Genomic DNA, 287,012 nt, shown 5'->3' with positions numbered 1-287,012 from the left:
GCAATCATTTCTCTGAATAATTTTAAATAAACTTGTCTGGGCACATGATGCACTGGACTTCATCAAAAATCAAACTCCTTGACCTGGTGATTAAAAGTCCTAGGAGGTTTGCAGGGAAATTATTTTCAAAAATGTATTTGTAATCAATATGGATTTTCTGCATTGTTTTGATGTGAAGTCAGTCAAAGTTTTTCTCACGAGCCCAAACACTACAAAATTGATCAGAGATAACTTGGCTTATCTATGCAGAGAAACTAAAGTTTATTTAAGTATCAAGTATTTTCATCCCGATACTCTTTTTATGTTTTTTACTAATTCGCTACTTGTTTATCTTGAGGATGATTTCTTCTTTTTGCCTTTTTGTTACTATATTAACATGTTTCTGGGAAATTTTCCAAAAATACTGAGTCAAAATTTTAAAATAGGTTATGTAATCTCTTCCCTGTGGCAGAATTGTTACCTGTTTGGGAGAAAATATAATAAGCGTGATACTACATCAAATCATCTGGTTCTAAAAGTTGGCTTGGTTTCCAGTGTATTTTTTTTTTTATTCTAGCATGCTTTCCCTCGTGTTTCTTTTTCGCTTCATCTTCCCCTCACTCCTCTCCCACTGATTCCCTTGCTTTGCTCTTCACCTATCTTGCCCTCTGCCTCATTCACTCCCACTCTTCCTCTTCATCAAAAGAGAGCTGTTCTAAATAGAAATTCCCTTTCTGTCTCTGTAGATCTTTCTTGATGACAACCCCAGTCAACTACAGAGAAAATAGTCATTGCCTGCAGCAATGTGTGCTCTCTTTCTGTGAACCAACAACCCCAGATTTTTCATTTTCTTTAAACATAGTGTTTTTACCCTTCTGTTTCTTTGAGTATTATTTTAGGCACCAAAACAGTCCATCGGAGCTCAGTCCCCTACAGCCTTAACACCAGCTCTTCTGTGTACCCGTTTTCATGTTTTATACATGTCAAATCAAAGTTTTCTAAATCATCTCTCTTTAATGTTCACAGATCTTTCTAGACGCCAACACGATAAGGCTGGGCAACATTCCTCTTGGTAGTGCTGTGGACCCCCTGGAGGGGGCGCCTGCAGGTACGACCTACACCAAACAGACTGTGTACGAGCTGTGTGCCTGCGCAAACGGCAAGCTCTACCTGTCCCCAGCGGAAAAAGGCTCTACGTGCCAAACCACCAGTAACTTTTGTCTCTGGAGCTGAAAGCGGAAAGTTGACAGACACACGGGACATGTGGACTATAGAGTATGAAGCTAATGCTAGCCAACAGACTGAATCGACATGGATTATGGCTCGGTGGAAGGCTAATGCCGGCTAACACACACCGAATCAACATGGATTGTAGCATGGCAAGAGGTTCTATCCGTTCACCTGTTGATCATTTGGATTACTGCTTGGCGGGACGGTTGCTATCAGACCAAATCAACATGGACTGTCGCTTGCTGTGAAGCTGTCGCGAGCTAAAGAACTGAATCAACATGGAGTAGAGCCTGCAAGAGGCTATTGCCAGCTCACCGACCAAATGACTATGGCTTGGTCAGTAGCCAATGCTCGTCATGGGAATGGATGATTTGGCAGGACGCAAAAGCCAATGAGTTTAGCTGGTGGGTTTGACGCTAAGACCACTCATGGACATGGACGGGCAGTCTCAATCTGGGGATCTTATTGGCTGTTTTTCCCCATTTTTTAAAAAATAAAAAATAAAAAATTGCTGCCATGATGATATCTGAAGTCCACAAGGATTACTCTAGGGGGTGTTCCTTCAGGACAGCAAACTTTGCGTGTTCACAGTATGACCAAATCGTCCAGGAAACCATGCTTTTGTTTTTTTGGCAGGATAAAGAGATATGATGGTGGACTGCAAACTCCTGCAGGGACAAAGGACATGGACTCCCTGTTAACCTGTCAGTTGGCTAACAGACATCGCTGAGGACTTTGGTTTAGCTCGATGGGTAGCTGACAAATAAATTAGACAATGGTTTTTGTCTTGTGGGAAGCTAAGGCTAGCTAACGGACCAATCTATACCAGAAAGGCCTTCCCCCTCCTGCCCCTCCTCCCCTCCAGTCGTTCGCCCCAAACACTGACATGTGACCCTTCTGCATTAACCTGCACCTGATAGTTACAGTGTTCCCCAACCCCACTTTTCATAGAATAACTAATGCAAACAATTGTGCTTCAACCTTGCATTTTTCGTTTTACTTTCTTTAAGTTCTCTTTTCTTCAGATCAAATCTTTTACTTGTTATCTCGTTGTATCGTGTTCCTTTTCCCTTGGATGTCTCTGTATTCCTTTATCTTTCCATATTTTGCTGCTACCCTTTATCTTTTGTCCATGCTCTAGTTATTTTTGTTCTGTCTATGCACCTACTTGCGCCGGACTGGTAAGAAAAAGGTCATTCAGCCTAGCCGTTTTCTTCCGCAAGAGTAGTTTAAAAAGGGGTAAAAAAAAAAAAAAAAAAATCGGAAAACGTTCAACCTGTTTTCTTCTACTAAACTGGGTAAAAAGCATTTTTACTAGCCATCGCAGGTGTATCTCCTCACTCCCTGTTCCCACATCTTTTAGTTTTAGTCTCAAGAGTTATTCCACCTGGGTATCTAATAATTTCTTTGTGAGCTACAGGAAGCAAATGGAGTACGAAGGGAAGAGGAAAGAGAGCTATAAGTCTTAGGCTAAAGTAAGGCTCAGGTGGGTGCTATAGCAGACAGACCATTTTGTGGTATGGGGCCAAACTTCCAGTCAGGCAGCAGTCAGCTGACAGCCAGACCATTTTTAGTCTTGTTATGGAGTATTGTACATCTTCATCCTGTGTTCCTTGTCTGTAAGACTTTTTATTACATCTTTTTTGCATGACCGTCTGCTTTTCGTGCCAAGCCTATTCCTTTTCAGTCATTGTCATGAAGAAACCTTTCTGCTCTTCATGCTCGTTTTCCTTTTTGTTCCTTCTTTTACCGCAGCATCTTTACCTTTCACTACTGCTCGTTTTTCTTTCCTGCAGGTACATTTCCAAGTATCATCTTACCTTCTTATCTCATCTTTCATCTTATACTTATCACTCAACAAATGATACATCTTGATGATGTTTCCACATGCTATTTGTTATTTCCTCACGCTTTATTCTCCTTTGGCCATCCCAACCTCTAATATCAGGAAGCATGTCCCTCTACTCTCACACTATGCCCCCTTTTAAAATATCTGGAAATCTAAGCGAGAAAAGTTAAGTAGCTGTAAAATATTATTTTAGAGGGTAATTTTTTTTATATATGTATTCAGCCTCAGAAGTGGGGGACAGTGTGAATGGCCTTGAGGTGGCTAACTTGGCGCCCAACCTTTGCAATGGCTGGAAAACATAAGAAATCAGCAAATATGTGTGGTAGAAATCCCTCTGGAATACATTATGGGTGGATTTGGTTGTATGTGTATGGACTCTACTGGAATAAGGCCCTGAGGCACACTTTCTTTTTTAAAAACAAAGCGATACACAGGTGCCTTTGCTACTGTTGGTAAAAGCACATCACAGTCTGAACATTCACACTACCCTCAGTGGACCATCTGCAAGTGTCTCTGAACTATCTATTTATCAGTCTACCTATCTATCTATTTAGTTCTCTGTCTTTTTCCTCCCCTTCTCTCCTGGTTTGTAGAACTCTCAGTATATCCAGCTGAAAAAAGAACAAATCAATCTTGGTTTAAAGTTTAATTTTCTGATGTGTTCCCTTATGGTTTTATTCTTGATAATAAAAAAGCACAAATTATGCCATGTATATAACAATACCAATAAAATACAAAATAAAATAATATTGTTTTTAAAGAGAATCTCTGGAACCAGTGTAGTAATTATTTATTAGTTTGTAATTGTCACTTTTATGTTTCAAACAGAATTGTTTTATCTAAATCCCCAAAAGAAATAAAATTGTTCCCCTGATGAATTAACGGTATGCATTACTAATAACACAATATTATCTCACTTGGCACCCAAAATATTGGAAAAATTTAATAAATTTAGCTTTTATTTAATCAGTTCTTATTATATTTACAGGATGGATAACAGTTTTTCTTCTCTGAACCTCACTGTGTCCTGTCTCACACGTTCATAAAACCTGAAACTAGAAGGAGCCTATATTAGATGTTCATAGATCATCTGGTATTCATCTTTCTCGGTGTGCTCTTATATGTTGTGTGCCTCTTGCCAGAGCATTTGCCCCACTGACATAAGCAAAGTAAAACTTGAAACACACAAAGTGTCAGGAAGGTGCTTTAGGTTTTCTGGAGTGTTTAAATATTTCCAGAAATCACCTCGCCCTATACCAAGAAGATCAGTAAAGCTGTGCTTATTAAAGGTCCCATATTGTCCAAATTCAGATTTATATTTCTTTTTTTTATTATAAAGCAGGTCTAGGTGCTGTATAAATACTGTCTCAAAACGTTCAGTCCACAGAGAAACATAGCCCATATTCAGCATCTGTGTCATTGGACTTTTGTAAGTTTGTGATGTCACAAACTCATACCCATGTCATATGTCCACCCTCAGCATGGCCCACTGTTCACTTTATGTGGTAGAAAGTATGTGTGGCCATTGTGTGGCAGTGCCAGCACACTACAAGACCAAAGAAAACCTGTGGTTGGCCTGGGCGTGCGTCACTTAGAAAAGAGTCAACCAATCAAGAGAGAGAGTCACTGATATCAATGTGCCTTAAAAACAAAGACACAAAACAGCCTGTTCTTGGTAGAGCTCTGGAGAGAAGTTTCAAAAAGGAGGTGTAAAACTGTATTCAAAAGGATTTTGATACTTAAATCCTCAAAAGTATTTTCTTTTAAACAAAATAAAACACCAGAAAAGTGTAAAATATGGGACCTTTAAATTTCCCCCACTAGAACTTTCATTTATATAATACTAAAACATATTAACCAAATGTCTTTTGAGAGGAAATATAAATGCTGATGGATTGTATAAACTGCCATTTTTTTCCCCTCCCAATGAAGGCAGCAAGAGGTTCTGTATATGGTGCAGTTTGCACACAGTGATATAGGAAGTTGGAAAAGTGGGTATTGGTTTACATCTTGAAACCAAGATGTGGTTGACACAACAGGCAGTTATGTTATGGTCAGTGAAGGATTGCAGTTTTATTAAAATGTTAATAAAGTCACACACTGTGTATTTTGTTTAAAAACCACGTTGGCTTTTTCAGTATTTAAATAAGACCACAATCATTCCCAAGCTTTTAATCAATTTGTATTTGTTTTGAGCTGATATTGCATTACAGGGGAAAATAATGTAAAATCATGACATCTATTGTCACTGAACCTTTTACTGATTCTTCAGTATCAACATTTTTCAGCTGGGGAGAAGCACTCATTAAAAATCGTTCCTCATTATGTTGATAGAAATTTAAATCCAGTCAGCATTACTTTTCTTTTAAAGTGTATTTGCTTTTGGAACATTGTAGTGTAAGACATCATTTCCATAACAGGGTTGGGTGATACAGTGACACTCCATCGAGTTCAATTTAATGACCTTATTAATACCCACCACCACAGTCCTAGCCCAGCTTACCATGTTTGTCATGATCTTTTCTTGGCCTTCCTTTGTCTATTTGTCTGGTCACGTGTCCGTTTGAATACTTTCCCCACACTTTCAAAACAGCCACAAACAATAATCATCAAATATAAACAACAAAGCCCAGAATGACTCTTTTCCATTGGTGGGTGGGTGAGCATGCAGCTCCCTTATACTACTGCTCTCTGACTAGTTTATTCTGATCAAGGTATTCTCAATAACAGGCTTAAGCACAGCTAAGGGTGATGTTGTTATTTCACATGACTTTTTCTGTCTTTGTTTCTCCTTGCCTTTCAGTGTTACTCTATGTTTTGATATTATTTATTTTTGAGTAGTGATGACGTCATTACATATATACATTCAATATTATAGTAATTACTACTAATTTTCTCAAAGGAAGGTTAGATGAGCATTCATTCAATCTTGCCTAATCACTTTGATGAGCAACTTTCTTTTACTTGTCATGCATCTTCAATGTGTCTCTGTCCTTCTTTTCCACTGGTCCCTGTCACAGATCTTTAGTTGTGGTTTTGAACGATATGTCAAAGTGTTGAGAGCCTTGAAATCAAATACTGTATACCATGAAAAAACATACACAAACACACGGAAGGATACACTTAAATATACAGAGCTGCCTGTAAACAAACATATCTGAGCACTTTTCTGTAAGGATTCGGTACAGAGCACTCTGTGGCCAGCACTCTATTTTATTGTCATTTCAAATGGGTCCATTGACCCATAAGTCTGTTGACAGTAATAGCATAACTTCATAAAAGTGAGTGCTAAATGTATCCCCAACCCCTTACTGCACATTCAAACCCATTCAGGCCTCAGAGCCAACTCCTATCAGATTTTGTATCATTTAATTCAATCTTACTCCATATTACTTGAATCAAGTTCCAATTTAAGGACATATTATTTGGAGCCTTATTTTATGGCAATACAAGATGCATTCGGGCTATTGGGAAAAGGGGGGGGGGGGGCAAAGTGTATTGTTTTGAAGTATAATACACTTTATAGGTGCATGTGTGAAAAATACACATCATGCTTCATATAGAGCATCAATATTCATCACACTACAAAATATTCCCAGTTACATTGAATTGAGACAGTTATGATGTCTTGTGACAAAATAATGTAGCTTTACACTATTGTGGGGTTGCCCCTGTAGTCTTTATTATTCTTGAACAAAAGTCAGTCTAATGTCCTGACAAAAAGTAAAACCCAGTGTGTTTTCCTTGCAACTACAGCTACCACTGAGAATACTGATTGTATCCATGGACACTCTAAATTGTGCTTTCAATCTTGCAAATTTTAAAACTGATGAATTGGCAAATTGGATCAGAAAAAAAAACACTGCAAAGTTTGTCCTGCAAAATCCACAGAGAGCTCATCTATCACACCAGCTTAAATAACTGAGTCTCAATCAATTTCTTAATTAGCTAGGTGGACAATGAAGTTATAATGATTTATTAACATGTCAGAACTTTGGCTCCTAAAGCTTAGAAAGTTTTTTAAGGCCACTTTGGTAGCAGGACACTTTGGACGAAGACAGTTGTGATACTTCAGCTACATAATATAAATAAGTCTGGTTCATTACAGTAAAAGTGTTCGATATTTAATCTTGCTTAGAGTGTTGAAAGGGCCTAATTATGTGGCATAATTATTCAAAGACTTGTTGCTGTTTATTTTTGTATTTGTTGTTTTTTAGTGGTGTGAACACCGTGAACAGCATTTCCTCACATTCCATCATTTTGCGGTGGTGTCAGAAATCTCAAAACCAGATTGAATCAAATGTGTCCTCTGTATGTTTTGTCAGAGGTTAGAGAAGATGGGTTAGACGAAAGTGTCAACCCACCGTGACGTCCCCCGTCCCACTGGTTTGTGAACTGCCATATTGAAGCCTTTGCTGTGTTCCAAATGACGCACTTCCATTATTACACTCTCATATAGTAATCTTATGTGAGTACACCTACTTATGTAGTGCATGAATATCTACACTGCCATTCTGCAGTTACTAAAATGGCCGTAGAATTTTACTGCAACACCCACCAACATATCATCCCGCATTAATTATTTTACCCAGAAATGAACGTGTCTTTTTTACGCACACAAAAAAACATACTGATAGCTTCTATCCAACAGCAGTATGGTGATATTTTGTGACAAATAAATACTTTTTTGCAGTGTTATGCAACAGTTGCAGCCTCCTAGGCCGCTGGAGTTTGAAAATACTTTAGGTCGACTGCCCCTCCCTATTCTCGGCATAGCCATAACGGTGACTGTTAATTGTGGAAAGTGTCCATCTGACATCACAATGAATTGTGAAAAAAAATTATTGACTTTGTATTTCATGATAAAAGTTGACGCTTTTTGAATGTGAGTTTATTGGAGCCAGAGTTTTTTTTTTTTTTTTTTTTTTTTTTTTTAGCCAGCCCCTAGTGGCCCTCGGTGGTATTGCACTTTTAGAAGGCACTTTGACAGTGGCCTCACTTTTCAGACCTGGAGACTACATCCATTTTTAAATATATTATATTGTTCTATATAAAGAGGCAGGGAATAAAAAGCAGGAGAAATATGTTGGATACAAAATACCAAGAATGGTCAGACTGGATGGTCTTTATCTATGATAATTAAGTCAGCAAAATTCCAATAAGTTATTTTTGGAGGGGGGGTTAAATGAAGAATGAACTACTAATGAATGAATAATCTATAGGTCAGTGTGTGAAATTTTGAAAACATTTCATGCACATTTTTTATTAATAGACATATTCTGCCTTTACCTGTATGACAGTATGACTGCTTAACAAACGTCTAGCCAAGTCAAGTGGCAGCGTTCAGTGAGCTGTCCTGACAAACCTTGTCTTATCGATGACACCGCTGTAAACATACGGACATGCACACAAAGGCGAGGCCTGTCAGTGTGGGGTGAAAGTGTGCATTTGAACGACAAGTACTGTCAAAGGCAACGCAGGCCCGAGATAATATTCTTTCATTTCCCCCTCGCATATTGAGACACATTACTGAGGAGAGGAGAATGGTTTGGTTAATCACTATGGAAGAAGAAAGGAGGGGAGTGTAGATGAAATGGAAAGAAGAGGAGTGAAGGTGGAGGTGAGATAACATTTTTGGTCATTTCCTAATCAGAGGCACAATTGTGAAATGGGTTGAAGTGCAAGCACTGAATTAACAGATAGAGTGGTGAGGGTTGGCGTCAATCATGGCCATTCATAAATATAACTATCCATCATAGCACACTGACAGACTCATAAATGAGAAAAAAAAAGTCCCTACTGGCAAACCTAAGAGATAAATTTAAAGGAAAAAGTGTCCCAATGTGGCCTGAGATATGTTAAGAAGAGAGGTTTGATTATACACCTTTCCAAACTACAGCGCACTTATGTTCCTTTGTACTGTCAAAAAATAACTGAAGTTTTCAAAGGCCTGTACACAGTGTTCTGTCTTTGTGATGACAGGCATCAACAACTCAATGATAAGTATGATTCGGATTATTTTCATGTTTTTTAATTTTGGTTTTTGATGTTAGTAGGCATTTGAAAGTACTGAAATAATGCCACTAATAGGAAAAGGAATTATCGGCTAATGAATGCAAAAACTGATGACTTCCCAAAATAATTGTATTTGCATAACTGGAGCACTGATTTTTTTTTTTTTTTTTTTTTTTTTTTTTTTTTACTTAGTTTGATTATCTGAGGGGATTTATGTAAATGCAAATTTTGGTTATGGAAAAAAAAGAAAATGCTCTCGTGGCTGAGAATATTTCAGGGTGAAACATGGTGTTCCTTAGGAGGTTTAGTTTTGTGAAGAGTAAGGAAGAGTTTGATATTTCCTGATGTTACTGTCTGTGTCTTGCACATGTGCTCAGTCTCCGTGTTTCTTTCTTACATGATAACCAGTGTACTGTCACTGCACTGTCAGCAGGAACCAAAAATCAAATGAATGTTAAGTATACAATGCTTATTAATTTAGTTTTCCAGCTGGTCAAGTCCCAAGTAACAAACAGCAACTCAGTATTTATTCATCAATAGCTAAGCAAGTCTTTAGAAAGAATGGGGATCATGGGAGTCAAGTAGATAATTAAATTGGGCTTTTGAAAATAAGCTGAGCTACTGAACAGGATGCTGTGATCAAGTACAGGCTGCATTTTCTGTGGCAGACAAACTGCAAACTGTCTGAGGTGAAAACAGAGTTATTTAAAGCAGAGTGTGTGTTTAATTATTATTCTTTTGTATCTCTTTTATATTGTTTAAAATGTTTGTCCTTTTTGTGTTTGAACGTTTGAGAGTGACTTCCTCCAAAAATACAACAACAACATAGTCTTTCATGCAAAAACCTCATTATGACCTACAGTAAGACATTTAACTTTGCTATTACAAAAGAAATGAGTTGTTAACCCTGTTAGTTAAAAAATAAAACATGATTGTGCTTTCTAAAGCCTCCTTATATGCAAATAGATTTTATTTGTATGTCATCAAGTTCACTTTATACTGTGCTACTGTTTTTTGTTTTTGTTTTTTTTAAGGCCAAACACTGGCAGTTTGAGGTTTAGTTGACCTACTTCAGACTGATCCTTTATATTTCATATTTTACTTTGTTAGTCTACATGTTTAAATGCTGAATGAGAAATGGTTTGCAATTTCATTTGTAATCATGGACACACTTTGTACTTGCCAACAAAGTATGATACATTACACTGTGTGTGTGTGTGTGTGTGTGTGTGTGTGTGTGTGTGTGTGTGTGTGTGTGTGTGTGTGTGTGTGTGTGCATATGTGTGTTAAAGTTGTTTTAAGTTTAATGTGGCGAGAGAAGAAGGAAGAAAGTGAACTGAGCTTTGAAGTCTACACTTAGTTATAGCTATTTGTGAATCCTTGTAAATATGATCTACATTTACTTATGTTTTCTTTCTGGTGAGTTTCTTCTGTCTGCCACTATCTACACTTACTGTATTTGCTTCGTGTGTGATGCGTATGACCCTGAACTCCCCAATGTGAGGTGTGTGTGTGTGTGTGTGTGTGTGTGTGTGTGTGTGTGTGTGTGTGTGTGCGTGTGCGTGCGCGTGTGTCAGTGAGTGAAATTGACAACTTAAAGTAAGTTACTTTGACCATCACAAAAGATAAACAGATACATTTTTTTTTACAAAAGTTAGCATTGTTCAGTTTCTGTAATGTATAAAGAAAATTTTAAGTTTGTTCCTTTATTTCTACTTGTAGTTCTGTCACATACAGGCCCCTCGACACATGCTAAAACAGACACTGTTGCATCTACTGTGTCATTTCCTGTGTTACACCATGGGTTCAAGCAACTTGGATAACATAACTACTGCTGGTAGAAAGTGCACTCATTTAAACTTGATACATATGTTTGGTTTTTTTATTAAAATAGACATTGAGAATATGAATGATAGGTCAAAAGAGTTAATACTTCTTGATATGAAGACGTCCTGTAGTTTACCCATCTATGTATAAGAGGACATTTTCAAAAAATACACCAATGATTAAAAAAGAAAAAAAGATGAGAAACTACAATGACATAAACTTTGCTATTTAGTTATACTAAACTAGAAATTAAAAAAATAAGACAAAGCAGACTGACTCCAAATATGCTTTTTGGTTTTGAGTAAAAACAAAATGTTTCAGATTGATTAAAGGATGATCAAATTAACCTATGCTTAAAAAAAGATTACGAAAAAAACAAAACATGCATTGCGAAAAAAAAATGTCTTCAATAAATATTCACTTATACTGAAATGCAAGTTTTAAATTGTGGGAAGATTGATCTGTATAAGGGAACATGTGAAGAGTGAGCTGCAGTTAAAAGTTTAACGTGTTAACTGTTTCTCTATTTGGTCAGGATATGCACCATTTGTGTTTATTATACTCCTGCTGATGAACACCAGGAAGATGATATAGAGACAACACAGTAAAACAAAACAAAAACCTTCAAATAATATATTATATTACAGTGGCTATTGTGTCATGTCACCTCACTAATGTCCTGTGTTTTTCAAGCAATTCTGTCCAAAACAAAAAAAGAAGACAAAGGAGAGGTGAGTTTTTTCTATTTCTATTCTGAAATCATGGGGGTTGTTTTTTTTTAGTTCGATACAGGGAATAACATACCTAACAATGTAAAGCACTCATTTTGAGGCTTTAAATTTGTTTGTTTTGTTTTTTGTTTGCCTTCTTATTATATTTGTGTCCTGTTTAACTCTTTGTTCTCTTTCAGCATTACTGGTTTTATTGTTTTTTTTCTGGGCATCTGTCTGCCTTTGCATTACATTAAAATCTTCTTATCCAGATGGACATTTTTTTTTATACTTGCAACTGTTAACAAATGTGCGCTCCAGTTAACATGTTTCAAAAATGCATTGTCTTTCAATTTCAGTTGAATTTTATTACTGATTTTTGTATTTATTTTTGGTCAGTCTAATTCGGTACTTTCCCAGAAGCATCAATCAAATATGTTATAATCCCACAGAGTGCAGGTCCTGATGGAGTCTACCAATCCCTCCACCTATCGATGGAGGATAGAAACCAAGTGTACAGCACTCTCACGCCCACCAGAAGAGTATGTTACTGTGCACAATTTTGCACAATCACTGCAGCAGAAGCTATTCCATCAATATCATGCCACATCATGTAAAGGAATGTTGTGAAATTACAATTTAAAACAGAAGGAAGCTAACTGTCCGCAGCACTAACAGTAAAGCTATTTTGGTTCTCCTGTGAAAAACGTCACTATTTGATTTGACAAATTTAACATACAGAAAATCTTATGTTCCCACAGAGTGCAGGTCCTGATGGAGTCTATGAAATGCTCCACCCATCCACAATAGATCTAGACCATGTCTACAGCACTCTTAAACCCACCGTGAGGGTAAGGCACTTGAAACCACAATATTATCTTAGATTGGTCTAAACAATCCCACATTATTTGTTTAAACGTTCACTGAATGTATATTCTCCAAAGCTGCTGTCAAATGTTCCCATAATATTCTCTCTATTTTCTCAGAAAACAGATCTGCAGGGGACATCAGTGGATACAGGCAGTGGCTTTACATTAAAACATACTGGGAGCCAGTGTGAAGAGGCTGAAAAAGGAGTGATGTAATCTGCTTTTGGTTCTGATTGAAAGTTTTGCCGTTGAATTGTGTACAGTTTGGAGTCAGTCCATAGATTCCTGGTTTAGACAAGTAAAAGAGCAGCCACACCGAGTTGTGCTCAATTTATTTTAGTATCTGGTGAAATTCTGAAAGAAAAATGTTTCGTATATGTTTTGTCTTTTTGTTGGTTTTGTGTACACAGACTCTGGTTTTCTGTGGTGAGTTATATGTGTGCATGTGTAACAGAGAAAAGGGGAGAGATTCAATCTGTGAGAGTGTGAGAGGAAGGGGAAGTTAATAGTTCGTGGCTGAAGTGCAGCTCCTGCTTACTTGGTTTTTGTTGTCTTCTCCTCATCATGATGAAAACGTATCTGTGTGCTTGTCTTCTTTCTGGTAAGTTGACTTTGTCTGTCTTGTCAGTATTTGCACCTAAAGGAGCTTGTGTTTAAAAACTGTAGCTGTTAGAAAATGTGCTGTTTTGAATTTTGCTTTTGCAAAATGAGTCGTTTGATTTTTGAAAGTGCAATTTATAAAAAGGATCGATATTGAAAGAAATGTCTAAGTCTGAATTAATGCGTTCATTGTCACGATGACAACTTAAAAATGTTTCCTGTATTTCTACTTGTAGTTCTGACTCTTGTGGAGATGGAGACTCTCAACATAAAGGGCCATGTTGGGGAGAATGTAACTTTTCAATGCTCAGAATGGAATGTTTGGATCAGTGTAAGAACTAATGTTAAGTACTTTTGTGAAAGTCCATGCAGCGAAGAAAAACACATCATCATCAAAGCAGCTTTAGGATCTACTAACAATAAGGACAGAATACAGTTAACAAACAGAGGAAGAGTTTTATATGTAACCTTCACTAATCTCAAAAAGACTGACTCCAGAGAATATTATTGTGGACTTGAGAGAGTTGGTCTTGATGATTTCATAAAGGTGAATCTTGAAATTATAGATGGTAAGTTGATGCTTTTCATTTTGATTCCAACAAAATAGAAATCCTTTGTGAAGTAAAAATTTGGTTGGTTAATAAATTAATAAACTGTATATTCCTTCTCAGTTTCAGCTGCTCTTCCACGTCCCACAACACCTGCTGAAACAAAAACTGTTGCATCTACTGTGTCATTTACTGTTATAAACAGCTTCACCATGTCTTCAAGCAACTTGGACAACATAAATAATTTGCCGGCACCAGATGCTACTATGGCTGGTAAGAAATGCAATCATTTAAACTTTATACATGTTAGATGTTTATAAGAGGACATTTACAAACAACAAACTAATGAGAAAAACAACACAAACAACCAATTAAAAAGAAGAAAAGGCAGACTGGCACCATATATGCTTTTTGGTTTTGAGTGAAAACAAAATGTTTCAGTTTGATTAAAAGGATGATCAAATTAACCTCTATTTAACAAAGGACATCAACAATAAAACCTATATTTCCAAAAGTATTTCTTTACAAAATGTTAAGTTCAATTTAAGTTTCACTCGAGTTTTTTTTCTATAAATTCAGCTTTTGTGTTATATTGAAATGTTTAGTATTCACTGATAGTGAAATGTAACTTTTATATTGTGCAAAGATTGATCTTTATTCGAGAACATGTGAAGACTGAGCTGCAGTTAAAAGTTGAATGTGTTAATTGTTTCTCTCTTTGGCCAGGTTATGCACCATTTGTGATTATAGGTTTGGTTTTAATAACAGCGATATTGATGGTTCTACTGATGCTCATCAGGAAGATGATGAAGAGAAAACAGAGTGAGACAAATAACCCTTCAGGTAATGTTTTATACTACAGACTGGTTGTTGTATCATGTCACTTCACTAATGTCCTGTATGTTTTTCAAGCAGTTGTGTCCAGAACACAAGAAGACACTGGAGAGGTGAGTTTGTCTATTTTGATTTTTAAATCATGGAGTGTAGTTTCTTCTGTTTCTCTACAAGCAATACCGTACTTAACAACTTAAACCACTCATTTTGAGGGTACGGTTGTTGTTTTTTTACTGCATCGACACAGTATGAGACAGAGCTGTTATGTCCTGAACTCTTCTCGCAGTGCTTTCCAAGACAGAAGAACACCACTGAAATGAACCTTTCCATTTGCCAAACACCAAGCAACTTAAATTTGGGCGAGCCCAGTCTTGGTGTGAAAAGGTCCATCTCCTCAGATAAGGCCCATTTACATGAAACCAAATGTTTGCAAGAAGCATTACTCAGCGTCTCATCTATGGTCAATGAGTTTGAAGCAGTTACATCGTGCTATCTTCAGAGAAACACACTTGTTCTCTTTCCGACTTCTCTTATCGTCAACATCTGTTCAAAGAACTTGAGGTGGTAGTGACCCTCTGTAGATGTGACACAGGGACTGTATCTTGAGATGAGACGAGATGAAATTTGGTTATATGGCTGGTTTTATAACAAATTAGCTTTTTACATAAATAATCTTAATAAGTGATCTGTGTGAATTGTATTTACTGCCGAATCGTACTGCAGTTAAAGTATACACAAGCCTCGAAGGAAACCCTCTATTTCTTTGCCTTCTTATTATATTTGTGTCCTGTTTAACTCTTCATTCTCCTACAGCATTACTGGTTTTATTGGGTTTTTTTCTGGACATCTGTCTGCCTTTGCTTTACATTAAAATTTTCTTATCCAAATGGAATTTTTTTTGTTTGCAGCTGTTAACAAATATGCGCTCTTAGTTGACATGTTGCAAAAATGCATTGTCTTTTAATTTCAATAACATTTTATTGCTGATTTTGGTATTTACTTTTGGTCATTCTAATTCGGTACTTTCCCAGAAGCATAAATCAAATATGTTATAATCCCACAGAGTGCAGGTCCTGATGGAGTCTACCAATCCCTCCACCTATCGATGGAGGATAGAAACCAAGTGTACAGCACTCTCACGCCCACCAGAAGAGTATGTTACTGTGCACAATTTTGCACGATCATTGCAGCAGAAGCTATTCCATCAATATCATGCCACATCATGTAAAGGAATGTTGTGAAATTACAATTTAAAACAGAAGGAAGCTAACTGTCCGCAGCACTAACAGTAAAGCTATTTTGGTTCCCCTGTGAAAAACATCACTATTTGATTTGACAAATATAACATACAGAAAATCTTATGTTCCCACAGAGTGCAGGTCCTGATGGAGTCTATGAAATGCCCCACCCATCCACAATAGATCTAGACCATGTCTACAGCACTCTTAAACCCACCGTGAGTGTAAGGCACTTGAAACCACTATGTTGTCTTAGATTGGTCTAAACAATCCCACATTATTTGTTTAAATGTTCACTGAATGTATATTCTCCAAAGCTGCTGTCAAATGTTCCCATAATATTCTCTCTATTTTCTCAGAAAACAGATCTGCAGGGGACATCAGTGGATACAGGCAGTGGCTTTACATTAAAACATACTGGGAGCCAGTGTGAAGAGGCTGAAAAAGGAGTGATGTAATCTGCTTTTGGTTCTGATTGAAAGTTTTGCCGTTGAATTGTGTACAGTTTGGAGTCAGTCCATAGATTCCTGGTTTAGACAAGTAAAAGAGCAGCCACACCGAGTTGCGCTCAATTTATTTTAGTATCTGGTGAAATTCTGAAAGAAAAATGTTTCGTATATGTTTTGTCTTTTTGTTGGTTTTGTGTACACAGACTCTGGTTTTCTGTGGTGAGTTATATGTGTGCATGTGTAACAGAGAAAAGGGGAGAGATTCAATCTGTGAGAGTGTGAGAGGAAGGGGAAGTTAATAGTTCGTGGCTGAAGTGCAGCTCCTGCTTACTTGGTTTTTGTTGTCTTCTCCTCATCATGATGAAAACGCATCTGTGTGCTTGTCTTCTTTCTGGTAAGTTGACTTTGTCTGTCTTGTCAGTATTTGCACCTAAAGGAGCTTGTGTTTAAAAACTGTAGCTGTTAGAAAATGTGCTGTTTTGAATTTTGCTTTTGCAAAATGAGTCGTTTGATTTTTGAAAGTGCAATTTATAAAAAGGATCGATATTGAAAGAAATGTCTAAGTCTGAATTAATGCGTTCATTGTCACGATGACAACTTAAAAATGTTTCCTGTATTTCTACTTGTAGTTCTGACTCTTGTGGAGATGGAGACTCTCAACATAAAGGGCCATGTTGGGGAGAATGTAACTTTTCAATGCTCAGAATGGAATACTTGGATCAGTGTAAGAACTAATGTTAAGTACTTTTGTGAAAGTCCATGCAGCGAAGAAAAACACATCATCATCAAAGCAGCTTTAGGATCTACTAACAATAAGGACAGAATACAGTTAACAAACAGAGGAAGAGTTTTATATGTAACCTTCACTAATCTCAAAAAGACCGACTCCAGAGAATATTATTGTGGACTTGAGAGAGTTGGTCTTGATGATTTCATAAAGGTGAATCTTGAAATTATAGATGGTAAGTTGATGCTTTTCATTTTGATTCCAACAAAATAGAAATCCTTTGTGAAGTAAAAATTTGGTTGGTTAATAAATTAATAAACTGTATATTCCTTCTCAGTTTCAGCTGCTCTTCCACGTCCCACAACACCTGCTGAAACAAAAACTGTTGCATCTACTGTGTCATTTACTGTTATAAACAGCTTCACCATGTCTTCAAGCAACTTGGACAACATAAATAATTTGCCGGCACCAGATGCTACTATGGCTGGTAAGAAATGCAATCATTTAAACTTTATACATGTTAGATGTTTATAAGAGGACATTTACAAACAACAAACTAATGAGAAAAACAACACAAACAACCAATTAAAAAGAAGAAAAGGCAGACTGGCACCATATATGCTTTTTGGTTTTGAGTGAAAACAAAATGTTTCAGTTTGATTAAAAGGATGATCAAATTAACCTCTATTTAACAAAGGACATCAACAATAAAACCTATATTTCCAAAAGTATTTCTTTACAAAATGTTAAGTTCAATTTAAGTTTCACTCGAGTTTTTTTTCTATAAATTCAGCTTTTGTGTTATATTGAAATGTTTAGTATTCACTGATAGTGAAATGTAACTTTTATATTGTGCAAAGATTGATCTTTATTCGAGAACATGTGAAGACTGAGCTGCAGTTAAAAGTTGAATGTGTTAATTGTTTCTCTCTTTGGCCAGGTTATGCACCATTTGTGATTATAGGTTTGGTTTTAATAACAGCGATATTGATGGTTCTACTGATGCTCATCAGGAAGATGATGAAGAGAAAACAGAGTGAGACAAATAACCCTTCAGGTAATGTTTTATACTACAGACTGGTTGTTGTATCATGTCACTTCACTAATGTCCTGTATGTTTTTCAAGCAGTTGTGTCCAGAACACAAGAAGACACTGGAGAGGTGAGTTTGTCTATTTTGATTTTTAAATCATGGAGTGTAGTTTCTTCTGTTTCTCTACAAGCAATACCATACTTAACAACTTAAACCACTCATTTTGAGGGTACGGTTGTTGTTTTTTTACTGCATCGACACAGTATGAGACAGAGCTGTTATGTCCTGAACTCTTCTCGCAGTGCTTTCCAAGACAGAAGAACACCACTGAAATGAACCTTTCCATTTGCCAAACACCAAGCAACTTAAATTTGGGCGAGCACAGTTTTGTCGTGAAAAGGTCCATCTCCTCAGATAAGGCCCATTTACATGAAACCAAATGTTTGCAAGAAGCATTACTCAGCGTCTCATCTATGGTCAATGAGTTTGAAGCAGTTACATCATGCTATCTTCAGAGAAACACACTTGTTCTCTTTCCGACTTCTCTTATCTTCAACATCTGTTCAAAGAACTTGAGGTGGTAGTGACCCTCTGTAGATGTGGCACAGGGACTGTATCTTGAGACGAGACGAGATGAGATGAGACGAGATGAAATTTGGTTACATGGCTGGTTATATAACAAATTAGCTTTTTACATAAATAATCTTAATAAGTGATCTGTGTGAATTGTATTTACTGCCGAATCGTACTGCAGTTAAAGTATACACAAGCCTCTAAGGAAACCCTCTCTTTGTTTGCCTTCTTATTATATTTGTGTCCTGTTTAACTCTTCATTCTCTTTCAGCATTACTGGTTTTATTGGGTTTTTTTTCTGGGCATCTGTCTGCCTTTGCTTTACATTAAAATCTTCTTGTCCAGATGGAATTTTTTTTGCTTGCAGCTGTTAACAAAAGTGCGCTCTTAGTTGACATGTTGCAAAAATGCATTGTCTTTTAATTTCAATAACATTTTATTGCTGATTTTGGTATTTATTTTTGGTCATTCTAATTCGGTACTTTCCCAGAAGCATCAATCAAATATGTTATAATCCCACAGAGTGCAGGTCCTGATGGAGTCTACCAATCCCTCCACCTATCGATGGAGGATAGAAACCAAGTGTACAGCACTCTCACGCCCACCAGAAGAGTATGTTACTGTGCACAATTTTGCACGATCACTGCAGCAGAAGCTATTCCATCAATATCATGCCACATCATGTAAAGGAATGTTGTGAAATTACAATTTAAAACAGAAGGAAGCTAACTGTCCGCAGCACTAAAAGTAAAGCTATTTTGGTTCCCCTGTGAAAAACATCACTATTTGATTTGACAAATATAACATACAGAAAATCTTATGTTCCCACAGAGTGCAGGTCCTGATGGAGTCTATGAAATGCTCCACCCATCCACAATAGATCTAGACCATGTCTATAGCACTCTTAAACCCACCGTGAGGGTAAGGCACTTGAAACCACTATGTTGTCTTAGATTGGTCTAAACAATCCCACATTATTTGTTTAAACGTTCACTGAATGTATATTCTCCAAAGCTGCTGTCAAATGTTCCCATAATATTCTCTCTATTTTCTCAGAAAACAGATCTGCAGGGAACATCAGTGGATACAGGCAGTGGCTTTACATTAAAACATACTGGGAGCCAGTGTGAAGAGGCTGAAAAAGGAGTGATGTAATCTGCTTTTGGTTCTGATTGAAAGTTTTGCCGTTGAATTGTGTACAGTTTGGAGTCAGTCCATAGATTCCTGGTTTAGACAAGTAAAAGAGCAGCCACACCGAGTTGCGCTCAATTTATTTTAGTATCTGGTGAAATTCTGAAAGAAAAATGTTTCGTATATGTTTTGTCTTTTTGTTGGTTTTGTGTACACAGACTCTTGTTTTCTGTGGTGAGTTATATGTGTGCATGCGTAACAGAGAAAAGGGAGGAGCTTCAATCTGTGAGAGTGTGAGAGGAAGGGGAAGTTAATAGTTCGTGGCTGAAGTGCAGCTCCTGCTTACTTGGTTTTTGTTGTCTTCTCCTCATCATGATAAAAACGTATCTGTTTGCTTGTCTTCTTTCTGGTAAGTTGACTTTGTCTGTCTTGTCAGTATTTGCACCTAAAGGAGCTTGTGTTTAAAAACTGTAGCTGTTAGAAAATATGCTGTTTTGAGTTTTGCTTTTGCAAAATGAGTCGTTTGATTTTTGAAAGTGCGATTTATAAAAAGGATCGATATTAAGAGAAATGTCTCAGTCTGAATTAATGCGTTCATTGTCACGATGACAACTTAAAAATGTTTCCTGTATTTCTACTTGTAGTTCTGACTCTTGTGGAGATGGAGACTCTCAACATAAAGGGCCATGTTGGGGAGAATGTAACTTTTCAATGCTCAGAATGGAATGTTTGGATCAGTGTAAGAACTAATGTTAAGTACTTTTGTGAAAGTCCATGCAGCGAAGAAAAACACATCATCATCAAAGCAGCTTCAGGATCTACTAACAATAAGGACAGAATACAGTTAACAAACAGAGGAAGAGTTTTACATGTAACCTTCACTAATCTCAAAAAGACCGACTCCAAAGAATATTATTGTGGACTTGAGAGAGTTGGTGTTGATGATTTCATAAAGGTGAATCTTGAAGTTATAGATGGTAAGTTGATGCTTTTCATTTCGATTCCAACAAAATAGAAATCCTTTGTGAAGTAAAAATTTGGTTGGTTAATAAATTAATAAAATGTGTATTCCTTCTCATTTTCAGCTGCTCTTCTACGTCCCACAACACCTGCTGAAACAAAAACTGTTGCATCTACTGTGTCATTTACTGTTATAAACAGCTTCACCATGTCTTCAAGCAACTTGGACAACATAAATAATTTGCCGGCACCAGATGCTACTATGGCTGGTAAGAAATGCAATCATTTAAACTTTATACATGTTAGATGTTTATAAGAGGACATTTACAAACAACAAACTAATGAGAAAAACAACACAAACAACCAATTAAAAAGAAGAAAAGGCAGACTGGCACCATATATGCTTTTTGGTTTTGAGTGAAAACAAAATGTTTCAGTTTGATTAAAAGGATGATCAAATTAACCTCTATATAACAAAGGACATCAACAATAAAACCTATATTTCCAAAAGTATTTCTTTACAAAATGTTAAGTTCAATTTAAGTTTCACTCGAGTTTTTTTTCTATAAATTCAGCTTTTGTGTTTTATTGAAATGTTTAGTATTCACTGATAGTGAAATGTAACTTTTATATTGTGCAAAGATTGATCTTTATTCGAGAACATGTGAAGACTGAGCTGCAGTTAAAAGTTGAATGTGTTAATTGTTTCTCTCTTTGGCCAGGTTATGCACCATTTGTGATTATAGGTTTGGTTTTAATAACAGCGATATTGATGGTTCTACTGATGCTCATCAGGAAGATGATGAAGAGAAAACAGAGTGAGACAAATAACCCTTCAGGTAATGTTTTATACGACAGACTGGTTGTTGTATCATGTCACTTCACTAATGTCCTGTATGTTTTTCAAGCAGTTGTGTCCAGAAAACAAGAAGACACTGGAGAGGTGAGTTTGTCTATTTTGATTTTTAAATCATGGAGTGTAGTTTCTTCTGTTTCTCTACAAGCAATACCATACTTAACAACTTAAACCACTCATTTTGAGGGTACGGTTGTTGTTTTTTTACTGCATCGACACAGTATGAGACAGAGCTGTTATGTCCTGAACTCTTCTCGCAGTGCTTTCCAAGACAGAAGAACACCACTGAAATGAATCTTTCCATTTGCCAAACACCAAGCAACTTAAATTTGGGCGAGCACAGTTTTGTCGTGAAAAGGTCCATCTCCTCAGATAAGGCCCATTTACATGAAACCAAATGTTTGCAAGAAGCATTACTCAGCGTCTCATCTATGGTCAATGAGTTTGAAGCAGTTACATCGTGCTATCTTCAGAGAAACACTTGTTCTCTTTCCGACTTCTCTTATCTTCAACATCTGTTCAAAGAACTTGAGGTGGTAGTGACCCTCTGTAGATGTGGCACAGGGACTGTATCTTGAGACGAGACGAGATGAGATGAGACGAGATGAAATTTGGTTACATGGCTGGTTTTATAACAAATTAGCTTTTTACATAAATAATCTTAATAAGTGATCTGTGTGAATTGTATTTACTGCCGAATCGTACTGCAGTTAAAGTATACACAAGCCTCGAAGGAAACCCTCTATTTCTTTGCCTTCTTATTATATTTGTGTCCTGTTTAACTCTTCATTCTCTTTCAGCATTACTGGTTTTATTGGGGTTTTTTTCTGGGCATCTGTCTGCCTTTGCTTTACATTAAAATCTTCTTGTCCAGATGGAATTTTTTTTGCTTGCAGCTGTTAACAAAAGTGCGCTCTTAGTTGACATGTTGCAAAAATGCATTGTCTTTTAATTTCAATAACATTTTATTGCTGATTTTGGTATTTATTTTTGGTCATTCTAATTCGGTACTTTCCCAGAAGCATCAATCAAATATGTTATAATCCCACAGAGTGCAGGTCCTGATGGAGTCTACCAATCCCTCCACCTATCGATGGAGGATAGAAACCAAGTGTACAGCACTCTCACGCCCACCAGAAGAGTATGTTACTGTGCACAATTTTGCACGATCACTGCAGCAGAAGCTATTCCATCAATATCATGCCACATCATGTAAAGGAATGTTGTGAAATTACAATTTAAAACAGAAGGAAGCTAACTGTCCGCAGCACTAAAAGTAAAGCTATTTTGGTTCCCCTGTGAAAAACATCACTATTTGATTTGACAAATATAACATACAGAAAATCTTATGTTCCCACAGAGTGCAGGTCCTGATGGAGTCTATGAAATGCTCCACCCATCCACAATAGATCTAGACCATGTCTATAGCACTCTTAAACCCACCGTGAGGGTAAGGCACTTGAAACCACTATGTTGTCTTAGATTGGTCTAAACAATCCCACATTATTTGTTTAAACGTTCACTGAATGTATATTCTCCAAAGCTGCTGTCAAATGTTCCCATAATATTCTCTCTATTTTCTCAGAAAACAGATCTGCAGGGAACATCAGTGGATACAGGCAGTGGCTTTACATTAAAACATACTGGGAGCCAGTGTGAAGAGGCTGAAAAAGGAGTGATGTAATCTGCTTTTGGTTCTGATTGAAAGTTTTGCCGTTGAATTGTGTACAGTTTGGAGTCAGTCCATAGATTCCTGGTTTAGACAAGTAAAAGAGCAGCCACACCGAGTTGCGCTCAATTTATTTTAGTATCTGGTGAAATTCTGAAAGAAAAATGTTTCGTATATGTTTTGTCTTTTTGTTGGTTTTGTGTACACAGACTCTTGTTTTCTGTGGTGAGTTATATGTGTGCATGCGTAACAGAGAAAAGGGAGGAGCTTCAATCTGTGAGAGTGTGAGAGGAAGGGGAAGTTAATAGTTCGTGGCTGAAGTGCAGCTCCTGCTTACTTGGTTTTTGTTGTCTTCTCCTCATCATGATAAAAACGTATCTGTTTGCTTGTCTTCTTTCTGGTAAGTTGACTTTGTCTGTCTTGTCAGTATTTGCACCTAAAGGAGCTTGTGTTTAAAAACTGTAGCTGTTAGAAAATATGCTGTTTTGAGTTTTGCTTTTGCAAAATGAGTCGTTTGATTTTTGAAAGTGCGATTTATAAAAAGGATCGATATTAAGAGAAATGTCTCAGTCTGAATTAATGCGTTCATTGTCACGATGACAACTTAAAAATGTTTCCTGTATTTCTACTTGTAGTTCTGACTCTTGTGGAGATGGAGACTCTCAACATAAAGGGCCATGTTGGGGAGAATGTAACTTTTCAATGCTCAGAATGGAATGTTTGGATCAGTGTAAGAACTAATGTTAAGTACTTTTGTGAAAGTCCATGCAGCGAAGAAAAACACATCATCATCAAAGCAGCTTCAGGATCTACTAACAATAAGGACAGAATACAGTTAACAAACAGAGGAAGAGTTTTACATGTAACCTTCACTAATCTCAAAAAGACCGACTCCAAAGAATATTATTGTGGACTTGAGAGAGTTGGTGTTGATGATTTCATAAAGGTGAATCTTGAAGTTATAGATGGTAAGTTGATGCTTTTCATTTCGATTCCAACAAAATAGAAATCCTTTGTGAAGTAAAAATTTGGTTGGTTAATAAATTAATAAAATGTGTATTCCTTCTCATTTTCAGCTGCTCTTCTACGTCCCACAACACCTGCTGAAACAAAAACTGTTGCATCTACTGTGTCATTTACTGTTATAAACAGCTTCACCATGTCTTCAAGCAACTTGGACAACATAAATAATTTGCCGGCACCAGATGCTACTATGGCTGGTAAGAAATGCAATCATTTAAACTTTATACATGTTAGATGTTTATAAGAGGACATTTACAAACAACAAACTAATGAGAAAAACAACACAAACAACCAATTAAAAAGAAGAAAAGGCAGACTGGCACCATATATGCTTTTTGGTTTTGAGTGAAAACAAAATGTTTCAGTTTGATTAAAAGGATGATCAAATTAACCTCTATATAACAAAGGACATCAACAATAAAACCTATATTTCCAAAAGTATTTCTTTACAAAATGTTAAGTTCAATTTAAGTTTCACTCGAGTTTTTTTTCTATAAATTCAGCTTTTGTGTTTTATTGAAATGTTTAGTATTCACTGATAGTGAAATGTAACTTTTATATTGTGCAAAGATTGATCTTTATTCGAGAACATGTGAAGACTGAGCTGCAGTTAAAAGTTGAATGTGTTAATTGTTTCTCTCTTTGGCCAGGTTATGCACCATTTGTGATTATAGGTTTGGTTTTAATAACAGCGATATTGATGGTTCTACTGATGCTCATCAGGAAGATGATGAAGAGAAAACAGAGTGAGACAAATAACCCTTCAGGTAATGTTTTATACGACAGACTGGTTGTTGTATCATGTCACTTCACTAATGTCCTGTATGTTTTTCAAGCAGTTGTGTCCAGAAAACAAGAAGACACTGGAGAGGTGAGTTTGTCTATTTTGATTTTTAAATCATGGAGTGTAGTTTCTTCTGTTTCTCTACAAGCAATACCATACTTAACAACTTAAACCACTCATTTTGAGGGTACGGTTGTTGTTTTTTTACTGCATCGACACAGTATGAGACAGAGCTGTTATGTCCTGAACTCTTCTCGCAGTGCTTTCCAAGACAGAAGAACACCACTGAAATGAATCTTTCCATTTGCCAAACACCAAGCAACTTAAATTTGGGCGAGCACAGTTTTGTCGTGAAAAGGTCCATCTCCTCAGATAAGGCCCATTTACATGAAACCAAATGTTTGCAAGAAGCATTACTCAGCGTCTCATCTATGGTCAATGAGTTTGAAGCAGTTACATCGTGCTATCTTCAGAGAAACACTTGTTCTCTTTCCGACTTCTCTTATCTTCAACATCTGTTCAAAGAACTTGAGGTGGTAGTGACCCTCTGTAGATGTGGCACAGGGACTGTATCTTGAGACGAGACGAGATGAGATGAGACGAGATGAAATTTGGTTACATGGCTGGTTTTATAACAAATTAGCTTTTTACATAAATAATCTTAATAAGTGATCTGTGTGAATTGTATTTACTGCCGAATCGTACTGCAGTTAAAGTATACACAAGCCTCGAAGGAAACCCTCTATTTCTTTGCCTTCTTATTATATTTGTGTCCTGTTTAACTATTCATTCTCCTACAGCATAACTGGTTTTATTGGGTTTTTTTCTGGACATCTGTCTGCCTTTGCTTTACATTAAAATCTTCTTATCCAAATGGAATTTTTTTTGTTTGCAGCTGTTAACAAATATGCGCTCTTAGTTGACATGTTGCAAAAATGCATTGTCTTTCAATTTCAATAACATTTTATTGCTGATTTTGGTATTTATTTTTGGTCATTCTAATTCGGTACTTTCCCAGAAGCATAAATCAAATATGTTATAATCCCACAGAGTGCAGGTCCTGATGGAGTCTACCAATCCCTCCACCTATCGATGGAGGATAGAAACCAAGTGTACAGCACTCTCACGCCCACCAGAAGAGTATGTTACTGTGCACAATTTTGCACGATCATTGCAGCAGAAGCTATTCCATCAATATCATGCCACATCATGTAAAGGAATGTTGTGAAATTACAATTTAAAACAGAAGGAAGCTAACTGTCCGCAGCACTAACAGTAAAGCTATTTTGGTTCCCCTGTGAAAAACATCACTATTTGATTTGACAAATATAACATACAGAAAATCTTATGTTCCCACAGAGTGCAGGTCCTGATGGAGTCTATGAAATGCCCCACCCATCCACAATAGATCTAGACCATGTCTACAGCACTCTTAAACCCACCGTGAGTGTAAGGCACTTGAAACCACTATGTTGTCTTAGATTGGTCTAAACAATCCCACATTATTTGTTTAAATGTTCACTGAATGTATATTCTCCAAAGCTGCTGTCAAATGTTCCCATAATATTCTCTCTATTTTCTCAGAAAACAGATCTGCAGGGGACATCAGTGGATACAGGCAGTGGCTTTACATTAAAACATACTGGGAGCCAGTGTGAAGAGGCTGAAAAAGGAGTGATGTAATCTGCTTTTGGTTCTGATTGAAAGTTTTGCCGTTGAATTGTGTACAGTTTGGAGTCAGTCCATAGATTCCTGGTTTAGACAAGTAAAAGAGCAGCCACAGCGAGTTGTGCTCAATTTATTTTAGTATCTGGTGAAATTCTGAAAGAAAAATGTTTCGTATATGTTTTGTCTTTTTGTTGGTTTTGTGTACACAGACTGGTTTTCTGTGGTGAGTTATATGTGTGCATGTGTAACAGAGAAAAGGGAGGAGCTTCAATCTGTGAGAGGGTGAGTCGAAGGGGAAGTTAACAGTTAGTGGCTGAAGTGCAGCTCCTGCTTACTTGGTTTTTGTTGTCTTCTCCTCATCATGATGAAAACGTATCTGTGTGCTTGTCTTCTTTCTGGTAAGTTGACTTTGTCTGTCTTGTCAGTATTTGCACCTAAAGGAGCTTGTGTTTAAAAACTGTAGCTGTTAGAAAATATGCTGTTTTGAATTTTGCTTTTGCAAAATGAGTCGTGTGATTTTTGAAAGTGCAATTTATTAAAAGGATCGATATTAAAAGAAATGTCTAAGTCTGAATTAATGTGTTCATTGTCACGATGACAACTTAAAAATGTTTCCTGTATTTCTACTTGTAGTTCTGACTCTTGTGGAGATGGAGACTCTCAACATAACTGGCCATGTTGGGGAGAATGTAACTTTTCAATGCTCAGAATGGAATACTTGGATCAATGTAAGAACTAATGTTAAGTACTTTTGTGAAAGTCCATGCACCGAAGAAAAACACATCATCATCAAAGCAGCTTTAGGATCTACTAACAATATGGACAGAATACAGTTAGTGAACAAAGGAACAGTTTTACATGTAACCTTCACTAATCTCAAAAAGACCGACTCCAGAGAATATTATTGTGGAGTTGAGAGAGTTGGTGTTGATGATTTCATAAAGGTGAATCTTGAAGTTATAGATGGTAAGTTGATGCTTTTCATTTTGATTCCAACAAAATAGAAATCCTTTGTGAAGTAAAAATTTGGTTGGTTAATAAATTAATAACTGTGTATTCCTTCTCATTTTCAGCTGCTCTTCTACGTCCCACAACACCTGCTGAAACAAAAACTGTTGCATCTACTGTGTCATTTACTGTTGTAAACAGCTTCACCATGTCTTCAAGCAACTTGGACAACATAAATAATTTGACTGCACCAGATGCTACTATGGCTGGTAAGAAATGCAATCATTTAAACTTTATACATGTTAGATGTTTATAAGAGGACATTTACAAACAACAAACTAATGAGAAAAACAACACAAACAACCAATTAAAAAGAAGAAAAGGCAGACTGGCACCATATATGCTTTTTGGTTTTGAGTGAAAACAAAATGTTTCAGTTTGATTAAAAGGATGATCAAATTAACCTCTATTTAACAAAGGACATCAACAATAAAACCTATATTTCCAAAAGTATTTCTTTACAAAATGTTAAGTTCAATTTAAGTTTCACTCGAGTTTTTTTTCTATAAATTCAGCTTTTGTGTTTTATTGAAATGTTTAGTATTCACTGACAGTGAAATGTAACTTTTATATTGTGCAAAGATTGATCTTTATTCGAGAACATGTGAAGACTGAGCTGCAGTTAAAAGTTGAATGTGTTAATTGTTTCTCTCTTTGGCCAGGTTATGCACCATTTGTGATTATAGGTTTGGTTTTAATAACAGCGATATTGATGGTTCTACTGATGCTCATCAGGAAGATGATGAAGAGAAAACAGAGTGAGACAAATAACCCTTCAGGTAATGTTTTATACGACAGACTGGTTGTTGTATCATGTCACTTCACTAATGTCCTGTATGTTTTTCAAGCAGTTGTGTCCAGAACACAAGAAGACACTGGAGAGGTGAGTTTGTCTATTTTGATTTTTAAATCATGGAGTGTAGTTTCTTCTGTTTCTCTACAAGCAATACCATACTTAACAACTTAAACCACTCATTTTGAGGGTACGGTTGTTGTTTTTTTACTGCATCGACACAGTATGAGACAGAGCTGTTATGTCCTGAACTCTTCTCGCAGTGCTTTCCAAGACAGAAGAACACCACTGAAATGAATCTTTCCATTTGCCAAACACCAAGCAACTTAAATTTGGGCGAGCCCAGTCTTGGTGTGAAAAGGTCCATCTCCTCAGATAAGGCCCATTTACATGAAACCAAATGTTTGCAAGAAGCATTACTCAGCGTCTCATCTATGGTCAATGAGTTTGAAGCAGTTACATCGTGCTATCTTCAGAGAAACACACTTGTTCTCTTTCCGACTTCTCTTATCGTCAACATCTGTTCAAAGAACTTGAGGTGGTAGTGACCCTCTGTAGATGTGACACAGGGACTGTATCTTGAGATGAGACGAGATGAAATTTGGTTATATGGCTGGTTTTATAACAAATTAGCTTTTTACATAAATAATCTTAATAAGTGATCTGTGTGAATTGTATTTACTGCCGAATCGTACTGCAGTTAAAGTATACACAAGCCTCGAAGGAAACCCTCTATTTCTTTGCCTTCTTATTATATTTGTGTCCTGTTTAACTCTTCATTCTCCTACAGCATAACTGGTTTTATTGGTTTTTTTTCTGGACATCTGTCTGCCTTTGCTTTACATTAAAATCTTCTTATCCAGATGGAATTTTTTTTGTTTGCAGCTGTTAACAAATATGCGCTCTTAGTTGACATGTTGCAAAAATGCATTGTCTTTTAATTTCAATAACATTTTATTGCTGATTTTGGTATTTACTTTTGGTCATTCTAATTCGGTACTTTCCCAGAAGCATAAATCAAATATGTTATAATCCCACAGAGTGCAGGTCCTGATGGAGTCTACCAATCCCTCCACCTATCGATGGAGGATAGAAACCAAGTGTACAGCACTCTCACGCCCACCAGAAGAGTATGTTACTGTGCACAATTTTGCACGATCACTGCAGCAGAAGCTATTCCATCAATATCATGCCACATCATGTAAAGGAATGTTGTGAAATTACAATTTAAAACAGAAGGAAGCTAACTGTCCGCAGCACTAACAGTAAAGCTATTTTGGTTCCCCTGTGAAAAACATCACTATTTGATTTGACAAATATAACATACAGAAAATCTTATGTTCCCACAGAGTGCAGGTCCTGATGGAGTCTATGAAATGCCCCACCCATCCACAATAGATCTAGACCATGTCTACAGCACTCTTAAACCCACCGTGAGTGTAAGGCACTTGAAACCACTATGTTGTCTTAGATTGGTCTAAACAATCCCACATTATTTGTTTAAATGTTCACTGAATGTATATTCTCCAAAGCTGCTGTCAAATGTTCCCATAATATTCTCTCTATTTTCTCAGAAAACAGATCTGCAGGGGACATCAGTGGATACAGGCAGTGGCTTTACATTAAAACATACTGGGAGCCAGTGTGAAGAGGCTGAAAAAGGAGTGATGTAATCTGCTTTTGGTTCTGATTGAAAGTTTTGCCGTTGAATTGTGTACAGTTTGGAGTCAGTCCATAGATTCCTGGTTTAGACAAGTAAAAGAGCAGCCACAGCGAGTTGTGCTCAATTTATTTTAGTATCTGGTGAAATTCTGAAAGAAAAATGTTTCGTATATGTTTTGTCTTTTTGTTGGTTTTGTGTACACAGACTCTGGTTTTCTGTGGTGAGTTATATGTGTGCATGCGTAACAGAGAAAAGGGAGGAGCTTCAATCTGTGAGAGGGTGAGAGGAAGGGGAAGTTAACAGTTAGTGGCTGAAGTGCAGCTCCTGCTTACTTGGTTTTTGTTGTCTTCTCCTCATCATGATAAAAACATATCTGTGTGCTTGTCTTCTTTCTGGTAAGTTGACTTTATCTGTCTTGTCAGTATTTGCACCTAAAGGAGCTTGTGTTTAAAAACTGTAGCTGTTAGAAAATGTGCTGGTTTGAGTTTTGCTTTTGCAAAATGAATCGTTTGATTTTTGAAAGTGCAAATAATAAAAAGGATCGATATTGAAAGAAATGTCTCAGTCTGAATTAATGCGTTCATTGTCACGATGACAACTTAAAAATGTTTCCTGTATTTCTACTTGTAGTTCTGACTCTTGTGGAGATGGAGACTCTCATAATAAAGGGCCATGTTGGGGAGAATGTAACTTTTCAATGCTCAGAATGGAATACTTGGATCAGTGTAAGAACTAATGTTAAGTACTTTTGTGAAAGTCCATGCAGCGAAGAAAAACACATCATCATCAAAGCAGCTTTAGGATCTACTAACAATAAGGACAGAATACAGTTAACAAACAGAGGAAGAGTTTTACATGTAACCTTCACTAATCTCAAAAAGACCGACTCCAGAGAATATTATTGTGGAGTTGAGAGAGTTGGTGTTGATGATTTCATAAAGGTGAATCTTGAAGTTATAGATGGTAAGTTGATGCTTTTCATTTTGATTCCAACAAAATAGAAATCCTTTGTGAAGTAAAAATTTGGTTGGTTAATAAATTAATAACTGTGTATTCCTTCTCATTTTCAGCTGCTCTTCTACGTCCCACAACACCTGCTGAAACAAAAACTGTTGCATCTACTGTGTCATTTACTGTTATAAACAGCTTCACCATGTCTTCAAGCAACTTGGACAACATAAATAATTTGACTGCACCAGATGCTACTATGGCTGGTAAGAAATGCATTCATTTAAACTTTATACATATGTTAGATGTTTATAAGAGGACATTAACAAACAACAAACTAATGAGAAAAACAACACAAACAAACAATTAAAAAGAAGAAAAGGCGGACTGGCACCAAATATGCTTTTTGGTTTTGAGTGAAAACAAAATGTTTCAGTTTGATTAAAAGGATGATCAAATTAACCTCTATTTAAAAAAGGACAACAACCAAATGTACATATTTCCAAAACTATTTCTTTAATAAATCTTCATTTGATTTTAAGTTTGACTTTGATTTGTGTTATATTGAAAGCTGCAGTTAAAAGTTGAATAAACAGCTTCACCATGTCTTCAAGCAACTTAAGCAGCAAAGGTGACATGTCTGCGCCAGATGCTATGGTGTTTAACTGCATCAGCAACGCAACGAGCTGGTATGAAGCGTGATCATTCGGTTTTACACATATTTTATTGTTAAGTAAAATAGCAATGCAGAGTTTAGATAATATAGTGCTCTTGCAGTGGTGTCATCAACATGCTGATTCATATATTTTACTGATAATTTATAGATTTTATTCTGTCATGCAGTTACAGCAAATTAACACAGACAATATAGAAGGGTATCCTAAATGGTGTCAGAGTTTTAATAAATATCAATATCAATTGTTAAAGAGGATGTGTCAGAGCAAACAGCGCTAAGTGACGAGGTGTAAGAAAGCTTTTTTTTCTAACATCTTGCTCTTTTTCTCTTTTGGCAGGAAGTGTGCTCTATTTGTCTATTGGCGCTATTCTCATCTTTATAACCACACTGATCATCCTGTTTAAGTTCATGAGGACTGTGCAGAGACAGAAGAGTGAGACACACACACACACACACACCCACGCACGCACGCACGCACGCACGCACGCACACACACACACACACACACACACACATCACCACAGACATGACACACAGCGTGGCAACAATAGTAAATAAAAAATAAATGTTGTCCTTTTGTTTATGTTTTCAGAAGTTGTTTCAAGTGCTGATTTTCCACAAGAAGATGCACAACTGGTGAATTTGTTTGCTTTCATTTTATTTTCAAACCACTGACCATAGTTTTCTAAAAGCTACGTATGTTTTTATTACATAAAGCAATCTATATTTCAGTCATTACAGCAGCACAGCGTGTTGAAGAGAGATATTACAGCTCATAGTTTTGGTCTTTCAAGGCCATTAAATGATGACAAACATGTAAATTAATAAATGCACATTACAGTTATATCCTTCTAGTGATCACAACAAGTCTGCTAATCTTGATAACCCATATAACTGTCTGTCACTAAATTGCCCACAGCTGCATTCAGACAGATCAGAAAATGAATGGCTAAAATATTTTTGTCATCTTCAAAAACAAGATACCAACTGACGTTTAGTGGCTAGATTAATGATGTTTTAACACTGAAGTCTTTTTTTGTATTTGCTTGTCTGTATCTGAGTCTCATGCAATGTTTTCAATACTTCTCCTTTTCTCAATGTTTATGATTTTAAGGATTTTGAATATGATGAAATCAGACTTGAAGACCAGCAAACTCAGAGCCAACTTGCAGCTGTCTCGACTGCCCGCTTCTCTAAAGCCAACACTGACGTAGACCGGGACAGTCTCTACGCAAATTATTCTTATCTTCAAGAAGCTGATTTAGCAGCTGACGGGAATAATAAGTTTTCTTCCATTTCAGCTTCCTGCTATGAGGTTATTCCAAAAGGTGCATGTGCAGAGAGCAAAGTCCGAGATCTCTTGGATGACACGACATACTCTGTTGCTCAACTGTCCAAAGGGGAAACTGAAGACACCGAGCAATCTGAACTAACTCCACTCAAAAGCCATGAAGATGGCGCAATGTATTCCCTGGCTCAGCCACCACAGGCAAGCTCAAGATGGCAACAGTGATGCAAAAGGATGAAGAGGAAGATTATTTGATTATATATCTTTAAAAGAAATGTATAGATATAATGTATGTACTTAACAAAGTCATTACTTAAAGCCTCTGAATGCAGGATTCATCTTCCTATTCAGACTTAAAAGCACATTACCATTCAAGCAATCCTGCAATTCCATACATGTTGGACCCATACAGCCTTAAAAACTGTGGTTTGGCTTTCGATACTGACTCTAAGGATTTTAATAGTAACCATCACTTTACAGAAAGTGAATCTCAACTTGACAAACACGGAACAAAACATCAAAGGAAAAGTCACTTAATTTATATCCAGGCTTCTATCTGCTCCTGTCTGATTATCATTGTCTGCTTTGTGACTCTATTACTTGATGAAGCTGGTGTTATGTTAACTCAAATCATGCAAACTATGGATAAAGACTCATTCTCACTGAAAACATAAAGAAAACAAAATACATTGATGTTTAATAAAATGAAATATCCTAGACACTGTGAAGCTGCCTCGGGATTTTCTTTTGTGAATATTGTCCTCATTAGTAATTTACAATGTCATTTATTCAACCACTTTTTCAATTCAATTCAATTTTATTTATATAGCACCAAATCACAATGGGTTAATGCAGGTCACTTAACACAGCAAAGTCCTTCCAACAGAATTTTACAACATTACACAGAGGAAAACAACAATTTATATTTTATCTTATATTTCTATAATACATATATATATATACTGTATATACATATACAAAAGATTATCCAATACCAACTGGGCATGTGTGAAAAAGTATTAGCCATCATTTAGCTACTACAAAAAAAAAAACATTTCACAGTTTTGGAGAAAAAAAAGCATTTACATTTTTGCAGAGAATTAGATGACAATATCAGTATTATATGTGTCTATTAAGAAAGCAGTAGTGTAATTTAGCACCAAGACTTCTAAACTTCACTGATAATGAGGGACATAAGCAGAAATGTAAAATCAAGTTGAGTACCTAAGGAGCGGTAAGTGCAGTTTCCTGGCTGGGCACACTTCATGGGTCTTGTCATCTCATTGCAGTTTTCTGACAACCAGCGGAAACACCACAAAGTCCGTTTCATATAGTCATGTAAATGTAAAGCTAGCTATTCGCATATTTCAGGTTTCAAAATGGCACTTCACAAATGAACAGGTGTCGACACAGCTTGTTGTTGCAGGTAGTCCCTCCACCTATCATGTGACCGAACAACAACTGCGATGACTTTGTAACTGCAGAACTTTAATAACAGATAATACACAGATCGTTTGATGACTAAGAGAAAAATAAATACAACAAATGAAAAAGTAATGAAATAAATTAAGGAACTGATTTATGCCAAAGTCATGTAGAGCCAGTGCTTGAATGTTTGATGACTTTTTGATGCCTTTTTGTGCCAATATTTGGGTTCTTTCACCCTTTCCATATTCATACACACACACACACACACACACACACACACACACACACACACACACACACACACACACACAAACTTGTTTGTTTTAACCATCAGAACTAAATGCCTAACCTTAACTCCTACACTAACCCTGACCTTCACTTCCAGTAATTATAACTTTAACGCTGAAAACAAGTCTTTACCCTCAAAAAGAGGAGAGTAAACACTCTACAAAATGAAGACTGTTTGCTGTCCTGGCTCCTAAATGGTGGAATGAGCTCCCCACCGACATCAGGACAGCGGAAACTCTGTACATCTTCCGCCGCAAACTAAAAACACACCTCTTCTGACTTTACCTTGAACAGTAGAACTTTAGTAGCGCTTAAAATGACACTTACTGATAGAACTTTGTAGTTTGGCTTTCTTGAAGAAATTGTATTTTCTTGATTCCTGTTGTTCTGGGTTTGTACCCTCATGGTTGAAATGCACTTATTGTAAGTCGCTTTGGATAAAAGCGTCAGCTAAATGAAATGTAATGTAATGTAAAAAAAGAAAGCTCTACATGTGGGTACCAACATTTTTTTGTCCCCACTATAACATGTGTCCCCTTTGGTTGGTGTGTACTCAGGTTTAAGTCCACACCAGGATATAAGAACATGTACACACACACAGAGAAGCAGAAGTCACCTTGGCAGTGGGAAAGCCCTCCAGTAGCTGTTCTTGTCAGGCTCAGAGAGTAAGAGCAGCTTGATGTTGTTGTTTCTGTTGTAACTGTTGTTGTGTATATCAGCCGCCAGAGGAAGAGCGTCGGTGGCCGGGGATGTTTTCTCTATTGTCAATGACAGTCAATGACACTTGGCTGGTAAGTGAAAAGGATTAACCAGCTTGTTCGCTCTCCAACACACACAAAAACTCATACATATACACACATACACACACAAACATTCACTGTACCGGTTCTGCTTGTAGAAAGTTTCTAGAAAACTCAAAACTATAGTTTCTGATTTTTACATATAAATTAATTTCCATTACATTCAAGCCCTCGTTAAATGAGTTTTCACAATGCTGGTTAAACATATCACTGCCAGTAAATCTGTTCTCTGGTGAGACATTCCCACGCTAGTCGGATGAATGTGAACTAACCATGCTCCAACGGCAGAGCGTACGTACGAGAAACTTACGCTTTCCAAGCTGAGTAACTTCCAGTTCTATATGCTAACCTGAATGGGTGTGAAATACATACCTTATGTAGCTCTCTTAGACTTTCTGATTTACATCAACTTCTGATAGTGAAATAAATCCCTCTGTGGGGGTTTAGGCTCAAAACAATTTACCAACCGTTTTGCAGTTGCAACAGTAGCAACAGAGTTGACTACAGTAGAATTAATGACGTAAACACGTGTTGACAGTATTTTTGTAATTACTCTCTCTGCCAGAAGCAGAAGATAAAAATTCTGAACTGCTGGATTAAGGTAGAGTTATAAAACAAATTAAATGAGATGAAAACATCTTGTGAGTGTGAGTGAGTGTTTGTGCTGGGAATCTGCCCTGTGAACATGTGGTCTTTATTTCCTGCTGGTCCTACAAAAGTATTCACATTATTTATCACATCCTTTATTTACACACAAGCACTTATCCTAAAAACTACGACGTAAAATGACTGCTTAGTCTAACTAGTTTCAACTGTGTGAACCAAAATTAATAATAAAAGTGTGAGCTGTGCGATCCAAACAGCTGCGACAAACTGACAGGAGAGTCAGGCAGATGTCAATCAAACACACGACCAAACAGTCCTGAGAAGACGCTTCATCAGGTAGCACAAGTGAAAACACCTGTGTCACAAATGGTAAAATCGTCATACAGTAAATGAAATATCGCTCTTCCCTGATTGAGTTGACGTCTGTGGAGATATGTAAAAAGTACATCTGAATTTTTCAGTGTAAAAATAGCAATGCGCACAGGTCAGACACTGTTAGCTTTTAAAGAATAGACCTCATATGTTCCTCCCTCCCCTTCATCACAGTATAAACCCCCAACTGGATTTTCTAAAGTAATAAAAGCAAAGTATAAATGTAATAAAAATATAAACACAAAGTGTTAATACACAGCCTGAGGGAAATAATTATGTTCATCAGGAGGCTTTAGCGTTCCCTACCTTGGAGCAAAGTCCTCCTATTGTAACTAAAGCACTTCACAGTTCTGTGGGGAGAGATGTATAAATGGTTGTAGAGGTACTCTTGGTACACCGCATGTGTGTGTTTTCATCATTAGACTGTATATAAAGGTGGATGTAGCTTCCAGGTGTAAAATACGTACTATAAATGGCCATACCACTGAAGGCCACCAGGGGTTGGCTCCAAAAAGGCCCTGCCTCCATAGACTCCCATTCAAAATCTGTAATGATATAATCAATGAATTGTTTCCACAAGTCATAATGGCGTCATTCCCAAAAGTCATTCCTTATTAGTTTTCTGACAATCCTTCTAAAAATAATTGCATTAATAAATAGGCCTCAAAGAGCGATATGTTTCGGGCCGTGTCTCTTTGATTGACAGGCCTGTGGTGCAGTCTGGTTTCCGCTATAGGTGGGCGGACGTAGCGTTCTTGGGCTCCCAATCAGATTGAGTCAGATTTACAGCTTGCTCCTCGAAATATGGTCACTTCTGGCAAGACGTCATGGTTGGTTACCGCTTGGTTTTAAAGCAGGCAGTCTCAATGGGTTAAAGTTCGTGGAACAAAACGTTTTTTCAGTGTTATAGGTTTGTTAACATGGTTAACAGTATATTATACCGTCGTCTCTAAAGCAAGAATTTGTAGGAAAGTGTGAATAGGGGAGTGTGTGTGTGTGTGTGTGTGTGTGTGTGTGTGTGTGTGTGTGTGTGTGTGTGTGTGTGTGTGATTATTTCATAGGCAATCAGATCTTTCCTTGATGACTGGATGGAACAATATGTCACTGTAAGGAAAACTAGGGCTATTACAATGTGGGTGTTATTTTTACTCCTTCATCTGAGTGTGTTATTTATGTAGATGGTTGTTGAGATTTCAGAACATATGTGTGAATAACAAAAAAGACTCACCCAAACTATCCAATTTTAAAAACTCCATCACAGCCTAAAAGCTAACTTCTTGGTTTAACTTGTGTCATAGTGTGCACAATGTTTTTTATATCAATTAGGGATTCATCAACATAATGATTGCACATACATTTATGTGCAATACGTTTTATTTAGATCTGGCTAAGCTGTATCCTGCTACCTCCACTCTTTAATTGTTTGACCACTTGTGTTTGGAAATATGGATGTACTGTACTTCAAACAGAATAGGACTTTAGCCAATTAAAAACCTTTCCAATCTGTTCTGAAATCAGATTGGCCAGGTTACGAGCACACCTAGTGTGCCCTAAGCTAATTAGTTTCCACCCCCTGCCCACGTCTTTAAAGTCAGAGTTTACAATTACAATCTGGCCACCCTGAGTTGCACGTCTGATATTACACCTACTTTCAAAGTCATATTATCCAATTACCTTCCCTTGCCACCCTGGATTTTGCAGGCCCATTAGCCAATTATACATCTTACACAATGGGTGTCTTTGACACATGCAAGCAGACCCTGGAATCTGTGAATACAATCTGTGAAAACACCCACTGAATCTGTCTGTGAAGTTCAAACCCTGTTATTAGCACCTATCACAGCCTAAATGTGGTTCCCTCCAACTCCAGCTGAGGCCAAGCTTGCCCCCGAGCACCTGCTCTCCCATCATAATCCTGCACTTTAAACTCAGCCTCACTGAAGCAAGATAATGATAACACAGAGATGGTTGCTCAGGGTGCAGCATAAGCTTTCAGGTGTCTGGCGCGGTAATGGAGACAGTTTCAAAGTTTGATGTTCCTGGAGTCTGTGTTTGACTCCTTGAGCTAGTTTAAAATGACCTGCCTGATTGCATGAACTGTGTGAAATGAACACCTTGTTCTGAGATGCATATCACACCTGTGGTATATGTAATAAAAAAAAAGAAGAGGCTTACACAAAAGAAACATGACTAACAAGATGAGAAAAAAGTAGCTTTTTGAAATGAACACTTAGGATCACAGTACAATGAGTTTCAATAATGTTTTAATTCAGAAAATAAAGACCACATCCCTTTTACTCCTGAAACACTGCAGCCTTAATTTGCTGCTAGACAAGAAACATAAGTATTTACTTACATACAGCACAAGTTTGGCACTAAACACTGGCAGAAACTGTAAGGTGCATATTTGTGTGGATGTAGTTCATAACAACTCTGGTGTTAATGATTACTTCTACCAGCATAATACAACAACCTCCTTTCCTGCAGTGTTTTACAAGTCTACTACACTATGTTAAATTATCTTTTTCAATATTTTTGCTATGACTATTGTACATTAAAAAAGCATGCAGCTTTAATAAAAACTTACAAGATGTTTCACTGTCCATCCTTCTCTATCCACCCACCTAGACAGAACTACCAAAGACCTAGGCTTGTCAAAACGTTAAATTATGTTTGGTACATACTTCCGATTTGTAATCAGCACCGTGCAACATTTACTGGTGTGTCTGTGTATCCACCTGCTCTGGTTGTTTGTTTTCAGAAAGTTCTACCAATAATCTCATGGCCAATCATGAACACCTGACGGAGCTTTAAAAAGCTCCTCCTCCAGCTCGCTCCTTCTCGTTCAGCCAGCAGACTCTGCAGATGCAGCGTGCCCCCGCACCACATTATTTGTCTTTTTAATTCCCTGTCCTAAGAAATGTAAAACTTAATTTATCCCATTACATTTCCTCTTTAATGTTGCTGCCCCTGAGCCAGGGACTTGACAATAGTGATTCTTGGTTATATTTTTCAAGCAACATACCTGCCTTGCCTCTAAGATATTGTCGTATATTCTGTAAAGTTTTGTTACTATCCTGGGTGCTCAACTCTTCCAGCTCCTGCCTGTTAATGAAATGATGACAAACAGGAGGAACGTGGATACAAAATAAATGCACTGTACAGAATGCTCTGTAGGGGTGTTTCTGCATGAGAGTTGTCTTTTAAAATATATATTTTCCTACTTTAGTTAAATTTAAAACAGACTATCACAAGTAATCTAATAAGCTAAGCAAACATATTAAAAGGCTAAAAGTGAGAAAACTGAGCAGATGCTGTTTTTAGTGCAACTGTTATAAAGAGAGAATTTGAAACTGATGGTAATTTGGTTAAATGTCAAAGATTCCCACTCTATGTTGCTGCTTAATTGTAAATGTTGTGCATAGTAAATAATATTTATTGAAAGTATAACTGTGAGAAGATGCAGAGGCGATTATATATTAGAAACAAAATTGGCAGCCTCAAATCTTCTACTGGAATCACTTGGGCAAATCTGCATTGACCATGTCAGGTAATGTTGAATTTTGTTTTGAAATTTAGTTATTCCGTTTTTTTTAGTGCACAAGCAAGGCCATTTGAAAATCTAGCATTAATCACATTTACCAAGAATCACAAATGCCATAGAGACAGAAAGAGAGTTCTTGTGTTCTTTTTACTAGTCACATCTGTGATGGCTGTGACCTTTAGTTTGTTGTATGTCCTGTTCTCCTTTTTTAATCATTCACTCTCTGTGTCTTGGTTTACTGCACTCCCTGCCCTTGTGTGTTTCCCACTTGTGATTATTGACCCTGCCCAGATTAGTTTCATCTGTCCCTTGTTGTTCCCCTGTCCCTTGTGTATTTAACCGGTGTGCTCTGTTCTTTGTTTGTCACTTCATCATTTCAGTTCCCTGCTTTTGGGTCCTCGTTTCAGTTACACGACTGTTCCTATTTGTGTTTTTTGGAGTTTTCCTCTCAGACTGAGCCCCAGTCAGCTCTCTGTGGTTTTGTTTGGGTGGTTGTAAGCCTTAAATTTTGTGTTTATGTATGTAAAACCTCCTGCATCTAATGTCGTGCATCTGGTTCCTCTTTATCTCTTTGAACTTAAAACACAATAAACTCCAGAATATGTTTTACCTTTAAATAAAGAGATTGATACAGTTTGTGTGTACTTTTCAATCTTCAAAAGTGACATTCAAATACCATACATCCTCCCAGACCAAAGTATTTCTTCTTTCTTTTTCTGTACTGTAGCTTAACGTATATAAATATAAAGAAAATAATATATTATTTCATCTTTTTCAAGCATGAGTCTAGTTGCATGCAACTGGTGTTTCCCAGCTAGAAAATAAATGATGCTGTGTTGCTCATAGGATGCACCTCAGGAGTTTGTTTTATTTGCTTTGATTATTTGTTAAATTGTTCTCATTAAGTTGCTTGAAAGCATCGACCCCAATGGTGAAATGCCACGCTAGTGCAGAAAATGTAATTATCCATCCACTCTGACGCTAAATTGTCAGTTTGATTTTTAAAACTGCAGAGACTTGGTGCTGGGCTTGCCCCATGACTCACCTGGGGGGGGGTCACAGAGTAAATTGAGATACCAACCTTCACATCTCCTGCTTTCATCACTTCTCTCTCTGGGAGGTCTTATAAACGACAAAATAGGGAATGTTTGTTAAGCAAACAGCCCCAGGGTGCTTGGTTATTGTGAGAGTTGAATCTCTTTGTGTGAGGGGTCAAAGCAGCAGAAGAATATAGGTGATATTAAACAGTTTCTCCTTATTCAAGTCCTCACCTTCCATGGGGTCTGTTCGTGCCTCTATTCATGGGTTTTAATGCAGTTATAATTGGCTCTGTGGCACTTGTAACTCAGTTACCAAGAATTGCAACTGAATACCAATTGTCTGTGCTTGTGCTTAAATGACTTTAAGGTATATCCCGTGGAGTTTGAATTAATTTTGCAGGATATGCAACACCGTGTTTGTGATTCATTTCATGTTCATCTTCCGGTGACTGAATAGCCATTTGGGTTTTCATCTTTGGTTCATTAGCAGTCATCTGGCTTTTGGTCGATACCATTGACCAGAGGCACACAGAGAACATCCTCTGCAATAAAGACAAAAGTGTTTACTTTTATCATGAGCAATCCTTTATTTGGTTAAACATGCTTTAAGTGGCAGAAGTCTTTAGGAGCAAACAATGGGCTCAGTTTCTCTGATTTACTTTCTGTTTTGAAGTCCAGGCCGAAGTGTAACGCAGGAACAGTTCTGTCTCTCCCAGGCTTTGCCAACATGAGACAATAAATACATGTTTTTGCAAAACTATTCATTCATATTTGTTCTACATTTGTCCATTCAATCATTTTTGTTTGGAATTTCAAACATAAACATTACAAGTTACAACTATTCGAACCACAGCTTTCTTCAAATGTTATTGATTCAAATGCTGGTGTAACTAATCTTATCTCATATTATTTTACCACACTAGTATAGTTTTTGGTGGCAGCGGGAAGCTATTTTCTCTGAAAGATCCATCCAAATCCCACCATAAATTGGCACGTTAGCCACTTCCTGGTGAAGAATTTATTATCAGAAAAGTAATAATTGAATGTAAATTTGCGAGGTGTAAATAAGCAACTGTTTGCCTACAAGTTCACACTATCAATTTAATATGTAGGAATATATGAATTTTGGCAAGTATGCTGTTTTTCTGTGAACTTACAGGAAATCTGTAAGAAAAGAAACAAATGGCAGGAGAAAGAGAAACAAGGATTTAAGCTGATAAGTGCCGTAACAGAGGAACGGGAGAAAGAGAAATGATGATAATGGAAAGTGTTGCTACTCTAAGAACACTCATTAACCTGTCCTCTTCTATCCAACCCTGAGCATTCAGCATTTACAATAAAAGAAAACGATGGACTGAAAAAATGGGGAGAAAAGAAAGAGAAAACCCTTCATTTAGTCTCCCATCCTGATCTCATGAGGAGGAGAAATTGGAAACAGAGGCACGGCTCTTGGGACCTTGAGGAAATTAAATACTGAATTCAATGGGCAGATTGACTCAATCACACCACGCTTTTGTAAAATGACTTGGGAATTGAATCCCTTGCCGCTTAGCTAGGGATGTTATTGCTCTTGTAGCTATTTCTGTTTAACTAGGCCTGGGCACAGGCCAGGGCACGCATGCGTGCATGAACACACACACACACACACACACACACACACACACACACATGCATATATCTATTTAGATAGAGATGCATGCAATTTCACAAACATGCATTGACATATTTGCACACAAACTCACAAACAGTATGTAAAAGCACACATTTAAGTACACACACACACACACAAGGTGTTTTGGATGTGTGTGTTCACTATCACAAGTACTTATTTCTCAACTCACAGAAACTCACATACCTGTATGAACTGTATATCCATGCATGCACTGCAGATTCCATTATTGAAATTATTATGCGCACACACGCAGTCATGTTTTCATCACTTCAGAGGACATCGCACGGACATTTCATTACCGAATCCTCAAAGAACTCCTCGCCCTTGTCTCTCCAAGAACAACACTGATGAAACAAAACATACAGTTCATTTTTAGCATTTGCCTTTGATGATATTTTTTTCTCAAGTTTGTGTATATGTCTCTTTTGGTCTTCCTTTCAACCTGTTTTATTCCAAGCTAGACACATCGTTGCACCACTTGATGCATGTGAAGCAGAAGACTTTTTTTTGCGTCTACATTCACTTCCATCTTCATAAATAGACCTTTTTCACAGCAGGAAAACCATACGTGCGAATAAAAACTGAATGTGCTCTGATTGTTACTCTTAATGTTGTCTGATAAATGTTTCATGTTCTAAAGAGTACAGGTTGAATCTGCTTTTTAAAACATATACATAAAAAACAAAATAGGGCATTTAGAACAACTGAATATATTCTTTGCCCTTTACACTGTCTGGCTGTACGGTTGATGTTGACCAAGCTCATCGACTTGCGGTCTCTCCACAAGTTCTTCTCTGAAGTGGATTGTAGAGATTTGATTAAATCAGGAGGATGTTGAACTCCTCAGTCTGGGATCATCGTGTTTCTCACTGCACTGCTGCTGATTAATTCTGCTTGCTGAAATAAAATAGTGGCCTAAAAATGTACCCGGCTACGTGCATATCTTCACCCAGAAATTGGCTCCAGTTTTGAACTGTTTTTGTTGCCCCCAGACGAGCTGTTACAAGAGACAAGGGAACAAACAAGAAAATAATGCAGCACTTCCATCCCGCAACAATAATGATTTATATTTCATAGTATATTCATTGTGTTGCATAGGGAAGGTCTGAGAGCTAGAGGGATGTGGTACTATTTAAATGAAACACCTTTTACAGTACATTTAGTTATACTGACACTGTAAGAGGAGAAAGTGATGAGTACCACAGGAAGCAGAAGTTACAGGTATAATATAACAAACAAAAAAAGCTATAAAATAATGAGTATCAACTAATATTTTAGTCCACTGTGTAATAGCTCACACAAACACACATACATAAAGACAGAAGCTGGCTTTATTGGCATCGGTGTCACTTTTGGTTTGTGTTCCTGGGTGATGTATTTTGGGGTGCAGAGTCTAAAAGAGGAGGAACATTTCCACATTTAGCAGTGACTTTGTTGCTTGGCTCCCAGTGGGGTGTCTGGCTGAACTAAACGGATGGTTATGTATTGTTCATGTGTGTTTGTGTGTGGGTGTTTGTCCCAGATTGAATATGAGAAATGATTGCGTCTCAGGAAAATACAAAAAAAAATTCCTCTAATATTGTGTGCTCTTACAAATGTGTATGTGAGTGTGTAATATGTGTGCCTGATGGAACAAATCGAGCAGCAGTGTTGTTTGTAAACTGTTGTTTGTGTGTTTGTGTGTGTGCGTGCGTGTGTGTGTGTGTGTGTGTGTGTGCATGCATGCGTGCGTGCGTCATGGCCAGACATGCTGAATTAGATGATGGCCAGAGGTGATGTTTTGTGTGACCAAATGATGGTGACGTACCTAAATTCTCTACTCCTGTTGCTTGTTCAAGCCAGAAATATACACTGACACACACACACACACCCTTACACACGATATTAATTTGAATTATCTCTTACGCATACATACAGATATGTACACAATAGCACTCTCACATCAACTGGGATACACACACCAGGGCACAAAGACAAACTCAACGAGTGCAAACTTACCAAGGTAAACACAGGCACATCATTGCATAGGCAGTTGAGATTACCCCCCCACACACACACACACACGCACACACACAGTCCCTGCACAGCCCAAATCCTATCTGGCTTGTTTAGACAACCCACTGCTTTCCAGTAAATCCTAAATAAACTAATCCCAGAACATCAACAAATGCAATTTTCAGCTTAGTATAAAACACATGCAAATGGAAGGCAACCTCAATATGACAATGTGTGAGCCTGTGCTTCATAACACTGCAGGTATAGTCAGTTATGTAGAAATGAGAGAGTAGTCAAAGAGGTGGATCAGGTTAAGAAAGTCAGCCAAGCAGGGTGGCGACCAACACAGTGCCTGGTTAAAAAAAGATCGATTTTGTGTGTTCTCTGTGATTTAAAGTCAGTGAGGGCAACACTTCTCAAAATCTTGCCTGTTACAAAACACTTAAACAAAGACATGACAAACCAGGCAGATGCTGAGGTCTGAATTGAGAAGAAAATATCAGGCAGGTAGTGTTACAAAAATTACATTTCATACAACGCCACGTAACAGCAACCTGAATCATAAACACAAATAGAATGATATCAATTAATTTCTGTATTTGTTCACAGGCAGGAATCTGTTTGACAGAAAGCTGCTGATTTTATGCACCTCGGCACCATTCATTTCTTAATTATCAATATTATTTTAATTATTTTCAAACTGCCAAGGGCTCTGGAGCCTGTCCCGGCATATACTCATTAAAGGGAAGCTCTGACTCCTGGTTGCCAGTCATCAAATGGCTAATTATCACAGTCTTATTCACAAGTATGAGTCTAATTGTAGTCCCCTGTTCAGGTCACTTCTCTGCAGTTTGTGGGAGGAAAACCAAGCAGAATGCAGAAACAAAAAGCAAACCTTGAAAAGGATTCAAACCGAGTGTGCTGGTTGCACAGAATGTGATGTGGGACTAATGCAAAGTCTGCAGGATAAACAAACTCCGGCAGCGGCTGCTTGTATAATCAAAGGCATTTTAAAATGTGGCAAACAACCCGAGACTTTTCCTTATGCATCACAGCAGAAGAGCTACGTGCAACATTATTTTTGTGTTATTTTTTCAGTCTGCAGTCAGCATTTTATTCAGCAACACAAACTGCTGAAAATCACATTTTAGATGGACTCAACACTGTTTACTGGACGCTGTGGATGAAAGCGTTTTCATATATGTGGTTGTTTCCCAGGAGCACGTGTATGTTCCACAAAATGGGATTCAGTATCTGCAACGTTTATGTCTGCATGTGTGTCTCGAAACCTGTGTGTGTGTGTGTGTGTGTGTGTGTGTGTGTGTGTGTGTGTGTGTGTGTGTGTGTGTGTGTGTGTGTGTGTGTGCTCTCCAGCATTAATCATTAGACTCACCATATGGTGTCCACATTGATCAAATTCCCCTGACAGGGAGGGCAGCTTATTCTGGAAAGAGGATACACATGTCTAGGTAAGATGCCCAGAACACACACACACACACACACACACACACACACACACACACACACACATACACACACAGGTGAATTCCCAGAATCCTAAAGCCCAACAAGAAACTCAATCTGGAACACAAATTCCCCTTCCTGCCACCTTGGGTTGGAGTTTCTCTGCAGATATGTTGTTTCCGTTGCCAACAGTTATGAACCAGAAAACGAATAAACTAGAGTTGATGTTTCATTTCCTCAGTGAAAATGGTGTTTGTGTCTCCTGTATACTCTCAGTGAAGACATATGCCCAGTGGAGATACAATAATTAGGGCACTGGAAACAATATACATTAAATGAATGTGTGTAGTACACAAAGTATTCAGACCCCTTCAGTATTTGTACAAGTTACTGTTTTCTGGACTTCATTTTGAAGGATTATAATTGTCATCTTTGCCATCAATCTAAAAACAGTAACCCATGATGTCAAAAAACATCTTGAGAAATTATTTTAACTTACTACATTTACCATCAACATCGATTAGGCATTGATGACAAAAGTGGTGAATTTTTCCTTCAAATTCTCTAATCTCTAATTTAGGAAGACAGTCAGTCAGACGCACACACACACACACACACACACACACACACACACACACACACACACATACATTCATTGTGGACAGCTTAACACTAACCCAGGATAGAAATAACATTTTGCCTCTTTCGGACAGAACGTTGTTCCCCATAAGTCATACTGGTCACAAGAAGGTCAGTGTTTATACCAGAAAAGGTCCCAATGAGGTAACATAAACATGTACATACACTCACACACACACACACACACACACACACACACACACACACACACACACACACACGCATGCTACTCACACACAAAAAAAGTCAGTGAGTCCTCAATAATTTAACCAGTGATCAGTTCCATGCTGGTAGTTTGGTTCAACTTGTACACATCATTGAGTCACACACCTTCAAACACTTTCTCTCTTTTTGATGGTATGAGGCGAGAGACTTTGTTCCTTCAGCCAAAGAAGAGTAAGAAAAGGAGGAAGATCCGGTCACAGGAAAAAAACAAAACAAGTGAAATAGAGGGTGGGGATAAAGAGAAAACGCACAAGCAGGGAGGACAGACAAAGTGCCTTTCAATTACTGTCCTCTGGAGGACATGAAAGAAACTTCCCTGGTCACCCAAATGGAAAGTGATTCATGGGACTCACCTGCATCCAATAACATTCCCACTCAAGGACACACACATAACACATACACTACACATATATATATATCTATATATATCTATATATATATATTATATAGATATATATAGATATATATAGATATATAAAGAGTCTGATGGATTGGTCCACTGATAGACATATAGGCTTGTGGCAGGTGTTATTCCCCATCTCAACCATGTCAACCCTCTATTACCCACTCTGTATAATTATTAATTAAAAAAAACTCAAGTTTCTGGCATTGCACTACCATACGGTCCAAATACCAATCTGCTGTATATTGATTCTATGACAAAACAGAAGCAGAGACTTTAAATTAAGGATTCAGATCCTATTATTATATCAGCCTTACTTGTAATCTGTCCAGATGTGATGGAAAACTATTATAATCCGAGTTTGCTGTAAAAGCTAACAGCTACATAAAGTTAAGAACAGAAACAGAACATTACCCAGATAGAAAATATAGGGTGATAAAGTTTGGTATTATAAGTTTTCAGTATTGTTTATTGCTTATTGACCCTATCTGCATTGTGACAGGGCATGTTTGTGTATATTCGTCGGGGTGTGTGTATACGCCTGCAATGTCTATCGATGAAAAAGAGTGACAGTCAGCTGCTGGGGAAGAATGATAAGACTGACTTCACTCTCCTCCCATCTTTTTCTCTCTCTGTCTTCATCATTTTTCTGTCTAAACTTCCATTCACCGCCTCCATGTAATACCTTCTCTCTGAGGATAACGTTGAATAACTTACATGATCTGATAAATATGTGCACAGCTGCAGCAGCAGTGGCTGTTTATCACCGTTGGAAAACTTTTAGAAATACTTTGTGCTGTTTTTTTTTTTTATCAGTTGCTGTAGGGATGAAGAACAACAATGATCCTCGGCCACAGCGGGCATATTGCAGTTATGTACTGTATACGTCCCAGAGCACTGGGTTACTTCTCTCTGTTCGGTATTTTCTTGGCCTGCAGCAAGTGGCAGCAAGATATTTGATTCTTTGTCAGTGGTAGAAGAACTTACAACACAACAGCTCGTTTGAAAAATAATTTGTCAGTCTTTGTTGCACTTTCTGCCCGCTTCAATCAAACTAAGTTGTCACCTTCCTGTCTAGAATTAATAAAATATAAATACACAAAAACAGGATGAAAATGTAACTACTTATATTTAGTAATGTGTTGAGTCATGTTGTATATTCAGACTTTAAGTCGTACTTTTATACAGCAAAGAAAAAATGGTTTTCCAAATATATGAGGCCCATTATATGGGGAACATTACAGAATATCCTTTACCACCTTGATCCCTGTGCAACACATGTGATCTGTGCTCAGTGTGATCTCTTGCTGCATAATCCTGACTGAGGCTGTTCTTCTGGCTCGTCTGGAGGAGGAGAGGCAACAGGATTACATTATGCCGGTTTGCTGGTTTCCAGTTTGATCCCCTTAAGCCCTGCTGGCTGGAAACTGTATTATTAATGTACTGCTTGTTTTCTGTTTGTATATTGTGCTCCAATACCGAACCAGGGTGACCCTGTGCTTGACCCTTCTGTGGAAAATCAATTTGATGAATCCACCTGAAGGCGCACCAACCAAGACTCATTCCAGTCCTCACGAGAGTTTGCAGTGCAGGAGCCCAAGTGTTATGGGATCTGTGTTTGTGAATCAGCTGGGCATTATACTGTCATTACAGGAGAGGAGGAAATTAATTTGTAATACAAAGCGTCTGGACACTGGAGTCACAACTCCCTTCTCTGAACCGTGACAGTTTAAAAGGAAAAAAAAATGCTCCCCTCTTGTCTGGGGAGCCTGCTCTCCTCCTATTGGCTCAGAGGCCTGTGGTCTATTAACCCGGGGTCCGCGGTTGGGCTTTCATACACCCCCGCTCCACACAAAAAATCATTTGAACATCCATTAAAATAACACACCATGTAAAAGCTAGTTTTCTGTGATGATGTAGATACGCCACTAGTCTTCTTTTCTGGTGTTTTAAATAATATTGTTTATACTTTTCAGCAACTGGCTATTATTTAATGAATACTTAATTGTAACAGAAACTTTTGTGTCCTACAAAAAAGATAGAAAAACTCTTCAAGAAGTGAAACCAAATGGAGATTGAGCACGTTCTAATAATTTCCAGCTGGCCACTGCCCTTTACATGTCTATAGGATTGTTAGTCCTATAGACATTGTTAGTCTTTTTCTGTGTGTTTTTTAGTGTTTTTATCACACACAAATAAGGTTTATATTTACACATTTGAATTAGGAAAACTAAAATACTAAAAACACCCTCTTGTCAAAATGTTTCATCTTTATTCTTTAATTCATGACATTTTGGCAGCAGCGAGGGTGGTTTGCATTGTTAGCTTCACTTCTAGCTGTGAGACTCACTTTGGCGTGTTAATTCTTTGAGTTCAACCCACATTCCCTCAATTCTCTCAGGTATTTTCAGTCGCGAAGCTGAACATGATGTTACAGACAGATCCACTTTGGCTTCTGTCCCAATCCAATTTATTTAGGAGGAATTCAACTGTTGCACCACTGAGAGCTCAGAATTTGAAAAAAATTGGCTGGCTAATTGATTGTAAAACAGATGTTTTGCAAGATGTTATTGCAGGTTTTTTAGTTATAATACAATGTCAGATTTTCTTATTTTAGCTGAATGGTTCATCAAGTTTGGATGTAAGAATCGTGATTAAGTTCATTCGTACAAAATGCATTATCTGACATTAAAGCAAAAATGTCACGTTAAAGAGGTCTGTATTTGACTTGAAATTACATACTAGTATTGATGTCAGACCTGTCTTTCCTTTTTTACTCGTATGGGAGAGAAAAAATACCAATAATTAATCTCAGAAAAGCCAAAGCTGGTGTCAAACCTTTTATATTTCCTGCTTTTAAGGTTTAAAACTTGCCTGTGCTCGATAAATGATTTCTTTGTGTGGATTTTTTTCTTTTTCTCTTGTTTTTTTTATACAAAGCTGAAAGTTTAGATTTTGGAAATTGAACTATCTCTGAGTGAGTACTGCGGGGAAAAAAAGAGAGAAAATCTGACATGCTTTTTTTCACAGCACCACAGACAGACATAACAAGGATATATTACAGAAAAAGCCAAGATGAATAAGAGGTTTAAAGATATACTCTCGAAAACGAAACCCTTTCAGCAGGGTTCACAGTTGCATGCACATTTATCTTCACAGTTTTGGTTTTCCCTTTTTCACGTGATTTTTTAAAAATGACATTGCATCTGTAATAGTGATGGATGAGAGCAGCTTTAACTAATAATAATTGTTGCTGTCTGGAAAAATGTTTCTCTTTTTTTTTTTTTTAAATCAATACAAGTCTGGGCGACCTGATAGCCGAGTGGTTAAGGGGCATACCATGTGGGTGTACATGCCGGCCGCAGTGAGTTCTCAGCTGGATGGATTTGAACTGAATGTCATTCCCCTGCTCACTTCCCCTACAATTGCTGTATGTCTGCATTGCAGAATAAAGGCCAAAATGTCTCCTAAAATATCACTGAGTTATCTCCACTTGGAGCTATTTACACTAGCAGCAGTAGTTTTGGTTTACATTGATTTTATATTTCATTTTGACCTGTGCTCATGCAATGTAATATATTTACAACATCTCCATTTTGATTTAAGTCATGGACCTATGCTGCCAACTCTGTTTCCTTGTTTCCCTGCCTGTGCATTAGGTGCTTTATACCAAGTGCTCTAGCTTAAAAGACCATATGGGTTGTTTGTCCCTACCTTCTACCCAGACAGGCATAGCAAGCAGGAGTTGTTAGGTGTGTATTAGGTCCTCAATCCCCCCTGATAATCCCACAATTTGTTTCCACTTTTAGTAGAGGATAAGAGTGAGGCTGAATCTATCTATATTTAAAGTATACTCTTGAGATGTTTGACATTTTCTAGTATTTGTTGATTGTCCTTTTTTTTTTTTAAATGATTCATTGTTGTCTCCTTATTTTCGGAGAAAAAAACTCACTCATATATACACATATATTTTAGTAGAGTCAAATGCAATGTATAATAATTAATAAAAAATAGGCGGATTTAAGCATGGGAAGCCTTTGGGTAGGCAAGCTGCTTGAATTGGGAGGACAGTCTCTTTATATTGACTGTATTGACAGTGAAAGTATCATTGCTTAAAGTGTGGTGTGTTTCATTTATCTATTCATTGTTGTCAAAGTTACAAGTCAAAGCGATGTTAAACTAATGTTGTTGTTTTTTGAAGTTACACCTCAACAGATATATAGTAAATATACTTTATTTTTCATTGATATTTTGATTTTCCTATTTTGTTGCATGTTTATGCTATTGTAGATTATTATATGGATTTCTCACCTGTGTATTATACCTTAAAAATATATGTGGGTTATGAACAAAGTTCATACTTTAGAAGTACAATATTTTGGGGGATGAATCTTGCCTATGATAACTGCTGGACATGGGTGAGATCTGTCTGCTATGACTGAGGTGTGCATGAGAAAAAAAACTGCACAATGAGGCTTTCATGAATAGTCGAAACCCCATTGCCGTCAATTTTAATTACAGTTTTCATTTGTGCGAGCGCCAGGGATGTATTGTGTACAATTTATCACAAAAAATGGATAAACATATCCATCAAATTAAAAGGGATTGGAGGAAGAGGAGGTGTGAGTGGTGCCTTTGTAGAGATGAATCCCCCTGAAAACCTCTCCACTGTAATGTAATGGATTTCAGGTTTAATTACAACCTTGTTCCCACTCACAGACACAGACACACAAAATGGTGAGCGCGCGCACACACACACACACACACCACACACACACACACACACACACACACACACACACAACACACACACAAACACAGTGTAGATAAGAAACAAACACACTCCCTGTTTGCACTGCAGTAAACACAGACAGAGAGCAAATTTTGCCCCTATTTGGAAAGCAAGAGACACAAGGACATGCATACAAACAATTTTGGTAAATGAGGCCCACAGATACAGTGAGTGTGTAATAAATGAGTATCGAGAAATTCCCTACCAAGGATCATAATGAGCATTTGAAGAAACTAAAGATAATAAAAGTCTTTTCTATGTACTTTGTACTGAAGGAAGAGACAAAGAAACAATCCTATACCATCATATTTATTCCGAAAGCTTAATAGTTTTTGTCACAGCGATACGATTAGAGGAATTTTATCTTTTGCCCTTGGCTTATTTGAAACAACTTTGCATAAGACAGTGAGCAGAAATTATTATGTGCCATGGCTGAGGACACTAATCTCTTTTTCTAGTATTTCTTCACAATAATGCCCGATACTGAAACCCCATTGTTTTGTGTCCATTTGGTTATCCTTGAAAGTGAAAATGAGGGCCTGTGACAGCAGAACTGTATTAACAATAGCACATTCTGAAGTTAGATAAATCCTTATCGACAAGTTTTTCCCTGTTATTTACCTGCTACACGCTCTGAAATGTTACCTTACTGAGAGAATGACCCCGAGTCTCACACACTTAGCCTTGAGGGATCATTAGAGGTGAAGTAATTCACCACCAGTCTGTCTTATCGGGAATTAAACCAGAGAACAGACATGATTTAATGCCGCACTAATTTAAACCGCTATCTCCTGCAACTCTGTAGAGAAGCCTGTTGTAACCCAGCTTAGAGGAGAGAAGTTAAAAAAAAAAAAATGTTGCTTCTTGTTTTGGCAAAGTGTTTGCAGGCAATGCAATTCTGTGTTCAACGTGAGTGACTGCAAACAATCTCATTCTGGAAATCACAAGGCTTCACACAATCCATGAAACATATTTTAAGCATAACTAGCAAAAACAAACAACATCTTGCTACACTCAGCAGGTGTTTCTGATCTGTGATGTGTAGCTGGCTCGGCCCTCTTGAACCTATTAAGAGAAGTCGGAAAAGACGGAGCTCTATGTCCTCCATGAAGCATCCCTCTGTGTGGATTTATCTTTCATTTGAAGATGGAAGGCAGCAGTCCAGTTTTCAGGGTTTATTTAGGTTTTTGGTAAAGGTTTTCATCCTTTACCTTACTGGTCTTCATTGTCTCTCTTTAAATGTTGGTCATCACAAGGTTGATCCAAATTATTGTTGTTGCGGCTATAATAACAGCTTCATTTGTGCATATTCATGTCATATGCAGGTTGACAGCATAAAGGCATACGTAATGCGAGGATAAGGGTTTGCCACAAAGATGTGTTTTTAAATTCAGGTGTTGTTTTTTTTATACATTTATTGTAATGTCAGGTTGAGTTTGAATTTACTTTCACACTTTTTTTGCATCATTTTCCATGTGATTTATTTTTGATTAGTTTGACCAAGGCCAGGTGCATTCTCTGAACTCTTCCCAAACCTTTTTGGTAAAATTATTTTCAGCTGCTTTCACATGAGAATTTCTCTGATTTAAACTTAATAAAAAAGCAAAGCCACAAAAAAAGATTTACAATTTCAGAGAAAGAGTGCACATTGTACTTGGCACCATGTGAGTCGTTCAGTTGATGAGAAAAGAAAAACAATTCCATCAGCCCTGGGTTTGGACTACAACACAAACACTTTGGGTGTGTGTGTGCACAGCAGACATATAAAACCTCTTCTTCTGGGATGCACAGGGATATTTCTCAGCCCAAATTGTGTTCAGACAACACAGTTTACATAATTTAAACTAAAGAAGGACTTTGTGTAGCTCTATAATAAGGGAAACATTTGCAATCCCTGTTAACCTTTAAATCTGTTGACGAAGAAGAAAATGATCTTTATTGGTAATTGATACATTATGTTGTTATAATAAATAAACTGTTTTATCAACTTCAGTTCTCCAGTTTTCTTTGTACTTGCCTATATTATACTCTTTGCTTAAGGGGGAGCTCACAGTATTTAATTTAGTCAGAAGCACTGGTGTCTTGACATGAGGTAAAACAAGTTGTCCAAAAAATGTGGGAGTATAGTGAAGACCTTTGTTGCAGTCACATATTTACTTATTTTCTTTTTGATGGCCTTCAGAGATGTGACTTTCATGCTGAGATGTGGCCTTTGAGTCTAAGTGAGCGAGAAAGGAGTGACTAAATTTCATACACACGCATACCTATTTTTTTTCTCTTTTTTTTTATAACATTTCTTGTTCCCCTCTATTTTTCCGTGTGTGTGCACATGGGGCCGGTGACATGACAGAAGGTCAAAGAAACGGTTAGAAAGGTGGTTGTTATGGTTCAGAGCTGGTGTTATACAAGTTTTTAATGTTGTCAACAAATCTCAAAGCCCTCCATCTCTTAGCACTCCCTGCTCTGTATGTGTCACTCAGCCCCAAACTCACTGCTTTCTACTGAAGACATAAATCCTTGTTAGGTTTTAGTGATGTTACACACAAGTGCAAATAGTGTTGTTGTTGGGGACTTTTTTCATCAGCGAATTTAGGCATATTTGGTGCTGTAGTGAGGGTTTACAAGTGTAGGATGGTATATGTGGGGTTGATTAATTTGGAAAGAACTTGTCAGCTTGTGTTTCAGTGTGGATCACTGATATGTTCTTTATAGTTTCTGGACAACAGTGAACGTCTATGAAAAAGCAAATCAATTTTGGCCACCGTCTTTGTTTTGGACCCACATGGCATTTGACAAGCTCATGCTTATTGTCTTCATTCTTAAGTTAGATTAGTTCATTGTTGGTTTTGGTCTTTACTTGTGATTTGGGTCAACTGAGAAAAATTCAGAATTAAAACTGACATTGAGACTATTCATAAAAGTAAAAAAAAAAGTCACCAGAAACATATACGGAGGGCTCAGCTTGAAACGTGCTGACTTTGAAAGATGAATGGACGTTTCCTTAATACATCTTTCCTAAGAGATGGAGTTTACCTTTGGGGTTGTTCCCCTCCTCCCCGATGTAGATGACAAGGCAAATCAAGCAAACCTCCCCCAAAGTTCTTTTTTTTTTCTGCCACTTTCCTTTTTCTGTTTTCTTTTGCTTAAAGAAAAAGAAACAAAAGCTTTTTGATGTAGTTATTCCCTCTACATTCAGCATGGCTCCTTGTTTGAGGAAGTTCCTTCAGAAATGCCTGCAGGTGAGATGGAAAAGACAGAGCCTGAAAAGACAGTATGCCAGGAGAGCCTTATATAACAGGCTCAGATGCTATCCAAACAAATCAAAAAGGCAGAGGTGGGCTTTTATTGTGAAGCTGACAGTTGTGTTTCCCAAAGTGGAAGATACTGATGGTGCGGGATTGGGGCGAAGAAATACTTAAACACACATGTAAGTTTACAGGTGTGCACATATGTGTCGAAGAAAACCCCCACCGATGGAGATTATTCTCTCTTTTCTTTCTTCTGCAGACAATTCAAAAAGCGCTGTGTCGGAGAAAGATGACTCTATGGGTTGATTCTGTCATCCTCAGTGAGGGTATCCATGTATACACGTGTGTGTGTGTGTGTGTGTGTGTGTGTGTGTGTGTGTGTGTGTGTGTGTGTGTGTGTGTGTGTGTGTGTGTGTGTGTGTGTGTGTGTGTGTGTGTTGAAGCCTGTGTGTGCGTATCAGGAATGGGATTTCTGTGTCAGCAGCCTCGTACAATGTGTCACAACGTATCGTGTTCCAAATCCATCACCGACAACTCCTTCCCATTATCTATCACAGTCTTTGATGGCTCTGAGTGTGAACGACTGAGAGGGTCGTCCACTGCTGGCCGCCCTCTATCAGAGACCATGCATGAAACGCGGAACGGAGGAGGAGATGGCTACCACCAATACAACATGTGGCATGAAAGCATTATTTTTGCTGAATTGGTATCTGCATTTGAACCCTACCAAACACAACACTGCATGTCAAGAATAAACAATAAATAACTGAATGTAGTCAACTTTGGCCTTGATTTGTATGTGTATTATTTGTTTTGTTTGTTATTTTATTCGTCATGGACAGAATCATTAGTCCACATCATGGTAAATGGTTGTTCCTTGGACATTAGAACGAAAATAAAACAACCTTGTCAAATTTGATCGGAAGAAACAAACCAAACAAAACCCAAACAAACCAAACCTGCAGAGTCCAGAGTGTGAATAAAAGTACATCACTGTGCCTCAAGAGAAACCTCCCTCATACATTCTAATTTTTCTGCAACATACCAAACCAAAGGGGTAAAAGCTCAATTTCAAAGAAAGGACCTGCACTGAACTTGTCATTTTCCCCAAAAGCTTTTGAACCAGCTACCTCACTTGGCCCTGTGCAGGAATACAAATGCTCATAGACATATGCAAAAAAAAAAAGAGGGACTAGATATAACGAATCAGATGAAGGAAGATATGATACATTCACCCCAGCAGAAGAAATGTTTTGCTGATAATTTAACAGCAGATCTGGAGACATCCTGGCAGTCAAGGAGGCACCATGATGTCATCATCTGAATCTCACTCGTCTTCAGTGATCTACGTCTTTATGATTCTCGTAAAATAAACCAGTGATTACTTTATAAATAAGTTCTTAACTAAAATAAATGACATGGGAGTTGAAGGATATGTATGTAAGTCAGGCAGATCCTGTATTTATATATTACAAATAGATATATAATGAGTGGATTAGACTGCATCGACTCTCAGTAACCTGCAGATACTGAATGGCCCAAGAGAACAACACTCAGCTCCTTACTACTAATGTTAGTGTTACGTGCTCGTCCCTTGTGTTCGCTCTCTCTCTCTCCTCATGTGTTTCTGATTAGTGATGAGTGGATGGCCCCGCCCACTTGAGCCTATTTAAAGGAAGAGGAGTGAGAGCTTTCACTCGCATAGACGAAGCCACCCTCTGACTATTTGCCATCATTTGTTTCTTTTTTTTTAATTTTCAGTATGGAGGCCCGGGAGCCCTGTTTTCTGTTTTAACTTTGATTAATTTAGTTTCTCTATCTTGGTTCATTTAGGGGTAGAGCTCAGGGTCTTGTGGTTCATTGTGTGAACCTCCACATACGTTTGTTCTTTTTGCCAGCCCTCCATACTCCCTTAGTTTCACTTAAGGTTTTGATATTGCTTGAAAATCAAATTACTTTGACCTTACTGGTCCGCAGGCATGATGTCCTCTTTAGTGGTCACAAAGTTGAGCCAATCCAAACTGATTTTGGAATCCTTTTATTGGTTTTCAAAGCTCTTAATGGTTAAGCTGTGTCTTCTTTATCATATTTGCTTTTATTGTGTGAACCTTTGTGGAGCCCTCAGGTTTTCTGGTAGTGGCCTTTTAAAATATACCCAGAGTCAGAACAGGGACCCATAGGGAGTCATCTTTTAGTCACTGTGGTTCACATCTGTGGAATAGCCTTCCTGAAGACCTGAGGGCTGCAGAAAATGTTGCTTTTTTTCAAAAGCAAACTCCAGACCTGTGTAACCATGTCTTACACTGTATTTGTGAGAAAAGTGCTATGCAAATAAAGTTTGATTGACTGAATGTTTTGTTGGGGCTGTAACAGATTACTTTGGGCTCCTAAAGAATTTAAAGTTCTAAAATTTATATTTCCCTTCATAAATGAGAAAATAACATTCAAAGCAAGTATATCTGATACACCCACCTCTGAGTTTATCCTCAGATGATACAGAATGGAAAATACTTTCCACTATAATTTAATAGCTAATTCCACCACTAAGAAAAACATCTCCTCCACTTCCACCTCTGTCTTTTGCACTCATTTAAAACCAAGCAGATACAAATCTATGTGTCAAAAAGATTTGACATGTGGATCAAGTGGATCTTGTATCTTCAATATGCTTGTTGGATTCCTTGGTAAATATAGTCAAAATCCCTGTACAGATACAGTTAAACTAATTACACTGAAGTGCGTCAAATAAAAGATGTCTTCTCGCTTTCTGAAATCATTTCAAAGGTGTGAAGTCAAATTAGGGCAGCCTTGTTTGACATCAGTGAGGTTAATAACAAGTTGTATTCCTCTCTCTACGGGCAGGGACAGGTTACACTGAGAGGGAAGAGAAGGAATAGTTTTGTGGCGGTGTGAAGAATCATGATTGTCTGCTCTCCCACAGCTGTCTCTCAGAAAACACAAAGAGACTGTAAATCACTAAAGTCCTTAATTCAGCAGTTAGTTTGAAACTAGGCCATTAGTGTGTGTGTGTGTGTGTGTGTGTGTGTGTGTGTGTGTGTGTGTGTGTGTGTGTGTGTGTGTGTGTGTGTGTGTGTGTGTGTGTGTGTGTGTGTGAGTGTGTGACAGTGTGAGAGAGAGATAGAGATAGAAAGAGAGGGAAAACAAGATTGTGCGGATCTGTTTATATGTGTGTGTGTGTGTGTGTGTGTGTGTGTGTGTGTGTGTGTGTGTGTGTGTGTGTGTGTGTGTGTGTGTGTGTGTGTGTGTGTGTGTGTGTGTGTTTGTGTGTAGCCTGCAGCTAAAATAGAGATAACTATGTAGCTGAGACAGGTTGTAGCCTTGTCTGGTAGTTGCATCACATCATGTCTTACATTCACTGAATACCCAGTAGATGCACACATGTATGCAGATGTGTGAGTAGGTTTTAGAATATCTTGGTTGGTATGTTGCTGTGTGGAAATCTTCATTGTGTGTGTGTGCGTGTGTGTGTGTGTGTGTGTGTGTGTGTGTGTGTGTGTGTGTGTGTGTGTGTGTGTGTGTGTGTGTGTGTGTGTGTGTGTGTGTGTGTGTATGTGTGTTCCCTTCTCATCTCTCCTATCTTCCTGCATGAAGCATCTAATCCCCTGGATTGCTGTTTAATTTAATGTATTGATCGCTGACAAGGAGGACGATGTGTGTCTGTCACTACGGTCTGCCAATCAGCAGTATGTGTGCGAGCGTGCGTGTGTGTGTGTGTGTGTGTGTGTGTGTGTGTGTGTGTGTGTGTGTGTGTGTGTGTGTGTGTGTGTGTGTGTGTGTGTGTGTGTGTGTGTGTGTGCGTGTGTTTTAGTACCCTGTGTTTGTCTATGCAGAAGAGATGACATATTATAAACAACCTGCATTTCACTTGCATAGAGGGGAATAAATAAACATAGAAATGGTGAAGCAGTGGGGATAATATGGAAATAGTTTCATAAGTTCAGTGCGTCTGCATTACTTTGCATGAGTGTGCTGGTGAGTTTGGGTTTGGAGCATGTGGAAGCAAAACAAAATATAAAACAGGCTAAAATATGGAAAAATATCTCAAACTAAACAAAAGCTAAAACGTATTAAATAAAAGGGAAATAGCAGCATTTATCGTATTTGGTCTTAACACTAACGGTCACAGGCTCCAATGCAAACCAATAAGAGTAATTTTGTTTCACTGTTATGCTCAAGGACACTTGACATGTGAATGGGAGGTGCCCAGGGATTAACTCACTGCGCGTTCCAAAATCCATACAACCATGGATAGAAAAAGATATGAAGTGGGAGCTTCAAGGCCCAAGCTGTCTTGTGAGCTCAGTGGAAGTATGGATGCACTCATAAGGACTGTGTGTACATGTTAGCATTCCCGTGACACACAGTCGCAGTACACTGTTGTGGTGTTTTGTGTGTTGCACCATCCGTGAGCCTTCTGGCTTTCGTCAGATCTCATGTGGCTGCTAGTATGTCTCAATAGACTGCGTGTGAAATGCAGTATATGTCAAAAATACCAGGATGTCCTTTACATCTGGTCAATTTCACAGTATGCAGGCCAGCACGCTTCTCTAATTGTTCTCAACCCACATTCCTCCAAGCAGTGGAAGATACGTCACATCAGCTCAGCTGCCTACAGAGTCGGTGGCACAAATGCTCCGCCTGGTTGAAACTTGCAAAAGGAAAGGAAGAAGAGGAAGAAGAAGTAGAAGCATTAAAAGGGAAGCTTGTTCCAAATAACTTCCTTTTTCTTGCTACAGAATCACATGGAAACTGTCAAAACAGTCTTGGTTGCATCACAACCATTTCTCTAGTCACTCATTTAAAATAAAATGTAACATTGATGTTCTCCCATTTTTTTCAATGTGATTTATTGCTTTCTTAAGAGCAATATTTCATTCTAGGCTGATCTTTTACAACTTCACTCTGTTCGCTCTTCAATAATGTTTATTTAATATTCCTAAAGAATTGTTCATCAATGTGTTGAGTGGCTTCTTACTTGGATATACGTATATGGCTCAAACCTCCTTTAGTGTTCAACAATGGTTGATTGAATTCAGTTTTTTAACTCTTTCAAGAAAATATATTGAGTGCTTATTGTGATTAAATGATGAAAACCTACTTGTATTTATTCAAGATGCACCGTGTCTTGATTGTAATTGTTTTTTTTCCTTTATTTTTATTGTTTGCAAACAATACATTTTATTACATTATATTTTATTGATAAATGTGATATAGTACACATTGCATAAAATACACACTTGCTTTGGATCTGTGAGGTGCCTATACAGGCAGGATGTTTGAGATGTTTGCACATTTCATATGTTAACAGTTAATCTGGATTTGGTTTTAGTGATTCTAATGTTTAACTTACAAATTTTAATAAACTTGTTGACTTTTTGGCCAAATAAGACTGGTTTGAGGTCAGCTCTCCTCACTAATGTCGCATTGTTTTTCAGCAGAAACGTGCCAAATACGTAAAAGCAAACAAATCCAATGTTGTGGCTGATAGACATAGCTTATACCAAAGGTCATTTACTGATACATTACTTGAGTGAGCTTTCAAATAACATGTTTAGATTCTTTTTAAGTGTCTTTTTGATTTCTCTGGCTGTCTGCGCACTGGCCTCAAGTTTATTTGCTGTGATTTGTAACACCTGCCTGGATACTACAAGACAATCTGCCAAAACAATGATGAATAATGAGGTTGAAAGAAATGCTTTGTATTTCGTCTTCATAATTACTAGACCAGGAAAATTCTAATACTGACTGGGAATGTCTGATTTTTGTCAAAGCTGCTTATATAGCTGATTCGGCATTTAAGAAGTGTTTACAACAAATATGGACACCACACCATATGGTGATGAGTTGTCTGTATCATCAGTATCATTAATCCTCATATTCTTAAATGATAACCAAATACATTATGTCATTAAATCTTAAAACACCACAAGTGTGAAACTCTCATTGAGGACAACATTGTTTGTCAGTGCTGTTCAAAGTTTTTTAACAAATCCATGACAAAACTGAGTTGTTGTCTGATCCACCAGAACTGTTTTGGTTTGCTTGGGTTTAATAACAAAAGCATTTTGTCTGACGTTGAAAAATAATCACAAGTTGAGTTACAAGTCTACTTTGTAAAGGTTAGGATAAGATCATGACTGTTGTTGAAAGAAAAAGTGTTCTGTCGGTGGAAAACAAAGAAACAATCTGTGGTCTCATTTGCTGTTTGGTGCTTTGTTCATTCTTCCATCTGACCTTCTCCATACAAGATTTCACGCTGCTTCCTCTGTCATTTCTGACAGACAGAGTCATAATTCACACAGCCACTCTAAGTTCATCTGGGGTATCTAACTAAAAGACAAATGTTGTGGACTTTCTCGTTGGGACGGTCTTGATTTCTGATACGTGATGCTTATTTTTAATATAACTTGTTTTGTGACTTCCTTCTTTAATGTCAAAACACACAACGTTTCTGATTACTGCCATCTGCATGAGTGAGACTGAAGATCACTTATTTTTAGTCGAGGGTTATAATTTCTAGCCTGGCTTCACCAGCCTATTGCTCACAGCTTCAGTCTTCTCGGTGATTTTGGGTCTGGTGCAGCCTACACTTAAAGAGGACGTAACCTTGTGTCATACAATCTGTTCATTCTTCTGACTATGCAATGTCCAGTGTATTCAGTCAACTCACCTCCATGTCATAAACACTGCACTTTCCCCATGACTTTGTAATCCAAAAGAAAAACCTATTTTTTTGCACTATGTGAACTCTAAAGACTTTTCTTCCTGGTTATTCTGTTGAAGTGACCCCGTGGAAAATACAGTGTGAAAGGTCTGGAAAAGAGTTTCTTTGACCAGAAAGAAACCCACAGAAGCAAAGTCCAGAATAAATAAACCGGCTACACAGATGGAGAGAGTGTGCGAGGCCGACAGAAAGATTCAACTAATGCTGTTAAAAGTTTAGAGATAGACAGAATGAAACATTCCAGAAATTACATTTTAATGAAGATATTTGGCACTTGTATAATTTCTATTTACCCCCCCCCCCCCCCCCCCCCCCCCCCCATTTATACAAATGCAAGCTTGCCCATGCAGTACACTGACAAACCAACATGAGTGGAGTTAGAGGGCAGAAGGGCATTCAGTTTAACAACCATGATGGTAAATCAGCTAAAAGATTTTTAAGATCATTCTTAAAATTGTGATAATGAGACAGCACATCACACACATGCACCCACACCCACACACACACACACACACACACACACACACACACACAGAACACTAAGATCATTTTCATTCATCAGCCTCAGCGTTTGGTAAGGGTATAACAGGCTGTTTAAATGAAAAGCACCCCACAAAGAAGCAGTAGCAGAACAATCTTTCACATGCAGGTGTACAGAAACACACGCATACCTACATGAATATTGTTAACAAACACACACTACACACAGGCTCTGCAAAACAAATGATCAAAAAGGTGTTTAGCTCCTGGTGAGATTTATAATGAAGGCAACATGAAGGTGTACAAAATGTCTGTGCCAAAGAAAAAGACCAAAATATTTGTTTGTAAAGTAAAACTAAACTTCCAGCTAAAATAAAGAAAGACCCGCTGTCTTTCTAATTGTTTCCCCTTAAAATATGTCATAACAGGAGATTTTGCATTGGAGTCCAGTGGCAACCAACAGTGACATCACGTATTGGTTTATAAATGGATGTTATAAAGCCTCGAATTCGGAAGCAAGCGGTGAAACTGACTCAAACCAATTCAGAACTCGAGAACACTATGCCTCGCCCACCTATAGTGGAAACCTGACTGCACAACAGGATGTTATGTAAAGTCTATGACTGGAGTCCAATATATCATCTCAATGTGCTCTGCAACGTTTGAGCTTTAATTGACGTGTTATTGACTCAATGTAAACTTAAGATTTTATTTCCAATGACAGAAGGAGGTCTTTTTTACAGAAAACATGGATAACATGTCACAGTAGAAAAAGCACAGGTGTAAATCTTAAAATTCATGACTGAATTCAATTTAGCTGCTGCAGCACCAGGACTGTATTACTGTGCATGCTGGATCACTGCCAGGGCATACTGGGACATTTGAATAGAACAAAGCTAATGTGAAGGTTGTTAAGTTACAACAGCTGCTGTGACATGATACTGTATACTGCTGTTTGTGACCCATGACTGCGAAACTCTCCGTCTCTTATACCTCTCAATGCTGAATTAAAATCTACTCGAGACACAGCATGTGACAAAAGGTGCTCAGCATATTGACCATATTTCTGACAGTGTGAAAACAAAGCCTCATTGTTCTCCCTCCAACCACTTGTAATGTAGCATGAATGAAGTGTGGTTTACGAGAGCTCATTCTGCCAAAGTGTGGAATTTTTCACTTGTACACTGTGCCAAGTGTGCTGATACATGTAACTGATAATATGTATTGTAGATGCTTCCAAATGGCTGTGAGTGCTGTCACGAAGCTAAGCAATTATACTGAGTGTGTGTGTGTGTGTGTGTGTGTGTGTGTGTGTGTGTGTGTGTGTGTGTGTGTGTGTGTGTGTGTGTGTGTGTGTGTGTGTGCGCGTGTGCGCGTGTGCGCGTGTGTGCGTGTGTGTGTGTGTGTGTATGTGAGGGAGGGCAGGAGAGGTGTTGTGCAGTTTGCAGTTACAGCACAGTTTCATTACTTTCAATCTTCTCAAAAGCAGTTTTATTCAAAATATATTGATAAAGTAACAAGCGTTATGATGAAATCAGGGTTGACCGCCAGTTATAGCGAGAGTTGTTTGCTGGAAACACACCAAAGATTAGATAATATACAAGGGCATACAATATATAAAGCAGAGAAAGAGGACTACACGCAAAGCTCCAATGATTTTATTATATATGTAACATTTCAGCTGTACTTGTCTCAAGGTGAAAACTTGCTTGCAAACTTAGATGTCTGTACAAAATAAAACTGAATGATTGACCTTTCCCCAACATTCACCATAGGTTTTGTTGCACCTGTTAAAGCAAGAAAATGTTTTTTAAAAGTTATATTACAATATGCTGAGGTTTTTGGTATGTCATAGAAGGCGCATGAATGGCACTAAACGCTGCAGTCTATTCAGATATCTCAGTTCCAGAGCACTAACATTATAAATGCTACATCTAGGGACACATAGAGGGAGCGGATCGATTGTTAATAAAAAAAAAATATACAGCATAATACAAATACTGGAAAAAGAAAATAGCAAGTGAGCAGACAAGCAAGAGAGCTGAACATATTTCTCCATTTCCTTGTTTCTATATGATCATAGCATAACTAGAACTGTAAATTAATACAAGAACATTACACTTTGCTCCCTTTTATTCACACCTTCATCCTCAATACTTGTATTTTCATCTCTTTCCAAAGCCTTTCAAATATTTCAAACTATCCAGAGTAATGATCCACAGTGGTGCACTAAAGTGACTGTTTTTCCTGCAGCCTGCTCTTTATCACTTGTTCAGCATGTGGCTCTCTAATAAAGAGTCTGCAAGTATTCTCAGTGGAATAAATAAAACAACTACAAAATTCCCTGTCAGCTGAGGCAAGGCCACTCAGCAAAAAAAAAAAAAAAAGCATCCACCACACTCTTAAACTTGGATTTTAGTGGATTCTTTTGCACGGAGCCTTTCCTGTTAAAGTATCTCTTGAAGTCATTTTGATAGTTAATGCAACAACTCTGACTCCAGTAGATTCTACTAGTGCAGAGAGAATGTGAAAACATGTGTTGTTTGGTAAAGCAGAAGTTCCTTTTATTTTGAGTCCAAGTTGGTTTCCTGTTGCACAAGAAATGAATTATGCCTAGTAGTTAAAAGCCTGCTGAGGAGGAACATATTTTGTATTCAGCCCTAATGTGTCAATAGTACATATTCGGTTTGTCAGGTAAGACTGTTTACAAAACACGTGTGGGACAGTGCAGGCATGATTCAATCAAGAGATGTCAATAAGAATATTGTTCAGACTCACATGTTGAGATTAAAGCTGCAGGTGGTGGAAAAAACAAGCACATATCATTCTAATTCTTATATGAAGCAAACAATGTCAGCAGTTTTAGTGAATTATGCGTCTTCACCGCACATCTGATAGGGTACGCACTAGTTGTCAGTGGAGTTCGACAGATGCCTAATAGAGCAAAATGGAAAGCTGACACTGCAGCTCGCAGAAAGTTTCAGTGTCATTACCTCCCCCCCGCCGCTCAACTGAGCTGGCAAAATATCACAGCAACTGGCTCCGAAGAAGGAATAGCCCTGGCGAGTTTTGTTTCATCGGTCACATGAAACTAAACATGTACGCCTGTCATCTGAAGCCAGAGATGCAACTGTATTTTCTTATGTCTAAATTACTATATGAACATGTACTTTGGCTTATTCTCCTGTTTCTGATCCCACAAAAGTCAAGTTCATGTTTTGTCTTGCCATACAATGCACTGTCAACTATATAGCTCAAACAAGTTCATCTTAATAGAAACTAATTGCTTGAATTTACATTCTTTCTGTATGTATATGATTAATTCTAGCGTTCACTCTCAGTTTGATATCTTTTGTTGACTTTGGAAGACAGGGGCAGATTGGGTGCAATGGTCCTGATAAGATGAAGCTTGATATCTGGGTTTGTGTTGCCACCCCATGGCCAACAGGGGTAAAACAACATGACACGGCAAATGCGTCACAGGCATTCGGCTATTTGGGACTAAAAACGAAGGGCAGAATATAATGGGCTCAGAACGCTCAGTAATGAGTGCTCTCGACAAACAAATCATTTTAGGGGACAATCAGAGGAAAAGGAAAAGCACTGCTGCTGTTGTAGTTAGACAAAAAATAAAAAAAAGATGGTAAAACTTTACTCACTGGATTTTTACTGAGAATCATTTTCATGCTTGCTTTATGCTGAAATACACTGAAATCCCATTAAATGGATTCAAAACAGTTCTACCTCAGAAAAGACACCAGGAAAACAAATAAAGCCATTTTACTTTGGTAAATCCTCTGGCTGAACAAACGTGACTTAAAGGTATAACAAATACTTTCAATCATACATTCTATGGCAGCAGAGTTAATTGTACGTTTGTGGTAGTAATACAACGTGAAATATTCCATGTAAAGCATCTCTAAAAGAAAACCATTAAAGTTCCACACACTCGAGATCCTTGACATGATGGATCAAACTGACAGATGTTCTAGAATCTTCCTTGTGGAGACCATCTGTTTTAGGCTTAGTAAAGCTGAAGACCAGCTTAGTAGAGCTTTGCTGTTTGCTGTGCTTGTCAAATGAAAAGGAATAAAAAAAACATTTGGGTGATTAAGGGAAACAAATAAAGAAATAAATGAATATAACAAACCTGGCTTAGTTGAAACTCTTCATTTACTGAAAAACGTCCTTTCCTAGATGTGTCTCTTATGTTCTCCACGCATTTGTGTATGACTATTAGGTGTCATTTTAACGTCATTTAACATTGATCTTTTAATGTGGTTGTCTGGCTTTTATTGTTTTATTCGCTTGCTGTATGCTCTGGTCATTTGTATCCTTTCTGATTGTCAAGTGTATTGGGACTGGGCTGTTTGGTGATTTGACACCTTACATAAATTGATTGACATGTTTTATAATACTTTCACTTTTCGTGTGGTTGTCCACAAACGAAGCAAATCCAAACGGCACAACTTCCAAATATTTGAAAATGTATATATAAATTTGTCTCATTTAAACATGTCTCCCACTTTATTAGTCTTTCCTCAGCATATTTGCAGTGGAAGTCTGAAATTTCCCTAAAACTCTTGTCTATTGGACCCTGACTGACTTGACTTGTGTGATCAAACTCTTTCCCTCTTCAGCAGATTCTTGTGAAAAAAAACTCTTTCAGTGTGATACCCTGCACTGTGAAGTTCAAACATTAAACAACTCCTTTTTGAGTGGAGGGGGACTTTATGAAGGAAGCACAAGCACTGACTTGAATAAAACAAAAATAAAAATCACATTGTTTACTGCATTTGACAACACTGTGTTGGAGAGACTAATTTAGGACCCATCCAGATTATAGAGTGGGTGTAATAGTTCTGCAATTTTTAACACAGATGTCACTTTGGCCACCGTTACGAATAAATTCAGTGTGCCTCCTCGTCACATTCCTTCACTTTCTACTTTCACAATTTCAGCTGCATTTTTCTTTCTCTGTGCTAAAAAGAGATCCATCAGAGATAATGGCAAACTTGGAGAGGATCAGCTTCTTCTCCATTATATTATGATGAAACAGATGACAGTTGGATGAGGGCACTTTGTGTGGAGACGTCAATCAAACAGACACTTCACTGGTGAACATTTGATCCAGATGCCTAAAATTTGCATAATGTGGTTCCACTATTAAACACTTCTCTCCCACTGTGCTATGCATATTTTCAACACTTACCTTGTCTAAATTCTGCAGAAAAACTCTCTGTCTGCCTTCTTATTACTTACAGTGAAGAACCAACTTCATATGCTGGACATCAAAAGACATCCGCAGATGTTTCCTATCTTTCTAAAGCTTTCTGTTACTGAGCCAGAAAAATTCTTATTGAGGCTGAACTCAAACAGTAAGCTCATTTCTGCATCTGGAGCAGCTCCTTTGTACAAATGATTGTTCAACTAAAACTCCACCTTGCTTTTTTTTTTTTTAAGATTAGTCTCTTGTAATAAATGAACAGTCACAGGCTTTTAGCTCAAAGGTGGGACAACTAATGGCCCAGCAGTTTGGTTTGGAAAATAGCACACACACACACACACACACACACACACACACACACACACACACACACACACACACACACACACACACACAGCAAGATAACTAGATGGATAGAGCATCAAAGCGGGGTTAGACTCTGGGGTACCCCATGTCCTGTGAGTCCTTAATTATTGCATAAACCTGCAATTTGTTACCCAAAAGGAGCATCAGGCTCACCAAGTCATTATCCTTGTGCATCAAACTACTGCAGTGCGACTTTGACTCTTAATACTGATGTATTTGTCCTTCTCTCTCCTCCCGGTTCAGTCTCTGCTGTGTCAGTTTGGAAGGCAAAGTGTTGACACAGAGATAATGAAATCTTAAAGGAACCCTTTTAGAATTTAATTCACCTTCTTGTTCTGAGTGTTTTGATGATTTTCTCTTATCTCCTCACAGACGTGCCTGTTTAAGAGCCACACAAAAAACAAAGAAACAGAAATCCCACAGGAGTGCTTCGACTAAATTTTAAGTTTAAATGTCAGGTGGTCTGTGAGTTGGCCCAAGCTGTCAACATGAAGGAGAGGAGACAGTGTGATTTCAAGCACTGGATAAAAGGACAACAGCTCAGCTGTAAACTGGAGCACGATGAACAGCATTCACAAGGGACGAGATCAAGGAGAAAACCTGCTTTTCATATATGCAATCAAGGTTAAACTCTTTCCCTTTTTTTTCTAAAGGGAGTAGAGTAAATTTATACAGTCTGCTGACTGAAACAATCAAAGGACCAGTCTGAAATGACTGACAAGCTAGCTTCAGAGGCCACATACACAGGTTGACAATTGACAAGGTTTTCATGTGGCTGCCACGTTAGTGTGATCAGTGTTGGCTGTCTGTGAAGCTCCTCAAATCCTCTGTGATCGTGAAACGATTTTGTGATTGCAGTGTTAAAAATTGGAATTTATTTAAAAAAAAATCCAGAACCTGCACACAAAGTATCCTAATTTAAACTATTTTTTTTATATTATCATCTTCACACACACACACACACACACACACACACACACACACACACACACACACACACACACACACACACACACACACACACACACTTTCTTCTGTTTCACATAGTCAGGTTGTGGCTCTCTATGGTTTAGGTTCAAGCCAACATGTTAAGCAGAAAGCATTCCTCTTTTTGTGTGTGTGTATTTGATGTCAGCTACGAATAAATTGTTTTGCCCTCACACTGTAAGTCCCACTGTTTGTGTGAGAGTGTTGGCAGAAATGTTCATTTTCATTTCTTTAAATAGAAACACATGAAGCAGACAGCTGGCTATTTTGGAGACCGTTTCAGATGTTCTGATTCAATATGAAGTACTGATTTGAAAAATGGATGTGTGCTTAAGCACTGGTACACAGGTGAACAAACCATCCCATTTGCCCTCCTCCCTGACAGTTTCAAACCCAGTTCCACTGAACCACCTTTTGCATTCCTCTAGTCATTTGAAAAGGTAATTACCAACCTAATCAATTATTGGTTGTCATTTTACTCCACAAAGAATATGCTAGAAATGTACCCTCCTCATCTCCTGTCTCAGGGCAAGAGCATGACTCCGGAGGTGTGTCTTTATTGAGATAAATGATCCTGTACTAAATATTTAGATACATTATCAAATCCAGGACACAAGACCAATTCTAACATTGGCTCTGGGCCACACTCAACTCATCTCAGAAAATGTCACCTTGATCAAAGTACCTTGGCGAACATAATACATAATCAACTTTTTAACATAGCACAGGCTTTGGGGGACAGTTGAGATTATAATGTCTTCTGCTAAAGATAGTGGCAGGTAAACTAAAACCATGATGATCTAACCTTAAACTAAAATGTGAGATAATTGAGATTTTTAGCAATAAGAACAATAACAATCCTATATCACACTTTTTTTTTTTTTTACAAAAAGCAGCATCCCTCCATAACATGCTTAACATCAACACTAACAGGTAACTTTGGCATTATCCCTGTGTTTCAAAATTGGCTTACCTTTTAGCTCTGGTTTGGTCCCGTCACCAACTCCTTGGAAATATGGCCGGGTCTCTGGGACTTCACCAGCTGACTTAACCTGTTTGCCCTTTGGTGTTAATCAGGGGCTTGTTTCACAAAAGCAGAATTAAGATATCCAGGATAACCGAGAAAAACCAGGCTTGACCTAGCTCAGTCAGTGCATCCTGGTTTAATCTGTCAGTGCAGCTCGTTCAAGCCATGTGTAGTTAATCTGGATAAATGCGCATTCATGGCTGTCTTCAAAAGACCACAAGGTAGATCACAGATTCACTGATGGAGAAACGGAAAAGAGTGCCATATGCTTAAATCCCAGCGAGAAATAGCTCTTAATCTCAAAGTTACAAAAGCCGTCAAACAATCTAGCAACACACAAACACAGGCACCACTAGTGCCTCCTCACAATTGATCACCAACAGACGTCTACAGGAAACACGCACAATGTGCAGGTGATCATCGGGGAACTCTGACATATTGTTGCTTAAAATTACATTTTAAAGCCTGGTGTCCTTCTGTGTTTTCAAAATGGTTGAATGTGCCGATGAAATTCCTAATAAATCAACTGTTTTCGGGATGTAGGGCCCATTCAGCAAAACATACAGCAGGCAAATAAAACACTGGGTAGATGGACTGCATAAACAGGTTGGATACAACCGAGTTTGAGAAGTATGACCATGGTTGTAGATGTACAAGGGTGGCCTATAGAGCCAGCCAGTCAAACAGCCCTATGTGTTAGCTCAATAATGGCTTCATAAAAATATCCAATTAAAATGGCAGAGGAGTAAAAACAAGCAAAAAATGAGAAAAGGATCCAATAAGATGGGAAAAAAAAAAAAGTGGGGAAGCACAGGGAGAACAGATTAAAAGGGCGAAGGGAGGATGACAAATGAGGGGCTGAGGGACAAGGAGAATAGGGAGCGTGCAGACAGACAGGAAGTCTGAAGAAAAGGATGGAGGGGGCAATGGTGGGATTATGTGAAAGAAAAGGGACAGATGAGAGACTGGGGTGTAAAAAGGAAAAGATGGATGAGGAAGAGGAGTGGGGGGAGAAAGAAAGGTGTTGGAGCGGCGGGTGTTTTCATTATAGGAGACTGTAGAAGCCTAGTCTTTGGCAATTATCTAGATATAGTGTAAAAGAGGGGAGGTGGGGTTTACTGTGCCTCTCGGGAGGGGTGGCAGAAAGCTGATGCTGCTGTGCTGTGTGTATGTGCGTGCATGCTAGTGTGTGTGCACGCTAACAGGGTTTTACTGGACTGCTTTTAACAGCGCTGCAGTCAAGACTAATTGTATAAAGTAGATGTAGTGTTGGAGAGCAGGAGAGAGTGATTGGAAGAAGAGAGAGTACCGGGGAAGGGAAAAACAATTAAGAGACTGAGATAGATTAGGTGCAAGTGTATGTGTGTGTGTGTATATGTGTGTGTGTGTGTGTGTGTGTGTGTGTGTGTGTGTGTGTTTCTTCTGTGGTATCTCAATAAGCCCCATGTGGCCTCACAAAGTTAGAAAAATTAAAAAAAAATAATCCCTCCATACTATCAAATTCTACTTGTTAAGGCCAATTCATCCTCTGCATGTTAAAGGATGCACTCACACGCCATAGAGATTTTACCTTGAAGTCTCACCATGCAGCAAAATTAACTGGAATTACCACACTGGTCAAAAAAAGAGGTAAAGTTGTGTTTGTATCGGATACATGTTCAGAGTTTGACTGATAATTATACTTTTATACATATCTTGAACCACTGTCTTTTAAAAGCAAAAAACTGAACTGTTAAATTTTTGTACAGGGTAAATACAGTGTGCTGTATGAAGCACTGAAAATGTCATGCCAATTTATTTATATCTTTAAAGTAGTGTAAAGGAGAAGTAATGGCTGGTGAATAGGCCCATAACCACTGAAAAATATTAGTTCAATACAAGTTACAACATGAGGTCTTATAATCATTATGTATTTGTGCTGTACTTGAATTTTCTCTCTGCATGTGTTTGTGGACCTGTGTCTCCCTCTTTCCACTGATCCCGCTGTGGTGATTATATATGATGGGCTGCAGGTGAGCTCATCTGATTAACTATGTCGTCATGAGTGCGTTCCAGGGGCCTGATTGGTTGCAGCTTCCAATCCAGAGGGCTCTCCCTTCCTCACTTGCTTTGTGAAAAGTTGTAACTAGATCTGCCATTGGGTTTAATCACTTTGCCTGAATTTAAAGTTAGGAGTTAGATTACTGACCCCACTAACAGTTCATTGTCCTGAGTCACTATGCTGTTCTTTTCTGTCTCTGCTCTCCCTTCACCCCAACAGGTTGAGGCAGATTACTGTCAGAGGTTTTTCTTCCTAGCTGCTCATGTGGGAATTGGTTAATTGTTGGGCTCATTTGTATAAAGTTGTAAAGTTCTGTTGAAAGGACTTTACCATATCAGTTTCCCTGAAATAACTTCTGTTGTGAATTGGCGCTACATATATAAATAGAATAAAATATAATTCAGTTCGTGTTTTGTCTTTTTGTCTGAGTATAAGTTTAGGATGCTCAATTTTAGTTCCCTTTTTTATTGTTCTGCTGTCAACACACTCTGAAGCTACCAGATTTAAATAAACCTTGTAAAGGGCTGCAATTTTCTTGCTGCTGGTAGTTTTTGGGAGCTGGGAAGATGGGAGTCACATTTTCATGTTGTGCCAGGGTTTCCCCTAGGCTGGGTCATAACCTGAAATATCAGGATGTTTCAGAAACATTTATGAGCAACAGATTTAGTCAGTTTTCTCAACTAAAGCACACATATATGAGGCTGCACTTTACGGCAAGTAGCATTCTAGCAATATTTTATGTTACAGTATACATACATACAGACATACAAAGTATGTTACAGTGACCAAAAGGTTGGATAAGGCATAATTAGCACATTAACCAGAAGTACTCCAGGAAATTGTGCAGTATTGTGTAGCCTTAGCTGTCATTTTCTGATGCCAAGATATCTCGTGTTGTTACCCTTGTTCCCCCTCACGTCTTCATTTGAGATGTTCCCCTCTGGCATGCCTTTAGAAATGATGCTGGTTTCACAGGTCCTGTTGTTCTTCACCTCATCCACTTTACCAACAAAGCTAAATGAACTGAAGTTGACTTCTGTCCTCTATTACAAATCAGCCAACTAATATTCTCAAAGTTATATTGTGACTATTTCTATTCTATTCAGGTCAGTTTACCACTGATCATGGTGTCAGTAATAAACAGCAACAGAGGAGTGAGTGCAGGAGGAAGAGAAAACACATTAAATAATCCAAAGTATGCGTTGAATGTGCTGCAGAAAAGAGACGAGTGATAACAAAACATTAAAGAGAGGAATGATGATGTGAAGATGGTGGAGTGGAGCTAAAGTCCTAATGATAATGATGCTGTCTTTTGTTTATGCTGCCAAGTCATCTGCTCTGTATGCCATCCACCCAAGTATTCTCAAGCCGTATGGAAATATGCCTATTAGACAAAGAGTATTCTCAGGGTGGGAATATGAAAATGATGGTGCTAAATATAGTGTTACTTATCTGCATTATGTTTTCCACTGGTGATCCCTTTGCGTTATGGGTTGCATTTTAAAATGCTGTGAGTAACATTTGACCATTGCATTTTATCTGTATCTGACCCAGCCAGTCAAACATGGCAAAATACTACACAGGCGTAGGCCTACTACATTTTTATTCAGGAAGAGGTTTCACGAACTGCACTGACAAAACTGCTTATTATATTATAAATTAATGAGGAAAAAACTGCTGAATTAACTGAAAAATAATTTGATTTTGACTTCTATCTGAGGATTTTTTCCATCATGACAATCCCCAGTTGCTTAAGATGACTCACTCATATTTGAATTCCCATTATAGTTCTACTTCTGACAAATGAGGGGGAAAATCTAAATTATTTTTTTCAAAGCAGCTGTACTTTGGGACAAGCAAGAGAGCAATATTTACTTGCTCGAAAATCACAAATAAATCTAATTTTGGCTACATCTGATGTCTCAAGGCTCCCAGTGCGAGAACTGGAACAGCATTTGTTGTCTAAAGCTGCCATTGCTTTGTCATCCATTATGATTATAAGAGTAAAATACTGGCTTAAAATGTATGTTACATAAAGAGACACAGAGAGAGATGGAGAGATTAATATGAGGAAGGAAAGTCTGGACTGAAAACACAAGGTCAAGTCAGGGGTAGCCAATATTACGTCCAAGCAACAGACACCATGAGGGCAAAGAACCATTCAGCAAGGCACTTTATCCAAGAGTTCAGCACCTGAGGCACAATACTTGGATTTCCAGACCCTGACAAACAACTCTGTGAAAAAAAAAGAGTCCTCACAATCCAAGGATTCAAACAAAACTTGTCATACTAATATTGAGAGTGTTCAGCCTTGAGGTGTAAAATGAATTGTCAGTTTATTTATATAACACATTTAAACACGGCGTACGTTGACCAAAGTGCTGCCCATCTTCAGACTGATTAAAACATATGCATGATGAAAACAAATTAGACCATCAAGGACAAATTAAGCAGTAATAACAAAAATTAACAATCAATTTAAGACACAAATTTTAATAAATAAGTAAACCAACCACGAAGCTTCAAGTTGGTCAAGTTCCAGCCGTACACTTTCTGTGAAATGTCAACTTTTCTGAAGTAACCAGCATCCATAAAGCTGCCACAGGGAAGACTATCTGCAGCAGCTCATCTCTGCATGGTATCACAATGGTAAAACAGCCCTCTCCCTGCTGGGATCTAGAAGTAATTGAAATGTTTATCATACTGCCTGGTGGTATTATCCATTGTTTGAATGGCAGATGGCGATGCAGTTGATGATTTATATAAGGTAGCTGCTGCTGATATATACAGTATCTGCACACAAATGTGGAGATAGGGTCATGGTGGGAATCTTTGCAAAGCTCATACCATGTGGTCAATGGGGTTTGACATGTTACAAACTACCCAACTTTAAGTACCAGTCCTGGAACTATGCTGTTTTCAATGCATTAGTTTGAGATCATTAAGTTTAATGTACTTTTTGTCTTTTATTACTGCATCAGACTCAAATAAAACAATGTGAGACCATCTACTTCAACGTCCCCTGCATGGGGACCTTTGTCCATGTACCTTTTACTATGTAGGCATGCTAGTTGATATTTTTTAGTCTTTTTTGCACTATTCACTTCTAAATTTGTAAAGTATTGCAGTTGGAATCTGTGATTGATGCCAGATGGACAAGTCGTCTGCAGAAGAGAAGACAGGAGTGGTAGGATGAGATGATTCAAAATATTCCAAACCTTTCTCGCGAAAGGTCTCTTTGACAGCTCAACCTAGAGGCAACCTATCTTCCCATCTCTCTTCCTGTCTATTTCTCTGTCTCCCTCAGTCTCTTAATCGACTTTACATCGAGGTCCAGTACCGTGATTCAGGTTACATTTCTCTGCAGCAGCTTCAGGATTTCTCCGGACAATGTCAGCCGGGCAGGGCAATGATGCAGTAGAGCCGTCTGACTCACCAAGACATGCCTTTTTATTTCTGCCAAGTGCACATATATGCAGTTCCATTACTCCAAACCCACACAAGGGCTCACACAGATATACAGAACACACAACGACACATTTAAGGCACGGAAATGCACAATCAGGGGTGATATCATGGCAGACAGGAAGTCGGTGGCCTTTTTTAGTTGAGATGATGAGTCACACTTAGAACACACATCTTCCTGGTTTATCACCATGCATTTCAAAAACACTCATGGATACAGAAATGCAGACAAATACATAGATTTACATGTCAGTCAGTGTTGTGACATGTGATATGTAACCACTTTCAATGGGCAATAAAAAATTACATTATTAAAAACTGTATTTTTACATTACTTGTTATATTATACCTTTGCCTACCTCAATGTTGTTTAACTTCATTTTCCACACACACATTTGACATCTTCTCTATTTAACTTATGTAGACATATGAAATGAGACACTACTGTACTGTGTGAACTTTTGGATTTCTAATAGAGCTACAGAGCAGTTTTTATACATGCACAGAGACGCTCCATTCTGCCAACAGTTTTACACGATTCCACTTATCAACAGATGGCTGTAACACGCTGACAAACAATAATGTACAAACAAAGGAGCAGAGGAAGAATCCGGCTGAGAAGGAAAACAAATGTAAACAATGTAAGATTCGAAAATATGGTTTATGAGGAAAGAAATGTAGTGAACACATTTGTTAGACCTCAGTTTAACCAAAACTTCCGTGTGTTTACATGGGAACTCCATAGCACACCTCTAAGGGTTATCATGTCGCTGCCCAACATTAATACACATGAACGTATATATCAGACCGATCAAACATTTTACTGTTGGAACACAGACAAAACTCGTGGGCTGCAGACAACATCAAGAAAATGTGAAGTAAAAGAGAAGGCAAAGACTCATATGAACAAAAGCAGAGACTAAGATGGATGAGGGGAGGAGAGAAAATAAAAAGTAAAGAGAAGATGTAGAGAAGATGAGAGGGAGTGGGGGAGATGTAGAGACGGAAACGTAACTCCCAACAGAGTTCGGCAATTAAGAGCACCTCATTAAGGAAGCTCTCAATGACTAATGGACGAAACACACAGGCGTACACACACACACTTCAGGGGATGAGTGATGGCCAGATGCAGACATTTAACAACTTCAGAAGTGAGATCTTTGCATCCGTCTTTTTCTTCATTTCCCTCTCCTTTTCCCCTCAGATTACATACAATGAAATCTGAAAAACAACACGAACATTACTTTCTCTGCATGTCGCTTGCTGGTCTTAACTTTTAACTATGTATGCCAGAGATACACTCCTCTCTTCATATTATTAAACAAAGGTGCTTTGCACTTCAGACCCTCCTCAGTGGGACAGTAATAATTGGCTCCAAGTTTTGAAGTTCATCCCTACCAAGAAACCCTAAAAAAGATGATGTCAGCAAGTGATCAGTGATTGTGTGCCACTAACGACGGGGCTGCTTTTGTTGCTGCTATGAGACAGTTTCATTTCATCACTTTTTTGTGTGCGAAGAAAATTCTCTGTTAATGACCAGGCGTGCTATCACACTTTCATTTAGGTGAATAGGTTGACTCTGGTGTGTCTCAATTAGTAGAAATGGGATGGTTTATTTCCGTGTGGAGCCTCAGCCTTGTGATTTCGGCTGATTGGATAAGTGTATTTTTACATAACAGTCTGCTTCAGCATCACTGAAGTGCCATGGATGCTGTCTGAATTTTAACTCTGCTCTCTGTAATGTGGCAACACTAATCTGAAATACAACGTAAATGAAACATGAGTGAGTCTTGCTGGATACCCTATAAAAAAAATGATTCCCTTTGTTTTCAGATTCAGATCAAAGTGAGGTTCAAGATGTGTTTGATGCATGCTGCTGTCCAGTTCTGTTCGATTTACCTTCTGAACACCAAGTCCACCAGGAGCTGCCTCATGTTGTTACAATCAATTCACTTGGACACACAGTGAGCTGCACTATCTATATTTATCCACAAGTCTTGTGGGTCGCGAGGAGGGCCAAGCGGGGTTGTTTGTAGTCAGGAGATTGGAAAAGCCAGCTTGTGATTGGAAGGTCACAAGTTCGAAGCACAGTATGGGCTGGGAATATGGTGAGGAACCTAAAGATGCTCTCAGTAAAATGTGGCTCTTTAGTAACATCTAGTGGCACCTGTTGGAAACTACAACAACACTTGAAGGTGCATGTTTTCCAATCGGACTCCACTATCTCTACTTTTTGTTTTGTTTTATTTTAGCATACATATTACAGATAACTGATAAAGTAGTCCCTAATAGCATGGGAATGCAAAACAAACTGACTCTGATGAGGTAAAGTGCAGATTAATTGCTGTTTTTAATTCCTGGTTCTTTCTTGTTTTATGGAGACATTTCACCTTTCATTTCCTGCCATCTCTTTACCACAGCTGTCCAAAGTAATAGCTGGCGAGCTCACGTGGCTAATATTAGCTGCATAATAGCTATCCCCAGTTTGTACCTCTCATGTACGTATTAACATTACATTTAAGTCACAGAGCTGAGCATTCTATTTCCCACAGTGTCGAACGAGGCTATTTTTAGAGTTCCCTGACTTTTCTGTACTTCTGAAATAAATGAAAAAAATAAATTGGTTTGCTGCACAAACGTTGCAAATTCATTTCATCAAAAAATAAATGACAGCTACAAGTGATGAAGCTCTTTGCTTGTTTTGTGTGATAAGTAAATATAAATGTCATTATTATTTTGAACATAGAAAAATGAAAAATGGCATATATATATAAACACAACTTTAGGGTTGTTAAACTTTTTTACATTTTGTTCAGACTGATTGCATAGGAGATAAATATGCCACCTCATCACCAGACATTTTGTCATTTCATTTGAATTAATTAGCAGGAAACAATAAAACTGTTTACCAGATTGTGGAGAACAAGAAAAGTTAGAAGGTAAACAGAAGTTAAACTCATTTAGAAGAGTAAGGATAACCATTGTAATTATGAAAAAGGTAATACTTGTATAGATATTACAATTGTATTAAGGATGAGGCTTTTCTTACAACCCTCTCTGTTAAATTGCAGTCATTGTGTGCGAAGGAATATTACAGATTGCACCTTTAGTTGGGTCACCTTCTCCCTGAACAACTTCTGCAGTGTTGATTATGGCGAGCAGCCATCAGCGGTAATTGCATTTCCCAGGTGTGAACATGCTGAAGCGAAGCAAGCTCTGTAATTTTTAACAAGCTCAAGAAACAAGTGATGTGCTTTACAAAGTCTCCTCTGCAAAAAGCTGGCCAAAACTAGTTCTTTTCTGTTCAACTCATTTTGCACTTGTAAAAATGTCTGTCACAGGCATGTTGATTTACAATCATAAAAATAATGACTCTCGTGACTGGTTAAGGAAAATGATCAGAAATAAGACTTAAGAAACTGAGTTGGGGTACCTGGATTGCCAAGAAAATAATGTCTTGTTATATGGGTATAGAACATCCAGTACTCTTCCTAAAAGCAGGCTATAATTTCTTTCATATCATTCTACTTTTGATTTAGAAGTTTTGATTGAATCACTTTCTCATCTGGTGGCACAATTACATTTTTAATGGGAAACTAAATTGAGTTGAAATTGTTCCCGCATTAAAAAAGGAACTGCCTGCCACTTTGATTGAAGAATAAAATCACATTTTCACTCTGCACGTTTTTTCCCCTCCTTTTTCATGTTCCCTCCACCTGTCGTCGGGGATTCATTTTAGCTTGACACTGTTGTTTATATTCACACAGTTCTTTGTCAACCATGGCAGGTTTGAAGTGGAAGACTGAAATGAATGCAAGCACTTACCATGCCTCACTGATTAATCGCTTCATTCCTGTGTTTGTGCTGTTGGTAAAGTTTCACTTGCTTTATAAACATCCAAAGTTCTCATCATCAATAACAGTTGATATTGTTTTTATCACTCCACTTTATTATATCTTTTTGAAACATGCATACACGCCAGACTCACTATTCACAACGTGCACCATCTACAGTGATGGATGATGATGATATATTGTGATAAGAGAAATGATGATATCCTGCCTGAACAGACCAAACAGCAGACCCAGACAGAGAGAGAGAAAAACAAAAGGTAATATTAGATAAAGACAAGAAAGAATGGCTCTGAAAAAAGCAATAAGAGGCAGTCATGAACAGACAAAGGGGAAGATTAACAACAAAATGCAAAGTATGTACAGATCCTAAGATAGAAAAAAAAGTTCCAAAATAAATCATTAAGCTTTTGCAATTATTTTCAGTTCAGTTATTAGGTGTATTTTTCCCCCTACTCTTGACTAACCCTTAGATTAATAGAAAACAGGTTTTGAGGGCAATGTGAGCACTATCTGCATCAACAAACACTCAGCCTCACGCCTCCTAATGATTCATTCCGTTGTCCTGTATTTGGTGGTTTTTACTCTCAGAATTTTCATCTGCTGGTAAAATGAAAAATTACTTTAATTAATTTTATATTTCAAAATGTTTTACATTCTCAAATTCATCTCTCTGAGACTACCTGATAAACTTAAATAAGACAGCAGGCAAGAGTTAAATGACGAGAGTCAGTGAGTTGAAGAGTGTGGTGCGTGTGTTAGAGCAAGAGAGTTACACAGGAAATAAAGAGAGCGAGAGTGGTAATACCCTTGTGAGCCCTCTGTATTTACTCCACTGTTAAGCAGCATTCATTTATCTTATGAAAAACCAGCTGCACACACACATATATACATACGCAAATGGTCCATTGAGGGCCTTCTCCCCAGACAGCTCCTCTAATTAGCTCCATCTAAATGAATAGGTTAAGCCAAGTTTTTTTTTTTACAGTATGTGCTAGAACTACTAATGCAATGTATTTAATTGTGCACCGCCGCACTCTTCCACAAGAGAGAATTCATATTCATCTTTAAAGCACACATTTCCCCCATCTCCTTCTCATCCAGGTACTTCATCTGGATTTGTATGAAGTAGAAGAAAAATTGGCAGTGTGATTGTAATGAAGTTTCTTTTTTTCTAGTGCTAAGAGATGCTCAGGGATTATTCTTTACAAGCATTAAGGGTAACAATCAAACCCTGTGGATAGCTGCTGATATAAATGATGTTGTGGGGGGGAGAAAGGAAGAGCAAGAAGGTTCCGTGTTTGTACGTACAAAAAAGTCCCTAGAGTGACTTTTTTTTTTTTCATTGCACAAACTATAAGTTCGCAAGTGGTTATAGGTATATATATGCTGGATCACAGTTTTAATTTTTATTATTAGAAGGGGGGGAGGTAGTACCGGCATTTTTTAAAAGGAGTGCACGGGTCTACCATGGACTGTATCGGGGGGCGTGCACAAATGAAGCATGTGCAATTTTTTTCATGGGTCTTTGGATAAATCTTGGAGGCAAATAATAAGATAGAAAAAAAATGAAAAGATGAAAAAACAAAGTTCCGCGGTGCACTATTACAATTTTTTCAATTTCTCAAAACGTTTCAACTTCACTAAAAGTTGAATCACCATCAACAGGCCACGGTGGAATCTGAACCATTAATAGCAACCTTGGTGAAGTAGAATCTTTTACCTGTTGAGTTAGCCACATTGTTCCCTAAAGGCAAGTCCCAAGGTACACAAGGTTCCGTGTTTGTACGTCCACCCATACTAATAACAAACCTAATAACAAGAGCGAATCCCCTGGAGCATTGTTTGACCTTAAACATCAACTTCCTGTGTCACAGCGAAACATCAAACTTAGCCGCATCGCCCTGGCTATACTATATACTAAATACAAAAGTGAATTTTGGGTCACTTTTTGGACGACATGCTGTCTTTTTTATCACTTTTTGGACGACATATTATATGTCGTCCGGATAGGCTATAGTATGACTTTTCGTTCATATTTTGGACAACATGCTATAGTATGACTTTTTTTGGACGACAATGCAAAGTCATACTATAGCATGTCGTCCAAAATATGGAATATAAGTCAGACTGTAGCATATCCTCAAAAGCACAAAAGAAAGTCACAGACTCACAGGCACAATGGTGCAGTGGATAGTGCTGGTGCCTCTCATTCAGAAGGTCATTGGTTTGATTCCTGCTGGGCCCGTGCATGTCAAGTCCAAAAAAATGTTATGTTGTCTGGGTTACAAAAAAAACCTCCTACAATAGCATGTAGTTGTATGTTTGAATTTTTTTTTTTTTTTTTTTTTTTAATATTTTGGACGACATGCACTTTTTTCATATTTTGGACAAACGTATTATTTTGATAACTTTTAATTCCAAACATGTTAAGAGTGCACAAACTCAATTTCAAGTCAGTCCGACAACATCTGTAGGAGGAATTCGTTAAGGTACAACATATGTGAATCATCAAAAATGGATACTAAATTCAAAATTCACCAGGAGAGATGTGTGTACTAACTTTCATGAGTTTTTGAATATGATAAAACCACTAAAAATGCAGTTCTTTGCGGAGAAAAATAAGGAACGAAAAGAATAATAATTCCTTGGATAACAATAGGGCTTTTGCACCATCGGTGCTCTGGCCCTATCTAGCCCCTCTGTGAGGTGTATGCTCTCTTCTAATGTATTGAATGATACCCCACCACATGCATCCATCTTCATTGTGTGTGTGTGTTCATTTGTTATATAGTAACCTCAGCCCGATGCTCATTCATCACTTCAACAATGACATCAGTGCTGTTATTTGACTTTTTGAGGGGTGTTTTCAGTTGTATGAGGCGTGACGACACAGCTGCAGAGGCAAGTTAATAAATCATCAGGCGTCAGGAAGAAAAGTCTGTGGTGTGGACACACGTGTAGTCCCGAGTCCATCTAAACAGTCTGATAAATGTCAACAAACTCCGTCCAAAAACACGGACATTCAGAGTCGAAACAGTACCTCTTCGTGCAGCTGCACATTTTTGTGATTCAGCACATTCAATTTGAAATAAAATAATGGATTTCATTTGAAAGTGACAAGTGTCAGCTTTACTTTAAATACATTTATGACAATATCAAAACAGTGAGTGAGATACAGACGAGCGGAAGGGAAATGTTCTAAAAACAGTCATTTCTTTGTTTTGGTATTTTAAGCATCTCAGGAAAAGAAATGGGAAAGTACAACTCTTCAGAGCAGTGTCCTTGTCGTTGTGAAACATTTTGTGAAAACCCTAGCAGTGTTCCATCATTTTTAATTTCAGTTCATTATTAAACATGAGCTGTATGAGCAGAACATTTATGAATTAAATGCTGTCTGATTGGTGGTGGTGGTGGTGGTGGTGGTCAGGCTAAAATAATTGAAGCCACTCACCTGCATGGTCTGCACATCGACATCTCAAAAAAATGAACTAAATGTTTCTGCAAATATTTTATCAGGATGGAAATATCTGCACAGCCTCAGGGATACAGACCAAGTGTAAATATTCTGTTTATAACCAACACATTTTACTGTTTGACAGTAGACAGAATTGGGTCAGAAAATTTTGGTTCTCTAAATGAAGAACTTTGTGAATAGTGATCAAATTGTGTAATAAAAAAAACAAAAACTTAAGTTTTGAAACCAAGTTTTCAAGGCTTCAAATAAAACGAATGAGGATATATTTTCCCTTCCTGTTTTCCATCTGTCTCCCTGCATTATGTCCCGCTCAGGAAAGACTGGACATTAAATATCTCTCTCTCTCTCTGTGACTCAAACATTCACAGCACTCACCTGTTGAAGTTAATCGCAGTGTGGAACTCTGGTGTGTGTGGTATCAGCCGTTTGTTGGAAATTAATTTCTGCTGGTTGGGAGGGTTGAAGGTTCTTTCCTTCTCCCCTGGCCGGCCTCGGGAGATCAGCATACCACATCAAGCCAGGCCGACCCCGGGGGGCCCCGCGTATTTGTATAAATGTATCACCATTATCTTATAAGAGTAAGACCAAGGTGAGGTGCCCCACTCCCATCTTTCCCTCCCTTTTGTTGTCTCTTTAAGTCGTATTAAGTGTATTTTTAATAAAATAAAACTTTGCTTCACATTTGTCAATTACATCCACCAGAAAACACGTGGAAGCATTTGCAGTTGCATGGACATTAAATTACAGTATATAGACTTTATTTTCAAAGTATTTAAAAATATATGCAATTATAAAAAAAAAAAAAAATTTAAAAATCATATAGACCAAGAAAAACTATTTTTCTTCAGGCACCAACTTCCCCTGCTGACACCTCGTGCCGCCAGTCTGTATAAAACAACATTCCCTATGTTTTATAGCCAGCTTAAGTGTTTTAACAGCTGCCTTGACCCCAATACAGTGACAAGAACACTGCTGACAGGACACAAACTTTATGCTTTCACAACGTGAGCCGTAAACTGTACACCACAGCTCCTATAATATGTGTTAGTATATACAGTATGACTGTGTGTCTACTTGTATTACTCATGTTATGGGGACATAAATCATAAAGGCCCCCCCATAATATAAATCATAAAATGTTTAGTATGAAGACTTAAAGTTAGAGTACAGTTAAAACGAAATAATGGATTTCTTTCAAATGTACAGAATTGTTTAATAGAAAATAGTATTCTGTCATACATTTAAAAATGAATCATATTAATTAATTGTGTTCATTATATTGTGTTTTTCTGTGACGGTTTGACTTGGTATGTATGGGGGTGTTCTCTCCTTGTTTTTTAGATTTTGTGAGTTATATTTAGTATTGTAGGGATGACTATTGATGGTTTCACAAAATATTTACATATTTACAATGAGATATATGATTAATAATAATCAGTCATGTGGATATAATGATTAGGCTTAAATTTTTTGAGGCAAATCAAAAGGCAGCTAGATCAGTCTGTAAAGTTCAGGAAATGACATCACTTTACTGCAATGCAACCTTTAAATCCAGGAAAAGACAACAATTATGCCATATTACAATTTCCAAGGTCTAAGACCATATATCGTCTCATATTACGATATAGACTCACCCAGCCCTAACTAACTTTTCCCATTACAGATGTTAGTGCATCAACAATAAAAAAAATATATATATAATAAAGTGTACTAATTCAACAACACACATATTTCATATCGGATCAGTTTGTTTGAGTTCAATAAACAAAAATAGCTTTCACACAATGGAAGTTCACCGTGTGTCTTAGAACTGCTGGTTTCCACATGCAAGCGATGAGAAGTATAATGATCGAAGATAAGGAAGAATACTGTGAGATGGATGAACAGATGACAAAAAGGGATTTAACTACCTCACTTTTCAAACGACGAGCCAGGTGAGCGATGCGCTCCGCTGTTTGTTCTTCTCTCTCTCTCTCCGAATAACCCGCGAAATCTATCAGGGAATCGTTTGAATTGTGGCGCGAACTCGGAGCGAATCAGAAAGCGCCACGTAAGAGTTGACGTAGCAAAGCGCGACCTGTACGTGAATCCGGTCAAAACACGACCGTTAATTCTTCGGGCTGCTAAATTATTATTATTTATTTTATTTTATTTTTTTAAGAAGTAGTAAAAGAGTTTCTTCGTGTCGTCGCGATAGCAGTTATTAGTTAACAGTGAAACGTGTTTTTGTTTTTGTTTTCCCCCGGCGGAGGCTGCTCGGAAGTTCTGGTTTCACCTGAATTAGCTGCTCTTCATATTACTGGTAAACCAGCTTCTCACTTCTGTTTTTGCTACTTTTGTTGTTTGGAAGCAACAAAGTTATTTCCACGTGGGCTAAATCATTATTCTAGCATTTTACTGCGGTTTGTGAATACTGAGTATATCCAGAAGGAAATCTATTTCATGTTGAAAGTGTAAGTTTTATAGCAGTAGTATTAATAAGCAAAGAAAACATTAATTCTGACGTGAATGTGGAGTTCTCAATTGCACAGTCCTCATCTTGTTAGAGATAATTGAGTGATTTGTCCATTCGTATTTTGGATAAGAAAGGTAAATTCAAAATATATTGTCAAAAAATGTTTATTTGATTGATTAATACAAGCCACTGTGTTCCTCCATAAAAATAAGAGTTTTGCTCTCACCAACATCGAAGGCTTTGTAGGATTAATATTTTATGTGTAAAATAATAGCCTATTGCTTACTGTACTGTGTCAATTTCTAAAACTGTATTTTATTGTCAGATTGTTGTATTTCGTTGTTAGAATATTCTAAGAATATTGTTTGGCTCTAATCTTATTTAAGAATTTGGACGTTGAGCTAAAGTGTAAAAATATGATTTTCGATGTGTGGAGTATTTGTATTCAGTCAGTGCCTACTTTGATATTATGATATATGATATGATGTTGGGTAACAACAGAAGTATGAGATGACTTAAAGCAGAACGGAGACCATCGGCCTGTTTTTGTATGCAGGTCAGGTCCAGTAGATGGCGACCCTCCTGGCCAAATCTGCCAGAACCCAGATCTTCATTGCCACTGAAACAGACGGATGAACTCTCTGCCATGCGGTATGAACATGCCAGTCACCTGGATTTGTATCAACTCGAAACACCTCCTTAAAAAGCGCGCTCTGATTCACCAGACTGTGACAGATCAGACTTCCATTTTATCTGAACCAAGTTCTGACCAGTTTTCTGTTGTGGTCATCGGATACTGACTTCGAATTTACTTCGAAACGGTGGACAATCTAAATGGCTCCGTGTAATATTTTTCACATCCATGGAAATGTGATGCAATTTGCATGCTTTTGCTTTTGATACGCAAACTAAAAGTGACTGAATACGCGGGTGTTGTTTTTTATGGTTTGGCAAGTTTTCACATTAGTGGAGAACCTTCCAACTAAGAGCTCATCTTTGACAGTAGGGAGGATGATATGGCCCGAGAATAGTATCCGGATATTTCCGGGTATTTCTGGGAAAACAATATTCTTGATGATATGACAAAATACTAGAACACATAACTGCAACAAAGTGCTTTAGTTTTCTTTGTCACCATAACTGTAACAGCTTGTCTTCAAATATTGAGTAAAAACTAACACGGTGTTCATGATGTTGCTGTGCATAAGTTCAGTACATGATGTGTGTTACTCTGCGTTGCAGTATGCCGTCATGTCGGAATATTGCCTTTATCACAATATGGACTTTTTTTAATCGTATAAAAATTCTACCAATGTTTTTGTCAACAATATGATATAGCATACAACTACTTGACAAATTTGTAAGGGGTTAGAGCTGATTTGGGATCATATTGGGGTACAGTCTTGACAGGTCCTCAGTCTATCGCAGATGTTAAACATAGAGGAGCAACCACTAAGCTATCTATGAAATGCAGGAGCACTGAGAGAAAGTCACCCGGTGCCTTGAGCTTTTGCTACTAAGCCACAGTGCTTATTACTGCATCGCTGTGCTGTCTCTGTTGGAGAAAAACTTCAGCAAAGTTTTGTTTTTGGGGAAAGGATACAGACAAACCACTAAGTAAACTTCCTCTTGGTGGAGCATTGCGTTGTTTGTTCTGAATAGATAAAACAACTTTAAATATAAATGTAAATTGAAACATGAAAGTTTGTTGAAATGATGTCCAAAAGACAGTGAAAGACACGAACAAACATCGTGCATGTGTACGAAAAAGACCTGAAATCCAAAGTGAGAAGTTTCTCACAGTTTAGTAAAGTAACTTGAAGACCCGAATTAACTCGTCAAACATTTATAAACAAACTCAGTCTTAATGAGCACACAAATGAAATTCTCCCCTTTGTAATGAGCACAAATTCTTATTATTTCTTTCCCTCATCCATCATTCAACATCCTTCTCTGTGGCATTAATAAGTCATGGACATCCTTATTGGCCATAACACCTCCCAGTACACCGGCAGGGGAGGTGGGCTGGTTAAAGAATGTGTTTACGCCGTGAAATATTGAACAAGGCTGTGTTCAGCAGATGTTAACTTGCATGCACTTTGTGGAGACATATTGTGTGTGTATGTGAGCACGCAGCCTATAACCCGACTCTGATTACCTCTTGGGATGCTATGAATATTTAAGATTATCCCAAATCAGTTCTGAAGGTCAATGATGATGGAAATGATAATGCTGACGGCGGTGATAATGACGATGATATTTGTGTTCTAATGTTCTAATTACTAATTGCACTTGCTCCCATTTTCTTTTAAGCATTCTCGAAAGTTTTCACTTAATCTTACAGACTTAGAAAATAATGATTATAAAAGATAATAATTGAGCCAAGTTCATTTGTATGGTTACAAACCTCTAAATTGGTTCTCACATTGCACTTTTTTCATCAGAATGAACAGTAATTGGGTAAGTTTTTGGAACCATCGTCGTGGCCATTAACTGTAACTTACACAAACCTCAGTTAGATGAAGGATCAGTGAGAAGGCAAAGCAGACTGACATTGGACTGAACAACCCCTCTGCACCTGCACTCTCTCTATTAGAGAATGGAGACGGACCTGCCAGACGAACAAGAGGGATGCATTTTGGTCATTTTGCTAACAAGGACATCCTCCTCAAATCATCTACTAGGTATACCAATACCTGAATTAAGTTGTTCAGATTAGTACACTTGTGTTGTTCATGTTGTAATGTTGACCTTTATTGCTTTAATGGCTTTTTTTGTTTTTAAAAACACATTATAATGGAATATACAGTACATAGTTTTAAATAAAGAAAATACTTCTCTGTTTGGATCAGAAAGGGTAATCCATGGTGTAGTTCAACTCTGGGACACAAGCCAGGGACTGATCGCCCCCTGGCTGGGTCACTCAGGGGACGGTGTCGGATGATCTAACACCAGAGACACCCTGTGTAGGTTCATCACTGAGGATGTGACAAAGTCGCACCACCTGGTGTTTTTCTGGTAAACCTGTTTGGGGTTTGTTTTGATGACGAGAGGTTGAAGAGTCTTGCTGAATTTTTTTTGTATTGACAAAGCAAGTTTTGTTTAGAAAACTTGGTGCCCTAATATCTTCAGCAGAGCTTCATTTGAATACATTGTAGTGCGGCGAAATGGTGGGAATGTTACCAAATTGCAAGCCTCAGAAAAATAGAGCAAATTGGCTGAGTTTGGATTAACTATTGCAATTATTAGATTAAGATTTCCTGGAGCAACGGATAGATGTCCAGAAAGTGCAAACTTCAATTAGATCATTTATCTTTTTTCATTCAAAGGAAAACTTTCAAAACAGTGTTTTCAAGTGGAATAACATTTCTGTCTGAATTAGTTTACTCTGATCAACAAGATTTGCAGGTGGCATTTTATTCTGATTAAGTTTAGATCATTTGATTTTCCAATTAAATCCCTCTTATAGTTCATCATAAAATTAGACCACAAAAAGTGTAGACTATTTTTCTTTGTGAACCTAGGGAGTAAAAAAGAGACAGAACAGAAAATAATGTACCAAATCAAAAACATCAGAAAGGAGATTTTAAAAAATGATATAATGCTTTTTAGTTCAACGTTCACCAAGTTAAAACCAGCAGGTTTGCAGGGTCAGGACTTAAATCTAATACAAAATGTATTTTGTATTAACTGATAGAATCACCTAGAGGACACTTTTTTTCAACATTTTAAACTCACAAACATCAGTTTCAATCATTCTGCAGCAGTTTTAGACCCTAAAGGCACCTTTGTCCACATCAGTTCCGACCTCAGATACAGATTAAAAAAAAAAAAAGTCCTGAATCCATTGCTGTAGTTTCCACCGTTGGATTGAGGGAGATAAAATGGGAAAGAGATTTGAAAGAACACCCTGAAGAGACGTAAAGATAATAACGTACCGATGAAGTGTCTGTGTGGACACAGCAGCCCAGTCACTCTCAACACACAAGATAAATACAGGAAGAGTTTTACAGTCAGATATAAATCTCAGTGTTCAATGATTCACAGCATCCAAAACAAAGCGACAGTGGCTGGTTCTTGCCATAATCAAAGCTTACATCAAAGTGTTTGGAGACAAGTTGCTTTCCAGCATCAAATGAAAAATACAACTTCCTCTTGTCTCAGTCACTTGAGTAATCAAATTTCCACAGCTGAAACTGTGAAATCTCATTTGTTCCAAAGTAAAGTATCGCTTTGAAAGCAGGGCAAGCAGCAAGAGAATGGAGGAAAAACCAGCAGAAAGGGATGGGAAGAACAAGTGAGGCGAACTAATTAAGGAGAAAGTGGCAGAAAGAGAGACAGGGAAGAGGAGCAATTCAGTCAGAAGGCTTTATGTCTCTGTACTGATGCGTGTGTGTGTTTGGACATGCTTGTCTAACTTCTAAATCCTCTGCAAAGTCAGAGGAGTCTTTTATTCCCAAGATGAGTAAACATTGGCCCACGTTCTGTCATCACGACTGCTGCGCCTTCAACCAAAGAGAGGCTGTTTGTTTCTCTCCCTCCTCCGATGCCGAACACCCATTTCATAGAGAACCGATAGGGCAAGTAAATACTGAGCAGTACCCCCCCCCCCCCCCCAAAAAAAAAAAAAATACACATTTTAAAAATGTCATTATTGTTCCTCTACATTTGCCTAATGAGAAAACAGAAGCGGAGGCGAGAAGATCGTACATATAGTCCATAATGTTCACGCTCCCACACACACACACACACACACACACACACAGTCCTCACTGTATGGGACGCGCATCTCCATGCGGATGTAGTTATTATTAAAGCCATGGTTCTGATTTCTCATATCCTTAGTATTCATATGCAAAGTTGGTGTTTGGTTAGCACGTAGGAGACTCGTTTTCATTTTCTGTTGCCTAGTGGGGTTGGATATTCAGCATTCATCCAAATATGAGTTTATCACCCCTCCTCCATCTGTTATCGTCTCATTCCCTCCCTGCAGCACCCAGTGGAATCTGCCGCAATGCTGCTATCAGTGTGCGAAATATCCTGTGACAATCGGGGGGGGGTCCTGGTGCCGTGGGCGGTGCTTCCAAAACAGATTAGTCATACATCAGCCACTTCAAGTAACTGTACAAGAACTTTTACACATTGTATTGGTCTTCCACTTTTTTGTTTCGTGATATAAAATCTGTTGAAGTACTGAGGGGGGAAAAAAACGTCCCCCAAGATAAATTAAGGACTTTTACTTTGTAAATGAGGTCACCTTTTTTTAAAATTATTATTATTATTTAATATCCAGAGTAGGAGATCCATGGAGATTAAATGTATTGATTATTTACCTTATTTTTCCACATTGGACAAATTTGAGTTGTTGTTTGCTACATTTTTGGTTTTAGAACAAAAGGCATATCTGTTGCATTTTGAATTATATCATAAATCTATGGCAATTTAGTGTTTCTGCATACTTTCTTTTCTTAGGTTTTCTGTTTGCGTCATAATTTGTTGGCTATTAGGGCCAGCTGCCGGACAGACCAAGATCCGATGAAAACCAATACTTTTTACAGCAAATACACAACGTCTTCACTTTAGAAAGTTTGGACCATGGAGGTCTTGGTTTAGTTGACTGGGCTACTTACTGTCCAAGTGCCCATGGGGTTTAAAAAGCAATAGCCAGCTTAAATCCAAGTGGTCAAAATAAGGCAGGGGACCAAACTCCCCAGTCGGTGGCCAATTTAAATCCACAAAGCAGAAGATATGCTGTCATGTTGCTCTTGATTTGGATGGGTATCTTTTTGCCTTGCAGCAGAATGACCCATTCCACTGCTCTCTATTAAACAAAACATATTTTGTGCGTATGGATTTTTTTTATTTTTTTTTTTGTAGCTGACTATAGCATCTGTCACACAAACATCTCCAGTTATCCATTCTTCCGGCAGATGTACCCCTTCTTCCTTCTCAAAAAGCAGCAACCCCTTTAGAAAAATCATCCCAGCTGTCCGCTTTTAATATTAAGCCAAATGTCGCACAGCTTCCATTCTTCTGTTTGTTTTTGTGTCCAACGATGTGGCAGCAGGTCACAACTTCAAACCCTTTAAGCTTAGTTTTCATTGGGCGTTGTGCTCATTAAAGGGTGCTCTATAACTGGTCTGGGACCCGGAGCAGAGTCAGTATTTTATCCAAGCAGGTAGCTGAAGCACTTTTTTTTTTATGTAAGGCCTGTTCACTGACTATCTACCAATCTACCCCGAAACTCTATGGCAGTGAAATCAAGTGTGCGTTTTGTTTTTTTTATTTGACATTGTAACTTCAAATTTCATTTTGGTGGATAGCATCTTACAAATTTAGTAGTATTTCTGTTGAACTAGTAACTAGTGCAGAGAGACAATTAATTACACCCTATTTTTAAAATACTGTAAATTTCTTTCAAATGCCGTCAATGCTTTGAATACAACATACTTCTACTGTGTTATTTTAAAAACGCTAAAAGCTATACAACGGCAAACCTTGTCGCACAGGTAAATGTAAATGAGAGTCCGCTGAAATACCTCTCAATTGGGGGTCTGAAAACCCCTACGTATTTGGCACTCTGGCTGCTACCACGTAAGGAATCATGTGCACCTTTTACCATTAGCTGTGATATTAAATCATGCATCTCAGTGCTGACAATATGCAGTAAGTCTCCCAATGCAGTGCTTCGAATGTCTTATACGCATCGAAATCAAACACCGTGTTATTCCTCATAGCTCCACCTAAGCTTTCTTCAGCGCTCTGCTTAGTGCTTACTGCTGTTGGTCTATAGGCCACCAGAGAACAGGTAATACCGAGGTAAACATTGGCCTGCTGGACTCTCAGGGCAGTTGTTTGTCCATAAACCACAGCTTTTGCAGCACAAGCTGTTGGGGGATATTTGATGGAAATTTAATGCTTACTGTGCAAGAGATGGCTGTGGTACAGTATAGTAGAGGTCAGCCGCAGTTGCATGCATATGTTTTCCCTTTACACCTTGTGTTGATTTTTGAAATGAAAAGAAGTCAATTAAACCACTGCAGCAAACAGACATTAATTACTAATACTTTCTCCAAATGTTAATGCAGTTACTTACTGAATACTGAAAATTTGCTCACAATATCTAAATTACAAAGAAGCGACCGTCCATGTTGGGACAAACTTAGTGTAACAATATTCATATTTAGTAAACTTGTCAGGTTTGTGTATGTGACTGACTGATCACTATGTATACGAAATTTAGTGCATCCATCAGATGAAAAACTATCCATCCATCCATTATCCATACCTGCTGTCTCCTGAACAGGGTCACGGGGGGAGGGGGGGCTGGAGCTTTGGGTGAAGGCAGGGTACACCATGGACAGACCTCCAGTCCATCACATGGCCGACACACAAAAACAGACGATGAAAAACTAAAACATGCTGTCTCCTGAAATCGGTTCACTGACAACAGTGTAAGAATCAAACATGATACATTTATGTATTTTGGTGATGGTATCATCTGTAGTGATGGTTTCTCCAGCCAAAGAATTTCACAAATTAATGTTTTTTTTTTTACCACTGATTTTCTTCTCTTTAGAGTTTTACATCCAATATAACTGATTTTGATTTAATGACCTGGAGCATCATCACAGTCTTTGTGATCTTTAAAAGATAAAGAATAGTTGAGCCTGTACGCTACAGATTAGTTTACAAAATTCTTAATTATGTTGTTGAGATTAAAAAAAAAGAGAGCTGCGTACAGATCCACAAGTGTGGAACACTTCATTCATTTACAGTTGACTAATGAGCAGCAGTGGTGGTACAGCGGGGCTTTGAGGTTACCAAACTAGTGCTCACGCTGTCATTCAAACAAATTTCCCCTGTCCCACTTTTCATTATGGTAATGGGGTTTAAATATAGTGAAATATCCAGTTGTGTTCTCTAAATTAGGGGAAAGGGGAAAGCGACATGACTTTGCTGCATTTGGAGGAGATTTAGGATCTATTGCACCAGACCCTCATTTTGCTACATATTCTGTCTTCAACCTTTCTATTAATCAAAGTAACTCTTCATAAATTGGGGGGGGGGGGGGGTTGGTTGTTGGGTTTTTTTTTGCTCTGTAGATCTGTGCTCTGCCTCAGAGGATTATTGGTACCCAGGAATGTGGACTGTGATGTGAAGTCATTTTTCTTTGTAACTTTGAACTTTACTACCATCTACTGGATTTTAAAGGGATAGTTTGGTGTGTTGGAAGTGCGGTTGTCTTAAGGAACTGTGTAGTGTATTACCAGGAGTAGACGGAGGACGGCATGTCCTCAGTTTGAATAAGCAGGCAGCTCAGTCACGCCTAAAAGATTCAATATCATTAATAAAGTAACTACCTAACCTAACCTAACCTTTACCTTGCTGTCAGACATTCCTTTACCCCAGAGAACTGAAGCCAATCTCTTCAAAGAGTTATCTTTGGCAAAGACAGAAATGTTACCTTGCAGAATTTGGGAGTTTCTAGTCCTCTGCTTTCTTGATGAGTTAGTTTTGTTTGTGTCTGTGTCACTGTGTGGCTTTGATGGGTTTTTAATAGATTTGTCTGGATCAGAACTAACACAAAAGTCACACAGTAACAGAAACCAACTAACTCAGGTAAAATGTATGTTTTAGTCAAAGGATTCCGGTGGCTTTGAAGAGAGCAAGGATGGATCAGCCACAACATTAAAACCACCAAGTGTCCTTGCGGTTGTTTTGCCCTGAATTCTCTGGTGAACATTTATAACCGAAACGTCAAACATGCAGTAGTAATCTAATCTATGCTATATAACACAGGTGAAAGTGAAAGCTGAATTTTGCTTCTTTACTTTTGCAAAGTGAGGTTTAATCGTTGTTTTCAGTTCACATAGAAAAAGCATGTGTTATATTACTGGGTTGTCATTTATACGTTGTAAGTGTGCCTCGGTTATCTCTGCTTATCTGTCAAAGCATTAGTCTCCTCCCTTTTACAGCTTTGTTGTTCCAGTGTGTTTATGGAGGTGAAACCATTCTTTTCACTCATGTACCGAAAAGGGACTTGAAGTTGAGTTGAAGTTAATGTATAACAACTTCGAGCATGCTTCATGAATTTCTTTTGTTTGATTCAGTCAGTCACACCTGTGACTCGGAGTCTGATATAGCTGGGCAAGTTTTTATGTCCATATTGATTTGCTTGCATAGGGGATGACAAAGTCTGGCTTCAGATCAATGCAAACATGAAGTAAACACAGCCATAAAGGAAGAAATTAATTGAGAGGGCTACATGAATGGTGAGTTTATATTTTTCCCTGGCAAATTTAATGCTTTGACTGTAATTTGTGCCTTTATATTTTCAGGGCATATCAAAGATTTTTTTTGTAAACTTTTTTCATGCAAATCTATGTTTTACATTTTTATGTTCTTAAATAAAGTCATAAGAAAACAAAATAGACTAAACCCTATTTTGTTCTAAGGGACGAAGTTATGGAGTCCTTGCTGCCTGGTTTCTAGTTCAAAAGATCTTTATGACTTGATTAAAGAAATAACGGCAATAGATTTACAACGCTGCTCCAATGATTCTTGTTCATTATTATTTTCATTGGCTGTTGTAATAAAAAAAAAATAGGACTAGTAATACAGACATTTTGTTTTTATAATTTGGAATAAACAAAAAACTGTAGTGTTTTGTCTTTGTAGTTCTACTCTTGTCAGTCAAAGCATTCTGGGGGTTGGACCTCATTTTAGATATTTTTTTTTTATGCTAACCTGCAGCAAATCCCCAATCTGCTGGATTTATGTTTAATTGATTTTGATAAGTTAAAACAAGTGATTTTTATTTTTTATTTTTTTAGTCTGCTGTAGATATTGACCATCAGGAAGATAAAGCTTCATTTTTGCAGTAATGGAAAATGTTTGCCATAATCAAATGAAAAAGATTAATGCGTGAAGGGAAGTGTGACGCAGACCACGTTTGTCCTTCCCTCTGTCTTTTCATTCTTCCTCTTTTCGTGAAGTGATCTTTTTCAGTTTCCTGTGACCATGTTTCAAAAGAAAAAGTGGGCCTGGTGGCAGCGTTGGGCGAAACATGTCGCTGTGGGTTCTGTTCTCATCACTGTGTTCCTGCTTTACTGCCTTTCAACACTACAGATCAGCTTCAATCCACCAGAGTAAGATGGCGTCAAGTTTCACTTTTAGAGAAAATGATAATGACTGGGCAATTATTGGGAAGATAAGGCACCAGTAAATATTGCATTACCTTTAAAATTGTCCAATCTGCAGATAAAGCAGCTGCAGAGATTAAAAAGAAAAAATACATTATGCAAATTGCCTTATAATTTATTTTTGTTAATCTTCTCGTGTTTTCCAAACTTTTGACCTTTTTTTTCTATAACTTATAGACCTTATCTTATAGCTTTAGCACTGTACAGCTTAGTTAAACATAGTGAGTCCTTATCGACAGATGATAATAACTGTATGCTTCTTCCTCAAAGTGCAACAGACTTCTGGCTCCCAGAAATGAGAAGTTCACCTTAAAGTACCTGTGCTCATTATTGGTTTCTTTAGTAGCTGCCAGATAATTGAGTCAATAATAGGTGTTTACTTGGTTGACAATAAATGCGGTCCCTGTGGGTATTATTTGCTATAGAATTTAAAGCATCTAGTTAAGTTCAATTTGAATTTCATGACTTCGGCAGTTAATTACGGCCCTGAGACCCGGGCTGACAAACACTGTTTTAAGTCACACGATTATAATGACTGTAATGTCATTTTATTAGTAACTAATCACTATAAACCTCCGTACACTGCAGGGATATGCAATTAATGATTTCATTAACTTTACAAAATGTGCTTGTCTTACATGGCTGGAGACTTTCAACATTCAAAAGAATACACTTGTAAAAAATCTCTGTAAACTCTGAATTCTTAGAAGACATTTGCTCTCTATATCTGTCAAACACAAGTACATAACAGTACTTATCACAGGACATTTGCTATGATAAATTATGGTGACACTTTCCCCACGCTGACTTCTTCCAGGTTCCCAGTGCCTCTCTCCTGTGCTCCCCGATCGAGCCTACAGAGCAGCCAGCCAAACACAAACAGCTCACAGCAAGACAGTGAGATCTGTGCTCCTAAAGTAGACCTCATGTTTATGAAGACCCATAAAACTGCAAGCAGCACCTTCCTCAACATCCTGTTCCGCTTTGGAGAGAAGTATAAACTCCAATTTGCCTTCCCCAAAGGCCGAAACGACTTCCACTACCCCTCACTTTTCTATCGAACACATGTCAATGGCTACAAATCTGGGATGTGTTTTAACATCATGTGTAACCACATGCGTTTTAACGCACCAGAGGTGGCAAAAGTGCTGCCTGGAGACACAGTCTACGTCACAATCCTGCGAGACCCAGCAGAGCTCTTTGAGTCCTCCTTCCATTATTTCAGACATATTGTCCCTCTGACCTGGGGGATAGCGGGTGAAGACAAGCTGTCCGAGTTCCTGCGAGATCCTGACCGCTACTTCAGCCCAGATGGAATTAACTCCTTCTACCTAAAGAACATGATGTTTTTTGACCTTGGGGGGGACAACACGCTCGATCCAGATGATCCACGTGTGGAGGAGAGCATCAGGCTCATTGCTGAGCGTTTTCATTTGGTCATGCTAACGGAGCACTTTGAGGAGTCACTCATCCTCCTTAAGGACACACTCTGCTGGGAGATGGACGAACTCCTCTTCTTCAAGCTCAACTCCCGTAAGGAATCCACTGTATCAAAAATGACCCTGGAGCTGAGGACGAAGGCCCTGGAGTGGAATGCCATTGACTGCAAGCTTTACAAACTTTTTAACTCGACCTTCTGGGAGAAGGTGGAGGCATATGGAAGAAAGCGTATGGCCATGGAGGTGGCAGAGCTCAGGAGGAGGAATGCAGAGATGGTGGAGATCTGTATTGAAGGAGGTCACTCTGTCGACGCTGCAAGCATTCATGAGGCAGCCATGCAGCCGTGGCAGCCCATTGGAGAGAAGTCCATCGTGGGATACAACCTGAAAAAAAACATAGACAAACCCTACCAGGAGTTGTGCCGAAAGATGTTAACCCCAGAAATGCAGTACCTGACAGACTTGGGGGCCAACCTGTGGCTCATTAAGCTGTTGGGACATGTGAGAAAAAGCATTGACTGGTGATGAGACGAGAGAGAGCTGCCTGAGCTTTTGAGAGAACTACCGAAAACTGATTAAAACATAGTGTGATGCTTTCAGGATTTTCTAGAACGTGTTTACTTTTGCTCCAAATGACCATGCTGCTCTTATACAGCTTGGTATACAAGCATACATATTGCCTGCTGTATTTATAGAATGTATTTATTGCAGTTTGACTACGAGTTAAGACACTGTTGAAACCGGGAGCAGCTGATATCAAGTTGCGCAGACACCGTGTTTCAGATCTGTTCCTGTCCAGCTTGTAAAAATTAAACACATAAGAGCTTCAGGAGTTGAGAGCCTCAGATGTGAAACATCCTCAGGCAATACTTTCAATATACATCCATAACCTGCCATCGATACATTGCTGTATAGTACACAGTATGTTGCCGCTGTGTGTGTTACATGAATTAATATTACAATTCTGAAGATTGAGTCAGAGGTTTTGTAGATTTCATTTTCATTTGAGCCTGGAAAAAGTTATTCAATCCACGTCCGTGTCTGTAGTCTTTGTTTTAGCAAAGCAAAATGTCTCGTTTACACTGTCGGTCGAAAAAATACAAATGTCACACATTCATTTCTTCAGTCCTTTTTAAAAATTTATTTTAGGAACATTTTCGCCTCCTACTAAAAGTGTTAAATTATTTTCATGAAGTGGCTGCTTCTTATTTTAACGTCAGCAGTGGTATTTAAAGAAATGTCACTACACATGATACACACGTGGGAATTGAGTTATAGACCAATTAAAAATCAGTAGCTGCTTCAATTAATCTCTCAGTGCTTTCAAACAAGAGGAAGCCAACAAGCTACAAGGTAATAATTACTAAACTTGCTGCTACACCCATCAAAAATGCAAAATTATTCAAAGTGGAGAAGGGATATGTTGCTGCTTTTCAAAGCGTAAAATCGTCAGTCATAGGCCCCGAGGAAGGCTGCTGATGACATGAAGTGCAAAACAATAGGTGTATTACTCTCCATTAAAATGTGTTCACAAAAGATTTAGGTGGGCAAATGGGAAATTTTATCAGGTAGAACTCTTACGAATGTGCTACTCAATTTACGAGTGTCATGAATGCATTAGTTTGACAGCAAAAAACGTCCAAATGTAAAAGGAAAGAGGAAAACGCTGAATCAGTAACACAGTAATTTGTGTAAAAAAAAAAAAATTTTTAAAAAAGGTGAACAAACAAGAGAACTGCACAATCTTTACATGCTAATGAAAAAAAACAAAACACCATCTGTTTTTCAGAGATGTAGTGAAGACACAGTGAATACTACAGAGAGCTCCTTTCTGTCCTCCTCGCCCTGGTTTATTTACCTGCCTCCTGCTAACTGAACTTTTACTGCCCAGCAGCTATTAGCAGGTGTACAGTCCCACCATAAATGAATGGGGGGTGTTTTTTCAGTTGTACCAGGTTTCAACCACATTTCACAAACACTCCCCGCTCACTATACACAGTTATTTAGTTATTAAAGACTGCTATTTATTCTTTTATGTCATGTCTGTATTAAAGATTTTCATCTGATTGAAGACATCAACTATTGTGACATATTTCTTTCAACAGGTGGTTGAATTAGAAGGTTGCTGGTTTCTGATCTGTGGTCGGAGAAGTCAGCGTGCTCTGCTGCTTTTTTTTTTTTTATATATACAGTTGGCAATATTACTGTATATATAATTCACTTTGTATGTGTCTGTGAGTTTATATTCTTTGTCTAAACACACGCACATCTGGAAGTAAAGAGAACACCTCTCTTGACAGCCTGTTGGTTTCACTGCAGCACTCCTGAGCCATAAATGAGCAATATTTAATCAGGCGTGGAACGTCTTTACTCGAGGCTGAAAGCAAAAATAGAAAATCAGGATGAGGATAGTACTTCATTCAAATTATTCGTTCCTGTCCAGAACAGATGCAGACTCCCTTCCCCGGGCTATAAACTAGCAACTCGTTTAATAACTAAGCACAGGTGACCTGGATAACATAAAAAGTGTAGTTACGTAGCCAATATTTAGACTCGCTGCTGTATTTTAAGCGACACTATCTGAGAGCAGAAAAGTCTCAGATATTAAGTCATATCACAGGACAATGAAAAATATTCATTTAAACCAGATGGCTTTTAAGTGGCCTGTGACCCCCAGCACTGAATTATGTGACTTTTGACTATATATTGAACTTAAATCTCTAAATGTCTTTAAATTCCAATTCATTTTAGGAACATAAAGTAAAGTACATGGATATTTAAGTAAATAAGCTAAACAGGTAGTTTTACATGTGATTTGTGACTTGGACAGGAATTTTCCAGCTGGTTGAAGGCTGACTGAAATAATTGTTTCTGATTAGAAAACTTACCTCTGAGCAGGTTTCCTAAAATTTTAAAAAGTGTTATGGGCATATCAGACTTGCAGTCTTTTATACGAGTTGCACTGTTCTGGTAAAGCTACCTTTAAGCTCTGATGCCAAATTATTCCAATGTGTGTGAACCACAATTCAAACACATTAAGAAATGAAAACGTTAAAAAGTTTTTGCGATCACTAGATTTAACAACTATCAGTTCTTACTTACTACTTCTTTTTAGTTTGTTTGTCAGATACATGTCGGTGTCATAGTTCCTGACTACACAGCAGACCTTCTGTTAAAGCTGGAGGGTGGCATCGTGTTAAAAGGTGTTGCGGTCGATTATTGATGCTAAGAAATCAGCAAGACAAGATTTTTTAGAAACTCTTTTCTGTCTGCTTCATTATTTTTCCAGTATAGTATCACAAATATTTATGAACTTGACCGTTTTACTTGGAAAACCACAAAACTGTTTTTCATCTGATGTCTCTGTTCTGAGTTCAAGTTCTTCTCCTTCATAAAGGTGGAGAAACAGGTAGACATTGTACCATCTAATACAAATGTGTTATCATTTTATGCTGTCTAATAACCGTTGTAATATGTCCTTGCACTTTCAGTTGATCATTGACAGACTCTCGTTAATGGTCAACTGAAGGTGTGGTCTTTCTATAGACTTGTCAGTCTAATTTTAAGATGAATCATATCACATTCGTATCACTGTTAGCTTGGTCCTCATTGAAATGTTATCTGCATTACACCAGAGTTAACATTGTGTTGCTCTTTTTGTGGACCTGTCATACGAAGCTGAGATAGCAAATCTATTGCTGGTTTAAACACTTGCTTGCCACATTTCTGATGTAAAAATCGACTTTGTACTTTACATCAGTTTAAAATATTCAGCCGTACTATGAAGATATTCCCAAAGATCAATGTTATGGTGAGTTTCAGTCCACCAACTGTTTCTCTCCATGTGCAGATCCACTTCTTTGTGCCAACGTTATTATTTTGCTGATTGAAATCTCTAATTGTTGCAGTCGACATTAAGACTTGACTTAAAACACTGAACACACGCTTATTATCAAGAGCTGCATGAAAAAGGATTAATTTCTTTTTCAGTAGGAGATGCAGTGAGATTGCTGTTTGTCCTGCAACAGCCAGTTTTAAGAAGCCTGATGTAAAGTTATTGTTGGCACTGTATCCGTGCAAACTAACATTAAAGGCTTCAAAGAGATTGTATAGTGTTTTTCTATTGGTTTACATGTAGGCACATACAATGTAATAAATTGGAGACTCTGTTTAGAACACATATTGGTTTACTTTAATCACATCAACACTGTTGGACTTGTAAGGTCCATTTTTACAAACTGCAGCATTGTGACCAGGTTCTGTTGGTAGATTACAAAGTTTTAAACACACCAAAAACATCAAACACCTTCAAACGAACTGTCAGCAGTTGAGTTGCATTTTGGGTAATATAGGTTTCGACAAGATGGAAGAGTGTTTGGAGTAATGATGATTTTTCTGGGTCAGCTGCATCAGTTCTTATTGTTTTTCCTGCCCGTTATGAGTCAGACAATTTTATAAGACTGCAGTGCAGGGGAGTATTATGATATCATATTACTAAGATGTCAAATATTGCTGTGACACTGACTAATACTGCAAAAAATGTAATCTGAACCAAAAGACATTTCACCCTTCATTGAGTTTTTCCAACAGAGATACACTTTTATATGTATGTCAGTTTTAGTCAGGAATCAGTAATAAAAGAGCAGAGTATTACTGATCCACATTTCCCACTGTGATTTTCCTGGATTCATTTAAACCAGTGACCATTAAATAACAGCTGCGCTTTTATACAGTGACTTATAAGTGGAAACACATGCAGAGGGGGGAAAAAAACCTATACGTAAACTAAGTAAATGAGCAGGAAAATAAATTGAAAACAAATGCAGATTTGTTTTGTCTTCCAGAAGTGCTTCTCCGTGGGGAGTACACTAGATGGCGCTGGAGACCAGCATTCCTACTGCTTCTGTCCAAGGTGAAGACGATGAGTCACTCCACAGATGCAGACCTTCATGGTGAATTGGGAAAAGAATGATGATGTAAGAGCCACGGGCACTGCCATACACACACATACACAATCATTCTTCATACGCACACCAGCAAATAAAAGACACACGGAATGGCACCTCAGATAGAAAAACACACACTTAAAAACATGGAGTCTTATACACACACTGAACTGTCAGACTGTCCTTCACAGAGAGAGGACATAATGCCCCTCTGAGATTGAAAGGCTTAGACAGACTAGACAAAGATACCGTGGCCTTCATACAAAAACAGCTCTGCTGGGAAAAGCTGCCAGTGCAGAGCTAAGACAAGTGGTGCGATATAGCAGAAACAGAAAATATTCACATTTTTCAGTATTACATCGCTGAAATTAGCACAGACAGTTTTGATACAGTTGTCTGCAATGAAGTTTCCCATGTAAGAATTTTGTTGGAAAAAAAGGTTGCCAATATTATAACAAGCACAATCGAGAAATGTCTTAAACACAAGCTGATTTGCTTTACAAATGGTTAATCATATTAGTTAGGATGGCCGTTGGCAAGTGTGTTGATGTAATTAAATGAAACAATTAGTCATTATCAAGTAAGATAATCTGTTTATGTTTGGGAATCACTCAGGAATGAATCGAGGTTGTTGCATATTTTTTTAATTGAATAGATTTAAATACACAGATTTACATTTCTGAGTGAAACGTTAAAAAATAACATTCGGTAAAAGCGCCTCCAGCGCACTGGATTCAAATGAATGGATCACTGACAGGCTTTAGCAAAGCTCGATGACAGCCCATCGATTTAAATCAGGTGTGCTGATGGAGGGAAACATCTTTATCCTGTACATGCAGGGCAGTGGATTCACAGGATTAGGATTGAGAACCACTGCTCTATAATCAGTGCAGAATTCAACATCCTTTGTCCTTATGGCTCTCAATTTAGAAATAGAAAAACTTCCCTCCAAAAAAAACCTTACAAAATGGAAAAACACAGGAGTAATCCTTTTTACAGCACAAACAGACATGCAGTCGATGAAAATGCATGAAGAAAAAGTCATCAGAAAATCAACACTATAGATTAAAAGTATGGACAGTTAGATGTCATGCTATGAAGATGAAGAATATTATCCAGATGGATGTTAAACAGCTTCGAGGTATGGAGGTATGACCTCAGCTGTATGACCTCAGCTGTATGACCTCCTCATTACCAGGAAAACAAACCAAACATGCACGTGGCAAAAATCAGTTGAGGACCAGTTGAACATAATAGGAGAGGGTTTTATCAGCGAGGCTGCTGAACTCATCCCTCATGACCAGAAAGTTTATGGTGTTTTTTTGTTTTTTTTTGATGACTTTTTGTTTGTGTACAAGGCCACGCTTCTATTTTCAGATCTTTTCATGGAATATAAAAAAATGTATATATTTTGTGGACACAGCTGTTATCACTATAAAGTTAAAGGAATGAAACGGTGATGGTCACAGTTTATTGATAAAGACAACAGGGTGAATGAGTAAGAAGTTCCTTGTTTTCCCTGAACATGAGCGTCTTTCTGAGAAGTTGATTAACACTCGATAACTCACAAAATTTCGAAATTGTCAGAAACCTTTGGTCTTAAAAAAAAGTTTCTGTATGAGACATCGACCATTTCCTTGAGTAAAAGATATAAACCCAAATATTAACTGCTTGCATGACTACTGAGGTTATGAATCATCACAAGACTGCTGTTGACTGAACACGCTTCATTTCCACTAACAGAAATGTGTGGATTCAGCCTCATGTCTTCTTTTAACACAGATGTGAATCAAATTCTAAATCTATTTAGAGAATATATCATTAAAAAGTCTGGTCCTAAAAATGTGCTGAATTTTGCACGCCCACTTTCTTTTCAAGTATAAACAAGATGATGCGAACGGACTTGGCACCAGGATGAATGATTCCTCCGAGTTTTTATCTGTTTTATCTTGTTTCTTTTCTATATTTCTAAATGTTCCTCTATATCTGTTTTTATGTGGAACACTGCATGTAATTCTCTTGCTGTGAAGCACTTTGAGCTGCATTTCTTGTATGAAAGGTGCTATACAAATAAAGTTTATCATTATTATTGTTATTACTGAGACTAACTGGCTGACTAAATCTTGATGGATTCCTGTTGTCCATTTCCCCCATTCCCCAGATCAACGCCATCACATAACAGATGTATTTCTATCTCCAACTCATTAGAGCAGAAAAGCACCAAACCAGCTTATTCTGGTTCTCAATAAAACCCTGAGCACGTGTTTGGATGTTGTTTGTGTATGCGTGTGCATGCATGTACATATGTGTGTACGTATATCTGTAACCTGCCCTACTAAATGTTGATATTGGAAATATTTACATATTCTTACAGTTTTTTTATCATTTCTTTTTAGGCAAACATTCAAAACATATAAGCAACAGGAAAGAACCATATCCTTGGTGCTGGTGTACTTTTCTATTGGATCAGACTTGCTAGTTTCCTCTCATCCCACTGAATACATGAACTGTACATCCGCATTTACAATGTTTTGTTTTGATAATATTGACAGGATTTGACATCTTGTGCTCTGTCTTGCCTTATCGTATGTTTTTCCTCATCTTTCCTAGATAATTAAATGCTTTATACTGCAAACAAGAAATTTTACAACAACATCTTCAACCAAACAACTGGTTAAGCTGAATTTTTGGCGAAGGGATGGAGCAGGCTTGCCATGCAGCGGTGTACAGCAGTCCCCTTCGTTTTCCTCCTCCCAGCTCCCCTGCCTCCTCCCTCCTTCCCCCTCCTCTCTCACGTGGATGTGGAGAGAGCAGCATGAGGGGTAACGCAAAAGAGCCTCATCTCCTTTTTTTACTGGGGCAGCTGTGCCGGGCTGATGTTTCCCATCTCTCTCCTTCCTTCTCAACTATTCTGTACGCCGCCACTCTTTTCTCTCCTCATTTTGTCATGCTTTCTTCTATCAGTCTTTGTTGTTTCTTTTCTTTTTTATCTTTTTGTTTCTCCCTTTGCCTCACTCGGGGGTCTTGTCCTCTTGTCCTCTGTTGCGCTCCATCATTTTTCTTCATGCTATCTTTTTTTTCATCTTCCTTTTGAGTTGCCTTCAGGGTCATTGGCAAATCACTCTCACACCTTTGACTTTTTGTGCGTGTGTGTGTGTGTGTGCATGTTTGTGGATGCCCTTGCAAAACTCTCATTGCCAAAGCTTCCTTTCATCCCTGAGATTAATTGTTTCTCATCTTATTCACATCCCAATAATTGATCAAGCTGCACAGTGTGCATTTGATAAAAAAAAATTAAAGGGCATTTTTATATTAACATTGCAGCAACTCTGAAACATGTTTTTCAAAAGTGCAAGCTACATTTGGACTCTTACTCTATAGTAATCACCAGAGGGCAGCTTAAGCAACTAGATGCTGGGAAGACGTCTTTGAAATTATTATTTTTTTTCTTCCAGAATGGAACACATTTTTCACAGTAACTAACCCTAAAGGAAATGTTTGACATTTTAGGAATACAAGCAATATGTAAATGTAAATTAGTTAACTTTGAGCCGGCTGGTACTGGCCGATGTTGGCAGGCTGTTTTCCTGTGCATCCAATGCTCTCATAAAAATCTCCTTTTAAATAAATAAAAAAAGAATAAGTATGTTTGTCACTGCCATGTTATCATGCAAATGAACATAGCAGCAATAATCCTGTCTCTCCTTCAGTCTACAGAGGATCGCCAGTGTTATTCAATCCCTTTTCTATAAACCTCTCACTCAGTATTAAGTCCTCCACACGGACCAAAATAGCCATGGGTTCTCCTTTGGGAACTACAGCAGAGCTGTGCTGTAATAATCTGTGTGTGTGTACGCATAGGCACGCATGCGTGTGTATGTGTGTGTGCATGTGTGAGCACACTCAACATTCAATGCCGATAAGGAGGCCGCCGTATTATTCCTGTTTTGTATTAATGTTTTACAGCAGAGTTCAACCTGCTTGTTTCATTGATTGTTGAAGACCCTGTAGCCTATTTTCAACATCCAGAGACATGTTCTCCCATTTGTTATTGACCCTAAAGGCAGATTCTCTAAGTTTAAGACTGTCCATAGTCTTTCGTTAACTGCAGAGGAAGCATCAGAGCAACCTGTCGGCAAACAATATCATCACATTTAGATAAATCAGAACGCTCACAGTGATCTCTGATCCCTGTGTTCTGCTGGTGTGTGTCTGTGTGTGTGTGTGTGTGTGTGTGTGTGTGTGTGTGTGTGTGTGTGTGTGTGTGTGTGTGTGTGTGTGTGTGTGTGTGTGTGTGTGTGTGTGTGCATGAATAACTTGCATTGGACATAAAATGCTGCTTAATCAGCAGAGTCAGACAGAGGCCCTGCCAGGAGAAAACAACCACGGCAGCAGAAAGGGAGAAAGAAAAATATAGGACAACTATACCAGATGGTGGGGTGAGAGAGGCAGAAAACAGAAAGAGAGAGAGCGAGAGTAATTGGACAAACAAAATTATACAGTTTTACCTCTCTCCAAACGCAGAGCAGAGATTCCTAAAATGGCTGATAGTTTGCAGGCAGATGTTGAAATGGTCACAGAGACAGGACATTTTTTTATATTTTGTTCAAGTACGTTTTCAACCATTGTAAAACTTTACAATCACAAAAACACCTAAAAAAAACTTTAACATCACTGTAATGATGACAGTTGCTACTTTTATAAAGATACCATTCACTATTAGATACATAGACACACAAAGAAATGACACCTCCATCTTCTTCAGCCTTGAGTTGAGATTCATCAGAAAGTCTTACATTATCAGTCAGCCAGTCTCTTGCACTCTCCCACTGGCAGTTGGGTTTGTTTGGCATTAGTGGGCTGGTGACATTTCCTTCATTGTTGCACAATGCAACATTTCCACATCATTATCCTCCACTCAGTTGTGCGTCAAAGACAAGACATTATTGTTACAGTCGTTCCTACATTGTTTCATGTTGATTTAATGTAGCCTCTCTTGTCTTTCAGTTGGTTGCAAACACATTCATTTATAATATACAAATAAACAGTGAAAGAATCCTGTCAGAGCAGCACAACAATTACAACTCATATTAATCAGGCGCAGGTTACTGAGATCACTCTGTTCAAAGAGACAGCAAGAGTTATATGAGTTATACGAGTTAGAAATACACCTTCATGCATTTGATGTTCTAGATATGGCTAAACTTGTAGTCTCACTAGAAAAACTGCATGAACCTTCCATACTTCTTATCAGTTTTGACCCAGAAAATCTTGTAAAGTTGTTGTTTTTTTCATGATGAACTAAATTTCTGGGAACTGAAGTAAACTAAATTTGAGCTGTAGAATTTCTGTCAAAAACTGACATCTGAACATAATTAATGTAACAGACTCACCAACCTAAACGGATGGTTAATGTTTTCTGAAGTCTTCTTTTCCCTACAGATGAACTAAAAGACATTATCACTGATATTTGCTGTAATTCCTGAAGAGTTTACCAAAGGTCATGACTTTGAAAATCATTTCAGTCGATTTCAGTGATATTTCAGGGATTCCACCACCAGTGTGGGTCCAAAATAATCAGCCTGAGAAAAGAGCAGCAGACAGACAGACTGAGAGAAAATAGACAGAGGTCAGTGTGGCTGCCAGCTGTTTGAGATGAATAGACCATTATACAGAACAGAGGGCAGCAGATGGCTCGTCAGCACACTGGCACACACACACACAGACATATTTTTGAGATGCCAAACAGGACACTCATGTGACCAAAAACAATCTGATGGTTGACATGTAATCATTTCTAAATGCTTTTTAGACATTTGAGCTTCCTTTTTTCAAAACTCTTCACACATTCAGCACAACAGTAGTCCGTGTAAATTATACAATGGATAACTTTTCATTGCCTTGATGCCTTCGTTATCAAAATTTTCTCAGTCACACTCAACCATGACCAAAACTATTAGTATTTAGCATGTTTATGTACTGTTAAAATTGCATTCAAAAACGGATTTTATACAGATACAGAAGCCCAACGACAGCGGATTACAATATTAGCAGAGCACTTACCCAGGGGATTATTCTCTTAAAATAAATAATAGAGTAAAAGAGCAAATCTTCAGCATAGGTTTTTCTCACTAAACTTTGATCCTGCTAGCTACAGAGAGAGTCCTTAGTCTTTTGCAGATACAGCCAGACATCCAGAATTCATTGCGATCGAGTATGTGGTCACGCAACTTGCTCATAAACCGATCCAGGGATGGAATGTAAACAACTCTGTGTCTGGACAGTCACATTCGCTCTTTCACAGAGGTCAGGGATGAAAGCAGGCACCAGTGTTACAGGTCCCACTTAGGTAGCGTCACCGCTGTGTAAGAGCACATCATGTGCAGGGGAACCCATATAGCTTAATGATCATCATAATTAATTATTCTAAGTCAAGATCAAACTAAAATTTGCACAAAATAATAATTTGTTTTATTTTGTATCACCCAGCGACAGTAAATACTAAAGTTTCAGTGTCTTGAATATATATTTAACTCTGATGTGTATACTAAATCATCCTCTTGTATTTCTAAATCAATGCAGATTCAATACGAGAATTCCTGCAGGAACCCAGGACCAAGAGGAAGAAGAGACTGACCATCAACCAACCACCGGCAGTTCAGGTATGCGTGATAAACAGCACACAATCCGAAAGTTATGCATTTTTAATTCAGCAGAATGGAGCACATTGTAGTCTAACTTACAAAAAATACAGTATGTTGGGGTTTTAATGTAAATTGGTATTTAAACATGGGCAAAATTTACTGTAAATACACAGAGGTTTGACGGTGGTTGACCTCAAGTGTGAAAGCAATTCAGAATCTTTAAAAGATGGTTACCGAGTTAATTTAGTGTCACAGCGATGAAAACCTCCAGGTTAGTCCGCACTGATTGATCTTTGCTGACTATGTGAAGAGTTTTGAAAAAGTGCTGTTGGCATAAAGAAATGTGTAAAAAAAAAAAAAAAAAAAAAAAAATGAAATCATATTAAAAAAAAAAACGAAAACACCAATTCCCACACACACACAAAGATGCTGATGCAAACGCACTCAAACTTAAATGCTCTCCGATACAAGCTTCGCTTTATCTCTCTCACAGTTACACACTGGTCAGGGCAGCAACACGTTCACTATGGCCGCCCACTGATAGAACAGTAAGAACACATTATGCAACATGCATTCAACAAACAACGTTCACCCATACTGAACCCGGCATTATGGAGCTCATCCCTTTAAGTCCTTTACATTAATCAGTCTGCTAAATGGGTTTCCTACCCAGTGACAAGATGTAATAGTCGTGTGACAAGCTTGTTGTTCATCAGTAGAACAGGGCAATGCCATTTATTTATGAAAGTTATAAGTAATATGTCTATTCTCTTGATTGACTGCATAAACCAAGTCTCAGTTGTGCTCTCAAGTTTTTCACAAATGTGTTTCTTTTGAATCTTTTTAATACTGTCTGCAGGACAGGGTCTAGCTGAGCATGTTCTCCCTTTGGTACCAGCCTCACATTCAGCTGAGGAGTACAGACAGTCTCAGAATATTTTTAAGTCTGGGATGGATTTCTGGGATAAAAAGAGGGTGATGGGATTTTACACTCAGAGAACGTCATTGAATAACAAAATCATATCATCGCGACAGAAGGTGTGTTAAGACCTTCTGTCACTGACGAGATTGTGTCCTATGTGTGCTCTCCTGTACCCATAACCACATCCAAAAATGATGTCACAGTATACCAACACACTCATAACAACACATATACTTCTGCATCATTTCCCTGAGGCAAAAAGTTAAAGCCCTCAAAGTTAAAAAATACAACGTTAGGTGATGTGGATATCATCATAGTCAGAAAAGCACGGGTGTAATAAATAACATGAACAAGGGCAGTATCACATAGTGAAGTGATTTTTTTTTTTTTCTAGTGTTCAGTTTATTGGTTTTTACGTTTTTCTGGGAATGTGAATGAAGACTCAGCGAATACGGCTTAATCCTGGCACAGCAAAGCAATTGTTAATGTTATGGGCTTTTCCTGACACGTCAAAACATATTAAAAAGGTCTATTACTGTTTCAATTAGTCTGATGACAGGTGATAATTCATTGAAAACTTGACTCACTTTCAGAAAATGATGAGACTAATTCCCGGATGTTAAAGGACTGTGCTTACTTGGGCCTTTAATTTAGAACTGAAAATTGTTTCTCTGAGATTTTACACTTTGACACATTTTGAAAGAGGACATCTGCTGATTTTAGAACAGCATGTGGTCATCACCTAGGAGACTCTACATGAGCATAAAATGCGTACACTTTCACACGTTTAGTCATCTTATACACATGAATCATACCTCGTGCTAGATGCAAGACAAAGCAACATGTGAATGCAAGTGTCAGGAAGAGTATCAATATGTCGTACTGTGTCCACAGAAATCTGAGGCAAATTGCTGTCAACAAGACCTCAATATTTCTTTGAAGTGTGTTTTCCGGACGGGCTCAACTGCCGCTCAACAGCTAACATGGTTCTTGTGAATATGCAGAAGCACTTTGGGGGATGGTTGGTCACAATCAACTGGTTCCTGGTGTCCTTTCCATATTCACACTGTTAATGATGCCTTTAAACTAAGTGTAGCCAGGGAAATGTTCAGAGCACACCATATTACATCAAACTGGTGTAAAGGACAGAACTTGTGAGACTACAAATGCTCCATTTATTAATTTAATCAACATCAAAACATTATGTATTTATAAAAAAATTGTGGGCAGTGTTCTCCCTGGAGACATGCTGAATGAGCTTTTTGTTTTACAAAAGAGGTCTGGGTAATGTCCTCTATATGCTATACATATTACTTGTGAAATGAACCATTTGCAAGAAGGACCAGATATTAGTAGTTCAGCTCAGGCATGGGCATGTTTTCTATGGCATGTAATTATCTGCTCACATGTTGCTTTTAAAATGACTGAAGAGATTAAAGAAAGAAGCCATACTGAGAGGTTGCTATTTCAATTTGTCTTGCCTGCCTGCTCCTGTAATAGTCAGATGCCAGATTACATGTTTGATTTGGTCTGTCCTTAATGAATAAAAAATGATCAGAATTAGCCAGAACTGCCCACGAGCATGTCAAAGATACACACAAGTGTGTGAAGTTTCGGCGCCAAAAACCATGTCGTTAGGTTTGGGAAAAGGTTGTGGTTTTGGTTAACTGTGACATGGCCGCTGTTGGGTTAGGAGCAGTGATCATTTTGTCCTGACCTGTTGGTGTTGTCAGTCACCAACATTGAAACCAAAGGTCCAGTTTGTAAATGAGAAATAAAACGTGACATAGAACATACATAACAGCATACACATTTGTTAGGCTCATGAGTTATGAGAATAAATTATTTTCAGACACTTGCAAGACAAATATATCTGAAACCCTGTCCTGCAACAACAATGGCCCCATTCAACAACTGGGACGATGTAGGTCATTTCTAGAAGAGCCAAAGAGATTAATTACAACTTCATGGGAAATCATTAGTCAATGTGAGCTACTGGCCTCAAAGGGGGTGTATGCAGTACGGCACTGTGTGCAGAACAACATGTATGTGTACAGTAAGTATTTAGGACAAACACTACATCATTTCATCATATGCTGACAGTAATTTAGAAGTTTGAGGAAATGATAGCAATTTTTTCATTCCATAACCAATACTCCACCTACACAAATGGACAACACACACACACACACACACACACACACACACACACACACACACACACACACACACACACACACACACACACATCCTATACAGTTGTACATGGAAGCAATGTCAATATTGAGTTTTGGATAATTTCTTTAAACTGTTCTTTTTCTGGGTCGGAATTAGTGTACATTACGACATACATCTTTATTCGAGAGAAGCAAGAATTTGATGCACGTTATTATTTTGGGGGGGGGATTTCTGAAATCAACACGGGAATGACCTCAGAACTATCAGTGGACTGTGCTTAAAAGTCAGATCAGTACAAGGGAACCAACAAATTTGATTGAACTCTATCAATTTAACAAAGAAGAGTGGTCAAATGTAGGTAAAATTCTGACCTTGTATGTATAATTCTGACCCTGTGTTAATTCCAGAAGACCCACAATAAATGGCTCTCGCACCAAATCAATTTTTTTTCTTTTACAGATGTAGGTTGTACACTTATTCTGCCCCAGAAAAAGAACAGCTCAAAGAAATCAGTGAAAGCTCAATACTGCCATGACATCCATGTACATAATTAATACATGTAAACCTCTTAACCACAACTGTATACAATATCATAACAAAAATGCTGCTCACAGCAACTGTGTATATATTCAACCATAATAATGTAATATTGGCTTTAATTCAGCCAGATTAGAATGAACAGTGTCAATTTAAGGTCCACCTGTGCACTGGAAAATAAAATGATCCATAATGTATAGGGGCCATATATTCTTGGACAGCCCTCTGTAGTCAGGTCATGCATGCAAGGCAGTGCTCCGTTCTTGAGACAGAAAGGCCAGTGACCACTTTGAATTGCTTGCCACACCAGAGCCAGAAATTGCATTCATGTTTTTAAAATGACCTATTATTGCTTATGTTTATGTGAATATGTACCACAATATTACCACAGAGAAAGAAAAAAAAAATTGAATCATAAAGTCACCATGGATTACTAAAGAGACAGAAAATGTCTCTGTATTTTTAGTCATAATAAAATAGTGAGATACATTAAACGTTCAGACATAAAGCATCCCTTCCATATTAAAACAATTACACTTGGCTTCTTCGCTGACATATATTTGCCACGTAAACATTTCCAGTAGCTCCTCAGCCTTCATTGTTCTCCTCAATCGTCCTCAGCCAGGCAGTGACATCATTCCCCTTTCACCCAGTTCTCTGATGGCTGCAGTGCGAGGTAACCAGCGGTCAAACAGCGATGCGTTCAAGGACCCTTCGAAAGCAACGGCAAGCGAAAATGTCGAGACAAAATTGGTCTGAAAGTTGTCTTTTTGATCAAAATCAGCCATATAAAATTAGACTTGAGACAAAGCAATTGATCCAGATGTTATTTTATTTTTTTTGCGCAAATAATAAGGGGCAGGAGAATTGTTGTGACAAATGACTTTGTGATACAATGATGCTGAATAACCTGCCTGGAATTTCAAGTGCTATTAACCCTCAGAAATGATTCACATTTTAAGAAAAATGATGACAATTTCTGTAATTTCATGCTTTTGAATTGATTGTGTCTACTTGTCTCATATTTCTCATATCGTCTCTCCTCACATATTTGTTAAAGTTCACAGATATGAAAGAGGCAAAGGCTATTTTGTCGTCTTTGTTTACTCCTCCTGGAAGAGGGGGAAACTCCATTGCAGATAAAACCCAACATAAAATTACTGACAACTAATAGCCTAGTCATAATCATAAATTCTCCAGTTTTTTTCATAATGAAATAGAACATTAAAATATTTAGAACAATGGTTTCAAATTAAGTTGGAAAGCATGCTATCATTATGGAAACCAAAATAAATTAATATTAACTCTCAATGTAGGCTGACTGATTAATGCTTTCTATGATCAATACTTGATCCTTGGTCTTGCCAATTCTTCCGACAGCACTTGAATGCCACATACGTGGCTAAGTTGCCAGCAGGAGAAGAGACCGTAAACCGGTGATTAACACTCAACTTCGGTGTCTGGAGTTGTTTTTTAGTGCCATGGCATTTTCAAGAAACGTGTTCAATCGTTTATTAAGTCACCTCGATGTTTTCTGTAACATTAAAGTGTTTACAGGTGAAAATGAAAAATGAGCGTCGTGTTTCTATCCGCACATCGTTTCGTTTAAAAGACTGAGGTGGCATTGACGTGGTTTAAAAACATGCACTTTGAGGACAAATAGTCTTTTTTTTTTTTTTTTTTTTTTTCAGTATACCAAAAAGATGCCACACATTCCTTTTCAGTGCAGAATAAATATAGGCAATCTTTACACCATCCCCCTCCTAACGCTGCTTCCCTCCTCTGTGCTGGGGTTACTATCGGACAAACCTCCCCTCCTCCTTCACTCTCAGTGCCTGGGTTACTATCGGACAAAACCTTCCATCCATCCATACTCCTCCTCATCATCATTCTTGTTTTAGTCCTGCATGTCTGCTACACCTGCATTTCTTTTAACCCGCATGTAACAATATGTGTCGGTGTATTCCTGCAGCACGATGGCCGTTTTATGAGCTCCACATCGGAAATCGGAGACATGTTGCATCTTAATTAATTCCTGCAAACAACACCGTTGAACATTCTCGGTTCTGTCTGGGTTACCATCGGTCAAAATGAAAATGAGCAAGCTGATACACTTTTGTTCCCCTTTTAAAAATGAAACAGAGAAACAATTAAATCATTTAAGTCAAATCCCAGTACAATAGCTCATTTGTTTTTCTCAAAAATATAGGAATGACATACAACCCCATTTCCAAAAGAGTTGGGACGGTGTAAAATGGAAATAAAACAGAATGCAAAGCAATGTACCCATATCAAATGTTAAAACTGAAAATGTGTATTGTTTTATGAAAAATATATTCTCATTTTGAATTTGATGCACCCGGATTCTTCTACTACAGAGGCACGGTGTTGTGATACGTGCAGAATGTGGTTTTACATCGTTTTGCTGAAATAAGAAAGACCTTCCCTGAAAGAGAGGTTGCCTCGGTGGCAGCATATGTTGCTCCAATACCCGTATATATCATTCAGCATTAATGGTGTCTCACTAGATGTGCAAGCTACCCAAGCCATGTGCACTAATGCATCCCTGTAAAATCACAATGCTAACTTTTGATCTGAGCACCGATAACAAGCTGGATGGTCCCTCTCCTTTTTAGCTGGAGGATGCAGCGTCCATGATTTCCAAAAATAATCACAAATTTTGATTCGTCAGACCAGAGGACAGTTTTCCACATCCCCTCACTCTATTTTAAATGAGCTCAGGCCCAGAGAAGGCAGTGGTATGTCTGGATCATGCATATATATATGGTTTCATCTTTGCATGGTAGAGTTTTCACCAGCATTTGTGGATGCAGCGATAAACTGTGTTCAAGGACAATGTTTTTCAAAAGGTCTTCTTAGCCCAGACGATGATTTCCACTACAGAATTGTGTCTGTTTTTAGTGCAGTATCTCCTGGGGGCCCAAAGATCATGACCATCCAAAATTGGTTTTTAGCCTTGTCCTTTGCGTACAGAGATTCTTCCAGATTCTCTAAATCTGTTAGGGATTTCATGTGCTGTAGATGATGAAATCCCCAAATTCTTTGCAATTTTATGTCAAGGAACATTATTCTTAAATTTTTGCACTATTTTCTCACAGTCTTGGTCAATTTTCAAATAAATGTGGGTTCACATGATTTGCGAATCATCGCATTCTCTGTTTTTATTTTCATTTTACACAACGTCCTAACCTATTTTGAAATGGGCTTGTAGTTTCTGTTGAACAAGACAACAGAATCAATAAGCTGTATTAAGCTTGAATCCACTTCATACTCAGAATATGCACTGTAGCCGATTGAGAACAGCTGGGAAGTTTTAAAAGACCTTACAGGTTCACACAGGTTAACAGTCAGTGATTCAGGAGTGTTCCTTGATAATTACTGGGTAAAAAGGAAAGAGACTGCATGACTGAGCTTGCGATTTAACTAAAAAATGTCTCAAGGTTAAGTGGCTCTTTTGTTTTATGACTACTTTTCAGTTTACTGCATCAATTCTGGATGATTCAAAGTGTTTTAGGAAGATCTTTAACACCTTGTTTGAGTTTTGTTGACTAGACTACTGAACTGAATGCAGCAGACTGAAATACTACAATTATTGTCTCTTAGTCGGTGATGTTAGATCGTTTGTAAGTCTGAGATCTCTATACCTTGATTTTTTTTATTTTTTTTATTTTTTTTATTTTTTTTTTTATCTTTTCACAACCTAAAGATATGAGATAGATATTATCCTTTGTGATGTATCGCACAAAGTTTAATTTGAATTTTACAGTGACACAACAGTTTTTTTTGTGGTCTTTGCCAGTGACAATATTGACACCTTTGACAAACCATTGGGATATTCAAGTTGTAATGTTTTTTAAAACAATGAAATTGAAATGCTAGAATCGTTTGATCACAGCAGATCATTGTTTGATATCTTAAAAATGGCCATATCATTATAACTGTTAAACTCTAAAGAGAAATGTGAATAACATACATTATTATTTATCCCAAAAACATGTTGACACATTATCAAAAAAGGCTCATAAATCAAGCAATTTCTATTAAAAAAAAAAAAAAAAAAAAAAAAAAAAACCTGCAGAACTGCATATTAAATGGCATGAGTCTCAGGAATAAAGTGGATTTTTTTTTTTTTAATGTAATTTCAAGTAGAGGAGTGTATAGGAGGGAAGATTGTGAAGTGTCTCTTGGGAGCTGTGTTTTGAAGAGCATTTGGAGAAGTGGTGACCTAATAATCTGTATGTATCACCACGTTGCTGCAACTAACTTAAACAATTTCATTATACTCTTCAAACCATAGCCAAGTCTTTGTGTTGTCATATCTGGGTCACCACAATTCCAAGAGAACCCCAAACATCCTAAGAGTTTATAATCGAGTGATCCCGTTGGCCCGTCAGTGTGTAAGCTAGCTCACGCTGTGCCAGCCATAACAAACCATTATTCTCCAGCCAGTGGGAATAATGGCACCTGACAACACCCTATAACCACAATAAATGAACTGTTGGACCCTTTATAAGAATGAGAGAGATTCTTGTCAAGTTTCAAACTACTTAAACACGTTTTCTCTATCCTCTATCCAGTATAATCTTCAAAAAATGTCCCCTTGCAGGATCAATAAAGTGTCTGTCTGTCTGTCTGTCTGTCTGTCTGTCTATCTATACTTTAATGAAATGTAGCTTTTGTTGTCTTTATTCTCCAAACTTTCTTGTGGAATGTTTAGAGATGAACACCTTGGGTTTCAGATTAAAATGATAAATAGAGTTATTGTATAATTCAGTCATGTTGAATGATGATCATCCATCATCACTGATGCAGGTGGTTTTGTAGGTTCTTTGATGGATTAAATGACTAATCTCTCTGATTGAGAATCCTGTTTTAATTGAAGCCCATGCTGGGAGACCTCACTGTACCCCAACAACATTTCTAACTGACCCACGTTGACCCTTTTTGACACTTTCTTTCAGCTGTCAGGACCAGGCACTTAGTGTACCAAACACAGTGACATTGAGGTGTCGTGGAGCTGACTGTCCGTTCCTAATGTGTAAATTCCTCGACTCAATGTTGGAAGGAAGGCAGAGAGAAAGGTGTACATTCTTCTCAAGCATTTGATCAACAGTTATATGAACCGAGTGCACTTTCCCTTTGAGGATGTCTTTGTAGGTGTTGCCGGTGATTAAGCTGTAAAGTTTGTCAGTTCCAAAGAAGCCCTAAGAGGATAAAGATAATTAACACAATAAGTACAATAGAAACAGTTTAGCTCCACATGAGGGGAAATTGATTGCACCTGTTTTTTTTGTTTTGTTTTGTTTTGTTTTTTTTTTTAGCATTTTTGTTGTTGTTTGTTACATTGCCAGTCTGACTAAGTTTTATTTATTTTTTGCTGGTCCCTCCCTCCCAATCACGTACCAGCCATCCTAAAGATAAATTATGCAGATGATTAAGTCAAGACTTGTTGCAATATATAAAAAAAAATATGCTCCATATTGCCCAAGTGGCAAAAAGAACATTTTGTAAGTCGGACCGTGTTTGATTGAAATTAATCGAAGAAAATAAATGAAATTCCACTTTCGAATGGAATCTGAATGGAAAAAGTCAACTGTTCATCTGTCCACCATCTCTTGTGTTATTTTTAAAGTAATTGTACCCCTAACCAAAGAGAACCAAATGAAAGACAGTGGAGGCAGACTCGGGCAGATTATCAGTGCCAGATGGCTCACGTATTCTTTATAAGTGAGTCTGGACTGTACATCAGGCAACAGGCTTGCAGCCTTTCTCAGACATCAACAAAGGCTTACCAATAATCAAATAGGATTAGTGTTTTAGTCTTCATTCCTGGAAATTGTCAACCAGGCTGTCAAAAAGTTTACAATTGTGATAGAGATCAACAGTCGTGGTTTTTTTTTTGTGTGTGTAAAGGCATTTCTTCTTATGATATGCTGTGCAGATTCATAACTCACTGGATGTGAAATTGTTGAGGGGAGTATGATATGCAACCAGCCAGCTGTAACAGTCATTGTTGTTCTATTAGATGCACCACTGAGGCTTTTTTAAAATTTTTATTTAAGGGTGTCTTATAAATGGCATGTGTTGTTGAAATGTAACAGAGAAAGAACGTTGTTGTGCAGCTTTGTAGTCCTTCACCATCTTGACCCCACCTTAAATGTTATGAACTGAACATGCCTTGCATAATTCTGCAAACAAAGTCCTTCATTAGGCCACCTGTTAGATCTGTTTATTGGGTGGCAGGCAGCCACTCAATCAAACATGCATAAACCAGTCAGACGTTGGTGTCGGATGATACGTAAAATGTTTATAGATGCTCCGGAAAAGAATGTTGTTGGACGGTAGAGCCGTCCAGCTACCCAGTCAAAGCAGCTTGTCATTGTTTAACTAAACTCAGTGAGGTGGAAAAGGTTTTGGGACAGTTTCAGTGAGGCGGCAACAAAACAACAGAGAACATTTTAAGCTTACGCTGGCAAACACAATTACAATGCGAAACAGATCAAAGTAATATGTAAATATTAATGTTTCACAAAATGTGAGAAAGTCCGCTGAAAAAAGGTTCCATGGCTCTGTTATGCAAGCAGATTATCACGCCCAACAGATGTGATTCAAAGTTTCATGAGCCCTTGCGGTCGTATAAATAAAAACAGGCTACTATCTCTTTGTCAAATGACCTTTGACCTTACGTGAAAAGACCACGACCCTCGAACAGTGCATCAGCTGGTGGTGGCAGCCCATAATGTGTCACAAATCATCGGCTGGTCCCATGAAAACAATGCTGATGGGAAGTCAAATAGGATCCTTTGTCGTAACCCCTTTGTCGGGGAAGTGGAGCAGTTAAGACATCATCCATAATGTCAAGTTGTTTCTTGCTACAACAGCCAAATTGGGGACAGGAGACCGCTGTTTGCTTCCTATTTCCAGAAACGATTTGGGACAATTCTTTGAAGCAATATTTACTGTTGCCATGACGATGAAGGTTGCATTCCTTTAAGGAAGCAGTAATCTTAATGCCCAATGCAGTCATCAATTGAACCTAAAACTAAGTGTTTCTTTTGCCTAAATCTTTAACTTTGTAAGAACCATGCGAAATGTAAGTTTTATCTTCCAGTGCAGCCAGCACAGAAACAGAAACTGTGAATTACCTGTTGGGTCTTTTTGCAGCAACTGTAAAATCGGATAATACCATTTCTTATCTAAATCAGTGCGTGGCCTGCTGTCGTTGCCCTGCTGCGGTCTGAGTCTGGGTTTGATAGATGAAAGCAGCAAGTGCAAATGAAGCAATGACAAGTTAACATCCATCCATTTTCAAAGCCGCTTATCCCGTTCAGGGTCACGGAGGGCTGAAGCCTAGCAGAGCTCACATTGGGCAGGAGGGAGGGTATACCCAGTCTGTTGCAGAGCTAACACATATCCAGACAGACAACCACATTCACACTCACCTACAATTATGCTTTTTTTGGAAGGAAGAAAGAGGAGGAGGGGACATTTAATAGCAGAGATGTTTGAATGTAGACTTAAAGAGATAAGACAGAGGGAGTATTCCAGTCTGAAGTCTGTTTCTGTAAGATCCTTTTTTTGTTGTTGTGTAGTCATATAGGCCTTTTTTAACATTTTGCTGTTCTACATAATGTAATACCTTTAAATCTATACCCATAAATAACAGACTAATATAGTGTAGTCCACATATTTGAGCTGGCACTAACATTGCACAGTGTGCATCCAGTATGTATCAAAGCGTATGATCAATTATTTCAGATGCTACTTTCGACTTTTATCTATTTTTGTCTATTGTTTAATGATTTGGTTTTTATTTGTATGTGACTGCTGTAACAATAGTGCAATTTTATGGTGGTCCAGTAAAGTATTCTTTTCTATTACTAAATCTAACTAAAAAGCATTGATATATATGTACATAGTTCTCTTTTTCACAATCTGCTGAACTAGGAAAGTTTCTCTGAGCTCACTAATAATCTGATTTACGGATAGGCCCGCTAGCATTATTTGTGACATCACAAATAGTTTGGAAGTCAGTCCTGGCCCAATTCAATTTACACAAGTGTGATGTGGATACTTGAGGCCTCCAATGCATTTACACTAAGAATTAACTGTACAGCGAAAGTAAAGAGCATTTTGTGTTCAACAGTTAAACGTTATAAATAAAGTATAGTTGCATTTAAATTTGCATAGATTTTGGAGTCTCTCATGGGTGAGAGGGAGAAAATGAAATTTTTAGGATTTTTACAGGATAATAAAAAATAAATAATTTTTTTTTTTAAATGTGTCTGTGAGTGTGAAAAAAACACATCAGGCACAAATTGTGATTATTCCAGAGTAATTTTTTTTTATTTTTATTTTTTTTTATATACATCTTAAAACACGTCTGGAGGGTAGGCTATCTTTAAGTTGTTATAGGATTCGGGTAATAATGATAATCATTATTATCCCTCTATTATTATAATCAGTTTTAGTCTTAAAGTAGTATTCCTAATGCTGTAATATTTTTTCCAACAGAACCTCCTGAGCTCGCCAGTAATTGAAAAGCAGCACAGCGCACAGAGGAGGCACTTAAGGTGTCGTTGGCCCTTTAAGAGATGTTTTGACTCCGCACGTGCTCGCCTTATATAGGAGCAGCAACAAACCGTGACCGTTAGTTACCTTTGCTGCTGCTCTTCTCCGCTCCGCATTGAGCTGCGCTATAAAAGCCTAGCGGGGGATTAAAAAAAAAACAAAAAAAAAACTGTTTTGTCAGACATTGAGACACGGAGCAGCGGAGGACGGCGGCTGTGGAGCCCAGTTTTAATCACCATTTACAACTTGTTTTAGAATTGGGATATACATTGATGAGAAGCGAAAGACAGGACATAGTCACCGTTCAGGACCGAGGTCGGTGAGTGAGAAGCTTTGTTTTTAAGTTTTGTGGCAATTTGTGAGTTTCTTTGTTCAACAAAGAGATGTCAACACGTTACCGTTAAAAAATGTTGTCGTATCGCTATGTGTCCACATTGTCAGCTTCATGTTCTCATTTTGGCTTTGAGTGAATTTGTTTTTTTTTTTATTTTGGTCTTTCATGCCAATTGCTGCTCTTTAATTAGGCTATTATCCAGTTGTCTGCCGATTTTTTTTTTCTTCCTTTAATCTATAAGTGGCAAAGTCAAACGAGAAATAAAATGTGTTGAATGGATGTTATATGTTGAAGCTAAGAATAGTTTTGGTAAAAAAAAAATTATACATTTTGCGGATTTTTGGTCTTGTATCATCTGCTGTATCTTCTTTTGTACGGATTGAGCATCAGTCCATGTATCTACAGTCAATCACAAGACTTCCGGTGAGGCATTTCATAAATAAAAGCCTTGTTATTGCAACGTTTATATGTTTTACAAAATACAAACCTTTATAGAAGAAAATATAATTATTGTAAACAATATTTCCAATTGTTCTTCAATTCACAGTTATTGTACAATAATTTGCGGTATAACAGTACCTGCTATTTTCAAGTTGCATGTGTTATAGTTTAATACCGAAGGTTCCTTCACCTTTCTAGTAGTTTGATTTTTGGATGGCTTAACTTAGCATCGCGAAACTGAATGACCGTCAATAACCTCAGTTCAACAGAACAATGAAACAGAAGCGCAAAAGTCAGTCAGTCAGACGATGAATTTTGACAGTCTGTTTTTATCTCGATATTTGGTCGCAGTGCTAAAGATTTCCCTTCATGACAATTAAGTGCAGCTGGATTTTCTTTCCTTTTATTCTTTAGTGTTTTTTCACGATGGTTAGGGCAATAATTGTTTTTTTTAGTTTTTAAAAAAAAAATTGTATTCTTGTGCTTTTCTGCAATTATGGTGCAACGTCGAGTACAGACATATGCTGTCTTTTTCATTCGGGTTTGAAGAAGCATAAAAAAAAAAAAAATGTCTCTTTCATGCAAATCATCGACGGTTTTACATCATCTTTTTCTCAATGGCAAGAGTCAACTGCCTTTTTATGGATCATATTTCCACATCAAATGATCTGTCAAGTGTTTTCCAAAAAACAATTGGGACAATGAAGTTGAGTGGGGAAAACAAATCCTCTTGTGAGTGTGATATAACACGTGAGCAAGGTTTGATGGTAAACAAGTATCAAAATTGTGATTTTTTTTGTGTGTGTGTGTGTGTGTGTGCGCCACTGGAGGCGCACTCGCTCTGCACCATTCCGGCTGCTCATCACTGAACAGAGAAGCCCTCTTGTCTCTGATGCTGCGTTTATAGAAAATATTACATCGTGTGGAGGGTAAACACGACGATAAAGACGCAATCTATCGTCTTATACTGAGTGTATTGTTCTAGAAAACAGTAGGATGAAAGTTAGATGAACAGCAGGTCGTTTAATGGGCGATCGACATGTCAACGCGGTGTTTTGTTTACACCAAACGAACGTGACGGAAAGACGCACTGCCAGCAATCAGAACAAAATCCATACCATGAATGTTGAATGTGAAGGTGTTAATTGTGCATTGTCTAACTTCACATATACATCGCAGTCTGTAATGTAGGAGGTGTCTTCCCCCCCCCCCTCTCCCCCTCATTCATTTCCTAGGATTCATGCAGTAGTGTTGTGGAATATATTCAGTGAAAACAAAAACAAATCAACACCTAAGATGTTGACCAAAGATTGTGACCAAACACAAGCTGATGGGATTTTAAGGAACTTCTCATGTCCCTGTTAAATTACCTTATCTGCTGTTGCAACTGTATGCTGCTGAGTGAAATGGCCATCTGCAGTGAATATCTGTTTGTTTTACTGATGTGTTTCGCTCTCTCTCCAGCAGCTACCTTAACACTGTTTCTCAATGAAACGGTTAAATATTTGCCGCCATGATATCGAGTGACTCAGAGAGAAAACAGATGTACCGGCAGAGCAGACGTTGTGCGCGGGTCAATGTGTTGTTTGTTCATCCCAAAGTTCCTGTTAGTTTTTATTGCTCCATTTCATACATTCCAGTGGATTCACTTGATCCAGCCTGTTGCATGATGTGGAAAACTGGTGGTGTAGAACTGGCTTACTGGTATTAAAAGAGAAAAAAAATGTTTGCAGGGTACATATTAATCCTGTTTTTTTTAGGCTCTTTGGTTTAGCAAAACCTAACATCTGTTTCATTTTATTATTTCTTGATACTTACCGGGTCTATTGAAAAACAAAAATGGTATTCCCATCAGAGGGGAGAATTATTTCATGCCAGAAGAACTGATTTTGCAGTGATCTTAGAAATTTGCTTCAACCAGCAAGTTCATAGACAACTGAGAAAATACTAAATGGGACTACGGTGGTATTTGATTGCTTAATCGAAATTTGGTATAAAACCATAGAGAACTGCATTATCAGCTTGATTAGGGTCGGGTTGTTTTTTTTTAGCCCTCGAGCCAATGATCAGTGGAGATTGTCATGTTTGAACATCACTCTGTCCTTGACATCGTTTTGCTGTCGTTCCACTCTCTACAACATCCAATCATCTTTATTCTGTATAAAGGACATTCAGCTTAACAAACAGGATGACCTTGATTCTTCCACTCTGGAAAATTCTAAATAATTTCCAAGTTAAACAACAAACTTGAAATAGCAGCCCTAAAAATAAGGAAACAAACCATTACTTGTTTGGTAAAATGTTAGAAAATGATTAAAAAATGTTAACCGACACTAGTGGAGAAACCTAAAATGTCCTGTTTTGTCCCGATGAACAGTCAGCAACCAAAAGATATTCAGTTTATTATTGTGAAGGACTGAGGAAACCCAAAGAAATGTCAATGTGAGAAGCTGAAATCAGATGAATTTTTGTATATTTCTCTTCATACTTCTAATTTGTTTACTCAGTTTTCAGATAACTTTCTGAAACAGAAAATGAAAAAAAAAAAAAAAAAATTATGTTAATGTAAATATTTTGTGGAGTGTGTTAGCTAAAGAATCAGGTTGTTGAACTGATCCGAGCATGTGGTTTAAAACAAGTGTGAAAACAGATCCAGGGACTTTTGAATCCACAAATAGAATAAACAAATTGGCAGGAAAAAGTGCTTTTCGTACAAATGAATGGCATTAAATTCCTGACATGAACCTGTTGACTAATGCTGTTTAATCAACGGGTACTTTAGTTTAGATTGAACAGTGTGACTGAATGGTGCTAAAGTGATGTTTTTATTTGAACATTTACATCAAATGCAGTATTGTGTGCAATACTGAGGTGTTAACAGGCTGAAGTTCACCCCCATGACACCTGGCCACCCACCCCCTCATTCAGGTGAAGCATAGCTTGACCTTTGGACAGATGAGTCTACATGAAGAGGGGTTGAATTTACGGAGGTCAGCACCCTTCTCCAGTCAGCAGTGGACTTGGTCGGCTGAGTGTTGCTGTACTTTTGGCTGACCTGCGTTTCAGAGTGAAACAGTTTTGTTCAATAGGTGAATGTGTTGTCTTTATGTTTTTGTTTTTTTTTAGTCGGCAGTAATTCCTTGCTTTTAACGGGTCTTTACTGTGATTTCAATTCTTTTATATTCACTTCTTAACTACTTCCCTTAGTCAGCAGGATATTTCAGCCACATGTGCTACAGCTGCGTGTCCACAGTTATGATTTGGAGATGTAACAGCTTTCTGTTCTCCTTTCACATAGTTTGTGCGTCAATGTATGTGAGAATTACTTTTTTTCCCACAGGAACACAGCTGCTTGGTTGAGGCTTAGTTAGCTGAATGTCTTTCACGGTGGTCAAAAGTGTTACTTGGTGGTTTTGTGTGCTTGTTTTTGCCTCATACGTGTTCAGTCGCTGCAGTGGTTGACCCTCTTTCTTGTCTTGTTCGGTTCACAGTGAGGAGCCAGAGCGTGCTCATTGAGGTTGGGAAGACGGCAACAACATGGCAGTCTCCACTCAACTGGGTTTACTGCTATGGAAGAACTTCACCTACCGACGGAGACAGACTGTAAGTAGAAGACAATAAATTATTTAGTTGGTTTTAATTTCCATTTCTTACGATTGTTTAATATTCTCAGTAGGTCGACTCTGAATCAGAGAAGCTGTATCCAATGCCACCTGCCTAGTCAAAAAGGCATTACAAAGGCTTATTAATATGCATTGTTCCAGTGCAGCCCACAACAATGGCAATGAAGTAATTGTCCTGTAAGCCACTTGGACTGAAAACGGTTCCAGTTTACAGATTTCTGAGTCAGTCGAAGATGTAATGGTGACACATTTTCATGTCATTATCCAGCTACTACCTCGTGTTGGTTGTTGCCCACGCACTCCAACTTATGTAAATGAAATTCAGTTTTGAACGGGTAGCATAGTACTTCTTTATATGAGGGGAGGCTCGCGTGCGTACAATTAAGCCATTTGTCCATCAAGCACAAACTGCTTCTCAAAGTGACGGCGGCATCTGGTTGACTTTCAGTCCAATTGTTCCCAACAAAGGAATACGGCACATTTTCTAAGACAGTGGCTTTATTCTTTATCCCCACACTGTATGTCTGTCATGCTGGTTAAAGCTGAAATGGAGCCAACTGAAGCACGGAGGCCATATGGAGCAGATGGACAAAGACATAGTCCTTAAACCCAGCAGACCTTGCTCTCTGTCTAACTCTGTCTCCTCTTATTAACCCATGTACTTTACCCAGACTCATTGTTGGATTACTGTTTACAAAGGATAACAGTTGGTCGTGGCCCACACATACTTACATATATACACAATGATATTTTTTCTTCTAAACAACCAGAAACAACCTTAGATGAACTGGAAATACGCAAAAACCTTAAAGCAAAAGGAAGTTATCACTGTTTTGGGCTGATTAACTCATCTGTTTGATGTGTTTTATGTTCTAAGAGTGTAAAGCCTTCTGTCACTCCTGTCATCATCCCTCATGTTTTAGATCCAGCTGCTGATTGAGATCATCTGGCCCCTGTTCATCTTCTTCATCCTGATTTCAGTCCGAATGCATTATCCGCCCTACGAGCAACATGAATGTAAGTGTTGTTAAAGGCAACATTATTATAATAATGTTATTATTAACATTATTAAGTAATACAAGGTTCGGATGTTTTTATAGCCACAATCCAACAATTGTCATTTGGAGCCATTTTCTTGTTACATTTACAAGAAACTCCATTTTGTTTAGATTTAGTTTTTCCTAATTTTAATTTGACTGATGATTGTCTGATGTTCTATTGTTCTATGTCAAAGCATTTTGACGGTGTCCTGGTTCTTGGTAAGATCAACATGTCAGTCATCCAACGTTTTCACATTATTGTCACATAAGGATTTCTTGGATTTGTCAATATTTGTTTGCAGGGGGTTAACATGTCATAGGACCTTCAGGCCCAGGAAAAGGGAATTACAGTCATAGTTGTCGGCACAGATGGTTTCACAACTTTGACCACGTTTCAGCACAATAAGATTTTCACTTTGAAAGCCTAATTCGAAATGTGTTTGTTCACTTTTGGAGAGGAAAGTAGCCACTATTGTTTGCTTTTATTTTGTCATTTTGGAAGTTAATGTGAGTCAGTTTTGTGGAGGAGTATTCGATTTTGGAAAAATAGAGTGGTAGGTGAAGGTTTGTGCTTGTTGACATACGGACACTTTCAAGCATTTGCTTTAGAACAAGTTTAGTTTAGTTAGCAATTGTAACAAGCATACATGATAGTTTTGTTGACCACCAAAAAATTATTGATACCAAATGATTGTGTATCCCAAGTGAGTCCGGCCAAGTTAAGCCAGTGAACTTAAAGTGTGTCAACTTCTTGACCCTCTTCTCGCTCTTCTGCTTATCTTCTTAACTTGCTTATTGCTTGTTATGCTCAGTAAAATGTAGCAGTAAAGTTATCTGAGAAGATAAAGTCAGCATTTTTCAAAGCAGATTTTAAAGACAGTGATGGCCAGGGTCCACATGTTACGGTTGACCTGGACTGTTAATATTAGGAGTTGCAAAGGGTGACCAGATATGTCGAAACATTTAATCCTGTCGTGTCTCGTGTCTGTTTTTGCACAGATACGATTGCACAACATCGGACTTCAGTGGACTCTGGTTAGGGGGATTTAGTTTGCTTGCAAGAGTGTAAAGTGGAAAAACTTGTTATTGAGAAAACATTCACCTGATTTGCTAGAATGACAGATAGTGTAATACTGATATATATTCATATAGACATTTTGATGTCTCTTCTGTTTTACTGATATTTGATGCCAAACTTAAAACTGCTTGTAAAATTTGTATTGTATGCTTGTTTTTAGGCCATTTCCCTAACAAGGCCATGCCCTCAGCGGGTACCCTGCCCTGGGTACAAGGTATCATCTGTAACGCCAACAACCCCTGCTTCCGTAATCCTACTCCTGGAGAGACTCCCGGGGTGGTTGTAAATTTCAATAATTCCATGTGAGTAACATTCCTATAATTTTCAATATGCTGCTTCATTTATTCTGAGAAAATGTTCTTTTGTGTAATTTTGCTATAATCTTATTGAAATGTTTTATCAATAAAAGGATTCTGATTCTTTCACAAAAAAATATTCTTTTACAAAACTGAGAGGAGATATTCTCAGTCTTCTCAAAGAATGTGACACAGTGTGTCTAATTGTGTCTTTCTTGTCTGTCTGCAAACATCACCAGAATCTCCCGTCTGTTCACTGATGCCAAGAAGATCCTGCTGTACTCTCAGAACGATAAGAGTTATGAAGGCTACAAGGGACTTCTGAGGGCCCTCAGGAAGCTGCAGAAGAACACTGCTCGTAAGGACATGCTTTTCATTATCTCCTTGTTTTGTGTTTTATCAAGGGTTTCAAATGACTGGCTGATTGATTAGTTTAATCCCCCTCTCAGTCCCACTGATCAACCATCCAATGTTCTCCCTTTATAGTTCAGTGAGTGATATGTTAAATTGAGATAAAGTGGACTGGTATCACATGAAGCAGCTGATGTTACCCCCGAGTCCTCAGAGCCGTGGCGTGCCCTTCTCCCTGGGGCAGGATGCAGGGTGTTGCACTTTTCTGCTATTACATTATTGGACAGAAAAGAAAAAAAAAAAAAAAGGAAATTGGGCACCACCCTGACAATCATTGCATGATCACAGCTTAGATTTGGTGATTTGTCTTGAATGGAATGTGGCTGCTTCCTGTGTATGAGGACCAGCACATATAATCTGTCGCAGATAAAGTGCAGGATGTTTGATAAACTTCTCTCTCAGTTCTACCAATACATTTAAACTCATCTAAAATACTTCTGTTAAGATTTGTGGAGCAACATTTAAAAAAAAAAAAAAAAAAAAAAAAGAAAGAAAAGAGTAATAGATTTATGATCGTGAATTTGGTTGTTGTGTTGCAGAGAAAGGTCGTCTTTCTAAAATAACATCTTGTTGACGTCTCCAATTTGCTGACACGCTAAAAACAACCTGGAAATAGTTGAGAGGGCTGTGTTGAACTCTGCACTTACTTTACTTCACTCAAACAGAAGTCACACACGCACATTAACGTAAATTAAAAATGTTTTTATTTCCTTTCAGTACCTATTACTCATGTGAGGCATGATGGAAGCCCTCTCCAGCTTTGCATTAATCAAGTGTACATAGAAAACCGGGTCAAAAAGAAAAAGAAAAACATGTTATTATGTTATAAAAAAAAACAACAACATTAATGCTGTATTAGAAATCATACAAAGAACAGCACTAGAGGAGAGAGTGCAGGAACAGTAAACAGCAGTGACGTAATGACCGACCTCTGTTAATTGCTGTGCAATGAGAGAGTCTAATAAGAGTGGCTGTTCTTCTGTTTGTTCCATTAGTTTTGCCTTGCTACAACAATATGTTTTTCATACTCATGTGATAATCAGGCCTTTTAGTTTCTATAGATAGAAGGGTATTACCATGATTTCACATCAATACCCAATGTAAGAGTATATTGAGCTGAGAAATTATGCAACAAAGCAGAACAATCAAGGTTCTTCTTGTTTTGGCTTCCGTCTGCTGTGTTCGCCCAGAGCTACAGTCCGTCACACAATGGATCCTTCAAAACACGGCGAAGAGTGAGATTACAGATCAGAGTCAATGAAAAGAAAATATGATTGGTTTATTTTGACAAATCTCTTAGTTTGCACATGTTGCAATTTCATTGAGTGGTGTCAGATGTCCTCCTTTCTTCTGTGTCTTTCCTGTCTTCAGTATGAATTTGAGTTCTGATTTATCTTCTGTCTGCGGGCCTTTACATTTGAATTGGAATGAACAGAGCCATGGTTATGCTTTATATATTAGCATATATATATATATATAGGCTTTTTTGTTGTCCCAACACAGCTGCTGTGCATCTCTGCACTTTATCATAATTAATTTCTAAATGCATGATAGTTCTCAATCCCATTTTCCATTCTGTTTGTCTTTAATCCACAAAAGAGAACGCACTGGTGGAGTGCAGAGACAGTCGTGTATGATGCAGGAGAAGGCAGACAGAGCTGCTGCTGCAGCAGCTGTAGAGTGACGCTATAAGAATAACAGCAAGGATCAAAGAACTGAGATAATTCAGAAATGGATGGGTTCAGCAAACAAGATTTATACTGATAGGGAAGGGGGGTCATAAGGGGATGCAGAGAGAGACAAGCTTGTTGCCTGTAGATAACCAGATAAATCACTGTGGCTCTCCTTTTCAGTTCTAATGGATTTCTGCTGTATGAGATAGTACATGTCATGAACGTGACATGGCAGATAGATGAGAGTAAACTTTTTAACAGTAGGTCATATTTTCGAGGTGAAAAAGGTTTTTCTTTATACCCGACTTGAATAGATGAGAGATAAATGTGCTTTGATACTCGTCAAGCCTTTTATATGCCACAGCTTTTTTCTTTTCTTTTTTTTGACCTCGAGTGAAGCTGAAAGTGGAATTGCATCGTAAAGGAGAAAATCTCAGATCTTGAACCTTTCAACACTTTAATATTTTATCCATCTGGCCCTTTTGAAAGACTCCATTTGGTTTAAAGGCTTTAGTGTGTTTGAGTCTGACCTTTTATAGAGGAGACCACATGAGTTTTGCATAGAGATAGACGAATATGAGGAATCTCAATGACGACAATTATTTCTTATCACCTAACTTCAGCTCTCAGATCTCTCCTTCAACTTTTTGGTAGAGAGGACCAATCAGAGCGCCATCACGTTTTAAGAAATGCCCTGATTAGAAACATCTGCAACACAAACGGCTCACACACAGTCAAACATACTCAGATAGACGCCCCAGCCATTTTGTGACTTGATTTCACTGCTCTACAAATTGGTGCCGTGGCCATCTTTAGTCCATCTGACTGTAATTGCACTGAGTATTCAAGAATGTTTCGTTTGTTACCCGTGTTGTGGTAGATTTGGTAATTAGTGCTTCCACAGAGATGATAGCCTGTTTGTGGACGAGTTGGACCAGTGATGACACTAGTTACTAAGGTGTGTGAAGTCAATGTTGTTAAATTACAAACAGGACAGGCGGTGCCAAGAGCATGTCAAAACTTGTAAATGTTAATAAAGGACTTGCCCTGATATCCTGATCGTTTCAAAATAGCAGAAAACAAACAAAAACAGATAAGGCCTCTTATGTTGTCTTACTTCAAAAAATATATCCGATAACTCAGGGGATTTAGGCCACTTAGACAGCATGCAAAGATAAGGTAAAAGAAGGAAATGAAATGCATATATGCACTCATGAGAGAACCTTTGCTGATGACTAAGCACTGCTTGAGTTTCCATTTTAACAAGGTTGCACCATCTAATCTGGTATGTCCTCAAGGGCCTTTGGATTCAATGCACCACGGGAGCTATGGCTTCCTACTGGGATTATGATTAGACCTTATTAGTACTCCCTGGTCGTTGACCTCTGAGAGTTGAGGTCGCATACATACACATACATGCAGAGGTGTACAATTAAACACACATGCACAGAGGTCAATAAAGGCAGCAGGAATGGTGAGGATATACTGTATCTGTAGACACACTCTCACCTCCAAATTAGACATACCTTTGCACACACACTGTGATGCACAACAGACACTGCACATGTGCCCCTTAACCACACAGAAACACACTGTTCTCTTTCACTTCCTCCCAGGGGATGTTGAGTGCAAAGTGTTTCCTCTGTGTGTGTGTGTGTGTGTGTGTGCGTGCGTGCGTGCGTGTGTGTGTGTGTGTGTCTCTTTGGTTGCCATTTAATAGTCACAAAACTGAAAAGAAAAAGATTTAGTGAAGATGGAGGGAAAAGGAACGGACAATTTTAAAACCAACAATCAACATGTAATTCATCAAGATGTGAACAGCCTCGAGGAGAGCAGAGTAGAACAGAATAGAAGACAGTAATAAGAGAAGTAGTCGTTCATTCTTTGTAAAAATGTATTCATTTTAATAGCCAAGTTCGGTAAAAGTATGTGTAAACTTTTTTGGAGTAAGAAATAATCTGTTAAATTTGCTGCATCGGGCCATGCTGATAAAAAAAAAAAGGCTGCAGTTACACCAGCTGTGTGCTGCACGCTGGCCGCCTGCTGACTGTGATCTCAACTAGTTTCACCCTCAGTCAAGGGCCTTCACTTCACTAGTAAATAGTTGGAGAGAAAATGTGTAAAAGGGGCCTTATGGTACAAAAACTATAGATGAAGAGAGGTTTGCGGAAGCGAGAGGAAGCAGTATTTGGACCAAAGTGGAATGACCTGCAGTAACCCCGGCTGAGTTCAAAACCAGCTGAAGCGGAAGAGAGAACTCTGTGTGTGTGTGTGCGCGCCTGTAACCACACAGCTGACTCAGGCCAGTTTCAGAAATGGTTTGACTTCTTTGGAATGCTGTACAAAGTACAACGAGCTTTCAGAGAAGACAGTATGTGCCTGTGTTTGTAAAGTCATCAGTATTCATGATTTGATTAGCTTTCAGTCATTTATTTCAGCTTTTTTATTTATTTTTAATGTCCTCAGTTTGAGTCAGTTGATTATTTATGTATCACTCACTGTGGTGATCATTTATTATTGAATCATGCATTTTTCATTGGGTTTCCTCTGGTCAGAACTAGATGGGTTCAGTTTTATAAATTGTCTCCTTTACAGGTATGTGCCCGGATATATTTTATAACTTGTTTTACATAATCATGGCAGAAAGTAGTTTGCATGATCAATGTCACTGTACATCGTCTTTGTATCAAAATCAACCACTAAAAAAAAAAGATGTTTATTTTTTTTTTTTTATAAAGGAGAGTTTTTGTGTCGTGTAGTTGACTTAATTTGTCTCTTCTCTTTTTTCTAGGTTTCAAGCTGAAGGACTTCTTGCGAGACAATGAGACCCTTTCCCACTTTCTGCACCACAACGCATCACTTCCTCATCACGCGCTGAAGCAAATAGTGGAGGCTGATGTCAATCTGGAAAAGGTAAAACAGGACAGTTGCCTAAATTTCTTTAATATCGCCATTATAAATAATTACATCCTTAAACTTCTCTTCTTCAGTAAATGATAATAGACAACTGCTCATATGGCCTCAGTGCTAATGCCGGATTCTAAATGTGTACAGAGTCTTTGTTTTGTCCTTTTCGCATATCAGATAATCATACTCCCCTGCCCACAATGCTTGTGCATAAATCCAGTGACCTTGGCTTCACAGGGCCCGTTGGGCCACAGGATTCTAAGCCCTTAATTCCCGGGAGAAAAACCCCCGTGGTGGGTGGGCTGGTGGAGTGTGTGTGTGGGGGGGGGGGGGGGGGGGGGGTAGAAGCTGTTTGGCAGTGGCCCCTCTCCCATCTGTCTTTTAGTTATATTTGTTTCCTATTGTCCCATTATAACTGGGATCATTTGAAGTGATAGGTGAATATGTTTTATTAATTTCCCCTTAATAACTTTTTTTTTCCTTAAGTCTCCATTTCGTGTCATTGTACTCTCTCTTGCTTTTAATTTCATTCTTCTCTTCCTGTGCATCATTTTTTTTCGGTAGCTGACATGATTTATTTCACAGCAACCCAATGCACATCACCACACGAACCCACAGACAACTTCCCCTCTCCCATTCAAATGAGGTGTATTTGTATATCCTCATATCAAATCCACTGACTGATTGGGCTACCAGCACAACAACAGCTCCCAGCCCAGTCCGTCACAAACATCCCTGCTTCTCAGTTGGAGCGCTGGAGTCACATGACGCCTCCTCTTCACTTCCCCCCTCTCCCCACATTTCTTCTGGCGTGCAGAGACAGAGGCTCAAAGTCAAATTCACGCTACACCATCTGATTCTGTTCAGCTCATCCCTCTCTCATCCCAGGCATATATTGATCAGAGAGGGCCAGGAAGGTGATGAGGAACATTATTTCCGGAGGAGAGGGAAATTTAAGGGAAGATTAATATTGCTGTGCCCTTTGTTGTGTAGAATAAGACTAATGAAGTATCATTTTACAGCGCAGAGAAGCACGAGAGCAAACGCACATAGAATGACATAATATTGAAAAATCTCTCATAGGAGAATAGCGTTTTGAAATTTCCATCTGATGATTAGTCTGATTCCCAATCCTCCAAACTGACTGCTGAAAGCCCTGATGTTTTTCCAATGAAAAGATTATCAGTTGGGACTGTGTGGGTGTGGGTGTGTGAGTGTGTGTTTATACACTATGTATGACATGATGGCATAACACAGGATGGTCAAGGACATTTAGAAGACCAAGTCAGTGAGCTCCCCTCACACACACACACACACACACACACACACACACACACACACACACACACACACACACACACACCATCTTGTCTCTGAGAGAAAAACAGCCCCAGTCCAGTCCTTGAACACCCTGATGTACCAGAAAAGGACATCTTGTTACTCGGCCTTCGCAGACGCAGCTGTGCTTCCTTTTCCAAAACATATTTTACACCATTTATTTTTAAAAGGCGGGAAAAGGAGATTTTTGGAAATGACAAAGATGAGTTTTGTTCTTAAAAAAAATAACAAAACAATAAAGTGTCTTGGAATAGAGTTTCAGTTGCAATACAATGCTCGTCCTGTCTCGAGATGTCCTTCGCAGAATATCGTTGTTGTGTTCTCATTGTCATCTTCTAGGAATGTATCTTTTTTTGGTCTCAGATTTAGCAATCTCAAAAGAGTCAAGAACAAGTAGGGACTGTGTTCAAACACAAAGTCTTGTTACTCACCACATATTGATGCATTATCCATTCCAAACACTGTATCAAAGTAATCCTCTGTAATTTGGACCTACTTTGTTGACTTATGAAATAAAAATGACTTACTGTATTGGTTTTAAATATTTACTGGAAGCACTCTTGCCTCTTATGTTTCAAAATAAAATGTTTAAGTTGAAAATATTTTGTATATTGTAACATTAACATTTGAATCAAACTAAGCAAGACAAACGTTTTTCTCTCCTCTGACCTCTTAAAATATCTAACACATGAGTGCTTTTGATATTTTCTGTACACTACCTGAATCCTGTTTTTTTTTTTTTTTTTTTCCCCTCTGTTTAGGTGCTGACAAAAGGTTTTGGCTTCCATCTCAGAGACCTCTGCAACACGACACCCCTGGAGGAGTTTGTCCACATTGCTGACCGCAATGTGTCACATATGACTCAAGAAATCATCTGCAAGTCCTCCAGTGATTGGCTGAACAATGCCCAGAACCACTTCCTGTCCAACTTGGACTTCCTAAAACCCATTCGGGTGAGTTTACCGATGGCTCCTCCAGCTGTAGTTTTATGGTGGACCTCAGTTTTAACATCACCAAATTAAAAATTCATATTTATTTGTATAGTTTTGGCACACTTCACTGCTAGATAGAGCTTCACTACAGAGACATGAGCAACTAGACAACTAAAATGTAAACTGTTCTCAGTATCGACATGAATAATGACCAAAGCAACATGATTAAGACTGTTGTGAAAATATGGTGTGTGCATTTAGCTGTTGAACAAATAACTTTTTTGTTGCTCTAGCAGGGAATTACAATCAACGTTAGACCAAATATTTATCCAGTTCAAGTAAATCTCTGATTCCTCAACTTTTCTGCTTACGACAACATGTTTTCTGTTCTTCCTTGTTTTCTTTCCTCCCCCTCCTCCTTCCCTGCTCAGCGTTACCTCTCCTCTGCCTGTGTGTTCCCAAACAACCCTTTCTGCCCTTTCCCATAAAATCCGTGACCTTAATGTGAGTTACGATGGTAAAGGTAGCAAGAGGTGAACAAAACATCACTAAACTTTTGTCTGTCTGTAAGCAAGGAACAGACAAAGGAAGAGAGATAAAGAATGTCTCTAAAATGATCACCGTTTTAGAAATACATAAAGTCAAGAGAGAGAGAGAGAGAGAATATACTAGAAAGCTGGATCTTTCTCTTCTTCCCAGACGGCTCTTCTGTCTTCACCAACTCCTGCACTTTATCAAACGACAGACATTCCAGCAGCTGATAACTCAATGTGATAGATATGAACACACGTACCCACACAGCAGTTTGACAGACAGGAACATAGAGAGCCAGAGTCACCCTGACCTGTCGTTCCTTCTCGGCCCCCCGCACCTTTGAACTCCCCTTTTTTCTCTCCCCACCACATTTTTCTTTTCCTTCAATCCTTCTCTGCCTGTGTAAAGAGACTTTTCCTGGCCTTTATATTCACATCATGCAGCATAAGAGGAAGAAACGTCTCAGAAATGGTTCACACAAACTTCAAAATCTCTACAACATTTTAATGATGGCCTCTTCTGTCCAACAGAGGGATGTGAGGTCGGACCCCAAAGTCGTTCAAGAAGTCTCAGCTGCAACCGACAATCTTCTGGAGAGCCTGGGAGCGCTGGCCGTGGAGGTAAATAAACCAACGCACATATACAGAGAACACAGCCCACACACATGTACAAACAGGACTTCTGAAATGTTTGTTTTCAAAGTTCAGTCCTCAGTCATCCTGTTTGTGAATAAAATCAATTCTTACCGAGAATCAGGTCTCGCTGAAGCGATTGCATTTACTGTATTTAGAGCTCACATGTAGTCATCATGTAAGTTGGTTCAGTTAGGGTCAGACACATGTTGACAATATTAACACTTGTATGTGCACACTGGCTCTGAGCCCAGCTGATATATGTTTATGTGTGTGTTTCCTAACATTCAGTAACTTTAACTGAAGCTTTTTATCTTTGTTCCGTAGCTTAAAGGTCAGATTAGGTTTCTGTGGAAAGATGACAGACACAAAATTACAGGCTAAATCTGCAATAAATCTAACTTTCTGGAACTTCTATAAAAATAAACAGGGTGTGTGAAATGGTCTTGTAGGTTGTAGCGTAGCAACCATCTGCACTGTCTTCGATGTCTCACATAAACGTAAACAAGTTTTAAACAGTATAGGATCTCACACACACACACACACACACACACACACACACACACACACACACACACACACACACACACACACAACACAGCACAGCCCCTTTCTCTCAGGTTCCTGCTCTGCTGAGTTAGAAAAACATAAAAACCCAGCTGTGCGTGTGCATGTGCTTGTGTGTGTGTGTGTGTGTGCATGTTTACCATCTAAGCAGCTGTAAGTACATCAGTGAACTGGTCTTTCTTTTTGTTCCCAACCACGAATGTTGCAACCCTCAGCAATCATTGTATCCCCTCTCCACCTTATCAAGTTATTTTTTTCTGCCTGGTACTGTGTGAGTTTTCTGCCTGGTACTGTGTGAGAGGGCAATGATTACCAAACATGAACTCATGTAGAATATAAAAAAAAACAGAAGTCCGTTGGCCTGAATCATTCTTGCCCAACTTCCTCCAGGGTTTCCTGTCTTTGTTGATCTTTAATACATGTCTGGAGATTTTGTTTAATTTAGGCTACTGATTCTTCAGGTGTGACATGCTAACACACAGCGGTATATTCACTTATTTTGTTGCTAACAAAAATCATTCTTCTTCGGTTTGTGTTATTTTGTTTGAAGCAGATTAAATTGGTTTTGCTGAAGTGGCGGATGAATGAAGAATGCGGCTGACAGAATGGAGAAGTGCACTCATGTAACCTCTGTTTCCTAACCAGTAATCGTCTGCAGCCTGTGTTTCAATCCAGGGTTTATCACTTTTGGAAGGCAAAAAGAACTGCGGCCTTAATGTGTTTTCAGAATGATTATCAACCAGCATCTCAGCTAAATGGAAAATTATGAAAAACATGGTCCTTGCAAAAACCTAAATACTGTCAGAATATAAATATAATATTGTCAGAATATGGCAGGTAGTACCAATAGAATATCTTTCACCAATTTAAACAATTTTCTCTGTTTCTAAATTGATTATTTTTTTAGCTCAAGGGATTTGAACGCTAATAATCTGGAATCCAAGTCGCTCTTAAAATATTGCAACGTATACTGAAGCCCTCATTATGATGGGTGGTAAATATGAAAAAAGAGGTAATCAATTTCTCTACCTGACAAGCCTGGCAAATGCTTACTGTTTTGAAGAAAAAAAAATCATCTTTAATTTAATCAATGTGCTTCCTGGAAACATTAGTGACATTTATACGTCCTTTTTTTGTATTGTTTGCCCTGAAACTACTTCTACTCTTAAGTTTTGGAATATTCAGGTCACAAACTTATGTAAATGTAGGTATGTGCGTAATTTCGTCTTTAATTAATTTATGATTTGCCTCTGAGCTGTCCTGGTTTTCAAAGGCTGTCTGCTTGAGCATAAACTTGAACTTTAGTAACCTCACATAGGCTCGGCTGTGAGGTTACTCTGGGACGATCCTCCTCTGCTGCCTGTGTGTGTGTGTGTGTGTGCGTTTGTGTTTGTGTGCATGTGTCTCTGTCTGTGTGCCTACACTCATATGTGTGTTTGTATTACTCACCCAGTCACCCAAGTTAACATGGACATTATCCCACTTGGGAAATAACACATTTTCTCGATCACAAAAAAGCTTTTTCAGCACAGGCAAATACTCACAGACCTACATACAAGTTTTTGGCTGGCAGAGTTGCATGCAAACAGGCACACACACACACAGGGGTACAAAACAAAATACTCTACAGGACATTAGATTTTGTGTGTTTAAACATTTGACACCAGTACAGGGAAAATTGGAGCTTGAGAGTTCTGCCAGTCATTGCTCTGTTTGTGCAGCTACTGTAGCCTCTGGCAATAAAGAGGAGAAGACACACATTTACATAATACAACACACACACACACACACACACACACATCCAGCCTGAGACCTTTAAATGCACACTGACAGCCAGACAAAAAAAACACCTACACTAAGACCTAGATCCGTACAACACACGCACACACAGATTATCACACCAAGAGCTGGAAACATGTGAGAGTTTGATGTGGCTCCAGGCTCAGCTGCAAAGTAATCGCATACAGAGTGATCTCTGGGAGCATCTGTGAACTGAGACAGCTCTCTCAGTCTCACTTTCTCTTTGTTTGAAAACAGCGTGATGTATTTGTTTTTGGACAGGTAAAATAAGGGCAGAACAAGAGTTACGTGCTGTGAACGAGACAACTGTTGATTTGAAATTACACAGACGACAAAGAAAGCAATGTTATTTGTTCCGAAAGAGCCCTGCATGGAGCGTCAGGATCTTCTGCGTGTTCGCGCTTCATCTCGCCTGTATCTTGTCTGTGTGTAAGCATGCGTGTTTTTATGTCAGTGAGTTATAATAGGGCTCTACTTGTGGAGCCTGCAGAGGTTTGCCTGTGAGGAGAACGACCGATAGTAACCTCTCTTTGTTCTCGCACTGCTCACTGCTTTTGTGCTCATTTCCAGCTCCTGCTTCACTGCAGTTTTCTTCCTTCCTCTTTTTCTTTCTTTCTTTCTTTATTTCTTTCTTTCTTTCTTTCTCATTTTAGTCATCTGACCTCCATTTACACCTCATTTTATCAGGATAAAAGTGTGACTTCCTCAAGAGGACTTTATCCTTCATATGCACAGAGCCACAGCTTCCTCTAAGCTTAAGTACCTCCCTCTGCTTCAGACTTCTCAGACGCTTTTTTTGTTTTACTTGCACGTCAAGCATAAACCCCTCTTCTCATTCTTTCCCTGTCACGAGTTGGTGACATAATTGCATGTGTAGTTGACCAGTTCTGAGACATTAACATGGGAACTTGTGCAGACTTGTGTCTTGACCGATAGTAACCTCTGTGTGAACCACAATGAACTCTGCTTACTTCAGCCTGATGTAACAGTGCACATGACTGTGGAAAGGATATCACAACATCTCAAGAATGTTACAAAAACGATGAGCTTTTTGTCATCGTGATGACAACAGCCACAGAATTTTGCAATTTGTGCCAAAGTCAAGGAAATGTCAAATTTCATCAAAAAAAATATCATCAAAAAAAGACTGTACAGATGTATTGGGTGTTGTTGTAACTGACAAATTATTTTCCTATTGTTTGAAAAGGAAACAGACGCATTTGGTGGTAATGTAAACTAATTAACACCAATGAATACAGAACTTTAATGAACAGAGATCATCATGGTGATATTTGTATGTAAGAAAACACCCCAAATTACATATTTTATGTGATATGACCTTTCCTCTAGATTGAAATGCCACCCCCCCCCCCCCACACACACACACACACACACACACACTCCTCCCCCCTCCTCTCCACACTGATGCCAGCACACACACAGAGGAAGAATGAGAGGACTGGGAACAGCAGTTAAATTTATCTTTGTCAGGCAGAAGGCAAAGTGCTAAGTGTCTCCACCCTTCAGTGCAACACTCTAGACTTCCATGTTTAAAGTACTTCTCATAGTGCAGATGGTAACCTTTAATATCTTCAAACCCACTGCGTCACACACACACACACACACACACACACACACACACACACACACACACACACATAAACAGGATTTATAGAAGCTGCTTCTGTTTTGACAAATGATAGCCTTTCAAATGTGGATGTAGACATATCATTTTCAGTTCTGAGTTACAATAAATGAGACACATGAGATTCCCCGGGGGAGGAACAGCAAGTTTGAGCACATACATGGTGATACTTGGAGCAGATAAGAAATACAGTACATTAAAGTCAAACTCATGAACAGTACAGAGAGACCTCGTTCTGTTGCTGGAAGCTGATGTAATTTAGGATGGATTTCACGGGAGTGGATCTATGTAATTACCAAACTAAAATCCTTTTTTTTTTCATTAAGAGTTCTTCTTCGTTAACAAATACATCTACTTATTGTACTTTAAATCAGCTTAGAGCATGACAGTAAAAGTTGTCTCCAGCCACATATCCAGGTTCGAGAGTGTCAATGATCTGAACGTGTAATTGTGTAATCTTTAATCATCTAAAATGTGCTTTCTAAAGCGACAATAACATCCACATCTGTATGTGTGTGTGACCAATCCTGTTGTTTTTTTGTTTTGTTTTGTTTTGTTAAAAAACAACCCCAGCTTTGAGGTCTGGAAGTTGGGTTTATTTGGATCCCATAACTGTCAACTCACTGCCAATCATCACCGTGGTAACATCTCCATGTATGTCTCTCCCTACAGCTTGCCAATATGAAGAGTTGGAAGGATATGCGAAAGGAAATCCTGTATCTAACTGTGAATGCCACAGGGTCTCCAAACCAGATGTATCAGGCCGTGTCACGTATCGTCTGCGGGCACCCCGAGGGAGGCGGCCTCAAAATCAAGTCTCTCAACTGGTACGAAGACAATAACTATAAGGCGCTGTTTGGAAACCACGGCAACGATAGCGACAATGAACCTCATTCTACTTACGACAACTCTTCCAGTAAGTGACACAACAACAGCATTCATTCTCTTGAGGAGACAGACAAGGCTCTCAAGACTCAAAATGTCTCTGTGTTTGTTTTGTAGCTCCCTATTGTAACAACATGATGAAGAGCCTGGAGTCCAGCCCCATCTCCAGGATGATCTGGCGAGCTCTGAAACCTCTTCTCATGGGGAAGATCCTGTACACCCCTGATACTCCGGCAACACAGAGGATCATCCATGAGGTGCAATAGGCCCCCTTTTGTCTAAAATCCCCATCAGAATCATGAATGAAGCGTTGAATGACACCGATCGTTTGTGTGTTTTCCAGGTTAATAAGACCTTCCAGGAGCTGGGTGTGTTGAGGGATCTCGGAGGCATGTGGGAGGAAATGAGGCCCAAACTTTGGAACTTCATGGACAATAGCGAGGAAATGGACATGGTCAGGGTGAGTAGGTGCACTGATATTATTCTTGTACAGACATCAGATCTGTGTCCACAGTCTTCTTCCTGTTTACATGAGAGGTTTACATGAGGAGATCTCTGCAACTGAAGTGTGATTATATAACTGATGTAACCCCGACTGTTACAAAGAGAGTTTATTCCCTTTGGTAGTGTTTCTCAGGTTGATGAAAGTACTTGTAGCTGTGGAGAAAGACCACGAAGGCAAAGAAAAACGAGTTTTTTTTTTTTTTTTTATACAACTTCGTGTTTTTTCAGCTAAACATGAGAGGGACAAAAATCACAGACTAATATACAGACAGATAATTTGGGTTATGGGTATTACAATGTGGACCTGGCAGCCATCTGAAAACATAAAGCAAAACAAGACATGGCGTCATTAACCCATGGGTGGTTCTGACTGAAGCTGGAATGAGCATACAAAGTGTTGGTTATCTTGCACGCAGGACTCCTTGTTCAGCTGGAATCAGACATTTTTTGTCATGATCTTAAAAAAAACGTCCCCAGCAGAAGGCATCTATTTCCTAACATGGCTGATCTTGGTTAGACTTTTTTTTTTTTCAGACTATTTGCTCCAACTTCTCCTTTCTGATGTAAACTGCATAAGCACCACCTCCACCTAGTGGTGAAAAGTAGGGCTGTAGAATTATAATATTAGAATAGGTCACAAGCACACTAAGAGATATAAACAAACACATGCAGACCACAACACGAAAAAAGGTCATAAATCAATCAAGCCTAAAGGCATAGGGATTATTCAACAGTTGTTGTTGTTTTTTTTGCTGTTGGCTGACTTACATTTCAGTGCACAAGAGTGAAAAGGTTAATAAGGATTTTCAAGTCAGAAATGATCTCGGACCCATTTGTAAAGGCTGGATGTTTTGTTTATTTGAAGCCTCTTTAATATTTTAGGTTATCTTTGTCATCACAGGCTGTGCTACATTGATTTTTTTTTTTGTAATAAACATTGTAAACCACCTTTTTTTCAGACCCTGTTGCAGAATAATGCCAGCGCTGCCTTCCTCCACACCCAGCTCAGTGGGACTGAGTGGCGCGTGGGAGACGTCGCAAACTTCCTATCCAAGGTCTCCAAGGACCAAAGACCCGCCGGGTCAGCGTACACGTGGAGAGAAGTCTTCAACGAAACCGACCAGGCCATACAGACCATCTCCCGCTTCATGGAGGTTAGTGTGTTCATAAAATATGTAGGTGCATCACTAAAAAGACATCATAAACAAAGCAGTAAAAATCAATGAAGTGTTTGGAACAACGAGGAATGTGTAGCATGTTGGGATATTTTCACAGGAGTCTCAAGCTGTATATGCAGACAAATTATATTACCGTGTAGTCATGTTGTCAAGGACATAGCCAATAGACTCGTAATCATACGGTTCTTAAGTTGTCTGTAGAAGAGCTTTTGGCTTCTATCTCAAGAGGAGATCCAGAACAAAACAAGTGGGGAAGTAGGTTAAATGCTAATTGCCCATTTGGGTCATTGGATTATAAAATGTTGCCGTAGCCTTTCTTCTGGTGTTTCTTAATGCATTTTGAAATGCATCGGTGCAGCTATTAAAACCCTTGAAATCAAATGTTCTTTCCTCTTCCTTCCTTTATCAAATTGAATCCTGTTAACTTGGTCAGTATGCCAGAACCAAACCTCAGCCACAAGCACACACCCCTGAACTCGCTGCCAAATGCTTATTAATGTTTTTGACCTCTGAAATTGTTGTTTTACGTATCTCCGTCAGGGAATTTCTGCATAAAATAAAGATCATGGTTCAGAAATGAAAGTTGGTTATGAAGTGATATCTTCTAACGTTAAAGGTTTTGCTCAATTACAATTCCATGTCACACAAATATTAAGACAGGGACATTTCTTTGATGTTTAACAATCCACTGACCTACTGACTTTAAGAGGATCATATAATCTGTGTAAACTGATTTTCTTTCACACCAAAAGGTATGCGAAGGCCTTACGCCACCATAAAATCTGTCAGGCATGTGGTCTTAAGACTGCTGATGCGGTGGTTTTTTTATGCCTTCTGAGTGGAGTATCACGGACTTGGTATGAGGGGATGAGGTACAAGTCCGTTTATGTCATCTAAATATGTGAGAGGCTAATCTGTAGAAGGTCCCAACAACTCAGCTAAACAAGCCTTGTGCAGTTACTCAGTGTCTACATAGGGCACAGTTGTTATCCAATTCTGAATAACAATAATTGTGAAAAACCATGTAATGGTTTGAGCAGGAATTTCTCTGTGGTCAAGAGTTCATTAGTTTTCATATATGGAGCTGTTGGGGAGCTGTCACTCAAAATGGGCTGCAGTCCAATGACTCTGTAAACCCTGGCAGATTCAAAATAAACAATTGCAGTCACCCCGTTAACATTTTAATCAGCCCTTTAACAGAACAATTTGTACTGCCATTAAGCCAGTAAAGGTTTGATCACAGACTTTCAACTCTTGTGGAAAAATGTCATGTTTCTCTCTAAAAACTCCACGACTTGCCTGTTTTCTTTTTCCATCTCCTTCTTTTACTCGGTGACACTCTTAAAACAACTTGCGCAAAAGCACCTTTGTTTCCAGTCAAACTCTTATCAAAACTTGCAATTAACCCGCTCCCTCTCCTTCAGTGTGTGAACCTGGACAAGCTGGAGCCGGTAGCCAATGAGGAACGACTGGTCAACAAATCCATGGGTCTCCTGGATAACCAGAAGTTCTGGGCCGGAATCGTGTTTCCCGACATCGCCCGTAGCAACAGTACCGACCTGCCATCCAATGTGAACTACAAAATCCGCATGGACATTGATAATGTGGAGAGGACGAACAAGATTAAAGACGGGTAAGTTGCTGTGTCCACCAAGCAATTTTTATTGGTTCACACACACACACGTTCTTCTTTTTTATGTTTAATGATTTTAATCTTGCTTTGCAGTTATTGGGACCCTGGTCCCAGAGCAGACCCCTTCGAGGACCTGCGGTACATCTGGGGTGGATTTTCTTACCTCCAGGACGTCATCGAGCAAGGAATCATCAGAGCCGTCACTGGCACCAAGGAGAGGACGGGAATCTACATTCAGCAAATGCCCTACCCCTGCTATGTTGATGATATGTAAGTGAAAAGAATACACAAATATTTCCATGTACAGACACCGCAGATGATTTGTGTCTAACTTTTCATGTCATTTATCACAGTTTCCTGCGAGTGATGAGTCGGTCGATGCCTCTTTTCATGACCTTGGCGTGGATGTACTCGGTAGCCATCATCATCAAGGGCGTCGTTTACGAGAAGGAGGCACGGCTCAAGGAGACAATGAGGATCATGGGACTGAACAACGGCACCCTGTGGCTGAGCTGGTTCATCAGCAGTTTAATCCCGCTGCTGATCAGCGCAAGCCTGCTGGTGATGTTATTAAAGGTCGGTGTTGCCGCGGACACGCACTCGCACATGTGTATAGTTAGTCATCGTGCAGGAATGTCTGCACATTCTAGAAAACAAGTGATCTTACTCACACGGATCAGTGCCGATGTTTATACTCAACATTTAACTTAATAGTGAATCTATTTTTCCATGATGTCTGGAAATGTAATTAAGTTGTGGGAAAACAAGTGATATCATCCTGTTCGTTTTCTTCCTCTTTCTCAGATGGGCAACCTGCTGCCTTACAGTGACCCGGGCGTTGTGTTTCTCTTCCTGGGATCCTTTGGCGTCGTAACCATCATGCAGTGCTTTCTCATCAGCACCCTGTTCTCGCGTGCCAACTTGGCAGCGGCCTGCGGGGGCATTATATACTTCACCCTCTACCTGCCCTACGTGCTGTGTGTCGCCTGGCAAGACTACGTGGGCTTCGGAGCAAAAGTTGTTGTGGTGTGTGGAAGAAACTTACTAATCATCATATCGATACTTGCATGAATATATTTTGCGTTGACTGTTCCTCACATCTTTGTATAGAAATCTCATCTCTACACTGTCAAAGAGTGATATAAAAAGGTCCCTGGTATTTGTTCAATTACGGAGAAAAAAACACATGCGTGCTCGTACATTTTGTTTCCAGAGTTCCCTTTTCTCTCCACTGAACTACGGATCCTTTCTTCCTCTCTCAGAGTCTCCTGTCTCCTGTGGCTTTTGGCTTCGGCTGTGAGTACTTTGCCCTGTTCGAGGAGCAAGGCGTGGGAATCCAGTGGTCGAACTTGCTTGCCAGCCCTCTGGAGGGAGACAGTTACAACCTGACCACCTCTATCTGCCTCATGCTGTTTGATGCCTTCTTGTACGGAATAATGACGTGGTACATTGAAGCCGTGTTCCCCGGTGAGTTTAAATTGTGGTATTTGTCAGTTATCGCACGGACAACACGAGTTATTTTACAATAAATGTTGTCGTATTACAGGTCAGTACGGGATCCCCAGGTCTTGGTATTTCCCTTTCACAAAGACGTACTGGTGTGGAGAGAAGGAGAACAAGAACATCTCCACCCCTATGTCAAAGAAAGGCAACGCTGACGGTACAAATTATAATCATCATTACCATTACTTGTTTGTCTTTCCAGATTTAAACTAATGTTGAACATTTCTAAGAAGTGGATATATTTTTTGTATACCAAAGCTTATTGCTAAAATGCTGCTGTTTTTATTTTATCCACAGCTGTGTGCATCGAGGAGGAGCCGAGCCACATCGATCCAGGTGTTTACATCGAGAATCTGGTGAAGGTCTACAGTCATGGAAACAAGCTGGCTGTGGACGGACTGTCGCTGAGATTCTATGAAGGACAGATCACCTCCTTCCTCGGCCACAACGGAGCTGGCAAGACCACAACTATGTAAGACAGTGAACACACATTTACCATAATCTTCAGTTTAACCGAGCTAAAAGACTAGGTGAGGAATTTTGAGATCTGATGATTGACTGTGATGTTGTGTTTCTGATAGGTCAATCCTGACAGGGCTGTTCCCGCCCACCTCTGGTACCGCCTACATCCTCGGCAAAGACATCCGCAAGGAACTCAGCACCATCCGCCAGAATCTGGGCGTCTGCCCGCAGCACAACGTACTTTTCAGCATGTACGTATACGATATCAGGGGCTGATTTCTTTTGCACACTTTTAGCCTCCTGTGCTGTGGTAACTGTGATTTGTTGGTTTGCTCCAGGCTGACAGTGGAAGAACACATCTGGTTCTACGCCCGCCTGAAGGGGCTGACAGAGGAGAAGGTGAAGGCCGAAATGGAGCAAATTGTGAATGATGTCGGACTGCCTCACAAACGACAGTCTCGCACCAGCACCCTGTCCGGTCAGTTTTTCACCTTTCACTCATTCCACAGTTAATATTAGGCACACAATGCATAGGGATTGTATGCGTTTATTTTCATTGTGAATCTTTCTGATTTTTCTTCCTGTTGTTTTTTTCAGGTGGGATGCAGAGGAAGCTGTCAGTGGCCCTGGCTTTTGTTGGTGGCTCAAAGGTTGTGATCCTGGATGAACCCACTGCTGGTGTCGATCCCTACGCACGCAGGGGCATCTGGGACCTGCTGCTCAAATACAGACAAGGTAACTAAGTCTGTTATTAGTTTCGAAGTGATATTTATTCATTGTTTTTTTATGTTTGATACATTTCACTTTTGTAGTTTTTTGTAGAAGCAAATTAAGTCTTATAGCAAATTAAAGTTGACGTTATTTGTCCCTCTTCCAGGCCGCACCATCATCCTGTCCACTCATCACATGGATGAGGCCGACATCCTGGGTGACCGAATCGCCATCATTTCCCACGGAAAGCTGTGCTGCGTCGGCTCCTCGCTCTTCCTGAAGACCCACCTGGGGACAGGCTACTACCTGACCCTGGTTAAGAGAGACTATGACCTGACACTTCAGTCCTGCAGGAACTCCGCCAGCACAGTCTCCTACATCAAGAAAGCAGAGAAGGTAAACAGGAATATTAAACGTGTTATAAAGAGAAGTAAAAGTTCAAATAAAGAAGCTCTTTTGTTCTCTTATTAAAAGAACATTAACGTTTTTTTATTCCCTTTGTTCTTCAAAGTAGGGCAGAACCACAATGAAAAACCTTTTTTGTAGTGATAGATGATTCCTTCATTTGTTCTTCTTCTTAGCTGTTTACCCTTTTGTCTTTTGTTCAGGAGGACAATGTGTCAGAAAGCAGCTCGGATGCCGGCCTGGGCAGCGAACCTGAAAGTGAAACCACCACTATTGGTAAGAACTGACAATCATAAACTGGCTAGCTTTCTTATTAAATTAAACCCACATTACCAGCAGAGCTCGGTGCAACAGAGAAACAGTGTCACATAATCTCTGCTGAAATGTAAAATTAGACATGTGAGGCTCATGAAATAATTATAATTACCTTCCTTTCCGACCAACCTTTCACTCAATCTGCTCCTTCTTTCCTGCAGACGTCTCCCTCATCTCCAATGTGATTTTCAAACATGTCCCAGAGGCTCGCATGGTCGAGGATCTCGGCCATGAACTCACGTATGTCTTGCCCTACCAGTCAGCTAAAGATGGAGCCTTTGTGGAGCTTTTCCATGAGCTTGATGACCGACTCACTGACTTGGGAATATCGAGTTATGGAATATCTGATACCACCCTGGAAGAGGTAAGGAGCACTAAAGAGCTGACTGACCGATAATGTCTGGTCTAATTTGGCCTTTGGGCAACCATCTGTTTTCAGTTTAGCCAATGTTTTAATCTGATGTCTTCCAACTCTGCAGATTTTCCTGAAAGTGGCTGAAGACAGCGGAGTGGATTCTGTTGAGCTTTCCGGTGAGATTTATCATGTATTTTCTAGTGAAAGAAAACAGCAGACTTGAAACACAGTTGATTTAATACATTTCTCCTGTGGCTTCAGATGGAGTCGTACCAACCAGGACTCGTCGTCATCATGCGTTTGGAGACCACCAGAGCTGCCTGAGACCCTTCACCGAGGACGACTTTGACTTCAACGACTCCGAAGGTGACCCAGGTAGAACAGCACTGTCCAGCTTGCAGTGCAATGAGATAAACAGTCTAGGAGCTTATACTCTGTATTTGCACCTAGACGTTTTATTTCATCAAAAATATCACATAGAAAATTAGGAGACGTATCTCAGTTATTTTCATGGGAGTAAAAAGTGCAAGAAAACAGACCTGTATTACAAAACATAGAAATCTGTTGCTTTGTGCAATTGCATGAATTCAGTTATTGCTAACAGTTTCTGAGAACCTTTACATAATAAGGACACTCATTTACTGTGTTGCAAGTTTGCTCATGTGCATCATGGTGTCTGATCCAGAATCCCGTGAGACAGACTGGCTCAGTGGAACAGATGGCAAAGGTTCGTACCAGGTCAAAGGCTGGAGTCTGAAGAGACAGCAGTTTGTTGCACTTCTCTGGAAACGATTCCTCTACGCTCGCCGATCCAGGAAAGGCTTCTTTGCTCAGGTACACAGATGTTAACTTCAAATGCAGAGACTTCAGTGGTAGCCGTTGAAGTCTGTTTGCCTTGCATCAATCATTCAAGATTATCCTATCAAATGCAATCTTCTCACAATAAAGTAATAACTCAGAGGCGTGTCTGTTTTTATGAATGTCAGTTGTACTGAATTGTCATGATGGTATTTTTCAGATTGTTCTTCCGGCGGTGTTTGTGTGCATCGCCCTGGTGTTCAGCCTGATTGTTCCTCCGTTTGGAAAATACCCCAGTCTGGCTCTGGATCCCAAAATGTATGGAGAACAGTTCACCTTCATCAGGTGAGATATCTTTCCCTCTGTCTGCAAAAATAGTATTTTCCTCCTTTTCATCCCTTTATCTCTAGTTCTTGTAAAAAAAAAATTTTTTTAAAAAGAGAGATTTGTCTACCTTCTTAGCGTAACCATCTGTCAAAGCAGTTTTGAATCTTCAGTTGAACTCGAATCGTTCTGTTTTCCTGTCAAGAAAAGCACATGTTTGAAATAGCATGCTATTTCCATCCACAAAGTCCACAACACATTAAAGATGGAAAAGATACTTAACTGCACTGAAGTTTGCATGCTGACTAACTATTTTTGAACTCGGTGGTGAACGAAAGCTGACGAGCGAATTGAGCACAGCTGTTAAAGGAATTTTGTAACATGTTAATATAATATAATAATGTTACATTTTTATAACGGTTAATTGTGAGTGTTCAAACTGTATTTGTTTGTGATGATTTGTTTACGTGTAACCTCCCTTTCAAGACAGTTAATGACCGTGGCTTCTCCGTGTCTGTTTGTAGTAACGACATACCTGAGGACCCTCACATCAACAGACTGCTGGGAGCTCTGACAGAAAAACCGGGCTTTGGAACACACTGCATGAAAGGACACACCGTAATGTGAGTTTTGAGGAAAAAAGTTAATTTTGGAAAATAAAAACTATATACATTTACAGTGGAGTAAAAGCACCGGGCTTATGAATAAAAAGGGAGATTTTGATTTTAATCTAAACCCTCTATGCTCCAGGGACACTTCCTGTACCGCAGTTGAGGATGAGTGGTCGGTCCCTGAAGTCTCTCAAAGTGTGGCAGACATTTTCAACGAAGGCAACTGGACCATGGAGAATCCTTCACCTCTTTGTGAGTGCAGCTGCGAAGGACGTAAGAGAATGCTGCCCGAGTGCCCAGCCGGGGCCGGAGGACTTCCACCAGCGCAGGTTAGGGACAGCAAACACTATCTAAACATAAATCCAATATTTTAATAAAGTCAATATACTGAATATTAATCAGCAACACCAAAAAAACATACATGAATTAACAATTTTTTCTGGTTTTATTTCCAGATGATGATCAGCGACAAAGACACTCTGCAGAACTTGACCGGCAGAAATGTGTCAGACTACCTGGTTAAAACCTACGCTCAGATCATCGGCAAGAGGTAACACCCACCTGACATTTTATTGTCATTACCCCGACTTTATATCTATAATGTGAATTATTTTTCATTCATGGAAGCATGAAAGCCACTAAATCATTTATTTTTTCCTCTCTTACAGCCTAAAGAACAAGATTTGGGTCAATGAGTTCAGGTACGTTATCAGTCAGGATGCATCTTTAGTTGATTTGTGTATCAATATTATTGATCCGAGTGTTTCTTCTGCTCTGCTGAGTCCTTCACTGACATTCAAATGTTTGTTTCCTGGAACAGATACGGTGGATTCTCATTGGGTGCCAGTAGTTCGCAGCTTCTGTCCCAAATAGATGATGTTGATGATGCAATCGAGCAGCTGAGGAGACGCTTTCGTCTTGAAAGAGTACGAGATTTTATTACATTGTTATCAAATAAACTGCACTGTACTGGTTCATAGCCTTTTACTCAAGGACCCTGCTGTGGTTAAAGTTAGTCGGGGTAAAAAGACACATGAGGACCTCTGTGTTGTAAATAATCCCAGCTGACCAAGACTCTCTCCCTCTCCGACTCTTTCTCTCTCCTTCTCTCTGCCTCGCCCGTCCTCCAGGGAACGTCAGCAGATCGTTTCTTTCGCAGTCTCTCCAGTTTTATTCAAGGATTGGACACCAAGAATAACGTCAAGGTCAGTGAGTGCACGTGCAGGCGCCGGTTATGTAACGGCACATGGCTGTGGAGGTTAACGTCACAAGTTCCCACAACAAGGCCACTGTTAAACCCACAATATGCACACAACGTACTTCATACTGTGTTACTGGCTCACATAATAATTCATTCAGATAACAAACCTCTTACGGCATATTCGTATTGTTATTGATTACATGCGCAGACTGTACATTGCTCTTCATTTGTAAACAACTTGTTTTTGTTGAGGACAATGTTGATGACGAAACTTAATTTTAGATATGTAGGCGTTGACTGATGAGCAATTCCATCACAAAAATAATGAAAATTGCAGGAGAATAATAAAACCGAAGTGCTTTTGAAATGCTCCCGTGAATTCAGGGAAAAAAATGAAGTGGTCACGAGGCAGCTGCTAGTCCAGGTTGCTCTGTTTGTCCGCTGATGTTAAATAAACTGAAATCTCACATCTGCCTCTGTTACCTACAGATCTGGTTCAACAACAAGGGCTGGCACAGCATCGGTTCATTCCTCAACGTTATGAACAACGGTATCCTGCGGGCAAATCTGCCAGCTGGCAAAGACCCCGCAAGGTTTGGCATCACCGCCCACAACCATCCTCTCAACCTCACCAAGGAGCAGCTGTCGCAGGTCGCATTGTGAGTATAGCAGTGAATATGAGGGTGAATTCACAAGCGGCGAAGTCTCAGTATATCTCTGCTTTTTAGTTTACTCACAGATACCCCCGACTCACTCTCATTGTCTCCTTCGCTGTCCTCTCTTTTTCCCAGGATGACGACATCGGTGGACGTTCTGGTGTCTATTTGCGTAATCTTCGCCATGTCCTTCGTCCCTGCCAGTTTTGTGGTTTTCCTCATCCAGGAGAGAGTGAACAAGGCCAAACACTTGCAGTTCATCAGTGGAGTGCAGCCCTTACTCTACTGGCTGGCCAACTTTGTCTGGGATATGGTAAGACATTGGACTTTTGCTGGACCTTCTGCACAGCTGGCTCCGCTCCAGTGCAAGAAAAGGTCAAAATATTCCAAATCGTAATATTGATTGAAAATGTGGCGCGATAGAAACTTACAGAAGCCTGTTTCTCTCCCTCTCTTGCAGTGTAATTACATCGTTCCGGCCACGCTGGTGATCATTATCTTTGTGTGTTTCCAACAAGACGCCTATGTCTCCTCCACCAATCTGCCGGTGCTGGCCCTGCTGCTGCTGCTCTACGGGTAAACACTCGCTTTGTTGGGCCCCTCCAGTCTTCATGTTTTGTTTTTATCTAACTTGAATCTCTAAAATCCTGTTTGTGTCTCTCATCCAGGTGGTCGATCACCCCGCTGATGTACCCAGCCTCCTTCTTCTTTAAGATCCCCAGCACAGCCTATGTGGTTCTAACCAGTGTCAACATACTGATAGGAATCAATGGCAGCGTGTCCACGTTTGTCCTGGAGTTGTTTGGAAGCAATGTAAGTATTTATTAGCAGCAGTAGATTGATGGTTTGAAAACGGGTTTTTGTTTGTAAATTAAGAAATGATGGACATTTAACACCTTTCATGACTGAATGTTCGACCCTCTTTCAGGAGATCGGTGGCATCAACGACATCTTGAAGAACGTCTTCCTCATCTTCCCTCACTTCTGCCTGGGCCGAGGACTGATTGACATGGTGAAGAATCAGGCCATGGCTGACGCTTTGGAGAGATTCGGTGAGTCCAGTAAACTTTTGGTGTCACCTGCCGTAGATGTATTTTTATTGGTTTTTGACCAGGCAGACAGAAGAAGCTTTGTCAAAGTGCTGAAATGTCTTTTCTGTTGTAGGTGAAAACCGTTTCCGCTCTCCTCTGGCCTGGGACATGGTGGGAAAGAACCTGTTTGCCATGGCCGTAGAGGGTGTTGTCTTCTTCTGTATCACCGTCCTCATTCAGTACCGCTTCTGCTTGAAGGCCAGGTGGGTGAAACTGGTTACATACATGTGCGATAAGGCCTCGTTATCGAATAGGACTTCACTCAAATGAGATTCGAATTCCCTCTTGGATTCAATTTTAAACCTCCTTCAAGTCTGTCCTAAATGTAACGTCTCCTCGCTGTGATCTTCCAGGTCATCCTCCAGTCACCTGAAGCCTATCGGAGAGGAAGACGAGGACGTGGCCAGAGAGCGTCAAAGGATCCTGAACGGAGGAGGACAGTCAGACATCCTGGAGCTCCGGCAGCTCACCAAGATTTACAAGCGGAAACAGAAGCCGGCAGTGGACCGGCTGTGTGTTGGCATCCCTCCTGGAGAGGTACAGACAGACTGCCTGCTAACACCCGCCACACAACTCCATTCATAAATAATGCAGATACACAGTGGAATATGTGTGTTGTTTGAATTGGTTTTATTACAAGATGTGAACGTTTCCTTCTTTTTCCTGCAGTGTTTTGGTTTGCTGGGGGTGAACGGAGCAGGAAAAACCAGCACCTTCAAAATGCTGACGGGAGACTCTCTGGTCACCAGTGGGGAAGCCTACTTAGCCGGCAAGAGGTAAGAGATCATATCGCAACACATTCATTTATTCTAATCTATTTAATTTGCAATGGAAATTTGATTTGTAAGAAAACATGTAACAATAAATTATGTTTAGGATATATCGTTTTTCTTTCTATAAAACTAATAAGGTCTTCTTTATGTGTTTTCTCTCACTCCAGCGTAACTACAGAGATCGATGAGGTGCATCAGAACATGGGCTACTGTCCTCAGTTCGATGCCATCAACGACCTCCTGACCGGCAGAGAGCACCTCGAGTTTTACGCCATCCTGAGAGGAGTCCCTGAGAAGGAAGTCTGTGAGGTCAGCAGCATTAGTCTTTTAAACAAACTCCTTAATCCTTTAATCGTTACGTCTAAAAAAGAAAAGAAAAAAACAGATGGTTAACACTCGTGAAAACTCTTATCACGTCCACTAGGTGGCAGAGTGGGGCATCCGGAAACTGGGTTTGGTCAAATATGTGGACAAGTCGGCGGGCAGCTACAGCGGAGGGAACATGAGGAAGCTGTCTACGGCCATTGCTCTCATAGGAGGACCGCCTGTCGTGTTTCTGGTCAGTAAGAAAAACTATTGCATGGAACATGGCAGAAGGTTCAAGTTCCTGTACACAGTGGTGTGTATCTTAATGGTATTAAGCAGCAGCTGAGTGTCTGTTGTTACCCGTTTACAGGATGAACCTACAACAGGCATGGACCCTAAAGCACGTCGGGCCCTGTGGAACACCATCCTGAGCATCATCAAGGAGGGACGATCCGTAGTCCTGACCTCTCACAGGTGAGACGGGAGACCATGAACATAACAGATACAGATTTGGACATGTTCACATCCCCGTTAATCGTTTACATTTACCTCATCATTTTTACAGCATGGAGGAGTGTGAAGCACTTTGCACGCGGATGGCCATCATGGTTAACGGCAGGTTCCGCTGCCTGGGCAGCGTGCAACACCTCAAAAACAGGTAAACACACACAGCACAACACCTGGCAACGCGCAAACCAAGACCTCTTTATTTTCAAATGATGAGACTGGATTTCAGCGTTGGCTTATTGTCTCACAGTAACAATAATCTGAAACACTTTCATATGAAGCAGCGATAATTGTATGCACATCAATATTTCCAGTAATAAACACCAGATTTGTACTCTGACATGCAGCGGTTGAAGTATTTCTGGCAGCTGCAACAAAGATTGTAGTGAAGAAAATCAGGATCTGAACAAAAACAAGAAGGTAAAAGTTATCTTTATACATGAATACACTCCTATTTTTGCACATTTCTCTCAGGTTTGGTGACGGCTACACCATCATCCTGCGGGTGGCGGGGCCGGACCCAGACCTCCGGCCGGTGATGGAGTTCATTGAGCGGGAGCTGCCGGGGAGCACGCTGAAGGAGAAGCACCGCAACATGCTGCAGTACCAGCTCTCCTCGTCCCTCACCTCCCTCGCCCGCATCTTCTCCCTGCTCTCCAAGAACAAGGAGACGCTGAGCATAGAGGACTACTCTGTCTCTCAGACCACGTTAGACCAAGTAAGAAGCCGCGCACCACAGTGAGCCGATCAGAACTAGCCCGCGACTCCGACGCAGGAAAAGTCGTAACTTGTTGTTTTTCCCCTTCCTCTCCGCCCTGCAGGTGTTTGTAAATTTCGCCAAGGACCAAAGTGACGAGGACCATTTGAAAGATATCCATCTGAGCAAGCGGGACGCCATTGTGGTGGACATTACCCAGCTAAACTCTTTCCTCACAGACAGCAAGAGCAGGGAGAGCTGTGTCTGATTCTACAACATACCATCAGTGGCCGTTGCATATTATGTGCTTCAACCACCCTCCCAAACAACCCCGACAACATGGACCACTAATTCGTCGGGGGGGCGGGGGGGAGACTTTTTTTTTTTTTTATTTCTATTTTTTTAGTCTTTTTTAATTATCATTTCTCAGTGGACCTGCACTTCAGCGCACAGCCTCGTGAAAAGGCAGAGACTGCAGGTAATCGTGACAGACACTGAAACAATGAAAACTCAATGCAAATCAATGCAAGAAACATATATAAATATATTTAAGACAGATAGTTCCGTGAGGGTTGGAGACTGGTGCTTCTCCTTCACTAGGTGGAGAAAAGACTCAGAACACTTGAAGCGACGCGACACCGGGATTTTAATGCTGTGTTTGACTGGAAAGCAGGTAGCCCGGCTACACACTCAACGACAACACAAAGGGGATGACGGGATGAAAAGTCTCTGGTTTTTACATCGCCGTTCCTCAAAGTAGTTATCAGTAGTCAGTGGGACTGTGTAAATGCTACTCTGTCGAAGGAATCAAACAAAACAACCAATTGGGATCATTCACTGCCAGCTATTTAACAACCGACTGACTACTTTTTTATTCAGGGTCAATTTCTCTCTCAATTTCTCTTCGTTACCAAGCGCAGTTATTTTGTAAAGCAAACGATGGTTTAAAAGAAACATTTCCAATCCAGTTTCAGTCACAAATCATCAACACAATTTATACTAATGAGATTTCTAAAGATAATTTAATTCTTCTGGACAAACATAATCTCTACAGAGTTTTGTTTTCTTTGTTTGGATAACAATCAAGACTGCTAACCAAGTTGTCTTTTCTATTTGTTGCTATTGGTGTTTTTGACATTGTCCAGCACAGTGCCTATACTGGTGGAGAGAAATTTCAGCACTCCATTAAAACTCAAAACAACAATGTATGTAGGCTGCCAAGGAATGTAAAAGACAGAAACCCAACATTCATCAAAGCACAACAACAACAAAAAAACACGTTTTTTTTTTGTGTGTGAAGAAACTTGACTGTTTAAATGGTGTCCTTTACTGTCAAAAACATAAAGACAAAAAAATATTGTGGTTCCTTGATGTCTGTACGAGATGTGCAGTCGGCTATACTGGCTTGTTTTTTTTTACTCAACCTGCCCTCTGGAAGTGGAACTGAAGGTGAATCGGAGCGGACACAGGAGGGCTCCAGGTTGGTGGGGAATTTGGACTGGTTTATGTATTTACTGCATGCTTCTCAACTGGGCCACACACCTGGACTACCAGCACTTTGACGTGCGCGTGTGTGTGTGTGTGTGTGTGCGCAAAGCATGCCGCCGGATGTGCGTGAAGACTGAAGAGGACGGAATTCTTTACTGTTGGGTGGAGTCGAAATATGTTGTACAAAAGAAATCAAAATATGATCGAACGAATCGGACGGAAAAGCTTTTATCGACGTGCGAGGGCAGCGTTCCAGACCTGAGCCCGTACCGATGTGGATATTATGTACAGTAGCAAATTTGTGACGTCGAGTGATTTAAAAAAAAAAAAAAAACGAAAAAAAAAACTACACAAAAAAAAAAAAATGTTACCAGTGGAGTGAACAACCAGTATCTGTGCCAAATGGAGCTGACCATGTTGTCTTCGATCAACCAGCATAATCTGGAGGAGGCAAACGTTTCAGTTCGATTTCAGTTCTTTATCCATCTGCTCAGTCACAGATGTCCTCCTCTTCTCATTGTCAGCAGCTTGAAACAAGAAAAGCACACATGTCCGATGTGAGCTCTTTCATTCAGTCTTACTTTCGACTGAAAGTTCTTTCTATCCTCTCGTGATGTTGCCAAATTCTAATCTTTGTGTTCGCTCACATCCGTAAACTGTCACGTTGAAGCTACATGTGCTGCCGGAGACTCGAGTTTCAGATGCGAGGTTGAGATATTCACCCAGAATTGTTTTAAAGCCAGACTCAACGCGAAGGATTGTTGCAATTAGATTTGTGCTTGTAACACTTTATAGTCCAAAAATGATCATATTGAGGGTTTAAATTGAGGACAGACCATCATTACAAGTGATAATAATATTGGAAGTGGTTTCTGTTATCTCTAACAACTGCCCGGGAACTTAAGGCTCTCTGCCACCAACACCGAGGCTCTGATCCTTGTCCCACCAAACTTCTCAGTTAAAAAAAAAATTGAGCAACTTTGTAATCTCTGGTTTCAACTACATAGAGGGAGGGATTTGGTTTGGGCAAAGGAAACATGTCAAAACAAAATGTCTGCACTGGAAACAGACACGAATCAGAAAAGCTTTGTTCAAAACTCAAAGTGGAGAACGAAGGCTTGTTTGATTACGACGGCAGTGAGGTGAAGAGAGAAATGCAGGACAGTACCAAGGTGGTGATTTTTCTCCTCTCGTGCTCAATATTATCATTTGTTTACATTTTTAAGTATTACAGCTGTTTCAGTCTGTTATCCATTGTGTATAGTTACTCTTTACATTAATAAAAATTCATACGTTTTGAAAGAAAAGACTCCAGACTGAATTATTTTTGAATTAGTTGTGTGCGACATATAAAAATAAAAATAAAATAATGTGGGCGCGTCACATGGAAGTTTGTAGCTTCTGACTAAACAAAAGATGTGTTTATTCTCTATATGTGTGTGTGTGTGTGTGTGTGTGTGTGTCTGTGTGTGTGTGTGTGTGTGTGTGTGTGTGTGTGTATGTGTGTGTCTGTGTGTGTGTGTGTGTGTGTGTGTGTGTGTGTTAAAATGTGTGCTGATGACTATAAGTTTCTAGACTTTGCATGCGTTTGTGTGTCCATTTTCATCTGCTGTGTTCCCACACTCACACTCACACACACACACCCACACACACACTCACACACACTTACACTGCCCATACAAACAGAGGCTCAGGGTTATTCATCCACCGACATCATGACGGGGAGAGTTGTTTTTCTGGGACTTCTGCTCATCTGTGTGGCCGCAGGTAACAAAAGACAAAATGTTCTTTTATAAAATATCACTTCTTTTTTTTTAAAGTATTTTCAGCTGCTGTCATCTGAGGTTTGTTATGGAATAAACTTTTAAGTCGATGGAGTGACTTCTGTGTCGAAGGCTTAGTTTGAAACGACATATTGAACGTTTTTTATCGTTTTAAAACTTTGAATTAAAAAGTGATTTAATGCAGATTCTTATCTTTTAAAATGAACACGAGAAAAAAATCAAATGTCAAAGTGAAAACAGATCTCAGCGGTGATCTAAATTAAATGATTGGAATTCATTTTAGAAATAACATATTTGAAAAAAACCTTTGATGCATATTTTAAAGGCACTTTTCAGTGTAATATATTCTGACATAAAGCTATAACGTGTAAAAAAAAATTGTCATGAGACTATACATAATAGACACTCATCCACCTATATTTCTATCTGTGAGCAATAGTAGATAATAAATATCGGGGGAATAATTCCCAGCATGACTTCATGTCATTTGAATTAGTGCAGTTAGTTTCGTAAAGCGGTGATATTTGTCTTTATGATTTGGGTTGCGTATGTACTTACTCCTGATTTTAATTGTTGTCTGCTTCTTGTAAAGCTGCCAAGGAGAAGTCTGGACTCATGAGAAAGGTGACATGGATCTTTTAATAGAAACGTTTGAGCCTGTCTAGGAAAGGGTTTTAGTGCAGTGCTGTTTGCAGGTGTAAGAGGGAATAATAATAATAATAATAATAATAATAATAATAATAATAATAATAATACAATTCATGTAGAATGACCTCTAATTTACAAATCGTACTTCTATATTTAGAAGACTTTTTAATTGAAGCTTGTATTACAGTAGAATATAATATTCTGCTGTTTAATTTTCCGGCAGGCCTCCTGTCCTGACATGGGGGAGATTGTGGCGTGCCCCCTGAACCTTGCTCCTGTGTGCGGCAGCGACGGAAACACATATGCCAACGAGTGCACCTTGTGCGTCCAGAGCCAGTGAGTACACACAGCTGCTCCACACTCACACTTTAGTTCAACATCACCTAAATTGACTTCAGGGAGGATGAAGTGCTGGAGCTGCCCTCTGCTGGTGAAAGGATTTAAACACTCCGGCATCTGATTCAATCGACTGGGAAGCCTTTCATTCATCTTCACAGGAAATAATCAAATTTGTCAGCGCTAGAAAATGATTGTTCTGGTGGCTGGTGAATTATTACTTTTTAGCAGTCATGAAAACTTGACAGGTTTGTCCATTAAATCTAATGATGGACGGCTTTTAGTCGACTAAGCATTTCTTCTGTCGGGTGGGTCGCTCTTCCTGAAACTTTTTTGAAGAGTGAAACTGCTCTTTTAAAAGAGAGCTTTGTCTCTGTACTGTTTATCTATCCCTGTCATTCCTAGTTTATTTTAGGCCTTATACGGAGTGAATTCATGGCTCCTATCACTTCATCTCCAGCCCACTCACACTTCCAGACATTCAGAGATGATGAATGAGCGTCATTATGAGGTCTGATTACCCAGAAGAATCTTGTGACTGGCCTCATTTTCACCTACTGATGCAAAGTTGAGCTGAATCACTGCTGACAGGATGAATCACAGCCACGTCGTGTCATCATTCTCTCTTTAGAGAAACCAGGACGGACATCTTGATTGTCAAGGAGGAGAGCTGCTGACCGGCACAGCTGCTGATGTCACCGGCAAGGAGGCCAATCAGGATCCGATCATCATGAAAAAAAAATCTCTCAAATGACTTCTGGACTATCGCCTGTCCTGAGTGTTTGTCATTGTCATGAGTAATAAATTTAAAGCAGCAGAATCCTTGTGATATTTTCTTTTATTATCCAAGAAGTCAAGATTGCACCGAATGAATAATCAAAATGAATAATTATCTGGATCATGCACATTGAGGATGATATAAAAAATTTTGCACTGAATCTGATATCTGAGGGGAAAATAAGATGAAGGAAAGTGTGATTTAATCATTTAGGTAATGGGATCTGAGTGACCTCCCTTCGTAAAGTGAAGGCAGAAGGTGAACGATCGTCCGGTTATCTCAGCGACTGAGCTCACTGTTTACTCTTCTTCTACTGAGTAACACAGCGGTCAATATGATTTCAGAGAGAAAGAGTGTGTGAACACAGAGAGAGAGAAGAAAGACACACACACACACACACACACACACACATACACACACACAGGGGACATAAAAAAAAAAACAGTGGCAACAGAGTGTTGATACCTGAGGTCAAAGGTCAGATTTGTGAGTCACATGTTTTGAACCAGGAAACAGGGAAACAGGGAAGTGGAACCAACCTCCAGTCGCTTCCTTTGCCTGTAGTGGAGCAGAAACCGAGCTTTTCTCCACTTTGATGAACTGACTGACGAACGATGATAAGAAACCCGGTGGAATATAAGTGAGTACAGACTTGAAATACTTTGTGTGACTGTTTAAAGCGTCACTGTGCCGCTCTTTACTCTTGCTCATGTCATGTACGGTTTAGGACTCCTGCTTCATGCTGTGCAGGAGGTTGTAGAAACACACATTAATCTGTGCTGTCTCAGGTCACTGTCTTTGCTATCCTGTTCTCCATACAGTCCACCTCTTTCATTTGTCCTCAGGTTGTCCCCCCCCCCGTGTTGTTCTGCTGCGTGTCCTTTCACTTCATATCAATTAGACTGCATCATGTTACATAATGTTTTTCTTCCCACACCTTCTCCAGCGACTCCACAGTTCAGGACTGTCAAAATGGAGTCTCTATGGACTTCTTTCTGCATCTGTCACTCATACCAGCAGTGAGTTCTCTATTCATTCAACCCTGCTCTATGAACAAAGGAAAAGATAACAATAATTAGATCCACTATGATTTCCAGAAAATATGTCTGTAGTAGCTGGCAACACCACATGCGTTTGTTTTAAAACTGTAAGAACTGCGTGTTTAATGTTCACCAGTCAAGAGCTTTTTTAGCACCCACAATTCACAAATTTGCGTCCGAGAATGACAAATTACTGCATTTACTAAATATACCGATCAGCCGTAACATTAAAGACACCGACGAGTGAAGCAATAAGTCTGAAACAACAATTCATCACCGGGAGGATCATCATGTTCAGACCATATTCAGTCTGATTGAGAGAAGTCTTCAGTTATTTTATTGGTCATTTTGAAAACTGTAATTTGGGGCGCTATTACTATAAACTATATGCGTGAAGTACATTCACTGCTACAGCAACAATGAATGAGCAGATACAGCAACATGTGGGGATAAAATATTAGACCGCTCTCCAACATGTAAACATAAAGTATGTCAGTTGATTGCACACACTTGCCAAAATCCAAACAAATCATGCTTCCATTCAGGTTTTGTTGTTGTTGTTGTTGTTTCATTTGTTCACGTATCATGTGCTGTCATCTTGTGGTCCAGGTGTTGATTGCAGGCGTGCTGTCATTCCTCCAGAAAAGAGCCCAGAAGCTGGGTATCGACCACAGACTGCCCTTCCTGAGGGGGCGTTTTGCTATTGTGGTGTAAGTCAACAGCAGCAAGAACGCTGTCAATAAAAAGAGAACATCTTGACAATATTACCAGTGCTGATATCATAACTTTAACTCTCTCCTATAAAAATGTTAAATCAGTAAGAATGTGCAACAATCGGCTTCCTCTTTTTAAGATTCCTCCGAGGTTCCTTCTCTGTGATATTCACCACGCTACTAAATCATCCACACGGATTTTTCTGAGTCTATCATTTTTTCATTATCATTGCAGGCCGTTGGATACGATGGGCACCCTCAGTAATCGTTGGTCCTATGGCTTTGCGTTTGGTGCCGTGTCGAGCAGCGTCCTGCTGCTCTTCTCTGAGCGTTACCTCATCTTCAGTGTCCCGGCCTGGGCCACAGGTACCTTATTATCCGGTAACATCTTTTCCCACACACAAGCAACACATTAATGAGTTGTCTGACGCCGTGTTCTCTGACTCTGATCCTCAGCTATAGTGTACCTGGTTGGAGCTTTAGAAGTGGGCCTGGTGTACTTCCCGTTCTTCGCCTGTCTGTCCACACCGTTCAGGATGGCAGGGGCCTCGCTGGGAATACTTTACTCTGTGGCCTGGTAAACATTTACTTATCTATTTATCTATTTATTTATTTACACCTGTGCGTGTTTGTAAAAACATGCACACACAAAAAAAAACTATAACAACACTGATATCATGGTGACTTTACTTCCAAAATGCTGATAGGAAATGTGAATGATCAGATATTAATAACCTACATGACGCATCTCTGTGCTTGTTTGCAGGATCGTCGTTACAGTCTGGGATACGTTCACCTGTCCCAATGGTAAGGTAGGTGAGTATTGAAACCCATCGTAACGTGCCTGTTGCCATGTGCTTTCCTCCCGAGCACCCAGCATCCTTCACCGAAATAAATCAGACTGAAGGACATTGAGTTGTGAAGTTGTCTCTGACTGTTTAGATATTGTGAAGAACAAAGTAACGACCGACTCTGTGTTTATGATTTGAAAGGTTTTGGGTAAATACCAGAAGGTAATCATCCAGTGGCCCTGCATCCTCTCCCTCATCTTCCTCTTGGGACGATTCATTTACATTCTGGTTAAAGCTGTTCGAATACGTCTGCAAATGGAACGAGAGGTCAGAATACCTGCTTAAAATTTGGCGATATCGGGGAGAGAAAAGCTACACAAAACACTTTACATCACATATATAGATGAATTGTATATGACGTATGTTGTTTGTTGCTTTTATTCTACTTTTTTCTTTTTTTTTTTTTTTGCTTCAATTTATTCTCAATATATTTTTGTATTGTCTTTTTGCTGTGAACATCCTGCACACCAAGTTATGTGATGTTGGATGTTATCCTAACAAAGAAATCCTAGATTTTTCAATGATAGATTGGAAACTCACCGCTGGATTTAAAGTGATTATATGAAAGTGTTTTATAAATAATAACCTTTGTATGAGAATAAACATGCTGAGTCTGCTGGCAGGACCTTGAGGAGCTGATTGAGTACCACCAGCTGCAGCACGTTCAGAGACTGCTGAGGAAAACACCTGAACACGGGTAGAGACACACGCTGGTACACATGCACCTGTGCGGCTATCAAAAGCTTCTTCTTGTACGACCAGATAACGTAATACTCAATTCATTTCCTCAATTTTTTATTTATAAGATTTGACAGTGATAATCCATCAAAGTGACATCATATCTATTTACCAATACAGTTGTGTGTTGATGAAGTTCAGTGCAGACTGACTGTAAAACGGTCTGGTGTGTTCAAGTGCTGCTGGTCGTTTTGAGTGTTTGAGAGTCGGCCTTCGAAATGATTCGACGTCCTGAGCTTCAGAGTTTCATGTTCTAAATTTCTCTTAACAATGACACTGCAGCTGCTCCTGACCTTCAAAGAGAAATGTCTTGCAGCTGCAGTATTATACCGGCATTAAAAAGAGAACAACACATACTCATGGAAGCATTGACCTGCCTGTCTGTGGTGCAGGAAGCAGCTCAGCTGGCTCCAGAGCCGACTGTACGAGTGGGACCCCTACTTCAAGTTTCCTAGCAGGATAATCGGCACTGCCATCATATCCCTTATAGGCCTATATACGGTACACACATACACACACACAGACACACACACACACACACACACTTACAAAAAAAAAAAAGTAATCCCTTCACTTTGTTTCATAAGTGTTACTCTTTTTGGTGCTGCTGTATTTATTTGTCTTTGTACTATTTGTCTAGATGACACTGGCGGACTACAGTCTCAGTAATGTTGCTTTCGATGAAGTAGAGAAGTGGAAGAATACTCTGAAATATCTGGTTACCTCTTGTAACCAGACTGAAGCTATAGGAGCCATGATACCACAGCTGGAGGAATTCATCGACGTGGCCAGGAGTGAGTCTACCAGACTTTATTATCTGTGTGGTCAATGTTTCTTTTTATGAGAAAGGTGGATCTGAACTAGGCCCGATATTTATACCGATATAAAGTAAAGATTAGCTTTGATTTGTTTTTTCTTCATGACAGAGTCTTGGTTAGCCACCACCATCTTTGCCAGTCTGAACTCTGTCACCTACATCTTCCACATCCTGGCATGTTACAGGTAAGAGACCTAAAACAAAAATAAGAATACTAAAATACAAATAATTTTGATTTAGTTTATGGGAAGTAAAGATGGAGTTTTCCTACCAGTGAGCGCAGAAGCAAATGTGCATTTTGCATATCTATTTTTGCTGCTATTTCTAGATTTCTAGACTTTTTACATGAATAACGAGTTGTATGTACCTTCGGTTGTGATTTTGGCTTCATGCTGTTTTTAATTTCTTTTCATTTTTGTCTCTAATTTGTTGTTATTTTGTTATTATTGCTGTGTTTTAACTTGTCAGACTTTGTGCAGCACTTTGGCCAACGTATGTTTTGGTTGAATGTTGTCATATACAATAGATAAACTGACTTGACTCACATTTGGCTGCACTGTAACCAGTCAGATATCATACTGTCACCTCAGGAAACACTTGAAGAGACTGTGGAAAGGACAGAAAGGCTTTCTTCCTGAGAAGTTCCACAACCCCAACTCTGCTACCAGTGTAGTAAGTGAAACACACACACACACACACACACACAAAACATACACACATAAAACATAGCAGATGTTTCAGGGTAATTTGGCGCTGAAGGCTCCGCCAAACGCCGACATGTGCAAGTGTCAACAATGTGTGATTTGATGCGTGATTTGACGCGTGATTTCAATGTTTCAGATATGTACAATATATTGCTGCTGTGTTAGAGTGTGTTTCTGAGTGCCTGTCGTTGCTTCTTATTGCTCCGCTGTTCACGCACACTTTCAACCAAGAAACTTTAAAAATGACCAAACACCTTTTCTCACTCATTTTTGCAGGCTTCTATTGCAAGATACTCTGGATGGCAGATTGCTTTTACACTGTGGGGTAAACATTATCCTCCTCTGAACACATGAACAACTGATATGTACTGTGTAAATGTTAAAACAGAAACAACAGTTGACCTTATAAGGACATCTTACATTCCTAACAGGCCTAAAATGTATTTTTCTTAGCAGTGTTAATTACCCCTGACCAAGTACATTTAAAGGGTTATTCATTTATTTGACTGCTTTGCCATGAAAATAATGAAAAATATGCAACAAATTGACCTGACATATGAAACAGGTAGTTTATTAGAATCAACCCCTGCAGCACTATATTGTTTCAGAATCCTTATTTATATCATGTAAATGTTTGTTTGTTGTTGTTTTGTTTTTTTTAGGTTACCTGATTGTCCATTTTGTCCACTTTCTGTTTGCTATGCTGTTGGTCTATTTGTTTGTTCTTCCTGTACAGCACGGAAAGGTACTGAGCATGCTTTCCAACCTGGGAATCATAGTGTAAGGCTGCTTTTTATGTGTGATTGTGGCTACTACATGAAGGGATGGATAAATAGTGATTTTCACTTTGCTCTTGTGTCTCAGCCTGACCATCGGTCTGGTGATCAGCCTGGTTATTGTACAGGTGATTCTGGTTCAGGTCTTCTTCCTTCAGGACAAAATGTCTCCCACAGATAAACAGAAACCTCTGGCTCTCAACAACAGGTGAGGTTATCTCAGCATTATGAAATGTCACAATGAAAACCAACATCCTGTACATCGGTGAACATTAACTGTCGAAACGGGGAATGGTGGTTGTAAAAAGTCAAAACACATATATCATTTCATCATTTGTTGTAAAGTCATCATTTCTGAGGCCATAAAACAGGAACTTCCTCACATGCTCAGTAGTTTAAAGGTGCTTCAGTGACTTTGTGGAACCAGCAGATGTACAATATAAAGTAGAACTGTGCTAAAAAAAAAATATCTCTGCACTTTTCTTATCCATTACCATCGACGAGACATCTGATCAATCCTAAACCCCAAAAGAACGGGTATTCGTGACAATCCCCCTCATGCCCTTTTGTCAGATGTAAATAGAGTAAGTGATTCAAAGAACAGTAACTTATAATCACAATGTCCCCTCCTGGTCCTCTTCAGGAAGGCGTTCCACTGCTTCAACTACTTCTTCTTCTTCTACAACGTGGTGATGGGGATGAGCAACTGCATAGTGCGGCTGCTTTTAAGCATCATGGTAGGCACATGGCTGGTGTCCCGCATCGACCGAACCATTATGCAGAGGGGATATGAAACCATGGATGCCGGTAAATTCAACCGAAAAATAAAATAAAATGTTTTTTTTTTTTAATGAAATTTAAAAACCACAAAAGATCAAAGCCAAAACTATATTTCTTCTTCTTTTTTTTTAAAATTATATTCTTTAGTGGTCATAAACAACTTTTTCCTTCCTGTTTGTTTGGGTCATAGTCAATTATCCAGGGCTACCAGGAGGCGGCAGCATTTCACTTGCTTTGTCATCATGTCCTCCTCAGCAATAATATCTAAACAATAAAAAAAAAAAGGGTTAAATTATTTAAATTAAGTAATATTTTCTTATAGAGACCTGCCAGAGACAATTTATATAAACCAGCAGGTTGTAGCTTTATTGTCATGTTTATAGTGGCATGTGAACAGTGTATAAATCTGATTTGTTAGGCAATTTGATCTGTTATTATGCAATTTTTTTATTTTTAAATTGAATTTTAACGTAAATATTTTCCTTTATTTCTGTTTTATGTGAATCACTGCATGACATTTTCTTGCTGTAAAGCCATTTGAATTGCATTTCTGGTATAAAAGGTGCTATACAAATAAAGTTTGTATTATTATTATTATTATTATTATTATTATTATTATTAATTGGAATTACATCAATATTGTAAAGCAGCACTCCTGCTCATCTGTGGATCTAATAGTATTTCCTGCATGTTCCAGGCTACAACACATGGATTGGGATGATCTTTGCCGACCATTATCACAACAACCCAGTCATGGTGTGTTTCTGCCAGCTGCTGGTCTCCAACACGCTGGAGAAACGCGATACATCTGCGTACTCCACATTCAACAACGCTCCACCAGGTCAGTGTGTGTGTTTGTACCTCTGTCATCTACAAGTACTGCTTTCACCTGTCCTCTATCTAATCTTTCTCCTGCTTTTGTTTCCTCGTCATTTTAATTTTTTCCAGAATTCCCTGTGAACAGCCGGGCCAAAAGGCGCTGGGCGATGCTTTACACCTTAGTGAGAAACCCTCATTTGATCCTGCTCAGAAAGCACCACCTCTCCTCATCTTCATCTTTGTCAACATGCCCAGCTCCCCAGTCAGACACAGTGGTGCGGGCGTGGGTCATGGCATCTCAAATGCAGCTCCATCAAACAGTGTCACAGTCACTACCAGAGATCACCGTCATACCAGCAGAAGACTGTTAAAAAAAAGCGAAAAAAAAAAAAAAAAGCACATCCACTGTTTTATCAAAAAATATGAACTGGAATCCAAACTGAATGATGAGGTGTTAAAATGCGTCTCTCTGTGTTGCAGAAGGAGAGCTGGATTGTTTTAAATTCGTGTTATCAACTCAGGGTGGCAGTTTGAGGGGTTTAATAGGTTGTCCTGAAAATGTAACTTCTTTTCACTCTTGGTCAAATGTCAGTTCGTGCCCCTTCGGTCACTGAATAGCCAGATCGAAAGCATCTGCTGTAAAAGTAATTTAAGTGAAGTTTAAACTACTACATTTCTATTGTACTATTGTAATTTCTTCTCTATATGTCTTTGTGGATTTTCCCTAAACTTATCAAAAGGTGGCATCTATAAAATGTTATAAAATCAAACGATTAATAATATTTGAATAAACCCCTCTGTAAAATCTATATCACAATATAGTTGGGAATATAACTGGAAGGTTTGGTGTTTGTATAATATAAGTAGAGATTTCTCAGTTTGAGAAAATGGTCTCTTTATGTATTGTAAAATTCAAAGCCTGATATAAAGCTATAACATTTTATTCCTAAAAACATGGTGAAAATTCTCTCTTTTTTGTATGGCTGTTGGCAGTATTTTCTCACATATGGAGCAATGAAAAGAGATATCCAAAATGTATCAGTAAAAAAAACCTTTGACTTTAATATGCAAAAAAAAAAAAGTGAAATTTTGTTTTTGAGCCTGACTTTATTCTTTGTTCAAATTTCTCTTCTGTTCTACAGAAAGCTTATCATACAATAAATAAATAAATAAATAAATAAATAAATAAATAAATAAATAATTGTCTGAATACAAGCAATCAACCAGGGGAATTGCATGGTGATATATATTTGGTAGCAGCCTGTAGTGGCTTACCCTGTAACGCAGGGGTGTCAAACTCATTTTAGTTAAGGGGCCACATACTGCCCACTTTGATCTCAAGTGGGCCAGACCAGTAAAATCATAGCATAATAACGCATACATAACGACAATATTTCTCTTTGTTTAAATCATTGGTGAAGGTTTTTGGATGATAAACCCTATTTTAAGGTCTTTCTACAATAAACTAGAAACATAAAGACCAAAAACTCAGACATCAGCCCATTTACGCTGTTTTTGAAGCAATTACTGGATCGATTAAAAAAAAAAATAACAAAACGTTTGTACTCATAAACCTCCATTTTCTCATAGAAATGCAATTTATGTCTTTCTGTAATTTTCACACTTAGCAAAGTCATCCGGCGGGCCAAGCTGGACCCCTTGGCGGGCCGGATCCGGCCCGCGGGCCGTATGTTTGACACCCCCGCTGTAACGTGATGTGACAAATTTTTAAAAGCTATAATTTCCGACAACACGTAAAAGCAACATATTAAAAAAAAACAAAAAACAAAACAAAAAAAAACCTGTCTGTTTTTTTCTTTACAAGATCCACTGGTTGGTCACCGAAGAAGTTATTAATTAGCTAGCTCAGTGTTTATTAGATAAAATAATACATATATAATTTATTTTTTTTAATAGTATAAAAGTGCTGAATATACAGTAAACATCCCTCGTTAACAGGCGGCGTGAACGTGACTTTGAACGAGTCGAGAAGAAGATCGTCGGCAGTTCGGTCATCTACGTATAAAAAAAAAAACCCTCAGGTAACATCCGAACACCTCAGCTGCTCGTTAAATCGCAAGCTGCCGTATCTGCGCAAGGTAAATAAGTTCGTCTCGTTGACGAAAGGTCAACCGCGGACCCAAAATTTGTAGACTTTTTTTTTTTTTTAAATTTTCGACATGTGCTTGCAAACAAAATCAGTTTAGCCGTTAAGTCAACGTCCGCGATGTCCCAACAGGCGACGGCGGACCGTTGGCCATTTTCTCTGCGGGAGTTTTCGACCCGAAAGCTCGGGGCTTAAAATCGCCGCGGTTTTAACCGTTTTGTAGCGACGCGGAAAAATAAACGCACCAAATTAAGTGTTCTTCATCGACACGTGTAGTTTTAGCTGCTGACCTCCTCGTCCCGTCGTGCGTTTAAGAAAGCCGAGTCTAGTCTCGACTAGTTCTTCCCCCCCCCTGCAGATTCGGTTCCGCTAACTTAGCTCGGAGACGAACTGTTCTCGTCTGTTGTTAACTAAATGCCCACTCTTCGTGTTTCTAGTTAAACACAGTGTTGTTGGATCTTTTTTTCGATCAGTACAGGAAACACCCTTTTTTTTTTTTTTTTTTTTTTCACCATCCGGTACGTCAATGGCAGCTCGCATCGTGTCGCGCATATTTGCTAAGATTTCTTTGAACTCGCTCGGTTCAAGTCTCATTTTCACGCGCTCCTTTCTTCAAACTGTAAATTTACAAGCAGAACACCTTCGTAGAAAGTGGAAGTACTTTATACTTCTCATCGTGTCGATTTGACCTGTTGGTGCCTACCAAAGTTAAAAGCAGGAGAAATGGAGCTTCTTTTTTTTTTAATATACTGGGCATAGTTCAGAAAAAAAAAAATAATAATAATAATAATAAATGTCATGTTTCTGTTTCAGTCCCCGGACGCCGAGATGTCAGACAGCGAGTCCATCAAGAAAATGTTGCGGTCGGTGCTCCAGTCCAGCAAGACCGGCGTGTCGATTTCCAGCCTCCAGTCAGAGTATCGATCTCTGTGCGGGGAGACCATCCCGCTGAAGAAGCTGGGCTTCTCCAAGCTGGAGGACTACCTCAGGAGCATCCCCTCCGTGGTGCGCCTGGAGTACCGCACGGGCGAGGTCAGTACTGCTGCCGGGAGTTGACCGAGGTTTAAGACTTACGTCTTGCTTTTTTAAAATTTTTTTTTACTCAATTCAAAACATCTCCATCACTGTGAATAGAAGTAATAGAAATAGAAAAGCAAGAAGCACACACACATACATACAAACACAAGAACCTGAAGGAGAGACCCGCGGATGCTTTTTCCAACTGTGTTTTTGTCTTGATTTGCTCCGAGTGAGGTAGAAACCACAACATTATCTAATTAAACTCTTGCAGTGTGCGACTCGCTGGCAGTATCAACGCAGAATTTCTCCAAGTTTAGCGGTGATAGTTTTTCTTGATAGGACCGCAAGCCCGCGGCCGAAGAAATGCCATCAAACTTCTAAAGCTCTCGCGTTCAGCAAAGCTCACGGGAAGCGGGTCTGAAGCTACAACCTTCGAGATGGGGACGTTGTTTGCTCTGCACGGTCCGTCTGCGAACAAAAACAATTGTTTTGTGGTTCAGAAAAATCCGCTGACTTGACTAAAAAGTCGCGTGTCTGTAAACGTATCGATGAATCTGTTCCGCAGTTGAAATGCTTCGCTGCAGTGTGTCAGGAGACGGCCCACATCGCTGAGCTGGTTGCCAGGCAGAGGAGCTCCAAGAAATCCGGTCGCTCCCAATTCGTCAACTGCAAGATGAGATTCAAGCCATCCAACCCGTTCATGCTCAACGGTAGGGGACACTTGTCACAGCTTTTGTCTCCTAAATCTCGGCTCTACGAGCAAACACCTTTTTAAATAAACGGATACGTTAGAAGGAGTCTCTCTCCAAACAGTATATAAGGGTCTCTGATAGAAAGGAGAGGTGGGAACATAAACCTCCAAAATCCTTCTTGGTGATCCCTCATCATTCATCCAGCCTTTTTTTTTCTTTTTCTTTTTCTATGACTTTAATCTGATTTATTATCCCTCTGTCGATGCTTTTAGTGAGGCCAAGGTCCTCCCTCCGCCAACCCTGCGCTGGTAGTGCCCTACCAGCAGCCCGCTCTCAGTCCCGTGGTGGCCACAGAGGCTTCAGTGCTTCAGGAGACTACAGGTACACAATGGAAGCATCGTAGAATAATGTCAAGAAATGATTTGCAGCCGCTACACCTGGAGGCTGGTGATTCTACAAGGGAAAAAAAAAAAAATAGCTCAAGAAGAAGTGATGGCTTTCTGGAATCAACGTTTCCAAAAAAAAAAAAAAAAGGATTCTAAAACATATCAATCAAAATGTTTGCTTGCTTCCCAAACATCAGGCAGTTTGACCAGAAGTTCAGCTCCATCACTCCTGTTGAACGAAGACAACCGGCTCCTCAACCAGCTGTGAAACAGAACGTCCTATCCAGCAGGTGAACGGACACGTGGACAAATGCAGCTAAAATCATCTTAACAAACAACCTTCTTTTCTGATAATATCTGTCGTTTGTAAATTTTAAGTGTGTGAATCATAACTACATACATATAAAAATGAGCAAACAGCATTTTTGATTATTTTTATTTTTTTTAAAGTATTAGCAGTGCTGCAGACATCTCAGACTCCAGCCCTCTGCTCCAAACAGTTTTTCCAGTAGAGTCTCAAAATACCAACATTAAGACAGCATTAAACAATTTTATGGAAATGTGATATAAAACCAGAACAAAATGGTTCAGACATTCGTTCAAGCCTGTCTGAACCATTTTGTTGAATCTTCTTTTCAGCTTATTATTGTGTCAGAAACTGCGGCACGGAGTGTGAAATGCACATTGTGTTTAAAGACTGCTTTGTTGTCAACAGGAGAGAGAAGAGTTCAGCGAACTGCAACAGTTCCAGAGGTAAGTGAGAACTTCGTGGTTTGTGTCTCTTTTTGAAGTATTTCCTTTCAGTCTGAATTAATTAAGTTCAACCAGTGTCTAATTGAAATGTGACTTTTTATGAAATGACTGGCTTAAAAAGACAAAATGTCACAATAATCAAAGATGAATCCAGCTTTATGTAGCCAATAAAGATTGATTCAGTAAGTAAAATGTATTCAAATATGAGCTCTCTAGTTGATGCAGTACAAAAACAAACAAACCAAAGAAATTATGAATAGAGAGACAATATTGCAATAATACAGATAAAATGATGGGTATAAATTAATCAGTGGTGGAGTGACCTGACAGGCAATTTGAAGGACGCATCAAACACAAACGTGTCTTCCGTAAACAGCGAGGAGTCTCTGGTTTAAATCATTTACTGTGTCATTTCCTGTCAGTCTCCAATGTCCTGATCAAATAAAGCATGAAAATGCTCAAATGAATTCACAATCAAAGGCAAGTCAAAACGGATAAAAATAAAAAATAAAAAAAGTTGTTCTTGGCCCCAGTAAAGACCCATATGGTTCTCAGTCTGTCACTGTCAGAAGTGTTTTCTGAAGAGGAGCAAAAGGCACACTGAGAGGTGTTTTCACTGGTCACTGCAGGAAACTATTACAGTGTGTAATATCAAAATGTGACAACACCGCCGAAACAAATAACTCGGTGGAATTATGGAAATGAAGCTGCTTCAGACTGACCACTGATGTCATGTTTGCGTCTTCTTCCAGAGGTGCCGCCTGAACAAGTGTCCAGACGCAGCGCATCCCAGGTACAGAAGAACTGCTCTCTCTGCTTACTCTGCATTGTGTCCACCATACATTTCTATCACATTGGACAATTTTCCAACCTTATCGGCGGAGTAATGCCTTCAAGGTCTCTGGTGGCGTGGACAGTTGCTGTCTGGAAAAAAAAAAAAAAAAAAAAAAAAATGGAGTCTACATTGTAAAACATACTAACTGTCTTCGTAATAACTAACTGGACCAACTGAGACATGACGATGAGGCGTAACGTCCTCGAAAACGTTCAATCCGTCCATGGCAAGTGATCAAATGTCTTAAATCTCTCCTCGCAGTTATGTCTGTACGACGAGGTCGTGACGCAGAACAAAATAAGTCGGCTCCTGCAGAAGTTCTGCAGTGGACTGTGGATGTCAAAGCTGCCGGAGGTCTACGGTGACACGTTCGGTCAGAAGCTCCACCCTCAGGTGCTCATAGACCTGGAGAAGTGGACGCACGTCTGTATGGTGAGTCAGCGGCTTTTGTGTGTGAAAACATGCCTCCACGTACTTTTAAGAGCAATATCCCAACTACATCAGTCACATTTCATAAGGGGACTCTGTGTCTCTGGGGTTTTTCTATTGACTTTGTTGTACTGCAGTCTAAATTCAGTATGTGGCAATTCTGGAAACGGTATTATTGTTTGGAAATGTGATTCAATTGTTTTGAGAAATCTGTGTTGCTGTTTTTTTTTCCAATAGTTAAGGGAGTTTAGTATCTTGTTTTAAGAATTTCATACCCAATTTCAAATCTTCCGTTTTGTTTCCTGCTCGTCTGACCTCGACAGGTGGAACAACCTTCCAGCACCAACCGAGCTGACCGGCTGATTTTTCCTCCTCTGCCTCCCAAACCCTCTGCGGTCCCTTCGAGTAGCTCCACCGAGTCCTCTCGGTCATCAAACATCAACTCCAGCTCTAACGCTGCACCTTCTCCTTCATGCCCCTCAGCACCGGAACAGCTTTCTACACCTCGCCCCACTTCTCCTGTCTCTAGACCGAAAGTTTCTCCACAAAGCCCGCTGGCTAAGCCCACTTTTATTTTTCCTCCTCAACCGGCTGCTGCCTTGTCTTCAGGCTTCGTCACATTACGAAGCCCCGGGCACAACCCGGCTCTCGCTCCCCGACTGTCCCCGTGTGGCGATCATGCAGCATATGCCAAAGGGGATTGTAAAGAAGCTGACAAATTGCCTTCAGCCAACATTAGTCGGCACCAAACCGCTCGGCCGCTGGCCCCTACCTGGAATTGCCTGGCATCAAACACTTCAGCTGGAGCTTCCTCCCTCCAAGCCGACTGTGACATTTTACCCCTTTTGAAGGCCAAATTCTCCTCGCTGTCCAAGCCGGCCGCCTGTCCTCCCTCAAAACCGCCCGCTGTCGTCGTGTCGGCTGAGGTGCGCCACAGAATGAAGGAGCTCCTGTCCAAGTACAGTCACGGTCTGTGGGCCCACGCTTTGCCCCAACTTTTTATCGAGACTTACAAAATACCTTTTCCAGAGGATCTGCTGGGCAATTTGTCCAATTTGCTTGATATATGCCACGTGGAGTACCCTTTACCCCACAACAAGAAGAAGGTAAGAGAACGGGACGGCACGGTGTGTAATCACGTCAACATATACGAGCTGAGTACGTCTTAAACCAGTGTTTCTTAACTGTTGGGTCGCCTGGTCCGTGTGTGTGTGTGTGGAAGAAAAAAGTCAAACATTTATTTTGAAGTTTACACAACTTGTGCTGCTGTACTTTTATTTTGAAGGACATGCGTTTTCCATGAGGTAGCGCGCCTGCATTAGCCGTTTGCTGCCAGCTTGTCGTGACAGTAAACGCTTAGGATTAGACAAGTCTGACTGTTTATTTTATATTTCACACAATTCAGTTAAGATTCTTTAAAAATGATGAGCATCACAGGTTTAAAAGTATTTGAAAAGGATATATGCCAGGAGGCGAGGTAAGTTTGCTTTTTTATTTCATTGGGTTTTTAGCCCTATTTGCACTTTTGTTTCAGGTTTTATTTTGTGTTTTTTTTTTTTTTTTACAGCGCATGAAGGTATTGTGGATCACTGTGCTATTTTTTTGTAAAATGTATTTGAGTGGCACAAAAATTGCTGAAAATTGTCTCGGGACTTTATGGCTAAGAAAAAAACCACTGAAGTGGTCTGAAACCACTTTGGAGGATCCTTTTGGTTCTCCTCACACGTATCACTCTCTCTGTTGTGGGTAAATAAGTAAATCTTGCTCCAAGACAAGTAACAGGTTCCAATGATGATTGCTGTTAGAAAAAAAACAAAAAACGGAATAGTTTTCAACTGTTGTAATAATGATTTCCTCTCTCGTGTCACATTCAGTTCTTCCTGCTTACCCATTTGGCTTTAAATTTTTACATGTAGATATTAATGTGTTTGTTGGTGATGCACTGTACTGCGGTCAGGCCATCTTGTCGAGGAGAGCAGACGTGGAGCCCACGGACGATGAAGAAGGCCAGCAGTGCAGAAACCATCCGCTCCCTTCTGGTCTGGAGGTTCTGGGCTCTGAGGTTCCTCCCTGTCTGGTTCTCCCCTCACAGCAGTACTCCTCAGTGCTGGTTACTGAGGTCAAGAGCAGTAATGCTGTTACTGTAAGGTAGGATACGCCTCATTCAGGCAGACATGAGTGTACTTTCAGTTGTCTCTCTCTGTAAAATCTATCACTTTTCTTTTTAATGTGGGTACTCACAAAAGACGGGGCCAATGAGAAGATTTGAAGAATAGTTTAAAGAAAAACTTTCATTACCTAATATTTCCGGCTCTTGATACTCTTGTGAGTCATGTAGGTGACTTTTAATCATCTGTTAGACTGAATGGCTTCCTGGAGTGTCCCACATTGTCACTTATCATTAGAATTGTTCCAAATAATACCAAGTCACATGAACATAACCTTTTTACATATTTCTACACAATTAGTAACACGTTCAGGTTCACTCGGATGTGCAAGGAATCATTTTAATATCTTAAACTCCAACTTTGATGCAAACACAAGATGACAAATAGATGAGCTCCTGCTTCACCTTTTGTTCTCTGTGCTGTAACATTTTCCTCTTCATTTGGTAAATGCAATACTGGGGTTACTATTTTAGAGGCTTGCCAGGCACAGATTGAAAAAGTCTCTGTTCAGGTATGTTGGTGAGAACTACTCCAACGCCCAGGAAACCATGGAGGACGCAATGCATTTGCTGTACAACCAAAGCTCCAGGCAGCGCCTTTTGTCCAACCCCACTGTTGGTCAGCTGGCAGCAGTCAGAGGGGAGGACAGAGATGAGCTGGCCAGAGCTCAGGTCATGGAGGTCATGGGCCCCGACAAGGTCAAGGTAACCTCGTTGTTTTCAATTTCTATGGATGTTTTTTTTTTTTTTTTTTTTTTGTATAGCTCTTCGTGATTTATTTGATTCGGAAATGTCGACTGGGTCGAATTGACTTTTCATTTTGTTGGAGGAACAAATGCTGCATGGGTCAGTACTTTTGCAAATAAAGACCTTTTGTGTGTCGGTCAGGTATACTACATGGATCATGGCTTCTCTGTGGAGACCAGTGAGAATAATCTGCTGGAGCTGCACCCGGACTTCCTCTCTCTGCCCTTTCAAGCCACTAATGTCAGGCTTGCAGGTACGTAGAAGATTAGTAAATGACTTGTTTTTATGCACCTGATGGAGGTAAACGCAGCAGAGCAAACTCCCATCTGTAGACAAGTGATGAAACATTATGCAGTACATTATAAATAAGGAGTCACTCATGTCCCTGACTCTTCCCCACTATATTTCTCCTCCCTTTATCTTCCTCCTGTCAGGCCTGGAGGCGTTCAGCTCCCATCCATCGGTGCTGTCCATCCTGGACAAGTTGGCTGTTGGAAAGATCCTGCTGATGGAAACACTGGAGCCGTGTCAACAGAATGAAATGCCTGTGGCGATACTGTATGATACTTCACAGGATGATGACGTCAACGTCAACTCCACCTGCCTGAAGGCTGCGCAGGACAAGACCATGAACAACCCACTGACTGTATGTTCACATTTTTGTGCTCAGCATTCAAATAGCAGTCAACGGGTGGGGAGTTTGTTTTCTATAATTTCTATCATTTGAATTTGTTTTATTCAGCACTACCACCGAGTGGTGCTATTGTACCGTTCTGTCTTGTCTGTGTGTTTGAGCTGTGCAGGTTTCCATCCGCATGGAGTCCAAGCAGCACTTTGTCAGGTCTCAGTGGCACACAGTTGTGTTTTGTCTTTCCCCCCCAAACATTAACATGGATCTATCTGCTGCCTGTAGGTAAATAATGCCTACCAGGATGCATGTGTCACCAATGTGTGTGCAGATGGCATCATGTACTGCCAGCTGCCCTCCCGAGGAACGGCAAGACTGAGCAAGTTACTGGAAGAAACGGAGGCCTTCTTCGTCTCTCAGGTACACAAGACTTCAGAGTGCGTTATATGTCATTTACTGTAGCATTTAAAATGCTGCAAGAGAGGAAAACAAGACCTTTGAGATGGATTACGACTCTTGGTCTTCACCCATTAGTGCTAAAGCTAAGCTAGCAACCGCCAACTAAGATTGTAAGTAATTACTTTCCCTTTGTCGGATAACTTAGACTTGATCTTACCTTTCTGAAACTTCCGACTGAAGTCTCACCTAAAGTGTTCTCTGTGTAATACAGAAGCGGCGTCACAATTCTACTCATCAGTCTTTTCACGGGTGGAGTGTTTCCTACAGCTGCTCTGCGTGTTGTCGTACAGAACTCGGCTTTCCCTCTGTGGAATTGGAGAAGCTTTTAATAATTATGTTGATGTAATTGTTCCTCACAGATGACGTCTGAGTGCCTGGTGTCCAGACCCTTCCCCAGAAAGTTCTGTCTCGCCCGCTACAAAAGAAAGTGGGCCAGAGTGGAGGTAAGAACAGAATCCTAAAAATGTGTTCACCTAAGTGGCGTGAAAATAAAAAAAAAAGCTTTAATTAACTTGGATGTAGAAAGTACTGGCGCGAGACGGTTTATTACATTTTTTTTTTGGCCAATCACTTGCTTTCGTTTTCAGATCACCAGCATGTACGGCAGCCGAGTGATGGACATTCTCTTCATCGATTTGGGTGTGCCTGCAACTGTAGAGGTCACTGATCTGCGAGAGATCCCGCCTCTTTTTCTCAAAGACTTTGCTGTCATTCCACCACAGGTCAGATATGTGGGTGGGTGGCTGAGTGCGGAATTAGTGTACTGTACATCCTAATCTCAAACCAACCCAGGGACATCCTGTCCTCTTTTAAAGTGTCGTTAAGTTCCTGTCTATAGTGTTTAGAGGTTTTATCAGTCACTTTGGAATCTTTTTGGGATTTTTAAATCGCTGTAAATGTGGCTGCTTTGTGAAACTATAACTTTGTTGCACATCAACTAATTTAGTGACTCTTGTCTAAAACTGGTTATTTGACAAAACACACCAAAGTGCATTATTGTGTTCTCCTCAGGCTGTTAAATGTCGCCTGGCTGACGTCACCGTTCCAGAGGGAGACTGGAGTCCAGAGGCCCTCATGTGGGTGAAGGAGGCCGTCGGCAGCTCCGAAGACTGTAAAATCAAGGTAACATCTGTAGCGACAATTACAGCTAAGAAAAGATGTTGATTTGACTTGGAGACACAGTGTGGTGTATGGTTGACTGGTCATTTGAAAACATGTATATTGTCCAGAGTACCAGCTGACAGTCGTCCAAAGAAGGACAAACCATGAAGTGGGCGCTGGAACGTGTGCGACCTGTGGCCGCTCCAACTCACAACGTACAGGATTTAAAGGATTTATTAGTGTTAATGTCTTTGTGTTTTGGCACACACACACACACACACACACACACACAAAAGAAAAAAAGATTAGGCATGTGGTTGTAATATTTAGGCTTATCGATATACACGCTGTCCCTTTAATGACTCAGGTTATCCAATTAACTAGTCGATGCGACTGAAAAACCGTCACGTTGACCTCAAGGTCTCAGACTTTGAATACATTGTATACGTCTTCTGTTTTACTCCCTCAACGTAGATCTTGAAATTAGACCAACACAAAGGGGACAAGCTCGTCTACATGTACCTGTTCATCGATGTCGACAGTCTGGAGCTGCACAACAGCATCAACCATCAGCTGGCCCAGTCAGAGCTGTGGCAGAAACTGACCACACAAAACAGCAGCAGCGGCGTAGACGCAGGTAATACTGCTCATCAAAACCTCAATGTATTCTCGCTGTGAGACGGTTCCCACCGACTGTCGGCATCGGTGGTGCTTTGTTCTCCAAACTGAGCACAGGGAAATGTTTTTTTTTTAATTTTTTTTTTTTTAATTTTTTTTAATTTGTATTGAAGCGCATTGATTTTGAAAGGAAACGGTGAAAAGGGGGGTTGAAACCGCTGAGATTTTTAAGTGTTTTCCAAATTTCTAGGTCTCGCTCCCGTCGTGGAGAGTTTGCCTCTGAGGGGCCCGATCTCAAAGCCCACTATCAGGACATCAACCCTGTCACTTCAAAGAGCAGAGGAAGACACAACCACCCAAACTGGGATGGAGCCGCTGCCACTGCCTCCTCCGCTGGAGCTCCCCCAGGTGTGTGAAGGAGTGGGACATGTATTCTCCAGATTCTTCATTTTTACTGTATTTAAAGTGATACACTGAATTCATTATTTACACTGAGCTTGTGTGAAAGCAAGCTGTCTGCTAGCTGGTTAGCCTGTTTCCACTTGTGTGTGTGTGTGTGTGTGTGTGTGTGTGTGTGTGTGTGTACAAAGTGAACCCGGGAGCAGTCAGTGTGATCAAATATTCAGCAACCGCTTGTGATAATAAACACCTGCTTGTGGCGCTCCTCCCCTTTTCAGGCCGGTCAGAATATGGATGTGTTTGTGCCAGTGGCTTGCCACCCCGGTTACTTTGTGCTGCAGCCGTGGCAGGACCTGCACAAGCTGGTGGTGCTGATGGGGGAGATGATTCTTTATTACAACCAGACAGGGAAGACGGACGCAACCACACGGATCGAGAAAGGACACGTCTACGCTGCAAAGATAGACAAAAAGTAGGTGATGAAGGATTAAAACCGAACCTGGTCTGTAGTAAGTCGACATGGATTCTGCTCGAGGTGCACCGATCCCTCAAGTGCAGATCGGCCACATCAGATTGATGTTCTTCCAAGACAGATTATGTTGCCATGGTAACGGGTCCGCGCTCCTCAAACGGAACATAATCTCCACTCAACAAAAAATAGAAACGCAACACTTTTGTTTTTGCTGCCATATTTTTTTTATGAATTGAAGCAAACGCTCTGAGACTTCTTTTATGCGCACAAGAAATGTATTTCTCTCCAAGTTTGACAGGTGATATTTAAACAACATCATTATTGTACTGGTGAGCCATGAACTAGTCTCGATTTAAAAAGACACTCTCAAATGTTTAGTTGTAATATTTTATTCTGTAAAATGGTTGAGGAAAAAAACAAAACAAATATTGCTTTTAGATTTTTGTTCAGATCTTAAAGCTTTTTTGCCCTTAAAAACATACATTAACTGGAATGTTTTTTTGTTTTGTTTTTTTCAAAACGGTATTAACTACTATTATTCGTTACGATACGGAGTTCCCATCAATTGCGCCGATGTGTTCTCTAAGTAAACACCTCAACGATGAGGATTTGTATATGAATGCACTGATGTGATTCGTCACCTGGAACTCCTGTCGGGTTGTGTCAGGGTAACGTGGGGAGGGGAGGGGGGGGGGGTGGAGGGTTATGTGACATCAGCTGTCTGCTTAATGCTGTCGCCGTGATGAACAAAATGTAAAAACAAGAGGCTACTACCGTCTTGACGACTTAACGGCTGTCCGCCTCTGCCCAGTTGGTACCCGCGTGCAGGTGAAGGGGATTCTGACCAACGGGCTGGTTTCTGTCTACGAGTTGGACCACGGCAAGCACGAGCTGCTCCGCAGCACTCTGATCCGGCCCCTGATAGAGGAGTTCAGACAGCTGCCGTTTCAGGCCATTGCTGCACAACTGCCAGGTGAGTTACTCTCTTCCTGCCGCATCGTTCGAGCGCTCGCAGCTCGCTCTCTCTCTCTCTCTCTCTCTCTGCTTTCAACGGACTCTTTTGACCGATCCCGCGGTTTGTTTACAAGCTGTTCGGATGAGCTGGTAACGTTAGTTTAGCAGTTGGCGATGGTTTGTCTCCCTCTCACTGTCCCGTTCTGTCTCTTAAGCAGCGCGTCTTCTGTTTAGTTATTCCTCTGCTTCCTTTTAGTAACAACCCAAACCAGAAGCCCATGATTTACCACCAACCAGCTCTGCAGGGTTGCACGGAGAGAGGAACGATTCAGACATTGGCTTTACAGAAAGTAAAAAAAAAAAAACGGGTTATGTAACGCAACATTAGACTATATTGGTAGAAACGGTATCGTCTCATTCTAAATCTCGTTTGAAAATATGTCGATGTAGCTTGAAAAGTCGATACATCTGCCAGCCCTACTCGACACTCGGCTTCGTATGTGTCCACAAACCGCTGGTTTATCCCCGTGTTCATTATTACAGGTATGACGCAGCACCAGTGGTCCGAGGAGGCCTCCATGTTGTTCAGAAATCACGTGGAGAAGCGAGCGCTGGTTGCTCAGGTGGAGGGCGTGCAGGAGTTGCCGGAGGTCAAAGGTGAGCTGTGGGAGCGTAGGTTGACCGTTTACCTGGTGGACACCACGTTGGAGGAAAAGGACCTCTGGATTCACAGCATCATGGCTGACATCGGTGGTGAGCTCTCTTCAGCTCTCTAGAACGTGTCCAGCAGCACGGTGCGAAACTAACCAGCAGCCAGACAACTGGTTTTTCATGTTCATGGCCCTTTTCATTTTATTATAACAGGAAAGTCGTCTGTGAACTTTGGAAACCAAAAGTCACTTCCTCTGCGCTTGGTTCGGTTTCAGTGTTCCTGATCTTTCTCCCAATCAATGACTTGAAAGGAACCCTTTTAATATCGGGGTCGAAGTTGAGTGTCGTGGCCCATCAGGAGGAAAGTGTTTTTTGTTTTTTTGTTTTTTTTCAGAATTTAAGGACTGGAGATCTGAATTTTCAAACATTTGGTGGAAATAGATTGAAAATATCAAATCAATGGTCATATTTCCAACTGGAGAACAAACCATTAAGAAACAAACTCGATCGGATTTAATTCATCAACATTTGTTCCTTCAAGTTCAGTCGAATGTACGATGCATGTTTTTTTGATTATTTTCCTAACCAGATGGTTGTTTGTTTGCTGCGTCTCGTGCATGCTGCGGTGTGGGTCACTCTTCACTTACTTTTGTGTGTATGTACATATGTTTTTTTCAGTTGTACACCTTAAATAACTACGTCAATGAGCAGAGTCTTTTAAGCTTTTTCGATGGAAGCACCTTGTTTTATATTATCCTGTGTTACTGTAAAACAACAAGTTGCTTATATATTGTATATATATATATTATTAGAACATAAAAAGCTGTACACACTGATTTGTTCCATTAAAACATGTTGCTTAAGGAGGACGCTCTTCGACTAAGTGGATTGCTGTTTAAGTTTGAAACCGCTGAGGCGAGCCGGCGTTCTGGCAGTTTGAGCTGCGACGTCGGGACAAACAATCAGCACAATAACATCTCATTTTGTCAGATATGAAATGTCGAGTGCAATCCGAGTGTTTATTTTAAGCACATTTATTTCTTTTTGATAGCTATTGGTCAAAGGTGTAAACATGAAAACAACACTGGCAACGTATTCATCACTGGACACACGGAGGTGGTCAACGTTGCTTCACATTAATATCCTACATTAGTTCAGAAGGATTTCCGGTTTATTACTTTATACTTTTCCTTCACTACACTTCACCGGGTGATGTTTTACTTTTTTGTGTCACTACATTTAAATGCTACTTTCATATACAAATTTGACCCCAAAAAAATGTGCAAGCTAATAGAAAATAAAATACATTGTTTAAGGACTAAACCAGTGGTTTCCAACCCTTTTAGGGTTCATTTGTCATGCTTGAGTTGTTAGCAGTGAAACCAAAGTGAAATCTCCCCTCTAAATTCCCCACATGGCTTCATTTAAATGAAAAAGCAAAGATTGGAGAGCTCCGAGAACGCGTAACGAAGTGTAGCAGTGCTTTATGCTTTCTTCTGTCTTACTCCCACTTAATCATCTCTCAGTTTCCCAGATTTATCCCGTGACTGTGGACTGTTACCCAACTTTATACAAGTAGCTCCTCCTCGATCAGTGTCACAAATACTTGCGCTTTGATTTATTATAGTGTGTTCTGGAGGGGTATTTTTTATTTTTTTTCCTAGATCAAATACCAATTGACATTTCATATTTTACTGCTTGTGCTAGTAGGGATGTGAAGCTATTTACTTTTAAGGGAGTATTTTCCTTTGTTGTACTAAGCACTGTGCACCGGAATACTGCAGCGCGTGACTTCCATGACAAACTCTCAAATCAAATGTACGATTCAAAACAAAAAACAAAATATATATATATATTCTTCTGCTAATGTTTATCATGTAAATGACAGACAGAATCAGTGTGTCCGATAATGGACGCAGCTCACCCCCCCCCCCCCCCCCCCCCCCCCCCCCCGTGACATCACCGGAGTGACAGGGCAGCCGTGTGTGGGGGAGGAGGAGGAGGAGGAGGAGGATCTCTTCAACCAAAAGTTTACTTTGCCCTTTGCGGGAGATTCATCCTCAGCAAACCCGCCGAGAGACGACCAAGGGGACAGGGGGGGAGCCGGCGAGCACGCAGAAATCTTCCAGGGTTCGGGCTTCATCTGCGAGTCATGGACGGTTCGGTCTGAGCGGAGTGGTTTTGTGGCGGATTCCCGGGTTGTGCGCTCGCAGCGGAGCGGACCGCGCACCGCGACTCCAGGCGGCTCCGAAGGAAACCATATCTGGTCAAAGTATTCGTTGCTGTCACCCTGCGGGACCGGGCGGCTATAAATAGCGCCGGAGGAGGTACGGAAATCCATGCAAAAAATACTACCGCGGCCAGAAAAGCGGTCAAATTAGGGAAGATTTAAAAAAACAGAAAAAAAAACTATTATAGGTTTAAAATCTACTTAAGAGAATATAACGAGGCTGTGGAAATGTAGAGAGCTTCTCTGAATATACCGGGGAGCAGCATTTTGATTGTACCGTTACTTTTTTTGTTGTTCCGTTGGAGAGCGCTTTCGTGGCTGTTTCCTCTCAAAGCAAAGACATTTTAACTCCGAAGTCCTGCATAGATGGGAGGACTAATACAGTTTAAAAAATTTTTTTTTTTTTTTTTTTTAAATCATAAAGTTGCTTTACTTGCCAGAAGTGTGTGAATTTGTGAGTTTGAACCAGTCGTAATTAAACTTAGATTTAAGTATCACCACCTTACGTATCCAGGATTTCAGTGAACAAGTGCAGTGAGATGCAGCAGTTGTCTGCTGACACGTTTGGTCGTCAGCTCCTCTGTGACCTACATTCGTCTGTACTGAACTAATGGAGCTTTGTCACTTTCATTAGTGAGTCGTGGTTTTCCTTTTAGTTTGGTTTTGCATATCTCTGCAGCATGTTCATCGCTTTTTTTGTTGTTTTGTTTTTGTCATCAAAACCTGCGTTAATGCATTCATAGGTGTGTTATTAATCTCCCGGTTTACTGTATCACACCGACACCGGTTAGTGAAGTGACACTTGATTTAAAAAAAACAAAAACAAAACACGATGACCTCTGCAGAATGCCTGACCTCGGGTCCACGGCAGCAACCGAGCTGCGGGGGGCCCCCTCATCATACAGGTCAGGATACGCGACTCCCCGGCTGGTCCCCGAAGCGGAGAATAAACAACACAAACACGGATGAGTTCAGTGTCGTCGGTAAAACTCACTTTGTTTTCAGTAAAAGTTGAAAAAAGGGGTGATTAAGGTAGTTGCCGACCTAAATCTGTTAACTAAATAGACACTTTGATTATTGTCATAGCAGAAAACAAACGCACGCGCGCACACGCACGCACGCGCACTGTGCTGTAGCTTGTTTCTGCTGCTTCCATTGTGACGTGTGGGTTGAGGGAAGCAGACCAGTTGTCTCTCAGCTGTTTTCTACTGGCTCATTTCAGCGACCTGTGCAACTGCATTCTTTCATCGTAGACACGGTCGACTATCAAGTCTCATTCTTGTACCACAGTGATAATATTCTGCTTTTTTTTTTTTCCTCATAGCAACAATCCAGCATATAGTATGAAAATCGGTGTAAAATGTGTATTATTGGTTTCTTGTGTTGACAGTTTTCAAAATAGAAATTCAATTAACAAAATCAAACTCGTCCTATCTCATTTTAAATGTCGCCCACCAGGCGTAAGTGTGAACCCCGATGATGTGGTTTAATGTTTTACCGTTGTGTGTACAATTACACCATGTAAAAGTAGGTCAATCTCAAAATGTTACAGAGACCGTTTCACAGACCAAGTGGCAAAATGAGACTTGAATTCCTGCACCACAAAGATGCATAGCAGAAAGTTCGAAGAGTCTTTATGCTGTATATTTCTTTCTCCCATGGTACAAAACTTGTATTTGACCTAATGTCCAAACTCCACCATCGAATCTGCAGTTTGCATCTGACTAGAGTCCTCAGGCTTATTGAATTAGAGTTTTTAAGATTTTCAGGAGTTGAATTAGTCGGTTGCAGTCTTCTTTTACACTGAAGGATCTAGAGGTTGTAGCATTAATTCTGTTTTTTTGTTTTTTTTTATGCATCTGAATCTATGAAATGGCTGCATCTTTTGTTCAAATTTGTGGGGAAGATCAGCCCAGCAGCAGTGCAGATGACTTTGGGTCTTTGTGAAATGTTCACATGGCACTTAGATGCTGTTTGAAGACGTTCAGCAGGAAGTCGTCCTCTGAGACATCATAAAGTCGCCGTCGTCCCGCTGCCTGCTCTGTTTTATGTGCTGATTTATTAGCTGTTGGAGGGTTCGTCCGTTCTGAGCTCATGTGTCAGTTTTATAGAATTACACGCGTACTTCATGGCTGAAAACTTCACTTGGGTTTGTGTTTTAAAATCAGCCTGAAAGATTTACAAAAGAAGCTGAATGTTAAAGCTGGACGTTACTGCACGTTGTTCTGCAGCTTTTCTGAAGATATTTTGAGTTTGAAACTCGTGGGGTTTTTTTTTTTTTGTCTCTCTGAGCGTCTGTGCTCGTTAAGGTCCAGTTGTCTTATAACACTTTCAGGGTTTTACACACATCTGACTTGATTAATGATCCTGCATCAGTGTAATTATTCTTGGAAGACTGGACAGGCCTGGTTTAGAGGTCAAGTATTTATGAATTTATGGCATACTTTCTGGCTAAGGTTGTCCCGAGTTGTTTTTCATTTCTGCCCAGTGAACGTCCTCTAATCAAGCAGAAGCTTGTAGAAATGTTATAAATACACGAAAGGGGTCTGTTTGATATCATCAGAGCAGCTCGGCGTCTTCCAGCAGAGCTGCAGTTTGATTTGGAGTTCAGCCCAGTTCTTCATCTTTTGGTTTTGGAAACTTGTCTTGTCATGCAGCGTTGAGAAAGCAGAACAAAAGAACGGCATGCTTGACCCCACCTTTAAGGAAGGAGGCCAAAACCCGCTTGCTGAAATATTTAAGATCAAAAAGAATAGTTTGCACTCCTTGAACGCAGCATTTTTCTGCACTTTGGCTGGTTTTGAGCTGGAGCTGAACGTTTTCCGCCTAATTTGAGAGTCCTCTCAGCGTTTTGATGCTGCCTGGTGGTTAGTGTTGTCATGTGTCGGACATCCATCAGCGAGCAGCTCAACACATCAGACCCAGAGCTGTAAGGAACCAGGGCTCAGAGACGCTGCGTTCGCAGTGTTTGGTGTCGTGACCCACAAATGTTCCACCGCAGCTCATCCGTCATCAGTCATCTCGCCGCGCAGAGTTGGAGAGAAAAACAGATGTTCACTATGTCCTATCTGTACTGTACTCTCGGAAAGAAACGCAAAAGACTACTCTCCCGGTAAAATATTTGGTTTATCGGGGGTTCACTTTGAGAGGAAAAGTGGAGCTGCTCTTCTGACACTGCACGGGGTCGGCAGCAGGATGCAACACTGACAGGAAATAAAGCACGGGCAGTGAAGAGGTGAAAACTTGTACTGGCAACCTTTTTGTGTGGGTGTCAAACATTTTTATGTCACATCACAGTTTAGAAAAAGCCTCGTTTAGATTTTCTACTGTTTCTACTTAAAAAAAAAAAAAAAAGAATCTTGTCAGTAAATTATGTTTTTATGTAAATCAGTGTAAAACATGTCTGTTTTTTTTTTTGTTTTATCTGGTGTTAAAATGAACTCTTATCTTTTCAAATTTTTAAATCCCGCTCACTAAATATAAATGTCAAAAATTCTCGTATAACTCATTGTGTTTCCCTATATTGTCACGTAATAGTAATAGTATTAATAAACTTCTACAACTTGTAATTTCTACACTTTTTGAAGCAAAAATTACAAAGGGTTTTACGTGGAAGAACCAGCATTTAAACATTTTAAGACTGAAGTCAATAAAATCAGACATTTAAAGTATTACAAATAGAATATGGGAAAAAAAAATCCTCAAAGATATACAACAACAGGAATAAATAAAACTAACTAACAGATAAGAAATGTTTGGAAATTAAAAAAAAAAAAAGAAATCGTGTTAAAATGAATAAAAGGCCTTTTTTTTTTTTACATTTTCAAAAGAGTTTTAAAAGAAGTAAATAATCCTACAAGCAGCTCATGATTTTTGTTAAAATGATACGAGTTGGTGGTCAAATCTCTGGCAAAATACTTCCACAAGCAATCTGAATGTTAGAAGAATGTAAAAGAAAATGAAATTTCAGTGCATTAGCAGCAAAAACAGTATCAGCGGTACAATAAGGATGAGTTTAAGACCAGATTATGTTTTCCAGCCGCTCAGTTTCTTTAATAAAAAAAAAATTATTAAAAAAATGGAAAGGGTGAAACAAGGAAGAGGAAGAAGATGCTTCAGTCCTCTCGCTGTAAAAGATGTGAGTCTTTTGTTTTCTAACGCGAAGAACTATTATCTCTCTTCACCCCCTTTTTTTTTTTTTTTTTTTTTTTTTTGCCTCTTTCAAGTGTCTTGATTTCCCCGGAGCGCTGCAGGCACTTGGCTACCTTTGCTGTTGTTTTCCCGCTGAGTCGGGTTTCTTTGAGGTGAGAGTAGTCACGTTTTTGAGCCGCACAGTGGTGCTCGGATATCCGTCTTTCTGTCTTTGTCATCCCACCATCAAATCCTTACTTTTTTTTTTTTTTTTTTGCTTTTCTCTCGTCCTTCAAACACAATGCTATTCCAACATTAATTTTTTTTTGTATTACTGCTTTCTTGGTTTGTTTCCATCCACAGATATAAGTTTTTCTTCTACTCTCTTGGCTCCTGATCGCCTACATTTTGTCTTTCTTATCGGAGGGGTTATCGAGGTGAGGGAACCCTTTGAATGTCTCTCAGAAACATCTTACATTTTGCAAATAGGATACAATAAAAGTGATAATCATGGTTCAAGTAAAAGTTTGGTGCAATTGCCAATTATAAAAATGCAGGTGTAAGATAATGTTAATGTATTGCCGGAAATGACGAGCTATTTGACCAAGATACCGTGTCTCGTTAATATTTGAATGATGATTTCATTTCTCTGCTTTAACTTCAGCTTACAATTAAAATGGCAAATATTTAACGGGTCGTGATGTTTAATAGGAAAAAAAAAATAATAATTTGGTAGAAAAGTGGCATTCATGTTTGCATTTTGTGTGTCAGCTGTATCATAAGAAATGTTGTCCCATGTCTCCAGGAGTGCTGGCCATAATGTCGGGGATGAAGAAGGAGATGGACAAGTACAGGGACATAGACGAAGACGAGCTGCTGAAGAAACTCTCGGAAGAAGAGCTTCAGCGGTTGGAGGATGAATTAGAGGAGCTGGATCCCGATGTAAGTTTATAACATAGAAGTCCATAAAGGGGACTTCCTGTCAGTACGTTGGTGTCAGCGGAGAGTTACATGGAGGCTTAACGGAGCCACTCGTGTGCGGTAACATGCGCACCGTACATCACTGCAGCTCCATTGTGTTTGCGTTTGGACTGCTGTGGGCTGCTCATTTGTTTTTAGCTGGTAAACCCGAGCCCAGGGCAAAACATTGTTAATGCTCTAATGTAAGTGATGGCTTTCACAATGTTAGCACACTTGCAGCTGGCAGACTGTGTGTGATGGTAAAGCCAGCCAAGCCGAAGTCTTAACAAGCAGTTATTGTTATTGTAGAAAGTGACGGTTAGGTCGGGTGGTTTAGCTTCTTGAAACTGAGTGCAGTCAAAGTAAGCATGATGCGAGTGCAGTATATTTAATGAAATCACATCACACTGTATATGTGTACAAAAAAAAATAATAAGTCCATGGACAAATGTTACTTTACAACTGTAGATTTTTATTGAAAATGAAGATCATTGACTGTATATAAAAGCGGGCGAAGCTTCTGGGTTTGAAAAATGGGGCGATTAAGCTGCAATACTACCGAGGGCCACTAGAGGTTGGCTCCATAGACTCTCATTCAACTTCTCACGAAATACGAAGTCAATACATTTCTCCTCAAGGTATCATTGTGTTGTCAGATAAAGTCACTGCTCCTTATTAATTATCTTGCCGTCTATCTGAAAATAATCCCCTCATTAATTAGAAAATAATTCAGTTCACAAACCAAGTGCCACTTGATCCAGATGAATCCATAACGAAAGTAATGATTAGATGAAGTATATGAGACAAAAGAGGTGAATTAGTACATACCATAATAACGCTGAGTCTTTGCTACTGTTTAGTCCTCTATGTTATCTACAGTATTTCTCTTTTTGTATTGAGTACAGCCAGGGATACTTGTGTTAACTCTGTTGCTTTTTATAATATGTTTATTTCTGCGTTTGATGCACCCACTGACAGAACACTCAGTGATGCATCATGGGTCGAGGTGGTGACAGCAGCTTTAATAGCTTTCAGATGAATGTCTGACTGCTCATAAAGAGACCGGAGTCTTCCCTCGATGCCAAGGGGATGACTGGAAGGGTATAATGAAGAGGACTCTGCTTGTGTGCTTGCTTGTGTGTGTGTGTGTGTGTGTGTGTGTGTGTGATGCCAGCAGTGAGTGACTGCAGGGACCTCATGACGTTAACAGAAGTAGCTGTGGGAGGCAGTGCGTGCGTGCTTACCTTGTCTGTGCCTGTTTATGAGGGTCACGTGACACACACACACCAGTAAAGTGCCCATTTAACTTGAAACATAGTGTAACATACCTAGAGAGGCTTCCATCAGCAGTTCCAGTAAACCAAAGAAAAACACATCTGCCAGCTGGACTTTGATTGTAGAAAGATAAAGTTATCGACAATCGTCACAGGAACATTTTGTGCTTCAGTACATCGCCTCGCACGCTTCAACTTGGCCTGGTTCACTCTGTTTACTTCTTCTAAGACACCGGGGCTCACTCGTGGTTGTTACTTGAGCGCAGAGACTTGGTACAGTTTTAGATTAGAGGTCAAAAATCCAGATTTAATCTACTTGTTAAAGGTCCTATATTGTATAAATTACATTTATTTTTTTTTATTTTAAAGCCGGTTTAGGTGATAAGTAAATACCACGAAGGAGTCAAAATGCTCAGTTTACAGATACATGCACACAGCCTGCATTCAGTATCTGTGCTGTTTGGGTTTCTGTAAAGTTGTGATGTCACAAACTCATGATCATGTCATATGGCTGTCACAGTCAGCCAATCAGAAGAGGGTGTCATGGATATCAATGTGCCTTAAAGGCACATAAACAAAAGAGCCTGTTTTTGGCAAAGCTCCAGAGAAACTGAAGCGAATAAAACTATATGAATTTTTTTGCTACTTAAAACAACACTAAATATATTCTTAAGTTTCTAAATAAAACACTAGAAAAGTGTCAACTATGGGACCTTTAATTGTAATCACAAGTAGGCTACTTTAGATAACTGGCAACATTTCTCAAATCAAATCAGTTCACCATCAAGTGAAAATTTTGATATTTTTCACTCACCCACATAGTTTAAGGGGGAATTCAATAAATTTGACTCATCAACAGTGTTTTGGAGGAGAGCTAAATCTGAAAAAAAGTTACAAAGTTACATTCACTGTTAAACTCAGCGCACAGGCTGTCCAGCACTGGAAGGCTAAAAAAAACAACTAAGTTTGTGACTTGCAGTGAGTTAACTAAGCACTGAGCTGCTGAAGAGATGTTGGTGGAGAACAAATACAAAGCAAAAAGGAAGAAAATATTCTTGGATGTTCATCAGGTGTTCATCATGAGTTCATATCAGTGCTAATGTTGCTCTGCATCAGCTGGATGTGTAATTAAGTGACCGCTAACTAACATTTATTTTTCCTTATAAACCTGATGTAAAAAAACAACAACTCTTATTTCATGGTTTAAAAGACAATTTTGTCACATTTTGCCCACTCACATAAAAAATTATCTCCTTCCAGTCCACTCCTCAGAAAGACGTGTACTTGTACATGTTACTGTCTCATAGATCACCTCTGTGGCCGCTGAGAGGACGACAGACAGACTCTCATACTGTTAAATGTAAAATGCTGGAATTGAGGATTGTAATCTGCAGCTGATATAACTGTGTGTCATAAAAAGCTTAGCGGTGATGGTGTGACATACTGCTGGCTTATTTTGTTCGCGTCGGCGTGGTCCAACTGCGCAAACTGTTTGCCGTGTTTTTAAGAACTGTTTGCTGCAACTACCAATATGATTCTTTGGAAGATTTCAATTAAAGCAATGAGACAGAAGGCGGACGAACGAAGAGAGAGAGGCCTGTGATTGCTGACAGGACAGATAAGATATGGAGCTAAAAGTAGCACCTCTGAGAGCCGGGCTGGTTTTAAATGTTGCTGTGGGTTGAAAATAACTTGGGTGTGACGCTACAGTAATGGTCTGGGAAATTTCCTGGTCCTGTGTTGGACTCATCAGAGTTAAGGACTGATGAGGGAGTCTCAGTAACCGGAGCTAAATATTGTACCACCATCTCTACAAGTATCTCACTTTCCTTTTAATACCAGTAATGGTGTTGGTAAAGTTATGGATGAACCCCTCCTGCCAAACCCTCACACGATGTCAAGTATTCCTTTAGCCACATTGAGTCACCAGTATTCTTACTGTCCGTCCCGTGAGAGTGAAAAAACAAGGGTTTCTCTTCAAATCTGTCTTCCCGCCATCATTAATAACAGGAGAAACCTAAGCTCTGATCTATCACTGTCATGCTGAGTGGCATATCCAGCCGTGAAATCAGACTCCTCAGGCAGTTTTATCACAGGAGAAAAAAGATGATTTATTCAGGAGTTTTTTGTTGTTGTTGTTCTTCACTGTTCTTTATGCTGTAATGTATTAAAAGATTTCCCTACAAGAGAAGTTTGAACAAGAAAAACGGTGTATAGCTGTGCTAGCGCTTCTTTGAGGCTGTATTAAGGCACAACAGCTGTGAGCTGAATGCTAACATGCTGAAAGTTTTCTGGTAATGTTTACCATGTTCACTATTTTAGTTTGGACCACCGCATCTCAAAAGTAATTGTTCCAAATTCTACGGTAATTCATTCAAGAGCTGTGAGGACATTTCGCTAAGACCCCCCGCCCCCCTTTACATTGTCACCCTCTATGTAGGGGGTCACTTTAAATGAACCTTCAGGGAAATAATATTGAGCTATTTCATTCTAGACTGAAAGTGGGCAAGTGCAGAGCAACTCCAGCAGAAAATGGAAACATTTCATTGCACAACACCTGTGACATCATCGCACACACAGAGTGGCGATACCTTTAGATTCAAGATTATATGTTGTTTCTCCATTATATTGCGCCATCATTTTAATCCATGTAAATCCCCGTCCTTTTCTAGAATGCACTGTTGCCTGCTGGGATGCGGCAGAAGGACCAGACCAAGAAGTCACCGACGGGAACGTTTCAGAGAGACAACCTGCTGGCGCATCTGGAGAAGCAGGCCAAAGAGCATCCCGACAAAGAAGACCTGGTGCCCTTCACCGGAGAGAAGAGAGGTACCAACCTGGGTTTTATCACAGTGTCTCTATCAAGTGCAAAGTCTGCACATTGTTTAGAAACAGTAAGGTTATTAATAATATACAGAAGAGCCACTCAACTAGTTTATCATCAGAAAATGTACATAATTGTTTTTAAGACAAAAAAAAATGGTTTTTAGCTTCTCAGATATGAGAATGTGAGGCTGTACGTTGTCACGTTTTTTGATAAAATTATGTCTTTGGACTCATTGATCAGACAAAAGGAGACATATGAAGACATCACCTTAGACTTTGGAAATTATAACAGACATTTTTCAGTTATTTTTTTTCATGACAATTAATTAATAAACTCAAGAAATAATAAGCAGATTTAATGAAAATGAGAACAAACGTTCGCTGCAGCCCCATAACAAACCTAGCTGATGATAAAAAAAAACAAACAGTTTCTTTTCTTAGGGTGGAGGAAAAAAAAAAGATATATAACAGCAGTGGACTCAAATGCTATTTAGTTTCACTCGATGCTACAAATAACTTATAACTCAAGGTAACTTGAACTGAAAATCTTCTGGAATAACTCATTTTGAAGTATAGTGGGCAAAAGTCTGTAAAGGGGAGAAACAGCCTAAAGTTACAAGTGTAAGTGTAAGTGTACGTTAACTTAAACAAGATCTCAGAGACCTCAGTTCCACAAGCCTGCACCTCATCGGCCTGTCAGCCCTCCAGCAGCGGTCTGGTGTTGACACAAACGTGTGTGATGGATGGTGAGACATACCACACATCTCTGTGAAACTCGAGAAGGTCTCCCTGCTGTCACTTCCGTCATATTTTTACATTAGTGTCGTATCCAGTTGTAAAACCGCAGGTGGGGAAACCACTCCTACAGGGACAAATCCCCCCCCTCCACACGCCACAACTCTGCCGGTGTCCTCAATAGTGTTTTACAAAGCGAGGACACAGGTGACTTTAAAAAAAAAAAAAGCTGCTCTGGACTCTGGGTGGAATCTGGAGGTCCAGAAAAGTCTGGGACTCGAGGAGCAGACCAACCAAATGCAGACATAACAGAGCTGTCGGTGAAGACACAAATCTCTGGGTCTTTACAGTCTGTCAGACACGGAGTCGGGTGGGACATGAGGGGGGGTCCACACCTCAGACGGATCAGCGGTTATGTAACAGAGCAACTGGACTGACCTCTGACCTCTCAAGTCTCGGAGATGCCTTAGTAAATACAGTATATACAGTATTATGAGATCAAAATATCGATCTGAGTTAAAGGTCGTCATTGTTTCCACAATTTATACTGAGTGAGGAAATATTGTTTGTCTGCCTGTTGAACGGCCATGACAGTAATTTATCTGCCATGATTTTGTGTCTGTGCAGCACTGATGTTGTGTTTATTAGTATTGTAATTATGAGGTTGCATCTGGTAAAACAATTTCACATCAGAATTCAAGTCTCTGTTTCACCGGACGTTGTGCTCGCTGTCATGCTGTCACATGACTTTCTGGGACAAGTAAATAGAGCGGAGGCCTTGTTAATGTTGTTATGGTTTCAAATGGTGTTTACAAGTCTATGAAATTTGTCACGGGGCCGTCACGATCACAAAACTTTGCTCGTCATACAAATAATGGCAATTACCAGTTTAATTTTTCTGCTCAATAATACACACCTTGTGAAGAAGAACAGCCATCGATTGGCACTGAATAAATTGCCTCCTTACATAGCCAAGAGATTATTTGTTAATGATGACAGACTTATTTATTACATGAAAAACATTTCTAAAAATATGTATTATATTCAGTAAAGTATAAAAAAACAAACAAGTAGAGGCTATAGATACCCTAAATGTCTCAAGTACTTCAGAATAAAGTGTTTGCACGTCATCATTATATGATATATGTATTTCTGTCTCATTATAAGGATGCACTGGACTGCGAAGGCTTGATCACCATTTTGATTTACCTGTATGAGAAGGACAACTGATGGTGCGTTCAGGCTGCAGGAAAATGGGAAAGTTCCCATTTGGGAACGTCACACTTCTTAGCTGAGTGTTCAAAAACAGGCAGCATGGCCGCCCCCAGAGGATATAGATACAGAACACAGAAAAGTGACAAACAACCTCGTCATCATCCACATAGACCAACACAGGCACACATTTGTACACGTTTTGATGTTGTGTTTAACATTTAACACAGTTAGCAAACCAGGTAGGCTAAGCTAACCAAGTCTGGCTTTTTCTTTTTTTTTTTTTTTCCTATTGCAGGAAATACGTTTCTTTCTTTCACCACAAACACTGCTACGTCAAGTGACAACAAACATACTTGTCATAGCTAAAAAAAAACAAAAAAAAACAGGTTCAGGTGTATTTTCCAAATCGGAGGTCTGAACTTTCCCACTTCCCAGTCGCTCGTGAACGCACCATTACACCTGATTAGTACAAAGACTTTGTATGGGTGTGGAGGGGAACCTTTCCATCTGTCTGCAGAATATACATTACGGTTTATGCAAATTGCTATGACGTACGGCTAGTGATAGATGCCCTCGCACTTGTTGTACTTACTGTGTATTTTCTTGTTTGAAATCTACCACTTGTATTGTAGGGAAAGCCTGGGTGCCTAAAAAGAGGGTGGACCCCATCCTGGAGAGTGTGACCCTGGAGCCGGAGCTAGAAGAAGCCCTGTCTAGTGCTACTGATGCAGAGCTCTGTGATATTGCAGGTAACAATACTACAGTATATGCAGAAGACTATTTGGTTTTATTCCAATGAATAACACATTCATAAGTCACTGTCTGATCTTCATAGTCCTGATTTTTACTGTTGAATTCGTGAACAAGTAGGTGTCTAATTATTTGTCATGCTCGCCACTCTCACTAATCAGTGTAAGCACATCATCATGGCCTTAACTCGCTCTTCTTCGTCTACTTTTCCTCAGTCTAACTCTCCTCGTTTCCTCTAGCGCTCCTTCCATCTTCCCTCCACCCTCCCCCTTCATCTCTCCATCAGTACCTCCATTTTCTTCACCTCCATCCCTGTTGGATCTCTCTTATCCATTAGCTGAGCACCAACCAGGGTATCTTCAGACTGCACTGGGTTTGCATGGAGCACTTCTTTGTCCCTCTGTCGTGTTCATGTTGTAATTTTTTTTTTAGCAAGCATTTAGACGAACCCACGCAGGGTTCACATGCCCGTTGCTATTAATGCATCGCACAACAGGTAACGCATAGTTACTGTAGCAGATACAGTATAATCATTGCACATACAAACTTTGCATCTGTTTGACAAAAAAATTGTGCCGTTTGCTAAGTTTATTTGGTTCTTGAGTTCTGCTTCGTCAAACTACTGTTTCCAAATGTTCTATGCATTGCCATAGGAATCTTTTTTTTTAAATGTACATTTTTAATTGAAGTGTTGAAAATGGATCCAAGGAACAAACAGGTCATTAACCTTCGTCATTTGCTGACTTTTGTTTAAACTATTTTTCATGTTGTCTCAATCTTCCAAATGACATACAAATGGCTTAACTTGATAAAAATGTACTTTTCCTGTGTAAATTTCCATTTAGTACCTTCAGCATACGCAAAATAAGGTTTGAATCTCCAGAAACTTGTGCTGGTAGCTCACTTGAGTTAGTGTAGTTCTTCTGTTGAGTTGAAAGAATGTAATTCTGAGGACGTCATTGCATTGCTTTGAGGGAAAAATATATTTAACAGCACTGCTGCCTGGAACATGAATTGAAAATGACAAATATCTAGAAATCCTTGGAGTTGCTTTAAGTAACTCCCCCCCTTCTACTCAGAGAAGCTTGTGTTGAGTCACTGAACAAACACAGTCCGATTCTCTCTGACAAACAAACAAAGCAATCATCCTCTATAAATTGCTTCTTTTATTCAGTGTCCTCAGTGTAATGCTCAGAGACACATTTCAGATTCACTGCTGCCCGAGTATGATCCTCCTTGTGTTGCCTCACAGGCTAATATCTTGACACCTTTCATAGTTATGATGGTAAAGTGGAGAATTACATTGATTTGCAGTCAGCCAACTTAAACAGAAGCTCAGCTGTAGATGCAGAAATCAAAGCCCCAGTGCATGTTACCAATTAAACTACCGGAGCTGAAACCATACAGGAACCAATGTTTGGTTGTTAAAACTGACAGTGTAAGGCTTAACTTGCTTGTGATGCTGCAGGTGTTTTTGTGTTGTCAATATTAGCATGATGTCCGCTGTTTGACTGCAACCAGACAATCATCAGATCTCAGAGTCGCTCTCCGTCTTTCTCTCTTCTTTTTTTTTTTCCTTTCTGAAGTTCATTCTCTTCATTTTTTCATTCCTCCTTCCAGCCATCCTGGGCATGCACACCCTGATGAGTAACCAGCAGTACTATGAAGCCCTGGCCAGCAGCAACATAGTCAACAAGCAAGGCCTCAACAGTACGTAAAACACACACTTACACACGTGTAGCAAAACGCATTCTACCGAGTCTTTATTTGGGGAAATCTGCCAAGTTGCAGGACCCGTCTTCACATTTAAAAAAAAAAGAAAAAGTAAAGGTAACCTAAAATAAAGCAGATCACTTAACTAGTGTCAAGAAAATATCACCTCGTTCAGGAAAAATGCTGAAGGGAGCGAGTGGGACTGGAATCAAGTGAAATGATCTCATGTTGGCAGAATGAAAGTTTATTTTACCGAAAGGCGATCGGCTCGATCTTCGGTTGCACAATTATAGTTACACACTTCAAAACTAAGTAAATGACAGGATACAAGTATAAACAGATGCTCATACAGTACATATTCCTGCAGCTCCTCCAGGATTCCAGTGACGTCTGTTTACTCTTATAAGACACTGTAACTTATTGTATTCTGATATTGCTTTTATCCCTCCATCACTCTCTCTCTCTCTCTAACTCTCTCTCGCTCCCTCTCTCTCTTACACACACACACACACACACACACACACACACACACACACACACACACATTAATAATGAGCCATCGTTTATGTTGCATTGTGGCTCATCCTTTAGATTCTCCTCCAGCTCTAAACAGAGTCAGAGACTGTGCATCTGACTTCCAAATATGACAAACTCATAAACACAAATGGCCATAAAGTCACTTTGTTTTCAGTATTGATACACATGGTGGTGCATAAAAAAAATGCTTGGAAAACCAGACTTTTTTTTATTTTTTATGTTTGAGCATTGGACACATGAAGACAAAGGAAATCTACAAATCTGAAAATCATGTTTGAAAAAAGTATCCTGTTCTGTTTACGCATTTTTCCCTGGTGCACAAAATAATCAGATTCTGTTGTGGCCCAGATGGCAGAGCGGGTTGCCCACTAATCATAAGGTTGAAGGCTCTGTCCTGTGTTGTCCTTGGGCAAGACACTGCATCCCAAGTTGCTCCTGATGGCAGGCGAGCACCTTGCATGGCAGCTCTGTCTTCATAGGTGTGTGAATGTGTGTGTGTGTGTGTGTGTGTGTGTGTGTGTGTGTGTGTGTGTGTGTGTGTGTGCGCGCGTGTGAATGTGTATGTGAGTGGGGGAAGGGGAGGTAAACTGTTGAGAAGGTGATAAATCACTATATAAGTACAGACATTTTACCATTTATAATGCCTGTAATGCACTCTATACAAAATTCACCATCTTCATCATCACCATCATCACTGTTATTGATTACCTGTATTGATAGAATAGTTTTACATTTGCTAAAATACAATTATTCACTTTTTTTGACCAGATCGATATCATTCTCGTGAAGCAACTGAGATGGCTTGTTTAATTTAGCATTAAAAAGTAGAAGTACAGGGAAATGACATATGTGAACCAGCAGAGAGCCCCAAAACCACAAGCAATATCTGCTGTAGCCTGATCCGACTGTGGGAAACCAATGGACTTCCACAGTAAAGAATGCTGTGCTTTGTTTGGCATCAAAACACACACAGGCAGATGTGTTAACAGACTCTCAGGCAATCATTTATCCAGATAATTCTGTTTACATTACATTACTGTTCGGTTGAGGGGATTTACTAGCAGACAACTCTGAGACTCTTAATCAGGACATGTGTCAAGTGGTGAAAAGACCGCATGTTCACTTTAATGTGTTGTTCCTGCCGTAAGATCTACTCAGATTCTACTCAGAGCAGAGCGGCTTCATCCCCCAGCAGTCTGGTGATGTCTCACTGTATACTTGTGTTGCACCCCAGGTGTGATCCAGTGCACCCAGTATAAGCCCGTCCCCGACGAGGAGCCCAACTCCACTGACGTAGAGGAAACTCTGTCGAGAATGAAGAGGAATGACCCTGACCTGGTGGAGGTCAACCTCAATAACATCCGGGTGAGAGTGCGTGATGTTTGAGCATAAAAAGTGAATACGAGTTTAATATTTTATCATCATAAATCAGTAACAACAACAAACAACAAAAGTTTAACGTTCAACTGTAAAATATCCTGCTGTCATTACATATCTTTGTCACAAGTGTTTGATAGACAAATTTCAGTCCACATATAGATATTGCAATTTTCTTACTTAAAATGAGTATTGGCATGGATCTCAAAAATTCAGTATGGGTCGATTTTATTGTATTTTGAATTTGATCATCTTACTTTAACTGAAACACAGTCAAGTTCTACACATAAACATGAAGAATGTGTTTCTCTATTAATCATTTTCATAGATCTTTTCTGGTACTCACTTCAAGAAAAAAGGAAATGTTCTCATAAAATACAAATGCTAAATAAAACACACGGCAGACATTTCAGAAAAGAAATTAATCTGCAGGATGTTTGTGGAGTGGAGCGGCTGAAACTACAGACAGAACTTTCTTAAGTGAAAAAAAACCTGGAATTTTAAACAACTTAGAATTGCTTTTAAAATTGAATCAAAACACAAAACATTTACCAAGATGTAATTTAGTGTTTTTCTGTACCCAGAATATCCCCATCCCAACTCTAAAGGCGTACGCTGAAGCTCTGTTGACAAACACCGTGGTTGAGAGGTTCAGTATCGTAGGAACCAGGAGCAGCGACCCTGTAGCATTTGTAAGTGTGACGCTTGTTCAACATTTAACCTCAGTATCTCCTTATTTTAATGCAAAACCAATTTTTTTTATGTTCTGTGGTCTTTTTTTTTTTTACTTCAATAACTCGTTGCAAAACACCTCCATCCCACTTTTCAAATGTCTAGAAAGACCCTGAACATACACACAGCAGTCCTACAAACAGACTTCATGGTGTTGTATGCCTAATTAGACAGCGAGTAGCAGGTTTAGAGCTGTGTGTGTGTGTGTGTGTGTGTGTGTGTGTGTGTGTGTGTGTGTGTGTCTCCCCTCAGGCCCTCGCAGGGATGTTGAAGGTGAACACGACGCTGAAGAGTCTCAACGTTGAGTCCAACTTTATAACAGGGACGGGCATCCTGGCCCTCATAGAGTCACTGCAGCAGAACACCACCCTGCTGGAGCTCAAGATAGACAATCAGGTACACGTACACGCGCACACACACACACACACACACACACACACACACACACACACACAAGCAATTCCAAAAAGTACATGCAGATTTGTGCACACTTAAGAAGTGTGTGTGCCAGGTAGTGTAATCAAGCCACCGCTGCCACTTCAGTCTGATGCTCCTAAATTTCATTGTGATGTGTCACTCTGTTGTACACTCACTGCTGACTCATTCACATTTGTCCTTCATTATTTTTCACCTCTTGTGTTTTTTTTTTTTGCAATTTGGCTCCACTGATTGACGGAAGTGTGAGTGAGGATTGTCTGTGGAGACACCGGAAAGGATTGCGGTCCCTTTGTTTACTCCTTCCGCTTGTCTTTATGTAGTTTTTATTCCCCTTATCCTGCGACAAATACCCTTCATCCACTGCTTTTAATGCCTCTCTTCCTCATCTCTCCTCCTCTATCCCATCCCTCTCTCGCCTCTATCTCCAGAGCCAGCCGTTAGGCAACAAGGTGGAGATGGAGATAGCCAGCATGCTGGAGAAAAACACCACGTTGCTGAAGTTTGGATATCATTTCACACAGCAGGGCCCGCGCCTCCGAGGCTCCAACGCCATGATGAACAACAATGACCTGGGTGGGTTTGACACACACACACACACACGCACACACACACACACACACACACACACACACACACACACACACACACACACACACACACACACACACACACACAAGCCTTTGGGTTGGACCTCAAGCACGCACAGTATTCGATGGCAAATTCACCTCATGTTGGAGTTAGTTATGTAACTCTTGCACAGTCTTTCAGTGGTATTGCACTTGGCAGTGTTGGTTGTTACATGCGTCTGTGCCGACACTTTATCTTCACTTTATCTCCGTGAGTTCTACTTCAATCAGAGTCTAACAGATCAACCAGAGTGATATCATCGGCCGGTAACTCGGTAGTACGGCCAGAAAGCCTCAGCCAATCAAAACACTACCTTCCTGAGCTATGACATCAGCACTAAGAAAAGACTGTGTTCATGAGAGAGAACATCATGAAACGAGTGAAGGAAATGTTTCTTGATGTGAACATGCACCAATGATTCATTAATAAGGTAACTCTTGCATTTGCTGAGCTCATTTTTAACTTTAAAAAAATAAATAAAAGGTTTCATTTTTCACGCCGTGCACATATTGATCCCAAAAAGGTCCTCCACCTTGCAGTTTTGTTTGTAATCTATTTTCTCCTGTTGTTTTTGTAAAGTTAGGAGTTATATTAGTGCCTCGTCTAGTGTTTCTTTTTCTTGTTACATAGGTACATTTCAGAGGTGACTTTAGCTCCATTTTGTTTAGTGTTTGCTGTTAATCCACCCTGCAGCTACGAGACTAAACAAAAAACTTTAATACGTCCGCAACGCTCATAAAAAGTTAAGTTGTTCTTTCTTCTGTAGTTTCTAATCTTTTTTTTTTTATTAATCTGCTTTTATTGTGTCCCAAACCACTCGATGTAAAGTGTATGTAACTTGTATTGATAACTGTAACTATAACTTGTAATCATTTATTTCTCCCTGCCTCGTCATTTAAGCCCGGGTCGTGCGGTCAGAGTCAGACGGCTCCTTCACCCTCACTCTTTCTGTCCCTGAGCTGCAGAGGGCCTTCGGGAAAAAATTCAAGTCCAAGACTAAGTAAAAAAAAAACAACAACTGGAAACCAAACACAGCACAGTGTGAGCGTTCAGCTTCGCCTTTCTGCCGCCAACATCTCCCGCTTCTTTTCCAGACCAGCGGAGTCACTGCCACCTCCTGTCAAACTCTTTCTGGGAGTTTCTGTTGCTTCTCCACTGCACCTGCTGTCACTTTCCTTCTTCTTATCTACTACTCATCTCTGGCTTTCAGAGGCCACTCTTCAGTCCACACTGTATTTTCAGAAAAGCTTGAGAACTATTGAACTCTGGAAGATCTGAAAACGGGTCCATTCAGTAGAATTGTCTGCCTTTATTCCTTCATTCAACATGACTGAAATCTTATTGGCGTTGTTGCAGAGAGAAAGAAGTTCCCAAAATAGACATGCAGATAAGAGGGAAGCTCAGGTTTGAACTCCGCTTCTATCGAGATATACGAGTTCAAACGTAAAACTGATGCCCTCACTCTCTCGAAAACAGCATCTAGTCTCTTTCTTTTCTGTCTCTAAGCTCGATAAAACTACAACTCTTGTTCGCTATAGCAGTTTCTCGCTGTTCCACCTTCTTTTGGCTTTCCTGTGAAGCTGAAGAAATCTGTTGTTTTCTGCGATCCTCTCCTGCAGCAAACACGTGCTGCATTTTTCTATTCTTTGGCTCCATTATCTTTGGCAGTTTTACTCTTTGGATCTCTCTCCTCTCCTGATCCGTTGTGTTTTACCATCCCTGCATTGCCTGGAGGAACCTGGCTCCCGCTGCTCAGCCTCTCTTCTACTCTTCCAAACGCTGCTCTTCAGGGCTCCAAGGCTGGATCATCTCCAGGGCAGAGCAGGCCGCGGACCCTCTGTAGCCGTAATGACTCAGGGTTTGCTTTTTGGCAATTAGTTTGTGGCTTTTTTTGTGTGCTTTTTTTTTTTGTTAATATAATACAGTCTGTCCTAGGATATTGCAATATAAACTAAAATGAAGACACTCAAGGCAGTCGCATTAGTACCTGTGTTGTGTTTCTTGTAGATTTGCTCATATTTAACTTCAAAGCTAAACATCGAGTTTAAGTCCTTTTATTGTTTTATGGTGTGTAATCAAATTTCCACAAACTAATTACTGATTATTTTGTTTCAAGGCCCCTTTTGGATTGATCCAGCTCCCTTGTAAATCGCTGCCGTTTGTCTTGTGCTTTGTCTTGTTAAAACTGTTTTGCAGCTGCATATTTTTAGTAAAAGTAATGTCGCTTTGATCTTCCTGTCTTGTTTTCTATGAGCTATTTCCTCCTTTCAGCTGTTTTTCTTCCTGCTTCATGTAAATGAAATAGGGCAGAGTAGCTTTGCTGTGCGTTACGTTAGGATGATGATTTTAATTACCTTATTTCTCTTTCTCTCTCTTATTGCCATGGCTCTGCATGTTTCTCTCTATCTGCAGTAAGAAAGAGAAGGCTTGAGGGAGGACCCATCTTCCCAAAGTGTCGGACGAATGTGTAGAAATCAGGGATACCTTCAACTCCTACCAGCTACGACCCCCTTTCAGCCTCACACCCACCGAAGGCTTTCCACCACATCAGGTTCAGTTGACTGGGTTTCAGAGACAACATCTGAACTTTTTTTTTGTATCTTACAGACTGTTTGTTTAGCAGATATTAAAGGATCCAACCGGATCAATCACGGCAGCCTTCAGTGCATGCAAAAAGAGATTAGCGCCATTATTTTGTGCTCTGAAGTTTGCATTCTGACACAGATTCTTGGTTTGGACAACAATAACCTCCAACTCTTTGTACAAACTGACCAGAATATGCCTCCTTTGTCATTTTGAGTCCTTTAATATCTCATCAAGTGTCTTGATTCCCTAATAAAGGGGCTGCAGGTCTGGTTTTGAATGTAGACCCATCTGAAAGGTGATGGGCAAATTTAGCAATCCCTGTTTCTGCTGAGATGAATGAATTCTAATTATTATTAATAATACTGTGCTGTAAATGAGTTGTGTGTCATTGCTGTTGTTTCCAGAAGTCTCGGTGTTGCTCCCAAGGTCCACATACCGAGCCAAAGTCCCATTCAAATTCGACAGACTTTTAGAAGAAATACCATAATATCAGACTTTGACCCAGTTGTACTAATCAGATTTTATCGTGCTTCCAGGCAGCTGAGGATTGGGAAAGTTCACAAACAGGCAGCATGGCAGCCGCCAGAAAGTGCGTTCTGTTTCTGCTGTAAGAATACACAAAAGTGACAAACAACCTTGTCATTTATTTAAACCAACACAGGGATGAATCTGAACTCAGGAGGTCAATATTATTTGTGCATTACATTTCTACATTTTTAATGTACCACTGTTTAACACAGCTAACAAACAAGGGAGGCTAGGCCAACAATGTCTGGCTATTTTGCCTTGTTTTTGAAGCAAACATGTTTTTTCCTTTTAACACAAACACTGTCATTTGACGTCAAGGGATGTCAATCTTACTTCTAGCTCTCAGAAACCTCCCCCCTTCCTTATGGGATTTTCACAGTTCTTTTCCCAGCCGAAGGTCGAATTTTCCTACTTCCCAGTTGCTCATGACACTTTCACCGATACAGTCTAAACCAGGGACCTCTGACATTTTTTTTTCTCTGAGAGCTACTTGGACAAAATGAAAGTGTCTGCGAGCTACTCATGTTTAGTAGCATTTATTCACATAGCTGAGCTCCACCCAAATCAGCTGAATCAGCTTCTTTATATGAATAACTGATACTCAATACGTATTTATCCAGTAGCTTGCCAGCTACAGGTAGCTACTGGTTGAAGATCCCTAGTCTAAACAGTATCTCTTCATTAATTGACAGACAGATTTCTAAGCCTGGCCAGTGTGAGATTTTCCACTAAAGACAGATTATATTTATTTGAGACAGACCTGGGAGAGAGTCAGGAGCCATTCAAATAACTTGGATTGACTGTGCTGGATAGTGTTAAAATATTGCTGTCTTGAATTACACTGTGACATTATCCAGAATTAAATAAGCAGTCTCTAACTGTGAGCTTTTTTTTTTTTTTTTAAATCCACTGTAAAATATCCCACAAACACTGCACTGTTAATGCAGTAAGCTATGCAAGCTAATACCCCAAACAGCCTGCGAGTATTTGAATGGATTTGTGTTGCACTTTCAACCAGGTCTGGTTTGTTGATTGTTTGTGTTTATTTGTATTTACTGGAGCTAAAATGTGTGCTGTAATATGAAATGGTTGTTACTGCCGACTTATTTATGACAGGCTTCACATTAACGCCTCAATCCAGGTTTGCAGTATTTTAGTAATGAGTATTAGATGTTAAAAACAGGAAACCTCTAATGTTTTCTCAGCCGTCAGATTTTACACGTCCACTTTGTTGATATAAAAAAACGACTATTTACAGATTCAAAATGTTTCAGGTTGAACTGTGACGGATCTTAACTTAACCACTGAACATTTTAAATATTACACACTTTGATCCTGGATTCATCCTTAAGGCGCTCACGGTGGAAATGTTCTTATCGTCCAGGGTAAAACATTTAACTGTCGTTGTTACTGACTACATGCTGCTGTATATCTGGCAGCACTTACTTTAAAATCAAAAGCACAATGAGGACAAAGAAGCATTAGCTGTTATCTAACCAGGAAGTTGAAGCTCCAGTAAAAGTCACAGGAAATGGTCTGTTTGACAACATGTTCAAGTGTCATCATGTTATTTCATACCACTGCTTTGTCCCAGCCTCGTCTCTGCAGTGGGCGTTGTTCACCAAATATGAAATAATTGATCATGGATGTAAACATTTGTAACTGAATTGTAAAGGTAAAAGAGGACTCCTCTTCTTCTCCGGCAGTCTTTGTGTGTCCTGTCTGGTGTTTTCTGATAATGTAGTGCTTGACTCCGTGTTTTATTAGATAGGTCACATTTTTTTGGTTGAATTTTTTTGTTTTGTTTTGTTTATGAATTAAATAAAGCTTGAAAATAACCTTTTCAAAATTTGCACTTCGGCTGTCATTGCATTTGATTGGATGTTTTACCCTGACACGCAGAGCGCAGCATACCTCTAGTTAAAAACTACAGTGACACCACGTGGCAAAATCGAAGAATTGCACCAAGCCATTTCAGTTCTGTTGGGACCGTCTGTCCCTCCTGACAGTATTTGACCCTTTTCAGACTAACAGTATCGCTGCGTTACACATTAGATAACTCATAAAACTGCATAAATGCAGCAATCAAAGTACCGATCTTCCCCACTCACAATATTCTGAAAAAGATTGTGTGAGCTCAATACTGTGAAAATATGCAGAGATACCAAACGTGTGACTCAGTTGGTGTTTGAACAAGAGGAATAAACATTCTCCCTAAAATAATTTTAAGTAGTGGACAGACATATTTTTGTTTCAATTTGCTGTTAAATGTGGTGGTTTGTCTTTTAAGGAGTTCGTAGGAAAAATGTGCAATCGTTTCACGGCGGTCTCAGGTCCTTACCTGCCTTGTGATAATACAGTAACAGCAAATTCTCTTTGAAATGTAAATATTTGCTGCGGTGGCCTTATATTTTATTCAGTTAGGGATTACACTTTTTTTTTTTTTCAGTTACTTTGTCCAACCTTGTATGACAGTTTCGTAACAAATATGATGTAAGTCTGAGGCTTTCCAGTAATCCAATACCTGTTTTAACCAATCCATTACCATTTACAGCTCCTTGCTGTTGTCTCATAAATAAAGCAGGATGTTGTGAAGGTTTCATAATACCAGTTGCATGTCAAGGATTTGCAGCATTTACTTGTATTCTTCTTTTTTCAGCCAATTTTTTACCTTTTCTGAACAGTGGAAGAGTAATTTTGTTTATATGTCCTAAATTATAAATTGTACTCTCCATGGTGAAGAATTTCTCCCAAAAAATGTCAAGGCAAGACAAGACATTAAAGGAGGAGGCTTGTTGGCTGTTTAAAAAAAAAAAAAATTGCTGCGTCACAGAGAAAAGACGATAACAAATGTTTTATGTCTGTGAACAAGGTTTTAAGTTTTTATTGAATCTCAGGCAGAAACATACAAGATAATCCTTTATTGCTCATGGCATTCTGCGTCACCCTCAATGGCTCTTTCTGAAAACCAACAACTATATGAAGCATCACTTCACATCTTCTTTTTACACCCCTGGTTATTTTCCGTGGAACCAAATCTGTCGACAAACTGCAGTATTTACTTTATTATGTGTGTGTATTCATGGAAGGTGGTCCCTTTCGCACAAATCTTTGCATTATGCAAAATACAGACTTGTAGTCCACTCTCCAGTTAATACTGCTTGTTAAAAAATACAAGTTTTCTTTATTCGTGCCATATTCTTCCCCTCTCTATCCTGATATTATTAATATACTGTAAATTCTGGATTTATGGCTGAAAGCTTAAGGTTTTGGCTGTTGCGTGAACAGCTACGCAGTCATTCTTCATTAAAACAATGAAACAACAAAAAAAACAAAAACCCTGCAAACCTGTAAATAAAATTTCCTGAATGCATACACATCTTTTTTTCTTTATTATTATTACTGATAATATTAACGGCTATATCGACACGGTAGTGAAAACACAGTCAAACTTAGGAGTTATTGCCTTAATATTTTTTGCATGATAAAGAAGAGGATAAAAGGGGTTACATATTCACACAACAAACTTGTCCAGACAAATGGCATGCAAGACATCAGGAGGAGACGCACTGACTGAGGGGGGACGGGGAGTGGAGGGGGGGGGGGGGGGGAGAGTATAGAAACGTTTTTAAACACTATACTACATGAGTGAGTCACACTCTGATGTTGGGCATTGTGGGCACGTGTTGGGGCGATACACAATAGGTTATTTTTTTTTTTTACAGAGAATGTGTAACGTGTGCAAAAGGTTTGACATAAATTTCAGACATATTTGAACACAAAACAGAAGCTTTAGGAGCACACAACAGTAGTCTTTAAATTTCCTTTTTAAAATATGGCTTATCAAGTTATCACCTTTTTTTTTTGTTTGTTTTGGAGACAGACACACAGAATAATATTTTTATATAATACTTATGATTGTTTGCCCACCTCTAGGCTTCTTCTGTATTCATTTATATATGTACAAATTGAGTGAATGTGGTGGTGGACATTGGTATTATTTTTCGGTGCTGCGAGAGAGCTCTGCAGCTGTGGCAGAGGAGAAGAAAAAAAAAAAAAAGGAGTTTAAAACTCTCCCACTAGAAGGAGAAACCATCTAATGTTTGTGTTTTAGCGCCTCCGCTGCTGTTCGCTTCAGGAGATCAACAGAACTAACGTTCAGTCAAACTAACATCCACCTGGCCGGCCTAGTTTAGTCTACCGGCTGCAGTCACCGTAGCTTCACTTTTAATTCATTTACCCGCCATCCAACTTGAAATTTATCCCACCGGAATAAAACACCTAATTTATACTTCATTTTACGCACTGACACCTGGGTGAAAGAGGAAAACCTTGTAACTGCAGCCCATGAACTAACCTAGTTAATGTTAGCATTTGCTCGCTTGCTCTCTGACCTACTTCTTCAGCATGTCTTGCAGCGGACCCGGCAGGTACTTCATCACCTGGTCCATGATGCTCTCCTCCTCCTCATCGTCACCGCAGCCGGCCGGCACGGCCTTCTTGGGTCGGGTCAAGCTGCCCTCGGCGACCTCTTCGGCCGCGGCCGCTGCCTCCGCCTCGGCCACTTCGCGTTTTTTCAAGCCGTACTGGAGGTCAAACACACAAAAAAAAAAAAAAAAAAAAAAAAAAAAAGACGTTTTAAGGACGTAAAGATGGAGCAGGTGAGAAAACACTTCAAACTATTTAGATTTACATTGTACGTTCTGTAAAACGGTATATTCATTTTACTGAGTGGTAGAAACCTCCCAAAATGGCTGTTTTTAAGTATTAGAATTTGATTAATTTGGATCAATAATATTTTGGATTTTTTTTTTTTTTTTTTTTAATTTGGATTATTTTATTTAGGCTCATTCTTATGTGCGGTCATAGACGTATTTACGTCTACATGTGTGGGGAGACAACAGTGAATTAGCAGACTAGGTCGCGCATGCTCTCTGCAGGCTCAACTGGAAACTACCCCAAAGTTTGCGGAAGTGTGGAGACCATCTGGGTATTTCACGAAAGAAGCTTGAAGGGCTTTTCCAGTATGCAACACTGAGCAACTTTCATTTGATTGAATATCCAGTTCTCTTCAATACATCCATAGTCACAAAAAGTATTTTTCCTATACATAATCATGGCCAATCGAAAGACTGTGAAGCAGCTAATACATTTTCTAATTCTTACAAACCGCCAGACATGAATCAACGTGATCCATTCCTCTCAACAACATTTGAAGAAATCTGTTCGGCTAAAATCTCTATCCCTTTCACGGTTGCAGGACGTCAACAGGAAGTCAGACAGCTCCGCCTGCAGAGGTCTTGAACGTGCACGCTCTCAACGCTCTTAACCAGTCGGACTGGTGTCCAAGCTGTATGGCCCCAAAGACTACAGAGGCTTTTTCATTGTATATACTAGGTGAGTAACTTTGTATGATTGAACACTATCTGAATACTTCCAGTGTCCATTTTTGAGCCCATAGCACTCGTACATTTTAGTCCTTCATTGCCACCTCACTGCCACATGAATGGCAAGAAAATAATACAGCTGCACGTTTTTCCAAATTTCTAATAGCTAAAACAAAGAATAATTTATGTTTTGAATACATTATAGCCATTTTTTTTTTTTTTGTGATGGTTGCTTCCTGATTCTGAGTCTATCATTGAGGCCACGATACCAAAATCACTGGATAGCAAGACATCCATACACACCTGTCCTCTTTCTCTGATGTTTTCTAGCTTGTTGTGGAGTTCTTCTGCACTCAGATATCCTACTGAACATTGAATTTATTTGACAAATCCTATGGAGATTTCTTCCTGTTTTACAACACTGCTCATCTTTTTCTTGACCTCGTGCTTCTCCGTGTGTCCGTCAATATATTTCTTTGTATTTTATCAAAGCAAAAGTTTTGAAATGTTCAAAAAAACGGAGTAGATCTCTTCGTTGCTGCTTTTCAGTGTTCGCACATTATAACAGTTCATCTAAAGAAAAAAACAAAACAATAAATACAAATATCTATTGGAAAAAGTGGAAGTATGAAATCATCACTCCCCACAATGTGTTGTCAAGCAACATTTTTTTAGACTTGATGTGAGACTGCGGGCATCATAGGAGTCATAAAATGTCTGTACGCTAACATGCTTTGTTATTCAAATATTTTCATCATATTTTCAAAATAATATTTCTGGTTGACGATTTTAACGTCCTTCATGCCACTTCTTCGACAACCGGATGAAACGGTTTTGCACATGACTCGATCTGTTCCGTCATCTTTCCTGCAGTATGACATGCGTCGTTACAGCCTTCACCACTGATACGGACGTTTTTGTTTTTTTTACACTATGTGGCGCAACGGGATGAAGCTGTGGAGGAAGCTGACAGAAACCTTTCGGTAACGAGCACTTTGCGAGTCGTTCCTCCGCTCTCTGTTTCTCTTCGGAGCGAGAGAGGAGGTGAGGAGCCGGAGGAGGAGTGCCGCTTTTCATCCCGCTGATTCACTGCGTTCCCCTCAGACCTGCCCCACCCACAGAGAGCCCGTCTTTTACACGCCGTCGCTGCAGTGAAGTGGTTTGCACTGCAGACATCGCAACCACAGCAGCTCTACGGACTGACGTGTGTGGAGAAGGAAACTCGCGGCAAACTCGGTCTGACGACGAACTGTTTCAAACCCCGCAGCTGACAGTAAGATACAAATAAGCCTAATGTTGATTCAATATGCAGAAGTCAATACAATGCGCAAGCCTGCAAAATTAGTATAAACCCATAACACATAAAAGTCTCAGTCTTCATTCTGTCTTGCAGTTTTAGTTCTAACTCAGACCTGTCTCTGACCACCCCCCCCCATTTCGATCTAAAAATTCTAATTTATTCTATTGATCACAGCTCATCCTTTTCGTGATCTTTCAGCATCTCTCAGTTCTGTGTAGCTCCTTCTCAGATCCGCCACTGATCTATTTTGTGCAGTAAGAAAACGTTAAAAATAACACAAAAGCAAGGAAAATAGTGTCACAATAGTCAATTTCAACGACAGGTCTTCAAATACCAAAACAAAAAAAGAAGCTCTCTTGTAGCCAGGATGTGAAGCCTTTAGAAGCTGTGTGAACAACGGCATCAAAAAACCGTCAAAACCTCTCACATGAACAAGGCAAGATTTGACACCAAGAGCTTGTAGGAGATATTGCGATTTTTACTTTTTCCTGACAGGTTTTCAGGTTTAGTCGCATTCATTGTTGGAAAATGATCCGTAGATGTTTTGCCTGTTTTTCTTTGGTTTGGTGGCTGTTTTCCTCACAATGAGAGACGGACTGACTTACTGACGGTAGCTCTTCGTGTTGGGTGAATACATGTTTCACTCAGTCAGTAGGTTAATTTGACAGTGCGCTGTCCGTCATTATCATCGTACCTTATCCCTGATGCCTTGCCTCATGCTTTCCCTCTCAGCCTCCATCTTGGCATATTTGTCCTTCCTCTCCTCCTCCTGCTGCCTCAGCGCCTCCTGTCGCTCCTCCTCTTTCTTCGCTGCGTCGGGGTCCTCCTCCTTCTCCTCCCCACCCAGCATTTTGCCCACATCAGGAGGGCCTCCTGCAAGAGAGAAAAAAAGGGGGAGAAAGAATGAGAAAGACAGGAGACACTGACGGCTCTAGCAGGCCTTCGGGATGGAGATGTCAAACTATCAAATTAGTCTGAGACGCAGTGAGAGAAACCAGCTGAGTCAGACACATGACAAGCAGCTAAATTGATTTCTGGGACTGAAATAGAGACAGAAGAATTTACAAACCTCAGGTAAAGCCTGAGAAAAGAGTTTCATGAATAAAAGAAGATATTGTGCCAAAATCCAATATTGTAATATGTCAAGCGCAATAACTTTGTCCATTTTCATTCTAATGCAACGTTTCATTGTCTCTCACAGACCTGCATTTGAACCGATTGATTTCACTGTAAAAAAAAATAATTACTGCAAATTTAATCTCCCAATGTGACGTTTTTAATGTGATTTCATATACCTCTTCACAACATCAGGGATATAATTAAGAATTCATATATTTATTATTTCAAAGTTGTTTGTCCTAAAAGAACTTTAATTGACCTTAAAAAAAAAGCACCACTTGTGATTGATTTATAAAATGCTAATTCTTTCTCAATATCGAGGGGTCATAGTTTACTTTAAAAAGCAGAACTGTTTATATGACAATCCTCTTCACTTTACTGGCACGCGATACTAATGCATTACTATAGCCAGAAGGTGGCGGTAGTTCATCCTAAATATTTTTTTCCAACAGAAAAGAAGATGAACACGTTACTGTGTCGTGTGTGTGCCGATTAAATGCTTCTGTACAAACAGCACAAACATGCAAAGACGACTACATCCGTGGAAATGTTCTGTGGAAAAAAAAAAAAAAAAAAAAAAAACTAAAGTAAGAGAGGTGCAGTACAAAATCTGCCAGGTAAAGCTAGCACAGCTATTAACAGTCATTTGAGAGCAGATGGTCCATCAACAGATCAACAATCAATGGCTCGCTTTGTCCCCAGATGAAGTAAGTTTGACGTTAGATGTGCAGAGCAAAGGTGAGAGCTTTAGAAGTTCGTGAGTGCGGAAGGTTCTCCGAATAACTGACATGCCCATACCTCCCTCTGAAGTCATTAACACCCTCAAACTGTCAGTAACAACACTGAACATCTGATATTGGTGTCCTACAGCCTCGATAGTTACCAAACACATATTTGGGGACCCACAGAGTGTTTATCATGAGTAGGGATTATGGATCCGGCGGAGTTTGTTTGTTAAACTGATGTAAGATTTTAAATGACGAATATAGCAACGTATACTCTTTGCACAACACATCTCTTACATTGAGAGGTGTTGTTGCAGCCCGGAAAGAAAGGCTGACGAGTAGAGACTTGCTCTTTAATCAGGATGACACAAGAAAAAGATGTGTTAGAGAGTAAATAGTACAAATATGAATTTTGCATGTCAAAAAGCAAGATCCCTGGAATATGTCTTACATAAATCCGTTAACGGCGCCTCTAGATATTAAGCATCGTGTAAAGTAATGCGTCATGATGCCAAGGCAGAAAAATGCTGAGTGTCGCAAACAAAATGAGGAGAAAAGCAGGAAATCTGTCAACAAGAATCATCATAAAAAAGATGAAGAGAAACGCCAGTGGTCTAAAACATTTGGGTTGGAGTAGATGAGCAGTGAAGATGGCAAAAAAAAAAAAAAGAAAGAAGAATTAGGACTAGAGGATATATTGAGTCTAATTCGGAATATTTTGACAAAAACAAGATATATTTAGGAAAATATGAAAAGCGGGAAGAGAGGCAGCGAATCTGTCAGAAACTATTCAGTCCAATTAGATGAGCTGTTCCAGTTAGTTGGATTACCCAGCAGTTTCTGTGGGATGGAGAGAGAGGGACTGCTCAAAAGATGGGGGGAGGGGGCGGGGGGACTGCGTAAAACTAGAGGGGGAAAAAAAGGGAAATGAAAGGGAGTGTGGAGATAGGAGGACGAAAGGGGGGAGGGAGATGAGAGGCACGCAAGAAGCATGTGAGGAGAGAAAACAAGCAACTAAAAGGGAAAGGCAGAGCACTCTTTCAGTGTGCAGCTGCCCCCGGTGCTGCTTGTACTTTGAATCATCAGCGTAATAAAAACAAACTGGATCAAAAAAGCAGAGAGGCATTAAAGGAAGAAGAGAAGAAAATATGGAGATGGGTGAGCGCAGGAGAAATACAGTTGAACAACTCAAATACTTTTTTTTAACAGCTGCATTCAGTCTGATTACATAATTTCCATGAGAGTGTTGAAAGGCGAGCAGAGAACAACATCTGTTTAATCTGAATCAGGTGAGCTCAGTCAGCCTGGCTCTGCCCACCTATCGCTGACGGCTTCAGTCTTCACTATGATTATGGTCTGGAAACCTTCGTTGCAAGCTTCTTCTTTTTTTTTCTATTCGGAGCATTTGTACAAAGTGAATTTTAAAATTTTTGGAAAACCAGCTGTTTTACCCTTCTAGTTTTTATGCTTAACTAAGCTAACCCGTTGCTAGCAGTAGGTCAATAAAGACATAACGGGTTATTTATTTCATTTAGTCTCAGCAAGAACGCAAATAAGTAGTATTTTCCAAAATGTAAGAGCTGTACATCCAGGATTTGTAATACACAGACCAATGTGAATTGGTCCAATGGCTGAAGTCACAAAGATGGCCGCCTGCAGTAATCAGCACAGGTGCTGTCTATGAACTGCAGTGCACACCACTGCAATGAGGTTAAAATTCCACCTCAGCATCACCTACATTAAAAAAAAAAAAAAAAAGAGTCAGAATCAGCTGCATTAATGAGCCACTTAGATTTAACGGAGACAGATCAGACAGGAAGAAAGAAATCCAATGCAAGCTGAGGTATTGCTGCATCAGCATTGGACGAGCAGCACGGTGAAGCTGACACGGCAATATATGCCAAACCATGACCAGACTATCTTTGCCTCTCACAAGTATGAGATAGTATGTGAGAGAGAGAACTTTAGTGAAGCAGAGAGGGAGAAATGTAACTGTCCATATATATGCACATATGGACATTAATAATTACTTAGTTTCAGCTCGGGGCTTGCAACCATGAGTTCTTTCAAGGTTGAGCGATTTCTTTTTGTGTGTATTTGAATGCACGACACTCTTATCTGCTCAAATATACGTAAACATTCATAATGTGTGGCTTCACATTACTTTACATCAGTGGTAACATTTACATATATAAAGCTTATTTCCCAGTTCAAGTGATCCTCTGGACTGCTTACATACAAATTTAATAACTCATCCATACATACCTACTGTGCTGTTACCACTAAGTATTAATTGCATCACGAGGAGACAGGTTGCGTCAAGGTTTTTCTTATTAAACTGAGAAATGGTTTACTACTCAGTGATAGACGCTTCTGCTTTGACCAGTGATTAAGTCAGCAAAACGATGAGCTTGCATATACTTTAAAAGTCAAAATTGAACTTAATGTTAACATTCATTTACGGCAGAGCCCGACTGATGCTTGGTTTTCGGAGCCCATGCCAATACCATATTTTCTGATCAATTTCTGACAAAGATATGTAATGAAAGCCGGGTATTTTACAATTTAATGATAATTAGAAATAACTTTAAACTATAAAAACACAAATACAACAATTTCAAATTTACACCACGCATCTTTGGTTTTTGCATAATGTTTTGTAAAAACATGTATATTTTTAGATCGGACACATAAGCTGATATGATATACAGTTAGCTGTGATAGACCTATGTCGGCAAATAAAGTCAGCCAACCGACAAATTGATCAGGCTCCGATCTGTTGTATAATCCAGATGTATCCACACTTCTCAGAGCCAAAGTAAGAGCTTATCTGAAATACCGCTAGCAGGATTCAGGATCAGCCCAGAACCTGAATATGTCCAATAAAATCCATGTAAATAACTGCTATTGAATCCTTTAAGTAGAGCAATGACTCACAATAAGCTAAGCCCCTTCGGGGCCTATTTTAACTACAATAAGTCAAACCAAAACAAACTCGGGCTGGTTTCATAAAATCTTATTAGCACATTCAGATCATCTTTTTTTCAAATGTAAAGAGGATCCTGGGAGACAAAGCTCTGAGTTATATGGAGATATGATACCGGCTGTTGCTTTGTGAGCCATTTGCTAGCGATACAGCAATGTCCTCTTTAAACCACAGTGATTCTATTAAGCTTGCAGTCATCACATAAGCTGCGTCAAGCTTTTGATTTAGGTGTCCTTACACTTTATCTATATGGTTGTTAGGAATTACGTAAGATAATAAAAGCTTCTAAAGGATAGCTGATAGGTTGGACTTTTGCCTCCTTTTATTGTTGTTTAATCCACATTACAGTAGATGAGTCAGTGTCGGTAAAGAAAAATGAAAGCCAGTTTAAAGAAAATAAAATGTACTGCGGTTTAGGTTTAGACACTACAAGACTATATCAAAGACAACCTGTAGAAATTCCAGATACAGACCCTATCCAAAATAAAATTCACAGCCAAATTCAACCTTTTAAGACATTTTCTTATGGCAGCTTTGTCTTTTGAATTATAATACTATTTCCTTCAATACTGCGCTGTCAGATATAAGGTGTCATTTCTCTAATCTGTTCCTTCTGAAAGTTGCCCGTTAAATCTTTGTTAAATCCAAAGTCTTGAGGGAAACTGGGAAAGATGACTAACCTTAGCCAACTCTCCCAGAGCTCGAACTTTTGACAGCATCAGATAAAACAGTGCTTATCTCTCTTTTCCCACTCAAAGTTCTCAAGCAAATCCTCCTCTAAATCCTACGCACATGAGGATACTGTAAAGATTTAGGTTGGGCCTTCAGGACAGAAACCATTGTCTCAATATGGCTTATATAATTTCACAAATATGTGTCGGGGGGGAAATTTGTAGTAAAGGACTTTTTAAATAAATATTATTGCTAATTGGTGGCAGTTGTGCTTTGAGCAAACTGAAATTTCCCTCAGGTGGAGCAGCTTTACACAGCGTATCGAGCAGGGCTTAAAATAGAACAGCTTTATTTCACAGCGCAATGCAAACCACATTACACCACTCTTAACCCCCCGCCTAAAATACATAGTAATACGTTGTTTATGTGCATGTAATTTTCACCAGTTGATTTGAAAGATTTATGCTAGAATTAGAATTCTAATTCACTCTGAAGGCTATAAAACAGTTTTAACATAGTAGCATATCATCAATAATATAAATCCTGCATCTAAGAGTGAGAATAGGCTCATCGGGCTGTAAATATTTGCACAGAAATTCATGTTTTTATGTATATGCTATCTTTGTAATATTAATAAATGCACATTTATATTTTTATGACTGACCATTTAGATGAGATTTATAACATTGTACCTTTATAATTTTAATTGTGCAGCAACCACCTTTTTAATGACCTCAAAATAATCCAACCTTATAAAATGGGACAATTAATCATTTGTTTCAAGAAAACTATCAGTGTTTTTCTTTCTGCGTTTTGTTTTCCTTATTGTAAGTCAAAATGTCTGCTGTGATAAAGATCTGTTCAAAGATTTCCATTAAAAAAAAAGGTAATTTAAAAAATGTTATGACACAGAGATTCATTTTTTTTACTTGTATCCAGAAAAGAAAGTAAAAATAATGAGTCGTTTAATCAAAGGATGTGTTCAGCAGATACCAAAAGTTACAACACTTTTCTTTATTTAAAAAAACGTTCAGAAAAAAGGTAGTCAATACCAGGCTCGGATACAAATAGACCATCTTTTATCTGAATTTCCTTTTCTTTGTCTCTATCTCACTGTTCGTGACTTACAGTAGATGGTTGAATGCATTATTTGTAGAACCTGGACATCAGACACATGTAGTCACACACTTTGCTCTCTGGCAGGAGCTCAAGGTCCATTTGGAGAATTAAATTTGATTTGCTGGAGTAACACACAAGTTGTGTGTGTGTGTGTGTGTGTGTGTGTGTGTGTGTGTGTGTGTGTGTGTGTGTGTGTGTGTGCAACCATGCGTGCGTGCGTGTCTGCAGCAGCCCTTTAGACCAATCCATCGGTGAAGACCTGGTTCCCTCGGCCAATCATTTTAGAGTACTGCTAAATGTGATTATCTGCACTGAGGTGATGGGGTGAGGGAAGAACATCTCAAGATGTCTTCTGCTTTCACTTCACCTCAAATAACACTGCTTCGTCACACTTAAACACTGGCGATGTACTTGCTGACACTTTGTTAAGCCCATATGTTGACATACAATCAAATGTATGTGATGTTAAAATATAGAACTAAACAATGATTACATAACAGGTTAAAGGTTGTCAGAGGACAAGCGTGTTAAATCACTTCTGTAGAAGCTGAATACAAGACAAAAACCCGTTGTTACGTTACTTCGAATAGGAGTTGATTGTATATCAATTGTATATTTGCTCGAAATACCCATCCCTAGTAGCAGAACACCTACTAATTGGTTTTCACTTTGGCAAACCACGCATTTGTTAATGAAGCATTATATTAAAGTTACATTTATGTTAATTTGGTTATTAAATGTTGCTGTTGAGTTGCAGGTTGCAGGCTAACTTTTCTGCTGATACAGTTATGCTGTGACTGCTGCCTGAGGCCTGAGTTTGAATGATCTCCACACCTTGAGACTAAATGATGAGCTCACTTAACAGACCCTTATTCCGTCAAACTAACTTCAACTTTTTAAGAGTCGTGAAGTGCTGAGTCAGCAATGAACCAGTCAGGAGCAACAGAAATCAGTTGACAAGGAAACCACGGTGGATCATGAATTTTTGGTTTGCAGAAAAAATGTGAGTTGCTTCCAGGGTTCCCAAATTACAATAAAGGTGCATTGATTCATCCTGATTTCAAATTGTGGAATGGAGCTTAACTTAATCATCTCTGTGACCAAGCTGAACATTTTTAGGATCCTGTGGACTCATAAAATGTTGTCCAGGGAGCCCGATACATTATACATAAGTTAACGTTGTTCAATATTAGTTTTGTGTTTTCATGAAAGTTGTTGCATCAGCAGTAATCAGTCTAGATCTCTGTTAATGCTGGATGGATAGGATTTATTACAATGGCCAATATATATATATATATTGATTACTGCGCTTTTGGTTCAAAGTGACAGTTGTTAATGAGGAGGGTGAGGCCCATAATTTCTTTTATGTAGAAATGAACTGAGAATAATGAGGTGGATTTTAAACAAATTCTCTCTCACAGTTTAGTTGGTTTTGGTTCCAGACTTGAGAATTTTGCATATGAAACCAGCCTCTTTATTGTATCAAAACATTTTTTGACTGTTAATCAGACCTCCTCAGTCGCGAGTCAAAAACTTTTGTCTACAAGTTGAATTGGACGTAATGGGCGTCCCATTGCTGATTTAGGAGACAAGAGTTTCTATTGGTGGGTTTGACTTGGATCCACAGCATAGTTATACACACACAATTCCTTCCTCCTACTTTGAACCCTCGAGAGAGGACTGTGTTGAGCTACATGGAGGTCAGTTGATATTATATTGCTCTTTCCTATTGAAAAGCTTATGTGTACATATTTTAAGTGGCGGTGAAAGGAGAAACAAGCAGCTCTTCTACCCACACATCCATTTTGCACTCCGAGTTGTACTCAAATCCAATACTGGCATTTGGTACGAAACGTTCTTCAATTCAGTTCAAAGGAAGAAATTTAATTGTGTAGCATAGATTTAACAGCACCCAGGTAGGGACGCTGAGTATGTTCTTTCAAGGCCTCCACATAGAGTATGTACTTATATTAAAAACTTTCTCTGGCCTGCATACATGAACTGCACTAAAATCATGTGGCAATGCAGCTAATACTTGCTTTTTTTTTTTTTTTTCACCAAAGGTCTTTTGTTATGGTTTTGCAATGGCTGTGTGGGTAAAATGTCGGTCTGGGCATCACGTGACCTGCAGTTTCGACTGTGGCTATTGCACCAGATCACCACTCAGCCCAGCACTATCCAAGCTACGGATTTTAGTCCTGCTGAATCATCACAGTCAAATATCGCTCTGTTTTCTTTCAAGTATCTGTAACCAAAGAAGCCTTGGAGGATTACTTAATGCACTGGCAGCATCCTCTTTTTCACGAAGACTTTCATCCATACACTCATTGCCTAACATACTCGGCAAAACACTCGGTGACAGGATAGCAAATTTACATCCATGCAAGAGAAAACTAATCACAGGGTGGAAACGAGGAGTGTAACAACAAGCTGTAAGATCTGACCTCTGATAGTTTCAGAATAACAATGGAACAAATGCAACTTGATTTATTGTATTTCTAATCTCTCAAAAAGGTACCAGTCTCTCCGTTTATTCTACACACTCAACAGGTGCCGATATAGCTCAAAAATAGATGTAGAAATGGAAATTAAGTAGTCATTAAAAGTTCAGTAGCCAGCTAAATCCATTCAACATGCAATATATTTTTCTCAACAGAAATGTCAACCTTTTGGTAGCGCCAGAGGAAATGTCAGGGCTTTGCCAAACTCTATAGAAATCCTCCTCTGGAAACCATTCATTCCTGCACACAATGTTAATGCAATCCATCCACTAGACTTCAATCTGGACCAAAGTGCTGGACTAGCATAATGACCATCACTGCCAGCCCAAAATGAAAATATGTAAAACAAAAAGAAAAGCAGAACATATGTTAATCTTTTGGTTTTTTTTGCTTTATTTGTATAGTTGAGCGCGAAGCCTGAGAGGAAATGGGGAAAAGGGGGACAGGAGAATGTCACACAACAAAGGTCAGTAGGAATGAAACCAGGGACATTATGATTACACGGTCCGTTGCTTACACCACTAGGCCACACGCAGCCCAACGATCGTAAATAGTTAAAGAATATTTCACTAATATTGATGTATTGACTGACAGGCGCCGAGCGTCACATTGATAGCTTGGCTGATTGATTGTCTGTCTAATTGGTTTGTTTCATTATCTGGTTATCCTTCCCCCACAGGGAGCTTTACAGATCTGCACTGTCAGTATTTTTGCAGACATTTTTGTGGAAAGAGGTCACTGTGTCCCAGTCAGTAAACATGGTCCACAGGATTCCTGTAACAATGAGACAAAGCCAATGACAGCAAAATGATCACCCTCAAAAAGCATCAATGTTGATTATTAGACACACATCCCAGTTAATTATAAAACGTCGTCTTTCTAGCATCTTTGCTCTCTTGTCGTTCTCTCTTACACATAAAAAAATCTATACCCCAACATCGGCCTGTGCAGCCTCCATAATTTATCTTGTCTCCAGGTATAGATCACGTACACACATCGCTGCCCTTTACAATATCTATAAAACATCTCTCCTGCATAGGCAACGTACACACAAACACCCACACTGTCAAATCCATTCCCGAAGTCTGCAGGCGGAGTGCAGCCCGACTTAAATGGAGTGTAACCGGGCTTCGATGCAGTGCAGTTGATTTAAGAATTCATAGCGCAGGCACAGGAGCAATGCAGAACAAGGCAGCGCTTGCATCCTCTGCATCCCAATGAGGAGCCGGGGCTCAGCTTCAACTTTACAACATCCCAACTGTAACTACCTATCACCTCTGTAACCTGGACAACAACTCAACATCACGCACGACTGACCAGTATATGAGTAGCGGCTGCATTACTAACCGGTGCCAGTTTCCTGCCTTTCGCCTCGAAGCTATAGCTGACGAGGAGGATGGATTACAGAGCCATAATGAGAACTAATTAGGGGGCAAATAATAGCTAAGATAATATTCTAAAGGATAATACCTGAAGGCTTTAAAGGACAAAAGTCATATGAAAAAAAAAAAAAGTCAGTCATAGTTCTTGGCATAACAGCCTTTCTCTATCTCTCTTGCCTCAAAATGTGCCAATGGTTGGCTTGAAAAGCAGCCTGCTCCGTTACTTTAGTCGTGTTAAAACCTCATAACTCGCGTATTGAGATCGAGCTACCTTAAGGCTGCGGCTGTGTCCCGAGAAGCTGACAGTTTGGAGATGCAAGGTTTTCATTCGGCGTGTACATTATTCGTATATGACTAGACCTTCTGCTGCCACTGCTTGCTGCTGCTACCGTCCCATTTCATCTGCGGCAGTCCTTACCTCATTTACAGAGACGTGATACACTGGTCACAAAGAAACTATTTCAACAAAAGCAGAAATGTAGAAAGAAAAAGTATAACAGGTTTTTCTAATCTTGTTCATGTCAGGTTATAACCCTCGGGGGTAGTCAAAGAGTTGGCCAACAGGATGCCATTTCTAAATAAGTTATGTTGTGCTCTGAAAGGATTTTAAAAGATGCCTGCAGAGAGAGAGAAAGAAAGAGAGAAAGAAAGAGAGAAAGAAAGAGCGAATGGGGGAGCTGAAGTCAGTGGTTTGGTGCAGGATGGATTATCGCAGCCCAGTGTCCACATATCTAGCCGGCCAGTGCAACGCTGCTACTGCTGCCGAACATCCCTTTAAAGCCTTTACACTGCAGTGCTGTTAAATCAACCTCGTGCCAGGCACACTACTCACCTCCCATCGCAGCTTTCATTACAAAATTCATGATGAGGCAGTTCTGTGTTCTCTTCCTTCAGTGGTCACGTTATCAGGGACAGACCTGCAGCCAGGGGACAGAATACACAAGCTGTGACTGCATGAATCCCACTGTTCTAGGACATGCAGCTTCACTCCGGGGTTTCATACACAAGAGTTTGATGGGATGGGGGAGGATGTTGAGGCTCGATGCGAACAAGAAACAACGTCCAGACGGAGTTCCTTGTTGGGCAAAGGACCTCCAAAACTACTACAAAAAAACTCACCCTTCGATATTTGCTGTAATCACGATGTCTTAATATGCATTAGTTCCTTTAAATTAGATTTCCCGAGTGCCACACATTTACATAAACAGACCCAAAATGTGTTTAACTCTGGGAGTAAGAGAAGGACGACTAAACTGGGTTAAGATGTCTTTACCCTCTCGTACAACCCAGTGTCCTGACTTTGGCGGAGGCACCTGCGCCCTCGATTTACAACCACTCTCCATCTTGTGTGGATTTATGCTGACACTGCCTGGCTGCCTGCGAAGTGTCCTCATGGAGATAACTCCCAGAATAAAAAAAAAAAAAAAAAAAAAAAAAAAAAAAGGAGGCGAACAAAGACAGGGTCAACGATGAGCAAGTGGAGGCTTGGTTTGTGTCAGTACATGGGCCTTAGCATCACCTCCCACAGTCTACAAGAGCTTTAAAGAGGTTTTTTTTTATTTTTATTTTTTATGTTATAGTACATCTTGTTCTCATTTGTGAATTTTTATGAGGTATCATGGTATTTCAATGCCTGAATTTGGGATTTCCATCAATTCAGGACTAATCTATAATAACCTTGATGGAAATATTCATGTTTCTTTGATATTGTTGTTGGGACTTTGTGTCTGAGAAGCTCAAAACTGAGTTTATAGCCTTAAGCTAATTTACAATCATTTGAAAAGATCTATATCATTATAGTATTTATGATATTTCTCTGGGATTTGATCTTGAGTTTACAGTGACATTTCTGTACTTTCTTTTTTTTTTTTTTTTTCACATGCAGTACTGCTGCATTTACAGCATCCCCCCTGACATTGCAGTGCAGGCTTGCAAAAAAAAAAAAAAAAAAAAAATCCTCCTCCTGCAAACTCTGTCATATCTCTCTTTCGTCCTCCCGGGTCATTTTCATTTTTGCCCAAAGTCGAATCTGCACCAGCCGAGCGTCTTTAAATCATTTCCTGGTTTCCCTCTTCTTCATCATCATCCGCAGCAGCACCGAACAGTTTCTCCTCACATGAACCTACAGAGTATGTATCAACTCCGTGTTCCCGGTGCGGTGCACCATTTCGGCTCAATTACAGCACATTGTACGGAATGCATCGCCTATTACATTTCTACGCCAATCATGCTCCCATTTTAATAAGCCTTAACTTGCGGATGGCTGTATTTTTAAATGGTAGCATCGTTTACCCGGTGCATGAGCCTATTCCCCATCCTGTCCCGTCCAGTACAGCTACACCTACATCTGCGGTTGTTCGGACATGGTTTACCTTGTTTGGATCCTCCTCCAAAATCCTTCTTCTAAAACAGCCCCGTCGCAGCGTTAAAACCACCCGTCTTCTTCGGCTTCAGCGGGAAGCGAGAAAAGACAAGTTGTGCGTCTTACAGGGAGGATTGTGGCTTCCTCTGCGTCTCTGCGCGGCTCTCAGATCGCAGACATACGCCGGTTGTGTCAGAGTCAGGTTGCAGCGGCGGAGGGAGAGAGTCTAGTCCTGCAGGACGAAGGGAGAACATGCAGAGGGAGAGAGGGGATGGGAGGGGGTGCACATGAATGCAATACAGCCCAAGTGACGGCTCTATTTAGTTTCCAGATTTCAACATAATGAAACATTAAAAAGTAGGCTACTATGAAGGTTCCTTAATTACCCCCCCCCCCCCCCCCCACACACACACACACACACACTAAGTTGTAATCTTAAGAAAAGAGCTTGTAAGAAATATGGCACATTGCTGTCATTGCTATATTTTGCCTCCGTTTCTAACTGAGTAGTTTTTACTCACCATGCATTGACTCAAGGTTGGTTTTCTGGTCTTCTAAAAGTTATGGAGTAAAGATTGCTACACAGAAAATAGACAGGTCACACAAACACATTATAAACAAATGCATAAAAACTTTCAGTCCTAAATTGAAAGAACAACACTATTCCCAAAACATTTAGCCCACATGATTAAAACTCGTGCCTAAAGCGTGCCTGAACTCACCATACTGGCACATCTACATTTTACTCATTGGTGTACTGTGACTTTTTCTTGCTCGCAGCACTTCTCATGTTTTCTGCCCCCTCCATATCAGGTTATGTGAATGATTCATAATGGCCCTAAATAAACTACATTACCCAGGGGGCTCTTTGTGACGCTCACCTGTTCCTGTTCTCACCTGCCCGCTTTTTCCTGTCGGTGGCCTTAAAATAATATTCTGCATCCAAAAGGGCACAAAGAATCAGACGACGCCGCGGCAACACTTTGAAACCTATATTCCACGCAACCAGTCGCAACTCAGACGGGGCCGTGTTCATCCTGTTCCCTAGAAGACTGCGTTTGAACGCCCCACTCACGACCCCGGAGCTCGAGTTCACAAGTTGTCACGTAATGGCGGAGGCTATGGAAGTTATTTTTTCGTTGGATGTTCAGTTAATATAGATCATAACTTTAGCCATAGAGTTTTTCAGTTTTTATAGGATTACCTCTCAGGAAATAAGTGGATGTTCCCGACAGCCTTAAATTGTTAGCCTCAGTGGCTTACAGACGTCGTCCACGTTGCTGTTGCCCAGCAGCGGTGTTCTCACGACCTAACCACTTGAACACCAAACACACAACGTGCACCAATTCCCACACCGTAACCACGAGCTTGTGACTTCTGTTTAAAGGTTGCACGAATACCACAGGCCGGGAGCAGCCGGCTAACGTTAGCACTGTCCAAGTGAAGAGTGCAACGTCAGCATCAGCAAAAACACCAACGGCCACAATACGTTACATCTGATGTGTTTGTCAGGACTATTTTGCTTAAAACAGCTTCCTGCATTTGGACACAAGGTTGGCGAGAGTGTTGAGGCTGAACCAAAAACAATGAACTGAAAGAGGATACAACGCTCTGTAGAGCTGAAGTGCAGAGACGGGTGAAAATGATCTGTTGGTTCTTTTCCAAAGAGTTCTGATATTCATATTCTAATGTAAAAAATATGGATTAATGTTGCTTTACAACTGAATGGAAAACACTTTGCAGAGTAGATAACAGGTTGTGCTTTGTTTTTCTTTGTTTGCTCCTAAAATGTAAATTCTGTGCTTTTATTTTACTCCATCTTACGTTGTAAATCCCTTTTCTACAATGAGAAGCAGCAATGATAGTTTTAAAATAGCTATCATATTAAGAGGCTTGAGAAGAAACTGCTCAGGTTTCTGGCAGGTAAAACCAAGTCTTTAAGACATTTTGAAACCTTTCCATTTAATCCTCAACTGGCAGACCAGTGTGCTGTGATGTCAGCTGTCTCAACATTCCCATAAAAATATTTTCTTGGCAGGATGAAAGAGACACTGCAGCTGCACATAATGTGATGTAACAGCCATCAACAGAAGCCAGTATTCGATTTTCCTCATTCCTTCCCATAAATCAGCCGTTGTCTTTACTTCCATGTTTTATTGCTCCTTCAAGTCATATTATTATTGTCAGTGAATTGCTGGATGTATATAGAATGTGACAGAAATTGAGTGGGCAGGTACCATAACGATCACATCGGTTCAAAAAGCTAACGCAATAATGTAATCACATTTTGTTCACAGTTTGTTGAATCATCAAATCGCTTGTCGCCTGACCTACAGATCTAAGCCAAACATTTGATGAGTAAAATGTGATCAGGACCAACTGAAATGGTGGTCAAAACTACCACAACCAAGTTTTAAAGCATTACTTAAAGATGCATCAATTTATTTTTGACCAATCTCGATTTTATTCATCCAGCAGGACAAACAGAAAGATAGAGCTATCACAAGCCTGGATCTGCCCAGCTTTCAATTCTCTAGAGCTCATGGTATTTTCACCTCTGACTCTGCCTAACTACTGCTTACAGCTTCCGTCCTCTCTGTGATTATAGTCTGGAAACACTGTCAGTTTAAAGGTTTGCTCAGCGACTCTGTAGGACGGACCAATCAGCAAACAGTGGGAGTGGCTATATGATTGTTAATGCTGATTGGCTAAAGGCTGCTCCAGTAGTTTCAGAATTAACCCGAGGTCTATGCCCATTAGGATGCAACGATTGGAAAAGATTCCCTTTGGAGTGCGGCCAGACCCATAAATTCACACAATGCCATTCTCCATTCAGAAGTTGCCCTCAGTGGTTTGCTCACCAGTCCCAGCCACCTGACTCTTACCTCAACCTGCTCAACTGTTCCCCATTCGCCCCTGTGAGAACCCATATAAAGGACAAATATGTATTTTTCACTTCAACCTAACCTTGTGTCAGACTTTTAGTTCTAAAATAAGCTTTTTCTGCCCTCGTAAGTGCTCATACCTTCCGTGCTTTTGTCCCTCAGAGCAGCATCGCTCCCCTTTACACACATGGTGAGGGAGACGGGCAGAAAGCACACCGAGCGCCGAGGGGAGCTCCAACTGCTGGATCTCACATCAATTAATCAAGACACAGGAGGCTGTGTCCAGTCAGCACACTCTCACACAAGCATCCATCACACTGTTTATAGCCTAAAAATACTTTGAAACAACAGCAGCACACATGCTCACACAGAGATACTTCGTTTTTGTCCTCTGACTGTCCACCATCTCTACAGCACGTTCTCTTTTCATATTATGAGGGCTTGATTTATGTTCTCTTGGTTTCTGGGTCACACGTTTTACTCTTGACCGATGTCCCAGTGTGTATCTTCACAGCTTTATACTGTAATACTGGGATGTTGTCTTAGTTATTTCCTGCAGAAAGCAGATGCACAAAACTGAAAGAAGCTGTAAAAAGATAGGCTACCACATCCCAAGCAATGCACATAAATCAGTGACTGTTAAAATCAGCTTTTGAAGAATGTTATTCTGAATTACTGTAAACTATTGATATTTTAACATCATTTTACACCGTGACACTTTGCACTTTTAAAAGCTCAATGTGAAAACAGCCAAGAGGTACCTGGTACCCTGCTGTCTCTTTGTTTTTCTCTGTAATGTGATCTGTGTATGTCATTGTTTGTTGAGTCGTTGTTACCCTCACAACATCTACAGAGTTGTGTTACTACATGTCAATATGTGGCCTGTGTCCAAACAGTCGCCTCAACCATGTTATCAAATTAAAACAAGATATCAATCTATCGCCGCGCTCCGGGACGAAGAACACTTTAAATGCACTGAAGCAAGCTATGAAACACACAAACAATAACAATGAATAACTTTTGCAAACCACATTAGAATTTCATACCAGGCTATGTATGGCAGCGCTCCATCGGGAATGCATCACATTCAAAAATTAACATGGCACTGAAGCTCTCGCATGAAAGAACTGCTGCAGTGCTGCTTCTCTGGGACTCCTCAAGCTATTTGGATATTAAGTAAATGCGTCTATTCCAATGTTAGGAAAAACTACCACAAAAGATGAAAAACATCCCATTTTGAAACTTTGAGCCAAAAGAGCAGCAGCACTATAAAAATAATACAGAAGGGCGAGTGGCTGCTGTCTTGCTATCACCAAATTTATTCAAAACGGGGTGCATAACACTTAATGTTATTGTTTTTTATATATCTATGGCGTAAAGCGGTAACTGCAGCTGTGTTTTTTGGACCTATGGTGTCGCCTGTGTGACGCCATCTCCAGTCATCGATCTTTTCTTGTTTGTTTGGCAAAACAACTGTTTAGTTATAATGCAAGCGGAGACTGGAAAGAACTGTACACTGCTTAATATACAAGTGAGTTGAAGAGCGTGACCGTTGTCATCCAGCTCTTTCAGTTTGTGTAAACACATCAGTGGGTGACAGTCTCAATCACCATTGTTTTTCTGATAGATAGTGACTTAACAGACATTTCTGGATGAAAATCCTCATATAATAATCCTCAAATTATTTCTCCGTCTTTATTTATTACCAGGTAAATAGAAGCCATTTTACAATGTAATACATGTGTCCATTTATCCTGATGGAAAATCTGCATGAATGCGTTATGAGGCGCAGCTTCTCCGTACCAATATGGCGGCTGCAACTGCAACAAATGGCAGCGGCCACGTGTCTATCTCTGCTTTAAGCTACTCTATTGTTAGCATCCTAACATTTGCGAATTAACTAATGGGAATGTCATTAATTTGAATGGTATTTGGCTCTGAACCAAGCAAAAACAAAGGAAAAAAATAGGTATGAGTATATTTAATAATCAACTATTCTTCTTTCAAAACACCCGTGTGTTCGACCCCCCAAACAGTGTGCTCATTTTACTTACCTGCAGCTGCTCAAGCCCAAGCTGTTAGTCCCCCCAGGACATGCAACGCTGACACTGAAGTGGAACACAGCATTGGATGGTGAACTTCTGCCTTTCGGCACAGCTACAGTCAAATTAAAGCAGGATTATGTCACAGGGCAGCAGCTTAGTGCCGCTGCGCCATTTCTTGAGGCAGGATGTGGGGAAAAGGCAGCGATTTAGATGTCTGCATCAATAGGTCCTCTGTGAATAGTATTCTCATCCGTTCAGCATTCGTTTGAGGGCATTCATTCAGTTACCTGCCATTAGTAGAATAACATTAGATCCATTTGTAGGTTTGTTTGAACTGTAGGTACACCTGTGTGCCAGTGATAATACTATAGCTAATATTTGTCTTTTTATTTTTATTTTCCATAAACAGAGGGTGACAGCCTGCTCTGTACATGAAGGATGGCCCGTTTTTGCCAGCTGTCCCATAGCTCCTATACCTCCTCTGAATCATGAAGTATCAACAGCAGAGGCATGCAGTAGGACATACGGACTCAGTTTGAAATCGCATTTATTGTAATACAATATGCAAGCCAGCAGAAAGTCAGCTGAATGCTATAGGGACACACTCATTTAAATGCGATGGTTGTTGTCTGAATTACAGTAAAAGCCCAGAGAGAAAAAAACATATTTAGAATAAATGCAGTGGCAGCTAAAAACAAACATCTTAATTGTACAATCATTAACCTGACTAACACGTTGAGACATTTATTCAATGTTTTGGGATGGTGGCAGAGGGGATATCATTAACTGTGTTAACACTGAGGCTGTTAGAATAAGAGCCCAGTCAGAGTAAACTTACCTTGTGTAAATACTCACTTAGAATAAACTATAAGTGTTAAAGGTGTCGTTCAAACAGTTCATAACAAAAGAGATGAAATATTTCCACTAATAAATGATCCATGCAATTATTCTACATACTCTCTGTATGCAAGCTCGCTGTCATGAAATCTGAGTTTCTGTGAACAGATATCTGCATGTTTACAAGTTGTCAAGTAACTGTATGTGTAAGAGGATATGCTCTGCATTACACAGCAGTAACTGTAAATCAGTAATACTGTATGCTAAGCACTGAATGTTTTCAGCAAAGCTTGTTTGTAGTGATGTGCTGGCTTTGGTCCTCCACATGAAAGAAAACATACTTTAAACAGTTTTTTGTCAAGTGTGTCAGTGCAAGATAATTTATTCTCTTGTTTGAAAAATAATAAACAACTGCTGATTCAACTGCTGTCAGCAGTCAACACTGATCTTCTTCAACGGCTGTGATTACTGTACATTAGTTTACGCTCAAATGCTGCAGCTACACACTAATTATTTAGATCACATCCTCACAATTCAGTTCAATTTTATTCATACTATATAGTGCCATTAACAATTGAAATTCTCTCAAGAGACATTACAGAACCTCATCCCACAAGAGCACCAATGGACCACCCCTAAAAAAAAAAAATCACAGATTCAACTATGCAATAATGCTAAGTGGCTAAATAACAACAACATAATGCTAATGTTTCCAAATGAAATAATACATTTGCATCTCGAGAGACGTGGCGCCAAATGACGACTCTGACAAACCTTTAGCATTGAAAGGTTCGTCTCACCTGTCAGGTCCAGTAATGCCACTTTTCAATAGACTCTATTTTAGAATTTATTCCAAATTGCCCTCAATCAGCTTTCTATAATGAACAGTTGAATCAACTGAACTGAGCTGTGTCAAGCTAACATTAGTGTGAGGCTCTGTCAGAGGTGACATCACACCATCCCACATGGCTAAACACAAGCAGATTTTATTTCTAAAAAATGTTCATGATTAATGAATAACTTTTACATCATTATAATGTGATGTATGTAATAACTGTTTTCTATTTATATCATTGAGTTAAATGACAGGTTTTTGGAATGCAGTTTTCAAAGCCTTGTGTTACACATACCACAGTTTGGGAATCATTGCCCTGAAGCTAAAGTACTAAGGTGACAGTTGGAAGGAAAGAAAAAAACTCCCTTCGAACAGGAGGAAACCTTGAGCAGAACACGGCTCAGCTCATAAGGGGCACCCATCTGCTTTGGGCCGGCCGGTTAGAGAAAGAGAAAGGAGGAGGGAGAGGGGTGAGAAGAGAGAATCAGAAGCAAGCAGATGAATTCTGGCAGGCATCGAGATAAAACATATTATTATGCATGCGGCATATACAAATACAAGATAACATGATACATAAAAGATCAATAATGGAGCCGGCATTCGAAGTATTAACTGCAGAACAGCTTGGTTGGTAAACAGTGTGCTCATAAGGTTACTGAAGCAGAAAACTGTATCAAAGGTAATGGATAAATGGCACACAGTATCAGTATAAGATGTACCCTTGGCAGAGTAGAAATTGTGCACAACAGTTTGGTGTGAACAGGCAGCTGTAAGCAGCAGAGGGTTTTTGCATGTGGATCAGGTGCAAATACTGCAGCAGCATCCCACTGTGGAGTCTATAGGAGGGGAAGAATAGAGACACAGAGTGGACAGAGCGAGACTGACTTATACATGCAATTACATGTTACAGTAATGAGGAACAATGTTGTCACAGCCATCAGCCTTTTCAGGCAAAAGCTACGAGGGAGAGAACAGAAACATGTTAGCAAACAGAATATCAGTCATACACAAATAGACGAGTGTAACCCAGGTGGGAGTCAAACCAAGTGTCCCTTTCTCCACAGGCTGATGACATCAAACCTGACTGTCTGTCCACTCATCACTTACAGACCTTTGCTTCTTACCACCACAGCATTGAATGTGAGTCTTCCACCTGATGTTTGAAGTCTCCTGCACAATTCTCATGTATAGTTGTTGTGTTTTGCACACAGATTATTTGCTTTTTTTGTGATACTATTTTAATAGTAGGCAATTGTAGTTCTCCAAATAGCATAATACCAGCTGACTGGGAGAACACAGCAGCAAGCTGGGCTGCTATTGATCTTTGCTTCTTTGCTTGGCAAGAAACTGAAAATTCAGAGACGTCCTTGAAACGAAGCGGACGGAGTTAAAGTAACCAGATAAGATAAATCCCACTATTTTTAATACAGTTCAGTCTATTTAGAAATTGAATTGTTTTGTTTATGTGTGAACCACAGTGAAGATTAAGGGCTGTAAAGGAAAGGGTTGAATAAATTCTGAAATCCTTGCAGGCATATTGTGAGTCTTATTCAACCATACACGTGTAATTGGAGGCGCCTCCTACAGTATAACCTTTATGACATCCCTGCTCCCACATTATCCCTTTGCAGACACAAGCAAGTTTCTACATAGTTACTGTCCCAAAATAACACAAAGGATTCATACTTCTCCTGCTGTGTTGTTAAAGGTAGCTATAATGATCTGCACAGTGATAAAGCGCCTCAGTGATTCATTTTGCTCCCTAAAAAAAAAATCCGAGGCAGATTTTATGATTCATAATCTGAAAGTGTGAATTAAGATGATATATTGTGTGAATTAGCCAAACTGGAACACCTCATTGAATCAGTTCATTGTGAGGTGATAACTGTGTGACACAAATCTCTGTCTTCGATGCAAATGAACGGTATTCATATTTTAAAGAAGTGATTATAATATTAATGGCATCTGAGCATACCCTCCTTTCTTGGTGCTCGTGCTTTTCCGGCTGTATCACTGCCAACGTTTCCTCGATGCCGTGGCCGTATTCCTCCATGTGAAGGGCATAGTGGCCTCTGTCAGGCTATTCTGTGAAGTCAGTGGGGAGGAGTGGTTTTCTTTGGATATTAGTCTGCTGTCCATCATTCCTGCTGCACTCCGAGGTCCCCAGAGACGCTGAAGGCAGGGAGAGGACGAGGCAGAGGGAGGGAAAGAAGGAGGGGAAGGAGGTGGAGGGGTTGCATGTAATCGTGTGGGCATGTGTGTGTGTGTGTGTGTGTGTGTGTGTGTGTGTGTGTGTGTGTGTGTGTGTGTGTGTGTGTGTGTGTGTGTGTGTGTGTGTGTGTGTGTCCATCAACCTCTGAAGGTGTGTACTGCTGCAATGCGTAAAGGCATCACAGCTTCATGCAGTGAACAGACACTCTGACCGAAACGCTGGATGAGTGACTGACGGCCTCGTATGATGCTTCTGCCCTTATGAACTGAATAATTGACAGAATAACTGAACACCAAGGTGACTTAAGAGGCATCTCTGGATGTCACACATCTCACAACCACAGGTCATGCCGATATTAGGGTCCACTGGAGAGTTAGCTGTGCGTAGGTATACACCTAAATGAGACAGTGGTGGAGATAACTGCAGCAGAGTTCAAGTGAATCATTGATGACAAATGTTTAATTCCCTCTTTTCATGCAATATCTTCATTGGTCCAGATTCTTTCTGCTCAAAGCAATCCAAGTCATCACTGCAGTTATCTATTTTTATTTTAAAAATATGATTCCTATACTTTCTTTCCTTTTACCTCCATATATCTGCACATTCACATGCATCACTGGTGCCCCAGAACAAAACTGCAGTTTGTGAAGTCGAGGTTTTGTCTTTACCTGATGTGTTACCAGGAAAAGATTTGACTTTTACTTACAAATAGCTCCGTAATAAACAAACTAAGGAAGAGCAAAGTGTAAACTAAAAAAAGGAGTGCAGGGCAGTGATGCAAAATTATATTGGACATGATTACCCACAAATCCTCCTCACAAAAAAGTAAAAAAGAAACCGAAAGATCATGGTCCAAACCAATCTTTAGCCAGTTTTGGTTCTACTCTTTACTTTTACATACTGTGAGACCGTCATAAATCTGTGAAGGAATGACCTTAATCTGGAGCAAAATGATCAATCTGAATAATATTGCAGGATCAGCTTGGCAGCACCTCATCTATAAAATATGTATCACTAAACATCTTAAGTGCTTTGGGTTAAAAAATTCGACCTCTTTCTGACCGTTCTCAAATGTTTTTTTTCTTGAATTTGTTTGAAACAGTTTAGAGTTTAGTGGAAATATTGTCTTGCAAACATCTCATAATCACAAACCAAAAGGGATTGTGACCACTGGTGTAATATTTCCATTACGTCTATATTTATATTTTTTGTTATATATGTATTTAAAATAATTATTTCACTGTATTTTTGGGTATGTTTTTGTGTAATAATAAACAATATTTCCCTCTGAAATCCAGTGGGGTTTAAGGTACCAATTAGTAGAAAAGTGAAGTACAAGCATCCTTAAACTGTACTAAACTAGGCCTACACTACTTAAATGAATGTGTTTATCTCCATCCCACCTCTGCCGGTCGCTCCCAGCTGCTCATACATTTTTGATAACATATCTCAGTTTGTCAACTGGATTATCTATGCTGAAATATTAACTGAGGAAAGTCAAAAGTTTAAAATATGCCATGATCTCAGTATTTTGATTCAGTTTATGTATTCTTAAAGTGTCTTATCCAGAGTCTGTATGTTATATAATCCACACTGCAGCATAGAAACAGACCCTTTATGTTTATGTGAAAATGACCATTTTTGGTCCTTGCCATATTGTGGTGTCAAAAGATCATTCACTCCCTGAGGTCCAACAGCAGGGCAAAGGAGTGGTGAAGGAAGCAGCTCAGTGTGACAACTGGAAGCCCTCCAGTGCGAGGGGATGACAGTTGCTTGTGTTGAAAAGATAAAGACAGACGTAAACAGGTACAAAACTGTAAGGCTGGCGTATATGCCGACCTGGATTTCCTCACTTGTCCTTGACAAGCGGGACAAAAGTAGAGGAGAGGTGCAGCTTAGAGATTGAGTCACAGCACAGCGACACTGTGGCGTCTCTCGATGAAATAACATGACCGGGACTGGACCTCTCAAAATCCAGACTCAGAGTCTGTTTGTGTCTGCACTGTGCCCTGGTGGCCCAGTCATTGGACTCTAGTATTTACCTGCACTCTCGCCACATCTTTTAGCTGCAGAGCGGGAGCAGTGCAAATCTGTCTCTTAGCCTTCACTCTTCCTCTGTATCATCCCCTGCACCTGTCTGTAATAGGAATAAAATACTGCAGGAGGCTGGGCCCCCCACTCTCCTCTACAAAAACACTTGGAAAGCATCCAGAGTGGAGCGCATCGTGCCCTAGAAAGCTAGTGCAGTAGAACTGTCACGGAGCAATGCAGGGAAGAGAGGAAAGTGACAGAGCAGAGGGAGGTGGATTTACACCCACCACACAACCAAATAAGAGCATACAGGTAGTGCAGGGGACAGAAAGAGCAGAGATTCGGGCCGAGTAGATATACGACTCCGTTTCTGAGTAAAACAACATCTTTAGCACTGACAGTGTTAAGCAAATGGGTCCGGCATGCTGTAGTAACCCTCATGGGGTCAAAAAGAGCTACTGTGACAGAATTAGGGTAAACTTGTACTCTAGACTCATCTGAAAATCACACTGTAAGAAGTCGGTCACGGTCACAGTGTCGGCAGTTGGTAGATGCTCTTATTATTCCTGGATGTAACTTTAAAATGGAGGGACAAGGTGAAAAATAGATGAGTACATGGTTCACAATAATCGATCGTTTGGCCCGTTAGCAAATCCAGCTCAAACAGAAACTGCTGATCTGTCACAAATTTAAATGACGATGTGGTCAAAGTGCAATGAGTTTAACTTCGATCCCAGGCTGCTGTGAATGTTTGGCTTATTGTCATAAAGTGACTGTGTCCTCTCAGCCGCCCCTGAAGGAGAAAAAAAAGAAAATAGAGAACCTGAATCAGGACAAAAAGTGTCATGTTTGCCCGAGGAGACGAATTGCATTGGAGGCAGTTTGCTGCAGAGCACATCTGACAGGTCGCCCCCGTCTGCACAGAATTTCCTTTAAGGTGAATGAGAGAAGTCTGTTGCAGTCAGCCGTTCCGCTCTCCAATCATTCACGCAAAATATTGCACAGATAAAAGGTTGAATCCAGCTTGTCTGTTCTCTATTGTCCCTCACTTCCTCCTCTCCCTCCTTTAGTGTCTCTTAGGGCCTCAGAGTGCAGCAGGAATGATGGACAGCAGACCTAATATCCCCCCAAAAAAGAAGAGGTCAAGTGTAGAGTTAAGACCTCCTTGGTAGTTTAGCAATTTTGTTTTGTTTCCAGGAGAACTGTGGAGGGTGGGGTCTTCTGTTATTTCCGGCAGAATAAGGTGATATGACTTTCACGTTTTCAAGCCAAAACCTAATCTTTTCATGGCTCTACAATGGAGGCAAATCTGACAGGGTTTTAAAACACAAACCTTCTGTACCCATGTTAAAAGCACTGCACATGAAGTGTCCAACCTGGTGCTGTTTGAACTGACGGGGGAGTAGAAATGCTGGACCGACTGCGGAGCTGAACGCACTTCAAATTCAGGTGAGAAAAGAAAACAAGAAGAGGCAGCAGGGAGAGTGATGTATTAGATATGATCTTTAAGGGTCCCTACTTATGTGTGTGTGTGTGTGTGTGTGCATCTATGTGTATATGAATAAGGTTGTGCACTCTGAGGAGTATGGGAGCATCAAAGAGAGCCAACAAGTGAGAAGGAGCTCAGAACAGAGAGAGAGAGGACTGTGTGCGTTTGTAGTGTGTGTGCATGTGTTTGTTGGCTGTTCTGTGAAGTCGTCCTAATTAATAGCTGGCAGGGTTTGGCTTCAAGCGGTATTCCTTAAATTAGAAAGCCCACTGTTGTCCAACTTGGCAGGGTAAATTCGCCACATTAGTGCACGTGTTCCTCAGAGTCATAATAATGATATGTAAAATATTTTTGCACAACAATTTCCCAAACAAAATACTACAAAATATGATGAAAAAAAATATCTATCTAACCATTCATCCATCGGTCCCTTACTTTATTAACCAGTTAAGCTGCAGGGTCAACATCAGCCACACTAAAGGACACTGCATCAGCAACAGAGGAAATGGCTGCAGGTGATGATGTGTGTGTCAGTGCGTGTGCGTGTGCATGAGGTTGTGGCACTGATTAAAGTAGCCCTCGGTGCAGTGATCAATACTCCATGGGTCACAGTTAGTAGCTTTATGAGCTGCAGTCATCCTACTGCTTTTATTTTATGTGTCAGTCACCTGAATCCTTCACACACACACACACACACACACACACACACACGCGCACACGCATTCTCCATCTATACCTTTGGTCATAAAGACTGCGCTGACAGGGCAGTCCTGCAGTAACGACCCCATGGCTCATGTCCAAGGAGAATGGGTGTTTCCATGTGTGTGCGTGCATGTCTCCCATATGTTCAATTACACACAAAGAAAGATAGAAACACGATGAAAAGACATGTTCAACATTTTTATCCTGGCATCTGATAATTTTCCGAAACACCAAAACGGAATCATTTCTACTCTTTTTGTTCACAGTAACACGTTTGCTTAGAAGTGTGACTGCCTGCTGTCAGTATAACACTTTGTAATCTTGGGTGCACTGACAGTGACAACGCTTCTTAAAGGGACATCTTAAAAGATCTAAAAGGTAAAACATGAAGGAAGGTTAAAGCTGTGGAAGGATGGTTGAATGTAGTTGCATAAAACATACTTAAATCATACTTCGAATTCAGACCAGTAACATCAACAGTTTTCACCACTTAATTCAAGAGAAAGCTTTGTTGTTGTTGTTGTTGTTGTTGTTTTTAATGATTTGCAGTAATACTGGCTAATTAGGTTACCAGGAAGCATGTTAGCATTTAGCATCATCCATGTTGGAAATATAATTTCATATTTTTGTGAAAATTATAAACTGCTGTCATCAAATACAGAGCATGCCACACAAACCCTCTTACTGCATCTCATAAGTCCCTTGTTTCAGAAGCCTTCGTCCATGAATCTGTGTTTATTGATTGTTTTCTGTCTTGTCCTGGACACAGACAAACACACACACACACACACACACACACACACACACACACACACACACACACACACACACACACACACACACACACACACACACACACACACACACACACACACACAGGAAACTGCTGATGGAGAGCTTTCCAGTGCAGTGGAGATCTGTGAATACATTATACAGTATGTACACTCAGAGGGACCATGCATATTTGATGACTATAAAAAGGTAAGGCTGCACAGGGGAGCGTTATGATGGATCTCCTGCCTTTCTTACAAAGCTACTTCTGCCTTTCAAAATAACAACAACTATGTGTCATTATTCATGAAAGCACATAGATTTTAATCATGAACAGCACGATGGCAATCTTGTCATTGCTCTGATTGAAATCCATATTTATTGCAAAACATGCATCAGTCCTCTTTCTTCGATCATGTTAATAAACACCCTTTAGCTGCTACACTTCTGTTCTTTTAATTCATTTATACTCTTATTTAAAGTTATGAATTATTGTTTTAGAGATAACAATATATATCTCGACTAATCTCCAGCATTTTCTCTCCCTCTGAATTGTGTTTGCTCCAGCCGAAAACGCCCGCACAGCCTCTCCCTGCTCTACATGTGACTTTGCAGATATGATGTGTGCCCTTGAAAGAAACCTTGGCTCGCAGTGCAGTCATGATGATGGCAATGAGAGCAGCGCTCCGGCTAGAGCGCTGCCCCACTGTGGACAGTATGAGGAAGTGCATGTGATTACAGTAGGTTTTTGCAAGATATGCTGAAAGCAGTTCATTCATATGGACTGAGGGAATTCCCCCAAAATAGGCAGATACAAATCATGTTGAATAATATTTTTTCAAACTAGCAAAATTGCTGATGTTGCTCAACACCCAAATACCAAATTGCTCAAAATCTCTTAGCAGTTTACAGGGAGAAAAAAAAAGACCATGTTCTTATTTCCTTCTATCCCACATCTTTAAAGTTTCTTCTCTAATATGAATTGAGGGGATCTGATAAAAAAAATTTTTTTAAAAGGCAGTCATTACTGCTCTGCCATGGTCTCAGTGTTGAGCTGCTATCACATCTATAATAATAAAAAAAATATGTCTGATCCTGAGTTGGCAATATTTGTAACTTTATATTTTGGCCCATTTGATCTCTAAATGTGTTAATGAATTAGTGTTCTTGATGTTATGGTGGATCAGCAGAAAAAGAAGGTACTGACAAAATCCAGCTCCACTCTTCACTAACATCATCCACCACTGCAGCCAGTGCAACATGATTGCACCTCCTGATGTTTATCTGAGTGAGTAAGATGCTGTCGAAGAAGTCAAATTGCCCGTGAATGTCCGTGTTTCCCTGTATTGGCAGGTCCTTTCAGTGAGTCTCTTCTTCTTTTTGCAGCAGTGTAAAGACAAAAGAAAGCTGATAATGGGATGCTGAGCAGGAACAACTGATAATGTGTGCATCTGGATGGGCTTCGTTTATCTGTTGTTTCAGTTTGGTGTTGTTGTCTAGCCGTTCCTTCGGCCAAGGAAAATCCTGCACTCTCTCCAGGTTGTTATCTCACACACCTGCTGTGATAAGCTGCTCTCTGCACCCCACCTGGTTTTTAACACAAACAAAAAACTTCAACTGGGGGATTCTCAGTCCTGCAGCAACACTTGCATGTGTGCCTGTTTGAAAGGAAGAGGTTGGAACTGAGAATGAGGAAGAAAGAGATGCCTTGTGGATGTCCTGCATCACATGATGGGAACAAATAGACAAAAGGGAGGGCTGCTGTTGTAGTACTCAGAAATAATAACATGACTGTCCGTACTCATTGCTATGCTGTTCCCTTTTCTCCATAAATCTTGTGAGGAAGCACATTCATGATCAGACGAAGAGCATACATTTATATCAGTTGACTTTTGTTCCTCCCGCATTCAACAGAAAAGGCACTAAAACAGTGACCTATAGAAAATGCACTATACCCTGAATTGTAGCTTCCATCCTGATTACGCCCAAAAGTAAATCCACATAACACAGTCACAAGTTCTGCGTGTCACGTTAAGTCACACAAACCTCCCTCTTGTCCTCGCCCTATCACTCCTACAGCCGATATTATTAAATGTTGAATGGCTGTGAAAAAAATTACTAAAAATATACAAACACATTGATATTAACACTGATATTAAACTAAATCATGTTGAATCCATTGATTTTATATCATAGATTAATAGAGCATCTCATGTATCATTTTTAGCATTTCTTGCACGTTATTTCTGCATTTTAACTCATCGACTCCCAAACCTGCGATAGTAAGTTAGACACTGTGACTGGGCAGACTCATTCAGCACAGGCAAGCTCGTTGGATAGTTTGTTCTGTTGTCACGCATGAAAATGTCTCAGTTCCTTAACTGTCCTTCCACAGCTGCTGTGAAACTGATTGTTGTAAGTTAGACCTTTATTCATGTACATTAACTTTTCTCAGTTTCACATTTCTTCAGAGCACCTTTCAAAGGATACTTTTGCATCAAGTAACAATGAAGATAAAAAATGTGTATGTCCATGCAGGGTAATTAAGGGAAATGAATCATTCATATTATAGAAGAAAGTAGTAAACAAATCGTATACATACCGGCCATGACTACCATAAAGTTACATGAATAACTAGTCACATTTGTAAAGGTATTAATCAAGTAATGACACATTTGTCCTCACATATCACATTTGTAACATGTGAACAATAGAAATCTAACAATCTTTTTACAGTAAGGTGAGAGGTTTTCTATATGGAGAGCTTTATATATAATTGCTTTTATTTTGTATTATTCTTTGGTCACGTGTGCGCACAAAAATGTTGCCATGATGGTGTCCCATATCATAAGATAAGTGGAAATAATAAATAAATCATCTCGAGCCCTTATATAGACATTTCAGAGATATCTTAATAAAGATAAAATAGATTGATAGAAACTTTTCATGTCATACTCACATTTTTGTGGGCAAAAAAAGACCCCATCTAAGAATAAATAAAAGCTGTAAGACAGCATGCGGCTCTGAGAGTTCATGTCAGTTTGTCTTGGAAGAAAAAAAGAATTTGGCTGAACAAAAGTATCTGTGTCATGTTAGCTGTCAGGAGGTGCAGCTTACTGTAAACGAACGTGTCAGCAGAGACAGCAATCAGTCCTCTGCACAGCGTTATTGTTCTAAACCTAGCGTCAAACACCACTGCACTGCACACACTGAGCATCCACCCAGATTTAGGCGCACACACACACACACAAACATATAGTAACGTCCTGAATGGCAGTGTTTTTGGTGGAATCTCCGGGCTGAGTGGGAGGGGGAGGGAGCCGAGGGAGAGATAAAGTAAATGCATTTCTGTCTCTGTGCACGTCCTACTGCGTCACACACACAGACAGACACACACACACTCCCCTTCACTGTGACTCATCCACCCCTTTTACCCCATCCTTCCTCAGCCTCCACACACACACATAGTATGCTCCTCAATCTAGTCTGCTCTTTCCTCCTCTCTTTCTTGACTTCACTCTCCATCTCAGCGCTCAAATCCTCTAAAAACGTTCTTTCTTTTGCATTCTTTCCTAACTTTTAATTTGGCTAATCCTACCCTGGTTGCCTCCTCCCAGCTGCCTCTCAGGATGCCTTCAAAGCACCATGATGCTGTCAGTTCTTATGCAACCCCAGCCAAGGCTGTGGGGAAAGTAGCCCTGCAATGCAGCACAGTTATAAAATAGCAGCAGCCGTTATGGGGGGCTGCATCTGAGACAAAACGCTGCAGCTTCCATCTCTGCTGTGCGGTTACACTGCTGTGAAACACAGGTTTTAAAACCTTCATTTAATCTGTGTTTCTCGATGGCAGCGTCTGCTCGTGCGTAAAGGAGGAATGAACGTTTTTAATAGCTCATCCTCAAGGTCAAGTCAGTGTAATCTGCAAACTGGGCTGTTTGTTGTCACAACCCGTCGAGTGCTGCACGCTATAAAAAACTAAAAAAAAACCTCAAAATGTACAAGATCAAATTTAGCATGATTTCCCTCAAAAGATAAAGCCCATAAATCGGTCCTGAGCAGGTCAGACATTTGACTACGTCTCAACGTGTACCACATACGTAACGTCTACACACATGCGCATTCCCGTTGTATTCAACGTTGTTGCCAGGTTTCCTGACGTAGCTCGGCAGTGGCCTGCAGCGGCATAAAGTTGACCAAAATAAACCAATAGTGCTTCCGTTTAAGGTACAAGAAAATAACAGCTTGACAAACTGTCAAACTTGTAATACATAATTGTATAAACAAAGAAGGATTCTATTCGATTTTTTTTTTTCCTCAGCTATTTGTAGTTTAAATTCAACACATCATATCAGAGACTGTTATGTAGATTATAGATTAGAGTATAGCATAAAAACACTATTACATTATTATGAGTGAAATTCTGACATTTCTAAATATTATACAAATAGAAAAATGCTCTAAATCAGGGGTCTTCAAAATTTTTCAGGCCAAGGACCCCAAACTAATAGAGAGATGGAGCAGGAACCCCCTACTATATATATATATATATATATATATATATTATATAAAAGTGTGTTTTATATTAAACTGGAGGAGTGCAGGAGGCTTGGAGGGACAGGTCCAGGCTCGTCTCGCGCTGTGAGTGAACCGGTGGCCAGCTTGAGAGAGCTCCTTGTGTGTCGCTGAATGTGTGCATTTCTGACTGAAAGATCACATCTTCTGCCTCCATTTATCCATTCACTACAATATGTCGGATTCATGTTAATGTGTATTTAAAGACATTTAAATTTGGAATTTTTTTTAAATTTTTTTTTTTGTTAAAGAAAGAAAAATTGTCTCATCAACCAAAAATTTCACGGACCCCCTTGCAGTACCTGAAGGTAGGTAGGTAGGTAGGTATATACTTTATTAATCCCCGAGGGGAAATTTTTTCGCCACAGCAGCATACATACAGAAGCAATAATAGAAACAATAGAATAAAATAATAGAATAATACAATAGAAAAGCAATAAAATAAAATAGCAGTAAATAGCAGTAAAAAATATAAATATAAAATGCACAGTATATATACAGTACATTATATATCTATATACATTATATATCTATATATATATATGAAGACCTCTGCTCTAAATGACTCCCACGCTCTTATTTTGAAGGTCCAAATTGCGCACATCCGGCATCTTTCTCAGCGGTCCAATTCGTACGCGCTTGTGTGCGTGTGTGCGTGCGTACGTGCGTGTGTGTGTTCACCCCCCTCGTGTGGGTATCCAGATGTCCCGTAAGGTTGGCTGGTAACCGCAGAAAACCCAAAGCAGAAGAGAAAAGAACCGAGTGTTTACCGTCGATGGTTTTCAGCGTGAGATGAAGACAGCGTCTCTGGAGAATTCAAGGTAATTCTTTTAACGCGTGATTCCGACGCGGCGTATTAAAAAAATAAAAATAAATAATAATAAAAAAAAAAAAAGATCAGCCAGAGACACGCAGATAACTTCGGCGAACTTTTAAGGTTTCTCTTTTCTCCACCGGCTATCGTGAGCTAACTTTAGGCCACTGCGAAACGTCCGGTCGGTATGCGAGGGTGATTTTTTTTTTTATTTTTTTTTTACGCAACGTGTCGTAGAGACTCGTCGTTGAAACGCTGCGTTCATTCAGACGTAGTTTGCGGTCTCAGATCATCTCTTGCTCACTCGTCAACAAAAGCTAACGGATACTAGCATAACTTTGCAGCTGAAGCGAGACCGTTAGTGTTAGCTCAAACACCTAAAGAGCCAAAACACCAAAGTGACTTTTTGTTGTTGTTGTTGTTGTTGAAATGTGCGAGTCCAAAAACTTTAATTTAAAATTCCAAATAACCGATGTGGTTCAGACGTCGACAAAAAAAAAAAAAAAAAAATCTTGAATGGCTTTGTGTTTGCAAGCAACTAAAATGACTGTGAGGCGTGGTTACAAACACAGCAATGGAGATTAATTATCATCTGACATAAAAATATACAATCCCAATTGCGTAATAACGCGCAGCCTTGTCCCTGTTTGGCTGCGTTTATGTCTATGCGTTGTTAAGCAGTTACCTTTTGCACTTTATCGCTCCGTAGCACGCAGCGACGTGTTGCGGTGTTCTTGACTGTGATTTTATTTGACCTTTATTTAACCAGGTAATATCAATTGAGAACCAATTCTCATTTACAATGATGACCTGTCAGCACAGTCCTGAACACATCGGCATCGCTTTCTGTTTTATCTGCCACAGCTTTATGCACGTGAATTGAATGATTGTGGACGAGAGATCCAAGTGGTTTATCACATCTGAACACTTGAGATGTTCAACCACAGTCTCGAGAAAATGACCTAAACCTGTTTGCTTTCTTATGAAGGACATTAGGTGGCAGTATGGCATTGGAAGGAATTAGACATACCTTCATTTCCACCTGCCATTTGGTCTTAAATTGGAAGACTGTGAAGTCCGTGTTTTTTTATTATTATTATTTGGTTCCCCGTTAGCTTCCAAAAAGTGGTCACTTGTTTGTTGTCTCAAAGCCTTAAAAGGTTCATTTAAAGCGGAGGTCAGAAACTAAATATGTGGGGAAAGGAGCAATAAGTAGATGTTCTTCAAGTTAAGAGAACTCGAAAGCATTTTTGGCCAGTTACTAGGACTTTTGTTTTTAAAGACAAGCTTGTTTGTATAGTTCAACAACAACAACTTGTGCTTCATAAAGTTTTATAAAAAAAAAAAAAAGATATACAAATCTTTTTTTTTTATTTATTTATTTATTTTTTTTAAAAAACGTGTATAACAGAATAGAACAGAATAAGACCAATGGTAAAGTAAAAGTAAGAAATTGCAGTAGGGTCATAAATCATTCCTGTATAATTGGATTTTAATGGTAATCCTGCAAAAAAGCAGGATGGGTGCAAGGTTCATGGTCAATGGCCTTGTTTGCTGTTTTGCATCATCAGAGTGGAGCCCAATTGAAACAGCTCCAGACTTTTGTTCAATGTGGCACTGCTGTCCATGTCCTTTTTAAAACAGGATGTCATGGCCATATCAACACTGATGGTAGTTCACACACTCCACCATTATTTTGTACAGGAAGTTTGTAGAGCTTGTTCCAATAGTGCCATTCCCTCATGGCAAATACCAAGATGACGTTATGCGTCTTTTGAAGGGTTTGGGTGATGGTACATAATGTTTACCATTGATATTATTTCCTTGGACCCTGTGATGGGCAGCGACCTACCCTGAAATATTTCTATCTCATGCTTCTTCAACCATTAACATTGTCTGTCCTGCTGTTTGTAGATACGTCATTAGTGAAAGACTTTAGATTTAGCATTCGCCCAAAGTCTTCTGGCTCCATCTCCTGTGTGACCCTGTTCAGGATGAAGCGGGTATAGATAAAGAATGGATGAATTATTTTCTTGAAGACATAATTAGTTAAGGTTAGAGCTGCAACAAATGATTATAAAAAAAAAATTTTTTTAATATGCTTGCTGATTTTTTTTCTTGTCTTAATTGTTGTCTGAAAATTCTGAAAAATGTCCCATCACAATTTCTCAAATCCAACGGTGATGTCTTGAAATGACGCGTTAGAGAGAGAATGATAACCCACCTTCTGTCAAAAAGTGATGGATGGTGACCTTTGACCTGACCTGTCAAGTAATTTATGACCCCTAATGCAATCAACACATTTTCCAAACATTGAAATGCCCATTGTTCAGCTTAACAGCTGCTGGTGTTGATGCAAAAGTGAACAAAATCTACTGATCGCTATTTTGTGAACCATGGCGTGTACTTTATGGAGAGACTAGTGAATGAGTCAGAAATCTGTAGAAGGCAGCAGGTCAGAGTTTGTCATACAAGTTGAAGTCAGTCAGTTACATTTGTGTGGATTTACCTTCCTTCGGCAAGCAAATCCCCTGTTGTAGCAGTTCCACGGGTTACCAGCTCGATACACACCTGCTAACCAACAAACCCATTTTTGACATTTTATGCCACAGACACATACTGTAACTGTTGTTATGTCACTGTTGGGTTGGAGCATCTTAAGCACCAGGGAGAGCAGTTATCCTTCCAGCACTCAGCCATAAGGGGAAACAGCAGCGTTATTGTTTTACCCCAATAAACTACTGTGAAACTGGGGGCTGCTGCGAGACCAGGCATCCCCCCAATGCAAAGCCGAGACGATAAACTAATATTCCTAAACTAAATGTAATCTTCAAGCCTTTCGTGCAGATCCCTGTGAGAGAAGAATGCCCCTCAGCTTGGTTCTGGTCTCCTGTTTCTTGTGCTCTGTATATACAATAGCCATATACCCTTGTGCATCCAATTACTGCAACCAGGTGTCCAAAAAGTAACATTGCAAAACATCTAACAACATAATACAACATGCCAACAATACCAGAAATAGCTCCTACAGTAGTAACTGAAATACAATACTCAGACTCTGCTGTTGTAGTTAGAGAAGAACATTTGTTTCTCAATAGTCTAAAAATAAGCCAGTCAGTACTGGAACTCGTCAGCCATGCCTTAGCCTAAGTTCATGAAGGACATTAGAAATGTCAGAAAAAAAACAATGCTTGTTCCACCCTTTAACTCTACAGGCTCTAGTTCTATGGCAGATCCAGGTGCATTGGTATTTTATGTGAACCCAGCTGCGCTGAGCTTGGCAGAACAAGGCATCAGGAGGCGTCCCATTAAAGATGTGCGATGCCATTTGAGTAAAATTAGGTTAAATCGAGCCTACACTTTGGCAGCTAAAACCAGGTCTAAGAGAGGTAAGGGCCATTTTCGTGGCACATGAACAGACCTAACCAAAATCCCACGGATAGTTTTAGTGGATGTCCTTTGAGAGTTGCATGTTATTCTAGTTTGGAAGTTTCTCTTGTAGAGAGCTAAAATTACCTTTTGAATCCACAGGTTGGTGTTGAAGTCACCTTACATCACACTTTGCAGAACGCTTGCCCAAACTAGCTTCTGTGAACACAATCTTAACTCTTAAGATCATCTCGCTGAGATTCCTATTGTTTCCCGTTTCCCCGTGTTTCTTTGTCTGACTCTTGATTATTTGTCTAACGTGGGTAACGTTACGTGGTAAATTACTGTCATAAAACGGGCGGGGATTAAGGGTCATAAATCACTTGACAGGTCAGGTCAAAGGTCACCATCCATCACCTTTTGACAGATTGTGGGTTATCATTCTCTCACGTGTTGTCTGACCAATATTACAAAACACTATAGCTTTATTTACATTTACTCTGATGTAAGTGAAAGAAAAGCATAAATTCCTTAAAACTGAGGAGTGGAACAAACTAATACTCAACTTTCTTCCTTGGATAATGACTTAACAATTCATTGTAAAAATTATTGCAAGTGGTTTTCTGTTGATAAACTATTCAATTAATGGAAATAATTTATTTAGTTCAGTTTTGTAAAAGCTTTAGACACAAAAAGTAATGTAGATGTTTGATGAATAGTTTTTATTTATCCAGATTTTATTTATTTTATTTACCTGTTCTTATAGCTGAAGATGTTGCTCTTATTCCTTGACTGTGGCACAATATTTGGGTTAGTTGTCTTCTTGCAGAATGGTGCAGATCAGCAGTCTGCATTGCATGACAAAAAAATGTTTGCACTGTCCTGCATTGTCAGAGTTTCCCCGACCATTGTCTTGGGATGGTGGGCTGCCCGCCCTGAAAGAAACAAAATACAAACGCTCTTGTAGGACTGCAGTTACATGCAGAAACTTTGCGGCCTATTTTTGTTGTAATTTCAATTACTGTGACTGTCTTGATTTTCAGATTGGCTTTCTATTTAGTTGATATCTAAATTGACAGTCTTAATTTAACAACTGTAAAATTGATATAATTTATCTTTTGATCTTATTTGTTTTATTTACCAACGTGGAATAAAATAATTTGTGGGAGTTCCCTCGAACTCTTGTCAGATTGAGGATAGCAAAATCCTGTAGGTCCCTGAACTTCTTAAATAAACAGAGAGCTCTAGTGAGTCAATGAATATTGACGTGAAGCAGACGTGGCAGGCTGCGAGAGGATCAATCTTTTTTTATGGCTTTGTTTTAATGTGAACTCCCACCACAAATATGTCTTTTCAAGGCAGACGATTTATGGTCATTGTTGTGAACGATAAGGTAAAGGCATGCAAGCGTTGCAGTCATTTAGTAAAGTAAAGACAATAGTTGAACTGTGACTCTGACCTGAATAGAGACTGATTGTAGCTGTCATGATAACAAAAACTTAAAGTCACAGCCACACATTTAGGCCATTAAAAAATATATGTTCTATAATCATTTATTAACATTGGTATAAGCCACATCTTCTAAAACGGTTTCAATAAAAGATCCCTTCAATTCAATGATGTAATTATTAGAGCGCAAAAAAAAAATAAAAAATCCATTAAGCCGATTAATGTATGTTGTTTGCTATCTTTAGATTAACACACATTTAGCCTCGGGATTAATTTTTAATTCATCCATGCCCCATATGTTTGGGAAAAAGTATAAAATAATGTAGGAACTGCTAAAACCATCCTTTTGATGGTTTGTCCAGAACAGTGGCACATTCTTCTTTCTTCCATCCTTTTAGCCAATCATGAGATTCAATCCAAATCAGCCCAACCCAGATCTCGCTCAGCCCCTCCCCCAGCGCTATGTCCATGGCACGTACCTCTCTCCCTCTCCCTTTCTCCTTGTGCTGTTTGCTGGCTCCTGCATGCTCTCCATAGCTTAACGCGGCTAGCATAAGGACAAAAATATAGAGGATTTGAAAACGAGCACAGGGTGATTTTGGCCACAATACCACAGAGGTGTGGGATGGAAAAGCATCCGGGTTCTTTCGCCATAAACCCTCACGTGAGTCAGATGGCCTTTTTTTTCACTTTCATCATCCTTTCATTTTTTTTGTCATCATTTTCTAATCCTTGCTTTCTTTCCCACTATCTGTCTCTAGTGCTGTGTCATCTCTGCCTTTCAGCATGCATCCCTGCCCCCACAGCATTTATTTAAATAGGAAAATATAAGTTATGTGGTACCTCATTTGCTTCAACATAAACACATAGCTGTATCCATTTTGAAAATGATATTGTCCAGTGTTTCGCTGATCCTCATAAACAGGCTGGACCAGTTCTTCTTGATATAACTGAGACCAAGTGAAGGGTCAGACTTGCGAATCATCCAATCATGAGATTCAATCCAAATCAGCCCAGATCCTGTCTTGACTAGCAATCTTTTTTCTTTCTATTCCATCTACAGACAGACTTAACAGGATGATCAAGCTGGACTTCAAATGCTTAGTTGATAAAGTGCAGGTGTCATGACGGCTTCCTGGCAGCAGATGGGAGCATATATTTGTCAAATAATAAAAAAAAAGGATTCTTGATTAAAATGAGCCATCATTTACAGAGAAATTCAGTACTTGAGCTCTGTTGGATGAGACTGTGGCATCTGCCTTAACAGACTGTTGAAAGTTAAAGAGAAGAGCAGCAATAGGCCTGTTTCACAGATTAAATACTAAAATATTACAGTGAGAAAAGCACATCTAGATGAATGGATAGATAGACTTAATTGATTCCGCAAGAGAAATGGTTGATGTGAGTACTGTGGGTGTCTAAAATGTCAATTGACAGCTGAAAGCTATAATGGAATAGTCATAGCAAAGATTCTTGTTGGACTCCTTAGTGATGTCATCTGAAATGCTTTTTCATTGTTCCTGTTTAAGTGAAGTCAGTAAGTGGCGTCTGACTCTCAGGAGTTTCGATTAATCGGGATAATATGGGGATAGAGTACCAGGTTTAATATGGTATGCAAGTTCAAATTGAATGGGTTGGCGCCAACAGGCTGTTTCATTTTCAGGTGCCTGAGATTTACCCGCGATTCATTCTGTTGGCATTTCTTGTGGACATCACAATGTCCTATTATCTTTGCTGCTGTTGAGCTGATCCGGTGCACCCATTTATGGGAAGGTGCCTGTTGGACCAGTAACATAGTTGTTAGAAGCTGTGCTTATTGTGTTCTGACCCACCCCTTTCGAAACCTTCGTGACAAATGTTGGGACAACAAAAGTAAAATGCCTGAAGGAGAACAATCAAGGCCACAGTTTTTGCAAATAAATCTGCGTGTCATTTTAAGCCTTTTCTGTATGTTGAATGCTTTGCTTTCAATAGTGTATATTGCCTGTTTTGATTATTCCCTATGAGCCCGTGAAAGTCGAAGCAGAGCTGACAGAGTGATGTCAGAGTGACAAGTGGCAGCATACCACTGCTTTTATTCCACTTCCACTGCATCTTTATATGCGCTTGGCTCATTTGATGGCATTTCTTCTGCAAATGAAAAAATATTTTGTCTATTGCTGACTGGCACGTTTTTAGCAATGTTCGCCATCTTGGCGAAACACCACAATAATTTTTTTTATTTTTTATTTTTTATTTTATCTTTTTTTTTTTTTTTTTTAAAGATTAGTAATATATCCTTCTCCCCGAGCGGTCTCCTCCTGTCATGTAACCAGGTGTGTGTGATCTTTACCTTGCCATGCAAAGCAATGTCATACATATAGCATGCCTCCCGCCTCCAGAAGAAACAAATGTGTTAGCATGTGTTCTTTACGTCAAATAAATTGTGTTTTCATGCTTCAGCCTCTGAATATTTGGAAGGCACAAGTGAGTATGACCTGTGGGTAGAATTATATAGTCATAATAGATAATATTATGCTTAACAAACACTTTACTGGAATCACAGTCTCTCTCTTTTGCTTTTTGTTTTCTAGGAGCTGTACTTTCTGAGAATGCAAAGGAGCAGAGAAAAGATTGAGAGGAAAAAGATGGAAGAACAGAATCAGGTGAGACTTTGTGTGTTTGGCTCCATAGGAACATTGAGAGTGTATTGAGAAGCAGACATATACTGCACACATGAAGCCTTACGCTACAATTAAAGTACAGAGGTGTTTGGAGATGGGAAACATTTTTTAATATCTTAATGTAATAGTTATATCTAATGGTGAAAACTAAACATACCCGTGGGGAGCGGACTGACTTTTCATACTAAATTGAAATGAACTAATGTTCTGTGTGTTTTGTCTGTTTTGCATGTGGCGTTCACACCTTTGTTTGGTGAAGTGTAAGAAGAGGTTGAGGGTGTGTGTGGCGACATGCAACAGAGCAGATTACTCCAAACTGGCCCCCATCATGTTTGGGTTAAAATCCCACCCTGAAGAGTTTGAACTGGAAGTTATGGTGCTTGGCTCGCATCTCATCGATGACTACGGGTAAAATAATGCACCTGCACCTGCTAACACAACAGTGTGTAATCTGTCACAGGTGTACGCTTTAGCTCTGCATTTATTATGACACTTTGTGCAGCTATTCAAGTTGTTTTCATTTCATTTTTGTTTTGTTGTTTCTGCTTTGCAGGAACACTTTTCGCATGATCGAGCAGGATGACTTTGACATCGGCTCTAAGCTCCACACCATTGTGAGGGGAGAAGACGAGGCAGCCATGGTGGAGAGCGTTGGGCTCGCTCTGGTGAAACTCCCCGACGTCCTGCAGAGGCTGCGGCCTGACATCCTGGTCGTACACGGGGACCGTTTCGACGCTCTGGCTCTGGCGACTGCTGCAGCGCTGATGAATATAAGAATACTTCACCTGGAAGGAGGAGAGGTCAGAGGGCTTTCTCTGTTGAGCAGCTTCTCCTTTATAAGACAACATTTCTTTTGCCATGTTTTAGTTTATGTCACACTACACTTTACTGTTTACTCTGTATGCTGTTATAACTTTTTTGAGCTTTGCCTTATTAAAGGAGCACCGACTATAATTAGGGAAGCACACTTAGTTCATACCATATCCTTTATTCTTAAACATTTTGTAATCCATTTCATTGGTCTTCAAATTATTGTTCATTGGTCCTTTTCCCAGGTTAGTGGTACAATCGATGACTCAATCCGCCACGCCATCAGTAAACTGGCCCATTATCACGCCTGCTGCACACGCATAGCAGAGCAGCACCTCATCGCCATGTGTGAGGACCATTCTCGCATCCTCCTGGCTGGCTGCCCTTCATATGATAAGCTGCTGTCATCTCATCACAGAGAGGACTACATGGATGTCATTAAGAGCTGGCTGGGTACGCAGGGAAACGGTCACGGGACAGAAATGTAGTGTAAGACAGTAGTCAATGTATGTGATGTGTGCGTTTTATTTTGTTCTTGTTGCAGGTGACGAGGTGCAGGAGCATGATTATATTGTGGCTTTGCAGCACCCGGTTACGACAGACATCCAGCACTCCATTAAGATCTATGGGCTGATGCTGGAGGCGCTGCTCTCCTTCAATAAGAAGACGCTCATCCTCTTCCCTAACATTGATGCTGGTTAGTTACACCTATTGATCCCTTCAGTTCCCACATTTTTGTTCTGGCTTTGTTTTCATGTATATGTTAGTGGGTTTTTTTGTGTTTTTTTTTTTTTTTTTATAAAACCGGAATCATCAGAATTATTTCATGTCATTTTCAAATTAGTTGAACATTTGATTTTTTTTTTTTTTTTAACAAATAAACAGGAAGTAAGGAGATGGTACGTGTCATGCGAAAGAAGGGCATTGAGCAGCACCCAAACTTCCGGGCAGTGAAGCACATTCCCTTTGAGCAGTTCATCCAGCTTGTCTCGCACGCCGGCTGCATGATCGGAAACAGCAGCTGTGGGGTGCGAGAGGCCGGAGCCTTCGGCACGCCTGTCATTAACCTGGGAACAAGGCAAACAGGCAGAGAAACGGGTTAGTATGTCAGAAAACAAAATGATTACCAGCTAAAGCCAAAGTTTTGGTCCTGATTTCATCTCCTAGCAGAGCAGGTGGAAGGTTTAAAACAAAACAAAAAAACACGAATAAGGGATCACGTGCTGATCAAAAGCAGAGCTCTGCAAAAGTTTCTAATACATTTGCTTATAGAGCTTGCTCAAACTTTACAAAATGTGTTTTATAACACTGATTATTAAATGATGGTTTGAAAATGTTCAAAAGTTTGAGAATTTCTCATGTTGCCATTCAGGGAAGAAGACTGTGAATGTCCTCGGACTTTCATAAAGGCTCTTTGTCATCTGACGCAAGTTATTGTTCTGAATATTAGAAGATTTTGACAGCTGGAAAAAAAAATATTATAAAAGTATCAAGATCAGTTCGTTTATCTTAACAGCGGCGTTCTGACATTTGTGTCTCTGTCAGGTGAAAACGTTCTACATGTCAGAGATGCCGACACTCAGAACAAGATCTACCACGCTCTGGACCTACAGTTTGGAAAAAGATACCCCTGGTATGACCTGCGCACTTCCTGTCTGTCTTACTGGTTCTGGGTCCTCACGTTAAGATCCACTTTTACTAACTTGTTCCAAAAGCATTGATTCTTTAATGTAAACATCCGCTTTGGTCTCAATATTATTGATTCTTACTTACAACAACTAAAATGTGAACTTGGAGTTGATCAGCTAAACTCCCAGCACAACTTTCTAGTTTATGTTTAATTAAATGACGGAGCCCCCTTTCTATGATAATATTGCATTTTAACACAATCCAACAACATGGTAGTCAAGACGGAGTTGCACACGGTTCTCTCGCTCTCTCAGTTGAAACAATGTAGTTGTTGTTTCTTTGCTCTGCAGACCACAGATTTATTTGCAGGACTGTTTAGAGTAAGGTTTACTGATTTCTGTCAATTAAATCAAGCACTGCCTTCCTGGTTGAACTCTCCCTGTTGAACACTGACATTAGAGTGTATAAAATACAGAGCTTTCAGGTAGATTATAAAGAGCAAAACATTTGGCATTTTGTTTTGTCTCCCAAATAGTTTTAATCACAGAAGTTTAGCGTTTGGTATTTTTTTGGTATAATAAGCACTGATGCTGCTGTGGTTGGTGGTGAATGTTTCAAAAGCAGCTCTTACGTTATACTATGATGCAAAAAAAGTCTGTAGCCGCTATTAAACGGGGCCAATAATGTTAACACAAATATTTGTCTGTTTTTACCTAGCTCCAAGATTTATGGCGATGGTAATGCAGTGCCTCGTATTCTCAAGTTTCTTCACACTATTGACCTGGAGGAGCCCCTTCAGAAGACCTTCTGTTTCCCTCCTGTGAAAGAGTCCATCTCCCAGGACATCGATCACATCCTGGAGACCCAGAGTGCTCTGGCCGTTGACCTCGGAGGGACCAATCTCAGAGTGGCTATCATCTGCATGAGGGTAGGCTGCATAGACCCTCGCATGGATAGAAAGAAAGGTGTAATTGTTTCTGCATCGCTGCTTCTCCATTTTTATGATCATAAAACTTTTATTATGATTCTAGAGTCCACTGCTCATGAAGGCATTTGTTTTACTATGACATTAAAAACATGTCTTTTAATTGGCTGTCTTTCCTTATCCTCGCAGATTATGTCTTAATTATAATTCAATATGTGCCTCAGTTTGCACTCATAATTATGAATTAACCCCTAAATTATTGCGGTTTGTTTAAGTAACTCTCAATTCATGTTCTTGTAACTCTGTCCAGGGGAAAATGGTGAAGAAGTACACTCAGCCCAATCCAAAGACTTTTGAGGCCAGGATGCATGTCATATTAAAGATGTGTACAGACGCCATGCGGGATGCCGTGAGCCTCAACTGTCGAATACTTGGTGTCGGTATGAAAACACACATTCCTTCAACACTATAATGCTGGCGGACACATTTCATGACCTTCTCAGAGTTCTTTTTTAATCTACTTCTCAGGAGTGTCCACGGGCGGCCGTGTAAATCCACAAGAAGGAGTGGTCCTGCACTCCACGAAGCTGATCCAGGAGTGGTCTTCTGTGGACCTGAGGACACCCATCTCAGACGCCCTGCACCTGCCTGTCTGGGTCGACAACGACGGCAACTGCGCTGCGTTGGCCGAGAAGAAGTTTGGTCACGGCAAGGGAGTGGAAAACTTTGTCACTGTCATCACAGGAACAGGTGAGAAGGAATTCAGCAAAACATTTAAAAGGGCATCATTCAAGTTTTTAAATATATTTTTCCATTTTCAACATTATTTTTAACCAGCGAGAAGGTGGAATAGATTCGGAATTTCCTAGTGTCAAATGTGTGTCACTATATGTTGTGAGTACAACTATGAGCCCTGTATCATTAACTGTGATCATCATTATAGCTTGATTTGAAAGAATGAATTGACATAATTCTTTATAAAAGTTAGATTGGCCGGTTGATTGCACTGAAAGTCTGAGGAAGTAAATATCTTGGCTGTGTGCAGGGATTGGAGGAGGGATTATCCATCACAATGAGCTGGTCCATGGCAGCACCTTCTGCGCTGCAGAGCTCGGCCACATCATGGTTTCACTGGAGGGCCCAGAGTGTTCGTGCGGCAGCCGCGGCTGCATAGAGGCTTATGCATCCGGCATGGCACTGCAGAAAGAGGCCAAAAGGCTGCACGACGGTGAGTGATTGCTTTTGTGTGCGAAGTGCAGAGCCATTTGAATGCGGTTATATCTAACACAGCTCTGATATGGCCATGGGAAAATAAAGGTAAATAGAGAGGCTAGACAAAATTATAAACTCTTAACGCTTTTTCCTGTAAATTTCTTGTGTGAAGTCAATTTTGGTCCAACGCAGGAGCTCCTACACCAAGAATGAAGAATTAAAGGATGCTAATTTTAAGAATCTTGCAGTTGTGTCAAGTAAATTACATAAAGGTCCTGTCCATTTCTATGTCTTAAATGCCTTCACACCATCATGTGTGATTTACATTCATATCTCTGACCTGGGTGATGGTGTGTGTTTTATAGAGGACCTGTTGATGGTGAAGGGGGTGGACATGAAGCTCTCAGAGCCAATCACTGCTGCCCACCTCATCAGTGCAGCAAGAATGGGAAACTCCAAAGCTGATGCAGTTCTCAACAAGGGTCAGAGCGCAAAGCGCGCACGCACGCACACACACACACACACACACACACACACACACACACACACACACACACACACACGCACACGCATATGTAAACCTGTTGACTTCAGAAACCAGTCAAGAAGAATGTTAAAATTATCATCAGTGCAAAAGCTAAAAAGTTCATGCTGCTGTCAAAATAAGAGACAAATCTAACTTCTCCATGTAACCTTCTCTTTTGCAGCCTCCACAGTGCTGGGTGTGGGCATCATCAACATCCTCCACACAGTCAACCCTTCACTGGTGATTCTGTCTGGAGTCTTGGCCTCTTACTACCAGGCCCCAGTGCAGTCCATCATCTCGCAAAGAGCGCTCATCTCCACCCAAAGCATCAAGGTTGTCTCATCAGACTTAGAAGAACCTGCTTTACTTGGAGCTGCCAGCATGGTATTAGACTATGCAACCAGAAGGATATATTGAAGGATATGGTCCTAATTTACTTTGGACCACTACCAACAAGAGGACTGTACAAGTGAAATTAGTGCCTGCTCTGCCCAGATAGATACATGAACATATCTAGGAGACATGTCTAATGTTGGGTGAAAGACAATGCGTTCAAACCATCCCCTCATTGTTAAGAATGCGCGTAATATATTTGTATTTAATTGTTGTTCTGCTTATTAATGACCTCTGTGAAGGCAGTTGTCCACACAAATGCAAACATCCTGTTTTTTCCATGTTGGAATCTGTTGCCCAGATTGTGATCTGGATTAATGTGTGAAGTGTGTCCATTGCAGGCCAGAACTCCCAGCTCTCTTTCATACAGTAGCTGCTGTATAACCAAGTGTCAAGTAAGCCCCAGAGCCTTTTTTTGAACAAAGCTTTTGAGTAAACTATGCATCCATCTTTAAGCCAAAATTACCGGCACAGGGCAGCTCTCCTCTGCTCCACCTTTGTCATTATACAAAGCTTGTTTCAGATGAGACCAAACTGCAGCTGAAACATGCTGCTTCTGAAACCCTTTTTTAGTTTTCAGACATGTCAATCAATTTGTTCTATCTTCAAGGTAAGGGGGACTGTCCAGTCATTATATTACATTTCCATGTTTTGTTGATTACTTAAATCATTATTTAAAAGATTATTTAAATCAAGTTGATGTTAAATCATTGGGAAGATGATAGTGGCCCACACGAATGAAATATTAGGGCAGCAACTTATTTACTTTTATGTATTGTGTATTTTTGCCTGAACTACTTGGTTATTTTTCATAGCATTGCCACAGACCTTATGAAGATGTTAGCTTTCGAAAGACATATTACATGTTTTGTATGTAACATTACGTACTGCATTGTATATTACATGTTCACGTTTGGACAAATTTCTATGTAAGTTTATTGATTTGTTGGTCTAAATACATAGGTGTTTGATCATCACAAGAAATGTCTTTATTTAAGTGAAATGAGGAATGTATAAATGGTCCATAGTACAGATCCCAAGTACACTATTGCAAAAGCCCAATCTACAATATATGAGTATGTTTGCACTCATTTGGGTGTTGAAGCATCCATATGCAACAATGGACAGCAATTCGAAACGGTTTTTTTTTTTTTTTTTTTTTACTGCAGTATTTACAACCTTTTAAAATGCATACAACATGCAAACAAATGTGATATTGGAGTGATGTATCGGGGTGGGGCACTAACATTTTAACAATACCAGGCCACAGTTTGGACACACCTTCTCATTCGAGGGCTTTACATCATTTTTTTACTGTTTTCTATATTTTGTTTAACAAAACTTAAGACTTCAAAACTATAAAATAAAACACCGTATTTATGTAGCAAGCAAAACAATGTAGGTTCCTCAAAATAGGTTTAGGTTAGGTTTGATAACAGCTTTGCATACTCGTCATTCTCTCAACCAGCTTCATGAGGTCCACCTGAAGCTTTTCTAACAGGCACAAATGCAAGTGTTGCTGCAGGACTGAGAATCCCCCAGTTGAAGTTTTTTGTTTGTGTTAAAAACCAGGTGGGGTGCAGAGAGCAGCTTATCACAGCAGGTGTGTGAGATAACAACCTGGAGAGAGTGCAGGATTTTCCTTGGCCGAAGGAACAGCTAGACAACAACACCAAACCAAAACAACAGATAAACGAAGCCCATCCAGATGCACACATTATCAGTTGTTCCTGCTCAGCATCCCATTATCAGCTTTCTTTTGTCTTTACACTGCTGCAAAAAGAAGAAGAGACTCACTGAAAGGACCTGCCAATACAGGGAAACATGGACATTCACGGGCAATTTGACTTCTTCGACAGCATCTTACTCACTCAGATAAACATCAGGAGGTGCAATCATGTTGCACTGGCTGCAGTGGTGGATGATGTTAGTGAAGAGTGGAGCTGGATTTTGTCAGTACCTTCTTTTTCTGCTGATCCACCATAACATCAAGAACACTAATTCATTAACACATTTAGAGATCAAATGGGCCAAAATATAAAGTTACAAATATTGCCAACTCAGGATCAGACAATTTTTTTTTTTTTTATAGATGTGATAGCAGCTCAACACTGAGACCATGGCAGAGCAGTAATGACTGCCTTTTAAAAAAAAATGTTTTTATCAGATCCCCTCAGTTCATATTAGAGAAGAAACTTTAAAGATGTGGGATAGAAGGAAATATTACACATAAGAACATGGTCTTTTTTTTTCTCCCTGTAAACTGCTAAGAGATTTTGAGCAATTTGGTATTTGGGTGTTGAGCAACATCAGCAATTTTGCTAGTTTGAAAAAATATTATTCAACATGATTTGTATCTGCCTATTTTGGGGGAATTCCCTCAGTCCATATGAATGAACTACTTTTAGCATATCTTGCAAAAACCTACTGTAATCACATGCATGAGTTTAAATAAAAACACAACAGAATTTCAAATATAGAAACGTGAATGTAATGTAAAAACATGCCCACACCTGGTTATAGTTGATCTTAATATATATTTCATTAAATAAGTATTTTCAGTTGGACCACCAGAATTCTGAATCGGAATTTAACGAATGACAAAATAACGAATCATGGAAAAATGATTGACTTTTATGAGAGAAGTTTATGCTTTTTGAATGGATATCTATTGGAGCCAGAGTTTCTTTTGAAACCAGCCCCTGAACCAACCACCATCAAAGGACTTCTAAATCCACCGAATTTCGTGCATGTAGGTAAATATAGGCGTCGGGGCTGTACAAAGACAAAGAGAGAGGAAGATATGGCTTGTGTCTGATGATTGTGAAAGAAAACTCTTTAATGTCTGTCATTTATTAATCAATGCTAATGATTTACTCATTTACACATTAATTCATTAGAAACTAAATGCTTATTTAGTATAGTTTAACCTTTGCTCTAGAAGTATTACTATTGTCCCAGTCAAAAATGTGCACACTGAACAAATGTTTTTGAAGAGTGTAAAAGCAATTCCACTTTATTGCAACTTCTGTAGCTTAGCTGATTATTAGTTTTGTTGCTGACATACTAAAATATAAAATTATCATAGGAAGACAGCATTCTTAATTTTAAGGATAAATCAACACACAAACATACTTCTTCTAACATACACATGGATTTGGCTCTTACAAAGAGTTTCTAGGTTTAATGTGGGGGTCAAAGGCCAACGGTAAAGGTCACAATAACCTCACATCTGTCCCGTTCTTGTGAACACAATATGAAACATTCACTTGGGCTCGATGATGAACTAAAAAGATTTTGGTGATGAAAGGTCAGAGATCAAAGTCACTGTGACCTCATGGGTCACTGGTTGACTGGTTTTGTGACACTGTACCTTTGGACCACTAGGGGAAGGTGTATTTGATTTTTTATTTCCCTGTGATAACAATGATTTGTGTACTATGTACACTTCATTGTGATGTGAGGAAGCAAACTCAAATGCTTCTCTGCAAAGCAAACAATGAGCTTCTCAGATTAACAGTTTGTATCGTGAAATCATCGTGAACAAAACAGTCACTCTCAGGTTCACTTGTTGTATTATTGTCCTTTGGGACTTCACAAAGCTTCATGAGATTGAATTCCACTTTACATTAAGTAAAATTTTGCTTCATCCACATTACCAAGAGATACAGAAAGTTCACACATTTTATAAAATAAAAAAGAATGCTGTGGTTTTTTAGTATTTTAGTACATATTTACTACTTTCTGCTGAAGAAATAGTCCCTATTTCTACTGCCTGCAGTGCACTCTGAGACCCGACCTCACTGGACAAGGGCTCTCACTCCTCATAAATCCCAATACAATTATGCTTGTATAGTCGTACCTTTGTTACGCATAGCTTCATCAACCCCACAAACATCTGTTTCTGATTATTTCTGCTTATGTTTATTAACATTAATAAAACAATAGGGGCCCCTGTGACAGACAACACAATCGTACTCTCGAACTTTCAGATTCAGAGGGGATTTAGTCTTGGAACCCTCACCACGTACCGAGCCAGCAGAAATATGGTCCATTATAACCAGCCTTGAGGTTTTTCCACGTGGTCACCTGACTCAAGACTGCCGATTCAGCTTTTTTTCTCTCCTGGGTTCACCACAAATGCACGACACCTGGCCTACTTAAAGATGCGGTAAAGTAGAAATGAAAAATAGTTTTATATTCATCACACCACACAAGTAAGGAATGGCTTCGGGACAACTCTGTGAATGTCTTTGAGAGGCCCAGGCAGAGCCCAGACTTGAACCCCATTGAACATCTCTGGAGAGATCTGAAAATGGCTGTGCACCGACGCTCCCCATCCAACCTGATGGAGCTTGAGAGGTCCTGCAAAGAAGAATGGGAGAAACTGCCCAAGAATAGGTGTGCCAAGCTTATAGCATCATACTCAAAAAGACTTGAGGCTGTAATTTCTGCCAAAGGTGCTTCAACAAAGTATTGAGCAGAGGCTGTGAATACTTATGTACGTGTTATATTTTCATTCTTTATTTTGAATAGATTTGCAAAAATTTTCAACAAACTATTTTCACTTTGTCATTATGGGGTATTGCGTGTGGAATTTTGAGGGAAAAAATGAATTTAATCCATTTTGGAAAAAGGCTGTAACATAACAAAATGTGTAAAAAGAATATAGGCGTCGGGGCTGCAGTTTAGGGGGTGCTGGCGAGCCATTTGGCCACACCCATGCGCGAAACCACTAAAATGTGTCATTTGTTTGCTCGGAGAGACGCATGTACTGACTTTTATGAGTTTATGAGCATGTTAAAGTTGCCAAAATGTCAGTAGTATAATTTCTATGCAGATATATAAAATCATCAGACAGGTCGTGTCCTCGTGTATTCGAACAGTCACATGTCATCGACGCACACATGGGCACTGAATTATCCTTTTATATCTTTATATTTAGCTTGAAAACACGTCCGCAAGAGAGAGATGAATCATTAACTTGAGATAAGCCGACCATCTGCCGACACTATTGACACCGGCACACTAACCAGGTGGAGGTGCAGATAATAAATATTTGTTTACCCACATTATTTACAAATATTCAACTCATTATTTGAACTAAATCAGCGCTTCAGTAGACCCAGGTGAGAAAGGCTGAAGGATTAAGGAAAATAGAAAAACAACTCTATATAGTGGCTCAAGTACAACATTGCATCTATTTGAAGTCTAAAAACGGAAAACTTCAATTTTTCTTTCCAGGACAAATTGTGTCATTGTGAAAATTTGTTGGAAGAGAGATGGATCAGACGGTGGGTCATGTGAAGGAGTTTAAGTATCTCGGGGTCTTGTTCACGAGTGAGGGCAGGATGGAGCAGGAGATTGACAGGCGGATTGGGGCAGCAGCAGCTGTCAAACAGGTGCTGCACCGGACCATTTTGGTAAAGAGGGAGCGGAGTCGTCTCAGGCTGGTCACGAGCTCTGGGTGGTGACCAAAAGAACAAGATCGCGGTTACAAGCGGCTGAAATGAGTTTCCTCCGCAGGGTGGAACGGCTCAGCCTTAGATAGCCGAGATAGGGTAAGGAGCTGGGACATCAGGAACTAGGGACCCCCCCCTGGAAAACGTCGCTGCTGAGAGGGAAGTCGAGGCCAACTTGCTCGACCTGCTGCCAACCTCGACCCGATCCCGGATAAAGCGGAAGAAAATCAATGAATGGATGGATGGATAATTTGATTATTTCAGTTTATTAACAAAGATGATGTTACAGAAGTGTAGTTTCTAACGAGGGTATTACTCATCTTATCATTTTTAATGCATTTTTGTTATTAATTGTGAAGCACTTTGTACCTGCAATTTTGAAAAGCATTATCTAAATCAAGTTTATTTTTGGTTATTGTTATTTGCGGTTTGAATGATGAACCTAATCATGAAAAGGATAAAAGAATAATAATAAAACAATTTCCTGCACTCTGGAAAATGGTGTTTGTTGCCAGTAGGGGACGACAACTAACACTTAATTACAAAATGTAGAAACACGCATTCTCAGGTGAGTTATGGAGGTTTAAAGAGACTGTTTTCTGGTTTTAAAGCAGATTTATGGACGGTTGTGTAAAAACATGTTTCCGTGTTGTGACTTGACGGAGGTATGGCTTTAAAAAAAAAAAGAAAAAAGGAATGTAATTTTTGGACACCGATTTTTCTCAAATCTGATACACCACATCAAAATAGCTGCAGATCTAAAATGAGACGCATTTACCCAGACTTATCAAACCATAACTACAGTATATTACAGTCATGACAGGGGTACTTCTATGCTTGTGGAGCACACACACTGTTGAACTGAGCAAAGAAAAAAAAAAAAAATCAACATTTGAGCAACATTTTATTTGGAGTCTTCCATCGTTTCAGAACATCACATATCTCAACGTGTTGACATTCATGCGAGTACTAAAGTCCATCATCTTGAAATCATAGACAGGAGGAGTTGGCTTCATGACCAAAAACAAGATCAGTTGTGAAAGTGGGCATTTGGCTGGATACGCAAAGAGAAGGCACAATTCAGACACAAACCTGATGCAGACAGTACACTGTATGCACATTTGCTTTGAGAGTTGAACCCAACAATTTTTCTTTAGGCTTGCTTTGCTTCTCTCCAAGAAGCTGTGCTAATAAAAGCCCCTCTGGTGCCAGTTGACACTCTTGACAGCTCAGTGAACTGGTACAAGAATATGAAGGACACTCAAACAATTCCTGATGCGCGCGAATGGCGCATCATGATGTGCAGGGGGCCGAAGGAAGCAACAACCTTCAGGAGTAAGATTTCAAGTGACGTTGTTTGATCAGCATCAGCACCTTTTGTGACCGCTGGTACCACGCGCACATTCATGATTTCACCATGGACTGGAAAGAGAGCGCACACCAAATTATCGGTCAAATTTTTTTGGGGTACAGAAAGAAGTCACGGGGAGTCAAATGTTGAGGGTGAGGAAGTTGCGCGTTGTCAACACGCTTGTGAGCGGGCAAGTTGTCAAAGTGCCATCGCTCCACAGTTCTGGTGGTTTGCAGCGCACGTCATCCCTCCGACGCCTCAGACCACCACAGGAGAACTCTGTGTTCACAGTCTCACCGCGGGGGACAAATTCCCGGTGCACAACCATGGGAACGTTAATCCCAATCCCATCTGGTTGGGCCTTTTTCGGTCTTCGACGGTGACGGCAAACGCCCTTCAAAGCAGCCATTTGTTTCATTGCTTGGACTTTCTAAAGAATTTCGTGAGCCTTTATTGCCGATTTCCTGAGTCGGACATAAAATTTGATGTAAACTCTCTGCTCAAGTCCATGGTGACATTGACAATGCGCACATACCAGTGCTCACAAAAACATGTGTAACTCCGAATCTGATGTTGTTCAAGCAACGTAACTTGGAATACTTACTCGTGAAGGTTATATCTTCCCCCTCACTCTGTGCACATCATCATCGTGGAGGGCAAAAGGAGAAGTCTCACAACTTTTGGATTGCCCCAGTGACTGCTGGGTAATTAAACTCTGTGATCTCACTGTTGTGTGATGAGATGACCAAAAGCAGCTTCATCTCCACGTATTCCACATTCATTCAATCTCTCCAGTGCAGGCGGAAACTGAAGTGTGTTTAGTTAACAGCAACATCTGGATCTGCACTAATACTGACCGCAGCGCTGAGACTACGATCGAGCCTCTGGATTTGTCAAAGAGCCAGTTAACCAGAGAATTAGCGAATTATGTTAAGGCAACTTTTAGAAAAAAAAAAAAAAAATGGTTTGGCTAATGAGAACTGAAAGGGGGAATGAGTTAACAGCTTAAATGTTATCACAGCTCCTGTGCTCTATCAGACTCCAATGCACTCTCCAATTACAGAACAAAATACTGATCATCCATGATTTAAATGTCAGAAGTCTCAGCAGCACCAAGCAAAATTACCCCAACACTCCTCCTTGTCATCTTGACCTCCTCCCGAATTATCCCCAGAGGAATCCATTCAATATCCTCTCAAATGAAGTGCCTTTTTCTTTACTGATTGCAAACCTCTCTTCCATTCTCAGCACTTGGCCTTCTTGCCGTAGCTGTCCACCACCTCAGGCGCGACGCTCTCGTCCTCCTCCACGTCCTCCGTCACCTTCTTACCGACCAGCTGGAAGATGTCCTCGGCTGCAACGCCCATCGGCTCGGCCACTTTTACTGTCAACATGTCCAGAATCAGGACGGTTCCTTTGGGGATCTTTACCTTGGCCACCACTGACTTACCCAGCTGGAGGAAAAAAAGAGAAGGATAACATTATTAATGCTCTCATGGCACATGGTTAGAAAACAATGAGGAAGAATAACAGCTCAAATGTTTTCTTGAGTCTATTTAACTAACTGTTGGGGGATTTTTATATATATTGTCTTGTGGCCAGATGTAAACTCACCTTGTCATGGCACGGCTTCTCGCAGGGTAACATCTGCTTGAGGCCGCTCCCCAGCGCCCTCTCCACCAGTCGGATGGAGCGGACCAGCTCGGTCAGTTCAGACGGCTCCAGCGAGGCCGCGTGGTCGCTTCCTTTCCACGTCTTGTCCAAGGTTATGTGGCGCTCGATGACTTTCGCCCCCAGAGCCACGGCTGCCACAGAGATGTTGATTCCAGACTCGTGGCCGGAATATCCGATGGGAATATCTGGGAATTCCTTCTGGTATTCCTGCAGTCGATAAGTGGGTGACATAAGTGTTAAAAGTAAAAGGAACAGTTCAACATTTTAAGAGATATGCTCATTCAGTGGCTTTTTACCAGGACCTAAATATGTACGTGAAAACTTATGAATCAAACCTATCTAATGCTCATTTTCATTCCCAGAGAAACAGAAAGAGAAAATGAATAAATTAGAAAAAGCACTTGTCAGGCCTTAAAACTCACACATCTATAACTCCAGCTTGCACTTTTTCTTTTAGTAAAGCTTTGTTCATTTATTTATACGTCTTTTTGGTTAGTTGTTTTTTTCCCCCCTCACTTTGTATAAATACTTGTTTTTTTTCTCTTGCCCTCTATTTTTTGATTGTCATGCACCATTACTGAGCACTCAACCTGGTGCTGATTTTTAAACTGGACTTCCTGGTTCGTATTTAATCATCTGACAGATACCTGAATTAACCCACCATCACCAATCAGTGACTTCGGACCAAACAGTTCTATGGACTCCCTGCAGAGGAACTAAGCTCTGGAGAGCTGCTCTGAAAACTACATATCTTCATGGGCTTTGTTTTTTTCTGTTTGCATTCGTAGCGTCAATCAGAACGATGAAATAACGTAAACAAGCCGTCGGTCGACAATGAAAACGCTCTATTTGTCCGTGTTTTGGTCAACTTATCCATCGTCAGAGTGTAACCTGCAGTAGATGGAGGTCAGCAAGGGAAGCAGGCAGCTGTACTTGCACCGAAGTTAAACTATGCACTGCTGTGGACGGGGTCAGAAACATAACAGATTTTAACCACTTAAAAAAAAAAAAAAAATCAATATCCGTTTAGATGTGAATATTTTTTACTTCCAGCAGTGAACTACGCTGTTATACGGCTCTTTTCACAATGTTAGTTTGGAGTGTTAAATAGTCCCCCAAACGGAGAACTAAGAACTACGATGGTTCTCAGTTCCTGCACATACAAAAAAGAAGTACTTCCTCCAACGGTTCTTTGAACTATAAAAACGTTGCTCTGTAAGTATCTCATGTAGCCGCGTGCATTGTTTGACCACAGACTGTCTGGGTTAATGCCGTGAAATGAACTGACGACTCTACTTGCTCTGAGACTCCATGAATCTACTGTGCAGCAGTGTTTTTATATCATAGTAATACTCTATTCCATTCCATTCACCATGATCACTCGGAGGTTGACGTCCTCAGCTTCCAGAGGGTAGGCGCTGGTACACTGCAGGATGGTGAAGTTTTGGTTGTGCTCCTTCACCGTCTTGTAGACGTGACGCATCGTCTCCATGGACTGCATCCCGCTGGACACCACCATGGGACGTCCTGACACGCACGAGAAGGCAAAATTATGTCAAACACGGGCAGAAAATTCCTTCTGTGCTCTCTGAGAGTCCCTGTCGTCCGTAATAACAAGGCAGACCAGAAAGGTTAAACCAGAACAACAGTCAAACTGATGTTGTTGATGATGCTGAAATCTTTTAGGCTGTGGTTAACTCTTATTCAAATCTTTGACATTTCCATGTGTATGTTGAATTATTGCGATGAAAGCGCTCTTCTTTTTATAATAGGAACCGACAATGAGTGAGAAACCACAGAAAGAAGAACAACAACTTCCATGTATACTTTTTGCATTTCAGTGTCAAACGTTTGTCCAGTTACGCTGGCTCTCACCTTTCTTGGCAGTTTTCTCCAGGTAGGGGAAGTTGTTGGTGTCTCCAGAGCCCACTTTGAAGAAAGGCACATTGAGCTCATTGAGAAACTCCACCGCCATCTAAAAGACAGAAAAAGTTCCAGTTCAACTTCTCAGCCGATTAAACCCCACCCCCCCAAAAAAACAAACCTTGAACGAAAAAGTGTCAGTCTTACCTCATCCATCCCAGAGGCAGTGAAGAAGATCCCCACCTCCTTGGCATATTTCTGCAGTTCCCTGTACTGCTCGTGGCTGAACTCCAGGTGGCGCTTGTGCTCGCCGTACGTTTTCCCCCAGGAGTGTTTGGAGGTGTACGGCCGCTCCAAAGCTCGCTTGTTGAATTTATACTCCAATTCACTCTTCTGGAACTTGGCACAATCTGCACCACAGTCCTGTGGGAGAATATAAGAAAAAAAATATTTAAAGAATGGTCATGCTTTATTCTAGGCTTGTCATAGTTTACTTTAATGTCCTACAAGACAACTCTCTATAGCCAACTTCATAAAACAGGAAACGATTTTTAATTTGTTACTACTGACAACAGGAGACGCTGTTACATGTTTGTTTTTAATTCATAATTTTTTTTTCTCTACAAGAGAACATGCAAATCACAATTAAAAGGAATGTTGCCAAATCTAAATAAATGCTGAATGATGGGTTCAAATTTAAAAGTTTTTTCAATGTAATTCTTCAATAAATCCCAATCACTCAGAAGTGTGTCTTTATTTCCCTGAAACTGGTGCAAAGTTACAAAGCGCGTTGCAAGAATTTATTAAGAAACGAGATCCTTCAAAATAAAGAATAAAGGGAGGAGTTTTCTGAAAAGATATTGCTTGTTTTTTCTGTTTATTATGTGCATGTGCAAATATTGATTTCATACCCACTGCTGCACAAAACCCAGGAAGAAACTAACTGACAGACCAGTAAAAGCCTCTGGTTTAAGAAACCCTGCCTCATGGTCGTTGTCCTGACTGATTTAACGAATTAGTGACAGAACCAACTGGTTACCACATACGATAATAATGACCTTGATTAGTTTGTCGATTAATTGATCAGCTGTTCGGTCTTTAAAATGTCAGAAAATGGTGAAAAATGTCAGCCAGCGTTTCCAAAAGCTCTAACTGCAACCTAAAACGTCTTGTTTTGTCTCGACCAACAGTCCACAGCCAAAAGATATTCAGTTTATCATCATGGAGGACTGAAGGAAGCAGACAATATTCTCGTTTAAATGCTGGAATTAGAAAATATTAGCAGATTTTCATTAAGTAAAAATGACTTGAAACGATTTAGTCATTATCAAAACAATTTCCGATAAATGTTACTTGATTGAGTAATTGTTGTATCTCAATTGAAGGCTGTCTCCTGTGGAGCTGAAGACTGCAACACACTTTAGTTTCAACTACTTCCGGTACATTTCTTTCTTACAGTTAAATTTGATACAATATATTGTTATAATAAAGTATAATATACATGTGTAGTCGTGTGGTTTTTGCGTGTTTTTAACGGTAATAAGATGAGATAATTAGCCTCGGATGGCCAATGCATTCATAAATCTGTCAACATGGCTAAACACCTTTTTATAAAGTTCCTTCAGAGCTACAGTCGTAAAACCACATCAGATGGTATATCATTAATTCAAGCATTTCAGGTCATACAACAGACTGTCGTTAATGATTTACTCATGAATGGTTCAGAAGATAGTGTGGTGAGCAAGACATTAAAATGGTCAGTTTATAAATGGAATTGAGATGACAACATGCCCTGTGTTAATGTGTCGGCTGTTTAAGACAAAATCATTCAAAATAAACCAATACAGTTACGTGTGATTTTTTTTTTCTTTCTTTCTTTTTTTTACCTTTGCCATCTTGATCATTTTCTTGGCAATCTCAATGTCTCCCTGGTGGTTCTGTCCAATTTCGGCTATGATGAAGCACGGATGGTTTCCTCCGATCATTCGACCGGGACACAGCTCGAATTTTAAAGGCATTTTGAAGGCAAGAGTTGGAAAAAACAAAAAAAAGACGCAAATATTTAAAGCAATTAATAAGCAGAGAAACGGAGGGAAGATCGAGTGGTCAGATCTGACTGGAGAAACAGACCGGAATGGTTTATGTGCTGCACAATCAGGATATTCAGGGACTTCCGGTTTTGTAGTGCAACGAAGCAGCCGGATTTCCTTTGAAAAAATAAAAGTATATAATTCTGCATCTGTTTGAAAGAGAAAATGGAAAGAAAGAAATCTTCTGGACTTTAAGAACAGGATGTATAAACACACAAAAAATGGAACTCACTTGAATTGAAACAAATCAAGATGCTTGGACATTTGTTTTCTAATAGTTTGCCTACTCAAATTTTGGATAAGTATAATCTTAAAACAAACTAAGCACTGTCTGACGAGTTTCTAGAAATAAAATACACATGAAATGTGAAAGTGTGATGACAGAATGCAGACGAACTGGAAATGGAAAGAAACAGGTGAGAGATTGCTTGTTGAGATCTATTAATAAAAGCTAGAAAACAGGGCTTTTTAAGATATCTTTTATTTATAAGATTATGATTTCAGAATCAGTGATCACTGTGAGAGGACGACATAGGACAGCAGTCAAAATAACAGACGTTATAGCTGCAATCCCAAAACCATTCAACAACAACATCTCCCGGAAATACAGTACATGGATGCAAACTCAGCCAACTTCACCAGCTGTTACATGAATGCATCTGCATTCTAACATACAAACGTTCATCTTGTTAAAGCCGTGCAAATGACACAGCAGCTATGCAACTCTTTCTGACATCTTATTTTAGAATATGTCATCGTAGGAATGCAGAGGGTGGGAAAATATGTCCGAGATAAAAATTAATGTTCGTTGAACTAAACTGTCAACACCACACCCTATAATTACAGGACAATGACATTTAAGGATAGGTCATGTTTGGTTCAGCTCTCATTATCATGTGGAGTAAGTTCAGAACCCATCAAACCTGTTCACCCTCAGGGTAATCTACCTTTCTCCAACTGTTCTCCTCGTCTTTCTATTTACTCAGACTTATTCATCCGTTCATCTGTTTTCTTGCCTCCCACATCATTTACTGAATGTCTTTATGTTCACACATTGCAACACTGCCCATTTTCTATCTCCCTGCCTCTCTCTCTCACTCTCATGTTCTCATTCCTTCTCTCTCCCTGTCATCTCCTCTATCGATCCGCCCGTGTCTCTCTCCCATCCTTTGTGGAGGATCCTTTATGCTATCATGTTGTCCAAGATGCTGTCGTCGTCCTCCACATCGACTTTGAGCTTCTTGCCTACCAGCTGCTCCATTTTCTCCGGAGCAATGCCCTTTGGCTCGCCAACCTTTACTGCAAACATATCCAGGGAGAGCACCGTGCCTTTAGGGATGGCCCCCTTGGCCACCACTGACTTGCCCAACTGGAGCAAAAAATGAAAAAAGGAGAAAGAAAGAAAATCACAGAAAGATTAATGAAATACGGCAGAGATGGAAAGAATAAGGAATATGGTTTGACATGTCTTTCAAATTGCGTATTACCAGCTTGTGAATCAGGCTTGCCATTCAAAAATTAGCTGTCCCTAAGTCTGAGCTCAAACTCTGGGCTAATTTTATTCAGAGTCACAGAATAAATTATACCACTGTTTTCAGTGGCCCCTTTAAAGTGGGTGGCTTTACTTCTCACTAATATATAGGTAAAGGTATAAAGGTAATTAAGATGATGAAGAAAAACAGTTGCCTGACTTGTAATGCTTAATGAATCAAACCAACCTTGTCGTGGCAGTTCTTCTCACACGGCAACATCTGCTTGAGAGATGATCCCATCGCCGTCTCCACCAGTCGGATTGTCCGGACCAGCTCTGCCAGCTCGCTGGGCTCCAGGGATGCCTCGTGGTCATTTCCCTTCCAGGTCTTATCCAGGGTCACATGACGTTCCACAACCTTCGCTCCCATCGCCACGGCAGCCACAGTGATGTGGATCCCCTGCTCGTGTCCAGAGTATCCGATGGGAACATCTGGGAATTCCTTCTGGTATTTCTTAAGGAAACGGGAGAAAAAGTATAAATCTATTGGTCACCATCTATGTTGGTCATTATCTATTTGATCTATTAAAATATTATTGCAGTGAAGCTTTGACTTATAAACTGAGCTAATTCACCTAATTGCAAGTGAGTAACTGTGGGGAAGTTAACTTGGAGGGTTGTCTGAGATACCGTGACAAAAAAATAAAAGCAGCCATGTCTTGTGATCAATTTTCATTCCAAAATCCACATACATATATAGGCACAACCACAAGATGTTTCACTTTCTAAACCATTCTGTTGGCTGAAATCCATGTACAGTGAGCACACAGTATTATTACTGTCACATGACAGCCACTGGGTTTAAAGGCAGGTAATAGTCAAGCTTGTTTAAAGTCTTGAGTTTGAATATAAACAAAATAGAATTTCAAATATAAGAACGTGAATGTAATGTAAAAACATGCCCACACCTGGTTATAGTTGATCTTAATATATATTTCATTAAATAAGTATTTTCAGTTTGACCACCAGAATTCTGAATCGGAATTTAACGAATGACAAAATAATGAATCATGGAAAAATGATTGACTTTGATGAGAGAAGTTTATGCTTTTTGAATGGATATCTATTGGAGCCGGAGTTTCTTTTGAAACCAGCCCCTGAACCAACCACCATCAAAGGACTTAAATGCACTTCTGCACTGGCTTAACTTTTTAGGCTGGAGCCTACATCATTTTTATGGACAGTCTATTGGAAGAGCCCAGACTCAATGGTCCCTGTTCAGAAGGCCACTTAGGAATCTGGAAGGATGCACTTCTTCTATTCACTGATCTTACCTTTATCACGTTGAGGTTGACTTCTTTAGGGTCCAAAGGATAGGCGCTAGTGCACTGCAGCAAAGTGAAGTTCGGATTGTGTCTCTTTACTGTCTCGTAGACCCGACGTATCGTCTCCATGGACTGCATTCCAGTGGACACCACCATGGGACGTCCTGACCAAGATCGATGGTACAAAGACAAAGAGAGAGGAACATATGGCTTGTGTCTGATGATTGTGAAAGAAAACTCTTTAATGTTTGTCATTTATTAATCAATGCTAATGATTTACTCATTTACACATTAATTCATTAGAAACTAAATGCTTATTTAGTATAGTTGAACCTTTGTTCTAGAAGTATTACTATTGTCCCAGTCAAAAATGTGCACACTGAACAAATGTTTTTGAAGAGTGTGAAAGCAATTCCACTTTATTGCAACTTCTGTAGCTTAGCTGATTATTAGTTTTGTTGCTGACATACTAAAATATAAAATTATCATAGGAAGACAGCATTCTTATTTTTAAGGATAAATCAACACACAAACACACTTCTTCTAACATGCACATGGATTTGGCTCTTACAAAGAGTTTCTAGGTTTAAAGTGGGGTTTTTATTTTCCTGCGATAACAATGATTTGTTTACTTTGTACATTTTTTTGTGACGTGTCATTGTGATGTGAGGAAGCAAACTCAAATGCTTCTCTGCAAAGCAAACAATGAGCTTCTCAGATTAACAGTTTGTATTGTGAAATCATCGTGAACAAAACAGTCACATTCAGGTTCACTTATTGTATTATTGTCCTTTGGGACTTCACAAAGCTTCATGAGGTTGAATTCCACTTTACATTAAGTAAAATGTTGCTTCATCCACATTACCAAGAGATACAGAAAGTTCACACATTTTATAAAATAAAAAAGAATGCTCTGTTTTTTTAGTATTTTAGTACATATTTGGTTACTAGAACTACTTTCTGCTGAAGAAATAGTCCCTATTTCTACTGCCTGCAGTGCACTCTGAGACCCGACCTCACTGGACAAGGGCTCTCACTCCTCATAAATCCCAATACAATTATGCTTGTGTAGTCGTACCTTTGTTACGCATAGCTTCATCAACCCCACAAACATCTGTTTCTGCTTTACAAGACTATAAATCTCTTAGTACAGCTTTTCAACAATCAAAACTCAGAACCTGAATCGGAGGCATGGTCATTACTTTTTATTTGGCAGCCATTCAGTCCTGCCCACTTTTTAACTGTCAAATGTCGTCCCAATCAGAGATGAAGAGATAAGTCTTGAACATTTGAATCTGTTGCACTTGTGACCACACCCATTCGTTTTCCAGTCAATGGTGGTAAGGAATACAATACACTGTACGGATATAAAATCTACTTTTCAAACAGGAGCAGACAAAAGGACACATCGGATGGATTTACTTTTCACTATAGACTTCAAAAGGATGACAAATCCAGTATTCTCCAGGACAAAGAAAACCCTCAAATGTTTTTCTCTTCCATAACCTGTGACGTCAGTTCAGGAAGAGTTTTTTTTTTTTTTTTATGTTACATGCTTCATAGCCTCATACCTTTTTTGGCTGTTTTCTCCAAATATGGGAAGTTGTTGGCATCGCAGGAGGCAACTTTGAAGAAAGGCACGTCCAGCTCATGAAGGAAGTCCACAGCCATCTGTGGAACTCAAAAGTATTTAGTACCGTACGTCCTTTGTAAAGTATTTCAGCGTTCCACATAAAACAATATCTGTGACATGTATGGTACTGTTACATGTGTTGTGGTAATTCAACTATTACCTCAAATAAACTGAAACATCTGCAGGTTCAGTAAGAATAATTTTTGTTTGTTCTTGCCACTTGTGTTTTTTTTTTTTTTTTTTTTTTTATAAGGAATATAGTAATATCAAGAACAGCCAGTGAAGTGTTTCATATTCTTCTACTTTAAAGAGTAGTTAAATGGGGCTCTTGCTTGGGCTGCACAGCAACATTTGTGTTTCCTTTACCTCATCCATGCCCGAGGCAGTGAGGAAGATGCCAACCTCTGCTGCATACTTTTTCAGTATCTTGTACTGATCATGACTGAACTCCAAGTGACGCTTGTGATCGCCGTAAGTTGCCCCCCACGAGTGCTTTGAATTGTAGGGCCGTTCCAAGGCTCGCTTGCTGAATTTGCACTCTAACTCACTTTTCTGGAATTTGGCACAATCGGCACCGCAGTCCTGAGATGACAGACGAAGAGAAGGGAAGGGAAGGGAAGGGAAGGGAAGGGAAGAGAAGAGAAGAGAAGAGAAGAGAAGAGAAGAGAAGAGAAGAGAAGAGAAGAGTTATTTTCACAGTTTAAAGCATCTTCTTTTTTTTTTATTGCCTTCCTTATAGATACAGTTTCACCTTTTTAACTTACCTTTGCCATCTTGATCATTTTCTTGGCAATCTCAATGTCCCCCTGGTGGTTCTGTCCAATTTCAGCAATGATGAAGCACGGATGGGAATCCCCGATCATTCTACCGGGACACAGTTCAAATTGCAGAGGCATGCTGGTGATGTTGGCGGTGAAGTGACTTGGCAGATGAGAGATGTCAAATTAGGTGAGCTTCCTTCAGGTAAGCAAGTGAAGAGGAATTGTCATACGATGCATTTCCCTTTTTATCTAGTCCTGGAGTCCCGCCCTCACAGCCTCTAAATTTACACGTGATGCAAATTCCAGGTACACACACGAGCACATATCTTTCTATCTTTGTGAGGACACTCATGGACGATGGATTTCTTGGCCTTTTACCCCAAATCTTGACTTTAATCTGATTCTAATTTGAACACTAACACCATGTTTTAATTGAGATGTTAGAAGCTGGATAAAAAAAATTAAAAAAAAGTTTTGTCGTAATCCTGCAAAACTATTTTCATGGTTAAATGTTTGTAGTTGCCAGTATTTGTTTTTAATGAACATCCAACTTTTTAATTGCTGCTCATTAAAAGAAAAGTAATATGTTGAGTATTTTTGTCCATTTTTAAGAACTAAAGTCCTTTTACATTTGATTGTATGATGTTTGTTTACCTACATTATTTACATATTTTCAAATCATTATTTGCATAGCTGAAGGATGAGCAGAAACAGTCAGGACTATAGTCACTCTTCGTTTCCCCAGATGCTGAAATAGAAAACCGCAGGCGTTTCAAATAATTTTGCTGGACAGATTTAAACAAAGAAACGTGCCTGGACTCGTGCAACCGATTTTGCTGTAAGAGACGTGTCTTTTCAAACAGAATGTCAAACGTCCGCAGGGTTCCACTTATCTTGACAGTAATGATGAACATAAAGCTGTTATGATTACACCAACAAGCATCTAAAAGGCAACACAAATGATGAGACTTCTGCATTTATTTAATGTCAGCAGCTCAGAAAGGATTCAATCATCAATCAGCACGACACCAGGTAGCCAAAATGTTGGGCCACCCCTCCCTTTCCAGATACAGTGCATCCGGAAAGTATTCACAGCACTTCACTTTTTACACATTTTGTTATGTTACAGCCTTATTCCAAAATGGATTAAATTCATTTTTTCCTCAAAATTCTACACGCAATATCCCATAATGACAAAGTGAAAATAGTTTGTTGAAAATTTTTGCAAATCTATTCAAAATAAAGAATGAAAATATAACACGTACATACTTAAGTATTCACAGCCTTTGCTCAATACTTTGTTGAAGCACCTTTGGCAGAAATTACAGCCTCAAGTCTTTTTGAGTATGATGCTATAAGCTTGGCACATCTATTCTTGGACAGTTTCTCCCATTCTTCTTTGCAGGACCTCTCAAGCTCCATCAGGTTGGATGGGGAGCGTCGGTACACAGCCATTTTCAGATCTCTCCAGAGTTGTTCAATGGGGTTCAAGTCTGGGCTCTGCCTGGGCCTCTCAAAGACATTCACAGAGTTGTCCCGAAGCCATTCCTTTGTTATCTTGGCTGTGTGCTTTGGGTCGTTGTCCTGTTGGAAGATGAACCTTCGCCCGAGTCTGAGGTCCAGAGCGCTCTGGAGAACGTTTTCATCAAGGATGTCTCTGTACAGTGCTGCATTCATCTTTCCCTCCATCCTGACTAGTCTCCCAGTTCCTGCTGCTGAAAAACATCCCCACAGCATGATGCTGCCACCACCATGCTTCACCGTAGAGATGGTATTGGCCAGGTGATGAGCGGTGCCCGGTTTCCTCCAAACATGACGCTTGGCATCCAGGCCAAAGAGTTCAATCTTTGTTTCATCAGACCAGAGAATTTAGTTTCTCATGGTCTGACAGTCCTTCAGGTGCCTTTTGGTAAACTCCAGGTGGGCTGTCATGTGCCTTTTACTGAGGAGTGGCTTCCATCTGGTCACTCTACCATACAGGCCTGCTTGGTGGAGTGCTGCAGAGATGGTTGTCCTTCTGGAAGGTTCTCCTCTCTTCACAGAGCAACGTTGGAGCTGTCAGAGTGACCATCGGGTTCTCGGTCACCTCCCTGACGAAGGCCCTTCTCCCCCGATCGCTCAGTTTGGCCGGGCGGCCGACTCTAGGAAGAATCCTGGTTCCAAACTTCTTCCATTTGAGGATGATGGAGGCCACTGTGCTCATTTGAACCTTCAATGCTGCAGAAATTTTTCTGTACCCTTCCCCAGATCTGTGCCTCGATACAATCCTGTCTCGGAGGTCTACAGACAATTCTTTGGACTTCATGGCTTGGTTTGTGCTCTGACATGCACTGTCAACTGTGGGACCTTATATAGACGGTGTGTGTCTTTCCAAATCATGTCCAATCAACTGAATTTACCACAGGTGGACTCCAATCAAGTTGTAGAAACATCTCAAGGATGATCAGTGGAAACAGGATGCACCTGAGCTCAATTTTGAGTGAATGGCAAAGGCTGTGAATACTTATGTACATGTGATTTTTTTTTCGTTTTTGATTTTTAATAGATTTGCAAAAATTTCAAAAAAATGTATTTAACGTTGTCATTATGGGGTATTGTGTGTAGAATTTTGAGGGGAAAAAATGAGATCAATCCATTTTGGAATAAGGCTGTAATATAACAAAATGTGGAAAAAGTGAACCGCTGTGAATACTTTCCGGATGCACTGTAATTGATTTGAAGGTTACATAACTGTTCTGTTAAACTCATCCTCCTGAAGCATCAACCATCCAGCTGAAAGACGACAGTACAACAACTTTCATTCACTTTTTTACTGATATTGAAATCAAATGGACAACAAACACACATGGTCAAGCAACAGCGGGCTATTTTTCTAGTTCTCTTCAAAACCACGACTGTCTAATTTCAGTGACATAAATGTTCTATATACTGTATATATAATGCCTTCTGTATATGTACATAGGTGCACGCATAGAGTACATACACACGCTGTTGAGGATAAACACACATACAAACAGGTCACATTTGTTGTAATGACTAGACTTTGTTGAGTTCCTGACTGGATGGAGGAGGAAGAGGGGGGGGGGGGGGGGGGGGGGGGGGGGGGGGGGGGCTTTCAAAAGAAAATGCATAGATTGGAAAATTTAACACAGTACACCACAAGCAGGCTCTACACACACAGTTCGATGTACACACACACTGAATTTGGAGTTTTGTCTGAAGAGTTTGGTCCTAAAAAAAAAACAAAAAAGGTAAAGAATGAACGGGGACGCGCGAGTTGATGTATTTGAGGGCAAAAGGTGAATAAAACCACTTCACATGAACCCTCGGAGGTCAGAGGAGGACATAGAAGGGTGACGAGTTAAAGAGTTACAACACAGCATCGGGGGAATGATATTGTTAGAGGCCGTGTGAAGCAGGCTGTAGTGTAGCTGAAAGCCTAAACATACATCAACCCTTCCCTTTTAGTGTCCCAACTCACCACCCTTAAACAACTGTTACACAGAACCACAGACCTGGAGACCTCGTACAGATCTAACTATCCCTGATCTCTTTTTTTTAGACGACAAGGTCAACACATCATGAGGTCTGGATTGGTCTGAGGGAGAGGTGCACACAGGTAAACACCTTTCAGGGGGCGGGAAAATGGTGATTAGGTACATCAAGACTGATCTCTACAGCCCTGCCAGGAGGAGATAGATGAGGATTGGACCGCTGGCTATATCCGTCCGAAAAAAAACAAAACAGGGCTGTGCATGGCAAATAGATGTGGACACGAGGGACGTAAGCCCCCTTAGTCATCAGGATACAATTGGTGGCACCTCAGTAGTTGGGCTGTTTGGTGTGTGTGGTGGAAAAGGGATGATATGGAATGACGCCCTGAGCAGCCACGAGTGCCTAGCGGACTAGCGGGGACTGCTTCAGGGAGATGAGGACGGAGCGCAAGCGGGACACGTCTTTAGCCTGCTTGCTGGACTTGGGGTTGAAGTCGCAGAGCCGAGCCACCCGCTCCCACTCCGTGCCGGGGTTGTTCTCGTCCAGATCTGAAATCATGGCTTCCTCAGCCGCCCTACAGGCAACAGAGAGGAGGACAAGGACATGGAAGAGAGAACAGTCAGTGGAGGAAGAGGTAAAGTACACACAGATTTACGTGCAGCCCTGAGGAACTCCTCTGCTGACCACCAACACACAAGTTCTGATGGAAAACTCAAGTCCTTGACTGTTTTCTTGTTTGTTTTTGGCCCCGGCAGTTTTGACTCGACTGTATCCGACTTATTTGTCAGATCACGCTGGCATGTCTGGCATCAAGGTCTGAGGTTTTTTTTTCATGGTCTTTGGCTGCGTTGTTGGTCCAGCAGAGCCGTCCTCAGGGTAGGACAGTCCAGTCACCACGAAGAAACACCCATCTGTCTTCACACCCACAAAGAGAAATGAGCTCTAACTGAAGTTATTACCTGTGGCATGCCCCCAACTCTGTTTACACATTACAGTACAGTCGCCTGTATTCTTAACTCTCCACAACAGTATCGGGAGGTACATACACAACACTGACAAATCCAAAGAGAAAGTAAACTTAAGATAAAAATAAAACAATAACTGTAAAATCTGATAAGCATTTTTGGTTGGTTAAAGATGCAGTTCTGTTCAGAACTGGGGGTGGAGGGGGAGTTTGCCCACACCCTCACACTTCAACTTGCCCGGTGTTTGCATATTTACAACGTTCTCTTTCAACAAGAACCAAGTATAGTGATAATGATCTCATCTGAATACTTGTCCTGGGTTAAAAAAAAAAGAACAGGAATGGCAAGTTCTGTTTGTTTGTATTTAAACAAGCTCAAAAGAACTGGCAGGCTCTCCAGCAGTTGTGGCAACAAATGTAGATACTCTTGATTTCATGTGTGTGCAAGTGTGGAACAGATAACACCCACCAAAGGCTGCTGTATTTTTGCACCATCTACGAAACCAAAAATTACATTTACACTAAAAAAAGGACTTACCACATACTCAAAATTAAAAGAACAGACTTAAAATGGATCAATGCCACTATCACAAGACATTTTAGGAGATGCAAGCCACAGATTATTGGCTAAACAAATAGAAGTTCTCACCACACCCCATCCACAAGCAGAATAGTAATCCCACTGCCATACTTGAGTTCTAATTACATCACTTTTCTAGTTCCCTCCCCAACGGCAGGCAGGAACTGAGCTACGGACTACGACATGGTACACAAAGCAAAATGGGGGATGAAAAGCAAATGAATATTCACTGTCACAACCATCTACAAATACACAAGGGACTAGGAAGGACCACGACATCAAAGAGGGGAAATTATACCAAACTTCTATCTAGGCAGCGGATTAAACTGTCGGACTAATAAACTGCCACACGCATACAAACATATACACACACACACAGAACTGCATCTATCTCCTGTCAAAAAAAATATTAAGTACTTGGAGGTTCTGGGGTTTTATGTTTTTACTTAACTGGTCTAGGCGGTAGCAAGGATGGTTAATGTGTGTGCTTTAAGGTGCATAGGAAAAGAAAACAGGGAGAAACAGTTTCACAAGTCAGAATTTAGAAGCGAGATAAGAGAGAGAGAGGGAACAAAATAAAAGACAACAAAAATGAGCTCAATGCAGATGTTGAAAGCCGGCATGCAAAAGCAACAGTTCTTTTTCATTTGTTTCTCTTACAAAATGATTCGTGTGCAGCCTTTGGTTTGAGGAGGACAGATCTCGGCAGATGTTTCTGTCAAGTTACAAACTCAAGGACATTATGTCCTCTGGTCTTATTTATAAAACTGGGCTGATTACCTTTTAATGTTGTTAAAAATACAAGAACTACATCGCCCAAGTAATATCCAAAACAATATAATGGCCAAAAGCCCTCCTTGTTTATCTTTACAATTTACTTCTCTCCTTTTGGAAATAATGTGGCCAACTTGGAAATTTACCTGAAAAGTTTGCAGGCATTGACAAGAGCTCATTCTGTTCGGACACTTTTTAGTTTCTGTGTGGGAAGTGATGTTTAAATGATTCAAGGCCACTTCCTGGACATTTAGAAGTGAGGCCCTCAGAGTGCCCGTCTGCATGAAGGAGGAGGATGATGTTTGATTAAGATCTATTCCGCACCAACAGCGCTCAGGCTTACATTTGTTTCTGTGGTATCGGGTGATATGAGACAACCATGACAGCTGCCTTGAGGTGCACACATTTTGATTGTTGAATTAACACAATGAAAAACTTCTTCCCTCAATCCCACCCCCTGCTGCCATGGAAACATGAGCATGTGAACATTAGTATTAAGTTACAAACACAATTGAAATGCGAAGCCAGTTTTCAGAACAGCTCATCGATCAATTAAAAAAGGCGATGCCAAAAAAAAAAAAAAAAAAAAAGAAGTTACCAGGCAACATGTTAAACTACTCTCATCATACATGATAGATTCAAAATACTCCACATGAATACAAGCTTATTAATATACAAGTTGATGTGAGGTTTCCCTTTTTGAGATTGAAATCCAAAGCTGATACACAAGAAGAAACAAAACATGTACACCACCATGCAGGCTGATGGATATCCCCAAATAATTTGATATCAAAACCAAAGGCTGCACAGCTCAGGCTACTAGATAGCTTTGGGCACTTTAGCATGTTATCCTATAGGACAGCACTCGCTACAGAGCAGCTCATATTCTAATAGAGCATGAACACAGTTGAGTTTGAAGCAGTTGTGTATTCATGACATGACAAGTGGTGCCAGAAATCAAATCTAGCTGCACGTTCACTCGCAGCACCAACCGTGATAAAAGCAGATACATTGTGTTGGAGCTCATGGTGCGTCGATGAGGAACTGGGAAGTGGGAACGTTTCGACGTCAGAGCGGGAAAATACGCACGAACGCTGGTCGAACTGGAGATCCCACTAGGAAAGTGGGATGTTTCTGAGAGCTCAGACAAGAAGGTTTTACGTCACTTGGCAGCGTTTGCGGTGAAAGGAAGAAATGTATTGGATCCAAACCTCTGGTTAAATCGCCAGACTTTGTTAGCATAGCCAACCTAGTTTGCTGGCCGTGTTAAAACACAGTTCATTGAAAGATGAAGAAATATTGTGTGCAGATAATATTGACCTGCTGAGCTCCATTTGGTCCCTGTGATAGTCTGTATGGATGTTGATGAGGTAGTTTGTTTCTGTATTGTGAGTTTGTGTTCGGGCCCGTTTTTTTTTTTTTTTTTTAATGCTTCCAACTCGAAAGTGGGACGTTCCAAAATGGAAACTTTCTCACTTCCCTGCCGCCTAAACTCACAACTAACATACGAGATGTCAAGACATCTGCATGTTCAAGAAAACCAAATTCCAAACGGTTTAATGCTACCCGGAAATGATTTCCAGAACAACTTAACCAAAACCACAGAAACAAAGCCGGAAAACTCTTTCTCGAGAAGTGATTGATTAAAGTTAGTATTGAGTTTTCTGCAGCCAATAAAAAAAAAACAACAACTACAAAACAAACTCAAAAGGTATCAACTCGGTGATTAATGCAAGCTCAGCACATTGTGCTGTAAAATCCTATCTTACGATATCCACTTCTCTCAAGATTAAAAAAAAGAAAGTTTAGGTGACACTCACATGAACAACACGTCCAATTATAAACACACAAATGCTTCAAACAAATCTATAAGCATCCTACTCCTGAATAACATGTAGATTAATTCAAGAGAAAACAACATTTACAAGCGTGTTCAGTAAAACAAAACACTTCCTGGTAAATTTTAGAACATTAATGTAAACAAGTGTTAATTGTTGGAAACTTATGAAATGTATTTGCTGAAATGACTTCAAGGGAAGATAGCAGGGAAGTGAGTCATGAATGAGAACGTAACATGGACACAGTTATGACAGAATTAATATGATTTTGATGATGTGGCTGATGAGCTGCAGCGGGTGTGTGCTTGCATGCAGTTGTTCTTTTTACTGAAGTGTCCTGACAGCCATCCACTCACAGATGACATGCAAACATATGAAGCTAAAATGAGTATCGCACATTGTATTTGAACACCAAAAAAAAAAAAGCTCGATGGGTAAAGTAATAAATTATAAATCCTGGCTGATAAATGTGGTTCACTGAAGATGGAAATAAAACATGTCAGCACAGAGATGTAATCAATGCCCTAACTAATGAGATGAAGATGCTGTCAATAATTGATGGGAATGGAGAAAACAAAAGCAAAAAAAAAAAAATGTAGAAGGAGGATGTTAGTTGGAGCAACATACACATAACCAATGAGCTCAGAGAAGGGCTGCTTGTAGAAGTCTTCATCCAGCACCCTGGACAAACATCCGCCCAAACGACAAGAGCAGCAAGAAGGCAGGAGAGAAGAGAAACAGCGGTAAAAGGGAGGAGAGGATGGAAACACAAGCATTATAGGTTAGCACATAGTCGTGAGCTCAGGCGTATAATCAAAGGCTCGGGTTTTTTGAAAGGACGTTTAAATGCAGTGGCGGGAGATTTCAGAGAATCAGGGAGGCTCTCGGCTCATGGATTCATTTGATTTATGGTTAATTTATGGATGACAGGAGTCCGTGTAGTTTTCGGTCAATATATTTCACCGTATAAAAACAAGTTATTATTGATTAGTTCTGAAAATGATAATAATGAAAACATTTGTTAGTTGCAGACCAAGCTCCCACAAAGAGTTCTAAAAAGTTCTCTCTTTTAACAAAACTAACACACAAACAGAGTTCTGGTGAGCGCACAGTGTCACAGATGAGTGGGGAGTCATAGCTGCGGCTAGTTTATTATTGATAAGGTAGCAGGGCTACATTACAGCACGGGAGACATTGAGACTTCAATCTAAGCATCAAGACTAAGTAAGACCATACATCAATGTCGTTTGGAGTGTTTTTCTTTAGTTTCTGTTGACATTAACATGTACTAAAGATGCACTAAAGATACATTTTTAAATTGTCCAAACAAGGTCAGCACATCGGGGTTGTTTGCTACATAAAACTACCTCAGTTTGCCACAATTCAAATAACAGCAAGCTAAAGCCAGAGTGTCGGATCCCTGCACATCGTATCTCCCACTCTGCAGTCACTACACTGTTTGTCCTGGGATCTGTCAGTTAGACAGTTTTCAGTCCTTCATCTCTGCCAATGTATGAAAACGGAGGCGGAGTAATTCCAAAATAATAATATAAGTCCAATAAAATAGTTACTTTTAATGTCTGTAACTACATCCAGTTTACAGGAAGCTCTAACTATAGGAGGGATTTAGTTAACTATAGCCTAATCTAAGGTCGCAGTCTAAAGGTGTTAAAACTGAACTTAAGAAAGACTACTGTGTGCTATGTATGAACATGAGGAGATGTGCACCCTGACACAGTAGTACATGTTGCTGGGCCAATGCATCGGAGTACATTAAATCATGGAGGGCCGGATTGACCCGAGGCTGCTGAACAGAAATTTTGAATAAACACAACCTGAAAACAGTATACGCGTGTGTCGCCGTATTATCGTGTTCTTGGTTCCTCTCAGGGCCCCCTGATGGAAACGGCTGGTTTTCACATTATGAACGAGTGGACAGAAGAAATAATAACTGGAGAGATTGTGTTTCTGGACCCTCAAGTACAGGGTGGATCCATTTCTGTTCCTCTTTGAGCCGAAACATCCAGCCCAACCGTCGTATTTAGTTGTTCGCTGGCCTGCTGCTATTATTTAACAACTTTTAAAACGGTATGTGTAAATCTTCGCAGTTTGTTTTGTACCATTATGCTCTCTTTTTGGTAACATCAACCCTCCTACCATTTCCATTCATCTTCTGTCCGGTTTCACGCCTCCAAGAAGCCAGTACCTGTTATTGGTTTTGGTTTTCTCCAGCTGCTCGTTCTGCCTGGCGTGCCACTCCTCCAGCTCCACCTTGGCCTTCTCCTTCCACTCCGACTCCTGCTTGCGAGAGTTAGCATCTGCAGCGGGAGATGATAAAGGTACGAGAACAGAAATAATTAACGAGCGACAAGACAGATGGAAGAATAAACACAACAGCGGAGGACAGTTGTCAGGAGGGACTGATAGAAAAATCAAGAATTCAAGGGAGGAAGAATTCTTGACTCCAGTGTTTGGGTCAAATACGTTAAAAAAAAAAAAAGGTGTTACGTTTCAATCTCTGACACTTCCCATATATCTACACACCTTTATCTCAGAAAGTATTGGTCTGTCCGATACCCTTATAAACATGTTGTGCTCTGTACCCACCTAGCACCTCCAGCCTCTCTCTTTGCTCCTCCCTCCACTTGCGTAGACTCTCAGGTTCGGCCTGCAGTCGGTCTGCACTGGAAATTGCTGCATAGGCGTCTGACGGTCCATTGCTTTCCTGAGAAACAAGTGTGATAATAGATAGTTAACTGTGTTACTCCGCAGAAAAACATTTTTATCATTGACGTTTATTGAGACGTGGTCGAAAGAAACGTTCAGTCCTTCATCTGTAATTATTCAATGATTCATCTGTCTATTGTCTGAAAGTTGCAAGCGCATTTGGAATCAGCTCTTTTTTTGTCTTGATTTCAACATACATGCAGTCATCTGTCTTTAAAAGGGAGGTTCTGTCTTTGCCAGAAAGAAATCCTGACAGTGCTAAGAGGAAGAAATGTTGCAGTGACAGCACAGGAAAGGGAAGCTGAAGTGACTGGAACAGCGAGATACTCAAACCTCAGGAGGTTGATATTAAAGACACGCTCCAACAAAGTTCAAAGATAATCAGGACTTATCCCACATCGACACTTAAATATGACATATACTTTGTATACTGTATACAACGTCAGGAGTGTAGAATTGATGTTTGAAATGCACACAGTATGCTGAGCAAATCTCAGTACCCCACTTAATTCAATTGAGGGACTAAAACTAGCAATAACTGGTGACAACACTAAAATGAAGTGAGATGGGCAAAGAAACATGACAGTAGTGCAAGAATCAGACAGCTTTTACACCAAGATTACTCAAAAATCTGAGTACTTCCTGTAGTTAAGCTGTACTATGTGTGGTTATAACTGATATTTCAGCTGCACTCACTTTTAGATTTAGCGCTTAATATGGGGGTATATATATATATATATATATATATATATATATATATATATATATATATATATAAATAAAATCTGTCAGTGTACCATCAATTCTCCCATTTAGTGACCCAAAAATCAAAGATACGTGTACATTCTCCCTTTTTACACAATAACTCAAGGGTGGGAGATATGGACCAAATCAAATATCACAATAGTTTTTAGCAAATACCTCCATATTATTTGGGATTACTTCATTACACGTTTACAGAATACGATGTTTTCATAAATAATCATCAGTATTGCGATTTAATGACTAAGTGGGGGAAAAGGCAAATAATAGAGCAGCTTCAGACTGCAATGCAGCCTTTAAACCAAGCAAAGACCACAATTATGCCATATCACAATACCCAATATCTAAGACGATATCGAAACTCATATTACAAGCTGTACACCAAATACAGAGTGAGATTACAAGAAGTATTACCCCATGAAGATCTCCATTGACAGCACCATCTGTAAAATAAGATTAAAATAGCCGTTACAAATAAAGCAGGCAACTAAATCCACAAACATGTTTTCTAAACCTCTGTCTTGGCCAAATAAGTTTTCTTTACTTTCTGTCATTTCTTAAAAGATTTCCATACACACACACACATATTTCATAATGTGACATGTCAGCATTTGTACCCGACTACAATTGCTAAACCACACAGCAACGGTGCGGCCTCGAGTAAATGAGGCAAGTCAGGCCAAAGGTTTATGAAGCTCTACCAATTTCCTCTTGCGGCTGGAAATTCAGCTGAAAGAAACAGCTGCAGCTACCTGCAAGTAAGTGGAGCTGGTCAAGCTGAATATTTGTGCGCCATCTGCCTCAGGACTACCTTTATCTCAGCCACACCGGGTGCCACCTTGTCCATAGTTTTTTTTTTTTTTTCATCCTTAAATGTTTCATTGTGCAATAACTTGAGAGTTTCCATTTATATTAAAATGTTTGACGTTTAAATCGTGTATTTATTCATTCATGCTGCTTCTTCATTTCATCTCTCTCTATTCTTACACAGATGATTGTGACACATAGTCCAGTGTAGCTGTGCAAATGGCAAAAATTAAAAAATTAATAAAAAAAAAAAAAATCTCCTAAATCTTGAATGGTAAGCAATGAATGACGCGGCCATGATGTTATCGAGACAGCTTAATTAATTTGGGGGAAAAGCTAGAAAACGCTGGCACCGTCCCACTATTAACACCGGGGGGGGGAATAAAATGATTTCAACTTTTAAATTTAACGCGTTTATTTGTGATTAAAAAAAAAAAAGTACGTTGACAAGACGTTACCGTTAGCTCACTCGGCTAATCTGCCAGCTCAGCTAGCGTTAGCGTTAAACTTCAGCGACCATTTAACGGGCGAATTGTCCGTTTTAGCGTCAGGCACAATTTCTGGAGATGGAAAGATGAGTAGTCGACAAGGCTTTGAACAGAGGCGTCACACTCACCGGTGGAGTCTCCGAGTGACGAGGGGACATCTCCGCCGTCCAGGATGCTGAAGCCTTCGTCGTTTTCAATCCCTGCGATTTCGCTCTCCTGCTGGGCCAAAAAAGCGGCGGCGGGGTCCTCGTCCGAGCCGACACCATTTCCAGCGGGTGGCGCGTTCAGCATGTCAAAATCATCCATGTTGTGCGTACTTGTAGTGGGAGGATGAACGTGTAAGGGGGTGGGGGGGGACAAAAACAAAAATAGGCGAGCAGGTGTAGCAGCAGTTCACCGAAAACCGACCAGCTCAATGGGAAGAAGGACGAAGGGGAATAAAAAAAAAGAAAAGATAACAGTAAAAGCTACCGAAGCGGAAACGGAAGAATGACCAATCACAAACCGGTATGAGTGAGTGATCGTTCTGATTACCAATCATAAAACAGCTGCCTCAAAATTGAACCAATCAAATCTTTGAACCCTCTCATACGGGTCCCGTGACCTGCTACGTGCTGCTGTCAACTGAGAAAAATCCGCAGTGTAAGCAAAGACTGTATATA

General features: G+C 39.6%; 16 protein-coding genes across 36 annotated transcripts in view; 12 read left to right on the top strand and 4 right to left on the bottom strand.

Moving 5' to 3' along the window:
• Positions 1–3,974, top strand: part of LOC138208858 (zeta-sarcoglycan-like) — a 328,769-nt gene extending 324,795 nt beyond the window's left edge. Inside the window, exon 8 of the mRNA XM_069167050.1 lies at positions 1,006–3,974. Within this exon, the coding sequence (XP_069023151.1) occupies positions 1,006–1,212 (207 nt within the window). The 3' untranslated portion in view covers positions 1,213–3,974. The remainder of the gene's footprint in view (positions 1–1,005) is intronic.
• An 8,054-nt stretch (positions 3,975–12,028) lies between these two features.
• On the top strand, positions 12,029–19,401 carry LOC138208833 (CMRF35-like molecule 1). 2 transcript variants are annotated; one of them, XM_069166991.1, is made up of 15 exons: positions 12,029–12,152; positions 12,372–12,455; positions 12,597–13,080; positions 13,316–13,648; positions 13,751–13,900; positions 14,354–14,470; positions 14,543–14,574; positions 15,525–15,614; positions 15,834–15,923; positions 16,059–16,542; positions 16,778–17,110; positions 17,213–17,362; positions 17,816–17,932; positions 18,005–18,036; positions 19,003–19,401. In XM_069166991.1, exons 3-10 carry the CDS (start codon positions 13,044–13,046, stop codon positions 16,155–16,157), a joined length of 948 nt encoding a protein of 315 aa, XP_069023092.1. In that variant the 5' UTR covers positions 12,029–12,152; positions 12,372–12,455; positions 12,597–13,043; the 3' UTR covers positions 16,158–16,542; positions 16,778–17,110; positions 17,213–17,362; positions 17,816–17,932; positions 18,005–18,036; positions 19,003–19,401. The 2 variants fall into 2 exon arrangements, with proteins under 2 accessions (XP_069023092.1, XP_069023093.1); XM_069166992.1 differs by having other exon boundaries at positions 12,597–13,648; positions 15,834–15,917.
• On the top strand, positions 19,003–27,131 carry LOC138208834 (CMRF35-like molecule 5). Its single transcript, XM_069166993.1, has 16 exons — positions 19,003–19,092; positions 19,312–19,401; positions 19,537–20,588; positions 20,697–20,840; positions 21,294–21,410; positions 21,483–21,514; positions 22,479–22,568; positions 22,788–22,877; positions 23,013–23,496; positions 23,732–24,064; positions 24,173–24,316; positions 24,770–24,886; positions 24,959–24,990; positions 25,954–26,043; positions 26,263–26,352; positions 26,488–27,131. Exons 9-16 carry the CDS (start codon positions 23,460–23,462, stop codon positions 26,584–26,586), a joined length of 942 nt encoding a protein of 313 aa, XP_069023094.1. The 5' UTR covers positions 19,003–19,092; positions 19,312–19,401; positions 19,537–20,588; positions 20,697–20,840; positions 21,294–21,410; positions 21,483–21,514; positions 22,479–22,568; positions 22,788–22,877; positions 23,013–23,459; the 3' UTR covers positions 26,587–27,131.
• On the top strand, positions 26,893–30,045 carry LOC138208835 (CMRF35-like molecule 3). 4 transcript variants are annotated; one of them, XM_069166996.1, is made up of 8 exons: positions 26,893–26,969; positions 27,205–27,537; positions 27,645–27,788; positions 28,242–28,337; positions 28,431–28,462; positions 29,413–29,502; positions 29,722–29,811; positions 29,947–30,045. In XM_069166996.1, exons 1-8 carry the CDS (start codon positions 26,933–26,935, stop codon positions 30,043–30,045), a joined length of 921 nt encoding a protein of 306 aa, XP_069023097.1. In that variant the 5' UTR covers positions 26,893–26,932. The 4 variants fall into 4 exon arrangements, with proteins under 4 accessions (XP_069023097.1, XP_069023096.1, XP_069023095.1 ...); XM_069166995.1 differs by having other exon boundaries at positions 28,242–28,358; positions 29,722–29,805; XM_069166994.1 differs by having other exon boundaries at positions 28,242–28,358.
• A 312-nt stretch (positions 30,046–30,357) lies between these two features.
• Positions 30,358–33,675, top strand: LOC138208832 (CMRF35-like molecule 1). Of its 2 annotated transcripts, XM_069166989.1 has the most exons (6): positions 30,358–30,430; positions 30,666–30,998; positions 31,106–31,249; positions 31,997–32,092; positions 32,252–32,295; positions 32,774–33,675. In XM_069166989.1, exons 1-6 carry the CDS (start codon positions 30,394–30,396, stop codon positions 33,170–33,172), a joined length of 1,053 nt encoding a protein of 350 aa, XP_069023090.1. In that variant the 5' UTR covers positions 30,358–30,393; the 3' UTR covers positions 33,173–33,675. The 2 variants fall into 2 exon arrangements, with proteins under 2 accessions (XP_069023090.1, XP_069023091.1); XM_069166990.1 differs by lacking the exon at positions 30,666–30,998 and having other exon boundaries at positions 30,359–30,430.
• A 61,933-nt stretch (positions 33,676–95,608) lies between these two features.
• Positions 95,609–97,754, top strand: LOC138208670 (galactosylceramide sulfotransferase-like). Its single transcript, XM_069166737.1, has 2 exons — positions 95,609–95,736; positions 96,608–97,754. Exons 1-2 carry the CDS (start codon positions 95,609–95,611, stop codon positions 97,752–97,754), a joined length of 1,275 nt encoding a protein of 424 aa, XP_069022838.1.
• A 23,397-nt stretch (positions 97,755–121,151) lies between these two features.
• On the top strand, positions 121,152–158,009 carry LOC138209212 (phospholipid-transporting ATPase ABCA1-like). Of its 4 annotated transcripts, none has more exons than XM_069167629.1 (49): positions 121,152–121,363; positions 125,315–125,426; positions 126,370–126,463; positions 127,725–127,866; positions 128,100–128,218; positions 132,736–132,857; positions 134,951–135,142; positions 136,186–136,275; positions 140,972–141,215; positions 141,302–141,441; positions 141,528–141,644; positions 142,648–142,842; positions 144,291–144,499; positions 144,593–144,769; positions 144,853–145,075; positions 145,304–145,525; positions 145,762–145,966; positions 146,046–146,159; positions 146,300–146,474; positions 146,584–146,715; positions 146,803–146,942; positions 147,062–147,199; positions 147,342–147,571; positions 147,784–147,856; positions 148,057–148,259; positions 148,375–148,426; positions 148,512–148,625; positions 148,936–149,084; positions 149,269–149,393; positions 149,897–149,995; positions 150,123–150,312; positions 150,439–150,533; positions 150,652–150,684; positions 150,804–150,909; positions 151,114–151,188; positions 151,674–151,843; positions 151,976–152,153; positions 152,301–152,416; positions 152,509–152,653; positions 152,769–152,892; positions 153,005–153,134; positions 153,285–153,468; positions 153,601–153,707; positions 153,872–154,013; positions 154,129–154,263; positions 154,381–154,484; positions 154,576–154,668; positions 154,992–155,235; positions 155,339–158,009. In XM_069167629.1, exons 2-49 carry the CDS (start codon positions 125,361–125,363, stop codon positions 155,480–155,482), a joined length of 6,816 nt encoding a protein of 2,271 aa, XP_069023730.1. In that variant the 5' UTR covers positions 121,152–121,363; positions 125,315–125,360; the 3' UTR covers positions 155,483–158,009. The 4 variants fall into 4 exon arrangements, with proteins under 4 accessions (XP_069023730.1, XP_069023732.1, XP_069023729.1 ...); XM_069167631.1 differs by having other exon boundaries at positions 121,152–121,367; positions 148,512–148,616; XM_069167628.1 differs by having other exon boundaries at positions 121,152–121,367.
• A 344-nt stretch (positions 158,010–158,353) lies between these two features.
• Positions 158,354–160,290, top strand: spink4 (serine peptidase inhibitor, Kazal type 4). Its single transcript, XM_069167632.1, has 4 exons — positions 158,354–158,469; positions 159,079–159,110; positions 159,358–159,470; positions 160,102–160,290. The coding sequence occupies exons 1-4, from the start codon at positions 158,418–158,420 to the stop codon at positions 160,145–160,147; spliced, it is 243 nt and encodes an 80-aa protein (XP_069023733.1). The 5' UTR covers positions 158,354–158,417; the 3' UTR covers positions 160,148–160,290.
• A 461-nt stretch (positions 160,291–160,751) lies between these two features.
• On the top strand, positions 160,752–169,264 carry stra6l (STRA6-like). Its single transcript, XM_069168305.1, has 18 exons — positions 160,752–160,888; positions 161,195–161,267; positions 161,898–161,998; positions 162,237–162,367; positions 162,458–162,578; positions 162,768–162,813; positions 162,994–163,119; positions 163,476–163,549; positions 163,983–164,091; positions 164,231–164,384; positions 164,517–164,592; positions 164,998–165,079; positions 165,388–165,436; positions 165,774–165,891; positions 165,976–166,095; positions 166,531–166,694; positions 167,365–167,508; positions 167,616–169,264. The coding sequence occupies exons 1-18, from the start codon at positions 160,863–160,865 to the stop codon at positions 167,855–167,857; spliced, it is 1,956 nt and encodes a 651-aa protein (XP_069024406.1). The 5' UTR covers positions 160,752–160,862; the 3' UTR covers positions 167,858–169,264.
• Positions 169,265–170,421: 1,157 nt separating this feature from the next.
• Positions 170,422–182,767, top strand: LOC138208669 (tudor domain-containing protein 7A-like). Its single transcript, XM_069166736.1, is given in 22 exon segments — positions 170,422–170,625; positions 171,179–171,323; positions 171,578–171,686; positions 171,889–171,981; positions 172,407–172,444; positions 173,197–173,237; positions 173,541–173,711; positions 174,032–174,814; positions 175,666–175,856; positions 176,388–176,580; positions 176,764–176,875; positions 177,057–177,268; positions 177,536–177,670; positions 178,069–178,152; positions 178,297–178,431; positions 178,721–178,831; positions 179,285–179,447; positions 179,679–179,836; positions 180,106–180,299; positions 181,111–181,117; positions 181,119–181,272; positions 181,797–182,767. Coding segments are annotated over 22 exon segments (3,666 nt in total). The 3' UTR covers positions 182,030–182,767.
• A 1,163-nt stretch (positions 182,768–183,930) lies between these two features.
• On the top strand, positions 183,931–206,419 carry tmod1 (tropomodulin 1). 7 transcript variants are annotated; one of them, XM_069167828.1, is made up of 11 exons: positions 183,931–184,231; positions 188,629–188,702; positions 189,071–189,207; positions 193,172–193,328; positions 195,908–196,024; positions 197,646–197,735; positions 199,510–199,646; positions 200,237–200,344; positions 200,637–200,780; positions 201,251–201,395; positions 202,350–206,419. In XM_069167828.1, exons 3-11 carry the CDS (start codon positions 189,085–189,087, stop codon positions 202,451–202,453), a joined length of 1,125 nt encoding a protein of 374 aa, XP_069023929.1. In that variant the 5' UTR covers positions 183,931–184,231; positions 188,629–188,702; positions 189,071–189,084; the 3' UTR covers positions 202,454–206,419. The 7 variants fall into 7 exon arrangements, with proteins under 7 accessions (XP_069023929.1, XP_069023931.1, XP_069023927.1 ...); XM_069167830.1 differs by lacking the exon at positions 188,629–188,702; XM_069167826.1 differs by lacking the exons at positions 183,931–184,231; positions 188,629–188,702 and having other exon boundaries at positions 188,709–189,207; positions 202,350–202,490; positions 203,862–206,419.
• A 997-nt stretch (positions 206,420–207,416) lies between these two features.
• On the bottom strand, positions 207,417–224,652 carry cplx2a (complexin 2a). 2 transcript variants are annotated; one of them, XM_069167179.1, is made up of 5 exons: positions 224,638–224,652; positions 224,127–224,348; positions 222,587–222,671; positions 211,945–212,123; positions 207,417–209,149 (listed from the first exon to the last, which is right to left on the bottom strand). In XM_069167179.1, exons 3-5 carry the CDS (start codon positions 222,615–222,617, stop codon positions 208,958–208,960), a joined length of 402 nt encoding a protein of 133 aa, XP_069023280.1. In that variant the 5' UTR covers positions 222,618–222,671; positions 224,127–224,348; positions 224,638–224,652; the 3' UTR covers positions 207,417–208,957. The 2 variants fall into 2 exon arrangements, with proteins under 2 accessions (XP_069023280.1, XP_069023281.1); XM_069167180.1 differs by lacking the exon at positions 224,638–224,652 and having other exon boundaries at positions 224,127–224,360.
• An 18,502-nt stretch (positions 224,653–243,154) lies between these two features.
• Positions 243,155–258,783, top strand: LOC138208932 (bifunctional UDP-N-acetylglucosamine 2-epimerase/N-acetylmannosamine kinase-like). Of its 4 annotated transcripts, none has more exons than XM_069167175.1 (15): positions 243,155–243,316; positions 250,570–250,593; positions 250,701–250,772; positions 251,050–251,198; positions 251,344–251,590; positions 251,846–252,053; positions 252,145–252,297; positions 252,486–252,698; positions 253,146–253,233; positions 253,947–254,157; positions 254,465–254,594; positions 254,683–254,904; positions 255,200–255,382; positions 255,732–255,848; positions 256,074–258,783. In XM_069167175.1, the coding sequence occupies exons 3-15, from the start codon at positions 250,719–250,721 to the stop codon at positions 256,307–256,309; spliced, it is 2,211 nt and encodes a 736-aa protein (XP_069023276.1). In that variant the 5' UTR covers positions 243,155–243,316; positions 250,570–250,593; positions 250,701–250,718; the 3' UTR covers positions 256,310–258,783. The 4 variants fall into 4 exon arrangements, with proteins under 4 accessions (XP_069023276.1, XP_069023275.1, XP_069023273.1 ...); XM_069167172.1 differs by lacking the exon at positions 243,155–243,316 and adding an exon at positions 248,092–248,791; XM_069167174.1 differs by lacking the exon at positions 250,570–250,593.
• Positions 258,784–262,531: 3,748 nt separating this feature from the next.
• Positions 262,532–268,766, bottom strand: LOC138209314 (sialic acid synthase-like). Its single transcript, XM_069167800.1, has 6 exons — positions 268,522–268,766; positions 266,843–267,058; positions 266,648–266,747; positions 266,145–266,299; positions 264,713–264,979; positions 262,532–264,552 (listed from the first exon to the last, which is right to left on the bottom strand). Exons 1-6 carry the CDS (start codon positions 268,651–268,653, stop codon positions 264,343–264,345), a joined length of 1,080 nt encoding a protein of 359 aa, XP_069023901.1. The 5' UTR covers positions 268,654–268,766; the 3' UTR covers positions 262,532–264,342.
• A 424-nt stretch (positions 268,767–269,190) lies between these two features.
• Positions 269,191–274,128, bottom strand: LOC138209521 (sialic acid synthase-like). Its single transcript, XM_069168158.1, has 6 exons — positions 273,919–274,128; positions 273,521–273,736; positions 273,093–273,192; positions 271,531–271,685; positions 270,444–270,710; positions 269,191–270,094 (listed from the first exon to the last, which is right to left on the bottom strand). The coding sequence occupies exons 1-6, from the start codon at positions 274,048–274,050 to the stop codon at positions 269,909–269,911; spliced, it is 1,056 nt and encodes a 351-aa protein (XP_069024259.1). The 5' UTR covers positions 274,051–274,128; the 3' UTR covers positions 269,191–269,908.
• Positions 274,129–276,710: 2,582 nt separating this feature from the next.
• Positions 276,711–286,798, bottom strand: clta (clathrin, light chain A). 3 transcript variants are annotated; one of them, XM_069166778.1, is made up of 7 exons: positions 286,479–286,797; positions 285,470–285,498; positions 284,174–284,291; positions 283,773–283,884; positions 282,194–282,247; positions 279,406–279,441; positions 276,711–277,984 (listed from the first exon to the last, which is right to left on the bottom strand). In XM_069166778.1, exons 1-7 carry the CDS (start codon positions 286,654–286,656, stop codon positions 277,813–277,815), a joined length of 699 nt encoding a protein of 232 aa, XP_069022879.1. In that variant the 5' UTR covers positions 286,657–286,797; the 3' UTR covers positions 276,711–277,812. The 3 variants fall into 3 exon arrangements, with proteins under 3 accessions (XP_069022879.1, XP_069022880.1, XP_069022881.1); XM_069166779.1 differs by lacking the exon at positions 279,406–279,441 and having other exon boundaries at positions 286,479–286,798; XM_069166780.1 differs by lacking the exons at positions 279,406–279,441; positions 282,194–282,247.
• Between the last annotated feature and the right edge of the window lie 214 nt (positions 286,799–287,012).

The sequence above is a fragment of the Embiotoca jacksoni genome, unplaced genomic scaffold (assembly GCF_022577435.1).
Source record: "Embiotoca jacksoni isolate LCO1_2020_lvr unplaced genomic scaffold, fEmbJac1.0.p SCAF_4, whole genome shotgun sequence".
Taxonomy (NCBI): Eukaryota; Metazoa; Chordata; class Actinopteri; family Embiotocidae; genus Embiotoca; species Embiotoca jacksoni.
The sequence above is the reverse complement of the archived record's forward strand: the minus strand, read 5'-3'. Positions and strand labels throughout refer to the sequence as shown.

Excerpts from the sequence above, each read along its gene's own strand:
- LOC138208833 (XM_069166991.1), top strand. The coding sequence starts at position 13,044 with ATGATGAAAACGTATCTGTGTGCTTGTCTTCTTTCTG. Across the intron at positions 13,649-13,750 it reads GAATCTTGAAATTATAGATG|TTTCAGCTGCTCTTCCACGT; the intron begins GTAAGTTGATGC and ends ATTCCTTCTCAG. Across the intron at positions 15,924-16,058 it reads CTCTTAAACCCACCGTGAGT|AAAACAGATCTGCAGGGGAC; the intron begins GTAAGGCACTTG and ends CTATTTTCTCAG.
- LOC138208834 (XM_069166993.1), top strand. The coding sequence starts at position 23,460 with ATGATAAAAACGTATCTGTTTGCTTGTCTTCTTTCTG. Across the intron at positions 24,065-24,172 it reads GAATCTTGAAGTTATAGATG|CTGCTCTTCTACGTCCCACA; the intron begins GTAAGTTGATGC and ends TCTCATTTTCAG. Across the intron at positions 26,353-26,487 it reads CTCTTAAACCCACCGTGAGT|AAAACAGATCTGCAGGGGAC; the intron begins GTAAGGCACTTG and ends CTATTTTCTCAG.
- LOC138208835 (XM_069166994.1), top strand. The coding sequence starts at position 26,933 with ATGATGAAAACGTATCTGTGTGCTTGTCTTCTTTCTG. Across the intron at positions 26,970-27,204 it reads GTGTGCTTGTCTTCTTTCTG|TTCTGACTCTTGTGGAGATG; the intron begins GTAAGTTGACTT and ends TTCTACTTGTAG. Across the intron at positions 27,538-27,644 it reads GAATCTTGAAGTTATAGATG|CTGCTCTTCTACGTCCCACA; the intron begins GTAAGTTGATGC and ends TCTCATTTTCAG.
- LOC138208832 (XM_069166989.1), top strand. The coding sequence starts at position 30,394 with ATGATAAAAACATATCTGTGTGCTTGTCTTCTTTCTG. Across the intron at positions 30,431-30,665 it reads GTGTGCTTGTCTTCTTTCTG|TTCTGACTCTTGTGGAGATG; the intron begins GTAAGTTGACTT and ends TTCTACTTGTAG. Across the intron at positions 30,999-31,105 it reads GAATCTTGAAGTTATAGATG|CTGCTCTTCTACGTCCCACA; the intron begins GTAAGTTGATGC and ends TCTCATTTTCAG.
- LOC138208670 (XM_069166737.1), top strand. The coding sequence starts at position 95,609 with ATGTTTCAAAAGAAAAAGTGGGCCTGGTGGCAGCGTTGGGCGAAACAT. Across the intron at positions 95,737-96,607 it reads ATCAGCTTCAATCCACCAGA|GTTCCCAGTGCCTCTCTCCT; the intron begins GTAAGATGGCGT and ends GACTTCTTCCAG.
- LOC138209212 (XM_069167629.1), top strand. The coding sequence starts at position 125,361 with ATGGCAGTCTCCACTCAACTGGGTTTACTGCTATGGAAGAACTTCACC. Across the intron at positions 141,216-141,301 it reads TACTTACGACAACTCTTCCA|CTCCCTATTGTAACAACATG; the intron begins GTAAGTGACACA and ends TTTGTTTTGTAG. Across the intron at positions 144,770-144,852 it reads CCCTGCTATGTTGATGATAT|TTTCCTGCGAGTGATGAGTC; the intron begins GTAAGTGAAAAG and ends CATTTATCACAG.
- spink4 (XM_069167632.1), top strand. The coding sequence starts at position 158,418 with ATGACGGGGAGAGTTGTTTTTCTGGGACTTCTGCTCATCTGTGTGGCC. Across the intron at positions 158,470-159,078 it reads GCTCATCTGTGTGGCCGCAG|CTGCCAAGGAGAAGTCTGGA; the intron begins GTAACAAAAGAC and ends CTTCTTGTAAAG. Across the intron at positions 159,111-159,357 it reads AGTCTGGACTCATGAGAAAG|GCCTCCTGTCCTGACATGGG; the intron begins GTGACATGGATC and ends ATTTTCCGGCAG.
- stra6l (XM_069168305.1), top strand. The coding sequence starts at position 160,863 with ATGATAAGAAACCCGGTGGAATATAA. Across the intron at positions 161,268-161,897 it reads ATCTGTCACTCATACCAGCA|GTGTTGATTGCAGGCGTGCT; the intron begins GTGAGTTCTCTA and ends CTTGTGGTCCAG. Across the intron at positions 166,695-167,364 it reads ATATGAAACCATGGATGCCG|GCTACAACACATGGATTGGG; the intron begins GTAAATTCAACC and ends TGCATGTTCCAG.
- tmod1 (XM_069167826.1), top strand. The coding sequence starts at position 189,061 with ATGTCTCCAGGAGTGCTGGCCATAATGTCGGGGATGAAGAAGGAGATG. Across the intron at positions 196,025-197,645 it reads AGAGCTCTGTGATATTGCAG|CCATCCTGGGCATGCACACC; the intron begins GTAACAATACTA and ends TCCTCCTTCCAG. Across the intron at positions 200,345-200,636 it reads GCAGCGACCCTGTAGCATTT|GCCCTCGCAGGGATGTTGAA; the intron begins GTAAGTGTGACG and ends GTCTCCCCTCAG.
- cplx2a (XM_069167179.1), bottom strand. The coding sequence starts at position 222,617 with ATGAATTTTGTAATGAAAGCTGCGATGGGAG. Across the intron at positions 212,124-222,586 it reads AATGAAAGCTGCGATGGGAG|GAGGCCCTCCTGATGTGGGC; the intron begins GTGAGTAGTGTG and ends TCTCTCTTGCAG. Across the intron at positions 209,150-211,944 it reads GGCAAGGCATCAGGGATAAG|TACGGCTTGAAAAAACGCGA; the intron begins GTACGATGATAA and ends TTTGACCTCCAG.
- LOC138208932 (XM_069167172.1), top strand. The coding sequence starts at position 248,753 with ATGGAAAAGCATCCGGGTTCTTTCGCCATAAACCCTCAC. Across the intron at positions 251,591-251,845 it reads TTCACCTGGAAGGAGGAGAG|GTTAGTGGTACAATCGATGA; the intron begins GTCAGAGGGCTT and ends TCCTTTTCCCAG. Across the intron at positions 252,699-253,145 it reads GCAAACAGGCAGAGAAACGG|GTGAAAACGTTCTACATGTC; the intron begins GTTAGTATGTCA and ends TGTCTCTGTCAG.
- LOC138209314 (XM_069167800.1), bottom strand. The coding sequence starts at position 268,653 with ATGCCTTTAAAATTCGAGCTGTGTCCCGGTCGAATGATCGGAGGAAAC. Across the intron at positions 267,059-268,521 it reads AAATGATCAAGATGGCAAAG|GACTGTGGTGCAGATTGTGC; the intron begins GTAAAAAAAAGA and ends ATTCTCCCACAG. Across the intron at positions 264,553-264,712 it reads AGAAGCCGTGCCATGACAAG|CTGGGTAAGTCAGTGGTGGC; the intron begins GTGAGTTTACAT and ends TTTTTCCTCCAG.
- LOC138209521 (XM_069168158.1), bottom strand. The coding sequence starts at position 274,050 with ATGCCTCTGCAATTTGAACTGTGTCCCGGTAGAATGATCGGGGATTCC. Across the intron at positions 273,193-273,520 it reads CTGCCTCGGGCATGGATGAG|ATGGCTGTGGACTTCCTTCA; the intron begins GTAAAGGAAACA and ends TGAGTTCCACAG. Across the intron at positions 270,711-271,530 it reads TCAACCTCAACGTGATAAAG|AAATACCAGAAGGAATTCCC; the intron begins GTAAGATCAGTG and ends CGTTTCCTTAAG.
- clta (XM_069166778.1), bottom strand. The coding sequence starts at position 286,656 with ATGGATGATTTTGACATGCTGAACGCGCCACCCGCTGGAAATGGTGTC. Across the intron at positions 285,499-286,478 it reads GTCACTCGGAGACTCCACCG|ATGGTGCTGTCAATGGAGAT; the intron begins GTGAGTGTGACG and ends CTTATTTTACAG. Across the intron at positions 277,985-279,405 it reads CCTTGCTACCGCCTAGACCA|GGCGGCTGAGGAAGCCATGA; the intron begins GTTAAGTAAAAA and ends TGTTGCCTGTAG.